This window comes from Pristiophorus japonicus, unplaced genomic scaffold (genome assembly GCF_044704955.1).
Source record: "Pristiophorus japonicus isolate sPriJap1 unplaced genomic scaffold, sPriJap1.hap1 HAP1_SCAFFOLD_367, whole genome shotgun sequence".
NCBI lineage: Eukaryota > Metazoa > Chordata > Chondrichthyes > Pristiophoridae > Pristiophorus > Pristiophorus japonicus.
Window position 1 is genome coordinate 1 of NW_027253510.1, and position 226,730 is coordinate 226,730.

At 49.0% G+C, this 226,730-nt stretch overlaps 1 protein-coding gene and 2 long non-coding RNA genes across 7 annotated transcripts; 1 reads left to right on the forward strand and 2 right to left on the reverse strand.

Moving 5' to 3' along the window:
• Positions 1–5,303: 5,303 nt before the first annotated feature.
• Positions 5,304–22,598, reverse strand: LOC139250295 (uncharacterized). The gene is made up of 5 exons (XR_011591286.1): positions 22,459–22,598; positions 7,867–8,029; positions 7,646–7,732; positions 5,499–5,718; positions 5,304–5,368 (listed from the first exon to the last, which is right to left on the reverse strand). It is a non-coding gene; the product is annotated as an uncharacterized lncRNA (long non-coding RNA).
• Positions 22,599–55,506: 32,908 nt separating this feature from the next.
• On the forward strand, positions 55,507–225,039 carry LOC139250296 (uncharacterized). Of its 5 annotated transcripts, none has more exons than XM_070872785.1 (10): positions 55,507–55,570; positions 58,906–58,986; positions 62,678–62,831; positions 149,073–149,426; positions 177,372–177,716; positions 184,772–185,119; positions 187,417–187,561; positions 196,000–196,043; positions 214,312–214,355; positions 223,414–225,039. In XM_070872785.1, the coding sequence occupies exons 3-10, from the start codon at positions 62,768–62,770 to the stop codon at positions 223,528–223,530; spliced, it is 1,461 nt and encodes a 486-aa protein (XP_070728886.1). In that variant the 5' UTR covers positions 55,507–55,570; positions 58,906–58,986; positions 62,678–62,767; the 3' UTR covers positions 223,531–225,039. The 5 variants fall into 5 exon arrangements, with proteins under 5 accessions (XP_070728886.1, XP_070728889.1, XP_070728890.1 ...); XM_070872788.1 differs by having other exon boundaries at positions 149,253–149,426; XM_070872789.1 differs by lacking the exon at positions 187,417–187,561.
• LOC139250298 (uncharacterized) lies at positions 65,732–75,465 on the reverse strand. Its single transcript, XR_011591288.1, has 4 exons — positions 74,864–75,465; positions 73,496–73,834; positions 66,418–66,459; positions 65,732–66,271 (listed from the first exon to the last, which is right to left on the reverse strand). It is a non-coding gene; the product is annotated as an uncharacterized lncRNA (long non-coding RNA).
• Positions 225,040–226,730: the final 1,691 nt, after the last annotated feature.

Sequence of the window (226,730 nt, forward strand, 5' to 3'; positions counted from 1 at the left end):
GAGGTGAACACGGTCGGGGGAGGGGGGGGGGGCCGAGGTGAACACGGTCGGGGGAGGGGGGGGGCCGAGGTGAACACGGTCGGGGGAGGGGGGGGCCGAGGTGAACACGGTCGGGGGAGGGGGGGCCCAAGCTGAACATGGTCGGAGGAGGGAGGGGGGGCCGAGGTGAACACGGTCAGGGGAGGGAGGGAGGGAGGGAGGGGGGGCCGAGGTGAACACGGTCGGGGGAGGGGGGGGCCGAGGTGAAAACGGTCGGAGGAGGGGGGGCCGAGGTGAACACGGTCGGGGGAGGGGGGGGCCGAGGTGAACACGGTCGGGGGAGGGGGGGCCCAAGGTGAACACGGTCGGGGGAGGGGGGGCCGAGGTGAACACGGTCGGGGGAGGGGGCTGAGGTGAACACGGTCGGGGGAGGGGGCCGAGGTGAACACGGTCGGGGGAGGGGGACCTCCCCTGAGGTGAACACGGTCGGGGGAGGGGGGGGGCCGAGGTGAACACGGTCGGAGGGGGGGCCCAAGGTGAACACGGTCGGGGGAGGGGGGGCCGAGGTGAACACGGTCGGAGGAGGGGGCCGAGGTGAACACGGTCGGGGGAGGGGGGGCCGAGGTGAACACGGTCGGGGGAGGGGGGGCCGAGGTGAACACGGTCGGGGGAGGGGGGGCCCAAGGTGAACACGGTCGGGGGAGGGGGGGGCCGAGGTGAACACGGTCGGGGGAGGGGGGGCCCAAGGTGAACACGGTCGGGGGAGGGGGGGGCCGAGGTGAACACGGTCGGGGGAGGGGGCTGAGGTGAACACGGTCGGGGGAGGGGGCCGAGGTGAACACGGTCGGGGGAGGGGGACCTCCCCTGAGGTGAACACGGTCGGGGGAGGGGGTGGGCCGAGGTGAACACGGTCGGAGGAGGGGGCCGAGGTGAACACGGTCGGGGGAGGGGGGGCCGAGGTGAACACGGTCGGGGGAGGGGGGGCCGAGGTGAACACGGTCGGGGGAGGGGGGGCCGAGGTGAACACGGTCGGGGGAGGGGGACCTCCCCTGAGGTGAACACGGTCGGGGGAGGGGGGGGCCGAGGTGAACACGGTCGGGGGAGGGGGGGCCGAGGTGAACACGATCGGGGGAGGGGGGGCCGAGGTGAACACGGTCGGGGGAGGGGGGGCCGAGGTGAACACGGTCGTGGGAGGGGGACCTCCCCTGAGGTGAACACGGTCGGGGGAGGGGGGGGGCCGAGGTGAACACGGTCGGGGGAGGGGGGGGGCCGAGGTGAACACGGTCGGGGGAGGGGGGGGCCGAGGTGAACACGGTCGGGGGAGGGGGGGCCCAAGGTGAACACGGTCGGGGGAGGGGGGGGCCGAGGTGAACACGGTCGGGGGAGGGGGGGCCGAGGTGAACACGATCGGGGGAGGGGGACCTCCCCTGAGGTGAACACGGTCGGGGGAGATGTGGCCGAGGTGAACACGGGAGGGGGCCGAGGTGAACACGGTCGGGGGAGGGGGGGCCGAGGTGAACACGGTCGGGGGAGGGGGGGCCGAGGTGAACACGATCGGGGGAGGGGGACCTCCCCTGAGGTGAACACGGCTGGGGGAGGGGGGGCCGAGGTGAACACGATCGGGGGAGGGGGACCTCCCCTGAGGTGAACACGGCTGGGGGAGGGGGGGCCGAGGTGAACACGGTCGGGGGAGGGAGGGGGCCGAGGTGAACACGGTCGGGGGAGGGGGGGCCGAGGTGAACACGATCGGGGGAGGGGGACCTCCCCTGAGGTGAACACGGTCGGGGTTGATGTGGCCGAGGTGAACACGGTCGTGGGAGGGGGCAGAAAGCCTGGGGATGGGACAATCCCAGATTCTGTTTCTGGCTCCGGGTCGTGGGTCGTTGTGACTCCCAGATCATGTTGAACTTTATCATTCTGCAGGTGCTGCCCCTGAGGTTTAGTGACTTCCATTCCCTGTACATGTCCTGGGTCATTGATGATCAGATCAAGATGAGCATTGTTTCCTCAACATATTAGATTAAGGAGCAGTCACACATTACACCGACCATCTCTGTCTCTAAACCACAAGCGTTTTTACAGTTTATATTGGGCTGAATACAACATTCTTGCTCTCACACATATTAATAGACCAAATTACCTTCCTCCTTCTGTTGAGCTGGTGCTCTATGGCAAACCATAGGGGAGAAAACTTTAATTACCCAGGACGGGCAGGGCAGGTGGTCAGCTTCCTACTCCTCCCCACCCCCACCAGTCCCTGAAGTAAATCTTATTCTTGATCTGCCCCCCACCCCGATGTCAGAAACACTTTCTGAACTTGGTTGAAATACAGAAACTCCAACATGAAACATACCCAATCAAGGTTACCTTACAGAGAAATCCTCAGCTAAAGAGGAGAGAGTAATAGAACATTGTACGAGGAACATGTGTTTGAAACACAGCTAATCTGTGTTTTCAGCATGAGTTGGCGGATCGTGTTTCGCAATGGTTGAGCGGTAAGGAGCTGAACCAGTGGTTCTGGGTCAGGTGACCACTACCGGGGAGGTCAGGATAAACTCAGTCTGGATCGACAAGGTCCTGCAGCTGCCCTCAGTGTTCTGAGTTCGGTGAGAATGAGCAAGGCTCCCACTCCTTATCGTTATGTAGTGACCATACTAGAAATGCAAATGTGTAGCTATCGGAGAGGGCAGCTCTTTAATTCCTCCCACGGTCTAATCCTGCCAACACTCATCGTCAAGGCTCATGTGTGACTCATTGCCATTTGGCCAAAACCCAACAGGCATCCGGTACTTGTGGAAGTGGACCCCAGCAAGGAGGCAAAGCCTTCAGGAAAGGAGGGGGTTGGGGAGGAAATGTGAAGGGGGAAAAAGGAGAAAGAAACCGGTGGCTCTAAAATGCTTCACTCTGAATGTCGCAAATAGAAAAATATTTTAAAAACACAGAAGTTTGGAACTACTTTAAACGGGTTTGCAATGCCGGATGGGATATGTGGTGTTGCACAGTTTCTCACATGTCCATTAACTGGGCATTAACTCCTGGGAGATATGGGGAGGGCAGAGTTACTAACTGACTCCCCCTGCTCCAAGAGATGGCATGTTGGTTACAATCTGAGCTGTAAAAATAAAGAGGAATTTGGGTCCCAGCAAGACTCCACAATGTGGTTTATTGCACTGAGCCCCAAGGATGTCTTTGCTTCTGTTACTCAACTTCCTCTCATTAATTAATTGCTTAATAATCATGTTGGATGGCAATCACTGAAAACGTTATTTCAAAACAGGTCGTGGAACTATGGCTGTGAAAGAAAAGTTTCTTACTTCAGGCACCTGAGGCTATGAGGAGAGTTTGAACAGCCTGAGATTGTTTGCTTTGGAGAAATATTAGGCGAGAAATTGGCCATCATTGCGCCCATTATCCAGACGGAAAACAGGAGCAAGAATGACCAATTTCCCAGGGTCTGTCCTTCACCCCAAGAGCACCTGAAAACATCCAATGGCCCCAGAAGATTTTCAGGCATCCGGAACGGCCACCTAAAGCAGGTGCTAGGACCCTTGAATATGCTAATGATGCTGGCGCCAGTTCCGTTAAATAAACGTAGGTGGCCGTTTAGTGCCTGATAAGTGAGTCCTGGGGTGTGCTTTGAGTTCATCTGGGTTGCAACATAGGCCAATCAGCCCCAAGTAGGCTCCAGGCCCAACAACAGCTAACGAGGAGTCTGGGGGTCGGTTAGGCCAAAAATATCAATTGGGTGATTGTAAATGCTTTGGGTGGGTAGTTACGAGTGCTCACTTCAGTCTCAACCACTCGAGGAAATGAAATCAGTCAGGTAGTGAGTTTACAATCTCTCCACGGCCTTGCCCTTTCCCTATCTCTGTAACCTCCTCCAGCCCTTCAACCCTCCGGGAACTCTGCACTCCAATTCTGGCCTCTTGTGCATCCCCCACTCCCTTCGCCCCACCATTCTGGTGGCCGTGCCTTCAGCTGTCTGGGCCCGAAGCTGTGGCATTCCCTCCCTAAACCTCTCCGCCTCTACTTCCTTTTGGTCACTCCTTAAACCCGACCTCTTCACCTGGCTTAATATCTGTTTATGTGGCTCGGTGTCAAATTGTGTCTGATACCGTTCCTGAGAAGCACCTTGTGAGGGTTTATTACGTTAAAGGCACTATAAATACAAGTTGTTCTCATTGAATGGGTCGGGCTGCAGCCCACAATTGGATTTGTGCAGCCACAAACACACTCGGCAAACAGCGAGGGGGAAGCCCGGCTTCTCCAAGTATTGGCGGACCGGATTAAACACACGGAGAACTGCAAACCCCAAATTCTGGTTAGAAAACGAATGGAGTTGTGAGCATCAGTGAATAAATGGGAGCAGTGGCAATACCAACAAATCAGTAAGTTAGTGGGACAGTGAGAACTGATACTCTTTTAGAGTCTACCTGCAAAAACATAAAACATTAAATCGTGCCACCCGACCTGGGTGACACACCAGACATTTACAAGGCCCTTTTTTTTCCTTTTTTTTGGGCACTAAAATCACAATTTTCCAGTGCCCCCTATAAAAGGGAAGGGGACACTAAAAGCACCGGCATTTATAGAATGAATTATGCTAAAACCCGTCGTCGGCAGGATTCGAAACAGCGTGGGGAAACCACAATAGATTTCTAGTCCATCGCCTTAAACACTCGGCCACGAACCAACTCCAGAGCCATGGACACACGGAAATCAATTCCTGATGCAGCAGGCACATCAGCAGATGAATGGATTAACAGCAACATTGGTGAATTGAGAGAGAATGGGCTAGCAACAAATCAATAAAGGAAGGGAGCAGCTGGCACTGGTGAACTAATACCCTTCTTACCTTTGCTGCCACTGCTTCCTGCCCCCGAGGCTGTTAACCCACTTTCACTGGTTCACCAGCGGTTTACGTTTCAAAGCACTGTGACCCATCCTCGTGTATTTGCTGACTACAAGGCAAGTTCAAAACACTAAAGGTGGTTTCAGCTAAGAAAGAGGCTTTTACTTTGCTGCAGCACTTAGACAGTTAATATATATTTGTATAATATAATCAGTTCATGTTCTTTTAAGAATTCCTGTTTAAAATCCACTGGTGGCTGAATTTTAATATAGATTGCTATATAGATAGAGACACATAGTGCTCAATTTTCCCTGGTCATTTGCGCTGTTTTTTTGGTGTGCGCTGTTTTTTCTGGTGTATTTATTTTTTCCAAGTTTCCCCCTGCGATCTGCGCCGGTGTAACTGACACGGCTCTGATTTTTCTAGGCCACTTTTTTTGACGTTCCCTCATGTCTGCACCGGTTTTTTCAATTGTTCGCAGTTTGGCCAACATTTTTTTCTCTGAGGTCGGCGTATCTGGCCACTCCCGAAAACCTTCTGGCGAGTTAAGAAAACCAGGACACATTCACAAATCTGCGCTGAAAGAAGCCATCGTTTTTAAATCGAAGATTTTGGAGGGAGTCAAGAACACTGTCAAAATCAATAATAAAGTTCAAAGTTTTTTTACCTGTCAACGAAGAAGTGTAGATTTGTTGGATTTCAGAAGTTCTCTCATTTTTTTACTCACTCACACGCCACCAGGGAACGTCTTGAAGCAGGGCTGGAGGGTCGTAGGTTTGGCCGGCAGAATTGGCCTCGCTCCCAGATACAGTGGCTCAGGGTTTGGCTTCAAAACAAGCCGTGGGGTAGAGAGGGGGAGGAGAGAGAGCGAGGTGCCGATCAAAAGGCTTGCAGCCCAGGGAACATGAGGGAGAGAAAGAGAAGTCACAAGACTACAATTAGTAAAGGTTGGGGGTGGCGGGGGGGGCGAGAGAGAGAGAGGGTGAGGTGCCGATCGGAAGGCTTGGAGGCCCGGGGAGGGGGAGGGAGAGAGAGAAGTCACAAGACTCAAGGCGGGGTGGGGGGGGGGGGTCAAGAAGAGAAGTCACAAGACCTTTGGATGTGGTCCATCCATACAGACCTGGAGAGATACAACTGTGAACCTGTGCTGCCTGCTTTCCTGCTGTTTTGAGCTTCTTTCAATGGTTAAATTTAAGAATGGGGGCAATACTGCCAATGCCATACAATGTGCGAGTCTTCTGCATCTTGGTGCTACGTAGGGGACAATTGATTTGACTTCATTACATCAGGAACATCAGTGCCCATAGGATGCTGGGTAGGAGGCCTTACCCACCTCGGGTATATCGAGATAGGCGTTCAATATACCCAAGGTGGGTAAGGCCTCCTACCCAGCACCCTATGAACTCTGATGTTCCAGAGGCTACTTGCTGTACGCCCTTGATGTTGTCGGTCAGTTCACTGTTGTGTGCTGCATGCTGTATACATTAGCCATCATGAGGCAGCAGCTCCTGGTAGTGCAAGACCCACCTGCGGTGAGAGTGGCTGATGATAATGATGTGGTCGATGCAGGTGACGAGCAGGAGGAGGAGGAGGACGACGAGGATGAGGAAGCCATGCAAGTGCCTGAGGATGGAGCACGATGGCGGAGGAGGGCGGGCCAGCAGCTGATCCGGGAATGCTTTACTGATGCCTGAGGGCTCAGCGACAACTAATCCACAAGGACATGTTTACTGTTTGGAGCTGTTCAGTAATCTTGTGTTGTGTTAATGGAACGTGATCCAGTTTTAATGTAAAATATATTTTAATCAAAAGTTTACAATAAGAAAATTATTCTTGTATCAAACTTTTCTTTAAGTTCACTCTTTAAGATCACTTAAAAACTTGTAAATTTACATAACTTTTACAAAAAACTTTTAATTTGAGAACAATTACAACAATAACGATAATAATAACAGCAGCAAAGAAAGGCTGCACCCATCTCTCATCCCCCTTATTCTAAGACCGCCCGCTGCGCTTGGTCTTGGACATTCCATTACACCTGCCCGCAGTGGTTGGCGCAGTGATTCTGGGCTTGATACCAAGCTTATTGTTTCTAACATCTCGGGTACTGCACATCTCTGGAGGATGGGGGGCGTTAGCGTCAATGGCAAGTTGGAGGGCCTGGCTTTGGGCTCTTGAGAGACTGGTGCAGGGATTGGAGTGGGAGTGGCAGTTGATCCTGTCAATGGACGCGGGGTCTGGGCGTGTTCCCTTATTGCAACAGCTAACTGCAACATGCTGTCCCTCATGCGCCCTGACAGTGTCTCAACGACCTGCAACATTCCAGCCCTCATGGTCAGTGATGTGGTTTGCACTACCTATGATATTCCCTCCCTCATGGCCACTATTCCCTCACTGATGATCCCGGATATCGTTCCCATTTCCCGTGTCATTGCTGTTATTTCTCCCAACAGTCCCACTGATGGCGTCCAGGAGTGATCGGATAAGGTCAATGCTCTCCGCACTCAATGACATCATCTGAACCACATCGGTAACATCCTGCACCTCAGGAGAGCATGTTTGAGCTCTCCTCTCCATGGGTGTGGCTCGCACCCCACCACTGGGACCCACAGCCTGGGACGGTGGGGCCCTGGGTGTGCCTCGCTGTACCATACCACTGGGACCTGCAACCTCGGAAGATGTGAAACCATGGAATGACCCATCAACACTCAAACCGCTAGTCATGGAAGAGGGCTGTCACCTCCATGAGCAGCACCTCCTCCAAAGTCAGTGCAACAGTGGGAGCTTCATCCAGCTCCATCCCCTCCCACTCACCCCCATGGATGGATTGGAAGATGTTCTCCTCTTCAGGCTCGTCCGTGTCTGAATCTTCTTCTGCAGCGTCAGAGATGGCCTCAAGTTCTGCAAAATTTAACAGAACAGTCAAATGGTTAGCAGCAGAGGAGGGAGCAGGATGGGTGGCATGAGCAGGCTCACACATCGCAGGCCAGGCAGCAGTTTGATTTGAAGGACCATGATGAACTTGCAGGACATACCCTCTCCCTCGAGTGTGGGCCCAGCTTGTGCAGTACTGATTGCTTTTCTCCAGGCAGGACCCATCAAAGCAGCGACCCTCTCTTCCAAAGGTGTCAGTGGGTGCAGATTTGCAGAACCTCCTCCTGTTCGAGTTCTTTCCCTTTTATTATGTGCCACCTTCCTCTGCAAAGATGAAAATGTAACTTTTTAGAGAGGGTGTCATTCTGCTGGGTGGGACATATGCAGCTGGTCACATTTACAATTGCATTGAAAAAATGAAAATATTGCTGACACTAACTATTCGATCAAGGTCCTGCCATTTCTTTTTACACTGGCCTCCATATCTCATGGTGATCACCACTGTCCAGTAATCTTCGGCAACCTGGTTCCAGCGTTTTTTCATTTCTTTTGGTGGCACTTTTATGCGACCTCTGCTGGTGTCCAGTTCCTGCCATCTGTTCTCAATCACAATCACAATCACTGGTGCCTCCACTTCTTCCTATAAGAAATTTTGGTCCTTGCACTGTGTGGCATCTTGTACTGCTGCAGCTGCGATTTTTCTAATGCTCTCACGCAGCACTTGTAACACACACAACTGGCTCTTTAAAAATGCGATTGCCAAATCCGAGCTGTACTGAGCATGTGCATCCATTGGAACGATGTCAAAAACATAACTTTTTTTCGCACGCATGTGCAGAAGGTGCGGCATCGTTTTTTGGCACAGACAGCAGGCTCCACCTCCCAAGGTGACTGGACACGATGTGCGGAGCCAACTTCGAATTATACATCGAGGAAACTTTGGCAAAATATTTCGGCAGCATTTCTGGCCTATAAAAACGGGCCTAACTATTGTGTTCCTAACACAGATGAGACTGCACACAGAGAGGTTAAAGTAACAGTGACCGCAGTCTTTATTAAGACACTCCAGAGTGAGGAACAGGCCTTCGGGACCGGCTTATATACAGTGCTCCCAAGGGATGCTGGGATCCCTTGGGACTTCAGGGGATGCACTCCCCAGTGGCGGAACATGGGAGTGCATGTTTTACAGATACACAACATCACTCCCCCCCATAGTCAAAGTGAAAACTGTCATGTATCTCACACTACTGTACATAACTGTATCTTACCATGCTATACATGACTGTAACTAGAGATGACCTGTACCACCAGGGGTGCACTTGCAGAAGACGCTGGATACCTGTCCCAGACAGGTATATAAGGACAGGCCTCAGGCAAGTATGGCATTCGAGAGCTGTGTAATAAAGGTGCAGGTCCTGATTATACCTTGGCTTCAGCATATGCCTCGTGTGAGTCTGTACTGCAAGGACTTTACAAAAACTATTTACAAAGTGAGGTGGTCGGGAGCCTTTCTTTCCCTGGTGGACCGCCTCGGTACAAATGTCTGTTCTGGTGTGTTGGCTGTGCCCTCTCTGGGCTGGCGTGTTGTTGGCCCTGTAGGGCTGCTGGGTGAGCCTGGCCTTGCTGGGCTGTTGGGCATGATGGGTTCGATTCCCTGGTCCGGGGTGGTGTCGTTGATCCTTTGGGTGTGTGTTGTGGGCTCGAAAAAGGTGGTGTGTTGTTCAGGGCAGTCTGTGAACCGCAGCCTCGTTTGGTCCAGGTGCTTTCTGCAAATTTGTCCATTGTCTAGTTTGATTACAAACACCCTACTCCCTGCTTTAGCTAGCACCGTGCCCGTGATCCACTTGGGACCATGTCCATAGTTTAGCACATACACAGGGTCATTCAGATCAATTTCCCGTGACATAGTGGCGCGACCATCGTTTACATTTTGTTGCTGCTGTCTGCTCTCTACCTGATCATGCAGGTTGGGGTGAACCAGCGAGAGTCTGGTTTTAAGTGTCCTTTTCATGAGTAGCTCAGCCGGGGGCACCCCTGTGAATGAGTGGGGTCTCGTGAGGTAGCTGAGCAGTACTCGGGACAGGCGGGTTTGGAGTGAGCCTTCTGTCACTCGTTTAAGGCTCTGTTTGATTGTTTGTACTGCCCGCTCTGCCTGCCCATTGGAGGCTGGTTTAAACGGGGCCAAGGTGACATGTTTGATCCCATTTCGGGCCATGAATTCTTTAAATTCGGCACTGATGAAACATGGCCCGTTGTCACTGACCAGTATGTCAGGCAGGCCGTGGGTGGCAAACAAGGCCCTCAGGCTTTCAATGGTGGCGGTGGCGGTGCTTCCCGACATTATTTCACATTCAATCCATTTTGAAAAATCATCCACCACTACCAGAAACATTTTACTGAGAAACGGGCCCGCATAGTCGACATGGATCCTTGACCATGGTCTGGAGGGCCAGGACCACAACTGAGCACATCCGCTGCATTGCCGTACACAAGACTCTAAGTCAGAGTCGATACCGGGCCACCACACATGGGATCTAGCTATCACTTTCATCATTACTATACCCGGGTGTGTGCTGTGGAGATCCGAGATGAACATTTCCCTGCCCTTTTTGGGTAGCACTACGCAGTTACCCCACAACAGGCAGTCTGCCTGAATGGACAGCTCGTCCTTTCGCCGCTGGAACGGCTTGATTAGCTCTTGCATTTCAACGGGATGCTGGCCCAGCTCCCATGCAGTACACAGTTTTTTACTAGGGACAGCAGAGGATCTTAGCTGGTCCAAGTCCTAATCTGGCGGGCCGTGACAGGTGATTTATCATTTTCAAACGCTTCCATGACCGTCAACAAGTCTGCGGGCTGCGCCACCATCAACAAGTTTGCAGGCTGCGCCATTTCCATCCCCGTGGTGGGCAATGGCAGCCGACTGAGAGCATCCGCACAGTTCTCGGTGCCTGGCCTCTCGGCCTTAGACGAGCTCCTGGAGGCATAGGCGACAGGTTGCAACTTCCCCGCAATGTTAGCTTATTGTAATACATACCTGACTCCGTACGACGACGCATCACATGCTAGCACAAGTAATTTAAACAGGTTATACAATACAAGCAGCTTGTTGGAGCACAAAATGTTTCTGGCTTTCTCAAAAGCAATTACTTGTTTTTTTCCCCATACCCAGTTCTCACCTTTATGCAATAACACATGTAGGGGCTCTAAAAGGGTGTGTAACCCCGGTAGGAAGTTACCAAAATAGTTGAGGAGTCCCAGGAACGACCGCAGCTCCATGACGTTCCGTGGCCTGGGCGCGTTCCTGATAGCCTCTGTGGGCCGAATGCCGTCCGCCGCAATCTTTCTCCCCAAAAACTCCACTTCTGTTCAAATGAAAATGCATTTTGACCTCTTCAGTCGCAGCCCTACGCGATCCAGTCGCTGGAGGACCTCCTCCAGGTTTTGTAGGTGCTCGACGGTATCCCGACCTGTGACCAATATGTCGTCCTGAAAAACCACCGCGCGTGGTACCGACTTGAGTAGGCTCTCCATGTTTCTCTGGAAGATCGCTGCAGCCGACCGAATTCCAAACGGGCATCTGTTGTAGATGAACAGTCCCTTGTGCGTGTTGATGCAGGTGAGGCCCTTCGAAGACTCCTCCAGCTCCTGCGTCATGTAGGTCGAAGTCAGGTCGAGCTTGGTGAACATCTTGCCTCCTGCCAGCATTGCAAATAGGTCGTCTGACTTAGGTAGCGGGTATTGGTCCTGTAGCGAGAAACGATTAATAGTTACTTTATAATCGCCGCAAATCCTGACCGTGCCATCACTTTTGAGTACTGGAACAATCGGGCTGGCCCACTCGCTGAATTCCACTGGGGAGATGATGCCTGTCCAGCTCGATTTCCACTCTCTCCCTCATCATGTGAGGTACCGCTCGTGTCTTGTGGTGAATGGGTCATGCCTCTGGGACCAAGTGGATCCGCACCTTTGCCCTGGAAAAGTTTCCAATGCCTGGCTCAAAAAGGGAAGGAAATTTGTTTGGAACCTGGGTACATGAGGCCTCATCGACATGTGATAGCGCTCGGATGTCATCCCAGTTCCAGCGGATTTTGCCCAGCCAGTTCCTTCCAAGCAGTGTGGGGCCATCGCCTGGGACAATCCAGAGTGGCAGTTCATGCACCGTGCCCTCGTAGGTGACCTTGACCATGGCGCTGTCCAGGACAGTGATAAGCTCTTTGGTGTACGTTCTCAGTTTCGTGTGGATGGGGCTCAGGGCTGGTTTGAATGCCTTGTTGCACCACAGTCTCTCAAACATCTTTTTACTCATGATGGATTGGCTAGTGCCAGTTCCATGGCTACGGGTAAACCATTCAATTTTACATTTAGCATTATAGGTGGACATTTCGTCGAAAATGTGTGCACCCCTTGTACTTCAGCATCTGCTTCCTCTCTCTGAGGCTCGAAATTGCTTTGATCCACCATGGACCGATCTTCCTCTGCCACGTGGTCGCTAGCAGGTTTTGCAGAGCTTGCAGCTCATCTGAAAGCTCGTTGGAGGTGCCCCATTGTTCCACAGCTCTTCAAACATACCCTTTGAAACGGTATGAAAAGGCTGAATGGAAGCCTCCACAACACCAACAAGGTGTGAATTACCTTGCATTCATCCTTTGTTGCAGGCTCTGAGTCACTTGTGTGCTGAGGGATTTGTCTGGTGGACATAAACGCCTGTGCTATTGCAATGGCCTTACTGAGGGTCGGTGTCAAAGCAGTCAAAAGTTTTCGTAGGATGGTCTCGTGGCCAATGCCTAGTACAAAAAGGTCTCTGAGCATTGGCTCCAGGTAGCCATCAAACTCACATTGTCCTGCAAGTCGCCTTAGCTCGGCGACGTAGCTCGCCACTTCCTGACCTTCAGATCGCTGGCAGAACCGATACCTCGCCATCAGCACGCTCTCCCTCGGGTTAACATGCTCCCGAATCAGTGTACACAGCTCCTCATACGACTTATCTGTGGGTTTCACTGGAGCCAGAAGATTCTTCATGAGGCTGTAGGTCGGTGCCCCGCAGACCATGAGGAGGACCGCTCTCCTTTTTGTAGCGCTTCCTTCTCCATCCAGCTTGTTGGCTACAAAGTACTGGTCCAGCCGTTCGACATCGACTTCCCAATCCTCACCCTCCGAGAACTTCTCCAGGATGCCCACAGTTTGCTGCATCTTTCTGTTGGATTCGTATACTCATCGCCAGTTATTGTGTTCCTAACACAGATGAGACTGCACACAGAGAGGTTAAAGTAACAGTGACCGCGGTCTTTATTAAGACACTCCAGAGTGAGGAACAGGCCTTAGGGGCTGGCTTATATAGAGTGCTCCCAAGGGATGCTGGGATCCCTTGGGACTTCGGGGGATGCACTCCCTGGTGGCGGAACATGGGATCGGGATCGGGACTGGGGCCTCAGCTCTTCACCATATTTATTCGTGATTTGGATGAAGGGATTGAGTTGCACATCCAAGATGGCACTAAGTTAGGAGGCACAGGAAGTTGTGCAGATGGGAACAGGAAGTTACAAAGGTACATAGACAGGCTCATTGAGTGGGCAAAACTATGGCAGGTGGCGTTTATTACAGTTTACAGATACACAACAGTAACTCTGGGAATAAGCCAGAAAATGGGCTTGGGGAAAATTGAGCCCATAAATAGGCATATCCCACTCAATGATGTTCACAAACACCCCATACAAGTAAAACACATTTTAAAAAATTCTGATTTGTCTTTCTTGGATCCAAAATAGATGACCTCACACTTCCCTGTAATAAACGCCACCTGCCATAGTTTTGCCCACTCAATGAGTCTGTCTATGTACCTTTGTAACTTCCTGTTCCCATCTGCACAACTTCCTGTGCCTCCTAACTTAGTGCCATCTTGGATGTGCAACTCAATCCCTTCATCCAAATCACGAATAAATATGGTAAAGAGCTGAGGCCCCAGTCCCGATCCCTGGGAAACACCACTTGTCACATCCTGCTAATCAGAGTACCTGTCACTGTCTCCTATCTCTCAACCAATGACCAACACATGTCACTGAGTCCCCTTCAATTCCATGTCTTCTCATGTTTGATAATCTGTCAGGAACCTGATCTTTCTGGAAGTTCATGCAGACCACATCCATAGACACTCCCCTATCCACCATGCGAGTGAGCTCCTAAACACATTCAGCTCGATGAACCAGACATGGCCTAGTCTTCACAGTCCGTGCTGGCTCTCTTTGATCAGCTCAGACTTGTCCGCATGCTCGGTCACTCTGTCCTGGTGATCTATTCCAGCAACTTCCCCACAACTGACATTAAACTGACAGGGTCAGTAGTTACTTGCTTTCTGCCTCCTCCCTTCTTTAAATATGGAGCACCATTTGCAATTTTCCAGACCAAGGACTTAATTCCTGATTCTAGAAGACTCTGGAAAACTATGACAAACACATCTATAATTTCCTCAATGGTTTCTTTTAATATCCGGGGTGGAAACCAGCAGATTTGTCTCTCTTAAGTCCCAATATTTATACAATGACATTTTTTACATGCATTAATTCTCGTAAGTTCTTCGAAATAGATGCAAAGTTTCCATTGCCCAAGCCTGCCATGACCTTATTATCTATTATAGTCTCGTCTGCATCTGTCTTTATTGGGCCCACATTCCCCTTCAGCTGCTCCCTTTCTCTTAATATACTGAAACACTCATCCATGCCTTTGTTACCTCGAGACTTGACTATTCCAACGCACTCCTAGCCGGCCTCCACATTCTACCCTGTGTAAACTAGAGGTGATCCAAAAGTCAGCTGCCCTTTTCCTAACTCGCACCAAGTCCCACTCATCCATCACCCCTGTGCTCGCTGACTAACATTGGCTTCCAGTTAAGCAACCCCTCGATTTCAAGATTATACTTATTTTCAAATCCCTCCATGGCCTTGCCCCTCCCTATCTCTGTAATCTCCTGCAGCTCCACAACAACCCCCACCGCCCCCCAACCCGAGATGTTTTTGCTTCTCTAATTCTGCCCTCTTGAACATTCCTGATTATAATCGCTCCACATTTGGTGGCCGTGCCTTCTGTTGCCTGGGCCCCAAGCTCTGGAACTCCCTGCTAAACCTCTCCGCCTCTCTACCTCTCTTTCCTCCTTCAAGACACTGCTTAAGACATACCTCTTTGACCAAGCTTTTGATCACCTGCGCTAATTTCTGTTTATGCGGCTCGGTGTCAAATTTTGTATCTCATAATACTCCTGTGAAGCCCCTTGGGAAGTTTCACTATGTTTAAGGTGCTATATAAATAACAGTTGTTGTTGATAATTTTATCCCTCAATCAACAGAACAAAAACAGATTGTCTGGTCATTATCACATTGCTGTTTGTGGTAGCTTGCTGTGCGCAAATTGGCTGCCGTGTTTCCCACATTACAACAGTAACGACTGTTATGTATGTACCCCTTGGCAACGTGTATTACACCACCACCAGAGGGCCTACTTGTTGGGAGTCCCAAGGGATCCCAGCATTCCTTAGGAACATTGTATATAAGCAGGCCTCCCATACCATACCAACACTCTGGAGTTTAATTAAAGGAGCTCAGGTCACACTTACTCATTGCATACAGTACTCAGTTGTATCACTTTATTATGAGCACAACAATTGGCGACGAGATAATGAACAATCACGCGAAAATGCAAAGAACTGTTGGTATCCTGGAGAAATTCTCAGAAGGGGACGATTGGGAGGCCTTTGTGGAGCGACTCGACCAATACTTCGTGGCCAATGAGCTGGAAGGGGACGAGAACGCTGCCAAACAAAGGGCGACCCTCCTTACCATGTGTAGGGCAACAATCTATGGCCTCATGAAGAATCTTCTAGCTCCGGTGAAACCAACAACCAAATCCTATGAAGAACTGTGTATGCTGGTCCGGGAGCATCTTAATCCGAAGGAAAGCATTCTGATGGCAAGGTATCGGTTCTACGCGTGTCAATGGTCAGAAGGCCAGGAAGTGACGAGATACGTCGCCGAACTAAGGAGCCTTGCAGGACATTGCGAATTCGATGGATTCCTTGAGCAAATGCTAAGAGACTTTATTGTGCTTGGCATTGGCCATGAGGTTATCCTTCGCAAACTATTGACTGTTGAAACACCGAATCTGAGCAAAGCCATAATGATAGCCCAGGCATTCATGTCCACCAGAGATAACACCAAACAAATTTTGCAGCATAAAGAGGTTTCGGCTGGTAATGAACACAAAGTAAAGTTGTTTTCAAGCAGGAATGCATATGGCAGAACGTACATGCCTGCAGCTACACGACCTCAGATGACCCAGAATCCGCCATCAATCGTTAATGCGAGGCAATTAACATCTTGTTGGCGCTGTGGAGGTGATCATCGAGCCCATCAATGCCACTTCAAACATTATGCGTGCAAAGGCTGTGGAACAATGGGACACCTCCAGCGAATGAGCAGACAAGCTACAAACCACCACTTTGCAGAGGAAGATCGATCCACTGTGGATCAGGCTGAACTAGAGACTCGAACCGAGGGGGCAGAAGTGTACGGGGTGCACACCTTCACCACGAAATGTCCACCGATCATGTTAAAAGTTGAACTGAACGGAATTCCAGTATCCATGGAACTGGACACGGGTGCGAGTCACTCTATCATGAGCAAAAAGACCTTCGACAGGCTGTGGTGCAACAAGGCACACAGGCCCAAGCTCAGTCCTATTCACACCAAGCTAAGAACTTACACCAAAGAGATGATCCCTGTTATTGGCAGCGCAGAAGTAAAAGTCTCCTATGATGGAGCAGTGCACAAACTACCACTATGGATTGTGCCAGGAGATGGCTCCACACTGTTCAGCAGAAGCAGGCTGGGAAAAGTCTGCTGGAACTGGGACGACATCCGAGTGCTTTCGTCCATCGACGACACCTCATGTGCCCAGGATCTGAGTAGATTCCCGTCGTTGTTTGAGCTAGGCACTGGAAGTTTCTCGGGGGTTAAGATGCAGATCCACTTGGTTCCCGGTACACAGTCCATCCACCACAAGGCACGGCGGTGCCATATATGATGCGAGAGAAAGTGGAAATTGAGCTGGACAGGCTGCAGCAAGTAGGCATCATCATGCTGGTGGAGTTCAATGAGTGGGCCAGTCTGATTGTTCCAGTTCTCAAAGGCATCGGCACGGTCAGAATTTCTAGGGACTATAAAATAACGATTAACCGTTTTTCGCTACAGGAACAGTACCCGCTACCCAAGGCAGATGACCTATTTGCGACCCTGGCTGGAGGAAAGACGTTCTCCAAGTTGGAGGTGACCTTAGCCTACATGACGCAGGAGCTGGCGGAATCTTCGAAATGCCTCACCTGCAACAACATGCACAAAGGTCTGTTCATCAACAACAGATGCCCGTTTGGGATTCGTTCGGTCGAGGCAATTTTCCAATGGAACATGGAGAGCCTGCTAAAGTCGGTTCCGTGCATCGTAGTCTTCCAGGATGACATACTGGTCACAGGTCGGGACACCATCGAACACTTGCAGAACCTGGAAGAGGTTCTAAGTCGGCTAGATCACGTGGGACTCAGGTTGAAATGCTCGAAGTGTGTTTTCCTGGCATCAGGGGTCGAGTTCTTAGGACGAAGAATTGCGGCAGGCGGCATCAGACCCACCGACACCAAGACGGAAGCCATCAAGAATGCGCCGAGACCACAGAATGTGATGGAACTGTGGTCATTCCTGGGACTCCTCAACCATTTTGGTAATTTCTTACCTGGGTTAAGCACCTTGCTAGATCCCGACATGTGCTACTGCACAAGGGAGACGACTGGTTATGGGGGAAATCACAAGACGCTGCTTTTGAGAAAGACAGAAATCTGTCATGTTCCAACAAACTGCTTGTTCTGTATAACCTATGTAAACTATTAGTGCTAGCTTGCGATGCGTCATCATACGGGGTCGGGTGTGTTACAACATTCAAGAGGGAGTTAGATATGGCCCTTATGGCTAAAGGGATCAAAGGGTATGGAGAGAAAGCAGAAAAGGGGTACTGAGATGAATGATCAGCCATGATCTTATTGAATGGTGGTACAGGCTCGAAGGGCCGAATGGCCTACTCCTTCACCTATTTTCTATGTTTCTATGTAATGAATCAGGAACATTGCAACCGATCGCCTATGCATCCGAGAGTTTGTCCAAGGTCAAAAGGGCTTACAATATGATTGAAATAGAAGCTCTGGCGTGCGTTTATGGGGTGAAAAAATGCACCAGTATCTGTTTGGTCTCAAGTTTGAACTTCAAACTGACCATAAGCCCCACATATCGCTATTCTCAGAGAGCAAAGGGATTAACACCAATGCCTCGGCCCTCATCCAAAGCTGGGCACTCACGCTGTCTGCATACAACTATGTCATCCGCCACAGACCAGGCACAGAGAACTGCGCTGATGCTCTCAGTTGGCTACCATTGCCCACCACCGGGGTGGAAATGGCACAGCCTGCAGACTTCCTCTTGGTGATGGATGCATTCGAAAATGAAAAGTCACCCATCACGGCCCGCCAAAGCCAGGATTCTTTACTGTCCCTGGTAAAAAACTGTGTCCTCTATGGGAGCTAGTCCAGCATCCCAGCGGAGATGCATGAAGAGATCAAACCATTCCAGTGCCACAAAGGCGAAATGTCCATACAGGCGAATGGTCTTTTGTGGGGTAATCGCGTGGTTTTGCCGAAGAAAGGCAGGGAAACATTCATACATGACCAACACAGTATCCACCCAGGCATAGTAATGATGAAAGCCATAGCCAGATCCCATGTGTGGTGGCCCGGCTTAGAGTCTTGCGTGCCCCAATGCAACACTTGCTCTCAACTGAGCAATGCAGCCAGAGAGGCACCGCTAAAGTTTGTGGTCATGGTCTCGGATCCACGTTGACTTTGTGGGCCCATTCCTAGGCAAAATGTTCTTGGTTGTTGTGGATGCTTATTCAAAATGGATTGAATGTGTAATAATGTCTGTAAGCATGTCCACTGCCACTATCGACAGCCTATGAGCCATGGCCTGCCTGATGGGCCTCATATGTTTGCCACACACAGCCTGCCTGATGTCCTCATCAGTGACAATGGGCCGTGTTTCACCAGTGCTGAATTCAAGGAAATCATGACCCGTAATAGGATCAAGCACATCACATCTGCCCCGTTCAAGCCCACATCCAATGGCCAGGCAGAACCGGCAGTCCAAACCATCAAGCAAAGCTTGAAACGTATGTCCGAAGGTTCCCTGCAGACCCGCATGTCCCGAGTCCTGCTCAGCTATTGCACCAGACCCCACTCGCTCCCCGGGGTTCCCCCAGCCGAGCTGCTCATGAAAAGGGCATTCAAAACAAGGCTCTCTCTTGTCCGCCCTGATCTCCATGATCACGTCGAGGGCAGGCGGCATCAACAAAGCATGTATCATGATCGCGCAAACTTGTCACACGACATTGAAGTCAATGACGCTGTATTTGTACTCCACTATGGACATGGTCCAAAATGGCTTGCTGGCAAAGAAAGGAGTAGCGTGTTTCGGGTCAAACTGGCCAATGGGCTAATGTGCAGAAAGCATTTGGACCAAACCAAATTGCGAGTCACAAACAGCCATAAGCAACACGAAGAGGACACCACCAACTTCAACCCTCCAACACACACAAGTGGCAACCGATATCACGGTTGACTATGAAGCTGAACTCACCATCCCCAGCACCCCAGTGAAGAGCCAATCAACTCACCCACACCTGTATTTGTACCGAGAGAATAGACAAGGGAGCGAAAAGCCCCAGATCGTCTCTCCCTGTAAATAAGTGTACTATTGACTTTGGGAGGGAGTGATGTTATGTTTTTTATAACCCTTGGCAACCTGTATCACACCAACAGCAGAGGGCCTACCTGTTGGAGTCCCAAGGGATCCCAACATCCCTTGGCAGCACTGTAGATAAGCAGGCCTCCCATGCTGTACCAACACTCTGGAGTTTAATTAAGGGAGCTAAGGTCACACTTCTCATTGCATACAGTATTCTTTATTATGAGCATAACAACTACATTCTAAAAATCCTTAATTGGCTGTAAAGCACTTTTGCAATTCTGGTGGCTGTGAAAGGCGCTATTTGGAACATGCAACATGGAAACAGGCAGTACATGCACAACCAATCTGTGATTATCCTCCGCTCAAGCAGTACAGTCCTAATCCCATGTGCCTGCCTTTTTCCAATATCCCTGTATTTTCCTTATGTTCATTCACCCATCTAACTGAATCGTAAATGCTGACATGGTCTCTACTTCAGCATGGGCTAGTCCACACTGTGGTATGTGTGTGCACTAGGTCCGTGCAGCAGAGCTGGTCTCCAGTCGTCTTGGTTAATCCTAGCTCTGTCAAGCCCGTGTGGTGGCTGGTGCGCAATGGCCACCACGTTAAAAAAATCCACGCACAGGCATCTTCCACCCTTCAAGATGTAGTTCGGGATCTGGAATATTAGGTCCTTCATTGAAACACCTGTGAACTCATCCCTTTTTGGGTGGAAGAAGTCATCCTCACTTCGAGGGACTGCCTATGATGGTTGTTGATAACTTTGTAGAATTTACCAATATTTCGCAAAGATTCCTTGTACCTTTCCCCTGCAAAGAAGAAAAATTCCTTTCTGGACTTTTAAAATGGAAGGAAAAACTTTGAGACACAAATGAGTTTAAAGGGGCAGACGAGGCATGCAGGGGGGAAAAAAAAGGGGATGCATTCATGGAGCCACCTCCCCCCCCCCCCCCCCCCCACACCCCACCAGTGTTTGGACTCATAGGAAAGGGAATTTAATTTGGAACTAGAAGAACATTTTGGTATCCTAGGAAATACTCTGAGGAAGATACCTAAGAGCTTTACAGTTTAAGATCTCTAAAGGAATATTTTTGCAACAGGCTGCCAGAACAGAGGATGGGACTTCACTCAGGAATTGGGTATTGGAGCGAATTCAATCTGTCTGGGAGAATGAGTTGATTGATAACTAACAAGAACTGTGAGACATAAAAATTCGCTCCCTAGTGACAATAAACGCACCAAGAGCTATCAGGCTAATCACCAGAGACCATTAGTGGTATGCAAATAGACCTATAGAAATCACGGGCCCAGCCCAACGGCCCAAGAGTTTAAACACTGCTTCAACAATGCCAACCGGTGATTTTCCACATTAACACATCATAATCAAATTACTGCTGAACGAGCCCGACAAATTCTGACAAAGAAGAGAGCTCAAAACTAATGAGCAGCTCCCTTGAAACAAAGAGCTGGGCCAGATTTGGTGGGAGATAAGGAAGCCTTTTGGGGGTATATCTATTCCCAGTTTTACAAGGAAAAACACAAGCAGCCGGAGGTAGGGAGTGAAGAAATGGAGTAGTGGAGAAAACTGCAAGAAATCATCAAGAATAGACCGAGCGGGTCAACAGCAAGAGGCCCACGAAACGGAAAGTTGTCAACAACCAAATTGACAACCCAGGCCACCACAACCAGCGAAATGACCAACCAAAACCAACTCAGCAAAAACCGAAGAATCAACATTTATTCCCACTCTACAATTTAATTCTGAATGACCAACAGGTGAGAAATTACCTAAAAGGAATAACTAAAACTATTCCTAACCAAAGAAAGTGGGTACTTACCCCATACATCCAAAACACAACTTACCGCTCAACGGACTCACCCCAACTGAAGACTACGCAGTCCGAAGTCCTCTCCCCCGTCCGGGGTACGGCTCGCCTTGAAGGCCATGTGCAGTGAACCCCGAAACCGCGATTTACTGGCAACTGTCAAAAGGCATTGGTGAGCATAGCCCCTGAATCCCCAGAGCTATAACTTAGTTAGGGGAATTCGGAGCGGGAGGCTGGGATAACTTGAGTAAGTGTATCTTCATTCTCCTCTTCACCCCATTTAGCATTTAAGCTGTATTCTTTTTCTCACAGGCTGTATGTTGACAATTTATTCAATGTGTTGTACCCCTCAGTGTGTATTGGTATTGTATGTTATTAAAGATGTGTCTTTTACTTCCTTTTAAACACAATAAAGCCATACCTGCTTCCTACATTGAAACCGATGGTCTGTCCAAGTCTGTCACAGTCCCTTCATAATTCCAGAGTCGAGAACCAAGGGTGTGGGAGCGATTCAAAACCACTCATATAAGGTCAGAAGGGAAAGCTGACCCCCCCTGAAAACCACCCCTTACAACTTCTGCTGTTCGCTTTGATAGTCATCACCAGTATTTTTTTTCTGTATTCCTTTATGCAGATCTTACTTTCTTTGTATCCCTTTGTTGCTTTATTTCCACGTTGCCATGCATTTGTGTCAGCCTTTGCTTTTAGTATAATACTGTCTCTTACCTCACAGGAGGGGCCAGCCTACTGATAGCTCACCCAACGCCTGTTCTTCACAAGTGAATCTGAACAATACATCGTGGATGGCTTCTCAGCCTGGAAGAGCAGTTGATCCTATTGGTCTCCACACCCCAGCAGTCACACACACAGACCAGGAGTGGGATAACTGGGCAGTGTGGCTCAGTGTCACATCTTACCGGGTATTTGTCCACTGAACCATGAGAAATCCCAACATATCTCAATTCTTAAACATAAATATCTGACTGCAAAATACCCGACTCACACCACCCGGCCACAATCGCTAAATCAAACTCAGAAATGTGATCATATGAAACCAAACCCAGGTTGGGTGACCCCACTCTGGGCATTTACTTACCCACTGCGACACAGAGGGTCAGAGTCACGGCTGTGAGCCTCGGGCCAAACATTTCAAATTAATTATTTTTAAAAGATGAAATTCCTGTTCATTCACACACTGTATAATATGCTACCGTCGATGTTTCAGAGACAGCTGATTGTCACTGAACTTCCTTACAGGGTTCTCACAGCTCAAGTACAAACCACATAAAGAGGAACGAATAACAAGAGCAAGTGGGCTGTCCTCTGGAAAAAACATATTCACACTTAAAGAAAAAGAAACACTGCATTCAAAAGAGATTGGTACAAACTAGTTATATAGCGACTTTCACGACTACCAGACATCTCAAAGCGCTTTACAACCAATGAAGTACTTTTGGAGTGGAGGCACTGCTGTGTTGTAGGAAACGCGGCATCAATTTGTGCACAGCAAGCTCCCACAAACAGCAATGTGATAATGACCAGATAATCTGTTTTTGTTATGCTGATTGAGGGCTACATATTGGCCAGGACACTGGGGATAACTTCCCTGCTCTTATTTGAAATGCCGCCATGGGAGCTTTTACATCCACCTGAGAGAGCAGACGGTTTGTCTCGGTTTGTCTCATCTGAAAGACAGCACCTCTGACAGTGCAGCACTCCCTCAGCACTACACTGCAGTGTCAGCCTAGATTTACATTCTCAAGTTCCTGGAGTGGGACTTGAACCCACAACATTCTGACTCAGAGGTGAGAGAGCGACCCACTGAGCCACAGCTGAAACTTACAAACAAGCAGCCAAACTAGTTTGTACCAATCGCTTTTGAATGCAGTGTTTCCCGTTCGAGTCGAGAAGCACAGTATGGGCCAGGCTGAGTGGACCCGTGGGTCTATTCCTGTCCAGAATTTTCAAATGTTCTTAAAATATCACTAGAAATGGAACATTTGAGAAATCCGCTCATTGGAGCTGAAAATCTGCATCCCTTCCGGCATATTCCTGCAGTAACTCCGGTGGACCTTTGGTAAAAAGGCCACAAGTTGGGCCTGGGCCCTGGATATCCAGGTTCTGCCCTTACGTGGGTGAACCTGCTGGGTCTGGTAAGGGGTGAGGCCTCTGCCCGGCCCAAACAGGCCAGCGACGTAGGAGGTGGTGAAGCGAGGGACTCCCAACACTGAGAATTCCGGCATTCCCAGCCTCTCACTCACTGGGCATACCACAGGAGGCCGGAACCAGTGGACCAGACAAAGTGAGGCCAGGAGTACCAGCTTCTTCGAAGGTGGAGGTGGGGCCGGGAGAACAAGGCTGGTTAGGTGTGGTTCAGTGGGTCACTCTCACCTCCAGGTCAGAAGGTTGTGAGTTCAAGTCCCACTCTGCACACCTCAACACATCATCCAGGATCACACTCCAGTGCAGTACTGAGGGAGTGCTGCGGTGTTGGAGGTGCCATCATTCGGATGACACTGGAACTGATGTCCTGGGGGTAACATTTGCTAATGCAGTTCAGGAGTGTTTAAACTAATATAGCAAGGGGATGGGAACCTATGCAGCGAGAAAGGGCGAAGTAATATGGAGTCAGAAACAGATGGTAGAAAGGTAAAAAGCAATAGTGGAAGGCCGAGTAAACAAAGGCAAGAAACAAAAAGGGCCACACTACATCATAATTCTAAAAGGACAAAGGGTGTTAAAAAAACAAGCCTGAAGGCTTTGTGTCTTAATGCAAGGAGTATCCGTAATAAGGTGGATGAATTAACTGTGCAAATAGATGTTAACAGATATGATGTGATTGGAATTACAGAGACGTGGCTCCAGGATCATCAGGGCTGGGAACTCAACATCCAAGGGTATTCAACATTCAGGAAGGATAAAATAAAAGGAAAAGTAGGTGGTTAAAGAGGAGATTAATGCAATAGTTAGGAAGGACATTAGCTTGGATGATGTGGAATCTATATGGGTAGAGCTGCAGAACACCAAAGGGCAAAAAACGTTAATGGGAGGTGTGTACAGACCTCCAAACAGTAGTAGTGATGTTGGGGAGGGCATCAAACAGGAAATTAGGGGTGCATGCAATAAAGGTGCAGCAGTTATCTTGGGTGACTTTAATATGCATATAGATTGGCTTAACCAAACTGGAAGCAATACGGTGGAGGAGGATTTCCTGGAGTGCATAAGGGATGGTTTTCGAGACCAATATGTTGAGGAACCAACTAGGGGGGAGGCCATCTTAGACTGGGTGTTGTGTAATGAGAGAGGATTAATTAGCAATCTCGTTGTGTGAGGCCACTTGGGGAAGACTGACCATAATATGATGGAATTCTACATTAGGATGGAGAATGAAACAGTTAATTCAGAGACCATGGTCCAGAACGTAAAGAAGGGTAACTTTGAAGGTATGAGGCGTGAATTGGCTAGGATAGATTGGTGAATGATACTTAAGGGGTTAACTGTGGATGGGCAATGGCAGACATTTAGAGACGGCATGGATGAACTACAACAATTGTACATCACTGTCTGGCGAAAAAATAAAAAAGGAAAGGTGGCTCAACCGTGGCTATCAAGGGAAATCAGGGATAGTATTAAAGCCAAGGAAGTGGCATACAAATTGGCCATAAATTAGCGAACCCGGGGCCTGGGAGAAATTTAGAACTCAGCAGAGGAGGACAAAGGGTTTGATTAGGGCAGGGAAAATAGAGTACAAGAGGAAGCTTGCAGGGAATATTAAGACGGACTGCAAAAGCTTCGATAGATATATAAAGAGAAAAAGGATAGTAAAGACAACGTAGGTCCCCTGCAGTCAGAATCAGGGGAAGTCATAACGGGGAACAAAGAAATGGCAGATCAATTGAACAAGTACTTTGGTTCGGTATTCACTAAGGAGGACACAAACAACCTTCATGATATAAAAGGGGTCAGAGGGTCTAGTAAGAAGGAGGAACTGATGGAAATCCTTATTCGTCAGGAAATTGTGTTGGAGAAATTGATGGGATTGAAGGCTGATAAATCCCCAGGGCCTGATGGTCTGCATCCCAGAGTACTTGGAAATAGCGGATGCATTGACAGCCATTTTCCAACATTCCATAGAGTCTGGATCAGTTCCTATGGAGTGGAGGGTAGCCAATGTAACCCCACTTTTTAAAAAAGGAGGGAGAGAGAAAACAGGGAATTATAGACCAGTCAGCCTGACATCGGTAGTGGGTAAAATGATGGAATCAATTATTAAGGATGTCATAGCAGCGCATTTGGAAAGAGATGACATGATCGGCCCAAGTCAGCATGGATTTGTGAAAGGGAAATCATGCTTGACAAATCTTCTGGAATTTTTTGAGGATGTTTCCAATACACAAGGGAGAACCAGTTGATGTGGTGTATCTGGACTTTCAGAAGGCTTTGGACAAGGTCCCACACAAGAGATTAATGTGCAAAGTTAAAGCACATGGGATTGGGGGTAGTGTGTTGACGTGGATTGAGAACTGGTTGGCAGATAGGAAGCAAAGAGTAGGAGTAAATGGGTACTTTTCAGAATGACAGGCAGTGACTAGTGGAGTACCGCAAGGTTCTGTGCTGGGGCCCCAGCTGTTTACATTGTACATTAATGATTTAGACGAGGGGATTAAATGTAGTATCTCCAAATTTACGGATGACACTAAGTTGGGTGGCAGTGTGAGCTGCGAGGAGGATACTATGAGGCTGCAGATTGACTTGGATAGGTTAGGTGAGTGGGAGAATGCATGGCAGATGAAATATAATGTGGATAAATGTGAGGTTATCCACTTTGGTGGTAAAAACAGAGAGACAGACTATTATCTGAATGGTGGCAGATTAGGAAAAGGGGAGGTGCAACGAGACCTGGGTGTCATGGTACATCAGTCATTGAAGGTTGGCATGCTGGTACAGCAGGCGGTTAAGAAAGCAAATGGCATGTTGGCCTTCATAGCGAGAGGATTTGAGTACAGGGGCAGGGAGGTGTTACTACAGTTGTACAGGGCCTTGGTGAGGCCACACCTGGAGTATTGTGTACAGTTTTGGTCTCCTATCTTGAGGAAGGACATTCTTGCTAATGAGGGAGTGCAGCGAAGGTTCACCAGACTGATTCCCGGGATGGCGGGACTGACATATCAAGAAAGACTGAATCAACTGGGCTTGTATTTACTGGAGTTCAGAAGAATGAGAGGGGATCTCATAGAAACGTTTAAAATTCTGACGGGCTTAGACAGGTTAGATGCAGGAAGAATGTTCCCAATGTTGGGGAAGTCTAGAACCAGGGGTCACAGTCTAAGGATAAGAGGTAAGCCATTTAGGACCGAGATGAGGAGAAACTTCTTCACCCAGAGAGTGGTGAACCTGTGGAATTCACTACTACAGAAAGTTGTTGAGACCAATTCACGAAAAAAATATTCAAAAAGGAGTTAGATGTCGTCCTTACTACTGGGGGGATCAAGGGGTATGGCGAGAAAGCAGGAATGGGGTACTGAAGTTGCATGTTCAGCCATGAACTCATTGAATGGTGGTGTAGGCTCGAAGGGCCGAATGGCCTACTCCTGCCTATTTTCTATGTTTCTATGTTTCTATTAACCGAGGCCTTGTCTTCCCTCTCAGGTGGATGTAAAAGATCCTACGGCACTAATCAAAGAACAGTGCAGTTCTCCCCAGAGTCCTGGCTAAGATTTATCTCTCAACCAACATGACTAAAACTGATTGTCTGGTCATTATCGCATGCTGCTAGTGGGATCTTGCTGTGTGCATATTGGTTGCTGCGTTTCCTATGTTACAACAGTGACTACACTTCAAAATTACTTCATTGTCTGTAAAGCGTGTTAGGAAGTCCTGCGGTTGTGAAAGGTCGGTAGAAATGCAAGTCATTCTTTCGTTATTGGTTCCTTACGCTGGTAGCTGTGGGTTCCTGATACTTCCCCTTCTCTTGCTGCTATTTAGATTATTGCTTCAAAGTAAACCAGCAAACTGGGGCCAGAGGATACAAACAGAAATTAGAGCAAAGTACATTTAAAACTGAGTATCAAAGAGGGCTAAATGTTTCAACACTGTAAAGAAGGGGCAGAAACACTGGGATTATTCTAACTGAAATAGGACCATGTGACAAGTTAGCATTCTCGAGGGATCAGAAGGGACCATTTTGCCTTTTTTCGGCCCACAGAGATCTGGGAATAGATACACAAATCTCTAAACGTAGCAACACAATTTGATCAGGGCATAAAGAGTGCAAACAAAGTATGAGGGTTCATTTGTAAAACTAAAATTTTAAAAAGTAGGAAGGTTTTGTTAAATTCGCGCAGAACGTTGCTTAGACCACACTTGGAACTATTGTAGCGGTTCTGGTCTCCATACTACAAAAGGATATTGAAGCACTGGAGAAAGTGCAGGAAAGATTTAAAAGCACCTTATCAAAATTGAGAGGATGCAACTTTTGGGAAAGATTGAGCGGCCAGCGACTCTTTTCTCTGCAAAAGACACCTGATTGAGGTCTTTAAAACCATGAAGGTTTCGATAGGCTGGGTGTGGAGAGATTGTTTCCACCTGTGAGTGAGTTTAGAATAAAGGGACATAAATAGGTAAGATAGTCACTAACAGATCAAATAAAGAATTTAGGAGGGATCTGTTGACAGAGAGTGGTGAGAATGTGGAACTCGATGCCACACAGAGCAGTTGAAGCTGGTGGCTTGGTGCATCCATGAGGGAGAAGGGATCGAGGGATACTATGGCAGGGTGGGAAGTGGTAAAGAAAGAAAAAGTTGAAACATAGAAACTAGGAGCAGGAGTAGGCCATTCGGCCCTTCGAGCCTACACCGCCATTCAATGAGTTCATGGCTGAACATGCAACTACAGTACCCCATTCCTGCTTTCTTGATATGTCAGTCCCGCCATCCCGGGAATCAGTCTGGTGAACCTTCGCTGCACTCCCTCAATAGCAAGAATGTCCTTCCTCAAGTTAGGAGACCAAAACTGTGCACAAACTCCAGGTGTGGCCTCACCAAGGCCCTGTACAACTGTAGTAACACCTCCCTGCCCCTGTACTCAAATCCCCTTGCTGTGAAGGCCAACATGCCATTTGCTTTCTTAACCGCCTGCTGCACCTGCATGCCAACCTTCAATGACTGATGTACCATGACACCCAAGTCTCTTTGCACCTCCCCTTTTCCTAATCTGTCACCATTCAGATAATAGTCTGTCTCTCTGTTTTTACCACCAAAGTGGATAACCTCACATTTATCCACATTATACTTCATCTGCCATGCATTTGCCCACTCACCTAACCTATCCAAGTCACTCTACAGCCTCATAGCATCCTCCTCGCAGCTCACACTGCCATCCAACTTAGTGTCATCCGCAAATTTGGAGATACTACATTTAATCCCCTCGTCTAAATCATTAATGTACAATGTAAACAGCTGGGGCCCCAGCACAGAAGCTTGTAGTCACTGTCTGCCATTCTGAAAAGTACCCATTTACTCCTACTCTTTGCTTCCTGTCTGCCAACCAGTTCTCAATCCACGTCTGCACACTATCCCCAATCCCATGTGCTTTAACTTTGCACATTAATCTCTTGTGTGGGACCTTGTCGAAAGCCTTCTGAAAGTCCAAATACACCACATCAACTGGTTCTCTCTTGTCCACTCTACTGGAAACATCCTCAAAAAATTCAAGTTGGATTTATATCGTGCCTTTTATGACCACTGGATGTCTCAAAGTGCGTTACAGCCAATGAGATACTTTTGGAGTGCAGTCACTGTTGTAATGTAAGAAACGCGGCAGCCAATTTGCGCACAGCATGCTCCCACGAACAGCAACGTGATAATAACTAGATAATCTTTTTTTTTGTTTTGTTGATTGAGGTATAAATATTGGCCAAGGCACTGAGACTAACTCCTCTGTCTTCAAAATAGTGTCCTGGGATCTTTTACATCCATTTGAGAGAGCAGATGGGACCTCAGTTTAAAGTCTCATCTGAAAAACGGCACCTCCGACAGTGCAGCACTCCCTCAGCACTGCATGGACTGTCAGCCTAGACATTTTTGTGCTCAAGTCTCTGAAGTGGGACTTGAACCCACAACCTTCTGACTCAAAGACGAGAGTGCTACCCATATTTTTTTTTATATCATTTATTTAACATTAAAAGCATTTACTGTTATGTTCATAATAAGGTAATGTAACTGATTACTGTAGACATGAGTAAGTGTGACCTTAGCTCCTTTATTCAAACTCCAGAGTGCTGGTACAGCATGGAAGGCCTGCTTATATACAGTGCTCCCAAGGGATGCTGGGATCCCTTGGGACTCCAACAGATATGCCCTTTGGTGGCGGTATGATACAAGTTACCTCGGGTTGTATACATAACATCACTCCCTCACAAAGTCAATAGTACACGTATTTACAGGGTGAGATGATCTGGGAATTTTCGCTCCCTTGTCTATCGTCTCGATACAAATGCAGGTGTGGGTGAGTTGGTTGGTTCCTTGCTGGGCTGCAGGGCAGCTTGCCTTGCCGGTCTGCTGGGGATGGTGAGTTCAGCTTTGTGGTCAACCTTGATGTCAGTTGCCACTTGTGTGTGTGTTGGAGGGTTGAAGTTGGTGGTGTCCTCTTCGGGTTGCTCGTGGCTGGCTATGAATCGCAGTTTGGTTTAGTCCAAATGCTTTCTGCAAGGTAGTCCATTGGCAAGTTTGACCTGGAACACCCGACTCCCTTCTTTGGCTATGACGATGCCAGCAAGCCATTTGGGACCATGTCCATAGTTGAGTACAAATACAGGGTCATTGACTTCAATATCGCATGACAAGTTTGCGCGATCATGATACATGCTTTGTCGCTGCCGCCTGCCCTCGACGTGATCATGGAGATCAGGGTGGACTAGAGAGAGCCTTGTTTTGAGCGCCCTTTTCATGAGCGAGTGGGGTCTGGTGCGGTAGCTGAGCAGGACTCGGGACAGGCGGGTCTGCAGGGACCCACGTTTCAAGCTTTGCTTGATGGTTTGGACTGCCCGCTCTGCCTGGCCGTTGAATGCGGGCTTGAACGGGGCAGATGTGACGTGCTTGATCCCATTGCAGATCATGAATTCCTTGAATTCAGCACTGGTGAAGCTGAAGCAAGGCTCATTGTTGCTGACAAGGACATCAGGCAGACCGTGCGTGGCAAACATGGTTCGTAGGCTTTCGATGGTGGCAGTGGACGTGCTTACAGACATTAATACACACTCAATCCATTTTGAATAAGCATCCACAACAACCAAAAACATTTGCCTAGAAACGGGCCCGCAAAGTCAATGTGGATCCTAGACCATGGTTCGGAGGGCTATGACGACAAACTTAGCGGTGCCTCCCTGGGTGCATTGCTCAGTTGAGAGCAAGTGTTGCATTGGCACACGCATGATGCCAAATCTGAGTTGATGCCAGGCCATCACACATGGGATCTGGCTATAGCTTTCATCATTTCTATGCCTGGGTGGGTACTGTGTAGGTCACATATGAATGTTTCCCTGCCTTTCTTAGGCAAAACCACACAATTACCCCACAAAATACAGTCTGTCTGAATGGATATTTCGTCTTTGCACCGCTGGAATGGCATGGTCTTTTCATGCATCTCCGTTGGAACACTGGACCAGCTCCCATGGAGGACACAGTTATTTTACAAGGGACATTAAAGGATCCTGGCTGGTCGAGATCCTGATTTAGTGGGCCGTAACTGGTGACTTTTCATTTTCAAATGCATCCATCACCAAGAGCAAGTCTGCAGGCTGTGCCATTTCCACCCCGGTGGTGGGCAATAGGAGCCGACTGAGAGCATCAGCGCAGTTCTCTGTGCCTGGTCTGTGGCAGATTACAAAGTTATATGCAGACAGTGTAAGTTCCCATTTTTGGATGCAGGCAGAGGCATTGATATTAATCCCTTTGCTCTCTGAGAATAGTGATATGATCCTGTCGAAGGCCTTTTTGCTCATGATAGACTGACTCGCACCTGTGTCCAGTTCCATGGATACAGGAATTCCCTCCAGTTTGACTTTTAACATGATCGGTGGACATTTCGTGATGAAGGTGTGTAGTCCATACACTTCTGCCTCTTCGGTTCGAATCTCTAGTTCAGACTGATCCGCCGTGGATCGATCCTCCTCTGCAACGTGGTGGTTTGCAGGGTTTGTAGCTCGTTGGCACATTCGTTGGAGGTGTCCCATTGTTCCACAGCCTTTGCACACATAGTGTTTGAAGCGGCATTGATGGGCTCGATGATCACCTCCGCACCCCCAACAACGTTTGATGGCAGACTCTGGGTCATCTGAGGTTGTGCAGCTGCAGGCGTGTACGTTCTGCCATGCACATTCCTGCCTGAAAACAACGTTACTTTGTGTATAGTACTTGCCGAAATCTCTTTATGCTGTGAAATTTGTTGGTGTTATCGCTGGTGGACATAAATGCCCGGGCTATCGTTATGGCTTTGCTCAGGTTCGGTGTTTCAACAGTTTGCGAAGGATAACCTCATGGCCAATGTCAAGCACAAAGAAGTCATTAGCATTTGCTCAAAGAATCCATCGAATTCGCAATGTCCTGCAAGGCACCTTAGTTTGGCGACGTAGCTCACCACTTCTTGGCCTTCAGACCGTTGACCGTCGATACCTTACCATCAGAACGCTTTCCTTCGGATCTAGGTGCCCCCGGACCAGCGTACACAGCGTACACAGTTCTTCATAGGATTTGGTTGTTGGTTTCACCGGAGCTAGAAGATTCTTCATGAGACCATAGATTGTTGCCCCATACACGGTGAGGAGGATCGCCCTTCATTTGGCAGCGTTTTCATCCCCTTCCAGCTCGTTGGCTACGAAGTATTGGTCGAGTCGCTCCACGAAGGCCTCCCAATCGTTCCCTTCTGAGAATTTCTCCAGGATAGCAACAGTTCTCTGCATTTTCGCGTGAATGTTCATTATCTCGTCGGCAGTTATTATGTTCAGAATAAGGAAATTTAACTGAGTACTGTAGACATGAGTAAGTGTGATCTTAGCTCCTTTATTCAAACTCCAGAGTGCTGATACAGCATGGGAGGCCTGCTTATATACAGTGCTCCCAAGGGATCCCAGCATCCCTTGGGACTCCACCAGATATGCCCTCTGGTGGCGGTATGATACAGGTTACCTAGGGTTGCATACATAACATTTACAACATCATGTATCATACAAATCTTTTTCGTCACTTGCAAACACATATTATCAAATAGGGAAATCATGTTTGACAAATCTTCTGGAATTTTTTGAGGATGTTTCCAGCCGAGTGGACAAGGGAGAACCAGTTGATGTGGTGTATTTGGTCTTTCAGAAAGCTTTCGACAAGGTCCCACACAAGAGATTAATGTGCAAAGTTAAAGCACATAGGATTGGGGGTGGAGTGCTGACGTGGATTGAGAACTGGTTGGCAGACAGGAAGCAAAGAGTAGGAGCAAATGGGTACTTTTCAGAATGGCACGCAGTGACTAGTGGGGTACCGCAAGGTTCTGTGCTGGGGCCCCAGCTGTTTACATTGTACATTAATGATTTAGACGAGGGGATTAAATGTAGCATCTCCAAATTTGCGGATGACACTAAGTTGGGTGGCAGTGCGAGCTGCGAGGAGGATGCTATGAGGCTACAGAGTGACTTCGATAGATTAGGTGAGTGGGCAAATGCATGGCAGATGAAGTATCTTTCGATTCTTCGGTTTCTTCCTTGTGGAGTTTTGTTTTGAAGTTGGTCGATCGCGGTGCTTTTGGTGGTACAACGTTGGCTGTGGTTGGTTGCTGCTGCAATGGTGATGTTCTTCCTTCCTTTTTCCGATTTCAGGACGTCAATGCTGGAGAAGCTAGCTAAAACTGCAGCGGTGATCTTTCTCCCTTCTTGATGTTCTATTATGCTATGCTGCTGTGTGCATACCTTCTGCTAAGCGTCCCTAGCAGTGTCTTCTGAAGCAAAAGCAAGCATCGCATTGCATACCCTTTGTTAAAGCAGGGCCCAGTTATACCTTTGGAGCTATTCTAATCTTCACGCCAAATCAGCCCGGATTCTTTGTTTAATTTTGGCGGGCTTGATATTTCAGCGGGCTCATCAAATGTTAACCTGTCTCGGATGTGTCGATCTTCTAAATCTGTTTCTTGATGGAAATATTAGCTTTGGTATTTGCAGTGACTGTCTGTGCTTGGGTTTATCATGCGGGCTGATTGTGCCATTGTTCTTATGTATGTGCTGGAATGGTTTTCCAGATCAGGATGATGGTTAGCTACCTCTGGGTCAATTGTTGCTATGTTAATTGGGAAGAAGAGTTTCGAGTATCCACAATTCTCCAGACAATTTGCTTTAGTTTCAATACCCCAGACAGCTTCAATACTCAAACTGGCTTCTTTGAAGGATAGTTATCCTTTAGTTCTTTAGCCCTGCCCACATAGACTCAATCTTCTTTGTAAAATCCCAAATTCGATTAAAGTTCGTAGTTTCTTCCATGTGCACTTTAGGATCTCAAACTTTCTGGTAGATAGTTCCAAATTAAATTTCCTTTCCACTGAGTCCAAACACTGTTGGGGGGGGTTTCCCATGAATTTTGCAACCCAACAGTGGACCCCATCCACATGAATCACTGGAAAAAAAAAATAAAAGAAGTTTACTAACCTTTTTTTGCAAGTTTTCTTACTTACCGTTGAGGTTAGACATGTCTCCACATGGCAATCCTTCCCCCTGCTGCAGCAGACGCTCATCCGGACCAAATTGGCAGGTCGGCGGGCGGGAGGACACTTACATGAGTTGCGCGCCAGCGGACAGTTCCCAGCGGTCTTCCCTACCCGCCCATGGGAGGCCTCCATCAAATTCGCACTGAGGGGAGACCCCCCATAAAACCCGGTGGCAGCGGACGGTGAGTGCACCAAATTCGGGGCCATAATCTCCCTTAGACAGTCTTCCTGCTATCATGGTTTCTCCAACAGTGCCGCACCCTTCGGCCTCAGCTCCACTGCTGACCCTTGCTCCCCGTTTCTTCTCCCTCTGGGACAACGGCGCAGTTATGTATGTACATTCTGTTTGTAGCCAAAAGATGGCATCATTGTTGGAGGCCACTGAGCAGCACGCACATGGTGCTACTCAGGTATAAAAGTCCAGCCATTTTGAGAATCAAGCACCTTTGGGCCTAAATAAAGCAGAGCCAGGTTGTACTTTGCTTAGTTAAACAGTACTCACTTTGAACCTTTATTTGGCGACGAGAATACAAGAACCTTTGTTTGCAAAATGAGCATGACTAGATTTTTTAGAGTGATTTGTGGAGGGAGAAGATTGGGCAGACTTTGTGAGCCATTTGAACCAGTACTTCATGGCCAACAAAATGCAGGGGGTTGACGATGCAGATTGGTGCCGGGCCGTGTTCCTCACTGTGTGCGGTTCAAAGATCTACGGTCTGATAAAGAATCTACTGATGCCGAGTGATTCAACAGAGAAAACGTACGAGGAGTCATGTATATTGGTGCGGTGCACCTCAAGCCAGATGACGGCATCATCATCTCGAGATACAGGTTTTATACACACATTCGATTGGAGGGCCAGAGCGCGGCGGAATTCATTGCCAACCTGAGACATCTAGCGGGACGGTGTTGGCAGACATGCTGCGGGACTTCTTTGTTATTGGTATCAACCACGAGGTGATCCTGCGCAAACTTCTGGCGGTGGAGGAGTTGGATTTAAAAATGGCCATCCAGATCGCTCAATTGTATATGACGACGGACAGGAGTCTAAAGCAAATAGCGGTGAAAAACCGAATCTCGGCAAGTACTGTAAATGTGATTGATTCGGCGTTCGGCAGAGCGGCACATGGCAGGGCCTATCCGGCTGTGTTTGCGAAACCTGTGGCTGCCCAAAGTCCGCCAGCGGGAATGTATCCGACTTCTCCGTGTTGGCGTTATGGGGGAAATCATCGGCACCAGCATTGCTGATTTAAGCAATATAGTTGCAAAGGTTGTCTGAAAGTGGGGTATCTCCAGTGCAAGTGTCCGCAAATGAGCAAGCGAGCTACAACACACCACGTGGAGGATGAGAGTCAGACTACCGCGGATCCGGATACGCAATCCGAGATGCCAGAGGAGGAAGTGTATGGACTGTACTCCTTCATAACCAAGAGTAAACCAATTTTGATTAATGTGAAGTTTAATGGGATACAGCATCGATGGAGCTGGACATGGGGGCGAGTCAATCGATCATGAACGAGAGGGCATTTTATAAGCTGTGAGATACTAATACTGAGGGCCAGGCTGAGCTTTTTAACGCCAAGCTGCGCAAGTACACCAAAGAACTGATAAAGGTGATTGGCAGTGCACAAATTAACATGTCATATAACGGTGTGGTTCACGAGATACCGCTGTGGATTGTTCCAGGCAATGGCCCAATGCTGCTCGGCAGGAGCTGGTTGGAGAAAATCAGATGCGACTGGAACGACAAAGGTATTGTCATCAGAAGAAGATACATGTGACCAAGTATTGAGCAAGTTCCCCTCGCTGTTCGAACCGGGTATCGGCAACTTCACGGGAGCCAAGGTGCAGATTCACCTGGACTCAGATGCAAGACCTGTCCATCATTAAGCTCAGGCAGTGCCGGATATGATGAGGGAGAAGATAGAAATTGAACTGGACAGACTCCAGCGTGAAAGGATCATATCACCAATCAAATTTAATTAATGGGCCAGCCCCATTGTTCCTGTGCTGGCACAGTCAGAATCTGTGGCGATTACAAGGCTACAATCAACAGGGTTTCGAAACAAGATCAGTACCCGTTACCAAAGGCTGATGACTTGTTTGCAACGCTAGCCGGAGGGAAGTCGTTCACAAAACTGGATTTGATGTCGGCCTATATGACACAGGAGTTGGTCGAGACATCGAAGAGTCTTACGTGCATTAACACGCACAAAGGACTGTTTATTTACCACAGGTGCTCTTTCGGAATTCGCTCGGCTGCAACAATATTCCAGAGGAATATGGAAAGTCTATTGAAGTCCATTCCCAGAACCGTCATATTCCAAGATGACATCCTGATCACCGGTCGTGATTCCAAGAAACATCTGAACAATCTGGAAGCGGTTCTACTGCATTTGGTTAGAGTGGGACTCAGACTTAAATGCTCGAAGTGGGTCTTCATGGTACCTAAGGTCGAATTTCTCGGGAGGAAATTTGCCGCTGATGGCATTAGACCTACTAACTTGAAAACCAAAGCCATCAAGAATGCACCCAAGCCGCAGAATGTGACAGAGCCGCGTTCGTTCCTGGATCTACTCAACTACTTTGGTAACTTCCTACCTAAGTTGAGCACCTTACTAGCACCACTGCACATGCTATTGAGAAAAGGCGCATCGTAAGACAGAGCTTCCGAGAAAGCCACCAATCTGCTTTGCTTGAACAAGCTGCTGGTACATTATGACCCATGTAAACGTTTAATTTTGGCCTGCGACGCATCATGATATGAAATTGGTTGCGTACCCCAACAAGCCAATGAGTCGGGGAAACTTCAACCTGTCGCGTATGCATCCAAAAGTTTGTCTAAAGCAGAAAGAGCCCACAGTATGGTAGAAAAAGCAGCTTTAGCGTGTGTGTACAGTGTTAAAAAGATGCATCAATACCTGTTTGGTCTGAGGTTCAAATTAGAGACTGATCACAAGCCGCTCATTCCATTGTTTTCCGAGAGCAAAGATATCAATACCAATGCTTCATCCCGCATCCAAAGGTGGGCGCTGACATTATCTGCCTATGATTATGTCATTCGCCACAGACCTGGCACAGAGAATTGTGCCGATGCTTTGAGCCGGTTGCCGTTGCCCACACCAGAGGTGGGAATGCCACAACTGGCAGACCTAATGTTAATCATGGATGCTTTTGAGAGTGAAGGAACCCCTGTTACGTCTCAACAAGTTAAGACTTGGACCAGCCTGGACCCCATTTTATCGGAGGTAAAAGGGTCGCATCCTCAAAGGGGATTGGTCTGCCATACCTAAGCAAATGTGCGAGGAGGCCAAACCGTACATTCGTCGCAAGGACATACTGTCTATTCAAGCAGATTGCATATTGTGGGGCAATCGCGTTGTAATGCCCAAGAAAGGAAGAGAGAAGTTTGTGCGTGAGTTACACAGCACACATCTGGACATAGCGATGATGAAGGCCATCGCCAGGTCTCATGTATGGTGGCCAGGAATTGATTCTGAGCTGGAAGCATGCGCGCATCAGTGCAACACTTGCATGCAGCTCAGCAAAACACCAGCAGAATCGCTGCTGAGTCTGTGGTCGTGGCCATCCAAACCTTGGTCCAGGATCCATCTAGATTTTGCAGGTCCCTTCCTGGGCAAGATATTTTTAGTGGCGGTGAAGGCTTATTCGAAGTGGATAGAATGCATAATCATGTCATCCAGCATGTCCACGGCAACCAAAGAGAATCTCAATGTCATGTTTGCGACACATAGTCTGCCTGACATAGTGGTGAGCGACAATGGATCGTGTTTCACCAGTCAGGAGTTTCAGGAGTTTGTGAAACTTAATGGCATAAAACATGTAAGGTCAGCACCGTTCAAGCCTGTGTCCAACGGGCAAGCAGAACATGCAGCACAAATTATCAAGCAAAGCATGAGGAGAGTAAACCAAGGGTCACTGCAGACCCACTTGTCCTGCATACTGCTGGTTACAGGACAAGACCCCACACACTGACAGGGGTCTCGCCTGCTGAACTCATGATGAAAAGAGGTCTTAAGACCAAGCTATCTCTGGTACAGACGGATTTAAATAATCATGTTGAATACAGAAGACAAAGTCAACAAGGGTACCACGATCGCGCAACTGTGTCACGCGAGATTTCTTGTTAATGATCCTGTATATGTGTTGAACTATGGTCAGGGTCCCAAATGGATCGCTGGTACGGTCATGGCCAAGGAGGGCAACAGAGTATTTGTTATTAAGCTCAAGAATTGGGAAACTTGCAGGAAACACATGAATCAGACAAAGCTGAGGCACACAGACGAGCCAGAGCAGTCAGACGAAGAAACCATCGACGACCAATCAACCTTCCATAGAAACATAGAAAATAGGTGCAGGAGTAGGCCATTTGGCCCTTCGAGGCTGCACCGCCATTCAATGCAACTTCAGTACCCCATTCCTGCTTTCTCACTATACCCCTTGATCCGCCTAGTAGTAAGGACTACATCCAACTCCTTTTTGAATATATTTAGTGAATTGGCCTCAAGAACTTTCTGTGGAAGGGAATTCCACAGGTTCACCATTCTCTGGGTGAAGAAGTTTCTCCTCATCTCAGTCCTAAATCGCTTACCCCTTATCCTTAGATTGTGACCCCTCGTTCTGGACTTCCCCAACATTGGGAACATTCTTCCTGCATCTAACCTGTCTAAACCCGTCAGTATTTTAAACGTTTCTATGAGATCCCCTCTCATTCTTCTGAATTCCAGTGAATACAAGCCCAGTTGATCCAGTCCTTCTTGATATGTCAGTCCCGCCATCCCGGGAATCAGTCTGGTGAACCTTCGCTGCACTCCCTCATTAGCAAGAATGTCCTTTCTCAAGTTAGGAGACCAAAACTGTACACAATACTCCAGGTGTGGCCTCACCTGTACAACTGTAGTAACACCTCCCTGCCCCTGTACTCAAATCCCCTCGCTATGACTTCCAGCAGTCTTCAGAGGACTCAGTGAATCTGAAATTTCCATCACGGACCTGTTCAATAAAAATGGACTTGCAATTCCTGACATGGCCACTGCCACCCACAACAAGTCAGTCATCTAGCCATCAGCCACAACAGACCCCGCACACTCACAAGGCTGGAATCGAACTGAGACTGTCAACCCGGGAGCGCAAAGCACGGGACCGTCTCAACCTGTGAAGACTGTGATAAGATCTCCGAGGAGCGCATTGTCATGTATGTACATTCTGTTTGTAGCCACCAGATGGCGTCATTGTTGGAGGCCACTGAGCAGCACGCACATGCTGCTGCTCAGGTATAAAAGACCAGCCATTTTGAGAGACAGGCACTTTGGGCCTAAATAAAGCAGAGCCAAGGTTGTACCTTGCTTAGTTAATCAGTACTCAGTTTGAACCTTTATTGCACACATAACATGCACATCTTCACGCATCTTGCTCCATTTTGGCTTCTTTGTCTCCCCACTCTTGTCCTGCTGCCTCTTTAAGGCTCCTGCCTCTTGCACCCTCTCCTTGTCTTGCCTCCTCCTGCTCCCCAAGATGTCTGACTCCCCGTATTTCTTTGGAGTACTTACACTTACCCCGCTCCCGACTCCGCTCTCCCCACGGACACCCAATTCCTTAGGGTGAGCCGAACCATACAATGGCTCGACTCTGCCCTTGACCCATGCTGCCCCCCGCTGTCTTTGTCCTTTTCCACCACACTTGATATGCTTTCCACTATCTCCATCCTGTTCTCTGCTCCACAATTTTCTGCCTCTTGTAGCGCTCTTTTTTCATTCCGTTCGCCGGCAGTGTCCTCCGCCTGCTCTGCTCCTCCAGCCACTCCACTCACACCTCCTGCTCATTCTCCCATCTCCTCGTCACTCAAGGGGCTTCCTTCTGCCTCACACTCAGAGGGTGGGGCCTTTGTGACACACCCCACAGCTCTCTGGCTTGCAACTCCAAGTAATGTGTCAAGACTGCCCGTAATTATAGCAGTACAGGTCTGGACAGCTTCTTCCAAGCTGGTCGTGTCCGAGACAATAATAGCAAATCTTCACCTGGTTACCATGCAGTACCCGGAAGTACTGCAGTCCTTCCATTGTCTCAAATTTCATGTTACAGGGTAATAACTTCATCCCCTCTGGGAACCGTATCTTTACATAACGGGTTCCACCTGCTTCCCGCGTTCCTGGAGAGTATCTCATATTTATTGCCGAGCAAATTTTAATGTCCCACGACTCCAACTTTTTTATTAGCACATGGTCCTCAATATAAACCGTCAGGTTTAAGAATGAGACCACCACCTCTTCAGAGTACAGCAGAGATACATCCAAGAACTTATCACCAACCTTCAAACTCAGTAAAAGTCTTCCCACCTCCTCTCAGCCACTGACCGTCACCTCGAACCCAACATTGGGCTTTGGTCGGCAGGCAAAGCAGCTTCTCTCACCGCAGTCCTCATGTACTGCCTGGATAATGTCCCAAGCTCGTATCTCCTTATCCTCGCACTGCACCACCACCGTGTTTTCTTTTCCCAATCTCCTGGGGTCCCGGCCCAAATCTTTGGGTCTTTTATTCTCCCTTCCCCCAACATTTTCTCCCCTGATTAAATGCATCCTGGGAACATTGTTCTCTGAGGGGCCCAGCACTCCGGGTCCCTCAGCAGACATCTGGCTGCTGTTTATGGGCCAAAAAGGCCCCAAAACCTGAAAAGAAAATCCCCAAAAGCCAACAGCAACTTTTTACAAACTCACTCCAACCCCCAGCATTAATCAAACAATCAGCAGTACCTGCTCACTCCTGGCCCCTCCCACCGAGAGAGTGTTACCCACTGAGCCACGGCTGATGGTAATTCGAGTGGGAGGAGCTTGTGTGGTGTATCAACAGCGGCGCGGAACCATTGGGCCTCAGGGCCTGTGTGCGTTGTAGATTATGTATAATTCATCTCTAATCCTTCCTAAGTTCTTAACATTACCACTTAATATAGGATATCAGGTCAGCATTTACAAGAAATACCCTGGTCGGGCATTTTCCTGTTGTGGTACGGCTTCTAAAAATAATTAGACCAGTTTTAGCAGAAGAGGGTGTTCGTGGCCCAGTTTTGGATGCCAATCACGTGTATAAAGGACCAAAATCTGTTCCTGTTACGGAAGTGTCTTTAAGGAAGCAATGAAAGAGGAAGTCAATTCTAAATAATACCACTGCAGATTATTTATGGCTTGACCATTTTTGAAAGAGCGGCTTTGTTTGTGGGTTTGATGACGTGTGTACATACACTTTAAACTGGAGATAATACCCACCCCTGCTGATGGTCACTTGGGCTGTGCACAGTGACATTTAAGGCAGCCAGTACAATCAGTCTGGTTACAAATGTCACAAATAAGAGAGAAGAACAAGAACAAATGATTTTGTAAGAGTTCCTCCTTGTTACTGTGTTTTCACAATTTTACAGGAAAGGAAATTGTGAGCTTGTGATCTGGGCACACTTGGACCGCCTTCTTCCACTTCTGTAATATCGCCCGTCTCTGCCCCTGCCCATCTGCGACTGAAACCCTCACCCATGCTCTTGTTCCCTACAGACACAACTATTCCAACACTCTCCTGGCCGGCCTCACATCTTCCACCCTCCATTAACTTGAACTCATCCAAAACTCTGCTGCCATTAGCTTAACTTACACTAGTCCCATTCACCCATCATCCCCTGTGCTCGGTGACTGGGAGCTAATATTGGTCACCAACACCTCAAATTTAAAATTCTCATCCTGGTGTTTAAATCTCTCCGTGGCCTCGCCCATCCCTTCCTCTGTAACCTCCTACAACTCTATAACCCTCCGAGGCCTCTGATTCCTCCACATTTGGCCTATTGTACATCCCTCATTTTTTTCACCGTGACTTCAGCTGTCTAGGCCCGAATCTTCATTCCCAAACCTCTTCACTTCTCCGCATCTCTCTCCTTAAGATGCTGCTTAAAGCCTAGCTCTTTGACCAAGCATTTGATCACGTCTCCTTTAGTGTCTCGGTGTCTAATTCTTGTCTGATTATGCTCCTGTGAAGCACCTTGGAACATTTTTCTCGATGAGGGCACCATATAAATGCAAGAACATTTTATTTTTGTATGTTTTTATATCAATTTCAAAATTCCAGATACATATTTCGAACAGAGAGAATCACAATTTATAGGGAGAGGGAGAGATAGATACAAACACAAAGAATGGGCTCGACCAACCTCGACCATATCACTCAAAATTCCACTTGCCTGGATGTGTGTAGCTGCAACAACACTTAAAGCTCGACATTATCCCAGATTAACCAACGACTCCCTCCACCACCGACACACTGTGTCTGCAGTGAACACTAACTCACTATCCCAGATTAAACAACGACTCCCTCCACCACCGACACACCGTGTCTGCAGTGAGCACTAACTCACTATCCCAGATAAAACAACGACTCCCTCCACCACCGACACACCGTGTCTGCAGTGAGCACTAACTCACTATCCCAGATTAAACAACGACTCCCTCCACCACCGACACACCGTGTCTGCAGTGAGCACTAACTCACTATCCCAGATTAAACAACGACTCCCTCCACCACCGACACACCGTGTCTGCAGTGAGCACTAACTCACTATCCCAGATTAAACAACGACTCCCTCCACCACCGACACACCGTGTCTGCAGTGAGCACTAACTCACTATCCCAGATTAAACAACGACTCCCTCCACCACCGACACACCGTGTCTGCAGTGAGCACTAACTCACTATCCCAGATTAAACAACGACTCCCTCCACCACCGACACACCGTGTCTGCAGTGAGCACTAACTCACTATCCCAGATTAAACAACGACTCCCTCCACCACCGACACACCGTGTCTGCAGTGAGCACTAACTCACTATCCCAGATTAAACAACGACTCCCTCCACCACCGACACACCGTGTCTGCAGTGAGCACTAACTCACTATCCCAGATTAAACAACGACTCCCTCCACCACCGACACACCGTGTCTGCAGTGAGCACTAACTCACTATCCCAGATTAAACAACGACTCCCTCCACCCCCAGCACACCGTGTCTGCAGTGAGCACTAACTCACTATCCCAGATTAAACAACGACTCCCTCCACCACCGGCACACCGTGTCTGCAGTGAGCACTAACTCACTATCCCAGATTAAACAACGACTCCCTCCACCACCGGCACACCGTGTCTGCAGTGAGCACTAACTCACTATCCCAGATTAAACAACGACTCCCTCCACCACCGACACACCGTGTCTGCAGTGAGCACTAACTCACTATCCCAGATTAAACAACGACTCCCTCCACCACCGACACACCGTGTCTGCAGTGAGCACTAACTCACTATCCCAGATTAAACAACGACTCCCTCCACCACCGACACACTGTGTCTGCAGTGAGCACTAACTCACTATCCCAGATTAAACAACGACTCCCTCCACCACCGACACACCGTGTCTGCAGTGAGCAGTAACTCACTATCCCAGATTGAACAACGACTCCCTCCACCACCGACACACTGTGTCTGCAGTGAGCACTAACTCACTATCCCAGATTAAACAACGACTCCCTCCACCACCGACACACTGTGTCTGCACTGAGCACTAACTCACTATCCCAGATTAAACAATGACTCCCTCCACCACCGACACACTGTGTCTGCACTGAGCACTAACTCACTATCCCAGATTAAACAACGACTCCCTGCACCACCGACACACCGTGTCTGCAGTGAGCACTAACTCACTATCCCAGATTAAACAACGACTCCCTCCACCACCGACACACCGTGTCTGCAGTGAGCACTAACTCACTATCCCAGATTAAACAACGACTCCCTCCACCACCGACACACCGTGTCTGCAGTGAGCACTAACTCACTATCCCAGATTAAACAATGACTCCCTCCACCACCAGCACACCGTGTCTGCAGTGAGCACTAACTCACTATCCCAGATTAAACAATGACTCCCTCCACCACCGACACACCGTGTCTGCAGTGAACATTTACTACTGCATGGACTGCAGCAACTCACCAAGGCTTCTTCGGCAGCATTTCCCAATCCCACGAGCTCCACCATCTAGAAGGACATTGGAACACCACCACCTCCAATTTCTCCAGTCACACACCATCCTGACTTCGATGTATATTCATTGTTGCTGGGTCACAATCCAGGAACTCCCTCCCTAAAAGCACGGTGGGAGTACCTTGAAGAGCAACAACTTGCATTTACATAGCACCATTAATGTAGTAAAATGTTCCAAGGTGCTTCACAGGAGCATTATCAACATTTGACACCGAACCACAAAAGGAGATATTAGGATAGGTGACCAAAAGCTTGGTCAAAGAGGTAGGTTTCAAGGAGTGTCTTGGAGGAGGAGAGGGAGGTAGTGAGGCGGAGGGGTTTAGGGAGGATATTCCAAAGTTTAGGGCCTAGGCACATAGACTACATCGGTTCAACAAGGCGGCCCACCACAACCTTCTCAAGGGCAACCGCAGATGGGCAATAAATGCACCACTTATAGATTTTCTCCTTACATCAGGGAACCCAGCGACCCAAAGTACAAGGCCTCATGGCAACACCCTGGATCCAAGCACTGGTATCTGATAGAATACATCATTGTTTGAGTGAGGGACCGCAAGGACATGTGCATCACCCGCGCCATGACAGGAGCTGACAACTGCTGGACAGACCAATGCCTAATCCGCTCTGTCATTTCCATCAATGTAGCCCCAAAACACCGGCGGCAACAGAAATGCTGCCACAGAAAATCAATGCTGGAGCACTCAAAGACCCTGCTAAGAAAGCTCTATTCAGCCAATGCCTCACAACCAACCTGACGACTTCCAGTGAACTGGAGACGCAGAGTGTGCACAGTGCCTGGTCTGCCCTCAAGGCCTCCATAATTAACACCTGTGAAAAGACGCTTGGTCATTCAACCAGGAAACACCAAGACTGGTTCGCTGAGAACGACCAGGAAATCCAGGAGCTAATAAGTCGCAAATGCAAGGCATTCTTGAACTGCAAAGAGCATCATAACTCGAGAACAAAAAAGCAGCTCTATAGACGTCTGAAGGTCGAGGTCCAACATAAAACTCGTGACCTAATGAAGAAATCGTGGGTGGAAAAAGCGCAGGAGATCCAGCAACTAGCCGACAATCACAACGTGCGTGGATTCTTTAGTGCAGTCAAGATCACCTATGGCCCAAGCACCCAAGGTCCTACCCCACTGAGGGCCAAGAACAGAGAGCTACTCATTAAGGACAGAGAGGCAGTCAGTGCCCGCTGGAAGGAACACTTCGAAGATCTCCTTAACTGAGACTCTGTCTTCAATGAGAGTGTCCTCGACTTCATCCTGCAGCATGCTACTCATCACCACCTCACACAACCGCAGCCCGGCATTAGGTCGAAAAGGTCATCCGACAACTGAAGAACAAGGCCTCAGGACCAGATGGAATCCCCGCCGAAGCACTAAATCATGGCGGAAAAGTACTACTGCCGCGAATTCATGAACTCACTTCGCTTGTTTGGAAGGAGAAGAGCATGCCAGATGACCTCAGTAATGCTGTAATCATGACCATCTTCAAGAAAGGTGTGAAGTCTGATTGCGGTAATTTCAAAGGAGTTTCCCTGCTGTCTGCCACTGGGAAATTCATCGCAACAATCATAGAAACATAGAAAATAGGTGCAGGAGTAGGCCATTTGGCCATTTGAGCCTGCAGCACCATTCAATAAGATCATGGTTGATCATTCACCTCAGTACACCTTCCCTGCTTTCTCTCCATGCCCCTTGATCCCTTTAGCCTTAAGGGCTACATCTAACTCCCTCTTGAATATATCCAATTAACTGGCATCAACAACTCTCTACGGTAGGCAATTCCACAGGTTAACAACTCTCTGAGTGAAGAAATTTCTCCTTATCTCAGTCCTAAATGGCCTACCCCTTATCCTTAGACTGTGTCCTCTGGTTCTGGACTTCCCCAACATTGGGAACATTCTTCCTGCCTCTAACCTGTCCAATCCCGTTAGAATTTTATATGTTTCTATGAGATCCCTCTCATCCTTCTAAACTCTAGTGTATACAGGCCCAGTTGGTCCAGTCTCTCCTCATATGTCAGTCCAGCCATCCCGGGAATCAGTCTGGTGAACCTTCGCTGCACTCCCTCAACAGCAAGAACGTCCTTCCTCAGATTAGGAGACCAAAACTGATCACAATATTCCAGGTGAGGCCCTATACAACTGCAGTAAGACCTCCTTGCTCCTATACTCAAAACCCCTAGCTATGAAGGCCAACATACCATTTGCCTTCTTCACCGCCTGCTGTTCCTGCATGCCATCTTTCAATGACTGATGTACCATGACACCCAGGTCTCATTGCACCTCCCCTTTTCCTAATCTGCCACTATTCACATAATATTCTGTCTTCGTGTTTTTGCCACCAAAGTGGATAACCTCACATTTATCCACATTATACTGCATCTGCCATGCATTTGCCCACTCACCTAACCTGTCCAAGTCACCCTGCAGCCTCTTAGTGTCCCCCTCAGAGTTCACACCGCCACCCAGTTTAGTGTCATCTGCAAACTTGGAGATATACACTCAATTCCTTCATCTAAATCATTAATGTACATTATAAATAGCTGGGGTCCCAGCACTTAGCCCTGCGGCACCCCACTAGTCACTGCCTGCCATTCTGAAAAGGACCCATTTATCCTGACTCTCTGCTTCCTGTCTGCCAAACAGTTCTCTACCCCCAATACCATGTGCTTCAATTTTGCACACCAATCTCTTGTGCGGGACCTTGTCAAAAGCCTTTTGAAAGTCCAAATACACCACATCCACTGGTTCTCCCTTGTCCACACTACTAGTTACATCCTCAAAAAATTCCAGAAGATTTGTCAAGCATGATTTCCCTTTCATAAATCCATGCTGACTTGGACCGATCCTGTCACTGCTTTCCAAATGCACTGTTATTTCATCCTTAAAAATTGATTCCAACATTTTCCCCACTACTGATGTCAGGCTAACCGGTCTATAATTACCCGTTTTCTCTCTCCCTCCTTTTTTAAAAAGTGGTGTTACATTAGCTACCCTCCAATTCATAGGAACTGATCCAGAGTCGATAGACTGTTGGAAAATGATCACCAATGCATCCACTATTTCTAGGGCCACTTCCTTAAGTACTCTGGGATGCAGACTATCAGGCCCCGGGGATTTATTGGCCTTCGATTCCATCAATTTCCCCAACACAATTTCCCGCCGAATAAGGATATCCTTCAGTTCCTTCTTCTCACTAGACCCTAGGTCCCCTAGTACTTCCGGAAGGTTATTTGTGTCTTCCTTCGTGAAGACAGAACCAAAGTATTAGTTCAACTGGTCTGCCATTTCTTTGTTCCCCATTATAAATTCTGACTGCAAGGGACCTACGTTTTCACTAATCTTTTTCTCTTCACATATCCATAGAAGCTTTTGCAGTCAGTTTTTATGTTCCCAGCAAGCTTCCTCTCATACTCTATTTTCCCCCTCCTAATTAAATCCTTTGTCCTCCTCTGCTGAATTCTAAATTTCTCCCAATCCTCAGGTTTGCTGCTTTTTCTGGCCAATTTATATACCTCTTCCTTTGATTTAACACTATCCTTAATTTACCTCATTAGTCACGGTTGAGCCACCTTCCCCATTTTAGTTTTACTCCAGACAGGGATGTACAATTCTTGCAGTTCATCCATGTGATCTTTAAATGTTTGCCATTGCCTATCCACCGTCAACCCTTTAAGTATCATTTGCCAGTCTATTCACGTTTCATACCATCGAAGTTATCTTTCCTTAAGTTTAGGACCCTAGTCTTTGAATTAACTGTGTCACTCTCCATCTTAATAAGGAATTATACCATATTATGATCACTCTTCCCCAAGGGGCTTCGCACAACAAGATTGCTAATTCGTCCCTTCTCATTACACATCACCCAGTCCAGGATGGCCAGCCCTCTAGTTAGTTCCTCGACATATTGGTCCAGAAAAGCATCACTAATACACTCCAGGAAATCACCTTCCATCGTATTGCTACCAGTTTGGTTCGCTCAATCTATATGTAGATTAAAGTCGCCCATGATAACTGCTGTACCTTTATTACATGCATCCCTAATTTCTTGTTTGATGCTGTCCCCAACCTCACTACTACTGCTTGGTGGTCTGTACACAACTCCCACCAGAGTTTTCTGCCCTTCAGTATTCCGCAGCTCCACCCATACAGATTCCACATCATCCAAGCTAATGTCCTTCCTTACTATTGTCTTAATTTCCTCTTTAACCAATAACGCTACCCCACCTCCTTTTCCTTTCTGCCTATCCTTCCTGAATTTTGAATACGCCTGGATGTTGAGTTCCCAGCCTTGGTTATCCTGGAACCATGTCTCCGTGATACCAAGTATATCATATTCATTAATTGATGCCTTTCTCCTCAATCGCATTCTTCCAGTGGCTGAAGAGCCCTTCCCAGAGTCGCAACGTGGATTCCGCCCACTAAGAGGCACAATGGACATGATCTTCACCACGTGTCAAATTCAAGAGAAATGCAGGGAGCAGCATCAACCTCTGTACATGGCCTTCTTTGACGTCACAAAGGCCTTCGATACCGTCAACTGTGATGGATTATGGAATGTCCTCCTTAAATTCGGCTGCCCTTAAAAGTTTGTCACCATCCTCCGCCTGCTACACGATGGCATGCAAGCCATGACCCTGACCAATGGATCCACCACAGACCCAATAAACGTGCGATCAAGCAAGGCTATGTCATCGCACCAAGATCTCCCTGGCTGCAATCATCCATCTCACCCTCAATAAGCTCCCCACTGGAGTGGAGCTAATCTACAGAACAAGCGGAAAATTATTCAACCTCTGTCGCCTCCAGTCCAAATTCTAGGTCGTCCCCTCCTCTGTCATTGAGTTACAGTACGTGGACGGCGCTTGCATTTGCGCACACTCAGAGATCGAACTCCAAACCATCGTCAACACCTTCACAGATGCGTACAAGAATATGAGTCTTACATTAAACATCAGTAAGACGACAGGTTCTCTGCCAACTTGCTCCTACCATTACTGCTCCCTGATTAACAAGATCCATGATGAGGCCTTGGACAACATGGACCATTTCCGTACCTCGGGAGTCTATCAACAAGGGCAGACGACGATGACGAAGTCTAACACCGCCTTCAGTGTGCCAGTGCAGGCTTCGGATGCCTGAGGAAGAGAGTGTTTGAAGGCCAGCATCTCAAACCCGGCACCAAGTTGATGGACTACAGGGCTGTAAGTGATACCCGCCCTCCGATATGCTTCAGAGACATGGGGCCCGAGTTTGGTCAAACCTAAGTTCCACCCATGTACCGTCGAAAAGACCACTAAGATCCGAATGGTACTTTGGGTGGAAAGATGGGAAAAAACGCCCGGCAGAAAAAAATGGGCCTTACACGCCGATTCTGGGCAGCAGCGGGTGGTAGGTCGGATTCTGGGTGGCAAATGCGATCCTCGGCAAAGTAACGCCAAGGATAGAGTCGGGCCCAAGGATTGGGAAACGGGAAAAAAAAGTTTTTTAACAAATGAAAAAAAATATAACAAAAAATTCAGAGGACCCTATCCAACAAAATCGCTGCAAAAGAAATGAAGAAAACAAGTGCACTAACCTTTTATTGTAGATCTTCGTACTTACCGTTCAGGTAAGACCTGCCTCCACGCGGCGGTCTTTTCTGTTACTGGTGCGGAGGTCTGCCCGGACCAACCTCGGGAGGGAGCAGGCGGGAGGACTTTTGTCGGCATTGCACACCAGTGCACACCAATGGACACTCCCCAGCGGTTTTCTCTCCCTGCCAGTGTGAGGGCCTCACCAAACTCGCTCGGAGGGGAGAGCGCCCTAAAAACAGGGAGAAACATAGCAACATAGGGCCCAAGTTTCTACATGATTTGCGCCTGATTTTTAGGAGCAACTGGTGGAGAACGGACTATCTTAGAAATCGCAATTCTCCACATTTTTTTTTCTGCAGTTCTAGTCAGGTAGAACAGTTCTAGTTTAGAACAGAATTTTTTCTTTACAAGGGGACGTGTCTGGCCACTGACGCCTGATTTCAAAGTTTCCACAGTGAAAATGTACTCCAAACTAACTTAGAATGGAGCTAATGAAGATTTTTGTAGAACTGAAAAAACCTGTTCTCCACATTAAAAAATCAGGCGCAGGTTACAAATTAGGCGTCCAGAACGAGGTGGGGGGGGGGGGGGGGAGGGAGGGAAGGGAAGTCGTTAAATTCTATAATAAATCCTTATTTATACTTATACAAATAAATCCAACCTGAATAAACATTTATAAGCAAAGAAAAGATTAAATAAACCATCTTCCTACCTGTGTGAAAGTGCTTCAGGCAGGCCTTTCAGGACCGAAGGCTGAACCAGCACCAGATTTACAGGTAGGTGGCGTTGAGTCGGGTCGGGGAGGTTCGGTTCGGGTCGGGGGAGGGAGGGAGAGAGAGGGAGGGAGAGAGGGAGGGGAGAGAGAGGGAGGGAGGGGGAGGTCAGGGAGGGGGAGGTCAGGTCGGGGAGGGGGAGGTCAGGTCGGGGAGGGGGAGGTCAGGTCGGGGAGAGGGAGGTCAGGTCGGGGAGGGGGAGGTCAGGTCGGGGAGGGGGAGGTCAGTTCGGATCCAGTCCGGGGACGGGGGCGTGGAGCGGGAGTCGGGTCAGGTAGGGTCCAGTCATGGGGGGGGGGGTGGGGAGCGGGAGCAGGAGCGCGGGTCAGGTCCAGTCGGGGGGGGGGGCGGAGCGGGAGCGGGAGTCGGGTCGGGTCCAGTGGGGGGGACTCGGGTCGGGGGCGCGGGTCAGGTCGGGTCCAGTCGGGGGGTGGGGGGAAGCGGGAGCAGGAGCGCGGGTCAGGTCGGGTCCAGTCGGGGGGGGGGGGGCGGAGCGGGAGCAGGAGTCGGGTCGGGTCAGGTCCAGTCGGGGCGGGGGGGGGGGGGAGCGGGTGTCGGGTCCAGTCCGGAGGCGGGGGGGGAGCGGGTGTCGGGTCTGGTCCGGAGGCAAGGGGGGTGGGGAGCGGGTGTCGGGTCTGGTCGGGGGGTGGGGGGGGGGGGAGCAGGAGCTGGCCGTGGGAGGAGCCTTATTCACGCAGCCCCAGTGAGGCCATTCGGCCAGGGCTAGGGGCTGCGTGCTTCGGGGCCCTTCCACACAGTTCGGCGCCTGGAGCTACTGCACTTGCGTGCCCACCGTAGCGTGCATGTGCAGAGGTCCCGGCACTGTTTTCAGCGCAGGGACCTGGCTCCGCCCCCTACAGCTCGTGCTGGCTGCGCCGAGGGCCAGAGGACCTGCAGGGAGCTGGAGAATACGGAGGATTTTTTTAGGCGCACTTTGTGGCGCGAAAAACGGGCGTCCAGGTCGGGACTGCGCCGTTCTAGGCGCGTGTGGAAACTTGGGCCCTTAGAAACATAGAAAATAGGTACAGGAGTAGGCCATTCGGCCCTTCGAGCCTGCAGCGCCATTCAATAAGATCATGGCTGATCATTCCTTCAGTACCCCTTTCCTGCTTTTTCTCCATACCCCTTGATCCCCTTAACCGTAAGGGCCATATCAAACTCCCTCTTGAATATATCCAGTGAACTAGCATCAACAACTCTCTGCGGCAGGGAATTCCACAGGTTAATAACTCTCTGAGTGAGGAAGTTTCTCCTCATCTCAGTCCTAAATGGCCTACCCCTTATCCTAAGACCATGTCCCCTGGTTCTGGACTTCCCCAACATCGGGAACATTCTTCCCACATCTATCCTGTCCAGTCCCGTCAGAATCTTATTTGTTTCTATGAGATCCCCTCTCATCCTTCTAAACTCCAGTGAATAAAGGCCCAGTTGATCCAGTCTCTCCTCATATGACAGCCCAGCCATCCCTGGAATCAGTCTGGTGAACCTTTGCTGCACTCCCTCAATAGCAAGAACGTCCTTCCTCAGACTAGGAGACCAAAACTGAACACAATATTCCAGATGAGGCCTCACTAAGGCCCTGTACAACTGCAGTAAGACCGCCCTGCTTCTACATTCAAATCCCCTAGCTATGAAAGGCAACATACCATTTGCCTTCTTCACCGCCTGCTGTACCTGCGTGCCCACTTTCAGTAACTGATGAACCATGACACCCAGGTCTCGTTGCACCTCCCCTTTTCCTAGTCTGCCGCCATTCAGATAATATTCTGCCTTCGTGTTTTTGCCCCCAAAATGGATAACCTCACATTTATCCACATTATACTGCATCTGCCATGTATTTGCCCACTCACCTAACCTGTCCAAGTCACCCTGCAAACTCTTAGCGTCCTCCTCACAGCTCACACTGCCACCCAGTGTAGTGTCATCTGCAAACTTGGAGATATTACATTCTATTCCTTCATCTAAATCATTAATGTACATTGTAAAGAGCTGGGGTCCCAGCACTGAGCCCTGTGGCACTCCACTAGTCACTGCCTGCCATTCTGAAAAGGACCCTTTTATCCCGACTCTCTGCTTCCTGTCTGCCAACCAGTTCCCTATCCACGTCAGTACATTACCCGCAGTACCATGTGCTTTGATTTTGCACACCAATCTCTTGTGCGGGACCTTGTCAAAAGCCTTTTGAAAGTCCAAATACACCACATCCACTGGTTCTCCCTTGTCCACTCTGCTAGTTACATCCTCAAACAATTCCAGAAGATCTGTGCTGACTTAGTCCGATCCTGTCACTGCTTTCCAAATGTGCTGCTATTTCATTTTTAATGATTGATTCCAACATTTTCCCCACTACTGATGTCAGACTCCTGAGAAAACTCGGCGGCAGCAGCTGATAAGTCCACCAAATTCGGGCCAAAGGACTATGTATAGCAGGCACCTCAAAGCACTGGAGAAGTACCACCAACGCTGTCTCTGCAAGATCCTGCAAATCCATTGGCAGGATAGTTGCACCAACGTCTGTGCTCTCGTTCATGCCGACATCCCCAGCATCGAAACATTGACCACACGCGATCAGCTCCAATGGATGGGCCACACGGCCCGCATGCCTGATACTAGACTCCCAAAACAAGCATTCCACTCAGAGCTCCGACATGGTAAGCGAGTCCCAGGTGGGCAGAAGAAACGCTTCAAGGACACCCTCAAAGCATCCTTGTAAAAGTGCAACATCCCCACCGACACCTAGACCGCTCAAAGTGGAGGAGAAGCATCTGAGAAAGCGCCAAACACCTCGAATCTCTTCGGCGGGAGCAGGCGGAAGCCAAGCGCAAACAGCAGAAGGAGCGCACGACAACCCAAGCATCCCACCCACCAGTCCCTTCAACCACTGTCTGCCCCACCTGTGACAGAGGCTGTAGGTCCCACATTGGTCTCATCACTCACCTGAGAACTCATATTAGTGTAGAAGCAAGTCATCCTCAACTCCAAAGGACTGCCTAAGAGAAAGAGAAGTGCTCCACTGCATTAAATGATGACAGGGATAGTGCTGGGGAACTGTCACAGTTAACTGCCTCCCCACTGAAAACTGCAGGTCCCAGGTACTGACCGGAGATGAATATGGTTTTGGGAGAACAGTAAGATTCCTGCTGATGGCAGTCAGACGCAGAGTGCCTGATAGATAGATAGAGAATTGGCTAACTAACAGAAAGCAGAGAGTCGGGATAAATGGGTCCTTTTCAGGTTGGCAATCGGTGGTTAGTGGTGTGCCACAGGGATCGGTGCTGGGAGCACAACTGTTTACAATATACATAGATGACCTGGAAGAGGGGTCAGAGTGCAGTGTAACAAAATTTGCAGATGACACAAAGATTAGTGGGAAAGCGGGTTGTGTAGAGGACACAGAGAGACTGCAAAGAGATTTAGATAGGTTAAGCGAACAGGCTAAGGTTTGGCAGATGGAATACAATGTCAGAAAATGTGAGGTCATTCATCTTGGAAAAAAACAAAGTAAAAGGGAATATTATTTGAATGGGGAGAAATTACAACATGCTGCGGTGCAGAGGGACCTGGGGGTCCTTGAGCATGAATCCCAAAAAGTTAGTTTGCAGGTGCAGCAGGAAGGCGAATAGAATGTTGGCCTTCATTGCGAGAGGGATGGAGTACAAAAGCAGGGAGGTCCTGCTGCAACTGTACAGGGTATTGGTGAGGCCACACCTGGAGTACTGCGTGCAGTTTTGTTCACCTTACTTAAGGAAGGATATACTGGCTTTGGAGGGGGTACAGAGACGATTCACTAGGCTGATTCTGGAGATGAGGGGGTTACCTTATGATGATAGATTGAGTAGACTGGGTCTTTACTCGTTGGAGTTCAGAAGGATGAGGGGTGATCTTATAGAAACATTTAAAATAATGAAAGGGATAGACAAGATAGAGGCAAAGAGGTTCTTTCCACTGGTCGGGGAGACTGGAACTAGGGGGCACAGCCTCAAAATACGGGGGAGCCAATTTAAAACCGAGTTGAGAAGGAATTTCTTCTCCCAGAGGGTTATGAATCTGTGGAATTCTCTGCCCAGGGAAGCAGTTGAGGCTAGCTCATTGAATGTATTCAAATCACAGATAGATAGATTTTTAACCAATAAGGGAATCAAGGGTTATGGGGAGAGGGCGGGTAAGTGGAGCTGAGTCCACGGCCAGATCAGCCATGATCTTGTTGAATGGCGGAGCAGGCTCGAGGGGCTCGATGGCCTACTCCTGTTCCTAATTCATATGTTCTCTCGACCCCGCCACGGTCTCTAAATTGTCAGACTGCCTATCCGACATATAGTACTGGATGAGCAGAAATGTTCTCCAATTAAATATTGGGACAACCAAAGCCATTGTTTTCAGTCCCCGTCACCAACTCCGTTCCCCAGCCACTTACTCCATCCCTGTCCTGTCTGAGGCTGAACCAAGCTGTTCACAACCTTGGTGCCATATTTGACCCGGAAATCAGCTTCCAACCATTTATCTGCAGCTTAACTAAGACCACCTATTTCCAACTCTGTAACATCGATCGTCTCCAAAACATTGCAATCTGATGTGTTTATGTTGCACTCCTGCACAATTCCCAGCCAGGTTTGTCAGTGCTGTTAAATCCGTGCCACCATTGTTTCTCATTCCCTCAGTAAGCCCCACACTCCCAGCATTGACAGACTTTATCTTTTGGCCGTATTTAAAGCTGCTCCTTGCCCTTGTTTATCTGTCCAAGCTCACACTTCCTTTCAGGATTGTTGCTGCACACAACTCATTGATTTGATTTCCCGCTTCTATTCCTTCTCATGCTGTGATTGACCACAAATGGTTTGTTTGTATATTTGGGTCATCCGGTTCAAACTTCCCGCGCGCCCAACCGTCCCCGCCCCGCGCGGGGGCCCCGCCCACCGGCCCCGCCCCGCCCCGCGCGGCGCTGGGGACCAATCAGAATGGCGAGTGGATGAGGCGGGAACAGCGGAGCGGCGCCGCGGTTGGAGGCGATGGCGGCCGGTGAGCGGAGGCTGAGCCCGGGCCCGGGCGGGCGGGGAGAGGCTGGGGGCCGGGGCCGGGGCCGGGGCCGGGGCCGGCCTGCAGTGAGCGGGGGGCGGACCCGGGCGGGGGATGGATGGATGGGGTTAGGGGGGAGTGGGCTCCAGGGGCCGAGGTGGTGCGGGGGGGGGAGTGTGTGGCGGCAGTGGGCTGGAGGAGGCAGTGAGCGGGGCGGGGCGGGGATAAACTCCCTCCAACACTCCCCAGTCAGGGCAGTAACTGCGGCCAATGCCAATAGTTCCCGGGACAACTCTATCTTCCCTCCTGCAGCACACAGGCTCACAGTCCTGGCTGAGAACGTGGGGCCAATCCTTTCAACCCACATCCCAATATGATCGCTTGTATTCGAGCTGTGACAACAATGTGGGGAAGTGAAGTGACATTGAGCCACCTGTGGACCATGGACGGTAACAGGAGACAGCGCGTGTATACAACACATCATCACCATCACAGGCAGTCCCTCGGGATCGGGGGACACTTGCTTCCACTCTAACACTGAGTTGTCAGGTGACGGAACCGTCCAATTGGGGAATGACAGTCTGTGCCACAGGTGGGACACACAGTGGTTGGAGGAAAGGGTGGCTGGGACTGGTTTGCCGCACGCTCCTTCCGCTGCTTGCGCTTGGTTTCTGCACGCTCTCGGCGACGGGACTCGAGGTGCTCAGCGCCCTCCCGGATGCTCTTCCTCCACTTCGGCTGGTCTTTGGCCAGGGACTCCCAGGTGTCAGTGGGGATGGCGCACTTTATCAGGGAGGCTTTGAGGGTGTCCTGGAAACATTTCCTCTGCCCACCTGGGGCTCGCTTGCCGTGTAGGAATTCCGAGTAGAGCATTTGCTTTGGGAGTCTTGTGTCAGACGTGCGCACAGTGTGGCCCAGCCAACGGAGCTGGTCGAGTGTGGTCAGTGCTTCGATGTTGGCCTGATCGAGAACACTGACGGTGCCTCTGTCCTCCCAGGGGATTTGCAGGATCTTGCGGAGGCAGCACTGGTGGTATTTCTCCAGCGCTTTGAGGTGTCCGCTGTGTTATGTACGGCAAAAGAGTCAGACTGCGCTCAAAGTAAAGTGTGACTTTAATCTTTTATTGCCGGTTTCCAGAATGCCTCTCCAACTGTGAAGCCTCCTTAAATACCTGTGCTCCCAAGGGATTATGGGATCGCTTGGGACTCAAGGGGATGAGCCCTCTGGTGGCTGTACAGAGTAAATACAAGTCCACATATATAACAATATTCCACCCAAAGTCAATAGTGTAACTATTTACAATGCGAGTCGATCTGGGGCCCTTCTTGATCCCCTTGGCGTGAAAGCTGGTGTTGTTGAATCATTTGCTGGGCCCTCGCTGAGCTGCTGTGCAACTGGCCTTGCTGGACTGCCTGGTGTGTTGGGCCCTGCAGGGCTGCTGTGGATGATGGGTTCTGCTTCGTGGTCAACCGTGGTGTCGGTTGCCACTGGTGTGTATGTTGGGGGATCAAAAAAGGTAGGGTCCAAGGTGGGTTGTTCAAGGTATTCCGTGAATCTGAGTTTGATTTGGTCCAAGTGTTTCCGGTGAATGAGTCCATTTGAAAGTTTGACCTGAAACACCCTGCTCTCCTCTTTGGCCACGACAGTGCCGGGAAGCCACTTGGGACCTTGTCCATAATTTAATACAAATATAGGATCATTGATTTCAATCTAGCGCAAATGTGTAACGCTATCATGGTATGCACTTTGTTGAAGCCACCTGCTCTCTACCTGTTCATGTAGGTCAGGGTGAACTAACGAGAGACTTGTCTTAAGTGCTCTTTTCATGAGTAGTTCAGCAGGTGGGATCCCAGTGAGCGAGTAGGGTCTCGTGCGGTAGCTAAGCAGGATTCAGGATAGGCGAGTCTGCAGTGAGCCTTCAGTGACCCTCTTCAAATCCTGCTTGATGGTTTGCATTGCTTTCTCTGCCTGACCGTTGGACGCTGGTTTAAACGGGGCAGATGTGACATGTTTGATCCCGTTGCGGGTCATGAATTCTTTGAACTCAGCACTGGTAAAACATGGCCCGTTGTCGCTCATCAGGACATCGGGTAGGCCGTGTGTGGCAAACATGTTCCGCAAGCTTTCAGTAGTGGCAGCGAATGTGCTAGCCGACATTATCTCACATTCAATCCACTTGGAGTACGAGTCTACAACCACAAAGAACATTTTACTCGAATGGGCCTGCGTAGTCGACGTGTACCCTAGACCACGGTTTGGAGGGCCAAGACCATAAACTTAGCGGCCAATCCCAAGCTACATTGCTTAACTGCGAGAATGTATTACATCTGTGAACGCAGGACTCTTAAGTCCACATTGATACCGGGCCATCACACATGGGGTCTAGCTATCGCTTTCATCATTACGATGCCTGGGTGGGTACTGTGGAGTTCATTGATGAAGGTGTCTCTGTCCTTCTTGGGGACCACTACTCGATTGCCCCACAGAAAGCAGTCTGCTTGTATAGATATTCAAGGTTGGCGTCTCTACAGTCAAAAGTTTGCGAAGTATGGTTTCATGGCAATGCCAAGTACGAAAAAGTCTCGTGAGCATGTGCTCCAAATGTCCTTCAAATTCGCAATGTCCTGCAAGGCGTCTTAGCTCGGCAACATAACTCGCCACTTCCTGCCTTCAGACCTTCTGTCGGTGTAGAACCGGTACCTCGCCATCAGAACGCTTTCCTTCGGGTTCAAATGCTCTCGGACCAGTGTGCATAAATTGTCGTACGATTTCTCCGTGGGTTTTGCTGGAGTGAGCAGATTCTTCTTGTGGCCATGCGTTGGTGCCCCACAGACGGGGAGGAGGATCGCCCTTTGTTTGGCAGCATTCTCTTCCCCATCTAGCTCGTTGGCCACGAAGTATTGGTCGAGTCGCTCCACAAAAGTTTCCCAATCATCTCTCTCCGAGAATTTCTGCAGGATGCCCACTGTTCTCTGCATCTTTGGGTTCACTATCTGTATCTCGTCGCTAGTTGTTATGTATGGAGAAAGAGTCAGTCTGAACACTGAGCTCAAAGTAAAGTGTGACCTTAGTGTCTTATTGCAGGTCTCCAGAGTGCCTCTCCAACCTGTGAGGCCTCCTTAAATACCTGTGCTCCCAAGGGATTATGGGATCCTTGGGACTCCAGGCGATGAGCCCTCTGGTGGCTGTACAGAGTAAATACAAGTTTACATATATAACCAGCTGTATATGGTCCACGTCTCCGAGCCATGTAGGAGGGTGGGTATCACTACTACCCTATAGACCATAAGCTTGATAACAATTTTGAGGTCCTGGTCTTCAAACAATCTCTTCCGCAGACGACTGAAAGCTGCGCTCGTGCACTGGAGACGGAGCTGGACCTCGTCATCGATGTCTGCCCTTGCTGATAGGCTCCCGAGGTAAGGAAAATTGTCCACGTTATCCAAGGCTGCGCTGTGGATTTTGATGACCGGGGGGGGCAGTGCTATGTGACGGGGTCAGGTTGGTGGAGGACCTTTGTCTTACGGATGTTTAGTGTAAGGCCCATGCTGTCATACGCCTCGGTAAAGGTGTTGACCATGGCTTCGAGTTCAGCCTCTGACTGTGCACAGAAGCAAGTGCAGTACCGTATACTTCATGGTAGAAGACAAAAACAGCCCCTTGATTATCCACTGTTTTAAGTTCCTCCTGATATCCCAATAATCACTATCACTAACGAGGAAGTACTCAGTAAAATAATGGGACGAAAGGTGGACAAGTCCCCTGCACCCGATGACTTGCATCCTAGGGTCTCAAAATAAGTGACTGCAGAGATAGTGGATGCATTGGTTGTATTTTAACCAAAATTCCCTGGATTCTGGGGAGGTCCCAGAGGCTGGAAAACTGCAAATGTCACGCCCCTCTTTAAAAAAGGAGGCAGACAGAAAGCAGGAAACTATAGACCAGTTAGCCTAACATCTGTCGTTGGAAAAATGCTGTTGTCCATTCTTAAGGAAGCAGTAGCAGGACATTTTGAAAAGCATAATTCAATTAAGCAGAGTCAGTATGGTTTCATGAAAGGGAAATCATGTTTGACAAATTTGCTGGAGTTCTTTGAGGATGTAATGTGCAGGGTGGCTAAGGGGGAACCAGTGGATGTGGTGTATTTGGATTTCCAGAAGGCATTCGATAAGGTGCCACATAAAAGATTACTGCACAAGATAAAAGTTCACAGGGTTGGGGATAATATATTAGTATGGATAGAGAATTAGCTAACTAATAGAAAACAGAGAGTCGGGATTAATGGGTCATTTTCCGGTTGGTGAACAGTAACTAGTGGGGTGCTGCAGGGATTGATGCTGGGCCTCAACTATTTACAATCTATATTAATGATTTGGATGAAGGGACCAATCCAATGTAGCCAAGTTTGCTGATGATACAAAGATGGGTGGGAAAGCAAATTGTGAGGAGGACACAAAACATCTGCAAAGGGATGTAGACAGGCTGAGTGGGCAAAAATTTGGCAGATGGAGTATAATGTGGGAAAGTGTGAGGTTATTCACTTCGGCAGAATTTTTTTTTTAAAAAGCAAATTATAATTTAAATGGAGAAAAATTGGCAAGTGCTGCAGAAAGCAGATGGGCAATGGCAGACATTTAGAGACGGCATGGATGAATTGCAACAATTGTACATTCCTGACTGGCGTAAAAATAAAAAAGGGAAGGTGGCTCAACCGTGGCTATCAAGGGAAATCAAGGATAGTATTAAAGCCAAGGAAGTGGCATACAAATTGGCCAGAAATAGCAGTGAACCTGGGGACTGAGAGAAATTTAGAACTCAGCAGAGGAGGACAAAGGGTTTCATTGGGGCAGGGAAAATGGAGTACGAGAAGAAGCTTGCAGGGAACATTAAGACGGACTGCAAAAGTTTCAATAGATATGTAAAAAGAAAAAGGTTAGCAAAGACAAGCGTAGGTCTCCTGCAGTCAGAATCAGGGGAAGTCATGACGGGGAACAAAGAAATGGCAGACCAATTGAACAAGTACTTTGGTTCGGTATTCACTAAGGAGGACACAAACAACCTTCCGGATATAAAAGGGGTCAGAGGGTCTAGTAAGAAGGAGGAACTGAGGGAAATCCTTATTAGGTGGGAAATTGTGTTGGGGATATTGATGGGATTGAAGACCGATAAATCCCCAGGGCCTGATGGACTGCATCCCAGAGTACTAAAGGAGGTGGCCTCGGAAATAGCGGACGCATTGACAGTCATTTTCCAACATTCCATAGACTCTGGATCAGTTCCTATCGAGTGGAGGGTAGCCAATGTAACCCCACTTTTTAAAAAAGGAGGGAGAGAGAAAACAGGGAATTTTAGACCGGTCAGCCTGACTTCAGTAGTGGGTAAAATGATGGAATCAATTATTAAGGATGTCATAGCAGCGCATTTGGAAAGAGGTGACATGATAGGTCCAAGTCAGCATGGATTTGTGAAAGGGAAATCATGCTTGACAAATCTTCTGGAATTTTTTGAGGATGTTTCCAGTAGAGTGGACAAGGGAGAACCAGTTGATGTGGTATATTTGGACTTTCAGAAGGCTTTCGACAAGGTCCCACACAAGAGATTAATGTGCAAAGTTAAAGCACATGGGATTGGGGGTAGTGTGCTGACATGGATTGAGAACTGGTTGTCAGACAGGAAGCAAAGAGTAGGAGTAAATGGGGACTTTTCAGAATGGCAGGCAGTGACTAGTGGGGTACCGCAAGGTTCCGTGCTGGGGCCCCAGCTGTTTACATTGTACATTAATGATTTAGATGAGGGGATTAAATGTAGCATCTCCAAATTTGGGATGACACTAAGTTGGGTGGCAGTGTGAGCTGCGAGGAGGATGCTATGAGGCTGCAGAGTGACTTGGATAGGTTAGGTGAGTGGGCAAATGCATGGCAGATGAAGTATAATGTGGATAAATGTGAGGTTATCCACTTTGGTGGTAAAAACAGAGAGGCAGACTATTATCTGAATGGTGACAGATTAGGAAAAGGGGAGGTGCAACGAGACCTGGGTGTCATGGTACATCAGTCATTGAAGGTTGGCATGTAGGTACAGCAGGCGGTTAAGAAAGCAAATGGCATGTTGGCCTTCATAGCAAGACGATTTTAGTCCAGGGGCAGGGAGGTGTTACTACAGTTGTACAGGGCCTTGGTGAGGCCACACCTGGAGTATTGTGTACAGTTTTGGTCTCCTAACTTGAAGGACATTCTTGCTATTGAGGGAGTGCAGCGAAGGTTCACCAGACTGATTCCCGGGATGGCGGGACTGACCTATCAAGAAAGACTGGATCAACTGGGCTTGTATTCACTGGAGTTCAGAAGAATGAGAGGGGATCTCATAGAAACGTTTAAAATCCTGATGGGTTTAGACAGGTTAGATGCAGGAAGAATGTTCCCAATGTTGGGGAAGTCCAGAACCAGGGGTCACAGTCTAAGGATAAGGGGTAAGCCATTTAGGACCGAGATGAGGAGAAACGTCTTCACCCAGAGAGTGGTGAACCTGTGGAATTGCCTTCCACAGAAAGTTGTTGAGGCCAATTTGCTGAATGTATTCAAAAAGGAGTTGGATGAAGTCCTTACTACTTGGGGGATCAAGGGGTATGGCGAGAAAGCAGGAAGGGGGTACTGAAGTTGCATGTTCAGCCATGAACTCATTGAATGGCGGTACAGGCTAGAAGGGCCGAATGGCCTTGTCCTGCACCTATTTTCTATGTTTTTTCTAGAACAGAGGGATAAAGACGGAGAAGATAGAATGAGAATAAACTAGCAAGAAATATAACCACATACTGTCAGAGTTTCTACAGTTATATCAAAAGGAAACGATTAGCTAAAGTAAATGTTGGTCCCTTAGAGAATGAGACTGGGGAATTAATAATGGGAAACGGAAATGGCAGAGTCTTTGGACAAATATTTTGTATCGGACTTCACGGTAGAGGACACTAAAAACATCCCAATAATTGATAATCGAGCTATTGTGGGGTGGGGGTGGGGTTGGGTGGGGGGAGACTTGTAATAATAACTATCACTCGACCATAAGCTTGGTGCCAGATTTGAGGGCCTGATCTTCGAACACTCTCTTCCGAAGGCTGCACTGGTGCACTGGAGGCGGTGTTGAACCTCCTCGTCGATATCTGCTGTTGCTGATAATAAGCTCCCGACGTATGGAAAGTGGTCCATGTTCTCCAGGGCTGCGCTGTGGATCTTGATGACTGGGGGCCAGTGCTGTGTGGCGGGGTCAGGTTGGTGGAAGACCTTTGTCTTACGGATGTTTAGTGTAAGGCCAATGCTTTTGTACTCCTTGTTGATGATGTTGACGATGACTTGGAGTTCAGCCTCTGAATGTGCACAGCACAAGCGTCATCCACGTACTGTAGTTCGACGACAAAGGATGCGATACCCACCCTCCTGTATGGCTCATATACCGTACACACCTCACTTTGCTGGAGAAATACCACCAGCGATGCCTCCGCAAGATCCTCAAATCTCCTGGGAGTACAGACGCACCAACATCAGTATCCTCAATCAGCCCAACATCCCCAGCATTGAAGCACTGACCACACTCGACCAACTCCGTTGGCCAGGCCACATTGTCCGCATGCCCGACAAAAGACTCTCAAATAGAGCGCTCTACTCTGAACTCCTACATGGCAAGCGAGCCCCAGGTGGGCAGAGCTTTCTCCTAGATCTTTCCTGGACACAGATGCATTTCTAAACAGCCAAACAAACCTGTTGACAAGCCATTGCTCTTTTACATAGAAACATAGAAATCTACAATGTAGAAGGAGGCCATTTCGACCTATCGTTCTCGTGCCGGCTGACAAGAGCTACATGGCCCTCGGTCAGCAGCCCTGAAGGTTCCAGATAAACCAATGAATATGGCGGAAAGGTAAAGAGCACCCAGCCCAACCAGTCCGCCCCCACACAATCGCAACACCCCTTGCACCAAAACATTCTACACACCACCCCAACCGGAGCCATGTGATCTCCTGGGAGAGGCAAAAACCAGATAACTCAGGCCAATTGGGGGAAAAAAATCTGGGAAAATTCCTCTCCGACCCATCTAGGCAATCAAAACTAGTCCAGGAGATCACCCTGGCCATATTCGATTCCCTGCAGCACTTGCCACCGTATCTGTTATCTCTTGAATAAAAAGTCAGACTAGATGCTGCAAGTTCAAAGTAAGTGTGACCGTAATCCTTTATTACAGATCTCGGAGTGCCTCTCCACCCTATGATGCCTCCTTATATACAGGTGCTCCCAAGGGATTGTGGTTATACAGTCCAGGCAACTCCTGTATCTCCTCTGAACCCTCTTTAGTGCAATCACACCTTCCCTGTAATATGGTGACCTGAACTGCATGCAGTACTCCAGCTATGGCCTAACTAGTGTTTTATATAGTTCAAGCATAGCCTCCCTGCTCTTATATTCTATGCCTTGGCTAATAAAGGCAAGTATTCCATGTGCCTTCATAACCACCTTATCCACCTGCCCTGCTACCTTCAGTGATCTGTGGACATGCATTCCAAGGCCCCTCTTCCTCGACACCTCTATGTCCTACCATTTATTGTGTATTCCATTGCCTTGTTAGCCATCCTCATGCATTACCTCACGCTTCTCCGGATTGAATTCCATTTGCCACTTTTCTGCCCACCTGACCAGTTAATTTATATCGTCCTGCAGTCTACAACTTTCTTCTTTATCAACCACAGTCAATTTTTGTATCATCTACAAACTTCTTAATCATACCCCCTACATTAAATTCCAAATCATTGACATATAGGCAAGGGACCTAGTACTGAGCCCTGCGCTGCTCCACTGGAAACAGCCTTCCCATCACAAAAACACCCATTGACCATTATTACACTTTGCTTCCTGCATCTGAGATTTTTTTGGATCCAATATTTCTTCCTTTTTCCTCAACCACAGATACCCCTCTACTATGGTTAACATGGCCCTCAGCTGTGTCCGGTCTATTTCCCTCATTTGTGCTCTCACCCCATCCCCACTCTCTCAGCCCAACCTGCTCAACCTTTCTTTATATGACAACTCCTTCATCTCAGGAATCAATCTCGTGAACCTTCTCTGAACTGCCTCCAATGCAAGTATATCCTTCCTTAAATAAGGAGAGCAAAACTGTAAGCAGTACTCCAGGTGTGGTTTTACCAACGCCTTGTACAGTTGTAGCAGGACTTCCTTACTGTTATAGTCCATTCCCTTTGCAATAAGGGCCAACATTCCATTTGCCTTCCTAATTATTTGCTGTACCTGCATGGTAACCTTTTGTGTTTCATGTACAAGGACCCGCAGATCCCTCTGTACCGCAGCATTTTGTAATCTCTCCCCATTTAAATAATTTAATATCCTTCAGGACTGGGACAGCTCGGTCAGTAGTGGTGCTACCGAGCCACTCTTGGTGATGGACATTGGAGTTCCCCACCCAGAGTACATTCTGTGCCCTTGCTGCTCTCAGTGCTTCTTCCAAATGGTGTTCAACATGGAGGAGTACTGATCATCAGCTGAGGGAGGGCAGTCGGTGATAATCAGCAGGAGGTTTCCTTGCCCATGCTTGACCTGAAGCCATGAGACTTCACGAGGTCCTTAGTTAATGTTGACGACTCCCAGGGCCACTCCCTCCCAACTGTATACCACTGTGCCATCACTTCAGGTGGGTCTATCCTGCCGGTGGGACACAGGACATACCCAGAGATGGTGATGGAGGAGTCTGGGACATTGGCTGGAAGATTTGATTCTGTAAGTAGGACTATGTGAGGTTGTTGCTTGACTAGTCTGTGGGACAGCTCTCCCAATTTTGGCACAAGTTCCCAGATGTTAGTGAGAGGGACTTTGCTGGTTGACTGGGCTGGGTAATCCTTTGTCGCGTCTGAAGCTGGTGCTGAGGTAGATGCTGCCGGTTTTATTATTATTATTGTTTTCTGAAGTGGTTTGTTACAACTGAGTGGCTTGCTGAGCCTTTTTTAAGAGGCCAGTTAAGAGTCAACCACATTGCTGTGGGACTGGAGTCACATATAGGCCAGACATATATAAGGGCGGCAGATTTCCTTCCCTAAAGGACATTAGTGAACCACATGGGTTTTTACGACAATCATGGAGTTTCATGGTGACCATTCCTGACATTAGCTTTTTATTCCAGATTTTATTTATTTATGTAATTACTGACCGAATGCGATCAAGCTTGACTCCTAAATAGGAGGGTTTTGGGCATGGTTTACTTCAGTGCCGCAAAATGAGACTTTCAAAGCTTGGTTTTCTTGATGGGTGTTGAGGTGGAATGTCGAGGTGTCAGTCTCTTGATTTGTCTGAAGTTGCCATCGGTGGAAGTAAGCCTCCATCCTCTGTAAATAACTGGTAAGGGTCACTTCGGTGATGGACAGCCTCTCCAGCACTTTATAACTAGTACAGAGGAAGGAGATCGGGCAGTAGCTGGAGGATTCACAAGTGTTCTTCCCCTGCTTCAGGAGGGCAATTAATTTAGTCTCCCTCCAAACTGGTGGAATTTTACCGGTTGCCAGTACCTCAGAGAAGGAGGTCAACTATATCTTTGCTTTGGGTCCCAGTGCTTTTAAGAATTTGGGGTAAACACCATTTGGACCAACAGCTTTTCCAGGTTTGATTGTTGACGGGGCTGTTTTGTGCACTGACTTAAGACTGGATCAAAATTCTGAAACAAAAGGTAGATGCAATCCATTAACATTTTATTCTGAAAGATTGTTTTGATTTGGCTTAACTCACTATATTGACATGAATTTCTATATTGGTATCAATCACTAACTTAGTTTGAATGACTATATTTGATAATATAGTTACCATGTATATCGAGTTGGAATCCGCTTGAAGATCACTTGATTTCTGTAATTTAAAACAAATGGTTGGAATCAGATGGAGGATGCAGACTGTATCCATTAAATATGAGTCCATGTAGCTTGTCGTAGAAACATGGAAAATAGATTTAGGAGTAGGCCATTCGGCCCTTCGAGCCTGCACCACCATTCAATATGATCATGGCTGATCATGCATTTCAGTACCCCATTCCTGCTTTCTCTCCATACCCCTTGATCCCTTTAGCCGAGAGGGCCACATCTAACTCCCTTTTGAATATATCTAACGAACTGGCCCCAACAACTTTCTGTGGCAGAGAATTCCACATGCCCACAACTCTCTGAGTGAAGAAGTTTCTCCTCATCTCGGTCCTAAATGGCTTACCCCTTATCTTTAGACTGTGTCCCCTGGTTCTGGACTTCCCTAACATCGAGAACATTCTTCTTGCATCTAACCTGTCCAATCCCGTCAGAATTTTATATGTTTCTAAGAGATCCCCTCTCATTCTTCTAAATTCCATTAATGAGATGTCTGTCTCATCGGAGAACTCTGCAATGGGTGGTGTGATCTAATCTGATACACATGCTTCTGAAATGAAGAGAGTAACTCTCTCTGATATTTGCCGTGCTACTTCTCCACATGGCTACAGATTGGTACAGGCAGCTTTCTCCGAGGGCCATAGGTGGGATGGCAATATCTGCTCCATCACTCCTCTGAAGCCTGAGGTGGCTCACATGCACCTGATCCTTGGATCTGAACGTCACTGCGAATATAGCAGATGCTGTAGAGCTTGGTGCCCGATGCAGGGTGTAATAAGCCTGCAGCTGAGCCCCAGTCTGTCAGGTGAGTGAGAGAGGCTTTTAAAATGGATCCTGCTTTTTCACCTACAAAACAAGTATATTCTGCTTGTTTCACTTAAAACAGCATGTGTTCTACCTGCTCAAAATAAACCCTGTCCAAGGGCAGTTGTGATAGCTGCTGATGTTGCCCCCATAAAGACATGACATAGGATTACATTGAATATATGGCACAGAAACAGACCATTTGGCCCAACCAGTCCATGCCAGCGTTTATGCTCCACTCGAGCTTCCTCCCGTCTTTCCTCATCTAAATTTATCAATATTACCCTCTATTCCCTTCTCCCTCATATGCTTGTCTCGCCTCCCCTTAAATGCATCGATACTATTCGTTTCAACCACTCCCTGTGGTAGCGAGTTCCACATTCTCACCATTCTCTCGGTAAAGAAGTTTCTTTTGAATTCCTTATTGGATTTCTTGATGACTATCTTATATTAATGGCCTCTAGTTATGTTCTTACCCACAAGTGGAAACATTTTCTATCCACTCTATCAAAACCGTTCATAAATTTAAAGCCCTCTATGAAACTACCCCTCAGCCGAAGTTTTTCAAGAGAAAAGAGACCCAGCCTGTTCATTCTTTCTTGATAGGTATACACTTGCATTTCTGGTATCATCCTTGTAAACCTTCTCTGCACCCCCTCCAGTGCTTCTTTATTTCCTTGTTATAATATGACGACCAGAACTGTATGCAATACCCTAAGGGCTGAAAATTCCATTTTTGGACATAGCGGTATTTTGTTTTAATGACTCCACTACTGCTACAAGGACAGTCATTTTCCAACATTCCATCGACTCTGGATCAGTTCCTATGGAGTGGAGGGTAGCCAATGTCACCCCACTTTTTAAAAAAGGAGGGAGAGAGAAAACAGCGAATTATAGACCGGTCAGCCTGACATCGGTAGTGGGTAAAATGATGGAATCCATTATTAAGGATGTCATAGCAGCACATTTGGAAAGAGGTGACATGATGGGTCCAAGTCAGCATGGATTTGTGAAAGGAAAATCATTCTTGACAAATCTTCTGGAATTTTTTGAGGATGTTTCCAGTAGAGTGGACAAGGGAGAACATAGAAACATAGAAAATAGGTGCAGGAGTAGGTCATTCAGCCCTTCTAGCCTGCCTACCTGTGTGAAAGTGATTCAGGCAGCTTCAGTCAGCTCAGCGGTGTGGCGTCGTTCCTGCGAATGGGAGGGAGGGAGGGTCAGTCGGGCAGTAAACAGGCAGCAAGCAGCCTTCCACTTGAGGTGGAAACCTTACAGTCAGCTCAGCGGTGTGGCGTCGTTCCCGCGAACGGGAGGCAGGGAGGAGGCAGCCGTTCCCGACGGCGGGCGGGAGGGAGGGAGTGAGGGCCCGACCGACCGACCGCAGCGGGGGCCGGAGGCAGCCGACGCCGGGCGGGGGGGGAAGGAGGCAGTGAGAAGGCTGCAGGAAGCCTTAGTGCTGATCATATAAGGGCGATGTGCTTTTATTAAAAAATGTTCAAAAATTAAACAGCTACAAAGAACTACAAAAATGGCCGAGTGCCAATGTTTCCTTCACACTGCGCGTGCGCGAACACTCCAATGCGCATGCGCAGGGTTGCCGGCGTGAAAAAAACTAATTTAAATGGTACCCGCCCCCTCCCACTTCAAAAATCGGCGCGAGTGGTAGGCTCCGCCCCCCTGGGCACCGCAACAAGCTGCCATGGCGCTGCAGGGCGCTCCAGAATCGCGCGTTTTTCTTCAGGCGCCATTTTTGGTGCAAAAAACGGGCGCCCAGCTCGGAGGGGGCGCCCGTTTTGTAGCGTGTGGAAACTTGGGGCCCTTATTACTAATCTCCTTATCCAATGTCATGTGCACCTGTTCCAGCTTCCTGGTAAATATTGAAGCAAAATAATGATTGAATATTTCTGCCATCTCTCTGTCATTACTGGTGGTATTATCTCATCCACCCCTTAATGGCTCTATTCCCATCCCAACCTTCCTTTTATTATTATATGTCAGATGCTGCCTGACCCGCTGAGATTTCCAGCATTTTCTGCTTTTATTCCAGATTCCAGCATCTGCAGTATTTTGCTTTTGTGTTTCCTTTTTTTGTTGATGTGCCTGTAAAATATTTTACTATGTTGTTTTATGTTCCTTGATCATTTAATTTCATAGTTCCTCTTTGCCTTTATTTGCCTTCTCACCTAATCTTTTCCTATTCTCCTTTATCATACACTCTCCTGCTGTCTATGTACTTAATGTACGCCTTTTTCTTTACCCTCAATTGTTACCTCATGGCTTTATTCATCCATGGAGTCCCATTAGTGTTTAGTTTGTTCTTTCCTTTTAGCGGAATATATTGTCCCTGCATTCTGTTGATCATTTTAAATGCTTCCCATTGTTTATCTACATCATTTTTTCCCCAATATTGTTGCCCATTTTATTCTCCCAAGTTCTATTCTCAGCCCTTCAAAATCAGCTTTTCTTCAGTCTATTACCCTGGTAGTCATCATACTTATGTCCTTCTCAATTATCATAAAGCGTATTATATTATGGTCACTATTGCCTAGATGCTCCCTTACTTTTACTTCTCTTATCTGCTCTGGTTCATTACTAGATCCAATAGCGAATGCTCCCTTGTTGGGCTCTTTATATATTGGGTTAGAAAGGAGTCCTGTACACATTGTAGAAACTCCATTCCCTTATCCCCTTTACCTACCTCTTCTTAAACAGCGCCATTGCAGTCAATGGAGAAATACGCAGAAAACCATACTGTTGAGTCAAGGTCAAGGTCCACTACCTTCAGCTGCACATGGCCACCTGGTTTTAATCTTTAATGCGGGCAGAAACGGACTTGCTAAAACTGTCCTGCTCTGTTTTAGCGACTGCCTTGAGCTTCCTGGCACTTTGATGAACAAAAGCTGTCAATGTTGCTGGTGACACGCCATCCTAACTTAAGTAGACTCTTGTGATAAATTCATTGGTGTAGTGTGCCTGTCTACCTGGTCTGAGGGGCCAGAGGCTTAGTTTTCTCACCTGCAGTGAATTTCTCTGCTGGGATCTGGATTTTATGCTTTAAGTCACACTAACTCCCAAGTGTAACTTGAATTGACTTAAACGTGGAAGTTTTCTGCCGGCTCCCATTTTATACCCATCACTGCCAAACATGCCCACCAGAGGTGTGGACACACACTATGTCCACCCATATCTGGGGCCATCTTATAATATGCAAATGACTCAATTACACCATCTGATCTATTTGTTTCTCACTTGCCCCATGGTGACACTAGGTGCCAGGGTTAACTACTTGCCCCGGTATGTGTAGGGTGGTGGAGAAGTCATTTCAATTACAAAAGCCCATCATTTGATTGTATTCGATTCTGTGCCTTGTTTTTAAAATGTACCTTTGTACAACTTTTAACAGGCAGCACAGAGGCTATTGATTGTGCGATGCTGGGCAGGTCCATCAGGAACTTCCACAGCCAATCTCTGCTCCTCCTCTGGGAGCACACACCTGGAAACTGCAAATAATCCTGTGACTAAAAAATGGGCGAGGGTCATGGGTGCCTTCTTGTCGTGGCACAGGTCCCGCTGTGCCGAAAACATGCCAACATTCCGCAAAAGTGGTGAATGGTTGTTTATCGGACTGGAGGAAGGTCTACGGTGGTGTTCCCCAGGGGTTGGTATTAGGACCACTGCTTTTCTTGATATATACTTATGACTTGGACTTGGGTGTACAAGGTACAATTTCACAATTTGCAGATGGCGTAAAACTAGGAAGTATAGTGAACTGCGAGGATGATAGAGATAGACTTCAAGAGGACATAGACAGGCTGGTGGAATGGGCGGACACGTGGCAAATGAAATTTAATGCAGAAAAGTGCAAAGTGATGCATTTTGGTAGGAAGAACGAGGAGAGGCGATATAAACTAAAGGGTACAATCCTAAAAGGAGTGTATGAACAAAGAGACCTGGAGGCATATGTGCACAAATTGTTGAAGGTGGTCGGGCAGGTTGACAAAGTGGTTAAAAGCATATGGCATCCTGGGCTTCATAAATAGAGGCATAGGGACTGAAATTGCCCCTTTAAGGCCCGTCACCACCGCAAATCGGTGGCCACGCTGCGGAGTGGAGTGGCCATTGACTTTTGGCAGCTAACCCAGTTGCCCTCCCAAGTTTTCCCGGTGGTGCCCCGATCCTGCCCTTACCGTTCCTCTGTTGCTGATCGGTGTTAAGCACATCATCACCGTGCGCACCGCCGATCTAACCCCACGACGGCGACATTCTCTTTGGCGCACCCGGCGGTGCCAAAACAACCTTTTTGCAGTGGTCCAGTGAGGCTGTGGCCTTCTGCAGTGCCGGTGTGGCTTCCCTTAAAGGGGAGGACGCACTGCCGCCATGTTTTTTTTTGTTGGCCGACCGCCAGGTTGACCCGACAATTATGCCCCTGGGTTCGGCTGGGCCGCCAACTCCCTCTTGGGTGGCAGGCCGCTGGCCTCGCCGAAACCCTCAACCAAAGTTTAAAAATGCAGAGGATCTCCCCTTTAAGTGAAGGGGAGAGCTGTGGTGATGTGGCGCTGCGATAACACCATCGCGGCGGTGAATACGCACCGCCCCCAACTTGCGCCCCTCAGTTGTTGTCACCGCCTCCATTATGTCTTTGCCCCTCAGGTGTAGTCACTGACCCCATTATGTCTTTGCCCCTCAGGTGTAGTCACTGACCCCATTATGTCTTTGCCCCTCAGGTGCAGTCACTGCCCCCATTATGTCTTTGCCCCTCAGGTGTAGTCACCGACCCCATTATGTCTTTATCCCTCAGGTGTTGTCACTGACCGCATTATGTCTTTGCCCCTCAGGTGTAGTCACTGACCCCATTATGTCTTTGCCCCTCAGGTGTAGTCACTGACCCCATTATGTCTTTGCCCCTCAGGTGTAGTCACTGACCCCATTATGTCTTTGCTCCTCAGGTGCAGTCACTGACCCCATTATGTCTTGACCCCATTATGTCTTTACCCCTCAGGTGTAGTCACTGACCCCATTATGTCTTTGCCCCTCAGGTGTAGTCACTGACCCCATTATGTCTTTGCCCCTCAGGTGTAGTCACTGACCCCATTATGTCTTTGCCCCTCAGGTGTAGTCACCGCCCCCATTATGTCTTTGCCCCTCAGTTGTTGTCACCGACCCCATTATGTCTTTGCCCCTCAGGTGTAGTCACTGACCCCATTATGTCTTTACCCCTCAGGTGTAGTCACCGCCCCCATTATGTCTTTATCCCTCAGGTGTAGTCACCGCCCCCATTATGGCCGACTTCTGGATGGAAACAAAAAAAAACTAAGAGCAGAATTTCCTGAACGAGTCGACCTCAACCGCAACTGCGGTAAAAAAACATCGAAACAGGCCAATTCTGGGCACCGCACTTTAGGAAGGATGTGAAGGCCTTAGAGAGGGTGCAGAAAAGATTTACCAGAAACATTCCAGGGATGAGAGACTTTAGTTACTTCGCTCGACTGGAGAAGCTGGGGTTGTTCTCCTTAGAGCAGAGAAGGTTGAGAGGACAGTTGATAGAGGTGTTCAAAATCATGGGGGTCCGGACAGAATAGATAGAGAGAAACTGTTCCCATTGGCGGGAGCGCTGAGAACCAGAGGACACAGATTTAAGGTGATTGGCAAAAGAACCAAAGGCGATATGAGGGAAAACTTTTTTACGCAGCGAGTGGTTGGGATATGGAATGCGCTGCCTGAAAGGGGGGTGGAGGCAGATTCAATTGTGGCTTTCAAAAGGGAATTGGATAAGTACCTGAAGGAAAATAAATTGCAGGGCTACAGGGAACGGGTGGCTGTGTGGGACGTGCTTAAGTGCTCTTCCAGAGAGCCAGCACAGGCTCAACAGGCCGAATGGCCTCCTTCTGCGCTTTAACCATTCTATGACTTTAATTGGAAAAACCCAGCGATTGAGTCTTCAACTAGCGTACTGTAGAAGGGCTTCATTGGGCCTCCTTTTAGGCTAAGGTGTTGATATTATGGTCCAAAGGGATATGGACATGAGAAACCTCAAGCCAGCAGAAGTGTTCTATGCAGGATGAAGAGGAAGGGCTCTACTCAGGTCAGGATCTGCAGAGCTTGTATATTGAGATGTGGGCCACGTTCCCAACAAATGGTTCTGTGTATTTGGACCACTACAGTGGTGGGAATTGGGAGTTCTCTGTATGAAGGGAGTCCTATGTTACCGGCCTGATAGTTACCTTCTTGGAGAGATGAGGTTTAATCTGTCTTTGGTTTGCATAGAGTTCAGAACCAGTCGGTGCCAATAAAGTCTTGTTGCTGGTTGGTGGTGCTAAATTCTTAAAGGGTAAAAAGCGCCTCAGTGATGATTGGTGCTGGTGACCTCTTGGTGCCGACTGATGCTGGTGAGTCCATTGTGTTGGTTGAAGTTGCTGATCCTTCAGTTCTCGGCAATGCTGGTGTTTCTCAAGCACTTGTTCAGTCTTGCTTTGTCCTGAAATGAAGCGTCTAGTTTGGTATTTTCTGGAGGTACATGCTTCTCTGTTGGCAGATCTCAACTCCTTGGGCTTCTGGGAAAACTGAAAAAAGAAAAGCAAGAAATCCAGATAGGTCACTTTAGGCAACAGCATATTTGGTACTTTAGTGTCTCTCAACAATCTAAGGTGTCTCTGTCTTGGCTCAGTTGGTAGCACTCTCATCTCTGAATCAGAAGGTTGTGTGTTCAACATAAGAACATAAGAATTAGGTACAGGAGTCGGCCATTTGGCCCCTCGAGCCTGCTCCGCCATTCAGTAAGATCATTGCTGATCTTGTACCTCGACTCCACTTTCCCGCACTATCCCCATATCCCTCGATTGCCTTAATATCCAAAAATCTATCGATCTCTGTCTTGAACATACTCAACGACTGAGCCTCCACATTCAAGTCTAGAGAACGATCTCTGTGCTGGAACGGACAGGCCCAAAGCTCACCCAATATCGGGCTTCTCATTTACACCAAACCGACGAGCTGCAGACACCTGCTCGGATCTCCCCAGGCAGCACGGCGTTGAAGAGTATTTGAATTTGTGGTTACTGCATCAGGTATAGGTCTCGGGAGAAGGGGATGTGCCCGGGAGAGGGGGGGAAATCTAGACAGGTGCGGGGGCACTCCTGCACCTGTCGGCTCCACATTCATGTAAGTATTTATTTTAAACTTCCCTTTTGCTGGTGGCCTCCAGCGGCTCCATTGAGGGGTGCTGGTTAGGCTGCAGGAAGACCTGGTTTTCTTGAATGCAGCCGGCCTGGTGCCAGCTGTGTTCAGGCAAACCAATTTGGTAAAGGAAGCATCAACCAGGCACTCGGCCCCTGATTTGCAAATGCAAAGGACTAATGGCTGTTTCAGACGTGGGCCTTGGACGCCTCTTTTGATGCCTATACCAATATGGCGGGTGGTGCACACCCAACATGCAATATACACGTGCTGCTTGACCACTGCACTGGACACTTAGGTGCCCGTTTTATGCCTGTAAAATGGACCCAACGTCATCGAATTTCTAGGCCATATTACTTTAAATACTCCAGGAACATTAACAAAAGACTGGCACTGGGCCAACCAACTCGACTCACTTGTGTGCGTCCGGGAAGAGAGATGTTTTCATAATTGGGTGCTGGCAATGTAGTGGCAGTGTGGACAGACGGGGCTGTAAAGGAAATCACAGAATGTCACCAACACCGAGTGTAGATAGGAACACGCAAACATGGAGGTTGGGGAAAGGCCATTGGGTGGTCCCAAAGTTCTCACAAACCCAAACTGTACTGTGTCGTCCGTAGCCCATAACACTTCTTTCACCAAAATAATCGACCCAACTCTCTCTTTAATTCGCTGACACTCTCGCCCTTCAATGACTCAAACAATAGAAAAATACTGCGGATACTGGAAATCTGAAATAAAAACAGAAAACGCTGGAAATACTCAGACAGCACCTATGAATGCCCATCTTTCCCTGGCTGTGTACTTGCTTAAAAGCTGTTCATCCCTAACCCCTTCCAGTTCTGACACAAGGTCATCACCCTGAAACGTTAACTCTGTTTCTCGCTCCACAGTTGCTGCCTGACCTGCTGAGTGTTTCCAGTATTTTCTGTTCTTATCCCTTCAATGACTATGGGCAGCTGATCCAGATGTGGTAGAGTTACCGTGAAATATTTATTTAAACATACAGGATTGCAGTCTCCCGAACCATGCCTGTCTGATACAGAAGACAAGAGCAGCTCCAGCAATGAGAGTAAGTCCCAGCACAGCCCCCATACCGATCCAGACAATCGTCAGGTCTTCATCCATTTGCACGTTAGGATCTGTGAAAGTGAGAGGGACATGTTAGGGACCGGACTTACAGAATAAGGTATTTGCCATCAAATATTGGACCTTTACCAGCCCTGAACCACAAGGTGATGTCAGACGCAGATATAATATTATTACAATGTGAACTGTACTTACTGGTTACATTGAGCTGGGTTCCGTTCCCGCTGATATCGCCCCACACTTTACAGTAATAGGCGGCAGTGTCACTGGGCTGCACGTCTGTGACTGTCAGAATGAAGCTGTTATTGGAGGTGTCTCTGGAAGGCTGGAGACGGTCAGTGGAACCTGGGCTCCCTCGTGTGCTGCCACTTGCCTCATGTGTTAAAACCCACTCCATATCTTGCCCCAGGAGTTGCCGGTACCAGTGGACATCGGTGTCGCTCACGCTGGTGTTCCACATGTTGCACTGTAACCGCGCCGTGTGACCCTCTGTGACACGTTCCAGGCTCGGAGACTGGGTCAGGACAGGGACAACTGCACCTTTAATGGGAAAAATATCAATCACTTAAAAACCGGTCTGAAGGTTACAAAATGTTCCCGATATTTAAAGGGACAGTCCAGGCAGTACAAGTTAGACAGAGATCAATCCTGGAGCAGTGCGGTTAGTCTGTTACTGATTCCGATCCAAATTGTGGAAAACCTGTGCTGTGAACCCTGCCTTTTATTTGAACAAGTTCACCAATAGAAGAGCAAGTTCTTTTTCTTTTCATCCACCGGCTGGCACGGTTACAATGGGCCGAATGGTGTCCTTCGGTGCTGTCTGATTCTACCATGGAAACTGGTAAAGGGAGACCTGGGGCGGGAACAACAACTGGTATTTATATAGCGCCTTTAATGCAGTAAAAGGTCCCAAGGCACTTCACAGGAATGTTATTAGACAAAAAAATTAACCGAGCCACAGAAGGAGAAACTAGGGCAGGTGGTTAAAGAGGTAGGTTTTAAGGAACATCTTAAAGGAAGAAGGAGAGGTGGAGAGGTTTAGGCAGGGAGTTCCAGAGCTTGGGGTCAGGCAACAGAAGGCATGGCCACCAATGGTGGAGCGATTATAATCAGGGATGCTCAGGAGGACAGAATTAGAGGAGCGCAGACATCTCGAGGGTTTGTAGGGCTGGAGGAGATTACAGAGATAGAGAGGGCACGGCCATGGAGGGATTTGAAAACAAGGATGAGAATTGTAAAATCGAGGCGTTGCTTAACCGGGAGCCAATGTAGCTCAACGAGCACAGGGGTGATGGGTGGGTGGGACTTGGTGCGAGTTAGGACACCATCAGCCGAGTTTTGGATGACCTCAAGCTTACGAAGGACAGAATGTGTGAGGCGAGCCAGGAGATGGACATAGAAGGAAGGGCACTCATAGATCCAATATTTGAAAATGTTCCTTTAATACTTGCAATTTGAGTGAAATTTGCAAACCTGGAAACGTTCAGTTTGTGGTATTCCAGCAGTGCCAACACTGGGCCTGGAACTGGAGACCCCAACCCCCTCACATCACTCACCCTCCGGCTCGCTGTGGGAGGTGCTGTTGACTCGTGCTCGGTTGCACCGTAGCACCTCGCGGGTTTTAATGCTGCCAACTTTGTGGCTGTCTCGGCTGTTACTGTGACTGAGCTGTTGAGCCTGCCATCTTGGATTCGTTATTCTGAGTACAAACCGGTGAATCACTGCAAGTTGGGATAGCCTTCCTGGTGCTGGAGACTGTCAGGCTTGTGCTGAACTTGTAGGGGAGGGTTGTAATGCACTGTAAAAACATTGGGCTGGATTTTCGGCTTGTCGCCTCTGTTTTCGCCCTGGAGGTGCGGAATTGGTGACGGTAAGCTCTCCGGTTGGACAGCCAGGTTCCAGTGCCTCGCCGGGGGTTTCAGGGTGTGGAGCATTACCGCCTGGAAGAGGCGAGCCGGTGTGCAACGCCCCTGGTTGTTTATGGCTCCCGCCAGATCTGTAGCACTCCGGAGAGCGCCATGCTGGGACCGCCTGTGCAAGCGGGCAGTCCGACCTGTAGCGGCTGCAGTGAGGTAAGTCATGTCCACCTCGGGTAAGTGTGGTTGGTTTTTATTGAATTTGTTTTGTGATTTATGTTGTGGTGACGTGAGTTATTTATTGGCAATGTTTTGGTGGGGTTTTTTTCAGTATTTTTTCCCCCAGGCCTCTCTCACAGTGCTCCTAGGCCGGCTGTTCAGCTCGGGATTTTTGCATTCTCAGCCAGCCAAGTGCCCTACAAGAGGTGGGCAACGCCTCCATTAGCTCTCCGCCCCACACTCGGGGCCCAGCTGCTGAAATTTGCTGACTGAGATGCAAACTGTTCCTGGGCGCAAACTTTACTGCGCTGCTGCCAAGAGATGTACTTGTCCCTAAAGCGGGCTCCTGAGTTCACCAAGGGTTGGGTGGGTGTCGGCTTCACTAAAGATGGTGACCATCACTGTCTTATTTTGGAAATCACTTCAGTATAAATTCAGTGGAAGAGGTGTGGGTGGGAATTCCACAATAAATACCAGCGTAGGACAGAAATATAAACCGGTTCTGTTGCTCCTGCAGCCACACTGTGGATAATGGCTGGTCCAGTAGTGATCGTGGTCAGTAGTGAGCCCCGGGATGTTGATGGTGGGAGAATGAGGGATTTATTGGGAACAGGTTTTCACTACCAGGTTTTTTTTCTTTGTGTTTATTTTTAATATGATTTGAAATTCTCTCACTGCCAGGGTGAGATTTGAACCCACGTTCTCTGGATTATTAGTGCGGGACTCTCAATTACTCGTCTAGTAACATAACCACCACACTCCACTACTGTACCCGTATTGGGAGCAGAAAGAGGGCGCTGAGGGTTAGAGAGGGAGCGGAGGATAGAGTAGAGGAGGCAGTGCACAGAGAGAGTCGAGGAGACAGAGAGCAGAAAGGGAGGAGAGACTGAGAGTTGGGAGAGAGGGAGCGGGGGAGACGGTAAAGACCAGTGAGCCAGTAGAGGGTGGGTTTAAATAGGAGGCTGATCCACTCCCGTCTGATTTCCGCCCAGTCAGGAAACTTAAAATCTCCCTCCCCAAAAGTGTGACAAAAACATGAAAGTGAATTTGTGCAGCCAAGAAGTGCACACAGATTTATGATAGTTAATGGATTATGGATAGATGTTGTGAATAGTTGGGGTGGTTTTATCTCTCATTCACGTGTATTATAATATTACAGAAGGAATACAACAGGAGCAGCAGACAAAGGGTTAATTTGATGGAGAAAATCCTGAGAGTATTGTATGAAACATCTACATTTAGATGGTGCATTAACTGGAACTCTTTAATGACAACAAGTCCTGCTGCAGAAATATTGGTAAAGAAGGAAGTTCATTGAATATTTTGGCTTATTGATTTTAGTATAAAAATCACCCATTAATCCAATGAATCAATTTCTTAATGTGATGTTTGGAGTCTGAGCAACTGGATGACATCATTTCTGCAGCAACTAAAACTGGGAACTTGCTGTGCACAACTTGGCTGCTGTGTTTCCGACATTACAACAGTGACTACACGTCAAAAGTACTTCATTGGCTGTAAACCGCTTTGGGATATCCTGAGATCATGACAAGCACTATATAAATGCAAGCTGTTTACTTTATTTACTTGCTGGCCCTATGCCTAGATAGATTAGAGAGAGAGAGGCCACAATCTGGAGGGGTGGGGGAGAAAGTGACAGAGGGACAGGACACGATCGGCGGAGTGGGGGGGGTGGGGAGAAAGAGACAGAGGGACAGGACACGATTGGGGTGGGGGGGGTGGGGAGAAAGAGACAGAGGGACAGGATACGATCGGGCGGGGGGAGAGAGAGAGACCACGATCGGGGGGGTGCGGGGAAGAAAGAAACAGAGGGACAGGACACGATCGGGCGGGGGGAGAGAGAAAGGCCACGATCGGGGGGGTGGGGAGAAAGAGACAGAGGGACAGGATACGATCGGGCGGGGGGGGGAGAAAGAGACAGAGGGACAGGATACGATCGGGCGGGGAGAGAGAGAAAGACCACAATCGGGGGGGTGCGGGGAAGAAAGAAACAGGGACAGGACACGATCGGGCGGCGGGGAGAGAGAGAGGCCACGATCGGACGGAGAGAGAGAGAGGGAGAGACCATGATCGGGCGGGGAGAGAGAGAGAGAGAGAGAGAGAGAGAGAGAGAGAAAGGCTACGATCGGGGGGGGGGGGGGGGGGGGGAGAGAGAGAGAGGCCATGATCGGGCGGGGAGAGAGAGAGAGAGAGAGGCCATGATCAGGCGGGGAGAGAGAGAGAGAGGCCATGATCGGGCGGGGAGAGAGAGAGAGAGGCTACGATCGGGCGGGGAGAGAGAGAGAGAGAGAGAGAGGGGCCATGATCGGGCGGGGAGAGAGAGAGAGGCCATGATCGGGCGGGGAGAGAGGGAGAGAGGGAGAGGGAGAGAGAGAGAGAGAGAGGCCACGATCGGGTGGGGAGAGAGAAAGGCCACGATCGGGCGGGAAGAGAGAGAGAGGCCACGATCGGGTGGGGAGAGAGAGAGAGAGAGAGAGAGGGGCCAAGATCGGGCGGGGAGAGAGAGAGAGAGAGAGAGAGAGAGGCCATGATCAGGCGGGGAGAGAGAGAGAGAGAGGCCATGATCGGGCGGGGAGAGAGAGAGAGAGAGAGAGGCCACGATCGGGCGGGGAGAGAGAGAGATAGAGAGAGGCCATGATCAGGCGGAGAGAGAGAGAGGGGCCACGATTGGGCGGGGAGAGAGAGAGAGGCCACGATCGGGTGGGGAGAGAGAAAGGCCACGATCGGCTGGGGAGAGAGAGAGAGAGAGAGAGAGAGAGAGAGACCACGATCGGGTGGGGAGAGAGAGAGAGAGACGGGCCATGATCGGGCGGGGAGAGAGAGAGAGGCCACGATCTGGCGGGGAGAGAGAGAGAGAGGCCACGATCGGGCGGGGAGAGAGAGAGAGAGGCCACGATCGGGCGGGGAGAGAGAGAGAGGCCACGATCGGGCGGGGAGAGAGAGAGAGGCCACGATCGGGCGGGGAGAGAGAGAGAGGCCACGATCAGGCGGGGAGAGAGAGAGAGAGAGAGAGACCACGATCGGCCAGGGAGAGAGAGAGAGAGAGAGAGAGAGAGAGACCATGATCGGCCAGGGAGAGAGAGAGAGAGAGAGAGAGACCACGATCGGCCAGGGAGAGAGAGAGAGAGAGAGAGAGAGAGAGAGACCACGATCGGCCAGGGAGAGAGAGAGAGAGAGAGAGAGAGAGAGAGAGAGACCATGATCGGGCGGGGAGAGAGAGAGAGGCCACGATCGGGCGGGGGGGAGAGAGAGGCTACGATCGGACAGGGAGAGAGAGAGAGAGAGAGAGAGACCATGATCGGGCGGGGAGAGAGAGAGAGGCCATTATCGGGCGGGGAGAGAGAGAGAGAGGCCACGATCGGGCGGGGAGAGAGAGAGAGAGAGAGGCCACGATCTGGCAGAGAGAGAGAGAGGCCACGATCAGGCGGGGAGAGAGAGAGAGAGAGAGAGAGGCCACGATCGGGCGGGGAGAGAGAGGCCACGATCGGGCGGAGAGAGAGAGGCCACGATCGGGCGGGGAGAGAGAGAGAGAGTGAGAGAGAGAGAGAGGCCACGATCGGGTGGGCGGGGAGAAAGAAAGAGGCTACGATCGGGCGGGGAGAGAGAGAGAGGCTACGATCGGGCTAGGAGAGAGAGAGAGAGAGAGGCCACGATCGGGCGGGGAGAGAGAGAGAGAGTGAGAGAGAGAGAGAGGCCACGATCGGGTGGGCGGGGAGAAAGAAAGAGGCTACGATCGGGCGGGGAGAGAGAGAGAGAGAGAGGCCACGATCAGGCGGGCGGGGAGAGAGAGAGAGAGAGAGAGGCCACGATCAGGCTAGGAGAGAGAGAGAGGCCACGATCAGGCTAGGAGAGAGAGAGAGGCCACGATCAGGCTAGGAGAGAGAGAGAGGCCACGATCAGGCAGGGAGAGAGAGAGAGGTCACAATCGGGCGGGGAGAGAGAGAGAGAGGGACAGGACAGGACACGATCAGGTGAGGGGGTGGGGTGGCGGGGGGGGAGAGAGAGAGGCCACGATCAGGTGGCGGGGGGAGAAGGAGAGAGGGCCACGATCGGTGGGGGGGGGTTGTGGGGGAGAGAGGGACAGGCCACGATTGGGCGATGGAGGGAGAGAGGGACAGGACATGATCAGGTGGGGGGAGAGATAGAGAGGCCATAATCGGGCGGAGAGTGTGAGAGAGAGAGAGAGGTCCATGATCGGGCAGGGGGAGAGAGAGAGAGAGGCCACGATCAGGCGGGGAGAGAGAGAGAGGCCATGATCGGGCGGGGAGAGAGAGAGAAAGGCCACGATCGGGCGGGGAGAGAGAGAGAGAGAGAGGCCATGATCGGGCGGGGAGAGAGAGAGAAAGGCCACGATCGGGCGGGGAGAGAGAGAGAGGCCACGATTGGGCAGGGAGAGAGAGAGAGAGAGACCACGATCGGGTGGGGAGAGAGAGAGAGAGAGAGAGAGAGAGGCCACGATCGGGCGGGGAGAGAGAGAGAGAGGCTACGATCGGGCAGGGAGAGAGAGAGAGAGAGACCACGATCGGGTGGGGAGAGAGAGAGAGAGAGAGAGAGAGAGAGGCCACGATCGGGTGGGGAGAGAGAGAGAGGCCATGATCGGGCGGGGAGAGAGAGAGAGAAAGGCCACGATCGGGCGGGGAGAGAGAGAGAGAGAGAGGCCATGATCGGGCGGGGAGAGAGAGAGAAAGGCCACGATCGGGCGGGGAGAGAGAGAGAGGCCACGATTGGGCAGGGAGAGAGAGAGAGAGAGGCCACGATCGGGCGGGGAGAGAGAGAGAGAGGCTACGATCGGGCAGGGAGAGAGAGAGAGAGGCTACGATCGGGCGGGGAGAGAGAGAGAGAGGCTACGATCGGGCGGGGAGAGAGAGAGAGAGAGACCACGATCGGGTGGGGAGAGAGAGAGAGAGAGAGAGAGAGAGAGAGAGGCCACGATCGGGCGGGGAGAGAGAGAGAGAGGCTACGATCGGGCAGGGAGAGAGAGAGAGAGAGACCACGATCGGGTGGGGAGAGAGAGAGAGAGAGAGAGAGAGAGAGGCCACGATCGGGTGGGGAGAGAGAGAGGGGCCATGATCGGGCGGGGAGAGAGAGAGAGACCACGATCGGGCGGAGAGAGAGAGAGAGAGACCACGATCGGGCGGAGAGAGAGAGAGAGAGAGGCCACGATCGGGCGGGGAGAGAGAGAGAGAGAGAGAGAGAGAGAGGCCACGATCGGGTGGGGAGAGAGAGAGGGCCACGATCGGGTGGGGAGAGAGAGAGAGAGAGAGAGAGAGAGAGGGGCCATGATCGGGCGGGGAGAGAGAGAGAGGCCACGATCGGGCGGGGAGAGAGAGAGAGAGAGAGAGGCCACGATCGGGCGGGGAGAGAGAGAGAAAGAGAGAGGCCACAATCAGGCGGGGAGAGAGAGAGAGAGAGAGAGAGAGGCCACGATCGGGCGGGGAGAGAGAGAGAGAGAGAGAGAGAGAGAGAGAGGCCACGATCGGGCGGGGAGAGAGAGAGGCCACGATCTGGCGGGGAGAGAGAGAGAGAGAGAGAGAGAGAGAGAGGCCACGATCGGGCAGGGAGAGAGAGAGAGAGAGACCACGATCGGGCGGGGAGAGAGAGAGAGAGAGAGAGAGAGAGAGAGACCACGATCGGGCAGGGAGAGAGAGAGAGAGAGGCCACGATCGGGTGGGGAGAGAGAGAGAGAGAGGCCACGATCGGGCGGGGAGAGAGAGAGAGAGAGAGAGAGAGAGAGAGAGAGAGGCCACGATCGGGCAGGGAGAGAGAGAGAGAGAGAGGCCACGATCAGGCGGGGAGAGAGAGAGAGAGAGAGGCCACGATCAGGCGGGGAGAGAGAGAGAGAGAGAGAGGCCACGATCAGGCGGGGAGAGCGAGAGAGAGAGAGAGAGAGAGGCCATGATCGGGGGGCGCGGGGGAGAAAGAGACAGAGGGACAGGCCATGATCGGGCGGGGGGAGAGAGAGAGACCACGATCGGGCGGGGAGAGAGAGAGAGACCACGATCGGGCGGGGAGAGAGAGAGAGACCACGATCGGGCGGGGAGAGAGAGAGAGAGAGAGAGACCACGATCGGGCGGGGAGAGAGAGAGAGAGGCCACGATCGGGCGGGGAGAGAGAGAGGCCACGATCGGGCGGGGAGAGAGAGAGAGAGAGGCCACGATCGGGTGGGGAGAGAGAGAGAGAGAGGCCACGATTGGGCGGGGAGAGAGAGAGGCCACGATCTGGCGGGGAGAGAGAGAGAGAGAGGCCAAGATCGGGCGGGGAGAGAGAGAGAGAGAGGCCACGATCGGGTGGGGAGAGAGAGAGAGAGAGGCCACGATTGGGCGGGGAGAGAGAGAGGCCACGATCTGGCGGGGAGAGAGAGAGAGAGAGGCCAAGATCGGGCGGGGAGAGAGAGAGAGAGGCCACAATCGGGCGGGGAGAGAGAGAGAGAGGCCACGATCGGGTGGGGAGAGAGAGAGAGAGACCACGATCGGGCGGGGAGAGAGAGAGAGAGGCCAAGATCGGGCGGGGAGAGAGAGAGAGAGGCCACAATCGGGCGGGGAGAGAGAGAGAGAGAGAGAGAGAGAGAGAGAGAGGCCACGATCGGGTGGGGAGAGAGAGAGAGAGAGACCACGATCGGGCGGGGAGAGAGAGAGAGAGGCCACGATCGGGTGGGGAGAGAGAGAGAGAGAGACCACGATCGGGCGGGGAGAGAGAGAGAGGCCACGATCAGGCGGGGAGAGAGAGAGAGGCCACGATCAGGCGGGGAGAGAGAGAGAGAGAGGCCACGATCGTGCGGGGAGAGAGAGAGAGAGAGAGAGAGAGGCCACGATCTGGCAGGGAGAGAGAGAGAGAGAGGCCACGATCGGGCAGGGAGAGAGAGAGAGAGAGGCCACGATCGGGTGGGGAGAGAGAGAGAGAGAGACCACGATCGGGCGGGGAGAGAGAGAGAGGCCACGATCAGGCGGGGAGAGAGAGAGAGAGAGACCACGATCGTGCGGGGAGAGAGAGAGAGAGAGGCCACGATCGTGCGGGGAGAGAGAGAGAGAGAGAGAGAGAGGCCACGATCGGGCGGGGAGAGAGAGAGGCCACGATCGGGCAGGGAGAGAGAAAGAGAGAGAGACCACGATCGGGCGGGGAGAGAGAGAGGCCACGATCGGGCAGGGAGAGAGAGAGAGAGAGAGAGAGAGGCCACGATCGGGCGGGGAGAGAGAGAGGCCACGATCGGGCAGGGAGAGAGAAAGAGAGAGAGACCACGATCGGGCGGGGAGAGAGAGAGAGAGGGCCACGATCGGGCGGGGAGAGAGAGAGAGAGGCCACGATCGTGCGGGGAGAGAGAGAGAGAGAGAGAGAGAGAGGCCACGATCAGGCGGGGAGAGAGAGAGAGAGAGGCCACGATCTGGCAGGGAGAGAGAGAGAGAGAGAGAGAGAGAGAGGCCACGATCGGGCGGGGAGAGAGAAAGAGAGAGAGACCACGATCGGGCGGGGAGAGAGAGAGAGAGGCCACGATCGGGCTGGGGAGAGAGAGAGAGAGAGAGGGCCACGATTGGGCAGGGGGAGAGAGAGGGACAGGCCACGATCGGGCGGAGAGAGAGAGAGAGGGACAGGCCACGATCGGGCGACGGAGGGAGAGAGAGAGGCCATGATCGGGTGGAGAGAGAGAGAGGCCATGATCGGACAGAGAGAGAGAGAGAGAGAGAGAGAGGGCCACGATTGGGCAGGGGGAGAGAGAGGGACAGGCCACGATCGGGCGGAGAGAGAGAGAGAGGGACAGGCCACGATCGGGCGACGGAGGGAGAGAGAGAGGCCATGATCGGGTGGAGAGAGAGAGAGGCCATGATCGGACAGAGAGAGAGAGAGAAGCCACAATCAGGTGGTGTGGTGGTGGGGGAAGAAGGAGAGAGGGGCACGATCAGGCAGGGGGGGAGAGAGAGGGACAGGCCACGATCGGGTGGGAGAGAGAGAGAGAGAGAGAGAGAGAGAGAGGTCACGATCGAGTGGGGGAGAGAGAGAGGTCACGATCGGGTGGGGGAGAGAGAGACAGAGAGGCCTGATTGGGTGAGGAAGGTGAGATAGGCCATGATCGGGAAGGGAAAGGAGAGCGTGCGCTATCTGGAGGACTTGGGCATGTTGGGGACAATTTTCCCATAATTAACACTAACACCCACCCCTCCGATGCTCTCCCGCACAGCGTGGGGGGGGCAGAGGGTGGCAGGGGGTTAATATCAGGGTCGATTTCATGGTTTAGAGGCTCTCTAAATTATTCCTATTACTGCACTTTTCCCTCAACATGTATTTTACCGTTGAATCCTGTGTGTGAGATTTTGTCCCACCATGTGCTCACAATTATTTGTTCTGTTAAAAACAAATTGAGTTTGACCCAGATTTCACCCTCCATTCTGTAGTTAAAACTCAGTGTTGTTACTGTAAAAGGAACAGTTTGTATAACATTTAAACAAGATATTTGTACGGTAACATTAGGTCGAAAAACAATATAATATAGAAAGTACTGACTGGTTACATTCAGCCGGGTTCCTTTTCCATAGCTTGTTCCTCAAATACCACAGATATAGACCGCGCTGTCTCTGCGCTCCACGCCTCTGATGGTCAGAATGTAGCTGTTACTGGCAACATCTCTGGAAAGCTGAAACCGCTCAGAGACACCGTTTGATCGGTCAACCCTGCCATCTACGTAATGAGTAAATATGTGTTTCCTATTTTGTGGGTGGTACCAATGTACAGTATATTTATCCACACGGTCATTCACATTGCTGCTCTCCAGGGAACACCGAAACTGCACCGTCCCACCCTCGGGCACCGTCACAACTTCTGGGGACTGGATAAGAACCGGACTTGCCTTTAGACCTGTGAATAATAAATAACTGATGATCAGAACTGATGAGGAACCACAAGATATAATCACTGTTATGTTCAGAATAAATCCAAGCTCAAACTGTTGTGACCTTGGTCTCTTGATTCAGACTCCAGAGTGGAGAAGCAGCATGGTGAGTCACCTTTTATACCTGCTTGCCCAGGGTGCACAGGTGACCCTTGGGTCTCCCACAGGTGTGCCCCCTAGTGGCAAGTGTTACATATCGGTGAGGTTTACATACATATATAACATCACTCCCCCGCCCCCCCCCCCCCGCCCCCTCCAAAGTCTTATGTACAAGTTGGGGCAATCTGGCGCCCTGCGTCCCCGGGTCGATTGCCTGAGTTGAAGTCCTGGCATGGTGGGTTCATTCTCGTGGTTGACGGTGAGGTCGATTGTGTTAGTGGATCGCTGGGGGCCAGGTCTTTCACAGTGGTTCCTGGTTATCTGTAGTTCGCAGTTTGGTCTGGTCCAAATGCTTTCTGCGTTTGCCCAGTACATGGTTTCACAATCAAATGCTCCATTTTCATCACACACACTCCATTCCCCTCTTTGGCTAATACAGTGCTAGCGGCCTATCTGGGGCTCTGAACATGGTCTACATCATTTATTCTGATCATGGTGCATTCTCTGCTGATACTATATGGAAGGCTCGGTTCTGAGTGCTTCTGTCTGGTGACTGCGTAGCACCCGGGATAGCCGGGTCTGTAGGGAGTCTACCGTGACACGTGTGGTGCTTGGCTTTGTGATTTGGGCTGCCTGCTCCGGACTATTTTCGCTGACCCTAAGGTCTGGCAAGCCCAGGATGGTCGATACGGACTTGAGACTTTCAGTAGTGGCGGGAGGCCGCGTGGTCCCTGTGGATCCTGGGCCATGATATGGAGGCCCCGGACCACCGACTGTGTGTAGCCTCCCTGCCTTTCTTTGCAATGTTGCAGGGTTGCCCCATAGGAGGCAATCTGATGGGATAAGCCTTTCGTCTTTGCGACGGATAAGCTGCAACATCCCATCTAGCGGTTCACCATTGGCGGGCGGTAATGTGGGATCCTGACTGGTCCAGGTCCTAAACTGGGTGGCCGTTACAGTTGACCCCTCACTTTCTAGCAATTCCACGACAATGAATGGGTCTGCAGACTGCGGTGTTTCCACTCCGATGTTGGGCAACTGTAGCTAACTGAGGGCATTGGCGCCGTTCTCAGTGCCTGGTCCGTGGCGGATCATGTTACAGTGTTAGACATTCTCGAAACAACACATCCTTAATGGTGCCTCTGCTCTCCCAAAACTGTGGGATAGGCAGCTTGTCTGACTCGAGCACATATTGGGACACTCTTTGGTACATCTCTTTTGTCCCGTGAGCCCAGGCTACAGCCTTGGTCAACTTATTGGATACATGTACAACAGGTTGGGGCTCGCCTGCTACTTTGGCTTGCTGCACCACACGCCCGACCCCGTGTGGTAACACCTCACTTGTTATAAATACTTTGTCAGATACATATATGACCGGTTGGTGTTCGCCCGCTACTTTGGCTTGTTGTAAAGTACCCCCGACCCCATATGATAGTACATCATTGGCCGCGAAAGAACGCTCACATGGGTTACACAGTGCAAACAACTTATTGGAGCATAGTGGGTTCCTGGCCTTCTCAGCAGCCACCCCTTTACCTTTGCCCCAAACCCAGTTGTCTTCCTTGCTGGGCAACACATGTCTCTGTTTCGTAGCGGCGACGTCCCGTGGTCTGGACGCTCTCCCGTCCCGTGGTCTGGACGCTCCCCCGTCCCGTGGTCTGGACATACTCTCGTCCGTGTCCGTGATGCCGACTGCCGTGATCTTCCTCCCCAGGGATTTTGCCTCTGGCGTCGGAAGGACGCTTTCGGATCGTTTCGGCCGGAGTCCCACTCTGCTGGTCGACCTGGAGCCTCTTCCATCGTCGCGAAAAGATCATCGGCTTCGGGTGGTGGGTATCGTGCCTGTACTGCTGCTCGGTTGATCTTCACCTCCTCATGGTCGTGATGAGCGTCCTGTGCCTCTGGGATCTGCAAATGGATCTGCACTTTGATGCCTGGTTCAGCTGAAGGTGGGGCTTTGGTCAGCCCTTGAGCAAGGGAGACATCGATCGCCGGAGAAAGTACGCAGAGGTCTTCCCAGTTCCATCGAATCTTCCCCATCCACCTACCAAGAGTTGGCCCATCACCTGGAACAATCCAAAGTGCTAAATCGTGCACCGCTCCCTCATGGGATAGTCTTATGTCCGCAATACCCATAACTGGTATCAGTTCCTTGGTGTAGGTGCACAGCTTTGCCTGAATCTGGATCAGCTTGGGTCGTTGTGTTTTGTTGCCCCAAGCCTCTCGAATGCTTTCTGGCTCGTAATTGATTGACTCGCCCCCCCATTCCATGGAGACTCGAGTGTCATTGAGTTCAACTTTTAACATTATCGGAGGGCTTTTGGTGTTGAAGGTGTGTATCCCGTATACTTCCTCTTCACCCTCAGGTTGCGTTTCCTCTCCTGCTCGTTCAGCGTGATCCTCACTGGATCGGTCGTCCTCTCCTGACTCTGCCACGTGGTGAGTCACAGGTCATTTGCACATTCACAGGAGATGCCCCGTTGTTCCACAGTCCTTGCACACATACGGCTTGAATTGCCATTGATGAGCTCTATGACTGCCCCCGCAGCGCCAACATGGTGTTAATGGATACACAGTAGAAGGGGGTGCCGTGGTCCAGGTGCCGAAGGAACTGGATCCGCGACCTCACTAACGTGCCTCGGGACCCGACGAGCTGCAGGTCCTTCAGCACGGCCTTCTTCACTTCGTACACCATCTGCAGGGTCGAGTCCTTGACAACTTGACCGAGACAGGACCCAGGTCGCGCACCTCCTTCTCCAGGTGCTCCATCCTGACCTCCTGCCTCTTGGTCGACTCCTTCGCGTACTCTTGACAGAAGAGACGGACGTCAGTCTTCTCCACGTCTCACCACAACCTCAAGAAGGGGAAGCCCCCCTGCTTCCTTCTCCTGTTGGACCAGAACCGACGGAACGAATCCTGGCACCGCTTGTCCTCCAGCAGCAGGTTGTTAAAATGCCAGTACGCGGACCCCACCCACGTGCAGAGCGAAGCAATCTCCACCCACACCAGGTGGTGGTCCGGGCACGGCACCGGCCGCATGGAAGCCGCTGGAACACAGGAAATGTACGCCTGGGAAATGTACAGAAGGTCGATTCTGGACCTTCCTCTTCCAGGCCTCACCCAAGTAAAGGCGCTGGAGTTGGGATGGAGATTTCGCCCGACGTTCACCAAGTCGAAGGACCCGATCAGGTCCCTCAACTTCTGCATCGCCGCCAAGCTCTGCAGGGCACCGGAGCGGTCCCTCACCTCGAGGATGCAATTAAAATCCTACCCGAGGACAATGCAGTCGGTGACGTCGATGGAGCCTAAAAGAGTCCACTTGCTGCACACCGGGCTGAGGGGAGTACACGTTCACTAAATGGAGCGGCACATCCCCCAGGCAAACAGTGACATGGAGCAAGCGGCCTGGCACAGGCTCCTTGACCCCCAAAATCTCCGGCTGAAAATGTGGAGCCAACAAGATAGCCACCCCACAAGAAGTGGCAGTGAGGTGGCTCATGTGGACCTCTCCTTGTCATTCCAGGAGTCACGTGGCTTCGTCTCCCGGAACGGTGTGGGTTTCTTGCAGGAAGCACACTGCATATTTCACCTCCTTTAGGAGCAAAAAGTTATGAACTCTGACGTGCCTCTCTGCTGCCGTTGATGTTGAGGCTGGCTGTGGTTATTTTAATGACAAGAATATAGTGCAACCTCTGCTTAACCTTCCTGTGGAGAGGGAGAGGAGTCATGTGTTGACCTCCACTCCCTCAGCAGTCCAATGAGGAACGTCTGAGACCGGCACAACTCCTCTCTGTCTATTTGGGTCGCGGCCTTGTCCACGGCAATGATTTTGATGGCGGCGCGGACGGACCTGATGAACAGCGCCGGCTCGGACCATTTGTCCACAGCCAGTTCGAACTTATTACAGTGACACTGGCATTCTGCCATAAAATCCTGGAGTTCCTCGACAGGAATGAGGGGGGACTCAGCGGAGGGCACAAGGACATCGAGCGCCTCACTGGCGATGGAATCGAAATCCTCTTCCGCGCCCACCAATGAGCACCCGTCCTCCTCCGGGAGGTCACCGCTAGCAGCCAGCCCGTCGACCACACGGTACGACGAATGGCCCGGCTGCACCAGCTGGCCCTCCCTTTGTCCCGATCCCACCCCCAGGATCGACGGAGGGAGGAGTCTTCCCGAGGCTCTTCTAGGGGTGCCAGGCCAGGAGGTGGATTGGGGTCCCCCTCCGCCCCAGGCACCGGGGTGTATGGGGAAACCGGGGAGAAAACCATCTCCAGTTTCTCCAACATCAGAGATGGAGATAGGGGGCCTTCCCCCTCCCCGCCACCAGCGGTCGGGGTTGCTTTATTAAAATTCTCTACCAGGTCGAGCAGATCCTGGGGGAGATTTGGCAGATGGAGTATGATGTTGGAAAGTGTGATGTTACATATGTTGGCAAAAAAAATTGAAGAGCAAGTTATTATTTAAATGGAGAAAAATTGCAAAGTACAGCGGGACCTGAGGGTCCTGGTGCATGAACCACAAAAGGTTAGTATGCTGGTACATCAAGTGATGAGGAAGGCCAATGGAATCTTGGCCTTTATTGTAAAGGGGATGGAGTATAAAAGCAGGGAAGTCGTGCTACAGTTATACAGGGTATTGGTGAGGCCACACCTAGAATACTGCGTGCAGTTTTGGTTTCCGTATTTAAGAAAGGATATACTTGCTTTGGAGGCAGTTTACACAAGGTTCACTTGGTTGATTCCGGAGATGAGGGGTATGACTTATGTCTAGACCAATATGTCGAGGAACCAACGAGAGAACAGGCCATCCTAGATTGGGTCTTGTGTAATGAGAGAGGATTAATTAGCACTCTTGTCATGTAAGGCCCCTTGGGGAAGAGTGACCATAATATGGTAGAATTATTCATTAAGATGGAGAGTTACAGAGTTAATTCAGAGACTCGAGTTCTGAAATTAAAGAAAGGTAACTTCGATGGTATGAGATGTGAATTGGCTAGGATAGACTGGCGAATGATACTTATAGGGTTGATGGTGGATAGGCAATGGCAAACAATTAAAGATCACATGGATGAACTACAACAATTGTACATCCCTGTGTGGCGTAAAAATAAAACGGGGAAGGTGGCTCAACCGTGGCTAATGAGGGAAATTAGAGATAGTGTTAAATCCAAGGAAGAGGCATATAAATTGGCCAGAAAAAGCAGCAAACCTGAGGACTGGGAGAAATTTAAAATTCAGCAGAGGAAGACTAAGGGTTTAATTAGGAGAGGGGAAAGAGAGTATAAGAGTAAGCTTGCAGGGAACATAAAAACTGACTGCAAAAGCTTCTATAGATATGTGAAGAGAAAAAGATTAGTGAAGACTAATGTACGTCCCTTGCATTCAGAATCAGGTGAATTCATAATAGGGAACAAGGAAATGGCAGACCAATTGAACAAAATACGTTGGTTCCGTCTTCACTAAGAAAGACACAAATAATCTCCCGAAAATACTAGGGGACCGAGGGTCTTGCGAGAAGGAGGAATTGGGGGAAATCTTTATTAGTCAGGAAATGGTATTGGGGAAATTGAAGGGACTAAAGGCTGATAAATCCCCAGGGCCTGATCGTCTTCATCCCAGAGTACTTAAGGAAGTGGCGCTAGAAATAGTAGATGCATTGGTGATCATTTTCCAACATTCCATGGACTCTGGATCAGTTCCTATGGATTGGAGCGTAGCTAATTTAACCCCACTTTTTAAGAAAAGAAATGAGGGAGAAAACAGGGAATTATAGACCAGTTAGCCTGACATCGGTAGTGGGGAAAATGCTGGAATCAATTATTAAAGATGTAATAGCAGCACATTTGGAAAGCAGTGACAGGATCGGTCCAAGTCAGCATGGATTTATGAAAGGGAAATCATGCTGAACAAATCTTTCTTCATTTTTTAAGGATGTAACTAGTAGAGTGGATAAGGGAGAACCAATGGATGTGGTGTATTTGGACTTTCAAAAGGCTTTTGACAAGGTCCCACACAAGAGATTAATGTGCAAAATTAAGGCACATGGGATTGGGGGTAATGTATTGATGTGGATAGAGAACTGGTTGGCAGACAGAAAGCAAAGAGAAGGAATAAACGGGTCCTTTTCAGAATGGCAGGCAGTAACTAGCGGGGTACCGCAAGGTTCTGTCCTGGGACACCGGCTATTTACAATATATATTAATAATTTAGATGATGGAATTGAATGTAATATCTCCACGTTTGCAGATGACACTAAGCTGGGTGGCAGTGTGAGCTGTGAGGAGGATGCTAAGAGGCTGCAGGGTGACTTGGATAGGTTAGTTGAGTGGGCAGATGCATGGCAGATGCAGTATAATGTGGATAAGTGTGAGGTTATCCACTTTGGTGGCAAAAACAGGAAGGCAGATTATTATCTGAATAGTGACCAATTAGTAAAATGGGAGATGCAACGAGATCTGGGTGTCATGGTACATCAGTCATTGAAAGTAGGCATGCACGTACAGCAGGCAGTTAAGAAAGCAAATGGCATGTTGGCCTCCATAGCGAGAGGATTTGATTATAGGGGCAGGGAGGTCTTGCTGCAGTTGTACAGGGCCTTGGTGAGACCACGCCTTGAGTATTGTGTGCAGATTTGGTCTCCTAATCTGAGGAAGGACATTCTTGCTATTGAGGGAGTGCAGCGAAGGTTCATCAGGCAGATCCCTGGGATGGCAGGACTGACATATGAAGAAAGACTGGATCGACAAGGCTTATATTCACTGGAATTTAGAAGAATGAAAGGGGATCTCATAGAAGCATATAAAATTCTGATGATGCAGGAAGAATGTTCCCGATGTTGGGGAAGTCCAGAACCAGGGCTCACAGTCGAAGGATAAGGGGTAAGCCATATAGGGCTGAGATGAGGAGAAACTTTTTCACCCAGAGAATTGTGAACCTATGGAATTCTCTACCACAGAAAGTTGTTGAGACCAGTTCATTAGATACATTCAAAAGGGAGTTAGATGTGGCCCTTATGGCTAAAGGGATTAGAGGTATGGAGAGAAAGCAGGATGTGGGTACTGAAGTTGCATGATCAGCTATGATCATATTGAATGGTGGTGCAGGCTCGAAGGGCCGAATGGCCTGCTCTTGCACCTATTATTTCTATGAAAGGTTGAGTAGATTGGGCCTCTACTCATTGTAATTCAGAAGAATGAGAGGTGATCTTATCGAAACATATAAGATTATGAGGCCCAGGTTTAAGCCCTTCCATATTTAAGAAAAGATATACTTGCTTTGCAGGCAGTTCACTAGGTTGATTCCGGAGATGAGCGGGTTGACTTATGAGGAAAGGTTGAGTAGATTGGGCCTCTACTCATTGGAATTCAGAAGAATGAGAGGTGATCTTATCGAAACGTGTAAGATTATGAGGGGGCTTGACAAGGTGGATGCAGAGAGGATGTTTCCACTGATAGGGGCGACTAGAACTAGGGGGTATAATCTTAGAATAAGGGGCCGCCCATGAGGAGGAATTTCTTCTCTGAGGGTAGTAAATCTGTGGAATTTGCTGCCTCAGAGAGCTGTGGGAGCTGATTAAATTTAAAACAGAGATAGACAGTTTCTTATGGGGAGTGGGCAGGGAAGTGGACCTGAGTCCATGATCGGATCAGCCATGATCGTATTAAATGGCAGAGCAGGCTCGAGGGGCCGTATGGCCTATTCCTGCTCCTATTTCTTATGTTCTTATGTTCTAACCTTCTGACTCAGGTGGGAGTGCTGCCCACTGAGCCACGACTGGCAGTCGATAAACCAAAAACAAAACACAATCTCAGCATTTGACGACATCTCCTGCATTTAATATAATTCTTTGCAAGAGAATTAATCATTCGATGTTTAATATTTAACTGCATGACCAAATAGTGCCGCACTGTAAATAGCCCATCCAAAGCAAATGCTTTCTCATCAAGAAGCACATTTCTCCCTTTCACACCCCCTGCATTGCTCAATAATCCCACAGTATAAAGTACTCAGTCTAAATGATGTCCTTCTCCGAGAGAACTCACTCTTGCTAAACGTCCAACCTCTCCTACTGCCTGATGTGAATTAATGACCAGCTTGCTTTTGCCCACCAGCTGCCTGGTTGCTCTGTATTTAATGACGTACACTGACAGTGTTGAACAGGAAAGGGGGAATTGTATGTGGGAGTGTTATAGCTGGAATATTCTGGCCGGTGATCTTGTACATTATTGCACGCTGGACAATTTTGCAGCTGCACATGCTGAGAATGCCATTGCCAGAATGTGGTTAGAAACTGTCGACCTGTTGGGGAGCAGCCCCAACTCTTGAGACAAGGCAAAGCTTTCAAGTATAGGCTTTAGGGAAGACAGTAAAAGACAATTCAATAGATACATTTAATCATGTTACTGTGAGAGGGTCTTCATATTTAGAATTTTATATTATGCTTTAAACTTTATTTCGGACATTCGAACTTTCAGTTACCGGGGAATGAGTTGCAATTATTATTGGTCAGTCAGTGGTCAGCGGAGAATGAACGGCGCTCACTGTTCATTACACTAACACTTTACACCACATTACACTTGGGGTGAAACAGTTGTTTGCTTAGCACCACCCGTTAGTGCCCAAGGGGGGGCGCTAGAATATAACATTAGGAGCAGGAGTAGGCCATTTGGCCCCTCGAGACTGCTCCATCAATTAATAAGATCATGGCTGATCTGATCTTGTGCTCAGCTCCACTTCTCCGCCCACTCCCCATAACCCGTATCATTGAAACATATACTTGCATTGGAGGTAGTTCAGAGAAGGTTCACTCGGTTGATTCCTGAGATGAAGGGGTTGATTTATAAGGAAAGGTTGAGTAGGTTGGGCCTATACACAGTGAAGTTCAGAAGAATGAGAGGGGATCTTATTGAGACATAGAAGATAATGAGTGGGCTCGACAAGGTAAATGCAGAGAGGATACTTCCACTTGTGAGGGAATCTAGAACTAGGGGGTATAGTTTTAGAATAAGGGATCGCCCATTCTAAACTGAGATGAGGAGGAATTTCTTCTCCCAGTTAGTTGTAAATCTGTGGAATTCTCTGCCCCAGAGAGCTGTGGAGACTGGGTCATTGAATATATTTAAGGCGGAGATCGACAGATTTTTGAGTGATAAGGGAGTAAAGGGGTTATGGGGAGCGGGCAGGAAAGTTGAGCTGAGCCAATAATCAGATCAGCCATGATCTTATTGAATGGCGGACCAGGCTCGAGGGGCCCTTTGGCCTACTCCTGCTCCTATTTCTTATGTTTCTTATGTTTACACAGTACCAGATCTAAGATAGCCTGCTCCCTGGTTGTTTCCACAATGTACTGTTCAAGGAAACCATTCCAGATACACTCGATGAATTCTTCCTCAAGACTATCTTGGCCAATTTGATTTGTCCAATCAATATATAGATTAAAATCGCCCATGATTATTGCCATAACTTTCTTACAAGATTCCAATACTGCTTGATTTATACTCTGTCCAACAGTGTAGCTTCTGTTAGGGGGTCTATAGACTATGCCCACCAGTGACTCTTCACATTATTTCTGATCTCCACCCAAACTGATTCCACATCTTGATCTTCTGAGCCAATATCATTTCTCATTACTGCACTGATCTCATCCTTTATTAACAGAGCTACCCCACCTCCTTTTCCATTCTGTCCATCCTTCCAAATTGTCAAAAATCCCTGAATTTTCAGTTCCCAGCCTTGGTCACCTTGCAACCATGGCTCTGTAATGGTTATCAGATCATACCCATTTCTATCTATTTGTGCCGTCAATTCATCTGTCTTGTTACAAATGCTGCGTGCATTCATATAAAGAGCTTTTGATTTTGTCTTTTACCATTTTCCCTGCTTTGACCTCACTTTCTGATACACTTATGTTTATAAATTCTGTCCCTTCCTGTCACACTCTGGTTATCATTTCCCCCATCGCTCCCCTGCTCTACTGCCTTCTAGCCGCTAAGCACTTGCTGCCCGAGTGCCGCGCTGTCGGTGCCTGCCGTGAACCTCAGTGGTGGTTTAGCAGCGGCGCTATCAGTTAACGCCGTGCACTCTAGCACCACCCACTTGGTGACGTCATGGGTGTACAACGCCACGTTAGTGCCGCGATCCTGAACTTCAGTCCTTTCGCCTGCCGTAGCGCCTGGCACTGTCACCGACAGGGAGAGCGGGTGTTCCATGGAAGCTCCTGGGGCGATGTTATAGAGCAGGAGCCTGTGGCTGGTCAGTTGTAAAATCTTTTAACATTGCCGTGATTCTGTGAGGTCGCACATACTGCTGCCGATGTTTCCAACGCTCCCTTCACCTTTCTGTCATTTTTCAGGTTTCCGAGCACCAGACCTTCATTATCCATGCAGTGCTACCACCCCTAGAGCCCTAAAAGTAGCGTAGAACGCTTCCCTAAGTGCTCCGCTCCCCTGGGGCGCTACTAGTGAATATCCCGTTTGGACACGGTAAACATCGCCCGGCGCTAATATTAGAACAGATTTTTAGGCCTAAGACTCTCTATGGGCTTTTGCACTGTAACTTGCGATAATCAGAGAGTAAAAACAGCGCGGTGCCCTCGACAGGGGATCTAGGACCTGTTTGAACACACCGTGATTTCTCCCGCAAAATCTGCACCATTGTAAAAAAAAAACTATTATGAGCAATTGGATTGGTTAACAAGCCATGACAGTGAAATGTTGGGTTTTTTCGACATAAAATGTTGACATGGGCCTTGAATTTTCTCGCAATCCTCAGCACTTGCACCATTATTGTGCTAAAAAAGAGCGAGGAAATTGGTTTTTTGACACATTTATGTACTGTGGGAAAACTCTCCATCCTCTCCAGAGGTTTTCGGGCCCGAGGACCATGGGAAGTGGATGGTGCCAATAAGTGTTCACCCATGTCCCTGATTACAGAAACAGGAAAGGGTTTATTTAAACTCAATATTGCAGATTTGTGACCAGTCTTGAGTTTCATCGAACAATAAAAGTGTGCCGGAGCTGAGCTACCTTCGGTGGACTGGATTGAATCGGTTTGGAGAATATAAAGGAGCAAAGCAAGTGCTGGTCATCCTGAGACAAGGGGCACTCCATCACACATGGTGCAGTGAGAGTTTCAGCCCCTATCGGCCACTGGAGAACCAGTTAAAATGGAAGAATAAAATGTTGCCCTGAAGTGGTGAACTGGCTGTCAGAGTTACAGCAGCAGCAGTTATTTCTCCAGATGTTTGAACACTCAAAGGACTGACACCATCGACCACAACAGAGCCAGAAGGTTTAGCAGGCTGCTCTAACACTATCCAGCAAGATGCCCATTGAACACCACCTTCCTACAGTGCCTATACTTTATAAGCCGATTATAAAGTCCAGTCGTAGCCCGAGAATCACCTGCAACTGCTTCTCTTCCCTAACCACCGACTCCATCCCTCTCCTGGCAACTGTCTGAGGCTGGACCAGACCGCTCGCAACCTTGGTGTCGCACTTGACCCCGAGATGAGCTTCTGACCACATATCCGCACTATCACCAAGATCGTCAACTTCAACCTCTGTAACATGGTCAGACTCTGCCCCTGCCTCAGCTTATCTGTTGTTGAAACCTCCCATCCATGCCTTTGTTACCTCTAGACTTTACCCTTGTGCTCGTGACCTAAATTGGCTCCTGGTCTGTTAATGCCTCAAAAATTCTCATCCTTGTTTTCAAATCCCTCATCCCTCCCTGAATTCCACCAGCCCTACAACCCTCCGAGATCTCAGCGCTCCTCCAATTCTGGCCTCTTGTGCAACCTCGATTTCAATCGCTCCAACATTGGCGGCCATGCCTTCAGCTGCCTCGCCCCTAAGCACTAGAATTCCCTCCCTAAACCTCTCCGCCGCTCGACCTCTCTCTCCTCATTAAAACCTACTACTTTGACCAAGCGCAGTATCACATTTTGTTTGATAATGCTCCTGTGAAGTGTCTTGGGACGTTTTACTATGTTACAGGTGCAAGTTGTTATTATGCATGTGATTGCTCTGAGGGCTACTGCCAGGAATAAAATCAGAAAATGCTGGAAACATTCAGCAGGTCAGAGCATCTACGGAGAGAGAAACAGAGTTAACGTTTCAGGTTGATGGTCCTTCGTCAGTTCTGACCTGCTGAGTATTTCCAGCATTTTCTGTTTTGATTTCAGATTTCCAGCATCCGCATTATTGTGCTTTTGAGTCGCTGACAGGGTTTTCTGTACATGTTGAACCTCCCTTATCCAGAACCCTGGAAACCTGGCCTGTTCTGCATAAGGGATTTTTCCGGATGAGGAGTGGTCATCTTAAATTGGATGGTACAGGTACTGAGCAAGGGGATATCAGGGCTGGCTGGCTTGGGGCTGGGAGTGCGGCAGAGAGATCATGGGGCGGGGGGGGGTGGATCGCGGGGTCAGGCCAACGATTGCTGGAGTCGGCAGCGAGGAAGGACTTCAATTTGTTCATGTAGGACTTCTGAGCATGTGCCACCGGTGGCCGGGAATGGTTCTGGACGAGGGGTGGCTCTGGATACGGGAGTTCTGGATAAGAACATAATAACATCATAAATAGGAGCAGGAGTAGGCCATACGGCACCTCAAGCCTGCTCTGCCATTTAATACGATCTTGGCTGATCCGATCATGGTCTCAGATCCACTTCCCTGCCCGTTCCCCATAACCCCTTATTCCCTTATCGGTTCAAAAACTATCTATCTCTATCGTAAATTTATTCAGTGTCCCAGCTTCAATAGCTCTCTGAGGCAGTGAATTCCACAGTTTTACAACCCTCTGAGAAAAGACATTTTTCCTCATCTCAGTTTTAAAACGGCCCCTTATTATCAGAGTATGCCCCCTAGTTCTAGTCTCCCCTATCAGTGGAAACATTCTCTCTGTATCCACCTTGTCAAGCCCCCTCATCATCTTATACATTTCGATAAGATCATCTCTCAATTCCAATGCTTAGAGACCCAACCTACTCAACCTTTCCACATAGGTTAACCCCCTCATCTCCGGAATCAACCTTGTGAACCTTCTCTGAACTGCCGCCAAAGCAAGTATATCCTTTCATAAATATTCGAGGTGTGGCCTCACCAATATCCTGTATAACTGTAGCAAGACTTCCCTACTTTTATACTCCATCCCCTTTGCAATAAAAACCAAGATTACATTGGCCTTCCTGATCACTTGCTGTACTGTAGCACTTTGCAATCTTTCTCCATTTAAATAATAACTTGCTCTTTGATTTTTTTCTGCCAAAGTACGTGACCTCACACTTTCCAACATTATACTCCATCTGCCAAATTTTTACCCACTCACTTAGCCTGTCTACGTTCTTTTGCAGATTTTTTGTGTCCTCCTCACCCATTGCTTTTCCTCCCATCTTTGTATCGTCAGCAAACTTGGCAATGTGACACTCAGTCCCTTCTTCCAAGTCGTTAATATAGATTGTAAATATTTGGGGTCCCGGCACTGATCCCTGTGGCACCCCACTAGTTACTGATTGCCAACCCGAGAATGAACCATTTATCCTGACTCTCTGTTTTCTGTTTGTTAGCCAATCCTCTACCCATGCTAATATATTACCCCCAAACCCGTAACTTTTATCTTGTGCAGTAACCTTTTATGTGGCACCTTGCCTTCTGGAAGTCCAAATACACCACATCCACTGGTTCCCCTTCATCCATCCTGTTCGCTGCATCCTCAAAGAATTCCAGCAAATTTGTCAAACATGACTTCCCCTTCATAAATCCATGCTGACTGCCTGACCGAATTATGCTTTTCCAAATGTCCGACTACTACTTCTTTAATAATGGACTCCAACATTTTCCCAACCACAGATGTTAGGCTAACTGGTCTCTCGTTTCCCGCTTTTTGTCTGCCTTTTTTTTTAAATAGGGGCGTTACATTTGCAGTTTTCCAATCTGCTGGGACCTCCCCAGAATCCAGGGAATGTTGCTATATTACAACCAGTGCATCTACTATCCCTGCCGCTACTTCTCTTAAGAGCTTAGGATGCAAGCCATCATGTCATGGGGATTTATCTGCCTTTAGACCCATTATCTTACTGAGTACCACCTCCATTGTGATTGTGTTAAGTTCTTCGCCCCCCCTCCATTGCCCCTTGACTATCCACTGTTGGGATATTGTTAGTGTCCTCTACTGTAAAGACTGATACAAAATATTTGTTCAGAGTTTCTGCCGTCTCCATGTTCCCCATTACTAATTCCCCGGTCGCGTCCTCTAAGGGACCAACATTTACTTTAGCCACTCTTCCTGTTTATATACCTATAGAAACTGTTGCTTTCTGTTTTTAAGGGAGGTTCAACCTGTACTTGAAATGAAGGCACAGGTTTCACCCACTCAGTGTTGAAGGGGAGAATGTGGGGCAGTAATAATGTCCAATGAAGCCTTTTTTCCACAGCCTCAGAGATGTGATCACACAGTCACGGCAATGTTTGCACCGCAAGTTTAACGTTGGTGCATAACTAAAGTTCCATTGCAAATCCAGTGTCAGGATTTAACTCCACTCTGGAGTGAGGTGCAGTGAGAGTCAAAGTCCGACATTAATCCAGAGCGCCATTTGGATATCCTGTTAAAGGTGCTATATAAATGCAAGTTATTTTTATGCAGACAGGTACAGTGCTCTTTCCTAAACAGGCAGCCAGGAGCCAAGTCATACTTAAAGCCAAACTCCAGCTCCCGTCTCACACCAGAAGTTGGTGTAAATGCACGCTGAATGGAATCTGCCAATATAATAATGCTGCTTCCTCTTCTGAGGCACACATGTTGAAATTGGATATTAATAAATTCAGCACATTGCTAGATCACTGCAGAATATGTATGTCTAACAGGACACGGTTTCGCAATCAGTAACAGAACCCATCAAAAGTCGAACATACTGAAGCAAACATTCACTACTTCCGAACCAAACTGGAACAAGTACCTACCCACAGAGTGAAAACCAGGAACATTTTACAGATCATTCCAACTGGAAAGCGTGCCCCTACAGCCACTAATCTATCAGACACTATAATCTATCAGATAAGCAGATGTTACTTGGTGACACCAGTTACTTGTGACAAATCATCAGGTGGTACGTAGAGGGAGGAGGGACAGATATCAAAGCAAACAGGCTGACAAGACTTCAGTGATACTAAATGAAAAGGATAATACAATAATTGGGTTGTGCGTAAGGCAGCTTGGAAGCAAATTCCGAATTCTGGTCTAACTCCTTAATTGCAGTTATTTTCCCAGCTCCTGCTCCCACCAGAGGAACTGAGTGTTTCTACCCATTGTCAACAGTACCTTTTACATCTTCCAATCTTCAAAATGTGGTTCCAGGGAAGCCAAGCTGATGAAAGAAAGTGATGCAAGGTTTACGAACCAATATAATGAATACAGGACAGCTACAAAAGGATAAATAAGAGAGTAACAGAGTTAACTAGCAATAAAAACATAAAGGAAATAAAAAGGCTTCTCCAAGCATATTGGGTAGTGAGCAGGTAGTCAGGGCTACTGAGAGATGGGGGAGACAAAGGTAGTCGTGGGAGGGTGGGAATGAAAGAGATATGACATAAGGCTTTTGTCTCAGCTTTCATAGAGGAGGTGGTTATTGAGATGTAGAACCAGCAGAGGTGGGGGTTATTATTCACACAGAGATTGGACACAACACACAACTTAAAATTAAGGTAGGTGGATGGTTTCCATCTCAGGATCTTGAGGGAAATGAGTGAAGAAATATTTCAAATGGGCACCCAGCACAAAGGGGCAGAAGGGGAAGCTCACATTAACGGTAACGATGGCACCTCTGCTTGGGCCCACATGCCACCTTTGCCCCTATGTCCAGCTGCCTCCATGTTGCATCCTCACTAATTCCATCCTGGCATCTTACCTGTCCGAGCATCAGCACTGAGACGCCCATTAGTGAGGCACTGGACAGTGAGAAGGGTTATCACCAGGCGAACCACTAGTGAGAATAAAGACCGAAGAGTGGAAGAGAGGATCAGTACCGTTCCACCATGGCAGGAGGAGAAACAACAGTCCTCCCAGGCCAATGATTTGGGAGCATCAGTCTCGTGAGCAGCTGGTGGAGACAGTTTCCACGCATGTGGTTGAGAGGATGGACAAGTGGGAGGAGTCCAGCACCAACATCTGCAACAATATTTATTCTTCCTGCACCTCCCAAAAGACTCCAAAAAGACTGATCAACCTACTCCTCCCCCTTAATACTTTTCTGCTAACTTGACTCCCCAGATTTCGAACCCCTCCCTCCCAAAATGGCGAGCTACCATATGATTAATTATAACGTGCCTTCAGCTTGGTGGTTCCATGCAAATGAGGCCTGACCCTGAAAATGAATCCGGCTTCTTACAGCCTACCTCAACAACAACAACAACTGGTATTTATATAGCACCTTTAACACAGTGAAACATCCCAAGGTGCTTCACAGGAGTATTATGAGACAATAAAAATTGACACCAAGCCACATAAGGAGAAATTAGCGCAGGTGATCAAAAGCTTGTTCAAAGAGGTAGGTTTTAAGGATTGTCTTGAAGGAGGAAAGAGAGGCAGAGAGGTTTAGACAGGGAGTTCTAGAGCTTAGGGCCCAGGCAACAGAAGGCATGGCCACCAATGGTTGAGTGATTATAATCGGGGATGCTCAAGAGGGCAGAATTAGAGGAACGCAGAGATCTCGAACAATGACCGACAGGAAAAGACCTACTGCTCCATCCAGCCTGTCCCACACAATTGTGATACCTTGTGTACCACAATATATACACTCCACCCCACTCAAAACCATGTGATTTCCTGGGAGAGATGAAAAAACAGAAAGAAACCCAGGCCAAATGAGGGAAAAATGCGGGAAATTCCTCTCCGCCCCCTGCCCCCAGGTGATCGGAACTAATCCGGGAGATCACGCTGGCCCTGATAATTTCTTGCAGTACCTACCTATTGTATGAGGTGATCTCCACCCCAACCAGAAACAGGTTCAGCGCTCGCTTGAAGAAATTCACTGAATCCGTGTCCATCGCATGAGCCAGCAGTCTGTTCCAGGGTAGAAACATAGAAAATAGGCGCAGGAGTAGGCCATTCGGCCCTTCGAGCCTGCATCACCATTCAATGGCTGATCATTCCCTCAGTACCCCTTTCCTGCTTTCTCTCCATATCCCTTGATCTTCTTAGCCATAAGGGCCATATCTAACTCCCTCTTGAATATATCCAATGAACGGGCATCAGTAACTCTCTACGGCAGGGAATTCCACAGGTTAACAATTCTGAGTGAAGAAGTTTCTCCTCATCTCAGTCCTAATTGGCCTACCCCTTATCCTAAAACTGTGTCCCCTGGTTCTGGACTTCTCCTACATCGGGAACATTCTACCTGCATCTAACCTGTCCCGTCCCGTCAGAATCTTGTCTGTTTCTATGAGATTCCCTCTCATCCTTCTAAACCCCAATGTATAAAGGCCCAGTTGATCCAGTCTTTTCTCATACGTCAGTCCTGCCATCCCATGAATTAGTCTGATGAACCTTCGCTAGACTCCCTAAATAGCAAGAACGCCCTTCCTCAGATTCGGAGACCAAAACTGAACACAATATTCCAGGTGAGGCCTCACCAAGGTCCTGTACAACTGCAGTAAGACCTCCCTGCTCAAATACTCAAATCCCCTAGCTATGAAGGCCAGGGTCCGCTGTTCCCTGGGCAAAGAACCACCTCCTAACATCTAACCTCGATCTGGCCTTACACAATTTCACATCGTGACCCCTGGTCCTCCCTAACCTTTGTAATTGGAACAAACTGTCAACTCGAACATAATCGCTTCCCTTCATTATCTTATAAACCTTGATTAGATCAGCCCTAAGTCTTCTCCAATGTGTAGAGTCCCAGCTCGTTTAGCCTACCTTGATAACTAGGAAACTTTAAACTGGGAACTAGTCAAGTGGCCCTCCTCTGCACCCTTTTCAAAGCCTCAAAATCACCCACCATGTGAGGAGACCAAAACTGGACACAGTGTTCCACGTGCAGCCTGAGGAAGGTCTCTTACAAGGGTAGAAAGTATACTCACTATTTTAGGATCTCTCCGCCCATCACCTGCCCGATGAATGCTCCACTTCAAGATTATCCCTGGGTCTCTAAGTGTAGTAGATCATTTACTATGAAGATAATTCTTCATGTGGGGAGAGGGGGTGAAAATGGGTATCTTTGAACTAGGCTGTGAGTGACAGTTTCATTCAATGGTCAGCGGCACCTTTATAATATTTGCTTAATATCAGTCTGGGCTTCAAAGCGAAGGATGGGTATAACTGTTCCTGAATTTGAAACTTTTGTTCATTGAAACTGATTATTTTTGTCAATTGCACCTCGCTCCTATTTTACTATCAGAATAACATGCCCATGGGAGACGTGCCAATCGCTGTCTCAGCCTTCACATTTTAACCTAATATGGTTTGCAGAATCAAACGTGGGCCTGAGTTGAGGAAATAGGCTGAGAAATGAGCAGGAGCCAAAGGAAACACTGTAAAGTCTGTGGTTTATGTGCTTAGCTCTCGAACTTGATCTTTATATCGTTGTGAACAAGTTTCTCACACATTATTCAGCAGAAGCTTTTTATTTTTCATTTCACTGATGCAAGTAAATGTCAGAAAAAATTTAACTTTACAGAAACCTCAATATTTGATGCAGCAAAACCACTTAATGTAAGTTAACAACAAGAACAACTGGTATCTATATAGCACCTTCAACAGGGTACAACGTTCCAAGATGTTTCACAGGAGCATTATAAAGCACAATTTCAACTGAACCACAGAAAAGCTTAGAAACAGAAATTTACAGCGCAGAAGGAGGACATTCCGTCCCATCGTGTCTGCAGCAGACGACAAAGAGCCGCACGGCCCTTCGTCAGCAGCCTAAAGGTTACATACAAACCCATGAACAATAACGGAAAGACAAAGAGCAACCAGTCCACCACACAGTACTGCAACACCCCTTATACTAAAAACATCGACACTCCACCCCAACTGGAGCCATGTGATCTCCTGGGAGAGGCAAAATCCAGATAAAAACCCAGGCCAATTAAGGGAGAAAAAATCTGGGAAAATTTCTCTCCGACCCATCCAGGCGATCGAAACTAGTCCAGGAGATCATCCTGGCCGTATTCTATTCCCTGTAGTACTGACCATTATATCTGTGCCGACCAACAAAAGGTCATCTAGTCTAATCCCAATTACCAGCTCTTGGTCCGTAACCCTGCAGGTTACAGCAATTTAAGTGCCCATCCAACCATCTCTTAAAAGTGGTGAGGGTTTCTGCATCCACCACTCTTCCAGGCATCGAGTTCCAGATCCCCACAACCCTCTGTGTAAAGAAGAACCCTCCCACAAATCCCCTCTAAATCTTCCACCAACCACCTTAAACCTCTGCCCCCTCGTATTAGCCCCCTCCATCAATGGAAATAGACCCTTACTATCCACTATCTCCAGCCCCTCAATATTTTGTACACCTCGATGAGGTCTCCCCTCAACCTCCTCTGTTCCAATTAGAACAAACCCAGCCTATCCAATCTGTTCTCATAACTGAGATTCTCCATTCCAGGCAGCATCCTAGTAAATCTCCTCTGCACCCTCTCGTACAATCACGTTCTTCTTATAATACGGCGACCAGAACTGCATGCAGTACTCCAGCTGTGGCCTAACCAAAGCATTATACAATTCAACATAACCTCCCTGCTCTTATATTCTATGCCTTGGCCAATAAAGGCAAGCATTCTGTATGCCTTCTTAACCACCTTATCCACCTGACCTACTTTCAGGGATCTGTGGACAAGCACTCCAAGATCCCTTTGCCCATCTACACTATTAAGTGGCCTACCGCTTAATGTGTATACCCTTTGCTTATTAGCCCTCCCAAAGTGCATCACCTCACACTTCTCTGAATTAAATTCCATTTGCCTACTGCTCTGCCTACCTGACCCGTAGATTGATATCCTCCTGCAGCCCATGACTTTCCTCTTCATCATCAACCACACAGCCAATTTTAGTGTTGTCTGCAAACTTCTTAATCATACTTCCAATATTCAGATCTAAATCGTTGATTTGTACCACAAAAAGCAAGGGACCCAGTACTGAGCCCTGCGGAACCCCACTACAAATATCCTTCCAGTCACAAGAACATCCATCAATCATTACCCTTTGCTTCCTACCTCCAAGCCAATTTTGGATCCAACTTGACACTTTGCCTTGGATCCCATGGCCTTTAACCTTCATGACCAGTCTACCATGCGGGACCTTATCAAAAGCCTTGCTAATCGTACGCACTACCCTCATCGACCCTCTTGGTTACCTCCTCAAAAAATTCAATCAGGTTAGTCAAACGCGATCTTCCCTTAACAAATCCGTGCTGACTGTCCCTAATTAATCCTTGCCTATCCAAATGCAGATTTATCCTGTCTTTCAGGATTTTTTCCAATCATTTTCCCACCACTGACGTTAGGCTGACTGGCCTGTAATTACTCGGCCTATCACTTTCTCCCTTCTTAAACAAGGGTACTACATTAGCAGTCCTCCAATCTTCTGGCCCATATCCAAAGAGGACTGGAAAATGATGGTCAAGGCCTCTGCTATTTCCTCTTTTACTTCACTCAACAACCTGAGATGCATTTCATTTGGGCCTGGGGACTTATCTACTTTCAAAGCTGCTAAACCCCTAAATACTTCCTCTTTCACTATATTCATCCAGAATATCACACTCCTCCTCGATAGCAGTATCTGCATTACCGCTTTCCTTTGAGGAAACAGATGGCAAGTATTCGTTAAGAACCCTACCAACATCTTCTGCCTCCTCACAGAGATTACCCTCATGGTCTCTAATACCCTTTCCTTAGTTACCCCTTACTCTTAATATATTTATAGAACATCTTAGGGTTTTCCTTAATTTTACTGGCCAAGAATTTCTCGTGCTCTCTCTTAGCATTCCTAATATCCTTTTTAATTTTACCTCTTATCTTTCTATATTCCTCTAAAGTATTTAGCCATTGATATGTGACATAAGTGTCCCTTTTTTTCTTAATCCTCCCCTGTAAGTCTCTAGACATCCAGGGGGCTCGAGAATTATTTTTCCCAGCATTTTCTTTAAGGGCACATGTTTAGCCTGAACCTTTCGGATCTCCTCCTTGAATGCCTCCCACTATTCCGGCACCGATTTACCCACAAGTAGCTGTTTCCAGTCCACTATAGACACATCACTCCTTAACTTAGCAAAATTAGCTTTTTCCCAATTAGTAACTTTTATTTCAGGCCTATTCTTGTCCTTATCCATAACCAACTTGAATCTGACTGAATTATGGTCACTAGCACTCAAATGCTCCCCCACTAATACCCCTTCATCTTGCCCAGCTTCATTCCCCAAAACCAAATCCAAGCCTGCCCCCTCTCGTGTTGGGCTTGTTACATACTGACTAAAACATTCTCTTCAATGCATTTCAAGAATTCCGCACCCTCTATACCCTTCACACTAAATTTGTCCCAATCATTATTTCCATCGTTAAAATCCCCTACTATTACTACCCTATGGTGTTTAGACTTCACAGCCTACATATTTGCTCCTCTATCTCCCCCCCACTGTTTGGAGGTCTATAATACACTCCCAGCTGTGTGATCGCCCCTTTTTTATTTTTCAATTCGACCCATATGGCCTCAGTTAATGATCACTCTAACATATCATTCCTCCTTACCGCTGTAATAGTTACTTTAATTTGTACTGCAACCCACCCCGCTCCCCCCCCCCCCTTTTTACCCCCCTCTCTATCTTGTCAAAATATCCTGTAGCCAGGATTATTAATCTTCCAAACCTGCCCCTCTTTCAGCAATGTTTCTGTAATGGCTATAATGTCATACTCCCAAGTGTCTATCTACGCTCTTATCTCATCCGCCTTATTCGCTATACTCCTTGCATTAAAGTATATACCATTCAGCACAGGAAGATCTCCTTGCTTACTACATACTAAGCCCTGTTTCCTCTGTTTTACAGATTCGCTTTGTAGGTTCTTGCTATCCAACTTCTGCTTTACTTCCTTCCCTATTGAATTTGTTCTCAGGTTCCCATCCCCCTGCCAAGCTAGTTTAAGCTCTCCCCAACTACACCAGCAAAACTCTCTGCGAGGTTATTGGTCCCGGCGCTGTTGAGGTGCAACCCGTCCGGTTTGTACAGGTCCCATCTCCCCAGAAGCAGTCCCAATGCCTCGACTTTAAAGCCCTCCCTCCTGCACCAATTTTCCAGCACGTGTTCATCCTCTCTATCCTTCTATTCTTGCACTCATTAGCACGTGGCACTGATAGTAACCCGGAGATAACTACCTTTGAGGCCCTACCCTTGACTCTGGCACCAGGGAGGCATAAAACCATTCGGGAGTCACGTGTACAGCCGCAGAAACGCCTGTCTGTTCCCCTAACTATAGAATACCCTATCACTAGGAGTTTTTTGTTCTTCGTCCCTCCCCCCTGTGCAGCTGAGCCAGCTTGGTGCCTTCGTCCTTACCGAAACTCAGAATTAAATATTGGTTTGAAAGTGAGATGGACTCACGGGGGGGACTCCTGCGCTACCTGCCTAGCACACTTACTACTTCTGGTGGTCACCCACTTCTCTGCCTGCACTCTTGGTCAAAGAGGTAGGATTTAAGGAGCGTTTTAAAGGAGGCAAGAGAGGCGGAGAGGCAGAGAGGTCGAGGGAGAGAATTCCAGAGCTTAGGGCCATGGAAGCTGAAGGCACGGCCGCCAGTGGTTCAGTAATTAAAATCAGGGAAGCTCAACAGGGCAGAATTAGAGGAGCGCAGACATCTCGGGTTGGGGGCGGGGCCGGGGGGAGGCTGCAGTGTGGGGGGGGGGCAGTTGTGAGGCTGAAGGAGATTACAGAGATAGGGAGGGACAAGGTCATGCAGGGATTTGATAAGAAGGATGAGAATTTTAAAATTGGGGTATTGCTTAAATGATAGCCAATATAGGTCAGAGAGCACAAGGGTGGTAGATTAACTAGATTGAGCGAGTTAGGACAGCAAAGTTTTGGATGACCTCAAATTCACATAGTGTTGAATATGGAAGGCCAGGCAGGAGTGCATTGGAATAGTCAAGTCTAGAGGTAACAAAGACATAGATGAGGGTTTCAGCAGCAAATGAGCTGAGTCTGGGGCAGAGACGGGCGATGTTACGATGTGGAAATAGGTGGTCTTAGTTTTGGCGCGGATATCTGGTCGGAAGCTCATTTCAGGGTCAAATACGACAGCAAGGTTGCGAACCGTCTGGTTCAACCTCAGACAGAGGTTGGGGAGAGGGATGGAGTTTGTGGCAGGGACCGAAGACAATGGCTTCGGGCTTCTCAATATTTAATTGGAGAAAATCTCTGTTCATCCAGTACAGGATCGGACAAGCAGTGTGATCATTTCGAGAGAGTGGAGGGGTCGAGATACATGTAGTGAGGTAGAGCTGGATGTTGTTAGCATACATGTGGAAACTGATGCTGTGTTTTCGCCAAAAGGCAGCATGTAGATGAAAAATAGAAGGGGGCCAAGGATAGATCATTAGGGGACACCAGAGGTAACATTGCAGGAGCAGGAAGAGAAGCCATTGCAGGTGATTCTCTGGCTACGATCAGATAGATAAGAATGGAACCAGGCGAGTGCAGTCCCACCCAGCTGGACGATGGTGGAGAGGCATTGGAGAAGGATGGAGTGGTGAACCATGTCAAAGGCTGCAGACAAGTCAAGGAGGACAAAGAGCGATAGGTTACCTTTGTCACAGTCACATAGGATTTCATTTGTGACTTTGATAGCCATTTTGGTTCTGTGGCAGGGGTGAAGACCTGATTGGAGGGATTCAGTATGGAGTTCCAGGAAAGATGGGCACTGATTTGGGAGGCGACAACATGTTCAAGGACTCTGGAGAGGAAATGGAGGTTGGAGATGGGCTGGCACTTTACAAGGACGGAGGGACAAGGATTTAATTTTTGAGAGGGGTGATGGTGACAGATTTGATGGAGAGGGTGACAGTACCCGAGGAGAGAGAACCATTAACAATGTTAGCTAACATGGGATCCAGAAAAGGAAGTTGTGTGGTCAGCAGTTTAGTGGGAATGGGTTTGATGGGGCAGCATGTGGCTTATGTGGACTAGATTGGGTCGGAGGGGGCACGAGGGAAGATCAGAGAACAATTAGAGGGCTGGGCCAGGGAGGATCCTGGTGGGCTAGGGGTAGGGAGGGAAGTGGCAGGGGCAGCTGAATGGATGGTCACAATCTTAGAGACAAAGACGTTCATGAGCTCCTCACACTTGTTGTTGAAGGTGAGGGTGGAGGAGACAGGAGAGAGGGGTTTAAGAAGACGGTTAACAGTAGAGAAAAGAAGCTGGAGGGTTTATCTTTACATTGCAAAATGATTCTGGAATAGTGAGTGATTTTGGCAGACCAGAGCAGGACCCGATAGTTCTTTATGTGGCCCAGCCAGATCTGGTGGTGAATGGTGAAACCAGTTGTCCGCTTTACCCGTTCAAGTCTGCGTACCTTGTACTTAAGGGAGTGAGGATGAGGGCTGTACCATGGGAACGGCCAGGGTGAGAGACAGTACTGGTTTTATTCGGGCCTCGGGTGCCAAAGGTTGTGGTGAGGTTGTTGTGGAGCAGATCGGTGACTGCAGGAATGTCGTGGTGAATGGAGGGCCAAAGGCTGGACTGTTGGGATTTTGGACTTGCAGTTGTGAAAGTTTTTTTTCTAAGGCAGACACAAAAGAAAGTAGGTTTGGGGGTGGGGAGGGAGCAGGATGTCGGGGGAGAGCGATGCAAAGAAGTGGTCAGAAATGGTCTTATCTGTGATTGAGACGATGGGAGTCGCAAGGCTACATGAGATGGCAAGGACACGTGTATTGCCTTGAAACTTCTTCAGCAGTCCCTCGGAGTCGAGAATGACTTGCTTCCACACTAATGAGTTCTCAAATGAATGATGAGTCCAATGCGGGTCCTACAGTCTCTGTCACAGGTGGGGCAGACGGTGGTTGGAGTGATGGCTGGGTACGGTGCTTGGATTGTCGTGCGCTCCTTCCGCTGTTTGCGCTTGGCTTCTGCGTGCTCCCGGCGAAGAGACTCGAGGTGTTCGGCACCTTCCCGGATGCTTCTCCATTTTGAGCTGTCTTGGGCCAGGGATTCCCAGGTGTCGGTGGGGATGTTGCACTTTTTCAAGGAGGCTTTGAGGGTGTCCTTGAAGAGTTTCCTCTGCCCATTTGGGACTCGCATGCCGTGTCGGAGCTCTGAGCAGAGCACTTGTTTTGAGAGTCTAGTGTCGGGCATGTGGACAATGTGGCCTGTCCATCGAAGCTGATCGAGTGTGGTCAATACTTCGATGCTGGGAATGTTGGCCTGAGCGAGAACACTGACGTTGGTGCACCTAGACTGCCAATGGATTTGCAGGATCTTGCGCAGGCAGTGTTGGTGTGGTACTTCTCCAGTGCTTTGAGGTGCCTGCTGTACATAGTCCATGTCTCTGAAGCATATAGGAGTGCGGGTAGACCACGAGCTTGGTGCCAGGTTTGAGGTCCTGGTCTTCAAACACTCTCTTCCTCAGGCGATCGAAGGCTGCACTGGCACACTGAAGGCGGTGTTGGACTTCATCATCGACGTCTGCCCTTGTTGACAGTGGCCTCCCGAGGTATGGAAAATGGTCCACGTTGTCCAAGGCCTTGTCATGGATCTTGATAATCGGGGGTTAGTACAGTGTGGCGGAGGCAGGTTGGTCGAGGACCTTTGTCTTACGGGTGTTTAGAGCAAGGCTCATACTCTCGTACACTTCGGTGAAGGTGTAGTCGATGGTTTGGATTTCGACCTCCGTGTATGCACAAATGCAAGCGTCGTCTACGTACTGTAATTCAATGACAGAGGTTGGATGAACATGGAGGTGACGGAGTTTGAACAGTTTCCCGTTTGTTCTGTAGATTAGTTTCACTCCAGCAGGGAGCTTATTGAGGGTGAGATGGAGCATTGCAGCAAGGAAGATGGAGAAGAGCGTTGGTGCAATGACACAGCCTTGCTTGACTCCGGTCCACACGTGCATTGGGTCTGTGGTGGATCCATTGGTCACGGCTTGCGTGTCATCGTGAAGCTGGCAGAGGATGGTGACAAACATTTGAGGGCTGACGAATTTGAGGAGGATACTCCATAATCTCTCACGGTTGACAGTGTTGAAGGCCTTTGTGAGGTCAAAGAAGGCCATGTACAGAGGTTGATGCTGCTCCCTGCATTTCTCTTGAACTTGACGCGTGGTGAAGATCATGTCTATGGTGCCCCTTAGTGGCCGGAATCGCATTGTGACTCTGGGAGAGGCTCTTCAGCCACTGGGAGAAAGCGATTGAAGAGGATACTTGCGATGACTTTCCCTGTGGCTCACAACAGGGAAACTCCTCTGTAATTACCACAATCGGACTTGTCACCTTTTTTGAAGATGGTCACGATTACAGCATCTGAGAGCCTCTGGCATGCTCTCCTCCTTCCAAATAAGAGAAATTAGTTCATGGATTCGTGCCAATAGTACTTTTCCACCATGCTTTAGTGCTTCAGCGGGGATTCCATCTGGTCCTGAGACCTTGTTGTTCTTCAGTTGTCGCATGGCCTTTTCAACCTCATGCCGGGCTGGGGTTGTGCTGAGGTGATGGTGGGTAGCATGCTGCAGAATGAAGTCGAGGACATTCATGTCAAAGACAGATTCTTGGTTAAGGAGATCTTCGAATTGTTCCTTCCAGCGGGCACTGACTGCCTCTCTGTCCTTAATGAATATGTCTCCGTTCTTGGCCCACAAGTGGGTTGTACCTTGGGTGCTTGGGCCATAGGTGGTCTTGACTGCGCTAAAGAATCCACGCATGTCGTGGTTGTGGGCTACTTGCTGGATCTCCTGCGCTTTTTCCACCCACCATTTGTTCATTCGGTCACGAGTTTTATTTTGGACATCAACCTTCAGACGTTGATAGAGCTGCTTTCTTGTTCTCGAGTTATGATGCTCTTTGCAGTTCAAGAATGCCTTGCGTTTGTGACTTATTAGCTCCTGGACCTCCTGGTCGTACTCATCGAACCAGTCTTGGTGTTTCCTGGTGGAGTGACCGAGTGTCTCTTCACAGGTGCTAATTATGGAGGCCTTGAGGCGGAGGGGTTTAGGGAGGATATTCCAGAGTTTAGGGCCTCGGCACACAGACTACAGTGGACACTGTGCGTCTCCGGTTCACTGGAAGCCGTCAGGTTGGTTGTGAGATGCTGGCTGAATGGAGCTTTCTTAGCAGGGTCTTTGAGTATTCCAGCATCAATTTCTGTTGCCACCATTGTTTTGGGGCTACATTGTCCATCCAGCAGTTGTCAGTCCTGTCACGGCGCGGGTGATGCACATGTCCTTGTGGTCCCTCACACAAACAATGATGTAGTCTCGCAGATACCAGTGCTTGGAGCCAGGGTGTTGCCATGAGGCCTTGTACTTTGGGTCGCTGGGTTCCCTGATGTAAGGAGAAAATCTATTAGTGGTGTTTGCAGGGCAGGCGTCCCCAGTGGCTGGCATCCTCACCTCATATTCCCTCTTTCTCCCCTGCTGTACCACCTGAAGCTTTTTTAAATCATTCTTTGCAATGTGTGTGTCGCGGCCAAGCCCTGCATTTACTGCCCATCCCCAGCTGCCCTTGAGAAGGTCGTGGTGGGCTGCCTTGTTGGACCGATGTAGTCTGTGTGCCTAGGCCCTAAACTCCGGAATATCCTCCCTAAACCCCTCCGCCTCACTATCTCTCTCTCCTCCTCTGAGACACTCATTGAAACCTACGTGTTTGACCAAGCTTTTGGTCACCTGTCCTAATATCTCCTTATATGGTTCGGTGTCAAATGTTGATAATGCTCCTGTGAAGCACCTTGGGACATTTTACTACATTAATGGTGCTATGTAAATGCAAGTTGTTGCTTTTCAAGGTACTCCCACCGTGCTTTTAGGGAGGGAGTTCCTGGATTGTGACCCAGCAACAATGAATATACATCGAAGTCAGGATGGTGTGTGACTGGAGAAATTGGAGGTGGTGGTGTTCCAATGTCCTTCTAGATGGTGGAGGTCGTGGGATTCGGAAATGCTGCCGAAGAAGCCTTGGTGAGTTGCTGCAGTCCTGCAGTAGTAAGTGTTCACTGCAGACACGGTGTGTCGGTGGTGGAGGGAGTCGTTGTTTAATCTGGGATAGTGAGTTAGTGCTCACTGCAGACACGGTGTGTCGGTGGTGGAGGGAGTCGTTGTTTAATCTGGGATAGTGAGTTAGTGCTCACTGCAGACACGGTGTGTCGGTGGTGGAGGGAGTCGTTGTTTAATCTGGGATAGTGAGTTAGTGCTCACTGCAGACACGGTGTGTCGGTGGTGGAGGGAGTCGTTGTTTAATCTGGGATAGTGAGTTAGTGCTCACTGCAGACACGGTGTGTCGGTGGTGGAGGGAGTCGTTGTTTAATCTGGGATAGTGAGTTAGTGCTCACTGCAGACACCGTGTGTCGGTGGTGGAGGGAGTCGTTGTTTAATCTGGGATAGTGAGTTAGTGCTCACTGCAGACACAGTGTGTCGGTGGTGGAGGGAGTCGTTGTTTAATCTGGGATAGTGAGTTAGTGCTCACTGCAGACACGGTGTGTCGGTGGTGGAGGGAGTCGTTGTTTAATCTGGGATAGTGAGTTAGTGCTCACTGCAGACACGGTGTGTCGGGGGTGGAGGGAGTCGTTGTTTAATCTGGGATAGTGAGTTAGTGCTCACTGCAGACACGGTGTGTCGGTGGTGGAGGGAGTCGTTGTTTAATCTGGGATAGTGAGTTAGTGCTCACTGCAGACACGGTGTGTCGGTGGTGGAGGGAGTCGTTGTTTAATCTGGGATAGTGAGTTAGTGCTCACTGCAGACACGGTGTGTCGGTGGTGGAGGGAGTCGTTGTTTAATCTGGGATAGTGAGTTAGTGCTCACTGCAGACACGGTGTGTCGGTGGTGGAGGGAGTCGTTGTTTAATCTGGGATAGTGAGTTAGTGCTCACTGCAGACACGGTGTGTCGGTGGTGGAGGGAGTCGTTGTTTAATCTGGGATAGTGAGTTAGTGCTCACTGCAGACACGGTGTGTCGGTGGTGGAGGGAGTCGTTGTTTAATCTGGGATAGTGAGTTAGTGCTCACTGCAGACACGGTGTGTCGGTGGTGGAGGGAGTCGTTGTTTAATCTGGGATAGTGAGTTAGTGCTCACTGCAGACACGGTGTGTCGGTGGTGGAGGGAGTCGTTGTTTAATCTGGGATAGTGAGTTAGTGCTCACTGCAGACACGGTGTGTCAGGGGTGGAGGGAGTCGTTGTTTAATCTGGGATAGTGAGTTAGTGCTCACTGCAGACACAGTGTGTCAGTGGTGGAGGGAGTCGTTGTTTAATCTGGGATAGTGAGTTAGTGCTCACTGCAGACACGGTGTGTCGGTGGTGGAGGGAGTCGTTGTTTAATCTGGGATAGTGAGTTAGTGCTCACTGCAGACACAGTGTGTCAGTGGTGGAGGGAGTCGTTGTTTAATCTGGGATAGTGAGTTAGTGCTCACTGCAGACACGGTGTGTCGGTGGTGGAGGGAGTCGTTGTTTAATCTGGGATAGTGAGTTAGTGCTCACTGCAGACACGGTGTGTCGGTGGTGGAGGGAGTCGTTGTTTAATCTGGGATAGTGAGTTAGTGCTCACTGCAGACACAGTGTGTCGGTGGTGGAGGGAGTCGTTGTTTAATCTGTGAAAGTGAGTTAGTGCTCACTGCAGACACGGTGTGTCAGGGGTGGAGGGAGTCGTTGTTTAATCTGGGATAGTGAGTTAGTGCTCACTGCAGACACGGTGTGTCGGTGGTGGAGGGAGTCGTTGTTTAATCTGGGATAGTGAGTTAGTGCTCACTGCAGACACGGTGTGTCGGGGGTGGAGGGAGTCGTTGTTTAATCTGGGATAGTGAGTTAGTGCTCACTGCAGACACGGTGTGTCGGTGGTGGAGGGAGTCGTTGTTTAATCTGGGATAGTGAGTTAGTGCTCACTGCAGACACAGTGTGTCGGTGGTGGAGGGAGTCGTTGTTTAATCTGGGATAGTGAGTTAGTGCTCACTGCAGACACGGTGTGTCGGTGGTGGAGGGAGTCGTTGTTTAATCTGGGATAGTGAGTTAGTGCTCACTGCAGACACGGTGTGTCGGTGGTGGAGGGAGTCGTTGTTTAATCTGGGATAGTGAGTTAGTGCTCACTGTAGACACGGTGTGTCGGTGGTGGAGGGAGTCGTTGTTTAATCTGGGATAGTGAGTTAGTGCTCACTGCAGACACAGTGTGTCGGTGGTGGAGGGAGTCGTTGTTTAATCTGGGATAGTGAGTTAGTGCTCACTGCAGACACGGTGTGTCGGTGGTGGAGGGAGTCGTTGTTTAATCTGGGATAGTGAGTTAGGGCTCACTGCAGACACGGTGTGTCGGTGGTGGAGGGAGTCGTTGTTTAATCTGGGATAGTGAGTTAGTGCTCACTGCAGACACGGTGTGTTGGTGGTGGAGGGAGTCGTTGTTTAATCTGGGATAGTGAGTTAGTGCTCACTGCAGACACGGTGTGTCGGTGGTGGAGGGAGTCGTTGTTTAATCTGGGATAGTGAGTTAGTGCTCACTGCAGACACGGTGTGTCGGAGGTGGAGGGAGTCGTTGTTTAATCTGGGATAGTGTCGAGCTTTGAGTGTTGTTGTAGCTGCACAACAGTGGAATTTTGAGTGATATGGCCGAGGCTGGTCCAGCCCATTCTTTATCTTTGTATCTGTCTCTCTCTCCCAAAAAATTGTGATTCTCTGTCAAAAATGTATATCTGGAATTTGGAAACTGAGATAACAACAACTTGCATTTATATCGCGCCTTCATGTAGAAAAATGTTCCAATGTGCTTCACAGGAGTGTAATCAGACAAGAGTTGACATCGAGCCACTAAAGAAGGCAGGTGATCAAACACTTGGTCAAAGAGGTCGGCTTTTAGCAGCATCTTGAGGAGAGAGAGGTGGAGAAGTGAAGAGATTTGGGAAGGAAAATTAGGGCCTAGACGGCTGAACCAATGTTTGGGGGAAGAGAATGAGGATGCACAAGAGGCCAAATTTGGAGGAACGTAGAGGCCTCGGAGGGTTATAGAGTTGTAGGAGGTTACAGAGGAAGGGATGGGCGAGGCCACGGAGAGATTTAAACACAAGGATGAGAATTTTAAATTTGAGGTGTTGGTGACTGGGAGCTAATGTTGGTCAGCGATGAATGGGACTAGTGCGAGTTTGGCTAAGGGCAGCAGAGTTTTGGATGAGTTCAAGTTTATGGAGGGTGGAAGATGTGAGGCAGGCCAGGAGAGTGTTGGAATAGTTGTGTCTGTAGGGAACAAGAGCATGGGTGAGGGTTTCAGTCGCAGATCGGCAGGGGCAGAGACGGGCGATATTACAGAAGTGAAAGAAGGCGGTCTAAGTGTTCCCAGATCACAAGCTCACAATTTCCTCTCCAGTAAAATTGTGAAAACACAGTAACAAGGAGGAACTCTCAAAATCATTTGTTCTTGTCCTCTCTTATTTGTGACATTTGTAACCAGACTGATTGTACTGGCTGCCTTAAATGTCACTGTGCACAGCCCAAGTGACCATCAGCAGGGGTGGGTGTTATCCCCAGTTTAAAGTGTATGTACACACGTCATCAAACCCACAAACAAAGCCGCTCTTTCAAAAATGGTCAATCCATAAATAATCTGCATCGGTTTTATTTACACTGCCTCCTTAATGACACTTCCGTAACAGGAATAGATTTTGGTCCTTCATACACGTGATTGGCATCCAAAACCGGGCCATGAACAACCTCTTCTGCTAAAACTGGTCGAATTATTTTTAGAAGCCGTACCACAACAGGAAAATGCCCAACCAGGGTATTTCCTGTAAATGCTGACCTGATCTCCTATAATAAGTGGTAATGTTAAGAATGTAGGAAGAATTAGGGATGAATTATACATAATCTACAACGCACACAGGCCCTGTGGCCCAATGGGTCCGCGCCGGTGTTGATACACCACACAAGCTCCTCCCACTCGAATTACCATCAGCCGTGGCTCAGTGGGTAGCACTCTCTCGGTGGGAGGGGCCAGGAGTGAGCAGGTACTGCTGGTTGTTTGATTAATGCTGGGGGTTGGAGTGAGTTTGTAAAAAGTTGCTGTTGAGTTTTGGGGATATTTTTTTCCGGTTTTGGGGCCTTTTTGGCCCATAAACAGCAGCCAGATGTGCTGGGCCCCTCAGAGAACAATGTTCCCAGGATGCATTTAATCAGGGGAGAAAATGTTGGGGGAAGGGAGAATAAAAGACCCAAAGATTTGGGCCGGAACCCCAGGAGATTTGGAAAAGAAAACACGGTGGTGGTTCAGTGCAAGGATAAGGAGATACGAGCTTGGGACATTATCCAGGCAGTACATGAGGACTGCGGTGAGAGAAGCTGCTTTGCCTGCTGACCAAAGCCCAATGTTGGGTTTGAGGTCTCGGTCAGTGGCTGAGAGGAGGTGGGAAGACTTTTACTGAGTTTGAAGGTTGGTGATAAGTTCTTGGATGTATCTCTGCTGTACTCTGAAGAGGTGATGGTCTCATTCTTAAACCTGACGGTTTATATTGCGGGCGATGTGCTAATAAAAAAGTTGGAGTCGTGGGACACTAAAATTTGCTCGGCAATAAAGAGGAGATACTCTCCAGGAACGCGGGAAGCAGGTGGAACCCGTTCTGTAAAGATGTGCTTCCCAGAGGGGATGATGTCATTACCCTGCAACATGAAATTTGAGACAATGGAAGGACTGCAGTACTTCCGGGTACTGCATGGTAACCAGGTGAAGATTTGCTATTATTGTCTCGGACACGACCAGCTTGGAAGAAGCTGTCCAGACCTGTACTGCTATAACTGCGGTGAATCTGGACACATTGCTTGGAGCTGCAAGCCAGAGAGCTGTGGGGTGTGTCACAAAGGCCCCACCCTCTGAATGTGAGGCAGAAGGAAGCCCCTTGAGTGACGAGGAGATGGGAGAATGAGCAGGAGGTGTGAGTGGAGTGGCTGGAGGAGCAGAGCAGGCGGAGGACACTGCCGGCGAACGGAATGAGAAAAGAGCACAAGAAGAGGCAGAAAATTGCGGAGCAGAGAACAGGACGGAGATGGTGGAAAACATACCAAGTGTGGTGGAAAAGGACAAAGACAGCGAGGGGCAGCATGGGTCAAGGGCAGAGTCGAGCCATAATACGGCTCAGCTCACCCTAAGGAATCGGGTGTCCGTGGGGGGAGCGGAGGTGGGAACGGGGTAAGTGTAAGTACTCCAAAGAAAGGCGGGGAGTCAGATATCCTGGGGAGCAGGAGGGGGCAAAACAAGGAGAGGGTGCAAGAGGCAGGAGTCTTAAAGGGGCAGCAGGACAACGAGTGGGGAGACAAAGAAGCCAAAAGGGAGCAAGATAGGTGAAGACGCACCATTGTCCCAGAGAGAGAAGAAACGGGGAGCAAGGGTCAGTGGTGGAGCTGAGGCCGAAGGGAGCGGCACTGTTGGAGAAACCACGATAGCAGGAAGACTGTCGAAGGGACATTATATAAGAACACAAGAAATAGGAGCAGGAGTCGGCCATACGGCCCCTCGAGCCTGCTCCGCCATTTAATACCATCATGGCTGAGATAAACCGAGACACTGTCTGCTCTCAGGTGGACGTAAAAGCTCCTCTGGCACCATTTCAAAGAAGAGCAGGGGAGTTATCCCCTGTCCTCGCCAATATTTATCCCTCAATCAACAACAAAAACAAATTATCTGGTCATTATTGGCTGCCCCGTTTCCCACATTACAACAGTGACTACACTCCAAAAGTACTACAGTGGTTGTAAAGCGCTTTGAGACGTCTGGTGCTCGTGAAAGGCGCTATATAAATGCAGGTCTTTCTTTGTGTGAATATGTTTTTTCCAGAGGACGGCCCACTTGCTCTTGTTATTCGTTCCTCTTTATGTGGTTTGTACTTGAGCTGTGAGAACCCTGTAAGGAAGTTCAGTGACAATCAGCTATCTCTGAAACATCGACGGTAGCATATTATACAGTGTGTGAATGAACAGGAATTTCATCTTTTAAAAATAATTAATTTGAAATGTTTGGCCCGAGGCTCACAGCCGTGACTCTGACCCTCTGTGTTGCAGTGGGTAAGTAAATGTCCAGAGTGGGGTCACCCAACCTGGGTTTGGTTTCATATGATCACATTTCTGAGTTTGATTTCGCGATTGTTGCCGGGTGGTGTGAGTCAGGTATTTTGCAGTCAGATATTTATGTTTAAGAATTGAGATATGTTGGGATTTCTCATGGTTCAGTGGACAAATACCCGGTAAGATGTGACACTGAGCCACACTGCCCAGTTATCCCACTCCTGGTCTGTGTGTGTGACTGCTGGGGTGTGGAGACCAATAGGATCAACTGCTCTTCCAGGCTGAGAAGCCATCCACGATGTATTGTTCAGATTCACTTGTGAAGAACAGGCGTTGGGTGAGCTATCAGTAGGCTGGCCCCTCCTGTGAGGTAAGAGACAGTATTATACTAAAAGCAAAGGCTGACACAAATGAAAAGCAATGTGGAAATAAAGCAACAAAGGGATACAAAGAAAGTAAGAGCTGCATAAAGGAATACAGAAAAAACTGGTGAAAATTATCAAAGCAAACAGCAGAAGTTATCAACAACAACAACTGGTATTTATATAGCACCTTTAATGTAGTGAAACTTCCCAAGGGGCTTCACAGGAGTATTATGAGAGATAAAATTTGACACCAAGCTGCATAAGCAGAAATTAGTGCAGGTGATCAAAAGCTTGGTCAAAGAGGTATGTTTTAAGGATTGTCTTGAAGGAGGAAAGAGAGGCGGAGAGGTTTAGGCAGGGAGTTCCAGAGCTTGGGGCCCAGGCAACAGAAGGCACGGCCACCAATGGTGGAGCGATTATAATCAGGGATGGGCAAGAGGGCAGAATTAGAGAAGCACAAACATCTCGGGGGACTGTATGGCAGGAGGAGATTACAGAGATAGGGAGGGGCGAGGCCATGGAAGGATTTGAAAACAAGGATGAGAACTTTGAAATCGAGGCATTGCTTCACCGGAAGCTAATGTAAGTCAGCGAGCTCAGGGGTGATGGGTGAGTGGGACTTGGTGCGAGTTAGGACACGGACAGCCGAGTTTTGGATCACCTCTAGTTTACGTAGGGCCGAATGTGGAGGCCGGCTAGGAGTGCTTTGGAATAGTCAAGTCACGAGGTGACAAAGGCACTGATGGGTGTTTCAGTTTATTTAGAGAAAGGGAGTGGTTGAAGGGGAATGTGGGCCCAATAAAGACAGATACAGGCGAGACTATAATAGATTATAAGGGCATGGCAGACTTGGGCAATGGAAACTGCATCCATTTAGAAGAATTTACTGGAGTTAATGCATGTAAAAAATGTCACTGTGTAAATATTGTGACTGAAGAGAGACAGATCTCCAGGACCTGCTGGTTACCACCCCGGATATTAAAAGAAACCAGTGAGGAAATTGTAGATGTGTTTGTCATTGTTTTCCAGAATCCTCTAGAATCAGGAATTATGTCCTTGGTCTGGAAAATTGCAAATGGTGCTCCATATTTGAAGAAGGGAGGAGGCAGAAAGCAAGTAACTACTGACCTGTCAGTTTAATGTCAGTTGTGGGGAAGTTGCTGGAATAGATCACCAGGGACAGAGTGACCGAGCACGTGGACAAGTCTGAGCTGATCAAAGAGAGCCAGCACGGATTGTGAAGACTAGGTCATGTCTGGTTCATCGAGCTGAATGTGTTTCGGAGCTCACTCACATGGTGGATAGGGGAGTGTCTACGGATGTGGCCTGCATGAACTTCCAGAAAGATCAGGTTCCTGACAGATTATCAAACATGAGAAGGCATGGAATTGAAGGGGACTCAGTGACATGTGTTGGTCATTGGTTGAGAGATAGGAGACAGTGACAGGTACTCTGATTAGCAGGATGTGACAAGTGGTGTTTCCCAGGGATCGGGACTGGGGCCTCAGCTCTTCACCATATTTATTAGTGATTTGGATGGAGGGACAGAGTTGTACATCCAAGATGGCACTGAGTTGGAGACACAGTAAGTTGTGCAGATGGGAACAGGAAGTTACAAAGGTACAGAGACAGACTCAGTGAGAGGGCAAAACTGGCAGGTGGGGTTTATTAGAGGGAAATGTGAGGTCATCCATTTTGGATCCAAGAAAGACAAATCGGAATATTTTTGAATGTGTTTTACTTGTATGGGGTGTTTGTGAACATCATTGAGTGGGATACACCTATTTATGTGTCTCTATCTATACAGCAATCTATATTAAAATTCAGGCACCAGTGGACTTTAAGCAGGAATTTTTAAAAGAACATAAACTGATTATATTATACAAATATATATTAATTAAGTGCCGTAGCAAATTAAGATCCTCTTTCTTAGCTGAAACCACCTTTAGTGTTTTGAACTTGCCTTGTAGTCAGCAAATACACGAGGATCGGTCACTGCTTTGAAATGTAAATCGCTGGTGAAACTAGTGAAAGTGGGTTACATAGAAACATAGAAAATATGTGCAGGATTAAGCCATACGGCCCTTCGAGCCTGCACCACCATTCAATAAGATCATGGCTGATCATTCACCCCAGTATCCCTTTCCTGATTTCTCTCCATACCACTTGATCCCTTTCGCCATAAGGGCCATATCCAACTCCCTCTTGAATATATCTAACGAACTGGTATCAACAACTCTCTGCAGAAGAGAATTCCACAGGTTAACAACTCTCTGAGAGAAGAAGTTTCTCCTCACCTCGGTTCTAAATGGCTTACCCCTTATCCTTAGACTATGACGCCTGGTTCTGGACTTTCCCAACATCGGGAACATTCTTCCTACATCTAACCTGTCCAGTCCCATCAGAATTTTATATGTTTCTATGAGATCCCCTCTCATTCTTCTAAACTCCAGTGAATACAGGTCCAGTTGATCCAGTCTCTCCTCATATGTCAGTCCTGCCATCCCGGGAATCAGTCTAGTGAACCTTCGCTGCACTCCCTCAATAGCAAGAATGTCCTTCCTCAGATTAGGAGACCAAAACTGAACACAATATTCCAGGTGAGGTCTCACCAAGGCCCTGCACAGCTGCAACAAGAACTCCCTGCTCCTATACTCAAATCCACTAGCTATGAAGGCCAACATACCATTTGTCCTCTTCACCACCTGCTGCACCTGCCGACTAACCTTCAATGACTGATGTACATGACACCCAGGTCTCGTTGCACCTCCCCTTTTCCTAATCTGCCGCCATTCAGATAATATTCTGCCTTCGTGTTTTTGGCACTAAAATGGACAACCCCACATTTATCCACATGATACTGCATCCATCATGTATTTGCCCACTCACCTAACCTGTCCAAATCACCCTGCAGCCTCTTAGCATCCTCCTCACAGCTCACACTGCCACCCAGCTTAGTGTCATCTGCAAACTTGGAGATATTACACTCAATTCCTTCATCTAAATCATTGATATATATATTGTAAATAGCTGGGGTCCCAGCACTGAGCCCTGCGGCACCCCACTAGTTACTGCCTGCCATTCTGAAAAGGACCCATTTATCCTGACTTTCTGCTTCCTGTCTGCCAACCAGTTCTCTATCCACATCAATACATTACCCCCAATACCATGTGCTTTAATTTTGCACACCAATCTCTTGTGTGGGACCTTGTCAAAAGCCTTTTGAAAGTCCAAATACACCACATCCACTGGTTCTCCCTTGTCCACTTTACTAGTTACACTTCTCAAAAAATTCTAAAAGATTTGTCAAGCATGATTTCCCTTTCATAAATCCATGCTGACTTGGACCAATCCTGTCACTGCTTTCCAAATGCACTGCTATTTGATCTTTAATAATTGATTCCAACATTTTCCCCATGACTGATGTCAGGCTAACTGGTCTATAATTACCTGTTTTCTCTCTCCCTCCTTTTTTAAAAAGTGGTGTTACATTAGCTACCCTCCAGTCCATAGGAATTGATCCAGAGTCGATAGACTGTTGGAAAATGATCACCAATGCATCCACTATTTCTAGGGCCACTTCCTTAAGTGCTCTGGGATGCAGGCCCCGGGTATTTATCGGCCTTCAATCCCATCAATTTCTAAAACACAATTTCCTGACTAATCAGGATTTCCTTCAGTTCCTCCTTCTCCCTAGACCCTCGGTCCCCTTGTATTTCCAGAAGGTTATTTGTGTCTTCCTTCGTGAAGACAGAACCAAAGTATTTGTTCAATTGGTCTGCCATTTCTGTGTTCCCCATTATAAATTCACCTGAATCCGACTGCAAGGGACCTACGTTTGTCTTCACAAACTTTTTTCTCTTCACTTGTCTATAGAAGCTTTTGCAGTCAATTTTTATGTGCCCAGCAAGCTTCCTCTCAATCTCTATTTTCCCCCTCCTTATTAAAACCTTTGTCCTTCTCTGCTGAATTCTAAATTTCTCCTGGTCCTCAGGTTTGCTGCTTTTTCTGGCCAATTTATATGCATCTTCCTTGGATTTAACACTGTCCTTAATTTCCCTTGTTAGCCACGGTTGAGCTCCCTTCCCCGTTTTATTTTTACCCCAGACAGGGATGTACAATTGTTGAAGTTCATCCATGTGATCTTTAAATGTTTGCCATTGCCTATCCACCATCAATCCTTTTAAGTATCATTCGCCAGTCTATTCTAGCCAATTCACGTCTCATACCATCGAAGTTACCTTTCCTTAAATTCAGAACCCTAGTCTCTGAATTAACTTTGTCACTTTCCATCTTAATAAAGAATTCAACATATTATGGCCACTCTTTCCCAAGGGGCCTCGAGCAACAAGATTGTTAATTAGTCCTTTCTCGTTACACATCACCCAGTCTAGGATGGCCAGCCCTCTAGTTGTTCTTCGACATATTGGTCTGGAAAACCATCCCTAATACACTCCAGGAAATCCTCCTCCACCGTACTGTACCTGTTTGGTTAGCCCAATCTATATGTAGATTAAAGTCGCCCATGATAACTGCTGAATCTTTATTGCATGCATCCCTAATTTCTTGTTGGTGTTGTCCCCAAACTCACTACTACTGTTTGGTGGTCTGTCCACAACTCCCACTAGCGTTTTCTGCCCTTTAGTATTCCGCAGCTCTACCCATACAGATTCCAGATCATCTAAGCCAATGTCCTTCCTTACTATTGCATTCACTCCTTCTCTAACCAGCAATGTTACCCTACCTCCTTTTCCTTTCTGTCTATCCTTCCTGAATGTTGAATACCCCTGAATGTTGAGTTCCCAGCCTTGGTCACTCTGGGGCCATGTCTCCATAATCCCAATTATATCATATTCGTTAATAGCTGCCTGAGCAGTTAATTCATCCACCTTATTACGAATACTCCTCGTATTGAGGCACAGAGCCTTCAGCCTTGTCTTTTTAACACTCTTTGTCCCTTTAGACTTTTGCTGTAATGTGGCCCTTTTTGATTTTTGCCTTTGGTTTCTCTGCCCTCCACTTTTATTTTTTCTTCTTTCTATTTTTTCCTTCTCCCACCATTTTATTTCCCTGTCTCCCTGCATAGGTTCCCATCCCCCTGCCATATTAGTTTAACCACTCCCAAACAGCACTAGCAAACACTCCCCCTCGGACATTGGTTCCTGTCCTGCCCAGGTGCAGACCGTCCGGTTTGTACTGGTCCCACCTCCCCCAGAACCGGTTCCAATGTCCCAGGAATTTGAATCCCTCCCTGCTGCACCACTCCTCAAGTCACGTATTCATCTGAGCTATCCTGTGATTACTACTCTGACTAGCATGTGGCACTGGTAGCAATCCTGAGATTACTACCTTTGAGGTCCTGCTTTTAATTTAACTCCTAGCTCCCTAAATTCAGCTTGTAGGACTTCATCCCATTTTTTACCTATATCGTTGGTAGCTATATGCACCACGACAACTGGCTGTTCACCCTTCCCCTCCAAAATGTCCTGCAGCCGCTCTGAGACATCCCTGACCCTTGCAAGGAGGCAACATACCATCCTGGAGTCTCGATTGCGGCCACAGAAACGTCTATCTATTCCCCTTACAATAGAATCCCCTACCACGATAGCTCCTGCACTCTTCTTCCTGCCCTCCTGTGCAGCAGAGCCATCCATCATGCCATGAACTTGACTGCTGCTGCCTTCCCCTGATGACTCATACCCCCCCAATAGTACCCAAAACGCTGTGTCTGTTTTGCAGGGAGATGACCACAGGGGAGCCCTGCACTATCTTCCTTCCACTGCTCTGCCTGATGGTCACCCATTCCTTATCTGCCTAAGTAACCTTTGCCTGCGCTGTGACCAACTCACTAAATATACTATTCATGACATCCTCAGCATCGCAGATGCTCCAGAGTGAATCCATGCGCAGCTCCAGTGCCGCAATGCGGTCTGTCAGGTGCTGCAGCAGGATATACTTCCTGCACATGTAGTCGTCAGGGACACTGGAAGCATCCCTGGCTTCCCACATAGCACAGGGGGAGCATGACATGTGTCTGAGCTTTCCTACCATGACTTAACCCTTAGATTAACTTAATTTGGCAACAATGTCAAAGGTAACCTACTGATAAGGAAATACAAGGAAGAAAAAAAGATTAAATACTCACCAATCCACCAGCCAATCACTTACCCGCTTGGCTGTGATGTCGCCCTTTGATTTCTTTCTACTTCTTTGTTTACCTTCTGCCTCTGCACCAGATAGTCTCCCGACTCACCGGTCCTCGAACTCCTGCTGCCTATCGAAATCTCGGGCCTTTTATAGGCCTCCCGACTCACCGCTCCTCGAACTCCTGCTGCCTATCGAAATCTCGGGCCTTTTATAGACCTCCCAACTCACCGCTCCTCGAAGTCTCGCTGTCTCTCGAACTCTCGGGCCTTTTATAGGCTCCTGACTCACCGCTCCTCGAACTCCCGCTGCCTCTCGAACTCTCGGGCCTTTTATAGGCTCCTGACTCACCGCTCCTCGAACTCCCGCTGCCTCTCGAACACTCGGGCCTTTTATAGGCCTCCCGACTCACCGCTCCTCGAACTCCCGTTGCCTGTTGAACTCTCGGGCCTTTTTCTAGTGTCGGGGGCAGGAAGCAGTGGCAGCAAAGGTAAGAAGGGATATTAGTTCACCAGTGCCAGCTGCTCCCTTCCTTTATTGATTTGTTGCTAGCCCATTCTCTCTCAATTCACCAATGTTGCTGTTAATCCATTCATCTGCTGATGTGCCTGCTGCTTCAGGAATTGATTTCCGTGTGTCCATGGCTCTGGAGTTGGTTCAGTTCTCACTGTCCCACTAACTTACTGATTTGTTGGTATTGCCACTGCTCCCATTTATTCACTGATGCTCACAACTCCATTCGTTTTCTAACCAGAATTTGGGGTTTGCAGTTCTCCGTGTGTTTAATCCGGTCCGCCAATACTTGGAGAAGCCGGGCTCCCCCTCGCTGTTTGCCGAGTGTGTTTGTGGCTGCCCAAATCCAATTGTGGGCTGCAGCCCGACCCATTCAATGAGAACAACTTGTATTTATAGTGCCTTTAACGTAATAAACCCTCACAAGGCGCTTCTCAGGAACGGTATCAGACACAATTTGACACCGAGCCACATAAACAGATATTAAGCCAGGTGAAGAGATCGGGTTTAAGGAGTGACCAAAAGGAAGTAGAGACGGAGAGGTTTAGGGAGGGAATGCCACAGCTTCGGGCCCAGACAGCTGAAGGCACGGCCACCAGAATGGTGGGGCGAAGGAAGTGGGGGATGCACAAGAGGCCAGAATTGGAGTGCAGAGTTCCCGGAGGGTTGAAGGGCTGGAGGAGGTTACAGAGATAGGGAAAGGGCAAGGCCGTGGAGAGATTGTAAACTCACTACCTGACTGATTTCATTTCCTCGAGTGGTTGAGTCTGAAGTGAGCACTCGTACCTACCCACCCAACACATTTACAATCACCCAATTGATATTTTTGGCCGAACCGACCCCCCAGACTCCTCGTTAGCTGTTGTTGGGCCTTGAGCCTACTTGAGGCTGATTGGCCTATGTTGCAATCCAGATGAACTCGAAGCACACCCCAGGACTCGCTTATCAGGCACTAAACGGCCACCTACGCTTATTTAACGGAACTGGCGCCAGCACCATTAGCATACTCGAGGGTCCTAGCGCCTGCTTTAGGCGGCCGTCCCGAATGCCTGAAAATCTTCTGGGGCCATTGGATGTTTTCAGGTGCTCTTGGGGTGAAGGGCAGACCCTGGGAAATTGGTCATTCTTGCTCCTGTTTTCCGTCTGGATAATGGGCGCAACGATGACCAATTTCTCACCCAATATTTCTCCAAAGCAAACAATCTCAGGCTGTTCAAACTCTCCTCATAGCCTCAGGTGCCTGAAGACAGAAACTTTTCTTTCACAGCCATAGTTCCCCAGCCTGTTTTGAAATAACGATGTTTTCAGTGATTGCCGTCCAAGATAACTATTAAGCAATTCATTAATAAGAGGAAGTTGAGTAACAGAAGCAAGGACATCCTTGGGGCTCAGTGCAATAAACCACATTGTGGAGTCTTGCTGGGACCCAAATTCCTCTTTATTTTTAAAGCTCAGATTTTAACCAACAGGCCATCTCTTGGAGCAGGGGGAGTCAGTTAGTAACTCTGCCCTCCCCATGTCTCCCAGGAGTTAATGCCCAGTTAATGGACATGTGAGAAACTGTGCAACACCACATATCCCATCCGGCATTGCAAACCCATTTAAAGTAGTTCCAAACTTCTGTGTTTTTAAAATATTTTTCTATTTGTGACATTCAGAGTGAAGCATTTTAGAGCCACCGGTTTCTTTCTCCTTTTCTCCCCCTTCACATTACTGTGGCCGCAACCGAGACTCCAGGATGGTATGTTGCCTCCCTGGTGCAAGGGTCAAGGATGTCTCGGAGCGGGTGCAGGACATTCTGAAAAGGGAGGGCGAACAGCCAGTTGTCGTGGTGCACATTGGTACCAACGATATAGGTAAAAAAAGGGATGAGGTCCTACAAGACGAATTTAAGGAGCTAGGAGCTAAATTAAATTAATAAAACGTAGGACCTCAAAAGTAGTAATCTCGGGATTGCTACCACTGCCATGTGCTAGTCAGAGTAGGAATCGCAGGATAGCTCAGATGAATACGTGGCTTGAGCAGTGGTGCAGCAGGGAGGGATTCAAATTCCTGGGGCATTGGAACCGGTTCTGGGGGAGGTGGGACCAGTACAAACCGGATGGTCTGCACCTGGGCAGGACCGGAACCAATGTCCTAGGGGGAGTGTTTGCTAGTGCTGTTGGGGAGGAGTTAAACTAATATGGCAGGGGGGTGGGAACCAATGCAGGGAGACAGAGGGAAACAAAATGGAGACAAAAGCAAAAGACAGAAAGGAGATGAGTAAAAGTGGAGGGCAGAGAAACCCAAGGCAAAAAACAAAAAGGGCCACTGTACAGCAAAATTCTAAAGGGTCAAAGTGTAATAAAAAGGCAAGCATGAAAGCTCGGTGCCTCAATGCAAGGAGTATTCGGGACCCAGGAGAGGGCTCTGAGCTAGTTAGAATGGGTGAGAGCTCAGATGAACAGGGCCCTAAGAAAGAATTCAAAAGGCAGGAGGCAACAGAGCAGAGTAGCACTGGGGTAAGTGTAAACCACAAGGTGATAGGAAGAGACAATATGTATGAATATAAAGGGGCTGCAGGAGGGGTCAAAACTACAAATCATGGTTTAAAAACTAGTATTAAAACACTCTACCTAAACGCACGCAGCATTCAAAATAAAGTAAATGAGTTGACGGCACAAATCATTACAAATGGGTATGATTTGGTGGCCATTACAGAAATGTAGTTGCAAGTTGGCCAAGACTGGGAATTAAACATACAGGGGTATCTAACAATTCGGAAAGATAGACAAGAAGGGAAAGGAGGTGGGGTAGCTCTGTTAATAAAGGATGATATCAGGGCAGTTGTGAGAGACGATATTGGCTCTAATAAACAAAATGTTGAATCATTGTGGGTGGAGATTAGAGATAGCAAGGGGAAAAAGTCACTGGTGGGGTTAGTTTATAGGCCCCCAAATAATAATTTCACGGTGGGGCGGGCAATAATCAAGGGAATAATGGAGGCATGTGAGAAAGGAACGGCAGTAATCATGGGGGATTTTAACCTACATATCGATTGGTCAAATCAAATCGCACGGGGTAGCCTTGAGGAGGAATTCATAGAATGCATACGGGATTGTTTCTTAGAACAGTATGTTACAGAACCTACAAGGGAGCAAGCGATCTTAGATCTGGTCCTGTGTAATGAGACAGGAATAATAAACGATCTCCTAGTAAAAGATCCTCTCGGAATGAGTGATCACAGTATGGTTGAATTTGTAATACAGATTGAGGATGAGGAAGTAGTGTCTCAAACGAGCGTACTATTCTTAAACAAAGGGGACTACAGTGGGATGAGGGCAGAGTTGGCTAAAGTAGACTGGAAACACAGACTAAACGGTGGCACAATTGAGGAACATTGAATGACTTTTAAGGAGCTCTTTCATAGTGCTCAACAAAAATATGTTCCAGTGAAAAAGAAGGGCGGTAAGAGAAGGGATAACCAGCCGTGGATAACCAAGGAAATAAAGGAGAGTATCAAATTAAAAACCAATGCATAGAAGGTGGCCAAGGTTAGTGGGAAACCAGAAGATTGGGAAAATTTTAAACGACAGCAAAGAATGACTAAGAAAGCAATAAAGAAAGGAAAGATAGATTACGAAAGTAAACTTGCGCAAAACATAAAAACAGATAGTAAAAGCTTTTACCGATATATAAAAAGGAAAAGAGTGACTAAAGTAAATGTTGGTCCCTTAGAAGATGAGAAGGGGGATTTAATAATGGGAAATGTGGAAATGGCTGAGACCTTAAACAATTATTTTGCTTCGGTCTTCACAGTGGAAGACACAAAAACCATGCCAAAAATTGCTGGTCACGGGAATGTGGGAAGGGAGAACCTTGAGACAATCACTATCACTAGGGGAGTAGTGTTGGACAGGCTAATGGGACTCAAGGTAGACAACTTTGAAATGCATCCCAGGGTATTAAAAGAGATGGCGGAAGTTATAGCAGATGCATTCGTTATAGTCTACCAAAATTCTCTGGACTCTGGGGAGGTACCAGCGGATTGGAAAGCAGCTAATGTAACGCCTCTGTTTAAAAAGGGGGGCAGACAAAAGGCAGGTAACTATAGGCCGGTTAGTTTAACATCTGTAGTGGGGAAAATGCTTGAAGCTATCATTAAGGAAGAAATAGCAGGACATCTAGATAGGAATAGTGCAATCAAGCAGACGCAGCATGGATTCATGAAGGGGAAATCATGTTTAACTAATTTACTGGAATTCTTTGAGGAGATAACGAACATGGTGGATAGAGGTGTACTGATGTATGTGGTGTATTTAGATTTCCAAAAGGCATTCGATAAGGTGCCACACAAAAGGTTACTGCAGAAGATAAAGGTACGCGGAGTCAGAGGAAATGTATTAGCATGGATAGAGAATTGGCTGGCTAACAGAAAGCAGAGAGTCGGGATAAATGGGTCCTTTTCGGGTTGGAAATCGGTGGTTAGTGGTGTGCCACAGGGATCTGTGCTGGGACCACAACTGTTTACAATATACATAGATGACCTGGAAGAGGGGACGGAGTGTAGTGTAACAAAATTTGCAGATGACACAAAGATTAATGAGAAAGCGGGTTGTGTAGAGGATACAGAGAGGCTGCAAAGAGATTCAGTTAGGTTAAGCGAATGGGCTAAGGTTTGGCAGATGGAATACAATGTCGGAAAATGTGAGGTCATCCACCTTGAAAAAAAACAGTAAAAGGGAATATTATTTGAATGAGGAGAAATTACAACATGCTGAGGTGCAGAGGGACCTGGGGGTCCTTGTGCATGAATCCCAAAAAGTTAGTTTGCAGGTGCAGCAGGTAATCAGGAAGGCGAATGGAATGTTGACCTTCATTGCGAGAGGGATGGAGTACAAAAGCAGGGAGGTCCTGCTGCAACTGTACAGGGTATTGGTGAGGCCGCACCTGGAGTACTGCGTGCAGTTTTGGTCACCTTACTTAAGGAAGGATATACTAGCTTTGGAGAGGGTACAGAGACGATTCACTAGACTGATTCCGGAGATGAGGGGGTTACCTTATGATGATAGATTGAGTAGACTGGGTCTTTAATCGTTGGAGTTCAGAAGGATGAGGGGTGATCTTACAGAAACATTTGAAATAATGAAAGGGATAGACAAGATAGAGGCAGAGAGGTTGGTTCCACTGGTCGGGGAGACTAGAACTAGGGGGCACAGCCTCAAAATACGGGGGAGCCAATTTAAAACCGAGTTGAGAAGGAATTTCTTCTCCCAGAGGGTTGTGAATCTGTGGAATTCTCTGCCCAAGGAAGCAGTTGAGGCTAGCTCATTGAATGTATTCAAATCACAGATAGATAGATTTTTAACCAATAAGGGAATTACGGGGAGTGGGCGGGTAAGTGGATCTGAGTCCACGGCCAGATCAGCCATGATCTTGTTGAATGGCGGAGCAGGCTCGAGGGGCTAGATGGCCGACTCCTGTTCCTAATTCTTATGATCTTATTATGATCTTATTTCCTCCCCAACCCCCTCTTTTCTAATGATGAAAGCAATGGCCAGATTGCACGTGTGGTGGCCCAGTATCGATGCGGACTTAGAGTCCTGTGTGCACAAATGTAATACATGTTCACAGTTAAGCAGTGCATCCAGGGAGGCGCCACTAAGTTTATGGTCCTGGCCCTCCAAACCGTAGTCTTGGGTCCACGTCGACTGTGCAGGACCATTCTTGGGAAAAATGTTTTTAGCGGTTGTAGATGCGTACTCCAAATGGATTGAATGTGTGATAATGTCGGCAAGCACGTCTGCAGCCAGCATTGAAAGCCTACGGGCAATGTTTGCCATGTACGGCCTGCCTGATGTCCTTGTAAGTGACAATGGGCCGTGCTTTACCAGTGCCGAATTCAAGGAATTCATGACCCGCAATGGGTTCAAACTGACAAGTCTGCCCCGTTTATGCCAGCGTCCAATGGTCAGGCAGAACGAGCAGTTCAAACAATCAAGCAGAGCTTGAAAAGGGTAACTGAAGGTTCACTGCAGACTCGTTTATCCCGAGTCCTGCTTAGTTAACACACAAGACCCCACTTGCTCACTAGGGTCCCTCCCACTGAACTGCTCACGAAAAGGGTCCTTAAGACAAGGCTCTCATTAGTCCACCCTGATCTACACGAACAGGTAGTGAGCAGGCGGCTTCAACAGAATACATATCATGATCGCGCAAATGTGTCATGCGACATTGAAGTAAATGACCCGGCATTTGTGTAACTATGGACAAGATCCCAAGTGGCTTGCTGGCACTGTTTTGGCCAAAGAGGGGAGTAGGGTGTTTGTGGTCAAACTTGCAAATGGAATCACCTGCAGAAAACACTTGGACCAAACCAAACTCAGATTTACGGTCTATCCAGAACAACCCAAAATAGACTCTACCTTTTTCGACCCTCCAACAAACACACAAGTGGCAACCGACCCAGCGGTTGACCACAAAGCAGAACCCATCACCCGCAGCAACCCAGCAAGGTTCACCACCCCCAGCAGCCCAGCAAGGCCAGCTGCGCAGCAACCCAGCGAGGGCCCAACAAACGACTCACCAAGACCAGCATTTACACCGAGACGATCAACCGGGGAAAGGAAGGCCCCAGATCGACTCACATTGTAAATAGTGACACTATTGACTTTTTGGTGTGGGGGGGGGGAAGTGTTGTTATGTATGTAAACCTGTAAATACCATGTCTAACCACCAGGGGGCTTATCCCCTGGAGTCCCAAGGGATCCCCTTGGGAGCACCTGTATATAAGGAGGTCTCACAGGCTGGAGAGGCACTCTGAGACCTGTAATAAAAGACTACAGTCACATTAACTTTGAGCTTGCAGTATCTAGTCTGACTCTTTATTCAAGACATAACAGATATAATTTCCAAACCTGCCACATTGCTGCCACAATTTCTGATCTATGAGGGGGACCCGCATGAATGTCCATTACCCCTGATTAACTTTGAGACCCATCCTGTGCAGAGAGAGCCCATACAGGGTGCGCCAGATGTCTACATCGATGGGGCCTCATATCACATTGAAGGATCCCCCACACCGGGTATGCTGTGGTATTGCCAGAAAGAACCATCCAGCGAAGATGCAACAGGCAATCCTCACAATATGCAGAAATCGCTGCACTTCTAATTGCTGTGAAGGAGACCTCAGATAGACCGGTGAATATTTGGTCTGATAATGCCTATGCATAAACACCATGTTCTCCTTGCCCCTATACCACAAAAATGACTATCGTACGATATATGGCAAGGCCCTGGTCCATGGGCCCTGGTTACGCCTGCTCTGGTCATACCTTGGATAGCGATCCCAGCCCTGCTTCATAGGAAAGGTAGCAGCCCATAGAAAAGGGGGTCCACATAGCGAGGCAAATTCCAGAGCAGACAGAGCCCCCAAGGATGCTGCAATTGATGGGGAGATAGAGGATATAGTTGTTGAGCCCTGCAATGCAGTTAGCAAGGGCTCCCCACAGATCACCTAGATTTAAAATCCCTGCAGCAGCAATACTGGTCATAAGCACCTGGCACGAGGAAGGCAGACCCCTTCCTCAACCAACAGCCTGGGCTCCCAATACCAGACTAGCCACTGACCCTGACTCAGATGAGAAGTTGCTGATGTTCCAAAGAAAGCCGAACGCCTGCCCATGGTGTGTGTTCCACCAGAGATGGGTCAGGAACTGCTCTCCCTCTTTCACTCCCACCCCACAGCAGAGCACTATTCGGCCCTGGTAACCTTCTATAAGGTAGCATCCAGAGCTTGGTGACCTTCCATGAGGGAAACAATCGACCAATATGTGGCACGATGCCTACCATGCCTGCAACACAATCTTCCCGCGTGTACTAACTGAACCTTGCTTCAAAGCGCGCCTCCACCTCAAGGGCCATGGACTCACCTCCAAGTAGACTTCATTGGGCCACTTGTACAGGTGCAAGGTAATTTCAGCATGCCCTAGTGGTGCTGGATCAATTCACTAAATGGATCGAAGCATTCCCCTGCCTCTCCAACACCACAATCACAGCAGCCAACACACGACTGAATCATGTGTTTTGTAGGTAGGGAGTACTGGTACAAGTGGACAGCGATCAAGGTTCACACTTTACCAGTAGGATTTTTACCCACCTGTTGGAAATGTTGGGGTAAAACACAAACTACATATTGCTCACCGCCCCCAGTCGCCCGGAGGGGTTAAAAGGGGGAACAGCGACAGTGCACTGGAAATACGGGAAGGGGAGGGTCTCTGCTGGAGATGTTATTGTACTGTAGTGAACCCCTGATGTGTGGCGTACACCTTACGAGGTGTACAATGTATCAGGCCCAGTATGTGTATACAAGTCATGGGGAACATTGTGTGACAACCAATGCCAAGACGACGAGGCATGGGACTTAGGAATAACCTATTAAGTCGTCCACCTTTTGTTTCACGCCAACCGCCCCAACTGTATTGGGTGACTATCGGCTGCTCCCGGTAAGCATTCATAACATCACCGACGTCAGGGTAGTGTTTCTAGAACAAGCAGAGGCCCTGAGAGTGGTGGATAACTTTGGCCGTCCACTTTCCCCTCTCTCTCTCCAAGCTTAAAATCCATTCTACAGCAGTCATCCACCTCACACAAACATTTAATACAATGAGACAGAACAATGCCATAAACAGCAGAGCTATACAAAAGCTAAGAGTCAGCCCATGGTGGAAAACAGTGTATGATGGAGGACAACACCCCTGGCTCACGACCCTCTCTCTCAATGTTTATGATATCATCATAAGGAAAATGAGGAAGAGGATGAGACAAATAAGGAGGATTTTAATTTGGAAATAAGACAATTTTTACGTGACATAATTGGTGACCATTAGGATCTGCTACGTGAGAAAACTCCTGAGAAAGCTGAACCACCATATGCGAGCCCTGTGGAGATAAACCAAATGAAGGGTCAATTAGGATATTTCTGCCTCGAGGCAGGACATTTGTAAGAATAAAGATATATATTAATGATAGAATTGATATGGAATGTATGTAATAACGGTGAATTGTGTGTGTGTGTATAACTGTCGAAAGTGCAGATTACAGACAGGTTGCAGTTCAAGAGACAAAATACATCCAGTTAAAGCCTCCTCTTCTGCGTGGAGCTTAAGGAACAAAAGGAATATGATTTTTGGGTGGGCAGGCCCATCAAAACTCACCAAACTAGAAAAGGTGTTAATGGGAAAACGATTAACCTAATCAAGGAGCAGTTCCAATTCCTGCAGACAGTCACATGGGTGAGGAGAGCCAATAAAGAACTGCCTTGGAACCAAGACCCAATTCTGGGGCTTTACCAACGAAACTCCAGTGAATACAGACCCAGTCGATCCAGTCTCTCCTCATATATCAGTCCCGCCATCCCGGGAATCAGTCTGGTGAACCTTCGCTGCACTCCCTCAATAGCAAGAACGTCCTTCCTCAGATTAGGAGACCAAAACTGAACACAATATTCCAGGTGGGGCCTCACCAAGGCCCTGTACAACTGCAGTAAGACTTCCCTGCTCCTATATTCAAATCCCCTAGCTATGAAGGCCAACATGCCATTTGCCTTCTTCACTGCCTGCTGTACCTGCATGCCAACCTTCAATGACTGATGTACCATGACACCCAAGTCTTGTTGCACCTCCCCTTTACCTAATCTGCCACAATTCAGATGATATTCTGCCTTCATATTTTTTCCACCAAAGTGGATAACTTCACATTTATCCACATTGTACTGCATCTGCCATGCATTTGCCCACTCACCTAACCTGTCCAAGTCACCCTGCAGCCTCTTAGCGTCCTCCTCACAGCTCACACCGCCACTCAGTTTAGTGTCATCTGCAAACTTGGAGTTATTACACTCAATTTCTTCATCTAAATCATTGGTGTATATTGTAAATATCTGGGGTCCCAGCACTGAGCCCTGCGCACCCCACTAGTCACTGCCTATCATTCTGAAAAGGACCCGTTTATCCCGACTCTCTGCTTCCTGTCTGCCAACTAGTTCTCTATCCATGTCAATACATTACCCCCAATACCATGTGCTTTAATTTTGCATACCAATCTCTTGTGTGGGACCTTGACAAAAGCCTTTTGAAGGTCCAAATACACCACATCCACTGGTTCTCCCTTGTCCACTCTACTAGTTACATCCCCAAAAATTTCTAGAAGATTTCTAAACTTGGTTGAAATACAGAAACTCCAACATGAAACATACCCAATCAAGGTTACCTTACAGAGAAATCTTCAACTGAAGAGGAGAGAGTAATAGAACATTGTACGAGGAACATGTGTTTGAAACACAGCTAATCTGTGTTTTCAGCATGAGTTGGCGGATCGTGTTTCGCAATGGTTGAGCGGTAAGTAGCTGAACCAGTGGTTCTGGGTCAGGTGACCACTCCCGGGGAGGTCAGGATAAACTCAGTCTGGATCGACAAGGTCCTGCAGCTGCCCTCAGTGTTCTGAGTTCGGTGAGAATGAGCAAGGCTCCCACTCCTTATCGTTATGTAGTGACCATACTAGAAATGCAAATGTGCAGCTAACGGAGAGGGCAGCTCTTTAACTCCTCCCACGGTCTAATCCTGCCAACACTCATCGTCAAGGCTCATGTGTGACTCATTTGGCCAAAACCCAACAGGCATCCGGCACTTGTGGAAGTGTATCCCACTCCTTTTATACTTCCCTCTGTGCTCTCTGGTCTCTCACTGTATCCCGCTCCTTTTGTACTTCACACTGTGCTCTGGTCTCTCACTGTATCCCGCTCCTTTTGTACTTCCCTCTGTGCTCTGGTCTCTCACTGTATCCCGCTCCTTTTGTACTTCCCTCTGTGCTCTCTGGTCTCTCACTGTATCTCGCTCCTTTTGTACTTCCCTCTGTGCTCTCTGGTCTCTCACTGCATCCCACTCCTTTTGTACTTCCCTCTGTGCTCTCTGGTCTCTCACTGTATCCCACTCCTTTTGTACTTCCCTCTGTGCTCTCTGGTCTCTCACTGTATCCCGCTCCTTTTGTACTTCCCTCTGTGCTCTCTGGTCTCTCACTGCATCCCACTCCTTTTGTACTTCTCTCTCTAATGTTGATATGTCCTTACTATTCAGTATAAATGCACACAAGGCCCATACTTGAGAGAAGGTCACTCTGTGACCAGTAATCTTTATTAGCCAGCACTCATGACGAAGGTGGGTGGAGCTTCCCTTTTTATTCCTGGAAGTCCAGGTTAGGAGTGTCTCCCACAAGTTCACCACCTAGTGGTCAGTGTTCACATGGTGTAGAACTTAGGTCAGTTTATACATGGGTTACAATGACAGTTGAATACATGACATCACCTCTCCCCCAAAGTCTTATTGGGATCACAGGTTAAGTCTCTCTGGTGGTTTATGCTCCCTTATAGAGCGCCTGAGTTGGGGCTCCGGTTGTTGGGCGCTGGCCTGAGTGTCTGCTGTTTGCGGTGCCTCAGGCCTGTCCGGACTGCCCACAGTGACTGGGCTCTCCTCCACTTGGTTCCGATGTTCAGTCACCTGTGGTGGAGTGAACTCTACATCGTGTTCTTCCTCTGCTTCTTCTATGGGGTTGCTGAATCTCCTTTTTGTTTGATCCATGTGTTTGCAGCAGATTTGTCAATTGGTAAGTTTAACGAATAGAATCCTATTCCCCTCCTTGGCAACCACAGTGCCTGTTAGCCATTTAGGCCCTTCAGCGCAGTTGAGGACAAAGATAGTGTCATTGACATCAATACATCGTGCCCTCGCATTTCTGCCATGGTAGTCACATTGTGACTGGCGCCTGCTCTCACCAATTTCTTTCATGGTGGGGTGTATAAGGGATAACCTGGTTTTGAGCGTCCTTTTCATTAGCAGCTCTGTGGGTGGGACCCGTGTTAGTGAGTGTGTCGGGATCTATTGGCCAACAGGAGGCGTGATAAGCGGCTTTGTAGGGAACCCCCTTGCATTCTGAGCATCCCCTGTTTGATTATCTGCACTGCTCGTTCCGCCTGGCCATTTGAGGCCGGCTTGAACGGTGCCGTTCTGACATGGTTGATACCATTTCCTGCCATGAAGTCCTGGAATTCAATGCTTATAAAGCACGGGCCATTGTCGCTGACCAAGACGTCTGGTAGACCATGGGCGGCGAACATTGCCCGTAGACTTTCTACCGTGGCAGAGGATGTGCTTGAATTGAAAATGTCACACTCGATCCATTTGGAGTAGGCATCTACTACAACCAAAAACATTTTTCCCATGAAAGGACTTGCGTAGTCCACATGGATGCGTGACCTTGGCTTGGCGGGCCAGGGCCAGGAGCTAAGGGGGGCTTCCCTGGGTGCATTGCCCAGCTGGGCACACGTGTTGCACCTGCGAACACAAAGTTCCAGATCTGCATCTATCCCTGGCCACCAAACGTATGACCTGGCAATTGCCTTCATCATGACAATGCCCGGGTGCTCATTGTGGAGTTCTCTGATGAACATCTCTCTGCCCATCTGGGGCATGACTACTCGGTTACCCCATAGTAGGCAATCGGCCTGAATCGAGAGTTCATCCTTGCGCCTGTGAAATGGTTTGAATTCCTCAGGGCATGCCCCGTACATGGCTGCCCTGTCCCCATTCAGGACACATTTCTTAACTAAAGAAATGTAGCGGGTCTCTGTTTGTCCAGACTTTGATCTGACAGGCTGTCACGGGTGAGCCTTCGCTTTCGAAAGCTTCAACAGCCATGACCATCTCAGCAGCATGCTCGGTTTCCCCCTCAGTGGTGGCTAGTGGGAGCCTGCTGAGTGCACCGACGCAGTTTTCAGTGCCCGGTCTGTGCCGAATTGTGTAGTCATAGGCGGCTAACATGAGTGCCCACCTTCGTATGCAGGCCGACGCATTTGCATTTATGGCCTTGTTGTCAGCCAAAAGGGACATTGGGGTTTTGTGATCTGTTTCCAGCTCAAATTTCCTGCCAAACAAGTACTGGTGCATTTTTTTTACTGCATATACACATGCAAGGGCTTCCTTTTCTACCATCCCGTAGCCCCGTTCTGCCTGGGACAGACTTCTGGAGGTATAAGCTACCGGCTGTAACTGACCCTTGGCATTGACATGCTGCAACACACACCCGACCCCATAGGACGACGCATCACACGTTAAAACAAGTTTCTTACTTGGGTCATATAGCATGAGCACATTGTTGGAGCATAACAAATTGCGTGCTCTATCAAAAGCCCTTTCCTGGCTGTCCCCCCAGACCCATTCGCAACCTTTGCGTAGGAGCACATGTAGCGGCTCTAACAGCGTGCTCAATTTGTGAAGAAAGTTACCAAAATAGTTCAGGATCCCCAGGAACGAACGCAGCTCCATCGTGTTGCGCTGTCTAGGTGCTCTCTGGATCGCTTCCATTTTGGACGCAGTAGGTCTGATCCCGTCTGCTGCTACCCTCATCCCCAGGAATTCTACCTCTGGAGCTAGGAAGATGCACTTTGCCTTTTTCAGTCGCAGCCCTACCTGGTCCAGTCTGCATAGCATCTCCTCCAGGTTGTGGAGGTGCTCTTCAGTATCGTGACCCGTGATGAGGATGTCGTCTTGAAAAACCACCGTCCTTGGAATCGACTTGAGGAGGCTTTCCATATTCGGCGGCCGAGTGAATCCCGAACGGACATCTGTTGTACTCAAGCAATCCCTTGTGTGTCGTGATGGTGGTCAACTTCTTTGACTCACTTGCCAGCTCCTGGGTCATGTAAGATGAGGTCAGGTCCAATTTTGAAAAAAGTTTGCCACCTGATAGCGTCGCAAAGAGGTTCTCCGCTCTCGGTAGCGGGTACTGGTCTTGGAGTGACACCCGATTGATGGTGGCCTTGTAATCGCCACATATCCTGACCGACCCATCCGCCTTGAGCACTGGCATGATCGGGCTCGCCCAGTCACTGAATTCGACTGGCGAGATGATGCCTTCCCTCAGCAGGCGGTTCAATTCTCATTCTATCTTTTCCTGCATCACGTACGGCACCGCTTTGGACTTGTGGTGTACTGGCCTGGCGTCCGGATTTATGTGAATCACTACCTTGGCCCCCATGAAAGTGCCAATGCCGGGTTGAAATAATGAGTCAAATTTGTCCAGGACTTGTGAGCATGATACTCGCTCCACAGAAGAAATTGCATTGACATCGCCCCATTTCCAGTTCATGACAGCAAGCCAACTCCTCCCCAGTAGTGCTGGACCATCCCCCGGGACAATCCAGAGTGGCAATCTGTTCTCCGAATCTTTGTGGGTCACGACGACCGTGGCGCTGCCTAGCACCGGAATGATCTCCTTTGTATATGTCCGTAGCTGTGTGTCAATCGGCAATAATTTTGGCCTCCTGGCCTTCGACGCCCACAACTTGTTGAACTGTTTGATTCTCATCAGGGGCTGGCTGGCCCCCGTGCTTAGCTCCATTGATACTGGGATGTCATTGAGGAGCACTTTCATAATTATCGGTGGCGTCCTGGTGTATGAACTGTATATGTGCTCCACATGAACTCGCTGAACTTCAGCTTCCAGCGATTTCCCCCAGTGTTCATTTGGCCTCGTAGAGCTGACATCGGGCCCGTCCTTCTCGTACATCAACCTGGCTGCAGGCTTCCTGCACATACGTGCCAAGTGACCGCTCACGTTGCAATTTCTGCAGGTATATTGCTGATACCTGCAAGCTCTGGCTGGGTGTTTGCCTCCACACCTCCAACATGAGCTGTTGTTGGAAACAAAAGGTCCATTACCAGTCGATTGTCTCTGACTGTCTCTGTAACTGCTCTTAAGCGCACTATTGACAGGTGTTGATGGCCCCATTACTGGCCGCATTGTCCCTTGCGATGGCATGAATCGCCGTTCAGCTAGCCATTGTCTCTGTTGAATTCCCCCTTTGGGTTCGACTACCTGCTCGGGCATGTCCGATTGCCCCTGACTGCCTGGAGAACTGTGTGCCACGTTAACAATGTTGACTTCCTATCCATTTGCTGCATTTCAGCCAAGATTTTTCTAAATATCATTCTGATCTCTTCCTCTCCTGAGAGAAACGTCTGGGCCATCAAAGCCGCCTTTTCCAGGGTCAAGTCTTTGGTCTCAATCAGTTTCCTGAAAACCCCTGTGTGCCCAATGCCCTCAATAAAAAAGTCTCGCAGCATCTTTTGATGAAGAAGTAGTGTGAGGAAGTAGTGTCTCAAACGAGCGTACTATGCTTAAACAAAGGGGACGACAGTGGGATGAGGACAGAGTTGGCTAAAGTAGACTGGAAACACAGACTAAACGGTGGCACAATTGAGGAACAGTGGAGGACTTTTAAGGAGCTCTTTCATAGTGCTCAACAAAAATATATTCCAGTGAAAAAGAAGGATGATAAGAGAAGGGATAACCAGCCGTGGATAACCAAGGAAATAAAGGAGAGTATCAAATTAAAAACCAATGCGTATAAGGTGGCCAAGGTTAATGGGAAACTAGAAGATTGGGAACATTTTAAACGACAGCAAAGAATGACTAAGAAAGCAATAAAGAAAGGAAAGATAGATTACGAAAGTAAACTTGTGCAAAACATAAAAACAGATCGTAAAAGCTTTTACAGATATATAAAACGGAAAAGAGTGACTAAAGTAAATGTTGGTCCCTTAGAAGATGAGAAGGGGATTTAATAATGGGAAATGTGGAAATGGCTGAGACCTTAAACAATTATTTTGCTTCAGTCTTCACAGTGGAAGACACAAAAACCATGCCAAAAATTGCTGGTCATGGGAATGTGGGAAGGGAGGACCTTGAGACAATAACTGTCACTTGGGGGGTAGTGCTGAACAGGCTAATGGGACTCAAGGTAGACAAGTCCCCTGGTCCTGATGAAATGCATCCCAGGGTATTAAAAGAGATGGTGGAATTATAGCAGATGCATTCGTTATAATCTACCAAAATTCTCTGGACTCTGGGGAGGTACCAGCGGATTGGAAAGCAGCTAATGTAACGCCTCTGTTTAAAAAAGGGGGCAGACAAAAGGCAGGTAACTATAGGCCAGTTAGTTTAACATCTGTAGTGGAGAAAATGCTTGAAGCTATCATTAAAGAAGAAATAGCAGGACATCTAGATAGGAATAGTGCAATCAAGCAGACACAACATGGATTCATGAAGGGGAAATCATGTGTAACTAATTTACTAGAATTCTTTGAGGATGTAACGAGCATGGTGGATAGAGGTGTACCGATGGATGTGGTGTATTTAGATTTCCAAAAGGCATTCGATAAGGTGCCACACAAAAGGTTACTGCAGAAGATAAAGGTACGCGGAGTCAGAGGAAATGTATTAGCATGGATAGAGAATTGGCTGGCAAACAGAAAGCAGTGAGTTGGGATAAATGGGTCCTTTTTGGGTTGGAAATCGGTGGTTAGTGGTGTGCCACAGGGATCGGTGCTGGGACCACAACTGTTTATAATATACATAGATGACCTGGAAGAGGGGACAGAGTGTAGTGTAACAAAATTTGCAGATGACACAAAGATTAATGGGAAAGTGGGTTGTGTCGAGGATACAGAGAGGCTGCCAAGAGATTTAGATAAGTTAAGCGAATGGGCTAAAGTATGGCAGATGGAATACAATATCGGAAAATGTGAGGTCATCCACCTTGGGAAAAAAAACAGTAAAAGGGAATATTATTTGAATGGTGAGAAATTACAACATGCTGTGGTGCAGAGGGATCTGGGGGTCCTTGTGCAGGAATCCCAAAAAGTTAGTTTGCAGGTGCAGCAGGTAATCAGGAAGGCGAATGGAATGTTGGCCTTCATTGCGAGAGGGATGGAGTACAAAAGCAGGGAGGTCCTGCTGCAACTGTACAGGGTATTGGTAAGGCCGCACCTGGAGTACTGCGTGCAGTTTTGGTCACCTTACTTAAGGAAGGATATACTAGCTTTGGAAGGGGTACAGAGACGATTCACTAGACTGATTCCGGAGATGAGGGGGTTACCTTATGATAATAGATTGAGTAGACTGGGTCTTTACTCGTTGGAGCTCAGAAGGATGAGGGGTGATCTTTTCGAAACATTTAAAATAATGAAGCGGATAGACAGGATAGAGGCAGAGAGGTTGTTTCCACTGGTCGGGGAGACTAGAACTAGGAGGCACAGCCTCAAAATACGGGGTAGCCAATTTAAAACCGAGTTGAGAAGGAATTTCTTCTCCCAAGGGTTGTGAATCTGTGGAATTCTCTGCCCAAGGAAGCAGTTGAGGCTAGCTCATTGAATGTATTCAAGTCACAGATAGATAGATTTTTAACCAATAAGGGAATTAAAGGTTATGGGGAGCGGGTGGATAAGTGGAGCTGAGTCCACGGCCAGATCAGCCATGATCTTGTTGGATGGTGGAGCAGGCTCGAGGGGCTAGATGGCCTACTCCTGTTCCTAATTCTTATGTTCTTATTAATATTGGGGAGGTTTGGAACCAGGGGTCACAGTCTGGGGATAAGGGGTGGGCCATTTAGGACCGAGATGAGGAGAACCTTGTTCACCCGGAGAGTGGTGAACCTGTAGAATTCTCTACCACAGAGAGTTGTTGGGGCCAATTCATTGGATATATTCAAAAAGGAGTTAGATGTAGTCATTACTACTGGGGGGATCGGTGGATATGGGGAGAAAACAGGAATGGGGTACTGAAGTTGCATGTTCAGCCATGAACTCATTGAATGGCGGTGCAGGCTCGAAGGGTCGAATGGCCTACTCCTGCACCTATTTTCTATGTTTCTATGTTTCTATCTCCGCTCTGCATGCATTTGGGAACTTACTTCGGCTCGCCAGTCACCGGAGGTCTGCCACGAAGTCTGGAACACTATGCCCTTCTCGTTGCCGGTGCGTGTAAAACCGGTGTCTCGCCATGTGCATGCTGCTCGCCGGCTTAAAGTGTTCCCTGATCAACTTACTGAGCTCTTGAAAAGTCTTGTCTGCCGGCTTCTCTGGCGCTAGGATGTACTTCATCAGGGAATACGTCCTGGATCCACAAACCGTCAGGAGATGAGCCCTGCGTTTGTCGGCCGACTCCTGTCCCAACCATTCCTTAGTGACGAAACTTTGCTGTAGTCTCTCAATAATGTCGTCCCAATCATCACCAACACAGTACCTCTCTTCTGTGCTGCTCGTGACCATGCTCGCGTGGTTTAAATCCCAGTTTCTCGTCGCCAATGATATGCCCTTATTATACAGTATAAATACACACGAGGCCCATACTTGAGAGAGGGTCACTCTGTGACCAGTAACCTTTATTAGCCAGCACTCAAGTGATGAAGGTGGGTGGAGTTTCCCCTTTTATACCTGGAAGTCCAGATTCGGAGTGTCTCCCACAAGTTCACCACCTAGTGGTCAATGTTCTCACGGTGTATACATGGGTTACAATGACAGTTGAACACATGACAAATGTAACGTGAAATTCTGTCGTATTATGATCACTCTGCCCCACAGGATCCTTTACGATGAGATTGCTAATTAACCCTGTCTCATTGCACAATACAAGATCTAAAGTAACCTGTTCCCTGGTTGGTTCCATGACGTATTGTTCTAGGAAAGTGTCCCGAATGCATTCCATGAACTCATCCTCCAGACTACCTTCACCAATTTGATTTATCCAGTCTATATGAAGATTAAAGTCCTCCACGATTATTGCATTACCTTTGTTACAAGTTCATACTATTCTTGATTAATATTCTGTCCAACAGTATAGCTAGTGTTAGGGGGCCTATATACTACTCCCACCAGTGTTTTCTGCCCCTTGTTATTCCTTACCTTCACCCAGACTGATTCTACTTCCTGATCGTCTGACCCAAAATCCTGTGGCATCGAAACTTCCCCTTCCCTTAAGGCCTGTTACCGCTGGAAATCAGCGGCCACACTGCGGTATCCCGGCGGTGACCCGCTCCCCACCCAGCGTTCTGCTGCTGCCGACCCGTCCTAAGCCCGATCTTCCCACCTCCCCGTGGGTGAAATTCAGCCGGAAATATCTTGCTCCCGCTGCGCGGTGCCAAAAGCTGCTTTTTTCTGCTGGTGCAGTGAGGCTGTAGTCCTTGTAAAATGGTGGTGTGTCTCCCATTAAAGGGGAGGACCCACTGCCGCTGCCACCATGCTTTTTTTCTGTCAGCCGACTGCCATGTCAGGCCGACAATTATGTCCCGGGTTCGGCCGGGCCACCAACAGGCAGCCTGGCACGCACTCCTTCTTGGGTGCCAGGCCGCTGGCCCGGCCGAAACCCTCCTGGTGGCCCAGTGGACTGAACTTAAAGAATCGCAGCGGCCCTCCCCTTTACCTGAAGGTGGGAGCCGAGGTGATGTGGCACCGTGATGACGTTATCTGCGTCACGCTGATGACTGACAGCGCCGGTTACTCTGCCCGCCCCCAACTTCCACTCCTCAAGTCCGAACTTCCGCTCATTGCCGCATAACCCTCATTATTACCGACTTCTTGTCCGCCGGAAAAACACAAAAACATTGAATTTTGCTCGAGGCCACCGCATTCACTTCGCCGGTAAATACAAGAGAAGCAGGGCAGGTGTGCCCCGTTTCCAGCAGTGGGTATTTTAGTCCCTTTCTCTCTTGTGTCCTTATATCATCCTTTATTATCAGGGTTACCCCCACTCCTTTACCATTCAGCCTGTCTTTTCAAAACGTCAAGTACCCTGGGTCATTTAGTTCCCAACCTCGGTCACCTTGCAACCATGTCTCTGTAATGGCTATTAGATCAAACCCATTTATCTCTATTTGTGCCACTCCTTCATTTATCTTATTATGAATGCTCCATGCATTCAGATAAAGAGCCTTTAATGTAATTTTTTACCGTTGTTCCCTACTTTGACCTTAAACTCTGTCCTTTCCTGTCACACTCTGCTTATTTTTACCCAAATCGTTACACTGCTCTATTGCATCTTTCTCTTTGGATCTCTAAATTTCCCCTCACATGACTCCTGCCCCCACTCCCCGCCATTTTTTAGTTTAGTTTGAAGCCCTATTTACAGCCACTTGTGGAGGAAGTTAAAGCAAACCCAGAACAATACTTTCAGATATAACCAGGGCAGGAGGGCACAGTCAGGATTGTAAAGGCCAAGTTCAGGACTCAGTTATTTGAAGACGGTGATCAAAAGCTGGAACAGGTTCCCAGGCGAGGCCAGAACACGGGACAGGTTTACAAACCGCTGGACGCTGCAATGGGACGATGGTAGTATTGGAATTCTGGAAGGATGAGATGAAGTGGACTGAGATGCTTCTGTATCTGAACCCACATCAGAATCTTGTGTTGGGTATCGCACAATATTACTAAAACTGGCAGCTTTTTACCTGATTTTCTGATCCTTGTTGTACCAACCTCCGTGGTAAAGGCAGCAAAGAACATATCCACAGCAGGAGTTCTGAGTTCAGTTGCAGTGTGTGTGTTTTTGGGCTGCCTGTTCACACTGGGATTGTTGGTCAGTACAGGGCAATGTGGGACAGCTAAGCTCAGGATATGTTTGAACAACTCGGCTACAAATTACTGATGATACACATTGGGGCAGATATCCCGGCCTCCCTGAGTCTGTACGGAGTGTGTACGGACCGGGGAAGGCATCACAAAAGCAGGTTTTCGGTGTGCAATGCGCATGTGCAGAAAACCAGCTTTGAAACATACAAAAACATGTAACAATAACATTTCAAAAGCACATTTTAATGTTAAAAACACTGTCCACTAAGGGAAGTTTATTTTAAACCATAATGAAAAATCTTTTAAAAAAAAGTTTGAAAAATAATATTTTTTTCGAAGACATTTATTAACTTTAATTTAAATTAATCTTAAATATGTGATGTGTTTTTTCTATTTTTTACTTGTGTTTGGATGTTGGGGGGGAGTGTTTCTCAATCATAATGAGAACTCCTACTGACCGAGTTCCCATTATTATGAATGAGAAAATACTTGACCTGGATTGGCTGCCCAGTGTCATGTCACTCCAGCTCCAACATACATCCGTCCTGACAGACACACGCTCCGATGTGCAGGGAGAGTAGGCCTCAGGACCGGGATCTCTGGTGGGCGCAGCAGGAAAAGGTCGGTGCACATCTTTTTTACCATTTTCTGTCGAGCGCCCGCAGGAAACAGAGGAGTGGGATTTCAGACCAATATCCATTCGCAAACACACAGGAGATTTTATAATCACTTCGGTTTCAACTTATTACTTCATGTTGTTCCTCATCTGTTCTGATCCTCAGTTATTTACTATTCACAGGTCGAAAGACAAGTCCGGTTCTTATCCAGTCCCCAGAAGTTGTGACGGTGCCCGAGGGTGGGACGGTGCAGTTTGGGTGTACCCTGGAGAGCAGCAATGTGAATGACCGTGTGGATAAATATACTGTACACTGGTACCTCTCACAGGATAGGAAACACATAATATTTTCTCATTATGTAGGTGGCAGGATTTACCGATCACAAGGTGTCTCTGAGCGGTTTCAGCTTTCCAGAGATGATGCCAGTAACAGCTACATTCTGACCATCAGAGGCGTGGAGCGCAGAGACAGCGCGGTCTATATCTGTGGTATTTGGGGATCAATCTATGGAAATGGAAACCGGCTGACTGTAACCAGTAAGTATATTCTACATTATATTGGTTTGATATCTAATAATGTTACAATACCAACATCTCATGTGTAAGTAAATGTTGTACAACGTTGTCACTTTTACAGTAACAACACTGAGTGGAAGTTCTAAGTACAGAATGGAGGGTGAAATCTGGGACAAACTCCATTTGTTTTTAATTTGTTTAAGTGAGCACATGGTGGGACAAAACCTCACACACAGGATTCAACGGGAAAATACATGTTGAGGGAAAAGTGCAGTAATAGGAATAATGGTGACATACCTGGTTAAATCAGGATATTGACAGGGTATATATATAAAACAATGCATCTCTGAGTGACTAAATCTGCACTCATCAATGCAAACAAATGAGCCCTCGACCCTTTCCAAGCTGCAATAAACCATCCTTCAGCCTGTTAATGTAATTCAGGAATGTGCAATCCGCTTTCAGAATGGCTGGGCGGCAAAGTAATGCATCTCGTTTTGGAGTTGAAAGCCAGAAAATATTTAATAATAGAGTCCCATAGAAACATAGAAACATAGAAAATAGGTGCAGGAGCAGGCCATTCAGCCCTTCTAGCCTGCACCGCCATTCAATGAGTTCATGGCTGAACATGAAACTTCAGTACCCCCTTCCTGCTTTCTCGCCATAACCCTTGATCCCCCGAGTAGTAAGGACTTCATCTAACTCCCTTTTGAATATATTTAGTGAATTGGCCTCAACTACTTTCTGTGGTAGAGAATTCCACAGGTTCACCACTCTCTGGGTGAAGAAGTTTCTCCTCATCTCGGTCCTAAATGGCTTACCCCTTATCCTCAGACTGTGACCTCTGGTTCTGGACTTCCCCAACATTGGGAACATTCTTTCTGCATCTAACCTGTCTAAACCCGTCAGAATTTTAAACGTTTCTATGAGGTCCCCTCTCATTCTTCTGAACTCCAGTGAATACAATCCCAATTGATCCAATCTTTCTTGATAGGTCAGTCCCGCCATCCCGGGAATCAGTCTGGTGAACCTTCGCTGCACTCCCTCAATAGCAAGAATGTCCTTCCTCAAGTTAGGAGACCAAAACTGTACACAATACTCCAGGTGTGGCCTCACCAAGGCCCTGTACAACTGTAGCAACACCTCCCTGCCCCTGTATTCAAATCCCCTCGCTATGAAGGCCAACATGCCATTTGCTTTCTTAACCGCCTGCTGTACCTGCATGCCAACCTTCAATGACTGATGTACCATGACACCCAGGTCTCGTTGCACCTTCCCTTTTCCTAATCTGTCACCATTCAGATAATAGTCTGTCTCTCTGTTTTTACCACCAAAGTGGATAACCTCACATTTATCCACATTATACTTCATCTGCCATGCATTTGCCCACTCACCTAACCTATCCAAGTCACTCTGCAGCCTAATAGCATCCTCCTCGCAGCTCACACTGCCACCCAACTTAGTATCATCCGCAAATTTGGAGATACTGCATTTAACCCCCTCGTCTAAATCATTAATGTACAATGTAAACAGCTGGGGCCCCAGCACAGAACCTTGCGGCACTCCACTAGTCACTGCCTGCCATTCTGAAAAGTACCCGTTTACTCCTACTCTTTGCTTCCTGTCTGACAACCAGTTCTCAATCCACGTCAGCACACTACCCCCAATCCCATGTGCTTTAACTTTGCACATTAATCTCTTGTGTGGGACCTTGTCGAAAGCCTTCTGAAAGTCCAAATATACCACATCAACTGGTTCTCCCTTGTCCACTTTACTGGAAACATCCTCAAAAAATTCCAGAAGATTTGTCAAGCATGATTTCCCTTTCACAAATCCATGCTGACTTGGACCTATCATGTCACCATTTTCCAGATGCACTGCTATGACATCCTTAATAATTGATTCCATCACTTTACCCACTACTGAGGTCAGGCTGACCGGTCTATAATTCCCTGTTTTCTCTCTCCCTCCTTTTTTAAAAAGTGGGGTTACATTGGCTACCCTCCACTCCATAGGAACTGATCCAGAGTCAATGGAATGTTGGAAAATGACTGTCAATGCATCCGCTATTTCCAAGGCCACCTCCTTAAGTACTCTAGGATGCAGTCCATCAGGCCCTGGGGATTTATCGGCCTTCAATCCCATCAATTTCCCCAACACAATTTCCCGACTAATAAAGATTTCCCTCAGTTCCTCTTCCTTACTAGACCCTCTGACCCCTTTTATATCCGGAAGGTTGTTTGTATCCTCCTTAGTGAATACCGAACCAAAGTACTTGTTCAATTGATCCGCCATTTCTTTGCTCCCCGTTATGACTTCCCCTGATTCTGACTGCAGGGGACCTACGTTTGTCTTCACCAACCTTTTTCTCTTTACATACCTATAGAAACTTTTGCAATCCGCCTTAATGTTCCCTGCAAGCTTCTTCTCGTACTCCATTTTCCCTGTCCTAATCAAACCCTTTGTCCTCCTCTGCTGAGTTCTAAATTTCTCCCAGTCCCCAGGTTCGCTGCTATTTCTGGCCAATTTGTATGCCACTTCCTTGGCTTTAATACTATCCCTGATTTCCCTAGATAGCCACGGTTGAGCCACCTTCCCCTTTTTATTTTTACGCCAGACAGGAATGTACAATTGTTGTACTTCATCCATGCGGTCTCTAAATGTCTGCCATTGCCCATCCACAGTCAACCCCCTAAGTATCATTCGCCAATCTATCCTAGCCAATTCACGCCTCATACCTTCAAAGTTACCCTTCTTTAAGTTCTGGACCATGGTCTCTGAAATTACTGTTTCATTCTCCATCCTAATGCAGAATTCCACCATATTATGGTCACTCTTCCCCAAGGGGCCTCGCACAATGAGATTGCTAATTAATCCTCTCTCATTACACAACACCCAGTCTAAGATGGCCTCCCCCCTAGTTGGTTCCTCAACATATTGGTCTAGAAAACCATCCCTTATGCACTCCAGGAAATCCTCCTCCACCGTATTGCTTCCAGTTTGGCTAGCCCAATCTATGTGCATATTAAAGTCACCCATTATAACTGCTGCACCTTTATTGCATGCACCCCTAATTTCCTGTTTGATGCCCTCCCCAACATCCCTATTACTGTTTGGAGGTCTGTACACAACTCCTACTAACGTTTTTTGCCCTTTGGTGTTCTGCAGCTCTACCCATATAGATTCCACATCATCCAAGCTAATGTCTTTCCTAACTATTGCATTAATCTCCTCTTTAACCAGCAATGCTACCCCACCTCCTTTTCCTTTTATTCTATCCTTCCTGAATGTTGAATACCCCTGAATGTTGAGTTCCCAGCCCTGATCATCCTGGAGCCACGTCTCCGTAATCCCAATCACATCATATTTGTTAACATCTATTTGCACAATTAATTCATCCACCTTATTGCGGATACTCCTTGCATTAAGACACAAAGCCTTCAGGCTTGTTTTATTAACACCCTTTGTCCTTTTAGAATTTTGCTGTACAGTGGCCCTTTTTGTTCTTTGCCTTGGGTTTCTCTGCCCTCCACTTTTCCTCATCTCCTTTCTGTCTTTTGCTTTTGGCTCCTTTTTGTTTCCCTCTGTCTCCCTGCATTGGTTCCCATCCCCCTGCCATATTAGTTTAAATCCTCCCCAACAGCACTAGCAAACACTCCCCCTAGGACATTGGTTCCAGTCCTGCCCAGGTGCAGACCGTCCGGTTTGTACTGGTCCCACCTCCCCCAGAACCGGTCCCAATGCCCCAGGAATTTGAATCCCTCCCTGCTGCACCACTGCTCAAGCCACGTATTCATCTGCGCTATCCTGCGATTCCTACTCTGACTATCACGTGGCACTGGTAGCAATCCCGAGATTACTACTTTTGAGGTCCTACTTTTTAATTTAGCTCCTAGCTCCTTAAATTCGTTTCGTAGGACCTCATCCCTTTTTTTGCCTATGTCGTTGGTACCAATGTGCACCACGACAACTGGCTGTTCTCCCTCCCATTTCAGAATGTCCTGCACCCGCTCCGAGACATCCTTGACCCTTGCACCAGGGAGGCAACATACCATCCTGGAGTCTCGGTTGCGGCTGCAGAAACGCCTATCTATTCCCCTCACAATTGAATCCCCTATCACTATCGCTCTCCCACTCTTTTTCTTGCCCTCCTGTGCAGCAGAGCCAGCCACGGTGCCATGAACTTGGCTGCTGCTGCCCTCCCCTGATGAGTCATTCCCCTCAACAGTACCCAAAGCGGTGTATCTGTTTTGCAGGGGGGTGCTCTACTCTTCCTGCTGGTCTTCCATTCCCTATCTGGCTGTGGACCCTTTCCCTGCGGTAAGACCAACTCACTACACGTGATACTCACGTCATTCTCAGCATCGTGGATGCTCCAGAGTAAATCCACCCTCAGCTCCAATTCCGTAACGCGGACCGTCAGGAGCTGGAGGCGGATACACTTCCCGCACACGTAGTCGTCAGGGACACCGGAAGTGTCCCTGAGTTCCCACATGGTACAGGAGGAGCATAACACCCGACCGAGCTCTCCTGCCATGTCTTAACCCTTAGATACACTTAAACTGGTAATAACAATGTTAAAAGTTACTGACCAATATAAGAAGAAAAAGAAAAACTACTCACCAATCACCAGCCAATCACTTACCCCCTCGGCTGTGACGTCACCTTTGTTTTTTTTGCCTTCTCCCTGCAGCTGCCGTGAGAAACTCGTCCGTGGGCCCGGAATGTACCCAATACACACAGACTGTAGTGGGTCTGGAATGTGTCCAATACACACAGACTGTAGTGGGTCTGGAATGTACCCAATACACACAGACTGTAGTGGGTCTGGAATGTACCTAATACACACAGACTGTAGTGGGTCTGGAATGTACCCAATACACACAGACTGTAGTGGGTCTGGAATGTACAATATACACACAGACTGTAGTGGGTCTGGAATGTACCCAATACACACAGACTGTAGTGGGTCTGGAATGTACCCAATACACACAGACTGTAGTGGGTCTGGAATGTGTCCAATACACACAGACTGTAGTGGGTCTGGAATGTACCCAGTACACACCGACTGTAGTGGGTCTGGAATGTGTCCAACACACACAGACTGTAGTGGGTCTGCAATGAACCCAATACGCACAGACTGCAGTGGGTCTGGAATGTACCCAATACACACAGACTGTAGTGTGTCTGGAATGTACCCAATACACGCAGACTGTAGTGGGTCTGCAATGAACCCAATACGCACAGACTGCAGTGGGTCTGGAATGTACCCAATACACACAGACTGTAGTGTGTCTGGAATGTACCCAATAGACACAGACTGTAGTGGGTCTGGAATGTACCCAGTGCACACAGACTGTAGTGGGTCTGGAATGTACCCAATACACACAGACTGTTGTGGATCTGGAATGTACCCAATACACACAGACTGCAGTGGGTCTGGAATGTACCCAATACACACAGACTGTAGTGTGTCTGGAATGTGTCCAACACACACAGACTGTAGTGGGTCTGGAATGTACCCAATACACACAGACTGTTTTGGGTCTGGAATGTACCCAATACACACAGACTGCAGTGGGTCTGGAATGTACCCAATACAAACAGACTGTTGACGGTTTGGGAGGGTGTGACCCAGAGAGAGAACATGGCCAACCTGGTAGGAAGCCTGAGGTCTGTGAACTAACAATTTATGATTTAAACAAACACATCGATGTACGACTATAGTGTGACTGTAAAGGAGTAATGTTGGAAGCCTCGCCCACTGGGACAATATATGGAAGGTTCAGCAGATGCCGCCCACGATTTTCCGACTATCTGGCAGCGAGATTCCTGGCAGAGCTCTGGTCTCCTGAAATTATCTTTTTTGCCTTCTCAAAAAAGTCGATGCAAATAAATTGTTTCCTCGTGTCCAATGCCAGGTACCACTTCGAAAGGCAAGTGCACACTTTGTATAAGCACCACTTGGAGAAAGGACTGAGGGTAGCAAGGGCACAGAATGTACTCTGGCTAGGCAGCTTCAATGTCCATCACCAAGACTCGGGAGTACCAGCACTGACCGAGCTGGCCGAGTCCTGAGGGACATTGCTGCCAGACTGGGCTTGTGGCAACTGGTGAGAGGACCAACATGAGGGAATTACTGATCTGGCTCTGTCCTCCCCAAGCTACAACAACTTGTATTTATACAGCGCCTTTAACATAGTAAAATGTCTCAAGGAGCTTCACAGGAGCGTTATCAGACAACATTTGACACCGAGCCACATGAGGAGATATTAGGGCAGGTGACACATGTTGTAACTTCTATGTATATCAGAGCCATTGAAGATGTTGCTGGGGCCGAGGGGATTCGCCTATGAATCTAAAACTTTAGAAGCTGAAGGATCCAGAGCAAGAGACCCAAGAATATAACAGGTCCAACTGTGTCACAGACTTTCATGTGTGGCAGAAGGGGCAAATGCAGGTCTCCACGGACTTGGCCAACTAGGTGTGCCAGGGCCAATTCCAAGTGGCTGCCAGGCACCTGAGGTACAAGTCCATCACTCATTCTGCCCCCTCCCTGAACTCCTCTTCCACCTCCAAATCCACAGGAGCCACTGGCAAGGCCCAGTGAGCCTCCGTGCAGAGCAGTATGGTTAGAGAAGAGATTCACAGCTTGACAGCAACAATACAGTGGCAAAAAGGAAACATCAGAAAAGAACTATTGCACGGACAACGATGCAGAAACAGCGGTACAGGAGATGGAGGGGAAAAAAACAACTTTCCAAAATCGGTCCCTCTGTCCCAGCTTCGAGTGGACATTCTGCGGTGAGCAGCTGGGAAGACCACAAGTGTCCATTATAAACGGGCAAGCAAAAGGCACCAAGTGAGGACACGTGGGGATTCACCATGGGACTGAGTGACATCTATTTACATATTTCTCAGGGTATAATGAATCCACGCAGGCTTTCAACACAACCTGAAAATATTTCAGATGTCTTCTCCGGCTGCATCTGTTGCACCCAGACCGCCTGCCCCATCCCGCGCTGCTTGTGCACTTGCTGCGGAGCACCGCCCCTCCAGTCTGACATTGAGTCAGTGTGACAGTGATTTCAGTGGGAATTAGATCGACATAAAGGCAGCGCAGGTGGAAGACAACAAACACTTGCATTTACAAAGCTCCTTTCACATAATTGTCTCAAAGTGCTTCACAACAATGGAACTAGGGCGACAGGCACCAAGCCGTCAAGGAAGAAATTGGTACAAGTGTCGGAAATGCTGGTCAAAATGATGGGTTTTTGTAACGGTTTCTAAAGTTGGAGAGAGAAGTAGAGAGTTGGAGGGTTCATTGAGCAGTCTGCAATAGAAACATAGAAAATAGGTGCAGGAGTAGGCCATTCAGCCCTTCGAGCATGCACCGCCATTCAATGAGTTCATGGCTGAACATGCAACTTCAGTACCCCATTCCTGCTTTCTCGCCATACCCCTTGATCCCCCTAGTAGTAAGGACTACATCTAACTCCTTTTTGAATATATTCAGTGAATTGGCCTCAACAACTTCCTGTGGTAGAGAATTCCACAGGTTCACCACTCCCTGGGTGAAGAAGTTTCTCCTCATCTCGGTCCTAAATGGCTTACCCCTTATGCTTAGACTGTGACCCCTGGTTCTGGACTTCCCCAACATTCTTGGGAACATTCTTCCTGCATCTAACCTGTCTTAAACCCGTCAGAATTTTCAATATTTCTACGAGATCCTCTCTCATTATTCTGACCTCCAGTGAATACAAGCCCAGTTGATCCAGTCTTTCTTGATATGTCAGTCCCGCCATCCCAGGAATCAGTCTGGTGAATCTTCGCTGCACTCCCTCAATAGCAAGAATGTCCTTCCTCAAGTTAGGAGACCAAAACTGTGCACAATACTCCAGGTGTGGCCTCACCAAGGCCCTGTATAACTGTAGCAATACCTCCCTGCCCCTGTACTCAAATCCCCTCGCTATGAAGGCCAACATGCCATTTGCTTTCTTAACCGCCTGCTGTACCTGCATGCCAGCCTTTAATGACTGATGTACCATGACACCCAGGTCTCGTTGCACCTCCCCTTTTCCTAATCTGTCACCATTCAAATAATAGTCTGTCTCTCTGTTTTTACCACCAAAGTGGATAACCTCACATTTATCCACTTTATACTTCATCTGCCATGCATTTGCCCGCTTACCGAACCTATCCAAGTCACTCTGCAGTCTCATAGCATCCTCCTCGCAGCTCACACTGCCACCCAACTTAGTATCATCCGCAAATTTGGAGATACTACATTTAATCCCCTTGTCTAAATCATTAATGTACAATGTAAACAGCTGGGGCCCCAGCACAGAACCTTGCGGTACCCCACTAGTCACTGCCTGCCATTCTGAAAAGTACCCATTTACTCCTACTCTTTGCTTCCTGTCTGACAACCAGTTCTCAATCCATGTCAGCACACTACCCCCAATCCCATGTGCTTTAACTTTGCACACTAATCTCTTGTGTGGGACTTTCTCGAAAGCCTTCTGAAAGTCCAAATACACCACATTAACTAGTTGTCCACTCTACTGGAAACATCCTCAAAAAATTCCAGAAGATTTGTCAAGCATGATTTCCCTTTCACAAATCCATGCTGACTTGGACCTATCATGTCACCTCTTTCCAAATGCGCTGCTATGACATCCTTAATAATTGATTCCAACAAATTCCCCACTACCGATGTCAGGCTGACCAGTCTATAATTCCCTGTTTTCTCTCTTCCCTCCTTTTTTAAAAAGTGGGGTTACATTGGCTACCCTCCACTCCATAGGAACTGATCCAGAGTCTATAGAATGTTGGAAAATGACTGTCAATGCATTCACTATTTCCAAGGCCACCTCCTTAAGTATTCTGGGATGCAGATCATCAGGCCCTGGGGATTTATCGGCCTTCAATCCCATCAGTTTCCCTAACACAATTTCCTGACTAATTAGGATTTCCCTCAGTTCCTCCTTCTTATGAGACTCTCTGACCTCTTTTATATCCGGAAGGTTGTTTGTGTCCTCCTTAGTGAATACCGAACCCAAGTACTTGTTCAATTGGTCCGCCATTTCTTTGTTCCCAGTTATGACTTCCCCTGATTCTGACTGCAGAGGACCTGCGTTTGTCTTTCCTAACCTTTTTCTCTTTACATATCTATAGAAGCTTTTGCAGTCCATTTTAATGTTCCCTGCAAGCTTCTTCTCGTACTCCATTTTCCCTGCCCTAATCAAACCCTTTGTCCTCCTCTGCTGAGTTCTAAATTTCTCCCAGTCCCCGGGGTCGCTGCTATTTCTGGTCAATTTGTATGCCACTTCCTTGGCTTTAATACTATCCCTGATTTCCCTTGATAGCCACGGTTGAGCCACCTTCCCTTTTTTATTTTTTCACCAGACAGGGATGTACAATTGTTGTAGTTCGTCCATGCGGTCTCTAAATGTCTGCCATTGCCCATCCACTGTCAACCCCTTCAGTATCATTCGCCAATCTATCCTAGCCAATTCACGCCTCATACCTTCAAAGTTACCCTTCTTTAAGTTCTGGACCATGGTCTCTGAATTAACTGTTTCATTCTCCATCCTAATGTAGAATTCCACCATGTTATGGTCACTCTTCCCCAAAGGGCCTCGCACAACGAGATTGCTAATTAATCCTCTCTAATTACACAACACCCAGTCTAAGATGGCCTCCCCCCTAGTTGGTTCCTCGACATATTGGTCTAGAAAACCATTCCTTCTGCACTCCAGGAAATTCTCCTTCACTGTATTGTTTCCAGTTTGCTTAGCCCAATCTATATGCATATTGAAGTCACGCATGATAACTGCTGCACCTTTATTGCATGCACCCCTAATTTCCTGTTTGATGCCCTCCCCAACATCACTACTACTGTTTGGAGGTCTGTACACAACTCCCACTAGCGTTTTCTGCCCCTTGGTATTCCGTAGCTCCGCCCATACCGATTCCACATCATCCAAGCTAATGTCTTTCCTTACAATTGCAGTAATTTCCTCTTTAACCAGCAACGTTACCCCGCCTCCTTTTCCTTTCTGTCTATCCTTCCTAAATGTTGAATACCCTTGGATGTTGAGTTCCCAGCCTTGGTCATCCTGGAGCCAACCACATCGTATCCGTTAACTGCTATCTGCACAGTTAATTCGTCCACCTAATTCCGAATACTCCTCACATTGAGGCACAGATCCTTCAGGCTTGCCTTTTTAACCCACTTAGACTCTTTAGAATTTTGCTGTAAAGTGGTCCTTTTTGTTTTTTGCCTTGGGTTTCTCTGCCCTCCACTTTTACTCATCTCCTTTCTGTCTTTTGCTTCTGTCTCCATTTTGTTTCCCTTTGTCTCCCTGCATTGTTTCCCATCCCCCTGCCATATTAGTTTAACTCCTCCCCAACAGCACTCGCAAACACTCTTCCTGGGACATTGATTCCAGTCCTGCCTAGCTGCAGACCGTCCGGTTTGTACTGGTCCCACCTCCCCCAGAACCGGTTCCAATGCCCCAGGAATTTGAATCCCTCCCTGCTGCACCACTGCTCAAGCCACGTATTCATCTGAGCTATCCTGCGATTCCTACTCTGACTAGCACGTGGCACTGGTAGCAATCCCGCGATTACTACTTTTGAGGTCCTACTTTTTAATTTAGCTCCTAGCTCCTTAAATTCGTCTCGTCGGACCTCATCCCTATTTTTACCTATATCGTTGGTCCCAATGTGCACCACGACAACTGGCTGTTCGCCCTCCCTTTTCAGAATGTTCTGCACCCGCTCCGAGACATCCTTGACCCTTGCACCAGTGAGGCAACATATCATCCTGGAGTCTCGCTTGCAGCCGCAGAAACGCCTATCTATTCCCCTTACAATTGAATCCCCTATCACTATCGCTCTCCCAATCTTTTTCCTGCTCTTCTATGCAGCAGAGCCAGCCACGGTGCCATGAACTTGGCTGCTGCTGCCCTCCCCTGATAAGTCTTCCCCGTCAACAGTACTCAAAGCGATGTATCTGTTTTGCAGGGGGATGACCGCAGGGGATCCCTGCACTACCTTCCTTGCACTGCTCTTCCTGCTGGTCTTCCATTCCCTATATGTCTGTGGACCCTTTACCTGCGGTAAGACCAACTCACTAAATGTGCTATTCACGTCATTCTCAGCATCGTGGATGCTCCAGAGTGAATCCACCCTCAGCTCCAATTCTGCAACGCGGTCCGTCAGGAGCTGGAGGCGGATACACTTCCCGCACACGTAGTCGTCAGGGACACGGGAAGTGTTCCTGAGTTTCCACATAGTACAAGAGGAGCATATCACGTGTCCGAGCTCTCCTACCATGACTAAACCCTTAGATTAACTTAAATTGGCAACAACAATGCTAAAAGTTACTCACTGATCTCGAAGAGAAAAAAGAAAAACTACTTACCAGTCACCAGCCAATCACTTACCCCCTTGGCGGTGACGTCACCTTTCTATTTCTTACTTCTTTTTTGCTCTCTCCCTGTAGCTGCACAAGCCTCTCGCAGACACTGCCCGACTCCTTGTCTCATGGCCTTTTGTAGGTCTCTCCACATACCCCGGACTGTCTCCTCTCGCAGACACTGCCCGACTCCTTGTCTCGCGGCCTTTTGTAGGTCTCTCCACACACCCCGGACTGTCTCCTCTCGCAGACACTGTCTGACTCCTTGTCTCATGGCCTTTTGTAGGTCTCCACACACCCCGGACTGTCTCCTCTCGCAGACACTGCCCGACTCCTTGTCTCACAGCCTTTTGTAGGCCTCCACACACCTCGGACTGTCGCCTCTCGCAGACACTGTCCGACTCCTTGTCTCGCGGCCTTTTGTAGGTCTCTCCACACACCCCGGACTGTCTCCTCTCGCAGACACTGCCCGACTCCTTGTCTCATGGCCTTTTGTAGGCCTCCACACACCCCGGACTGTCTCCTCTCGCAGACACTGCCCGACTCCTTGTCTCATGGCCTTTTGTAGGTCTCTCCACACACCCCGGACTGTCTCCTCTCGCAGACACTGCCCGACTCCTTGTCTCATGGCCTTTTGTAGGCCTCCACACACCCCGGACTGTCTCCTCTCGCAGACACTGTCCGACTCCTTGTCTCATGGCCTTTTGTAGGTCTCTCCACACACCCCGGACTGTCTCCTCTCGCAGACTCAGTCCAACTCCTTGTCTCGCGGCCTTTTGTAGGCCTCCACACACCGCGGACTGTCTCCTCTCGCAGACACTGTCTGACTCCTTGTCTTGCGGCCTTTTGTAGGCCCCCACGCACCGCGGACTGTCTCCTCTCGCAGACACTGCCCGACTCCTTGTCTCATGGCCTTTTGTAGGCCTCCACGCACCCCGGACTGTCTCCTCTCGCAGACACTGTCTGACTCCTTGTCTTGCGGCCTTTTGTAGGTCTCTCCACACACCCCGGACTGTCGCCTCTCGCCGATGGAACCAATCAGGAGGCAGGCGATCTTAGATCTGGTCCTGTGTAATGAGACAGGATTAATAAACAATCTCCTAGTAAAGGATCCCCTTGGAATGAGTGATCATAACATGGTTGAATTTCAAATTCAGATGGAGGGTGAGAAAGTTGGATCTTAAACCAGCGTACTAAGCTTAATTAAAGGAGACGACAAAGGTATGAGGGCAGAGTTGGCTAAAGTGAATTGGGAAAATAGATTAAAGTGTAGAACGGTTGATGAACAGTGACGTACATTTAAGGAGATATTTCACAGCTCTCAAGAAAAATATATTCCAGTGAGGAGGAAAGGGTGTAAAAGAAAGGAAAAGCGTTTGATTAGGGCAGGGAAAATAGAGTACGAGAGGAAGCTTGCAGGGAACATTAAAATGGACTGCAAAAGCTTCTATAGATATGTAAAGAGAAAAAGGGTAGTAAAGACAAACTTAGGTCCCCTGCAGTCAGAATCAGGGGAAGTCATAACTGGGAACAAAGAAATGGCAGACCAATTGAACAAGTACTTTGGTTCGGTATTCACGAAGGAGGACACAAACAACCTTCCGGATATAAAAGGGGTCAGAGGGTCTAGTAAGAAGGAGGAACTGAGGAAAATCCTTATTAGTCGGGAAATTGTGTTAGGGAAATTGATGGGATTGAAGGCCAATAAATCCCCAGGGCCTGATGGTCTGCATTCCAGAGTACTTAAGGAGGTGGCCTTGGAAATAGCGGATGCATTGACAGTCATTTTCCAACATTCCATAGACTCTGGATCACTTCCTATGGAGTGGAGGGTAGCCAATGTAACCCCACTTTTTAAAAAAGGAGGGAGAGGGAAAACAGGGAATTATAGACCGGTCAGCCTGACATCGGTAGTGGGGAATTTGTTGGAATCAATTATTAAGGATGTCATAGCAGCGCATTTGGAAAGAGGTGACATGATAGGTCCAAGTCAGCATGGATTTGTGAAAGGGAAATCATGCTTGACAAATCTTCTAGAATTTTTTGAGGATGTTTCCAGTAGAGTGGACAAGGGAGAACCAGTTGATGTGGTGTGTTTGGACTTTCAGAAGGCTTTGGACAAGGTCCCACACAAGAGATTAATGTGCAAAGTTAAAGCACATGGAATTGGGGGTAGTGTGCTGACATGGATTGAGAACTGGTTGTCAGACAGGAAGCAAAGAGTAGGAGTAAATGGGTACTTTTCAGAATGGCAGGCAGTGACTAGTGGAGTACCGCAAGGTTCTGTGCTGGGGCCCCAGCTGTTTACACTGTACATTAATGATTTAGACGAGGTGATTAAATGTAGTATCTCCAAATTTGCGGATGACACTAAGTTGGGTGGCAGTGCGAGCTGCGAGGAGGATGCTGTGAGGCTGCAGAGCGACTTGGATAGGTTAGGTGAGTGGGCAAATGCATGGCAGATGAAGTATAATGTGGATAAATGTGAGGTTATCCACTTTGGTGGTAAAAACAGAGAGACAGACTATTATCTGAATGGTGACAGATTAGGAAAAGGGGAGGTGCAACGAGACCTGGGTGTCATGGTACATCAGTCATTGAAGGTTGGCATGCAGATACAGCAGGCGGTTAAGAAGGCAAATGGCATGTTGGCCTTCATAACGAGGGGATTTGAGTACAGGGGCAGGGAGGTGTTGCTACAGTTGTACGGGGCCTTGGTGAGGCCACACCTGGAGTATTGTGTACAGTTTTGATCTCCTAACTTGAGGAAGGACATTCTTGCTATTGAGGGAGTGCAGCGAAGATTCACCAGACTGATTCCCGGGATGGTGGGTCTGACCTATCAAGAAAGACTGGATCAACTGGTCTTGTATTCACTGGAGTTCAGAATAATGAGAGGGGACCTCATAGAAACGTTTAAAATTCTGACGGGTTTAGACAGGTTAGATGCAGGAAGAATGTTCCCAATGTTGGGGAAGTCCAGAACCAGGGGTCACAGTCTAAGGATAAGGGGTAAGCCATTTCGGACCGAGATGAGGAGAAACTTCTTCACCCAGAGAGTGGTGAACCTGTGGAATTCTCCACCACAGAAAGTTGTTGAGAGCAATTCATTAAATATATTCAAAAAGGAGTTAGATGAAGTCCTTACTACTTGGGGAATCAAGGGGTATGGCGAGAAAGCAGGAATGGGGTACTGAAGTTGCATGTTCAGCCATGAAATCATTGAATGGCGGTGCAGGCTCGAAGGGCCGAATGGCCTACTCCTGCACCTATTTTCTATGTTTCTATGTTTCTGCAGCCATCCGTGGCAAACTAAAAAAATAAAGGACGGTATCCAATTAAAAACAAGGGCATACAAAGTGGCCAAAACTAGTGTGAGGACAGATGATTGGGAAGCTTTTAAAAGCCAGCAAAGAATGACTAAAAAATGATTAAGAAAGGGAAGATAGACTATGAAAGTAAACAAGCACGAAATATAAAAACAGAAAACAAGAGTTTCTATAGGAATATAAAAAGGAAAAGAGTGGCTAAAGTAAATGTTGGTCCCTTAGAGGACGAGACCGGGGAATTAATAATGGGGAACATGGAGATGGCGAAAACTCTGAACAAATATTTTTAGTTAGTCTTTACGGTATTTTTATAGAACAAATATTTTTAGTCAGACTAACAATATCCCAATAGTGGATCGACAAGGGGCTATATGGGGAGAGAAACTTAACACAATCACAATCACGAAGGAGGTGGTACTCAGTAAGGTAATGGGACTAAAGGCAGATAAATCCCCTGGAACTGATGGCTTGCATCCTGGGGTCTTAAGAGAGGTAGCGCCAGGGATAGTGGATGCATTGGTTATAATTTACCAAAATTCCCTGGATTCTGGGGAGCTCCCAGCAGATTCGAAAACTGCAAATGTAATGCCCCCATTTAAAAAAGGAGGCAGACAAAAAGCAGGAAACTATAGACCAGTTATCCTAACATCTGTGGTTGGGAAAATGTTGGTGTCCATTATTAAAGAAGCAGTAGCAGGACATTTAGAAAAGCATAATTTGGTCAGGCAGAGTCAGCATGGATTTATGAAGGGCAAGTCATGTTTGACAAATTTGCTGGAATTCTTTGAGGATGCAACGAACAGGGTGGATAAAGGGGAACCAGTGGATGTGGTGTATTTGGACTTCCAGAAGGCATTTGACAAGGTGCCACGTAAAAGGATACTGTACAAGATCAAAGTTCACTGGGTTGGGGGTAATATATTAGCATGGATCGAGGATTGGCGAACTAACAGAAAACAGAGAGTCGGGATAAATGATTCATTCTCAGGTTGGCAATCAGTAACTAGTGGGGTTCTGCAGGGATCAGTGCTGGGACCCCAACTATTTATAATCTATATTAATGACTTGGAAGAAAGGACCGAGTGTAACGGAGCCAAGTTTGCTGATGATACAAAGATGGGAGGAAAAGCAATGTGTGAGGAGGACACAAAAATCTGCAAAAGGATGTCGACAGGCTAAGTGAGTGGGTAAAAATTTGGCAGATGGAGTATAATGTTAGAAAGCGTGAGGTCATGCACTTTGGCAGAAAGAAATCAAAGAGCAAGTTATTATTTAAATGGAGAAAAATTGCAAAGTGCTGCAGTACAGCGGGACCTGGGGGTACTTGTGCATGAAACACAAAAGGTAGAATGCAGGTACAGCAAGTGATCAGGAAGGCCAATGGAATCTTGGTCTTTATAGCAAAGGGGATGGAGTATAGAAGCAGGGACGTCTTGCTACAGTTATACAGGGTATTGCTGAAGCCACACCTGGAATACTGCGCACAGTTTTGGTTTCCATATTTACGAAAGGATATACTTGCTTTGGAGGCAGTTCAGAGAAGTTTCACTAGGTTGATTCCAGAGATGAGTAGGTTGACTTATGAGGAAAGGATGAGAAGGTTGGGTCGCTACTCATTGGAATTCAGAAGAATGAGAGGTGATCTTATCAAAACGTATAAGACTGTGAGAGGGCTTGACAAAGTGGATGCGGAGAGGATGTTTCCACTGATAAGTGAGAGTAGAACAAGGGGGCATAATCTTAGAATAAGGGGCCGCCATTTAAAACTGAGATGAGGAGGAATTTCTTTTCTCAGAGAGTTGTAAATCTGTGGAATTTGCTGCCTCAGAGAGCTGTGGAAGCCGGGACATTGAATAAATTTATGACAGAGATAGACAGTTTCTTTACCGATAAGGGAATAAGGGGTTATGGGGAGTGGACAGGGAAGTGGATCTGAGTCCATGATCGGATCAGTCATGATCGTATTAAATGGCGGAGCAGGCGCGAGGGGCCGTATGGCCTACTCCTGTTCCTATTTCTTATGTTGTTATGTAATGTATGAACCTGTGAGCAGGTTTGTATAGCTGTTGTCGATGGGTGCCGGAGGGACTGGAATGCATCATCACCCCCGGCAGCAAATTTTAATTTGATCTTAATGTCCAAAGTTTAATTTGTTTAAGTTTGTCGGTTTTAGTGCCCCCTCCCTTTTAGCCAGGGGGCAATTGTATAATTTGTGTTTTGGTGCCCTCAGGAAAAAAACCCACAGGGGGCACCATAAATGTTTTGGAGTGTTCCCCCCCCCCCTTTAATCAGGGGGCACTTGATTGTTTTCTATAAAATAGTTGCTAATATATTTAGCTGTTGTGGGAGTGTTTCAGCCACTTGTGAGTTGGGAGCCTGTGGAGAAGGAGCTGCTACAACTATCTGTCTGCCTGCCACCAGAGTCTCTCGGAGAGGAGGAAGAGGCCTGCTGGATTAACACCTTGAGAGGGAGGAGGACCAAGAGCTGCTAGCTTCAACACCCCTGCGACAGAGTTGGAGAGAGGGGAAGAGAACAAACTACAAACTGTCACACCATCATCTGTGTGAAAGGAGGCAGAGCCATTTACAACACCGACAGGTGGCTGCACTCTCCAAAAAATACTTTAGTTTGTAGGTGGGGGGAGGAGAGACCATTTAGGCCGGAACATTGTGGGGGTTTGTGTGTGTGTAAGGGTGTGGGGTTCTTGTGAATAACTAGGCCCCACACACCACTAAAACACCCCTCTCCCCATTGCCTGGCCCAGGACAGCTCGAGCTGCCTGGGTAATTAACTCCCTTAATTAACATCATTAAGACCTGGTGGAGGATGGTACCTGGGTAGTTCCAGCTATCCTGGGTGAAGACATCTTCCCCCACCTGAAGACCATCGATAAAGACTTTGTTTACCATCGAAGAGTGCACCCCTGCCAGCACCCACCCAACACTGAGGGGTGACCCTGCCCTCACAGCTTCCCTCTTTCCCACCCCTCACTCTCTCTCTCTCTCTCTCTCTCTCTCTCTCTCTCTCTCTCTCTCTCTCAGGCCCCTCTTTCCTACTCTCAATTGCAATTACTATTATTAATTAAAACTACCCAGCAGAGAGAAAGAGGCCCCTCCCCAATTGTTAAACACGCAGGGGAGAGGTGTGCCTAATTAAGAGCTCCCGCTGCTCAATTAAAGAGGCCCTGAAGGCCTGTGACATTGGGGTGGGTGTGGCCTTTAAAGGGACCCTGATATGGCGAGTCCACCTTCGCCGGGGGCGGGGCCAGCAAAAACATGCGCACGTGGTGGTCACTGCTGCCCTGCTGCCCTGCCACCTTTTACATTATTGACCAAAAAGAATGGGGTCAAGAGCTACACCCACCCCAACATGACGATTGTGGAGTGCGTGAGGGCAATGGCTGGGGTAGTCAGCCCCTTGGCCATTCTCGCCACCTCAAAAATGCACATGAAGGCTATGTTCTTCCTGGGGTCAGAGCAGGGAGTGTCCCTGGCCCTGAATAAGGGGCTCACGGTGGGTGGGACTCGAGACCACCGCACAGAGAATTGTCATCTCCAACGTTCCGCCCTATGTTCCCGGTGTGTTCCTCCTCCCCCACCTACGTCAACTGGTGGAGGTGAGGGCGGGGATAATGCCGATCCCGCTCGGATTCAGGGAGGCCAGCCTCCCTTGTGTTCTCCGTCCGGCGCCAGCTTTTTGTTCAGCTGGTCCGGGAGGAGGTAACAGAAGGTGCATTCAATGTGGTCCACGAGGGGACAGCCTACCGCTTCTTCTGGACAGCATGTGGTGCCATGCCTGTAGAGAGGTGGGGCATGTCCGCAGTGAACTGCCCCGCCTCCAAGGCCGCCAAAACACCTAAAGTGGCCTCGGCTGGTGCCGCCGCCAGTCCTCCCCCCGTTACCGTCCGCGTGTGAGGAACCAAAGATGCGCGGGTGTCGTCGGGGGCCAATGTCATCTCGGCCTCTGGCAGGTTGGAGGGAGAGCGTCCGCGCGGAAGGAAGGCGTGGAAGAAAGACAAACACCTTCAGCCGAGTCCCCTCAGTGGGCTAAACAGCCCTATCACTGCGCTTAGCCCCAACTTACCACCGGCGAGCGTGGGGCATTCTGTGCCCAAGCCCTTGACCATACCCGCATCTGCGGAGAGTTTGCCACCTGCGGTCGGGCGCGGGCAAGAAACCCGGAAGGAAGGAGTGGGGGCAGAGGCCTCGGCAGATATGGAGGTCTCCCAGCTTCCGCGTCCCTCCAGACAGAAAAGGAGGCACCGCTCCACGGAAAGGGAGGAGGACCAAGATCCCTCCGTGGAGAAGTTGGTGCCTGGCGACGGTCCCGCGTCCCCCACCAGCGCTCCCAACGTGTGCCGAAGGCAGGGGGAGTCTGTCCCTCAGGGGGGTGAGACAGCCAAGGCTGTCTAGCCTGAGCCTCCTGGGGATGGGGAAGAAGAACTGTCTGTTGCGGAGGCCGCGGGGCAGCAAAAAGAAAGTATCGCCGCAGGATCGAGTGTCCTGGGGACTGAGGCGGGCAAGGCCGAAGAGTCCGAGCTCGCCCAGTCAAACATCAGCATCCCCCGGGATCTGCTCGACCCGGCAGAAGAGTATCACAAGAACCCCCGCCCGCTGGGTCAGAGGGTGGTGGTGGGGAGGGTGAGGAACACCAATCTCTGTCCCTGATGTTGGAGCCGGGGTACTTGGAGAACCTGGAGCAGTTCTTCAGCCCGGTCTCTCCGTGCTCCCCGGTGCCTGGGGCGGAGGGGGACCCCTGTCCACTGCCACTTCCCGACCCGGTATTCCAGGAAGAGCCCAGGGGGGACTGCTCTGCCAATGATCCTGGGGGTGGGATTGTGACAGAGGTAGGGCCGGATGGTGCGGCCGGGCCGTTCACCGTACCCTGTGCGGTCGACGGACTGGCCGCTGGTGGCAACCTCCCGGAGGAGGACGGGGACTCGGTGGTGGACGCGGGAGAGGATTTGGAGTCCATCGGCAGTGAGGCAATGGATCTCCTTGTGCCCGCCGCTGAGTCCACCCTCATTCCTGCCAAGGAACTCCGGGAATTTTTGGTGCAATGCCAGGGTCACCGCAATAGAGCCCACCTGTCCCTGGACCAATGGTCCAAGTCGGTGCTGCTCATCAGGTCCGTCCGCCGTCAGAACCATGGGCGCGGACAGGACCTGACCAAAAAAAGTCATCTTCAGCTGCACCGGCTCAGAACGTTCCTCACTGGGTTGCTGAGGGAGTGGAGGTCATCTCATGACTCCGTCCCTCCCCACAGTAGGTTATTTAGAGGTTGCACTATGCTCTTGTCATGAAGATAACCGTAGCCAGCCTCAACATCAATGGCGGCAGAGAGGCACGCTGAGAATTTAATAATTTTCCGCTCCTTCGGGAGGGGAAATATCTGGTGTGCTTCCTGCAAGAAACCCACACCGTGCCGGGAGATGAGGCCATGTGACTCCTGGAATGGCAAGGAGAGGTTCGCATGAGCCACCTCACTGCCACTTCTTGTGGGGTGGCTATCTTGCTGGCCCCACATTTTCAGCCGGAGATCTTGTGGGTCGAGAAGCCTGTGCCAGGCCACTTGCTCCATGTCACGGTTCGCCTGGGGGACGTGCCGCTCCATTTAGTGAGCAAGTGCGTTTCCGAGAAGAATTATCCACTCTTCTAGGCTCCGTCAACGTCGGCGACTGCATTGTCCTCGGGGCGGGATTTTAATTGCACCCTCGAGGCGAGGGACCACTCCGGTGCCTTGCAGAGCTTGGCGGTGATAGAAACGTTGAGGGATCTGGTCGGGTCCTTCGACTTGGTGGACGTCTGGCGAAATCTCCATCCCGACTCCAGCACCTTCACTTGGGTGAGGCCTGGAAGAGGAAGGTCCGGAATCGACTGCCTGTACATTTCCCGGGCGTACGTCTCCTGAGTTCCCCAGCTTCCATGCGGCCGGTGCCGTGCTCGGACCACCACCTGATGTGGGCGGAGCTTGCTTCGCTCCGTGCGCGGGTGGGGTCTGCGTACTGGCATTTTAACAACCTGCTGCTGGGGGACAAGCGGTTCCAGGATTTGTTCCGTCGGTTCTGGTCCGACTGGAGAAGGAAGCAGGGGGGCTTCTCCTCCTTGAGGTTATGGTGGGACGTGGGCAAGGCTCACTTCCGTCTCTTCTGTCAAGAGTACGCGAAGGGGTCGACCAAGAGGCGGGAGGCCAGGGTGGGGCGCCTGGAGAAGGAGGTGCTCGACCTGGAGTCCCATCTCGGTCAAGTCGTGGAGGACCCGGCCCTGTAGACCGTGTACAAAGCGAAGAAGGCCGCGCTGAAGGACCTGCAGCTCATCGGGTCCCGAGGCACATTCGTGAGGTCACGTATCTGGTTCCTCCAGAACCTGGACCACGGCTCCCCCTTCTACTCGCTGGAAAAAAGACGAGGTCCGTAAGCAGCTCTTCACGCTGCTGGCCGACGACGGATCTCTGGTCTCAGATCCGGAGGGCATCAGCAACAGGGCCTGAGACTATTACGGGGCTCTGTTCTCCTCGGATCCGTCCAGCGAAGAAGCGTGTAGAGTTTTGTGGGAAGACCTGCCGAAGGTCGGGCTGGATGGTGCCGAGAATCTGGACAATCCGCTAGGCCTGGCGGAGCTGACCGGTGCCCTCGACCAGCTCTCGAGGGGAAAGTCCCTGGGGCTGGATGGGCTGACCGTGGAGTTCCACAGGGCATCCTTGGGGCCGACTACGTGCGGGTCCTGGGGGAAAGTCCGGTGACCGGGGAGATGCCCCTCTCTTGGTGCAGGGCAGTCATCGTCCTGCTGCCTATGAAGGGCGATCTCCGCCAACTTAAGAACTGGTGCCCGGTCTCCCTCCTCAGGACGGATTACAAAATTTTTGCCAGGGCTGTGTCTGCTCGCCTTGGGGCCGTGCTAGACCACATGATCCACCCGACCAGTCCTGCACTGTCCCGGGCCGGGCAATCCACGATAACATCTATCTGGTCCAGGACCTGGTCCACCATTCCCAGGAGGCTGGTCTGTCGATTGCCTTCCTTTCCCTCGACAGGAGAAGGCGTTCGACAGGATGGATCACGAGTATCTGTTCGGAACTATGCACACTGTCAGGTTCGGGACGCATTTCGTTGCCTGGATCTGACTTTTGTATGTGGCCGCGGAGTGTCTGATTAAGGTTAATGGATCTTTGACGGCACCCCTTCGCTTTGGGAGAGGTGTGCGCCAGGGATGCCCCATGTCCAGCCAGTTATATGCCATATGAGTGGAGCCTTTCCTGCGCCTCTTGCGGAAGAGGTTGACGGGACTGGCTCTACAAGGGCCGGACGTGGAGGTCGTCCTCTCGGCTTACGCCGATGATCTGCTCCTCATGGTCGAGGATCCTATTGAACTACGGAGGATGCCTGAGTGCCAGGAGATTTACTCAGCCGCATCCTCCGCCAGGATCAACTGAGAGAAATGTTCCGGACTCCTGGTGGGTGAGTGGCAGGTGGACTCCCTGCCGGAGGAGCTCAGGACTTTTGCCTGGAGCACGACCCATCTCCTCTATCTGGGAGTCTACCTTAGCCTTGCCGAGGAAGCCTGGCCGGTGAACTGGCAAGAGCTGGAGGCCAAATTGCCACTTGCCGAGGGCGCTGGACAGGACTGCTCCGAGTGCTGTCCTACAGGGGTCGAGCGCTAGTCATAAACCAGCTGGTGGCCGCTATGCTGTGGTACTGGCTGGTCACTTTGACCCCTCCCCCTGCATTTGTCACTAAGATGCAGAAAAAGCTGGTGGACTTCTTCTGGAACAACAGGAAGCACTGGTTCTCTGCTGCGGTTCTGAGTCTCCTGCTGAAGGAGGGCAGGCATTGGTGTGCATCAGCACCCAGCACGCGACTTTCCATCTTCAGACCCTGCAGAGATAGCTGTATGTTGAGCCCCCTCCGAGGTGGTGTGTGCTGGCGATGTATTTCTTCCGCCAGCAGTACAGCCTCAATTATGATACGCAGTTCCTGTTTGTGAGCCTGGGGGGTGTCAGGACCACCATGTGGGGGCTGCCCACCTTTTACCAGGAACTCATCAGGGTCTGGAACAGAGTCACCACCAAGCGCAGCTCTCCCCCGTCTGGAGTGGCGGCTGTCCTTTGGGAGCCGCTGCTCAGGAATCTGTACCTCCACCACCGCGGTTTTCGGTGGCAGGCGGACGAGAGGGCTGTGTCTGGCGAGGTGACCAGGGTCAGGGACCTGCTCGATGGCGAGGAGCGTGCTGGATGGTGCCTGAAGAGCTGGCACGGCACCTACCCTGGTCCAGCGTGTGGCCAATGCCATCGAGTCGCTAAAAACGGCACTGGGCCCTGACTCCGTTAGGTGTGTCGAGGATGCTCAAGCACGAGGGGCGATCCCGTCCAAACTGACCCCCGTCCGGACGGAATTCCTCATCGGCACCAAGCCTCGAAACCTCCTTCAGGAGCCGGCGCCTCACAATTTGAGCCTCTTCCGGGAAATCCCCTCTGTGCCTTTCGGTTCTGCGCGGAGGGGTTTCCTGTATGGGCTGCTCCTGCACACTCTCTACCTTGCCATTCTCGTCTGCCGTCTGGACATGCAATGGTGCACCATCTTCCCGTCCGGATGAGGCGGGGGTCCCCAATGGAGTGCACTCTATGCAGGAGTCCTCCCTTTATTTATTGGGGACTTGGCCTGGAGGGTGTTGCACAGAGCAGTCCCGTGCAATCGATTTTTAAGTCAGTTCACGGACTCCCAGGCCGCCTGTAATTTCTGCGGTCTGGAGGAGTCCGTGTTCCATATTTATATTGAGTGTGTGAGGTTGCAGGCCCTGTTCCAATATTTGAAGGGGCTGCTCCTCAAATTCTGGTTGCACTTCAGTCCTACAGTCCTGATCTTTGGGCACCTTGTGCAGAGGGGAGCGGGCAGGTCGGAGGGCCTCCTCATAGGACTGCTCCTGGGCATGGCCAAGGAGACCATCAGCATGTCCAGGCAGCGGGCGGTCGACGGGGTCGTTCAGCCCGACTGCCTGCCTCTCTTCCGCGGTTACATCCGAGCCAGGGTGTCCCTGGAGATGGAGCACGCAGTGTCCACCGGTACGCTCACGGCCTTCCACAAGAGGTGGACCCCAGAGGAACTGGAGTGTATCATCACCCCGAGCAACCAAATTTTAATTTGATCGTTAAAGTTTAAAAGTTAATTTGTTTAATTTGCCGCTTTTAGTATCCCCCGTTAACAAGGGTCACTTGATTTATAGGTTCACAAAAATAATTGTGGAGCTGTTCCAGGAACTTGATTTAAAGTTTCTACTCAAAATAGTGTAGAGCTGTTGCATTGTGAGTGGCTTAGCCAGTCATGTGATGTTGACAAGACTCAATAAAACCCCAATCAGTTGGGCCCAGGTCATCCACGATGAGGTATGCAGTTGTGAGCCTCGTGGATGAACTGGTAATGTGTAGTGGGATTGTTAAACCTTTGTTAATAAACCAACTAGTTCTTGATAGCAATGTGTTGCTATGAATTCTTAAAGCAAAGAACCCAAGAAGTAAATGCATTACAGAGGGGTTTAGCGAGGGAGCTCGAGGGAGTCGGGCTGAGGCAATGAAAGGCTTTTCCACCAATGGAGGGAGGGGAAGGGGGAGTGAATGCACAGTTAAAGAAGCAAAGAGTGCCGGGGTTATCGGCCTGGAGGAGGTTACAGAAGGTTGGAGGTGGGACAAGGCCAGTCAGAGATTTGAAGCTGAGGACAAGAGTTTATATTTAGTGCATTGAGGGACAGGGAGCCTCTGTACGATGACAGTGAGGAGGATTTCCTGTGGGACAGGATATGAGCGACTGTATTTTGGACAAATCAGTCGAGTTCACTGAGGATGTGAGGCCAGCAATGAGAGCATTGGAGCCATCAAGACCAGAGGTGACAGGAGCATGGATAAGGATGTCAGTGTTGTAGGGTATCAGGTGTGACCTTGGGCAGGACCACTTCAATGCTGTGAGCTGGAATTGGACTGGACAGATTGGAACAGGCAGCATTGAGAGGGTTGGGCTTGGAGTTTAGGTGAAGATGGGTCAGCAGGCAGAGAGGACAGGCGGGTGGGTGGCTTGTTTGAGGAGGGGATTGATGACTGGTTTTGAATGTTTGAGGAAAGTCACTAGTAGTGTGAGCTACACAGTAAATGTTATGTCTTTTTCGATGCTCTGATAATGACTCCACGAGGCAGTGTGTTGTACTTGAACTGTAGTGACCTTAGTCCTTTATTGATAACTCCAGCGTGAGGATTACACCTGGTGGCCTGCCTTTTATACTGGGCCAGGCACACCTGTACAGGTAACCTACAAGTCTCCCACTGCAGTGCCCTCTGGTGGCACACCTTGTAATAGTGCAAGCAGTAACCATGTAGGGTACATGACATCGCTCTCCCCCAAGCCTTTAGTGCAAATCGCCTCTGCATTGACTGTGCTCTGGGCTTAGCTCTATCTGGTTGACCCTTGGCGGGTCGTTTCTATTTTGGGTGAGTGGTTGGTGTTTCGTTGGCAGTAGAGTGCTGGTGGTTACTGTTTGTGTGTGTGTCCATGACCATTTCATTCTCCCCCCCCCACATATAGATTATGCCGGAGGTTCATTGCATTCATATACATTCAAGTCCAGAAAAACAAGTTTGCATTACATTTGAGGTGACACGCCATGGTGCACAACTCTGGCCCCAGGGACGCAGGCTACTACATTGGGTAGCTCACTGGACCTGTGTGCTCCCGATTGGTGTCTGCCCACTGCATTGGTTGAGTGCAGTTGAAATCCTACATCGCACAACGTTTCATTACTCATTATAAATAACTTGTAGCTCCGATCGTGATCACGCACCTTTTCTTTGTTTATTGCATGTACACAACGCTGATCATCAATTTCACATCTTGCATCTGGCTCACCGTTGACTTTACATTGTTTGAAAATGTGGAACAGTCCCTTTAAGTGTGGTGGGTTGCAGGCCTCCTTTAAGAGAGCTTTGCCATCTTTACCCCAATCCTCTTCTCTGGTGCCACGTGTTGCTCCATCAGCGCAGCACCTCGTGGTCTGGCCGTCGCCATCTTTTTCTTCGGTGCATCACCTCGTGGTTTGGGCGCCATCTTCCCTCCATCCACGATGTCGACTGCGGTGATCCTCTTCTCCCCGGGATCTGCCACCGAAGCTGGGAAGTCGCCTTCGGATCCAATTTTCTTCCTCCGGAGTCCTGCCACTGGAGCCTGGAAGGTGTGTTCGGGTTGTCTCAGCTGGATCATCTCCACATGCTGAGCGGTCTGTGCCTCGGGTGCTGTGCTGGTCTGCTTGCTGATGCCGGGTCCACCCTCAAGTGAGGGCTTGCTGTGCCTCCGAGCGCGGAGGATGTCGATTGCTGGAGGGATGGAGTCCTCCCACTTGCAATGGATCTTCTCCATCCACCTTCTTCCGAGTAGCATTGGTCCATCACCTGCAACAATCCACAGAGGTAACTTGTGCACTGCGCCATCATGGAGTACCTTTACATTCGCAGTACCAACAACTGGGATAAGTTCATCGGTGCAGGTGCGCAGCTTTGCCTGAACCAGGACCAACTTGGTTCATTCAGCCTGATTGTCCCATAACCTCTCAAAGGTTTCTTGATTCATTACTGACTGGCTCACCCCTGTGTCCACTTCCATGAAGACTGGAACACCATCTATCTCGACTTCCATCCTCAATGGGGAACCTTCGGTGGTGTAGGTAAACGTGCTATATACCTCATCATGGGGCTGAGCTGTCTCTCTGCCTATCGTTTCATAATCTACGCTGGATTCATGGCCATCTGCAGACTCTTCATCGACACAGTGAGTCATATTTCTCTTACACATTCGCTTGAGGTGGCCCTTTGTGCTGCAGCCTTTACACACAGTCTTTAAAACGGCACTGGTGAGCCCTGTGATTCCCTCCGCAACGCCAGAATGGAGCTACTCGGTTAGTGCCCCTCGGCGAACTCTGAGTTAAGGGCCTCAGGGGTCTGTTCTCTCTTCCCTGAGAAGGTTCACGTTCTACAGTCCAGCCTCTAAAAGACGCCACTCTGTGCATAGTACTTGCAGGGTTTGAGTCCTGAGGATGGGCCATCTGCCTAGAAACGCAGGTCGAGGTCATGAATGTCTGGCTCACAGAGATGGCCTTCTGCAGTGTGACTGTGGTATCCGCAGACAGTAGCTTATGAAGAAGGCTCTCATGGCCGATTCCAATGACAAAAATGTCTCGCAGCGCTTCAGTGATGTGGTCGCCAAAATCACACGGTGCCACCAGCCTCCTGAGGTCTGCAGCATATTTTGCAATTTCTTGGCCGTCGGTGGGTGCTGAACCAGTGTCTGGCTGTGAGGATGCTCTCCTTGGGCTTCAGTTGCTCTTGGATCAGCGTTACAAGCTCCTTGTACGTCTTGGTCGTTGTCTTCGCTGGTGCCAGCAAGTCCCTGACGAGGTCATAGATGATGGGACCACAACTGGTTAGCAGGATAGCTCTGCATTTATCAGCCAGTGTGGCCGGGTTTTCTCCTGCCAGGTCTTTGCTGTGAAGAAATGATCGAGCCTCTCCACAAAGGCATCCCAATCATCACCATCGGCAAACTGCTGCAATGTACCAAGGGTAGCCATTTTCGCGTGAAGGTTCCTAATCTCGTCGCCAATTGTTGTCTTTAGATACGCTGACAATGATTGCATGAGGCAATGTGTTGTACTTGAACTGTAGTGACCTTAGTCCTTTATTGGTAACTCCAGAGTGAGGATCACACCTGGTGGCCTGCCTTTTATACTAGGTCAGGCACACCTGTACAGGGAACCTGCAAGTCTCCCACTGTGGTGCCCTCTGGTGGCACACCTTGCAATAGTGTAAGCAGTAACATGTCAGACACATGACAGTAAGGGATAAAGAGGAGTCAGGAGGTGTATTGAGAAGAAATCAATGGGCCAGGGTGTGAGCATCATTTGGGAAATAAGTGAAGAGAAGGCATGGGAGGGAGATTGGGGAGAATCTACAGTGATGGGGATCAGGGAGGAAGACTCGGGGAGGTTGGGGAGGAAGTGGCAGAGGCAGCTGTATGCATGAAGCAAAGAAATCCTGGAGCTTTTCATATCAGGCCATATAATGATCAGTTGTTTAGAATTTACTGAAGCTCAGGTGAGCTGCCTGCAGTTTTCATTGAAACATTTCAGACATTTATCAACCTTCAGACCGGTTTTTAAGTGATTGATATTTTCCCATTAAAGGTGCAGTTGTCCCTGTCCTGACCCAGTCTCCGAGCCTGGAACGTGTCACAGAGGGTCACACGGCGCGGTTACAGTGCACCATGCGGAACGCCAGAGTGAGTGACACCGATGTCCACTGGTACCGGCAACTACCGGGGCAAGATACGGAGTGGGTTTTAACACATGAGGCAAGTGGCAGCACACGAGGGAGCCCAGGTTCCACTGACCATCTCCAGCCTTCCAGAGACACCTCCAATAACAGCTTCATTCTGACAGTCACAGACGTGCAGCCCAGTGACACTGCCGCCTATTACTGTAAAGTGTGGGGCGATATCAGCGGGAACGGAACCCAGCTCAATGTAACCAGTAAGTATAAATTACATTTGGTTTTATTCATAATAGCGTTACTACATAGAGGGTAATTTTACAACAATACACTCCCAGTCGAGAGGCACACACACACTGGGAGCATGGACTGGAGAATTGGGGCTGTGATGTTGTGGCCCTATATCTGACCCACATTCCATGGGACTGTGGCTTCTCACTGGGAGCACGGCATTGTGGGATCCCTCTTATACACACTTCACTTCTCAATAGAACACAGGAGCTTCCCAAACTTGATGGAAATATTTTGTTTAGCCTAAAGTGTGATTTCACTTACACTGACAGGGATTAGGAATTCTAAGGCGATTTGATTCTTTTAAAATTCAACATTACTACACGTTAAAGTGCCAGTAATCCGTCACAGTGCAACTCAGCAGCAGATAGTTTTGCAATAATTTCTCACATTTATCTGCGCCTATTTTCTCCTCGTGATGGTCCAGTCCACAGTCCCTGACTCCTTGCCCAAGTTACCATTCACACCCACACATATCCCCATCAGTGTTACCCTGCATTTGCTTTTTGATGCGTGGTCCCTTTAACGGGCGGCGCGGCCCATTCAAAGTTTCACATCGGGAAAGCTGAACCCGGGCTGTGCTGATCTCCCCCTCCCCCACATCCCCCCCCACCACATCACCCCTCCCCCTCCCCCACGTCCCCCCCCAGCCACATCACCCCTCCCCCTCCCCCACGTCCCCCCCCACCCACATCACCCCTCCCCCACGTCCCCTCCCCCATCCAATCACCCCTCCCCCTCCCCCACGTCCTCTCCCCCACCCACATCACCCCTCCCCCTCCCCCACGTCCCCCCCCACCCACATCACCCCTCCCCCTCCCCCACGTCCTCTCCCCCACCCACATCACCCCTCCCCCACGTCGTCCCCCACCCACATCACCCCTCCCCCACGTCCCCCCCAACCACATCACCCCTCCCCCTCCCCCACGTCCCCTCCCCCTCCCCCACGTCCCCTCCCCCACGTCCCCTCCCCCTCCCCCACGTCCCCTCCCCCTCCCTCACGTCCCCTCCCCCACCAACGCCCCCTCTCCACCACCCACATCCTGCTCCCTCACGTCCCCTCCCCAACCCACTTCCCCCCTCCCCCACCCACATCCCCCCTCCCCCACGTCCCCTCCCCCACCCACATCCCCCCTCCCCCACCCACATCCCCATGTCCCCGCACATCCCCTCCCCTCCCCCACCCACATATCCCTCCCTTACCCTCGATTTAATTCCTAAGTTGATTTTTATGCTGCTCCTTTCCGCTCCCGACAGGATTTGTTCATTCTTTATAAATTCACCTGAAATAATGGTTTGTGGTTAATTCCATAAAAATTGTTTGGCTGGATTTGCGATGTTCTGGGCAGAGGATGTGTTCCCCCTCGCACCAAGTGCAGTTATTGAAGTAGGGCAGGGATGACCATCACTGGTATAACATTGAGACAAACACCATGCGCTGTATATTTTAGGTACTTGCTGTCTCACAATACAAGCTGTTCTCGCTCCACAGTCCCATTGACCAGTTTTATGCTCCGACTTCCTTCTGTTTGAATCAAACTTTGATAAAGTTTACACTTGTATTATTCAAGCTTTTATATAATCTTACAGCACAGAAAGAGGCCATTCGGCCCATCGTGCCCGTGCTGGCTCTTTGAAAGAACGATCCAATTAGTCCCACTGCCCCTGCTCTTTCCCCACAGCCCAGCAATTTTATTCCTTTTCAAGTATTTATCCAATTCCATTTTGAAAGTTACCATTGAATCTTCCACCGCCGTTTCAGGCAGCACATTCCAGATCACAGCAACTCGCTGCGTAAAAAGGAATTCTCATCTCTTTCCCCCCTCCCCCCTGGTACTTTTGTTAATTATCGTCAATCTGTGTGCTCTGGTTACTGATCCTCCCCACACTGGAAACATTTCATCCTCATTTACTCCAGCAAAACCCCTCAGAATTTTGACACCTTGATTAAATCCCCCTGTAACTTCACTGCTCTAAGGAGAACAATCCTAACTTCTTCAGTCTCTCCACATAACTGAAGTCCCTCATCTCTGGTCTCATTCTAGTAAATCTCCTCTGCACCCTCGCCAAGGCCTTGACATCGTTCCTAAAGTGTGGTGCCCAGAATTGGACACAATAGTCCAGCTGAGACCTAACCAGTGATGTATGGAGGTTTAGCATCACTTCCTTGCTTTTGTACTCTACACCTCGATTTATAAACCCAGGGTTTTTTAGCTCTTTTAAAGCCTCATCAACTTGTCCTGCCACTATGAAGATTTGTGTATGTGAACCCCCAGGGCTCCCTGTTCCTGCACCCACTTTATAATTGCACCATTTAGTTCATATTACCATTCCTCATTTTTCCTTCCAAAATGCATCACTTCACACTTCTCTGCATTAAATTGCATCTGCCATGTATCTGCCCATTTCACCAGTCCTCCTGGAGGCTGCTGCTTTCCTCCTCATCTGCAAACTTTGAAATTATGCCCTCTATATCCCAGTCTATTTTCAGCATTTTAAAAACCTGCTTCATGTCCTCTCTCAATGAAATATCCCTGCTCCAGTGAGAACTAATCTAATTCTATCGTCACACTTCTACACAGGGTATGGTGAGGCCACACCTGGAGTACTGCGTGCAGTTTTAGTCTCCGTATTTACGGAAGGATAGACTTGCATTGGAGGCTGTTCAGAGAAGGTTCACCAGGTTGATTCCGGAGATGGGCAGAAAAGTGGAGCTGAGTCCATGATCGGATTAGCCATGATCTTATTGAATGGCGGAGCAGGCTCGAGGAGCCAAATGGCCTACTCCTCCTCCTACATAAGAACAGAAGAACATAAGAATTAGGAACAGGAGTAGGCCATCTAGCCCCTCGAGCCTGCTCCGCCATTCAACAAGATCATGGCTGATCTGGCCGTGGACTCAGCTCCACTTACCCGCCCGCTCCCCATAACCCTTAATTCCCTTATTGGTTAAAAATCTATCCATCTGTGACTTGAATACATTCAATGAGCTAGCCTCAACTGCTTCCTTGGGCAGAGAATTCCACAGATTCACAACCCTCTGGGAGAAGAAATTCCTTCTCAACTCGGTTTTAAATTTGCTCCCCCATATTTTGAGGCTGTGCCCCCTAGTTCTGGTCTCCCCGAACCTCTCTGCCTCTATCTTGTCTATCCCTTTCATTATTTTAAATGTTTCTAATAAGATCACCCCTCATCCTTCTGAACTCCAACGAGTAAAGACTCACTCTACTCAATCTATCATCATCAGGTAACCCCCTCATCTCCGGAATCAGCCTAGTGAATCATCTCTGTACCCGCTTCAAGCTAGTAAATCCTTCCTTTAGTAAGGTGAGCAAAACTGCACGCAGTACTCCAGGTGCGGCCTCACCAATACCCTATACAGTTGCAAAAGGACCTCCCTGCTTTTGTACTCCATCCCTCTCGCAATGAAGGCCAACATTCCATTCGCCTTCCTGATTACCTGCTGCACCTGCAAACTAACTTTTTGGGATCCATGCACAAGGACCCCCAAGTCCCTCTGCCTAACAGCATGTTGTAATTTCTCCCCATTCAAATAATATTCCCTTTTACTGTTTTTGTTCCCAAGGTGGATGACCTCACACTTTCCGACATTGTATTCCATCTGCGAAAGCTTAGCCCATTTGCTTAACCTATCTAAATCTCTTTGCAGCCTCTCTGTGTTCTCGACACAACCGCTTTCCCACTAATCTTTGTGTCATCTGCAAATTTTGTTGCACTATACTCTGTCCTCTCTTCCAGGTCATCTATGTATATTGTAAACAGTTGTGGTCCCAGCACCGATCCCTGTGGCACACCACTAACATCGATTTCCAACCTGAAAAGGACCCATTTATCTCGACTCTCTGCTTTCTGTTAGCCAGCCAATTCTCGATCCATGCTCATACATTTCATCTCACTCCGCGTACTTTTATCTTCTACAGTAACCTTTTGTGTTGCACCTTATCGAATGCCTTTTGAAAATCTAAATACACCACATCCATCGGTACACCTCTATCCACCATGCTCATTATATCCTCAAAGAATTCCAGTAAATTAGTTAAACATGATTTCCCCTTCATCAATCCATGCTGCGTCTGCTTGATTGCACTATTCCTATCTAGATGTCCCGCTATTTCTTCCTGAATGATAGTTTCAAGCATTTTCCCACTACAGATGTTAAACTAACCAGCCTATAGTTACCTGCCTTTTGTCTGCCCTCTTTTTTATACAGAGGCGTTACATTAGCTGCTTTCCAATCCGCTGGTACCTCCCCAGAGTCCAGAGAATTTTGGTAGATTATAACGAATGCATCTGCTATAACTTCCGCCATCTCTTTTAATACCCTGGGATGCATTTCATCAGGACCAGGGGACTTGTCTACCTTGAGTCCCATTAGCCTGTCCAGCACTACCCCCCTAGTGATAGTGATTGTCTCAAGGCCTCCCTTCCCACATTCCCGTGACCAGCAATTTTTGGCATGGTTTTTGTGTCTTCCACTGTGAAGACCGAAGCAAAATAATTATTTAAAGTCTCAGCCATTTCCACATTTCCCATTATTAAATCCCCCTTCTCATCTTCTAAGGGACCAGCATTTACTTTTGTCACTCTTTTCCATTTTATATATCTGTAAAAGCTTTTACTATCCGTTTTTATGTTTTGCGCAAGTTTACCTTCGTAATCTATCTTTCCTTTCTTTATTGCTTTCTTAGTCATTCTTTGCTGTCGTTTAAAATTTTCCCAATCTTCTAGTTTCCCACTAACCTTGGCCACCTTATACGCATTGGTTTTTAATTTGATACTCTCCTTTATTTCCTTGGTTATCCACGGCTGGTTATCCCTTCTCTTACCGCCCTTCTTTTTCACTGGAATATATTTTTGTTGAGCACTATGAAAGAGCTCCTTAAAAGTCCTCCACTGTTCCTCAATTGTGCCACCATTTAGTCTGTTTTTCCAGTCTACTTTAGCCAACTCTGCCCTCATCCCACTGTAGTCCCCTTTGTTTAAGCATAGTACGCTCGTTTGAGACACTACTTCCTCACCCTCAATCTGTATTACAAATTCAATCATACTGTGATCACTCGTTCCGCGAGGATCTTTTATGAGGAGATCATTTATTATTCCTGTCTCATTACACAGGACCAGATCTAAGATAGCTTGCTCCCTTGTAGGTTCTGTATCATACTGTTCTCAGAAACAATCCCATATGCATTCTATGAATTCCTCCTCCAGGCTACCCCGTGCGATTTGATTTGACCAATCGATCAGTAGGTTAAAATCCCCCATGATTACTGCTATTCCTTTTTCACATGCCTCCATTATTCCCTTGATTATTGCCCGCCCCACCATGAAGTTATTATTTGGGGGCCTATAAGTGACTTTTTCCCCTTACTATCTCTAATCTCCACCCACAATGATTCAACATTTTGTTCATTAGAGCCAATATCGTCTCTCACAACTGCCCTGATATCATCCTTTATTAACAGAGCTACCCCACCTCCTTTCCCTTCTTGTCTATCTTTCCGAATCGTCAGATACCCCTGTATGTTTAATTCCCAGTCTTGGTCTTGCAACCACATTTCTGTATTGGCCACCAAATCATACCCATTTGTAATGCTTTGTGCCGTCAACTCATTTACTTTATTTCGAATGCTGCGTGCTTTTAGGTAGACTGTTTTAAGACTAGTTTTTAAACCATGATTTTTAGTTTTGACCCTTCCTCCAGCCCCTTTATATTCAGTGGCCCTTTTTGTTTTTTGCCTTGGATTTCTCTGCCGTCCACTTTTACTCATCTCCTTTCTGTCTTTTGCTTTTGTCTCCTTTTTGTTTCCCTCTGTCTCCCTGCATTGGTTCCCATCCCCCGCCATATTAGTTTAACTCCTCCCCAACAGCACGAGCAAACACTCCCCCCAGGACATTGGTTCCGGTCCTGCCTAGGTGCAGACCGCCTGGTTTGTACTGGTCCCACCTCCCCCAGAACCTGTTCCAATGTCCGTAACTTCTTATGTTCTTATCCACAGCTCTCGCCCACTCTGCTGCTATAACTCTGCCTGGGGTGCATGGGAGGGCTGCAAATTATTCCTGGACCCGGATATGCCTGGTCCCAGCCTTCCATTGGCCTTTTGGAGGCACCAGGGATAGACACTAAGAGAAAGAACCTGCACTTCTATAGCGCCTTTCAGTCTCGGGATGTCCCAAAGCACTTTACATAAGCCAATGAAGTACATGTGAAGTGTAGTCTCTGTTGTAATTTAGGAAACACACAAGGTCCCACAAACAGCGATTAAATAAATAGCCAGATCATGTGTTTTAGGTATAAATGTTGGCCTGGACACTGGGAGAACTCCCCTGCTAATCTTCGAATAATGCCGTGAGATCTTTTACATCCAACTGAGATGGCAATCTTGGTTTGACATCTCATTTCAATAACAGCACCTCCAACAGTGCAGCACACCCTCCATACTGCACTGGAGTGTCGAGATATGTGCTGGAATCTCTGGAGTGGGACTTGAACCCACGAATTTTGACTCTGAGAAAGAAAGATTTGAATTTCTACAGTGCTTTTCATGACCTCATGATGTCCCAAAGCACTTTACAGCCAATGAAGTACTTGTTCAAATGTAGACACTGTTGTAATGTAGGAAACACGGCAGCTACTTTGCACACAGCAAGCTCCCATAAACAGCAATGTGATAATGGCCAGGGCACTGGGGATAACTTCCCTGCTCTTCTTCAAAATAGTGCCGTGGGATCTTTTACATCCACTTGAGAGAGCAGACGGGGCCTCGGTTTAATAACTCATTCAAAAGCTGGCACCTCGGACAGTGCAGCGCTCCCTCAGCACTGCACTGGGAGTGTCAGCCTACTGCACTCCATACTGCACTGGAATGTCTAGATATGTGCTGAAGTCTCTGGAGTGGGACATGAACCCATAACCTTCAAACTCCAAATGTTATAAATTGTTAAACTTTGAACGCTGGAGAAATATATTTCTTTGTGTCAGACTCCATATATTTCCCACGTACAGATCCATTGGCTGATCCGGTCCTTGTTCAGCATCCAACAGTCAGCAAGGTCCCAGAGGGTGAAACCGTGCAGTTACAATGTGCCATGTACAATGCCAGTGTGAGTGACGCTGATGTCCACTGGCACTGCCAGCGACCCGGGAACAACAGCGAGTGGGTGATGAGCCAGTTTGTGAATGGCACCATTACCAAGTCCTGGGGTTTCCACGACCGTTTTCTGCCTTCCAGGAACATCATCAGTAACAGTTACATTCTGACCATCGTGAATGTGTCCCTCATTGATACTGCTGCCTACAGCTGCAGTGTGTGGAGCTACATCTATGGAGCAGGGACCCAGCTCAATGTAACCGGTAAGTCAATGTTAGCTCACACTGGCAGGGTCACAGTAACAGCTCCTTACTGGGAACATGTGTAACCTTCACACAGTGGGGTGGACCAGTGGAAATATACCGTCAGACACAGTGGTTACTGTCGTGCTGTGGAACAGAGAGTGGGAATGTTGTTAGTGATGTGCAAAATGCCAGAGTTGAATAGTGGCGATGTAAGAATGGATCAAAACTCTGGAACAACAACAGAACATACGGAATGTCTCGGCCAGTCTGTTTTTTGTGGAGAAAACGGAGGAGTTGACATTTTGGGTGTGGGCCACTCAGAACAAAAGAGAAGGGAGAGGGGAAAACAGACATGGGAAAAGAAATGGGCACACTTATTTGTACTGCAAAAATGGCCGCCATGCTCCACCCTTTGTCAATGATTGGTCCTTGTGGAGGATAAGCTACACCCTGAAGTTTCACTGGAATGTGTAACTGGAACCGCCCATCCCAAGGTCTCACTGACTTTGCAAATTGTAATTCGATCCACTTTGACTTCCTGAAGCGACAGAGTACAGAGCTCTCCAGAAGACAGCAAGGGCCTTACCCCAGTCCAGGTACATCCCTCCCCCAGCCAAAGTACCTTACCCCAGTCCAAGTATATCCCTCCCCCAGTCAAAGTACCTTACCCCAGACCAAGTATATCCCTCCCCCAGTCAAAGTACCTTACCCCAGACCAAGTATATCCCTCCCCCAGCCAAAGTACCTTACCCCAGTCCAGGTATATCCCTCCCCCAGCCAAAGTACCTTACCCCAGTCCAAGTATATCCCTCCCCCAGCCAAAGTACCTTACCCCAGTCCAAGTGCATAGCTAGAGGATTTGAGTATAGGAGCAGGGAGGTCTTACTGCAGTTGTACAGGGCCTTGGTGAGGCATCACCTGGAATATTGTGTTCAGTTTTGGTCTCCTAATCTGAGGAAGGACATTCTTGCTATTGAGGGAGTGCAGCGAAGGTTCACCAGACTGATTCCAGGGATGGCTGGACTGACATATGAGGAGAGACTGGATCAACTGGACCTTAATTCACTGGAGTTTAGAAGGATGAGAGGGGATCTCATAGAGACTTATAAGATTCTGACGGGACTGGACAGGTTAGATGTGGGAAGAATGTTCTCGATGTTGGGGAAGTCCAGAACCAGGGGACATAATCTTAGGATAAGGGGTAGGCCATTTAGGACTGAGATGAAGAGAAACTTCTTCACTCAGAGAGTAGTTAACCTGTGGAATTCCGTGCCAAAGAGAGTTGTTGATGCCAGTTCATTGGATATATTCAAGAGGGAGTTAGATATGGCCTTTACGGCTAAAGAGATCAAGGGGTATGGAGAGAAAGCAGGAAAAGGTTACTGAGGGAACTTAACGGTTGTGCTTATATTAAACCTGGTTTTAATGTTATACCGAGGGAGAGCTGTCTGTCTCGGTTGTGCTTATATTAAACCTGGTTTTAATGTTATACCGAGGGAGAGCTGTCTGTCTCGGTTGTGCTTATATTAAACCTGGTTTTAATGTTATACCGAGAGAGAGTTGTCTGTCTCGGTTGTGCTTATATTAAACCTGGTTTTAATGTTATACCGAGGGAGAGTTGTCTGTCTCGGTTGTGCTTATATTAAACCTGGTTTTAATGTTATACCGAGGGGGAGTTGCCTGTCTCGGTTGTACTTATATTAAACCTGGTTTTAATGTTATACCGAGGGAGAGCTGTCTGTCTCGGTTGTACTTATATTAAACCTGGTTTTAATGTTATACCGAGGGAGAGTTGCCTGTCTCGGTTGTACTTATATTAAACCTGGTTTTAATGTTATACCGAGGGGGAGTTGTCTGTCTCGGTTGTACTTATATTAAACCTGGTTTTAATGTTATACCGAGGGGGAGCTGTCTGTCTCGGTTGTGCTTATATTAAACCTGGTTTTAATGTTATACCGAGGGAGAGTTGCCTGTCTCGGTTGTGCTTATATTAAACCTGGTTTTAATGTTATACCGAGGGGGAGTTGCCTGTCTCGGTTGTGCTTATATTAAACCTGGTTTTAATGTTATACCGAGGGGGAGCTGCCTGTCTCGGTTGTGCTTATATTAAACCTGGTTTTAATGTTATACCGAGGGGGAGTTGCCTGTCTCGGTTGTACTTATATTAAACCTGGTTTTAATGTTATACCGAGGGGGAGCTGCCTGTCTCGGTTGTGCTTATATTAAACCTGGTTTTCTGAAGGACAGGAATCCGAGTCTTTACTCGATTCACCTGACTGCTGTTGAACTATACGTCACCTTTTGATATTTTACAGAGTTATCTGAAAAGTGGTCTCTGAATATCATCATCAGCATTGCAGTCTGTGACCTGGTATTAGCCGCCTTACTCTGCATCTTCATAGCCGCAGTATTCTACGTGAAAAAATGGGCATGTTTTCAAAGCAGATTAAAAGCGGAAGGGTAAATACAGTTTCATTTCCTGTCTCATTTCAGTCTGATATTGATTGGTGCAGGGGATGGAAGCAGCCCAAGAATGGGGGCAGACTAGCTGGGGACTGAGGGTTTTCTCTTGCTGTACAGGTCAATAAATACAAACATAAACAGCATTAAATCACCCAGTTATAAAATACACTGCAACTTCTCAGGTGATTAAAGGAGTTTTGTGTTTTACACCCTCTCTTTCAGTGTTTCTCTCCTTCTCCTTCTTCTGCCTCTCTCTGTCCATCTGTATCGCCCGCTCTCTCTCTCTCTCTCGCTGCCACACACTCTCATTGTCCCACCTGTTTTTTCCATGTGACTGTATCTCAACCTTTCCCTCCCTTTCTCTTATTGTCCTTCTGTATCTCTGTCCCGTGCTCTCGTTGTTGTGTTTTCTCTTTCTGCCCTTCCCTCCTTCTGCACCTTTGAAATTTTACGGCTGGAATTTTCCAGGTGGGAGCGCTGCTTCAGGCTGTGCGCTCAGCCGGGGGTCCATGTGCTCACGGCCTTGTGTCTTCCATATAACTGCCAATGTAAAGCGTCTATCTGTCTGTAACTCATCTACTCCTTTTATCACTTTGAACATCTCGATCAAATCCTCCCTCAATCTTCCTGTTTGAAGAAAATTCCATCTCAGTCGCTCTAGCCTATCCTTGTAACACAGACCCCCTCATCCCTGGTAACTCTGGGAATATCTGGTGCCATACTTCCCAGTCAGTGGGTCATAACAGAATGGCACCTGGGCCAGGAAATAGTGCGGGGAATCCTGTTAGACCGCTCTAACGCACGTGTGGAAAATGTGCAGGAGCCCATTTTACATCTTGTAATCTGTGGAAATGAATGCTAATGGTGCCTAGCAGCATTCCCCAGTTTTCCCAGGAGCAATGTCCATTGTGCTCTGCTCACCCACATAAAGTGAGCCAGTGCTTTCAGCAGGTCGGTACGCAAAGGGCTTCTGGCTTTTCCACAGCAGCGTTTTTGATGATGGACGTGGGATTTGAGAGCTGCGGCTGGTGATTGTATTTTTTAAAGTGCAGTTTTGTTTTATTAGTTGTGATGCACTGCATTGGAATTATTCCACATCACAGGATTCGCCAAAGTCCAAGGCATTGTTGTTGGTATCCGTGCCCACTTTGGACTCAACACATTACACCACGGTCTTCCTGAACTCCAGGGGTTTCTAACCCCCTCAATGTGCAGTTCAGTGACCAGCTCATCATGCGGTGAATGTTCTGATCCCTCCATTTTAAGACCGTCTACTGTGCCTAAACTCTTTCAAGGAGAAGGCAGACTGGGATCATGGCTCCTGAGAGACAAAGGCTATCCTCTGAGCTCTGGTTCCTGACATCATTGTGACAAGCGGGATCAAAGACACAACATGATGCACGCAGTCACCGGGATCATTAATCTCCAAGATGCACCAATGCTTTTCTAGTCCTGACCCCATCTACAAAATACACTGGCCCAATACACCCTGACCAACATAGACCTCTGCACTAACTCAACTACCACAGCGGCCCAGCCTATTGCCTGCTAATACCTAATTCTGCACTGTCAGATGGAAACTGTCTGCATCACAGGTTGGGCCTCTACTCATTGGCATTCAGAAGAATGAGAGGTGATCGTTTCGATACGTATAAGATTCTGAGATCCGTGACCGTCTCATCAGAGTTCCATCCCACTTCCCGGTTCCTTTGGACGTCCCCATGACCACATCCATTTTCCCTTCCATTCCAAAGCCCCAAAACTGAAATGAGAGACAACAGCAAAGATTAAAAATTCCAATCCAAATTTATATCAGAACAACATAATATATTTACTAATCACCCTTGTGCATTTCCTTCTATCCCCTTTTTGCTTTAACTAGTCTAGCGTTCCTCCGCTGAGGCACGGCTGGTGGAAGACTGCTGCGTGTCAGGGCCAGATACTACAGAAGGCCTTGCAGGACACCCTCGACCAGCTCTGGGCCTGGAAGGCTCGGCTGTAGACTCCACCACCTCAGGCTGGGCAGCAGCAGTCTGGGCTGGCTGGATGACGGCCAGCGACAAGTGCAATGGCGGAGTGGCAGTGGTGGGATCAGGATAGCTGTCATACTGAGAAAGGACAGCAGGTTCCTGCTCCACTGACCCAGTGCCACTCCCCCAGGGCAGCACCTCAACATCCCCAACAATTTGCTGGAGCACAGTTTGGTGGGCTGCTGCGAACTTGGATAGGTTAGGTAAGTGGGCAAATGCATGGCAGATGAAGTATAATGTGGATAAATGTGAGGTTATCCACTTTGGTGGTAAAAACAGAGAGACAGACTATTATCTGAATGGTGACAGATTAGGAAAAGGGGAGGTGCAACGAGACCTGGGTGTCGTGGGACATCGGTCACTGGGGGTTGGCTAGCAGGTACGGCAGGCGGTTGGGAGGGCGGGTGGCGTGTTGGCCTTCACGGCGGGGGGATTTGAGTGCAGGGGTGGGGAGGTGTTGCTGCGGTTGTGCAGGGCCCTGGTGAGGCTGTGCCTGGAGTGTTGTGTGCAGTTTTGGTCTCCTGACTTGAGGGGGGACACTCTTGCTGTTGAGAGGGTACAGCGAGGGTTCACCGGATTGATTCCCGGGATGGTGGGACTGACGTGTCTGGGTGAGGGGGGGGAGCTGGATCGACTGGGCTTGTATTCGCTGGAGTTCGGAGGAGTGAGAGGGATCTCATGGAAATGTTTAGGGTTCTGGCGGGTTTGGACAGGTTGGATGCGGGAGGGATGTTCCTGGTGTTAGGGGGGTCCGGGACCGGGGGTCACGGTCTAGGGATGGGGGTGGGCCATTTGGGGCCGAGATGGGGGGAAACTTCTTCGCCCGGGGGGTGGTGGACCTGTGGAATTCTCTACCACGGAAAGTTGTTGAGGCCAATTCACTAAATGTGTTCGGGAAGGAGTTAGATGTGGTCCTCGCTACTGGGAGGATTGGGGGGTGTGGCGGGGGAGCGGGAGTGGGGTGCTGGAGTTGCATGTTCGGCCATGAACTCGTTGAATGGCAGTACGGGCTCGAAGGGCCGAATGGCCTACTCCTGCACCTATTTTCTATGTTGCTATGTTTCAATGGTAGCTGTGGATGTACTGGATGACATGATTATACACCATATCCACTTGGAATATGCATCCACCACAACTAAAAACATCTTTCCCAGGAAGAGACCTGCAAAGTCAATGTGGATCCTGGACCATGGTTTAGATGGCCACAACCACAGACTCAGCGGCGATTTCGCTGATGCTTTAATTTAGCTGCATACAAGTGTTGCACTGATGCACACATGATTCCAGATCAGAGTCAATTCCAGGTCATCATACATGAGACCTGGCAATGGCTTTCATCATGACAATACCAGGATGAGTGCTATGTAGATCATGTACAAATTTCTCTCTGCCTTTCTTAGGCATAGTCTAAGGATAAGGGGTAAGCCACAGTCTAAGGATAAGGGGTAAGCCATTTAGGACCGAGATGAGGAGAAGTTTCTTCACCCAGAGAGTGGTGAACCTGTGGAATTCTCTACCACAGAAAGTTGTTGAGGCCAATTCACTAAATATATTCAAAAAGGAGTTAGATGTAGTCCTTACTACTAGGGGGATCAAGGGGTATGGCGAGAAAGCAGGAATGGGGTACTGAAGTTGCATGTTCAGCCATGAACTCATTGAATGGTGGTGCAGGCTCGAAGGGCCGAATGGCCTACTCTTGCACCTATTTTCTATGTTTCTATGTTTTTCTATGACAAGGCGGATGCAGAGAGGATGTTTCCACTGATACGGGAGACGAGAACTAGGAGGCATAATCTTAGTATAAGGGACCGCCCATTTAAAACTGAGATGAGGAGGAATTTCTTCCCTCAGAGGGTTGTAAATCTGTGGACTTCGCTGCCTCAGACAGCTGTGGAAGCTGGGGCATTGAATATATTTAAGACAGAGATAGACAGTTTCTTAACTGATAAGGGCATAAGGGGTTATGGGGAACGGGCAGGGAAGTGGACCTGAGTCCATGATCGGATCAGCCATGATCATATTAAATGGCGGAGCAGGCTCGAGGGGTTGTATGGCCTACTCCTGCTCCTATTTCTTATGTTCTTATGTTCATTGTTTTCGGTCCCTGCCACAAACTCCGTTCCCTAGCCACTGACTCCATCCCTCTCTCCAACTTCTGCCTGAGGTTGAACCAGACTGTTCGCAATCTTGGTGTCATATTTGACCCTGAAATGAGCTTTCAACCACATAGCCACAGCATAACTACAACCGCCTATTTCCACCTCCGTAACATCACCCATCTCCGCCCTTGCCTCAGCTCATCCGCTGCTGAAACCCTCATCCATGCCTTTGTTACCTCTAGACTTGACTATTCCAAAGCACTCTTGGCTGACCTCCCATATTATACCCTACGTAAACTAGAGGTGATCCAAAACTCGGCAGCCCGTGTCCGAACTCGCACCAAGTCCTGCTCACTCATCACCCCTGTGCTCGCTGACCTTCTGTTGCCTGGGCCCCAAGCTCTGGAACTCCCTGCCTAGACCTCTCCGCCTCTCTACCTCTCCTTCCTCCTTCAAGACGCTCCTTAAAACCTAACTCTTTGAACAAGCTTTTGATCACCTGCACCAATTTCTACTTATGTGGCTCAGTGTCAAATTCTTTATCTCAAATAATACTCCTGTGAAGCACCTTGGGACATTCACTACGTTAAAGGCACTATATAAATACAAATTGTTGTTGTTATGTATAGGAGACAAACATAACCCACTTCAATCAGGAGGAGTCGATCGAACATCAACCAAACGGTCATGACTTGTGCAGAATTTCATTTTAAGAGAGAGACGTTCTTTGAAGCTTCTGTGCTCTTTCCTGCTCATAGCAGTCCCAGTGTGAAGTTGTACAGAAACATTCACTGATATTTATGCTCACAGCAGTCCCAGTGTGAAGTTGTACAGAAACATTCACTGATATTTATGCTCACAGCAGTGCCAGTGTGAAGTTGTACAGAAACATTCACTGATATTTATGCTCACAGCAGTCCCAGTGTGAAGTTGTACAGAAACATTCACTGATATTTATGCTCACAGCAGTGCCAGTGTGAAGTTGTACAGAGACATTCACTGATATTTATGCTCACAGCAGTGCCAGTGTGAAGTTGTACAGAAACATTCACTGATATTTATGCTCACAGCAGTGCCAGTGTGAAGTTGTACAGAGACATTCACTGATATTTATGCTCACAGCAGTGCCAGTGTGAAGTTGATCTACAGAAACATTCACTGATATTTATGCTCACAGCAGTGCCAGTGTGAAGTTGTACAGAAACATTCACTGATATTTATGCTCACAGCAGTGCCAGTGTGAAGTTGTACAGAGACATTCACTGATATTTATGCTCACAGCAGTGCCAGTGTGAAGTTGATCTACAGAAACATTCACTGATATTTATGCTCACAGCAGTGCCAGTGTGAAGTTGTACAGAAACATTCACTGATATTTATGCTCACAGCAGTGCCAGTGTGAAGTTGTTGTACAGAAACATTCACTGATATTTATGCTCACAGCAGTGCCAGTGTGAAGTTGTACAGAAACATTCACTGATATTTATGCTCACAGCAGTGCCAGTGTGAAGTTGTTGTACAGAGACATTCACTGATATTTATGCTCACAGCAGTGTCAGTGTGAAGTTGTACAGAAACATTCACTGATATTTATGCTCACAGCAGTGCCAGTGTGAAGTTGTACAGAGACATTCACTGATATTTATGCTCACAGCAGTGCCAGTGTGAAGTTGTTGTACAGAAACATTCACTGATATTTATGCTCACAGCAGTGCCAGTGTGAAGTTGTACAGAGACATTCACTGATATTTATGCTCACAGCAGTGCCAGTGTGAAGTTGTACAGAAACATTCACTGATATTTATGCTCACAGCAGTGCCAGTGTGAAGTTGTACAGAGACATTCACTGATATTTATGCTCACAGCAGTGCCAGTGTGAAGTTGTACAGAAACATTCACTGATATTTATGCTCACAGCAGTGCCAGTGTGAAGTTGTACAGAGACATTCACTGATATTCATGCTCACAGCAGTGCCAGTGTGAAGTTGTACAGAAACATTCACTGATATTTATGCTCACAGCAGTGCCAGTGTGAAGTTGTTGTACAGAAACATTCACTGATATTTATACTCACAGCAGTGCCAGTGTGAAGTTGTTGTACAGAAACATTCACTGATATTTATGCTCACAGCAGGGCCAGTGTGAAGTTGTTGTACAGAGACATTCACTGATATTTATGCTCACAGCAGTGCCAGTGTGAAGTTGTACAGAGACATTCACTGATATTTATGCTCACAGCAGTGCCAGTGTGAAGTTGTACAGAAACATTCACTGATATTTATGCTCACAGCAGTGCCAGTGTGAAGTTGTACAGAAACATTCACTGATATTTATACTCACAGCAGTGCCAGTGTGAAGTTGTTGTACAGAAACATTCACTGATATTTATACTCACAGCAGTGCCAGTGTGAAGTTGTTGTACAGAAACATTCACTGATATTCATGCTCATAGCAGTGCCAGTGTGAAGTTGTACAGAAACATTCACTGATATTTATGCTCACAGCAGTGCCAGTGTGAAGTTGTTGTACAGAAACATTCACTGATATTTATGCTCACAGCAGTGCCAGTGTGAAGTTGTACAGAAACATTCACTGATATTTATGCTCACAGCAGTGCCAGTGTGAAGTTGTTGTACAGAAACATTCACTGATATTTATGCTCACAGCAGTGCCAGTGTGAAGTTGTTGTACAGAAACATTCACTGATATTTATGCTCACAGCAGTGCCAGTGTGAAGTTGTACAGAGACATTCACTGATATTTATGCTCACAGCAGTGCCAGTGTGAAGTTGTACAGAAACATTCACTGATATTTATGCTCACAGCAGTGCCAGTGTGAAGTTGTACAGAAACATTCACTGATATTTATGTTCACAGCAGTGCCAGTGTGAAGTTGTACAGAAAGATTCACTGATATTTATGCTCACAGCAGTGCCAGTGTAAAGTTGTTGTACAGAAACATTCACTGATATTTATGCTCACAGCAGTGCCAGTGTGAAGTTGTACAGAAACATTCACTGATATTTATGCTCACAGCAGTGCCAGTGTGAAGTTGTACAGAAACATTCACTGATATTTATGCTCACAGCAGTGCCAGTGTGAAGTTGTACAGAAACATTCACTGATATTTATGTTCACAGCAGTGCCAGTGTGAAGTTGTACAGAAACATTCACTGATATTCATGCTCATAGCAGTGCCAGTGTGAAGTTGTACAGAGACATTCACTGATATTTATGCTCACAGCAGTGCCAGTGTGAAGTTGGTCTACAGAAACATTCACTGATATTTATGCTCACAGCAGTGCCAGTGTGAAGTTGGTCTACAGAAACATTCACTGATATTTATGCTCACAGCAGTGCCAGTGTGAAGTTGTTGTACAGAAACATTCACTGATATTTATGCTCACAGCAGTGCCAGTGTGTAGTTGCACAGAAACATTCACTGATATTTATGCTCACAGCAGTGCCAGTGTGAAGCTGTACAGAAACATTCACTGATATTTATGCTCACAGCAGTGCCAGTGTCATGTTGTTGTACAGAAACATTCACTGATATATATGCTCACAGCAGTGCCAGTGTGAAGTTGTTGTACAGAAACATTCACTGATATTTATACTCACAGCAGTGCCAGTGTGAAGTTGTACAGAAACATTCACTGATATTTATGCTCACAGCAGTGCCAGTGTGAAGTTGTTGTACAGAAACATTCACTGATATTTATGCTCACAGCAGTGCCAGTGTGAAGTTGTTGTACTGAAACATTCACTGATATTTATGCTCACAGCAGTGCCAGTGTGAAGTTGTACAGAAACATTCACTGATATTTATGCTCACAGCAGTGCCAGTGTGTAGTTGCACAGAAACATTCACTGATATTTATGCTCACAGCAGTGCCAGTGTGAAGTTGTACAGAAACATTCACTGATATTTATGCTCACAGCAGTGCCAGTGTCATGTTGTTGTACAGAAACATTCACTGATATATATGCTCACAGCAGTGCCAGTGTGAAGTTGTTGTACAGAAACATTCACTGATATTTATACTCACAGCAGTGCCAGTGTGAAGTTGTACAGAAACATTCACTGATATTTATGCTCACAGCAGTGCCAGTGTGAAGTTGTTGTACAGAAACATTCACTGATATTTATGCTCACAGCAGTGCCAGTGTGAAGTTGTTGTACAGAAACATTCACTGATATTTATGCTCACAGCAGTGCCAGTGTGAAGTTGTTGTACAGAAACATTCACTGATATTTATGCTGTAAATGAATCATTGACTTTCTGTTTCTGCACCATCTCCCTAGGCCCCCCGCTGGAGAGCTTAACACGGTGTATGCAACAGTCAGTGGTAAGAAACCCAATTCATTACTCATTCCGCTGATTAGTCCGAATAATATTTATTGTTTTGTGATGTTTCTAAAAATCAATCGGATGAATCTTCTACTTATTGTTATCTCTGAAAAATGGAACACTTTCCCATTTCAAGCACTCAATAGCTGCATCAAGCTGGTGAAGATATAGGAGAGTCAGCTGTGGAATAAAGCTCCCTCTGTCGGGCATCACTAATGTGCCTCACCCTCAGACTTGGAACAGAGCTCACCACTGGAACAATTTCTACTTCAATTCTTGCCGCCTCTCTCAGCAATGTTGATGTTTAGTGTCCAGTGAGGGACGTGTTGTACTGAGATTTATACCACACAAACCGGACTCGTGATGTAGTACACGTGGGGAGCGACGCAGTGTGTGTGGGGAGTGTGTGTGTGGGGGGTGACACAGTGTGTATGGGGAGCGACACAGTGTGTGTGGGTGTGTGTGTGTGTGTGGGGGGAGGGGGGGAGTGTATGTTTGGGGAGTGTGCACGCGAGTGGGGAGTGTGTGTGTGTGGAGAGTGTGTGTGTGTGTGTGTATGGGGTGTGTGTGTGCGGGGAGTGTGTGTGTGTGCGGGGAGTGTGTGTGTGTGCGGGGAGTGTGTGTGTGTGCGGGGAGTGTGTGTGTGTGCGTGGGGGGGGAATGTATGTTTGGGGAGTGTGCATGCGCGTGGGGAGTGTGTGTGTGTGGGGAGTGTGTGTATGTGTATGGGGTGTATGTGTGTGGGGATTGTGTGTGTGTGTGTGTGGGGAGTGACGCAGTGTGAGTGTGTGTGGGGAGTGACGCAGTGTGTGTGTGTGGGGAGTGTGTGTGTGTGGGGAGTGTGTGTGTGTGGGGAGTGACGCAGTGTGTGTGTGTATGTGGGGAGTGACGCAGTGTATGTGGGGAGTGACGCAGTGTATGTGGGAAGTGCTGCAGTGTAGGATAGGCAAGCAGAGTTATGGATGAGCTAAAGTTTATGTTCGGCGGAGGATGTGAGGCCAACCAGGAGAGCACTGCAATAGTCGAGTCTTGAAGTGATAAAGTCAGGGTGAGAGTGTCTGCAGCAGGTGGCCAGAGATGGCCGATGGTTTTTTAATCGTTCACAAAGAGCATTTATTGCCCTTGGGAAGGTGCAGCCCGTGAGGTGATGCTACTCCCACAGTGAGTATATTTCTTGGTCGCAGTTTGTTACAACTGTGTGTCTTGCTCGGTCATGTCAGAGGGCAGTTAGAACTCAACCACATTGCTGTGGTCTGGAGTCACATATTGGCCAGATTTCATTCCCTAAAGGACATTGGGGAACCAGAATCTGGTAGTTTCATGGTCACCATTACTGATACTAGATTTTTATTCCAGATTTATTTAATTAGAACCATAGAATAGAATCCTGGAATGGTTACAGCACAGAGGGAGGCCATTCGGCCCGTCGAGCCCGTGCTGGCTCTCTGTAAGAGCACTTCAGTGAGTCCCTCTCTCCCGCCCTCTCCCCGTAGCTCTGTAAACCTGTTCCCTTCGGGTACTGACCTATTCCCTTCTGAAAGCTACGATTGAATCTGCCTCCACCAAGCTTTCAGGCACTGCATTCCAGATCATAACCACTCGCTGCGTCAAAAGGTTTTACCTCATTGGTTCTTCTGACAATCACCTTAAATCTGTGACCTCTGGTTCCCGACCCTTCCACCAATGGGAACAGTTTCTCTCTATCTACTCTGTCTGGACCCCTCATGATTTTGATCACCTCTCTCAGATCTCCTCTCAATCCTCTCTGCTCCAAGGAGAACAACCCCAGTTTCTCCAGTCTGTCCATGTAACTGAAGTCCCTCATCCCTGGAACATTCTTGTAAATATTTTCTGCACCCTCTCGAAGGCCTTCACATCCTTCCTAAAGTGTGGTGCCCAGAATTGGACACAATACTCCAGTTTAGGCCGAACCAGTGTTTTATAAAGGTTCACCATAACTTCCCTGCTTTTGTACTCTATGCCTCTATTTATGAAGCCCAGGATGCCAAATACTTTTTTAACCACTTTCTCATCCTGCCACCTTCAACGATTTGTGCTCATGTACCCCCAGGTCTCTCTGTTCATGCACCCACTTCAGGATTGTACCCTTTAGTTTATATTTCCTCTCCTCATTCTTCTGATCAAAATGTATCACTTCACACTTTTCTGTGTTAATCAGCGACCTGTCCGCCCATTTCACCAGCCTGTCTATGTCTTCCTGGTCTGTCACTATCCTCCTCACTGTTCACTGTACTTCCAGATATTGTGTCATCTGTACATTTTGAAATTGTGCCCTGTGCACCCACGTCCAAGTCATTCTGTTTGTAGCCACCAGATGGCGTCATTGTTGGAGACCACTGAGCAGCACGCTCATGGTATAAAAGGCCAGCCATTTTGAGAGTCAGGCACTTTGAGCCTAAATAAGACAGAGCCAAGGTTGTACCTTGCTTAGTTAAACAGTACTCAGCTTGAACCTTTATTCCATACATTACATTTGGCGACGAGAATTCAAGAACCTTTGTTTGCAAAATGAACACGATTGGATTTTTAGAGCAAGTCGTGGAGGGAGAAGATTGGGCAGACTTTGTGAGCCATTTGAACCAGTACTTCATGGCCAACAAAATGAAGTGGGTCAACGATGCAGATCGGCGCCTAGCTGTGTTCCTCACTGTGTACGGTTCAAAGATCTGTGGTCTGATAAAGAATCTACTCATGCCTAGTGATCCAACAGAGAAAACGTACGAGTAGTTGCGTACATTGGTACGGGAGCACCTCAAGCCAGACGACAGCATCATCATCTCGAGATACAGGTTTTATACACACGTTCGATCGGAGTGCCAGAGCACGGCGGAATTCGTTGCTGACCTGAGACGTCTAGCGGGACTGTGTAAGTTCAGGACAGTGTTGGCAGACATGCTGCGGGACTTCTTTGTTCTCAGTATCAACCACGATGTGATCCTGCACAAACTTCTGGCGGTGGAGGAGTTGGATTTAAAAAGGGCCATCCAGATCGCTCAATCATGTATCATAGAAACATAGAAACATAGAAACATAGAAACATAGAAAATAGGTGCAGGAGTAGGCCATTCGGCCCTTCTAGCCTGCACCGCCATTCAATGAGTTCATGGCTGAACATGCAACTTCAGTACCCCATTCCTGCTTTCTCACCATACCCCTTGATTCCCCTAGTAGTAAGGATTTCATCTAACTCCTTTTTGAATATATTTAGTGAATTGGCCTCAACAACTTTCTGTGGTAGAGAATTCCACAGGTTCACCACTCTCTGGGTGAAGAAATTCCTCCTCATCTCGGTCCTAAATGGCTTCCCCCTTATCCTTAGACTGTGTCCCCTGGTTCTGGACTTCCCCAACATTGGGAACATTCTTCCTGCATCTAACCTGTCTAACCCCGTCAGAATTTTAAACGTTTCTATGAGGTCCCCTCTCATTCTTCTGAACTCCAGTGAATACAAGCCCAGTTGATACAGTCTTTCTTGATAGGTCAGTCCCACCATCCCGGGAATCAGTCTGGTGAACCTTCGCTGCACTCCATAGCAAGAATGTCCTTCCTCAGGTTAGGAGACCAAAACTGTACACAATACTCCAGGTGTGGCCTCACCAAGGCCCTGTACAATTGTAGCAACACCTCCCTGCCCTTGTACTCAAATCCCCTCGCTATGAAGGCCAACATGCCATTTGCTTTCTTAACCGCCTGCTGTACCTGCATGCCAACCTTCAATGACTGATGTACCATGACACCCAGGTCTCTTTGCACCTCCCCTTTTCCTAATCTGTCACCATTCAGATAATAGTCTGTCTCTCTGTTTTTACCACCAAAGTGGATAACCTCACATTTATCCACATTATACTTCATCTGCCATGCATTTGCCCACTCACCTAACCTATCCAAGTCGCTCTGCAGCCTCATAGAATCCTCCTTGCAGCTCACACTGCCACCCAACTTAGTGTCATCCGCAAATTTGGAGATACTACATTTAATCCCCTCGTCTAAATCATTAATGTACAGTGTAAACAGCTGGGGTCCCAGCACAGAACCTTGCGGTACCCCACTAGTCACTGCTTGCCATTCTGAAAAGTACCCATTTACTCCTACTCTTTGCTTCCTGTCTGACAACCAGTTCTCAATCCATGTCAGCACACTACCCCCAATCCCATGTTCTTTAACGTTGCACATTAATCTCTTGTGTGGGACCTTGTCGAAAGCCTTCTGAAAGTCCAAATATACCACATCAACTGGTTCTCCCTTGTCCACTCTACTGGAAACATCCTCAAAAAATTCCATAAGATTTGTCAAGCATGATTTCCCTTTCCAAATCCATGCTGATTTGGACCTATCATATTACCTCTTTCCAAATGCACTGCTATGACATCCTTAATAATTGATTCCATCATTTTACCCACTACCGATGTCAGGCTGACCGGTCTGTAATTCCCTGTTTTCTCTTTCCCTCCTTTTTTAAAAAGTGGGGTTACATTGGCTACCCTCCACTCCATAGGAACTGATCCAGAGTCAATGGAATGTTGGAAAATGACTGTCAATGCATCCACTATTTCCAAGGCCACCTCCTTAAGTACTCTGGGATGCAGTCCATCAGGCCCTGGGGATTTAATCCCATCAATTTCCCCAACACAATTTCCCGACTAATAAGGATTTCCCTCAGTTCCTCCTCCTTACTAGACCCTCCGACCCCTTTTATATCCGGAAGGTTGTTTGTGTCCTCCTCAGTGAATACCGAACCAAAGTATTTGTTCAATTGGTCCGCCATTTCTTTGTTCCCCATTATGACTTCCCCTGATTCTGACTGCAGGGGACCTACGTTTGTCTTTACTAACCTTTTTCTCTTTACATATCTATAGAAACTTTTGCAATCCATCTTAATGTTCCCTGCAAGCTTCTTCTCATACTCCATTTTCCCTGCCCTAATCAAACCCTTTGTCCTCCTCTGCTGAGTTCTAAATTTCTCCCAGTCCCCGGGTTCGCTGCTATTTCTGGCCAATTTGTATGCCACTTCCTTGGCTTTAATGCTATCCCTGATTTCCCTTGATAGCCACGGTTGAGCCACCTTCCCTTTTTTATTTTTACGACAGACAGGAATGTACAATTGTTGTAGTTCATCCATGCGGTCTCTAAATGTCTGCCATTGCCCATCCACAGTCAACCCCTTCAGTATCATTCGCCAATCTATCCTAGCCAATTCACGCCTCATACCTTCAAAGTTACCCTTCTTTAAGTTCTGGACCATGGTCTCTGAATTAACTGTTTCATTCTCCATCCTAATGCAGAATTCCACCATATTATGGTCACTCTTCCCCAAGGGGCCTCGCACAACGAGATTGCTAATTAATCCTCTCTCATTACACAACACCCAGTCTAAGATGGCCTCCCCCTTAGTTGGTTCCTCGACATATTGGTCTAAAAAACCATCCCTTATGCACTCCAGGAAATCCTCCTCTACCGTATTGCTTCCAGTTGGGTTAACCCAATCTATGTGCATATTAAAGTCACCCATTATAACTGCTGCACCTTTATTGCACGCACCCCTAATTTCATGTTTGATGCCCTCCCCAACATCACTACTACTGTTTGGAGGTCTGTACACAACTCCCACTAACGTTTTTTGTCCTTTGGTATTCTGCAGCTCTACCCATATAGATTCCACATCATCCAAGCTAATGTCCTTCCGAACTATTGCCTTAATTTGCTCCTTAACCAGCAATGCTACCCCACCTCCTTTTCCTTTTATTCTATCTTTCCTGAATGTTGAATACCCCTGGATGTTGAGTTCCCAGCCCTGATCATCCTGGAGCCACGTCTCCGTAATCCCAATCACATCATTTTTGTTAACATCTATTTGCACAGTTAATTCATCCACTTTATTGCGGATACTCCTTGCATTAAGACACAAAGCCTTCAGGCTTGTTCTTTTAACACCCTTTGTCCTTTTAGAATTTTGCTGTACAGTGGCCCTTTTTGTTCTTTGCCTTGGGTTTCTCTGCCCTCCACTTTTCCTCATCTCCTTTCTGTCTTTTGCTGTTGCCTCCTTTTTGTTTCCCTCTGTCTCCCTGCATTGGTTCCCATCCTCAGTTTAAATCCTCCCCAACAGCACTAGCAAACACTCCCCCTAGGACATTGGTTCCGGTCCTGCCCAGGTGCAGACTGTCCGGTTTGTACTGGTCCCACCTCCACCAGAACCGGTTCCAATGCCCCAGGAATTTGAATCCCTCCCTGTTGCACCACTGCTCAAGCCACGTATTCATCTGCGCTATCCTGCGATTCCTACTCTGACTATCATGTGGCACTGGTAGCAATCCCGAGATTACTACTTTTGAGGTCCTACTTTTTAATTTAGCTCCTAGCTCCTTAAATTCGTTTCGTAGGACCTCATCCCTCTTTTTACCTATGTCGTTGGTACCAATGTGCACCACGACAACTGGCTGTTCTCCCTCCCTTTTTAGAATGTCCTGCACCCGCTCCGAGACATCCTTGACCCTTGCACCAGGGAGGCAACATACCATCCTGGAGTCTCGGTTGCGGCCGCAGAAACGCCTATCTATTCCCCTCACCATTGAATCCCCAATCACTATAGCTCTCCCACTCTTTTTCCTGCCCTCCTGTGCAGCAGAGCCAGCCATGGTGCCATGAACTTGGCTGCTGCTGCCCTCCCCTGATGAGTCATCCCCCTCAACAGTACCCAAAGCAGTGTATCTGTTTTGCAGGGGGATGACCACAGGGGACACCTGCACTACCTTCCTTGCACTGCTCTTCCTGTTGGTCTTCCATTCCCTATCTGGCTGTGGACCCTTTCCCTGCGGTACGACCAACTCGCTACACGTGATACTCACGTCAATCTCAGCATCGTGGATGCTCCAGAGAGAATCCACCCTCAGCTCCAACTCCGCAACGCGGACCGTCAGGAGCTGGAGGTGGACACACTTCCTGCAAATATAGTCGTCAGGGACACTGGTGTCGTCCCTGAGTTCCCACATGGTACAGGAGGAGCATAACACCCGACCGAGCTCTCCTGCCATGACTTAACCCTTAGATACACTTAAATTGGCAACAACAATGTTAAAAGTTACTCACTGATATAGAAGAGAAAAAAGAAAAACTACTCACCAATCATCAGCCAATCACTTACCCTCTTGGCTGTGACGTCACCTTTTGATTTCTTTCTACTTCTTTTTTGCCTTCTCCCTGTCGCTGCACAAGTCCCGCCTTTTATAGGCCTCTCCACGCACCTCCTCGACGCTGGGCCCCGGACTCCCTGCTGTGCCTTTTATAGGCCTCTCCACGCACCTCCTCGACGCTGGGCCCCGGACTCCCTGCTGTGCCTTTTATAGGCCTCTCCACGCACCTCCTCGACGCTGGGCCCCGGACTCCCTGCTGTGCCTTTTATAGGCCACTCCACGCACCTCCTCGAGGCTGGGCCCCGGACTCCCTGCTGTGCCTTTTATAGGCCTCTCCACGCACCTCCTCGACGCTGGGCTCCGGACTCCCTGCTGTGCCTTTTATAGGCCTCTCCACGCACCTCCTCGACGCTGGGCCCCGGACTCCCTGCTGTGCCTTTTATAGGCCTCTCCACGCACCTCCTCGAGGCTGGGCCCCGGACTCCCTGCTGTGCCTTTTATAGGCCTCTCCATGCACCTCCTCGAGGCTGGGCCCCGGACTCCCTGCTGTGCCTTTTATAGGCCTCTCCACGCACCTCCTCGACGCTGGGCCCCGGACTCCCTGCTGTGCCTTTTATAGGCCTCTCCATGCACCTCCTCGAGGCTGGGCCCCGGACTCCCTGCTGTGCCTTTTATAGGCCTCTCCACGCACCTCCTCGACGCTGGGCCCCGGACTCCCTGCTGTGCCTTTTATAGGCCTCTCCACGCACCTCCTCGACGCTGGCCCCGGACTCCCTGCTGTGCCTTTTATAGGCCTCTCCACGCACCTCCGACGCTGGGCCCCGGACTCCCTGCTGTGCCTTTTATAGGCCTCTCCACGCACCTCCGACGCTGCTCCCGAGTGCCGCCGACGCAGTCGATGATGGACAGGAGTCTAAAGCAAATATCGGTGAAGAACGAAACCTCCTCAAGTACTGTAAATGTGATTGATTCGGTGTTCGGCAGAGCGGCACATGGCAGGGCCTATCTGGCTGCGTTCGCAAAACCTGTGGCTGCCCAAAGTCCGCCAGCGGGAATTTATCCGACTTCTCCGTGTTGGCGTTGTGGAGGAAATCATCGGCACCAGCAGTGCCGATTTAAGCAATATAGTTGCAAAGGTTGTCTGAGAGTGGGGCATCTCCAGCGCAAGTGTCCGCAGATGAGCAAGTGAGCTGCGACACACCATGTGGAGGATGAGAGTCAGACTAGCGCTGATCCGGATACACAATCCAAGATGCCAGAGGAGGAGGTGTATGGACTGTACTCTTTCATAACCAAGAGTAAACCAATGTTGATTAATCTGAAGTTTAATGGGATACCGGTATCGATGGAACTGGACACGGGGGCGAGTCAATCGATCATGAACGAGAGGGCATGTAATAAGCTGTGAGATACTAAGACTGTGAGGCCCAAGCTGAGCCCTGTTAACACCAAGCTGCACACGTACACCAAAGAACTGATAAAGGTGATTGGCAGTGCACAAATTAACGTGTCATATAACGGTGCGGTTCACGAGATACCGCTGTGGATTGTTCCAGGCAATGGCCCAACGCTGCTCGGCAGGAGCTGGTTGGAGAAAATCAGATGCGACTGGAACGACATAAAGGCGTTGTCATCGGAGGAAGATACATGTGACCAAGTATTGAGCTAGTTCCCCTCGCTGTTTGAACTGGGTATCGGTAACTTCACAGGAGCCAAGGTGCAGATCCACCTGGACTCAGATGCAATACCCGTCCATCATAAAGCTCGGGCAGTGCCGTATCTGATGAGGGAGAAGGTCGAAATTGAACTGGACAGACTCCGGCGTGAAGGGATCATATCACCGGTCAAATTTAATGAATGGGCCAGCCCCATTGTTCCTGTGCTGAAAAGTGATGGCACAGTCAGAATCTGTGGAGACTACAAGGCTGCGATCAACAGGGTTTTGAAACAAGATCAGTACCCGTTACCAAAGGCTGATGACTTGTTTGCGATGCTAGCTGGAGGGAAGTCGTTCACAAAACTGGACTTGACGTCGGCCGATATGACGCAGGAGTTGGTCGAGACACCGAAGAGACTTAGGTGCATTAACACGCACAAAGGACTGTTTATTTACCACAGGTGCCCATTTGGAATTCACTCGGCTGCAGCAACATTCTAGAGGAATATGGAAAGTCCACTGAAGTCCGTTCCCAGAACCGTCGTGTTCCAAGATGACATCCTGATCACCGGTCGTATATGTGTTGAACTATGGTCAGGGTCCCAAATGGATCGCTGGCACGCTCATGGCCAAGGAGGGCAACAGAGTATTTGTTATTAAGCTCAAGAATGGGCAAACTTGCAGGAACCACATGGATCAGACAAAGCTGAGGCACACAGACGAGCCAGAGCAGTCGGACGAAGAAACCATCGACGACCAACCAACCTACCAGCAGTCTTCAGTGGGTTCAAGGGTCATCAGTGAACCTGGGATTTCCATCACAGACATGTTCAATAAAAATGGACTTGCAATTCCTGACATGGCCACTGCCACCCCCAACAAGTCAGTCATCCAGCCATCAGCCACAACAGACCCCGCACACTCACCCAAGGCTGGAATTGAACTGAGACGGTCAACCTGGAAGCACAAAGCATCGGACCGTCTCAACCTGTGAAAGTCTGTGATAAGATCTCAGAGGTGGGTATTGTCATGTATGTACATTCTATTGTCACTATTGGAGGACACAGAGCAGCACGCTCATGGTGCTGCTCAGGTATAAAAGGCCAGCCATTTTGCGAGTCAGGCACTTTGGGCCTAAATAAAGCAGAGCCAAGGTTGGACCTTGCTTAGTAAAACAATACTCAGCTTGAACCTTTATTGCATACATAACAGGTCTGGAACTCACTGCCTGAAAGGGCGGGCGATGCAGAAACACTCACCACATTTAAAAAGTACTTGGATGTACACTTGAAGTGCTGTAACCTACAGGGCTACGGACCTAGAGCTGGAAAGTGGGATTAGGCTGATAGCTCTTTGTCGGCCATCGCCAACACGATGGGCCGAATGGCCTCCTTCTGTGCTGTAAATTTTGATGATTCTATGGGGCTGAAATTCGCCCCTCTCCTGAAGGCCTGTTACCACCGTAAATCAGCGGCCCCACTGCGGAGTGGAGTGGCCGGGGACTTTTGCTGGAATGGCTGCTGCTAGCCCAATTGCTCTCCCGAGTTTTCCCGGCGGTGCCCCGATCCCACCCTTGCCACCCCTCTGCTGCCGATCGGTGTTAAACACATCATCACCGTGCACACTGCCGATCCAACCCCCCGATAGCGACATTCCCCTGGGAAAATCTTCGGCCCACTCGGCGGTGCCAAAACAACCTTTTCCCGGTGGCCCGGTGAGGCTGTGGCCTTTTGCAGCGGCCGTGCAGCTTCCCTTAAAGGGGAGGACCCACTGCCGCTGCCGCCATGTTTTTCTTGTCGGCCGACTGCCAGGTCAGCCCGACAATTATACCGCGGGTTCGGCCGGGCCACCAACAGGCAGCATGGGGGCCGCTGGCCCGGTCGAGACCCCCCCTGGTGCCCCTGTGGACTGAAGTTGAAGGGGACAGTTGTGGTGACACGTGACATACCGATGGTAAAAAACGGGGTGCGTGCGGGGGGCATTGTGTACCCCTATGACTCTCTGATGCGCTCTTTTTCCTGTCACTTAACCAATTTCATATCCATGCAACCACGGGACGTTTGACAGATAGAGGGAGAGATGAGGCTATGGAGGGATTTGAAAATAAGGATTAGAATTTTGAAATCGGGGCCATGATTAACCAGAAGCCAATGTAGGTCAATGAGCACAGGGGTGAGGGGGAGAGTGTGTGTGTGTGTGTGTGTGTGTGTGTGTGTGTGTGAGGGGGAGAGTGTGTGTGTGTGTGTGTGTGTGTGTGTGTGTGTGAGGGGGAGAGTGTGTGTGTGTGAGGGGGAGAGTGTGTGTGTGTGTGTGTGTGTGTGTGTGTGTGTGTGAGGGGGAGAGTGTGAGGGGGAGAGTGTGTGTGTGTGTGTGTGTGTGTGAGGGGGAGAGTGTGTGTGTGTGAGGGAGAGAGTGTGTGTGTGTGAGGGAGAGAGTGAGGGGGAGAGTGTGTGTGTGTGTGTGTGTGTGTGAGGGGGAGAGTGTGTGTGTGAGGGGGAGAGAGTGTGTGTGTGTGAGAGAGAGTGTGTGTGTTTGAGGAGGAGAGTGTGTGTGTGTGTGTGTGTCTGTGAGGGAGAGAGTGTGTGTGTGTGAGGGGGAGAGTGAGGGGGAGAGTGTGTGTGTGTGTGTGTGTGTGAGGGGGAGAGTGTGTGTGTGTGAGGGAGAGAGTGTGTGTGTGTGAGGGGGAGAGTGAGGGGGAGAGTGTGTGTGTGTGTGTGTGAGGGGGTGTGTGTGTGAGGGGGAGAGTGCGTATATGAGGGAGAGCGTGTGTGTGTGTGAGGGGGAGAGTGTGTGTTTGTGTGTGTGTGTGTGTGTGTGTGTGAGGGGGAGAGTGTGTGTGTGTGTGTGTGTGGGGGGAGAGTGTGTGTGTGTGTGAGAGGGAGAGTGTGTGTGTGTGTGTGTGTGTGTGTGTGTGTGAGGGGGAGAGTGTGTGAGGGACTTGGTGCAAGTTAGGACACGGGCAGTCGAGTTTTGGATCACCTCTCGTTTACGTATGGTAGAATGTGGGAGGCCAGCCAGGAGTGCGTTGGAATAGTCAAGCCTAGAGGTAACAAAGGCATGGATGAGGGCTTCAGCAGCAGATAAGCTGAGGCAAGAGTGGAGACGGGTGATGTTACGGAGATGGAAATAGGCGGTGTTAGTTATGCTGTGGATATGTGGTCGAAAGCTCATTTCAGGGCCAAATATGACACCAAGGTTGCGAACAGTCTGTGATATGTCCTTACTATACAGTATAACTGCACACGAGGCCCATACTTGAGAGAAGGTCACTCTGTGACCAGTTACCTTTATTACCAAGACCTCAAGTGATGAAGGTGGGCGGAGCTTCCCCTTTTATACCTGAAAGTCCAGGTTAGGAGCGACTCCCGTAAGTTCACCCCCTTGTGGGCAATGTTCTCAAGGTGTACAACTTAGGTCAGCTTATACATGGGTTACAATGATAGTTGAATACATGACATCACCACCCCCTCACAGTCTTGTTGGGATCACAGATTAAGTCTCTCTGGTGGTTAACGCTCCCTTGTAGAGCACCTGAGTTGGGGCTCCGGTTGTTGGGCGCTGGCCTGAGTGTCTGCTGTTTGCGGTGCCTCAGGCCTGTCCGGACTGCCCACAGTGACTGGGCTCTCCTCCACTTGGTTCCGGTGTTCGGTCACCTGTGGTGGAGTAAACTCCACGCCGTGTTCTTCCTCTGCTTCTTCTATGAGATTGCTGAACCTCCTTTTAGTTTGATGCACGTGTTTGCGGCAGATTTGTCCATTGGTAAGTTTAACTACCAAAACCCTAATCCCCTCTTTGGCAATCACAGTGTCTGCAAGCCATTAGGGCCCTGCAGCGTAATTAAGGACAAAAACAGGGTCATTGACATCAATACATCGCGCCCTCGCATTCCTGTCATGGTAGTCACATTGTGACTGACGCCTGCTCTCAACAATTTCTTTCTTGGTGGGGTGTATAAGGGATAACCTGGTTTTGAGCGTCCTTTTCATTAGCAGCTCTGCGGGTGGAATCCCTGTGAGCGAGTGTGGTCGGGATCTATTGGCCAACAGGAGGCATGATAAGCGGCTTTGGAGGGAACCCCCTTGGATTCTGAGCATCCCCTGTTTGATTATCTGCACTGCTCGTTCCGCCTGGCTGTTTGAGGCCGGCTTGAACGGTGCCGTTCTAACATGGTTGATTCCATTGCCTGCCATGAAGTCCTGGAATTCAGTGCTTGTGAAGCACGGGCCATTGTCGCTGACCAAGACATCCGGTAGACCGTGGGCGGCGAACATTGCCCGTAGACTTTCTACCGTGGCAGAGGATGTGCTTGAATTTAAAATGGCACACTCAATCCATTTGGAGTAGACGACAACCAAAAACATTTTTCCCATGAAAGGACCAGCGTAGTCCACATGGATGCGTGACCGTGGCTTGGCAGGCCACGACCAGGGGCTAAAGGGGGCTTCCCTGGGTGCATTGCCCAGCTGAGCACACGTGTTGCACTTGTGAACACAAAGTTCCAGGTCTGCATCGATCCCTGGCCACCAAATGTGTGACCTGGCAATTGCCTTCATCACGACAATGCCCGGGTGCTCATTGTGAAGTTCTCTGATAAACACCTCTCTGCCCTTCTGGGGCATGACTACTCGGTTTCCCCACAGTAGGCAAACAGCCTGAATCGAGAGTTCATCCTTGCGCCTATCAAACGGTTTAAATTCCTCCGGGCATGCCCCGTACATGGCTGCCCAGTCCCCATTCAGGACACATTTCTTAACTAAGGACAGTAGCGGGTCTTTATTTGTCCAGACTTTGATCTGACGGGCTGTCACAGGTGAGCCTTCGCTTTCGAAAGCTTCAACAGCCATGACCATCTCAGCATCATGCTCAGTTGTCCCCTCAGTGGTGGCTAGTGAGAGCCTGCTGAGTGCATCGGCGCAGTTTTCAGTGCCCGGTCTATGCCGAATTGTGTAGTCATAGGTGGCTAACGTGAGTGCCCACCTCTGTATGCAGGCCGATGCATTCGCATTTATGGCCTTGTTGTCGACCAAAAGGGACGTTGGGGGTTTGTGATCTGTCTCCAGCTCAAATTTGCTGCCAAACAGGTACTGGTACATTTTTTTTACTGCATATACACATGCTAGCGCTTCCTTTTCTACCATCCCATAGCCTCTTTCTGCCTGGGACAGACTTCTGGAGGCATAAGCTACCGGCTGTAACTGCCCATTGGCATTCACATGCTGCAACACACACCCGACACCATAGGACGACGCATCGCACGTTAAAACAAGTTTCTTACACGGGTCATATAACGTTAACAGTTTGTTAGAGCACGCAATTTGTTATGCTCCATCAAAAGCCCTTTCCTGGCTGTCCCCCCAGACCCAATCGCAACCTTTGTGTAGGAGCACATGTAGCGGCTCTAGCAGCGTGCTCAATTTGGGAAGAAAGTTACCAAAATAGTTCAGGAGCCCCAGGAACGAACGCAGCTCCGTCGTGTTACGGGGTCTGGGTGCTCTCTGGATTGCTTCTGTTTTGGACGCAGTAGGTCTGATCCCGTCTGCTGCTACCCTCCTCCCCAGGAATTCTACTTCTGGAGCTAAGAAGGAGCACTTCGCCTTTTTCAGTCACAGCGCTACCCGGTCCAGTCTGCGTAGCACCTCCTCCAGGTTGTGGAGGTATTCTTCAGTATTGCGACCCGTGATGAGGATGTCGTCTTGAAAAACCACCGTCCTTGGAGTCGACTTGAGGAGGCTTTCCATATTTCGCTGAAAGATCGTGGCGGCCGAATGAATCCCGAACGGACATCTGTTATACTCAAACAACCCCTTGTGTGTCGTGATGGTGGTCAGCTTCTTCAACTCACTCGCCAGCTCCTGGGTCATGTAAGCTGAGGTTAGATCCAATTTTGAAAAAAGTTTGCCACCGGATAGCGTCGCAAAGAGGTCCTCCGCTCTCGGTAGCGGGTACTGGTCTTGGAGTGACACCCGATTGATGGTGGCCTTGTAATCGCCACATATCCTGACCGACTCATCCGCCTTGAGCACCGGCACGATCGGGCTCACCCAGTCACTGAATTCAACTGGTGAGATGGTGCCTTCCCTCAGCAGGCGGTCCAATTCGCATTCTATCTTTTCCCGCATCACGTACGGCACCGCTCTGGCCTTGTGGTGTACTGGCCTGGCGTCCGGGTTTATGTGAATCACTACATTGGCCCCAATGAAAGTGTCGATTCCGGGTTGAAATAGTGAGTCAAATTTGTCCAGGACCTGTGAGCATGATACTCGCTCCACAGAAGAAATTGCATTGACATCGCCCCATTTCCAGTTCATGACAGCAAGCCAACTCCTCCCCAGCAGTGCGGGACCGTCCCCCGGGACAATCCAGAGTGGCAACCTGTTCTCCAAATCTTTGTGGGTCACGTTTACCGTGGCGCTGCCTAGCACCGGAATGATCTCCTTTGTTTATGTCCGTAACTGTGCGTCAATCGGCAATAATTTTGGCCTCCTGCCCTTGGGCACCCACAACCTTTCGAACTGTTTGATACTCATCAGGGATTGGCTGGCCCCTGTGTCTAGCTCCATTAATACTGGGATGCCATTGAGGAGCACTTTCATCATTATTGGTGGCGTCCTGGTATATGAACTGTATATGTGCTCCACATGAACTCGCTGAACTTCAGCTTCCAGCGATTTCCCCCAGTATTAATTTGGCCTCGTAGGGCTTACATTGGACCTGTCCTTCTTGTACATCAACCTGCTGCAGGCTTCCTGCACATATGCGCCGTGACCGCTGACGTTGCAGTTTCTGCAGGTATATTGCTGATACCTGCAAGCTCTGGCTGGGTGTTTGCCTCCACACCTCCAGCATGAGCTGGAGGCCCTGTTGTTGGAAACAAAAGGTCCATTACCAGTCGATTGTCTCTGACTGTCTCTGCAACTGTCCTTAAGCGCACCATTAACAGGTGTTGATGGCCCCATTACTGCCACATTGTCCATTGCGATGGAATCGCCGTTCAGCTAGCCATTGTCTCTGTTGAATGCCCCCTTTGGGTTCGACTACATGCTCGGGCATGTCCGATTGCTCCTGTCTGCCTGGAGAACTGTGTGCCGCGTTAACAATGTTGATTCCCTGGTCGTTTGCCGCATTTGAGCTAAGATTTTTGTCATACATCATTCCTGTCTCTTCCTCCCCTGAGATAATTGTCTGGGCTGTCAGAGCCGCCGCTTCCAAGCTCAAGTCTTTGGTCTCAATTAGTTTCCTGAAAACCCCAGTGTGCCCGATGCCCTCAATAAAAAAGTCTCCCAGCATCTCCGCTCTGCATGCATCTGGGAACTTACATAGGCTCGCCAGTCGCCGGAGGTCTGCCACGAAGTCTGGAACGTTTTGCCCTTCTCACCGCCGGTGCATGTAAAACCAGTGTCTCGCCATGTGCATGCTGCTCGCCGGTTTAAAGTGTAACCCGATTAAGTTACTGAGCTCTTCGAACGTCTTGTCTGCCAGCTTCTCTGGCGCTAAAAGGTCCTTCATCAGGGAGTACGTCCTGGATCCACAAACCGTCAGGAGATGAGCCCTGCGTTTGTCGGCCGAATCCTGTCCCAGCCATTCCTTAGTGACAAAACTTTGCTGTAGTCTCTCAATAAAGTCGTCCCAATCATCACCAACACAGTACCTCTCTTCTGTGCTGCCATGCTCGCGTGGTTTAAATCCCAGTTTCTCGTCGCCAATGATATATCTTTACTATACAGTATAAATGCACATAATTGAGAGAAGGTCATTCTGTGACCAGTTACCTTTATTACCAAGACCTCAAGTGATGAAGGTTGGTGGAGCTTCCCCTTTTATACCTGAAAGTCCAGGTTAGGAGTGTCTCCCACAAGTTCACCCCTTTGTGGTCAATGTTCTCAAGGTGTACAACTTAGGTCAGCTTATATATGGGTTACAATGATAGTTGAATACATGACAGTCTGGTTCAGCCTCAGACAGGAATTGTGAAGCGGGATGGAGGGGGGAAGAGGAGGGGGCGTGCGGGAGGGGGGAGAGGGATGGGGAAGGGGAGGGAGAGAGGGGGAAGGGAGAGGGGGAGGGAGGGGGAGAGGGGGCAGGAAGGGGGTGAGAGGAGGGAGGGAGAGGAGGGGGAGAGGAGAGGGGGGAACGGAATTTGTGGCGGGGACCGAAAACAACATTCAATTGGATAAAATTTCTGCTCATCCAGAGCTGGATGTGGGACAAGCAGTCTGACAATTTAGAGACCAAGGAGGGCTCGAGCGAAGTGGTAGTGAGGTACAACGTCTGGGTAATGTTGTCGAGGAGTAACATGTAGATGTGAGAAAGGAGGGGGCCAAGGATCCATCTTTGGGGGAGGTTTGAGAAGAGAAGCCATTGATGCAGATAAGTGGAAGCACTGAGCTGGAGGAGAGATGTTGGACGATGATTGTGTGGGTCGACTGTGTCAAAGGCTGCATAGAGGCCGAGGAGGGAGAATGCAGCATGGACACAGTCACACAGAATGCTGGTGATGACTTTGGCTCGGGCCATTTTGGTGATAAACATGGACGTTGCATTGGGTCTGTCAGCGGCTGGCCTGGAGATCTAAGAGGTGGAGGGTGTCACAGAGAGAAAAAGCACAGATGTGCTTATATCTCGAGTCTGGCACCCACTCTGACTCTGCCCAGCTACTACACTTTCACACCTACTTGGCCATACCTGAGGAGACCCGTCTTTTCTGTCTCCACTCACGAAGCAGTCTGTGACAGAGTTATGCCACGTACTGAAGCCAGGAATCCAGAGTGGGCCGAGCACAGGGACAGACATGGCCATTGTGGGTGAACATCACAACATTGAGCTTTTGTGCAATCAGATCCTTTCAAGCCACCACTGGAGACATTTGTAACATTAGTATTACTTCAGTCCGCTGATGCCGCAAGCAGGCCCTGGGAGCCGAGGTTTGCAGGGGAAACACCTTCGTCACTTTGTCCATTGAAAGGAGACAACAGCTCGAGTGGGCACAGCACTTTTACCTGTTGCAGCTTCTGTAAAGTGCAGGGTCTCATCGATGGCACATACACAGCCAACAAGACCCATAATGACTATCCCAAGGTGGGCATCTATAGCAAAGGCTTCTATCCATCATTGTACAGGTGGTGTCAGACCACAAGTACAGAATCATTCAGGGGAATGTGCACCAGTCCAGCCTGGAGTGACAGCCTGGATTATGGGCTCAAGTCCCTGGAGTGGGGCTTGAACCCACCATCTTCTGACCCCGAGGTGAGAGTGCTACCCACTGAGCCACACCTGACTCCCGTGGTGTACAGTGTAGAGCACTGACAGAGTGTGTGGCTTATCACCACATGTATGCTGCATGGTTTGCTGCAGGTTGCTGAGTGGGATACAGTCGAAGAGTATTTGACCACACTGGTTTCACTGTGATTATCAGTCATACATGTGGCAGCTATAATAAACTCACACAGGTTCTTATATTTCAGCTGCAACCCAGACTAATAAACAGGCAGCCGCAACCTCGACTGTGGTGAGTACTGAGCAACAGCTTTTATACCGATATCCTGCTGTTAAATACACCTCATCACTTCCTCTCCAGCCCTGGACGTTATAGAGTGTTTCTTTTACTTATGACCAGTGTTCTTCTGAAGGAGCTGACTCTTGCTGGGAAACAGTTTACAAATGGCAACAGCCCCTCCCGATATCACACCAAGCAACTGTTTATCATGTGTAGCTTGGACAGTACCAGTAACCATGGCAGTGAGTGAGGGAACATAGGAACAGGAGCAGGCCATTCAGCCCCTCGAACTGTTCCGCCATTCAATTAGACCAGGGCTGATCTGTATCTCAACTCCAGCTACCCGCCTTGGTTCCGTAACCCTTAATACCCTTGCCTAACGAAAATCTATCCATCTCAGTTTTGAAATGTTTAATTGACCCCCCCAGCCTCAGCTTTTTTGGGTAAGTTCCAGATTCCCACTGCCCTCTGTGTGAAGAAGTGTTTCCTGATTTCACCCTGAACGGCCGAGCTCTAATGTTAAGGTCATGTCCGGACTCCACCATCCAGAGGAAATAGTTTCCCACAGTACCTTCCCTATCAATTCCTCGGATCATCTTAAACACCTGAATTCCATCACCCCTTAATCTTCTATACTCGGGAATACAAGCCTGGTCAGTGCAACCTGTCCTCATAATCTAACCCTTTTAGTCCCCGAATCATTCTGGTGAATCTCCACTGCACCCCCTCCGAGGCCAATATCCTTCCTGGGGTGTGGTGCCTAGAACTGAACGCAGTGCCCCTGATGTGTTGTAACCAGAGTTTTATCCAAGTGTAGAATAACTTCCGCCCTTTGTATTCCAGCTCCCCTGAGATAAAGGCCAACATTCCATCAGCCTTTGTAATTATTGTTTGTACCAGTCCCCTGGGTTTTATGATTTCTGTGCATGGACCCTTGAATCTCTCGCTCCTCCACAGTTCCTAGCTTCTCGCCATTTAAAGATATTCTGATCTATCTCAGGTGGAGCTCGGGTGGAGTTGAGTAACACGTGGTGCATCCCTTTAAAGCCATAAGGTCGAATTGCCATACCTTGTTCACGGAAACAGAAATTCATCAGTGTGATCGTGTGACTCTGAACAAGCATTGAATTCGTTGTCATTTACAAAAACGAATATTGAATTTCCTGCTGTAGCAAAGCCTGTCATCTGGGTCACTAGGCGACTCTGATAATGTCACTGACCAGCTCCAGCCGTTCGAAAGTGGAAGCTTTTTCAATGCCTGGGTCCATATAAACAACATCTACAGACTCTCCCTTATCGAGCACCTTAGCTACCACCTCAAAAAATTCAACTAAGTTCGTTAGACATGAGTTCTGCTTTACAAATCCATGCTGGCTCTCTCTGACCAGCTCATATTATCCAAGTGCTCAGCGACCCTCCCTAATAATAGGCCCAGCCTGATCCTGAACTCACGTGACTTTCACAGGTTGGGGTCTAGTTTGACTCCCGGGCCGGGGACTAGTGGTCAGATGACCGACTGAGGGAGTGATGGTCAGGTGACTGACTGGGGGAGTGATGGTCAGGTGACTGACTGGGGGAGTGATGGTCAGGTGACTGACTGGGGGAGTGATGGTCAGGTGACTGACTGGGGGAGCGATGGTCAGGTGACTGACTGGGGGAGTGATGGTCAGGTGACTGACTGGGGGAGCGATGGTCAGGTGACTGACTGGGGGAGTGATGGTCAGGTGACCGACTAAGGGAGTGATGGTCAGGTGACTGACTGGGGGAGTGATGGTCAGGTGACTGACTGGGGGAGTGATGGTCAGGTGACTGACTGAGGGAGCGATGGTCAGGTGACCGTTCCAGTGGTGCCGAGCTCCCCCTCCTCCCTGCGATTGTGAGCCACCGGCCTCATTTAAATCTGTCGTTCCATGGCCCGTGGGTCGGGTCGGGTCGGTGTGAGCACAGCCCAGGCTCCTGCCCGCTCCCACCCGAAATGGCAATCGGGGTCCCAATGACATTGTGACTATTACTGCGGTGGGAATACTCTGAGCCCGCTGGGTGTGACTGGACCCTGGGTGATGGTGGGTCAGGATGTCAGTAGGGAGAGAAGGGATAACGTAAGGTGCTCCTGTCCCTGAGTGAGGGCGAAGCCTCCGGCTTCAGCCTGTCCCAATCCCTCTGCTCCCAGGCACAATCATTTCCAAGCGGCTCCCCTCCAAAGGCTCTCGGGGTTGTGTCTGTGGGCCCTCCTGTCCCGGCCTCCTCTCTCCTGTTAAGTCACACCTTATTGTGCAGGCAGAGGGACGGTGAGCTGCTGGAAGGGTCAGGAGCAGGTGCCGCAGATTATCGGTGTGTGTGGGCACCCGACACGAGGCTGGGATTTGTTCAAAGGGATTGTCTCTGTGAAACCCTTTGTGTGTTTCCCAATCTACTCGTTTCCCACTAACCTTGGCCACCAATGCGTATAAGGTGGCCAAGGTTAATGGGAAACTAGAAGATTGGGAAAATATTAAACGACAGCAAAGAATAACGAAGAAAGCAATAAAGAAAGGAAAGATAGATTACGAAGGTAAACTTGCGCAAAACATAAAAACAGATAGTAAAAGCTTTTACCGATATATAAAACGGAAAAGAGTGACTAAAGTAAATGTTGGTCCCTTAGAAGATGAGAAGGGGGATTTAATAATGGGAAATGTGGAAATGGCTGAGACCTTAAACAATTATTTTGTTTCGGTCTTCACAGTGGAAGACACAAAAACTATGCCAAAAATTGCTGGTCACGGGAATGTGGGAAGGGAGGACCTTGAGACAATCACTAACACTAGGGGGGTAGTGCTGGACAGGCTAATGGGACTCAAGGTAGACAAGTCCCCTGGTCCTGATGAAATGCATCCCAGGGTATTAAAAGAGATGTCGGAAGTTATAGCAGATGCATTCGTTATAATCTACCAAAATTCTCTGGACTCTGGGGAGGTACCAGCGGATTGGAAAACAGCTAATGTAACGCCTCTGTTTAAAAAAGGGGGCAGACAAAAGGCAGGAAACTATAGGCCGATTAGTTTAACATCTGTAGTGGGAAAAATGCTTGAAACTATCATTAAGGAAGAAATAGCGGGACATCTAGATAGGAATAGTGCAATCAAGCAGACACAGCATGGATTCATGAAGGGGAAATCATGTTTAACTAATTTACTGGAATTCTTTGAGGATATAACGAGCATGGTGGATAAAGGTGTACCGATGGTTGTGGTATATTTAGATTTCCAAAAGGCATTCGATAAGGTGCCACACAAAAGGTGACTGCAGAAGATAAAGGTACGCGGAGTCAGAGGAAATGTATTAGCATGGAAATAGAACTGGCTCGATCTGGCTCAGCCATGATCTTGTTGAATGGCGGAGCAGGCTCGAGGGGCTAGATGGCCTACTCCTGTTCCTAATTCTTATGTTCTTATGTTCTTATGTGTGTGCGTGTGTGTGGGGAATGTGTGTGTGTGGGGGGAGTGTGTGTGTGTATGTGTGGGGGGGGGAGTGTGCGTGTGTGTGTGGGTGGGGAGTGTGTGTGTGGGTGGGGAAGGTGAGTGTGTGTGTGTGTGTGTGTGTGGGGAGTGTGTGTGTGTGTGTGTGTGTGTGGGTGGGGAGGGTGTTTGTGTGTGTGTGGGTGGGGTGTGTGTGTGTGTGTGGGTGGGGAGGATGTTTGTGTGTGTGTGGGTGGGGAGTGTGTGTGTGTGTCGGTGGGGAGTGTGTGTGGGGAGTGTGTGTGTGTGTGGGTGGGGAGTGTGTGTGTGTGGGTGGGGAGTGTGTGTGTGTGTGGGTGGGGAGTGTGTGTGGTGAGTGTGTGTGTGTGTGGTGAGTGTGTGTGTGTGTGGGTGGGGAGTGTGTGTGTGGGTGGGGAGTGTGTGTGTGGGGAGTGTGTGTGTGTATGTGGGTGGGGAGTGTGTGGGTGGGGAGTGTGTGTGTGGGTGGGTGGGGAGTGCGTGTAGGTGGGGAGTGTGTGTGTGTATGTGTGTGAGGGTGGGGAGTGTGTGTGTGGGTGGGTGGGGAGTGCGTGTGGGTGGGGAGTGTGTGTGTGTATGTGTGTGAGGGTGGGGAGTGTGTGTGTGGGTGGGTGGGGAGTGTGTGTGTGGGTGGGTGGGGAGTGTATGTGTATGTGTTTGTGGAGAGTGTTTGTGTGTGGCTCAGTGCCAGTGACAGACAGCAGCCAGAGTCTGTGCATGTTGCAGTGAGGCCTCGGACAGGAAGCTTTAAAAGAGCAGGAACCGGTCTGAGTGCTTTGTCACAGTGCAATTATGAGGATATGTTGCATGAACTTGGCTTGTATTGTCTGGGGTTTCGAAGGTTGAGGGATGATTTAATCAAGGGTTTAAAGTGAGAAAGGGACTTGTTATAAATTTGACTTGTGGGGCCGGAGGAACAGGAAGGTCCCTCCACCCTCTCTCCGCCAGTAATCCCCCTCCCCTCGTCCCTCCGCCAGTAATCCCCCTCCCTCCCTCCGCGAGTCATCCCCCTCCCTCCCTCCTTCCCTCCACCAGTAATCCCCCTCTCTCCGCCAATAATCCCCCTCCCTCCGCCAGTAATCTCCCTCCCTCCCTCCCTCCGCCAGTAATCCCCCTCCCCCTCCTTCCGCCAGTAATCCCCCTCTCTCCCTCCCTCCGTCAGTAATCCCCCTCCCTCCCTCCCTCCGCCAGTAATCCCCCTCCCTCCCTCCCTCCCTCCACCAGTAATCTCTCTCCCCGCTCCCTCCCTCCGCCAGTAATCTCCCTACCTCCTTCCCTCCGCCAGTAATCCCCCCTCCCTCCCTCCCTCCCTCCGTATACCCCCTCCCTCCCTCCCTCCATAAACCCCCTCCCTCCCTCCGTAAACCCCCTCCCTCCCTCTCTCCGCCAGTAATCCCCCTCCCTCCCTTCCTCCTGCCAGTATTCTCCCTCCCTCTGCCAATAAACCCCCTCCCTCCCTCCCTCTGCCAGTAATCCCCCTCCCCCCCTACCTCCGGCAGTAATCCCCCTCCCTCCCTCTGCCAGTAAACCCCCTCCCTCTCTCCCTCTGCCAGTAATCCCCCTCCCTCCCTCTGCCAGTAAACGCGCTCCCTCCATCCCTCCGCCAGTAATCTCCCTCCCTCCCTCTGCCAGTAATCTCCCTCCCTCCGCCAGTAATCCCCCTCCCTCCCTCCCTCCGCCAGTAATTTCCCTCCCCCCCGCACCGCCAATAATCCCCCTCCCCCATTCCGCCAGTAATCTCCCTCCCTCCCTCTGCCAGTAATCTCCCTCCCTCCGCCAGTAATCCCCCTCCCTCCCTCCCTCTGCCAGTAATCCCCCTCCCCCGCTCCGGCAGTAATCCCCCTCCCCTCCTCCCTCCACCAGTAATCCCCCTCCCTCCCTCCGCCAGTCATCCCCCTCCCTCCCTCCTTCCCTCCACCAGTAATCCCTCTCCCTCCCTCCCTCCGCCAATAATACCCCTCCCTCCCTCCCTCCACCAGTAATCTCCCTCCCCGCTCCCTCCCTCCGCCAGTAATCTCCCTACCTCCCTCCCTCCGCCAGTAATCCCCCCTCTCTCCCTCCCTCCCTCCGTATTCCCCTCCCTCCCTCCCTCCGTAAACCCCCTCCCTCCCTCCCTCCGTAAACCCCCTCTCTCCCACTCTCCGCCAGTAATCCGACTCCCTCCCTTCCTCCTGCCAGTATTCTCCCTCCCTCCGCCAGTAATCACCCTCCCTCCCTCCCTCCGCCAGTAATCCCCCTCCCTCCCTCCCTCCCTCCACCAGTAATCTCCCTCCCCGCTCCCTCCCTCCGCCAGTAATCTCCCTACCTCCTTCCCTCCGCCAGTAATCCCCCCTCCCTCCCTCCCTCCCTCCGTATACCCCCTCCCTCCCTCCCTCCATAAACCCCCTCCCTCCCTCCGTAAACCCCCTCCCTCCCTCTCTCCGCCAGTAATCCCCCTCCCTCCCTTCCTCCTGCCAGTATTCTCCCTCCCTCTGCCAATAAACCCCCTCCCTCCCTCCCTCTGCCAGTAATCCCCCTCCCCCCCTACCTCCGGCAGTAATCCCCCTCCCTCCCTCTGCCAGTAAACCCCCTCCCTCTCTCCCTCTGCCAGTAATCCCCCTCCCTCCCTCTGCCAGTAAACACGCTCCCTCCATCCCTCCGCCAGTAATCTCCCTCCCTCCCTCTGCCAGTAATCTCCCTCCCTCCGCCAGTAATCCCCCTCCCTCCCTCCCTCCGCCAGTAATTTCCCTCCCCCCCGCACCGCCAATAATCCCCCTCCCCCATTCCGCCAGTAATCTCCCTCCCTCCCTCTGCCAGTAATCTCCCTCCCTCCGCCAGTAATCCCCCTCCCTCCCTCCCTCTGCCAGTAATCCCCCTCCCCCGCTCCGGCAGTAATCCCCCTCCCCTCCTCCCTCCACCAGTAATCCCCCTCCCTCCCTCCGCCAGTCATCCCCCTCCCTCCCTCCTTCCCTCCACCAGTAATCCCTCTCCCTCCCTCCCTCCGCCAATAATACCCCTCCCTCCCTCCCTCCACCAGTAATCTCCCTCCCCGCTCCCTCCCTCCGCCAGTAATCTCCCTACCTCCCTCCCTCCGCCAGTAATCCCCCCTCTCTCCCTCCCTCCCTCCGTATTCCCCTCCCTCCCTCCCTCCGTAAACCCCCTCCCTCCCTCCCTCCGTAAACCCCCTCTCTCCCACTCTCCGCCAGTAATCCGACTCCCTCCCTTCCTCCTGCCAGTATTCTCCCTCCCTCACGCCAGTAATCACCCTCCCTCCCTCCCTCTGCCAGTAATCCCCCTCCATCCCTCCATCCGCCAGTAATCCCGCTCCCTCCCTCCCTCTTCCAGTAATCCCCCTCCCTCCCCTCCCTCTGTCAGTATTCCCCCTCCCTCCCTCCGCCAGTAATCCCCCTCCCCCCTCCCTCCCTCCGCCAGTAATCCCCCTCCCCCCCTCCCTCCCTCCGCCAGTAATCCCCCTCCCCCCCTCCCTCCCTCCGCCAGTAATCCCCCTCCCCCCCTCCCCCCCTCCCTCCCTCCGCCAGTAATCCCGCTCCCTCCCTCCCTCTTCCAGTAATCCCCCTCCCTCCCCTCCCTCTGTCAGTATTCCCCCTCCCTCCCTCCGCCAGTAATCCCCCTCCCCCCCTCCCTCCCTCCGCCAGTAATCCCCCTCCCCCCCTCCCTCCCTCCGCCAGTAATCCCACTCCCTTCCTCCCTCCTGCCAGTAATCCCCCTCCCTCCCTCCCTCTGCCAGTAATCCCCCTCCCTCCCTCCCTCCGCCAGTAATCCCGCTCCCTCCCTCCCTCCCTCTTCCAGTAATCCCCCTCCCTCCCCTCCCTCTGTAAGTATTCCCCCTCCCTCCCTCCGCCAGTAATCCCCCTCCCCCCTTCCTCCCTCCGCCAGTAATCCCGCTCCCTCCCTCACTCCCTCCTGCCAGTAATCACCCTCCCTCCATCCCTCCGCCAGTAATCCCCCTCCCCCTCCCTCCCTCCGCCAGTAATCACCCTCCCCCTCCCTCCGCCAATAATCCCCCTCCCCCTCCCTCCGCCAGTAATCCCCCTCCCTCCGCCAGTAATCTCCCTCCCTCCCTCCCTCTCTCCGCCAATAATCCCCCCCCTCCCTCCCTCTGCCAATAATCCCTCTCCTTCCCTCCACCAATAATCCCCCTCCCTCCCTCCACCAGTAATCCCGCTCCCTCCCTCTCTCCCTCCGCCAGTAATCCCCCTCCCTCCCTCTGCCAGTATTCCCCCTCCCTCCCTCTGCCAGTAATCCCCCTCCCCCCCTCCCTCCCTCCACCACTAATTCCGCTCCCTCCCTTGCACCGCCAGTAATCTCACTCCCTCCCTCCCTCCGCCAGTAATCCCACTCCCTCCCTCCCTCCCTCCCTCCCTCCTGTCAGTAATCACCCTCCCTCCATCCCTCCGCCAGTAATCCCGCTCCCCCCTCCCTCCCTCCGCCAGTAATCCCCCTCCCCCTCCCTCCGCCAATAATCTCCCTCCCCCTCCCTCCCTCCGCCAGTAATCCCCCTGCCTACCTCCCTCCACCAGTAATCCCCCTCCCCCTCCCTCCGCCAGTAATCCCTCTCCCTCCTTCCGCCAGTAATCTCCCTCCCTCCCTCCGCCAGTAATCTCCCTCCCTCCCTCCCTCCGCCAGTGATTCCCCTCCCTCCCTCCACCAATAATCCCCCTCCCCCCTCCCTCCGCCAGTAATCCCGCTGCCTACCTCCCTCCACCAGTAATCCCCCTCCCCCTCCCTCCGCCAGTAATCCCTCTCCCTCCTTCCGCCAGTAATCTCCCTCCCTCCCTCCCTCCGCCAATAATCTCCCTCCCTCACTCCCTCCACCAGTGATTCCCCTCCCTACCTCCACCAATAATCCCCCTCCCCCCTCCCTCCCTCTGCCAGTAATCCCCCTTCCTCCATCCCTCCACCAGTAATCCCTCTCCCTCCCTCCCTCCGCCAATAATCCCCCTCCCTCCCTCCCTCCCGCCAGTAATCCCCCTCCCCCCCTTTCCCCCCCCCCACCCTCCGCCAGTAATCCCCCTCCCGCCAGTAATCCCCCTCCCGCCAGTAATCCCCCTCCCCCCCCCCACCTCCCGCCAGTAATTCCCCCCCCCCCTCCCTCCCGCCAGTAATCCCCCTCCCCCCCCCACCTCCCGCCAGTAATTCCCCCCCCCCCTCCCCTCCCTTCCACCAGTAATCCCCTCCCCCCCTCCCGCCTGCCAGCTCACCCTCCCGCCGTGTTTGGGCAGGACAGCGACGGGGCCTGTGCAGAGCAGGCCTGAGAGTTAGAATCTCCCGGGCCTCACGGTGTGAAGGGCCTGATGGTCTGCCGTACGGCCCAGCCCCCAGCTCTCACTACTCCCGCCTCGAGTTAATGTCGAGGGTCAGACGTGAGCAAAGGCCACTGAGACCAGGTACCAGAGGCCCCAGGAACGTTACTGAGGGCCAGTGCCTTTAGCAGGACACTGACGGAACCTCAGCTTATGTATAAATGAGAGGGGATCCCGGCTCTGCCTCTGATGTGGGTTGATGGGTTTGTGCTTTAAGTAAGTGCGTGGGTTGGGGGAGAGGCCTGTTTCCGTGTGGTAATCTGTGTATTTATGTATGTCACTGTGTTTCAGTCGGAGGAAGGAGAGCTGTATTACGCCGATATTCAGTTCCTGCGACAGAAAACCGTGGGCCCGACATTAATAATCAGTGAGGAGACAACCGAATATGCTGCCATCAAACGCCCATAGTGACTGGGAATACATTCTTTAGCACCTACAAGTGGTTTGGTGAAGGACAGTGTTTGTGGCCGGTACCTCCGATCCCACAGGACCTCAACAACAACAACAGCTTTTATTTATATAGCACCTTTAACGTAGTAAAACGTCCCAGGCACTTCCCAGCGCGTGATAAGACAAAACAGATAAATTTGACACTGAGCCACATTAGAAGAAATTACGGCAGATGACCAAAAGCTTGGTTAAAGAGGTAGGTTTTAAGGAGCGTCTTAAAGGAGGAAAGAGAGGTAGAGAGGTGTTCACTGGGGTTTATTGGTATTTCTGCTCAATAATTATTGTCGAATTTCCTCACCCAAAGGTGCAGAGCCGTCGGACTGAAGTCCCATAGGTCCCGGGGCCCATCCCTCCCTCGCCCCAGGTGACCATTCTTCACACGTGAGCCTTTGGGGCATCATTCTATCCTCACTCACTGCCCACACTTTCTGTCAGGGGTCACTAGGTTGTGGTTAGAAACAGGAATCCTCACCCGCTCCCTGACTCAGCTACACTGAGGTAAATGTATGTGTTTCCACTGGGACCCTGTCTCAGGATAGATAGTGAGACCCACACACACCACTGGGACCCTGTCTCAGGATAGAGAGACCCACACACACCACTGGGACCCTGTCTCAGGATAGATAGTGAGACCCACACACACCACTGGGACCCTGTCTCAGGATAGATAGAGAGACCCACACACACCACTGGGACCCTGTCTCAGGGTAGATAGTGAGACTCACACACACCACTGGGACCCTGTCTCAGGATAGATAGTGAGACCCACACACACCACTGGGACCCTGTCTCAGGATAGTGAGACCCACACACACCACTGGGACCCTGTCTCAGGATAGATAGTGGGACCCACACACACCACTGGGACCCTGTCTCAGGATAGATAGTGAGACCCACACACACCACTGGGACCCTGTCTCAGGATAGATAGTGAGACCCACACACACCACTGGGACCCTGTCTCAGGATAGATAGTGAGACCCACACACACCACTGGCACCCTGTCTCAGGATAGATAGAGAGACCCACACACACCACTGGGACCCTGTCTCAGGATAGATAGTGAGACTCACACACACCACTGGGACCCTGTCTCAGGATAGATAGTGAGACCCACACACACCACTGGGACCCTGTCTCAGGATAGTGAGACCCACACACACCACTGGGACCCTGTCTCAGGATAGATAGTGGGACCCACACACACCACTGGGACCCTGTCTCAGGATAGATAGTGGGACCCACACACACCACTGGGACCCTGTCTCAGGATAGATAGTGAGACCCACACACACCACTGGGACCCTGTCTCAGGATAGATAGTGAGACCCACACACACCACTGGCACCCTGTCTCAGGATAGATAGTGAGACCCACACACACCACTGGGACCCTGTCTCAGGATAGATAGTGAGACCCACACACACCACTGGGACCCTGTCTCAGGATAGATAGAGAGACCCACACACACCACTGGGACCCTGTCTCAGGATAGATAGTGAGACCCACATACACCACTGGGACCCTGTCTCAGGATAGATAGTGGGACCCACACACACCACTGGGACCCTGTCTCAGGATAGATAGTGGGACCCACACACACCACTGGGACCCTGTCTCAGGATAGATAGTGAGACCCACATACACCACTGGGACCCTGTCTCAGGATAGATAGTGAGACCCACATACACCACTGGGACCCTGTCTCAGGATAGATAGTGGGACCCACACACACCACTGGGACCCTGTCTCAGGATAGATAGTGAGACCCACACACACCACTGGGACCCTGTCTCAGGATAGATAGTGAGACCCACACACACCACTGGGACCCTGTCTCAGGATAGATAGTGAGACCCACACACACCACTGGGACCCTGTCTCAGGATAGATAGTGAGACCCACACACACCACTGGCACCCTGTCTCAGGATAGATAGTGGGACCCACACACACCACTGGGACCCTGTCTCAGGATAGATAGTGAGACCCACACACACCACTGGGACCCTGTTTCAGGATAGAGAGACCCACACACACCACTGGGACCCTGTCTCAGGATAGATAGTGAGACCCACACACACCACTGGGACCCTGTCTCAGGATAGATAGTGAGACCCACACACACCACTGGGACCCTGTCTCAGGATAGAGAGACCCACACACACCACTGGGACCCTGTCTCAGGATAGATAGTGAGACCCACATACACCACTGGGATCTCCCTGGTCTGTTTGCCTCAGTACCACACAGTGCACTTTCCCACCAAACCATCAGGGGTGATTCTCTGTTACTAAAATTGAATAAATAAAATTGAATGTTCTCTAACTGTGCCGGTGAGCAATAACATGCTTCTTGACTAGAATCTGGGAGCACGAGTCTGGTTGTGATTCAATTGGCTTTACGGTAATGAATTCCTATATCCACATCGCCCAGGTCTTGTGTTAACGGAGAGAGAAATGACCTGAGTTTTGCCAAATAGCGATATCTGGTCACTTCAATGGGCTGATGTTTAGTGTCCGGAATAAATAAAACATTAATTTGATGCAGGATTTGAGCCAATCAGAGACTGGTTTAAAGCATCTGGGAGAAAGGTTATTTAAATTTACAATAAAAAGCTTAAAGCGATGCATTTATCAAATGTCAAATAAAAGTTAAAATAATGAGTGTAAGGATAGCTCAGCTCATCGGCTTCCAAAGAGCGACCTCAAATCAGACACATTTCCAGTGTCAGCCGTGGATCAATGGGCAGCTCTCTCGCCTCTGTGTCAGCAGGTTGTGGGTTCAAGCCCCACTCCAGAGACTTGAGCACATAATGGAGGCTGGCACTCCCAGTACTGTGGGAGTGCTGCACTGTCAGAGGTGCTGTCTTTTGGATGAGATGTTAAACGGAGTCTGTCCTCTGAAGAACATAAGAAATAGGAGCAGGAGTAGGCCCCTCGAGCCTGTCCGCCATTGAATAAGATCATGGCTGATCTGATCATGGACTCGGCTCCACTTCCCCGCCCGCTTCCCATAACCCCTTCTTCCCTTATCGGTGAAGAAACTGTCGATCTCTGTCTTAAATATATTCAATGACCCAACTTCCACACTCTCCAGCCACGGGAAACAACCTCTCAGCATCTGCCCTGTTAATCCCCTTCAAAGTCTTTTATGTTT

Bases quoted from the DNA above. Each gene is read 5' to 3' on its own strand.
- LOC139250296 (XM_070872785.1), top strand. From the start codon at position 62,768: ATGTTCTCCAGGGCTGCGCTGTGGATCTTGATGACTGGGGGCCAGTGC. The intron at 62,832-149,072 runs GTTGGTGGAAGA...TACTATTCACAG, and splicing joins GTGCTGTGTGGCGGGGTCAG to GTCGAAAGACAAGTCCGGTT. The intron at 187,562-195,999 runs GTAAATACAGTT...CCATCTCCCTAG, and splicing joins AGCAGATTAAAAGCGGAAGG to GCCCCCCGCTGGAGAGCTTA.